This window comes from Notothenia rossii, assembly GCF_949606895.1.
Source record: "Notothenia rossii genome assembly, chromosome: 4".
In the NCBI taxonomy this organism is placed as follows: domain Eukaryota; kingdom Metazoa; phylum Chordata; class Actinopteri; order Perciformes; family Nototheniidae; genus Notothenia; species Notothenia rossii.
The window spans coordinates 22,527,160-22,815,517 of record NC_136902.1 but is presented as its reverse complement, the minus strand read 5'-3'; the positions used below and the strand labels follow the sequence as shown (position 1 = coordinate 22,815,517).

At 41.9% G+C, this 288,358-nt stretch overlaps 8 protein-coding genes and 1 long non-coding RNA gene across 19 annotated transcripts; 4 read left to right on the top strand and 5 right to left on the bottom strand.

Moving 5' to 3' along the window:
• Window positions 1-47,622: 47,622 nt before the first annotated feature.
• Window positions 47,623-175,911, bottom strand: rerea (arginine-glutamic acid dipeptide (RE) repeats a). Of its 7 annotated transcripts, XM_079674489.1 has the most exons (23): window positions 175,625-175,911; window positions 148,535-148,615; window positions 121,715-122,216; window positions 113,647-113,717; window positions 85,591-85,696; window positions 83,976-84,072; window positions 82,455-82,559; window positions 77,090-77,138; window positions 76,117-76,241; window positions 75,127-75,226; window positions 74,032-74,130; window positions 64,565-64,645; window positions 55,703-55,865; window positions 55,491-55,583; window positions 54,832-55,031; window positions 54,406-54,564; window positions 54,205-54,318; window positions 52,578-53,956; window positions 51,715-51,937; window positions 50,915-51,632; window positions 50,187-50,348; window positions 49,920-50,088; window positions 47,623-49,816 (listed from the first exon to the last, which is right to left on the bottom strand). In XM_079674489.1, the coding sequence occupies exons 3-23, from the start codon at window positions 122,070-122,072 to the stop codon at window positions 49,783-49,785; spliced, it is 4,605 nt and encodes a 1,534-aa protein (XP_079530615.1). In that variant the 5' UTR covers window positions 122,073-122,216; window positions 148,535-148,615; window positions 175,625-175,911; the 3' UTR covers window positions 47,623-49,782. The 7 variants fall into 7 exon arrangements, with proteins under 7 accessions (XP_079530615.1, XP_079530616.1, XP_079530617.1 ...); XM_079674490.1 differs by lacking the exon at window positions 148,535-148,615; XM_079674491.1 differs by lacking the exons at window positions 148,535-148,615; window positions 175,625-175,911 and adding an exon at window positions 140,783-141,323 and having other exon boundaries at window positions 49,906-50,088.
• A 3,081-nt stretch (window positions 175,912-178,992) lies between these two features.
• Window positions 178,993-189,205, bottom strand: eno1a (enolase 1a, (alpha)). Of its 2 annotated transcripts, none has more exons than XM_079676779.1 (12): window positions 189,052-189,205; window positions 186,825-186,919; window positions 184,102-184,197; window positions 183,886-183,944; window positions 183,079-183,148; window positions 182,523-182,656; window positions 181,666-181,888; window positions 181,114-181,311; window positions 180,467-180,668; window positions 180,265-180,373; window positions 180,096-180,154; window positions 178,993-179,477 (listed from the first exon to the last, which is right to left on the bottom strand). In XM_079676779.1, the coding sequence occupies exons 2-12, from the start codon at window positions 186,907-186,909 to the stop codon at window positions 179,414-179,416; spliced, it is 1,299 nt and encodes a 432-aa protein (XP_079532905.1). In that variant the 5' UTR covers window positions 186,910-186,919; window positions 189,052-189,205; the 3' UTR covers window positions 178,993-179,413. The 2 variants fall into 2 exon arrangements, with proteins under 2 accessions (XP_079532905.1, XP_079532904.1); XM_079676778.1 differs by lacking the exon at window positions 183,886-183,944 and adding an exon at window positions 183,547-183,605.
• Window positions 189,206-194,117: 4,912 nt separating this feature from the next.
• On the top strand, window positions 194,118-199,831 carry ca6 (carbonic anhydrase VI). Of its 2 annotated transcripts, XM_079674906.1 has the most exons (11): window positions 194,118-194,269; window positions 194,711-194,868; window positions 195,332-195,511; window positions 195,902-196,050; window positions 196,950-197,045; window positions 197,812-197,878; window positions 197,953-198,110; window positions 198,222-198,348; window positions 198,477-198,560; window positions 198,646-198,681; window positions 199,004-199,831. In XM_079674906.1, the coding sequence occupies exons 2-11, from the start codon at window positions 194,775-194,777 to the stop codon at window positions 199,633-199,635; spliced, it is 1,623 nt and encodes a 540-aa protein (XP_079531032.1). In that variant the 5' UTR covers window positions 194,118-194,269; window positions 194,711-194,774; the 3' UTR covers window positions 199,636-199,831. The 2 variants fall into 2 exon arrangements, with proteins under 2 accessions (XP_079531032.1, XP_079531031.1); XM_079674905.1 differs by having other exon boundaries at window positions 194,227-194,868.
• A 908-nt stretch (window positions 199,832-200,739) lies between these two features.
• Window positions 200,740-223,647, bottom strand: slc2a5 (solute carrier family 2 member 5). The gene is made up of 11 exons (XM_079674907.1): window positions 223,528-223,647; window positions 223,316-223,414; window positions 222,813-222,973; window positions 222,607-222,731; window positions 221,915-222,067; window positions 221,024-221,337; window positions 219,966-220,076; window positions 219,784-219,885; window positions 218,472-218,547; window positions 218,137-218,264; window positions 200,740-201,301 (listed from the first exon to the last, which is right to left on the bottom strand). The coding sequence occupies exons 1-11, from the start codon at window positions 223,570-223,572 to the stop codon at window positions 201,077-201,079; spliced, it is 1,539 nt and encodes a 512-aa protein (XP_079531033.1). The 5' UTR covers window positions 223,573-223,647; the 3' UTR covers window positions 200,740-201,076.
• A 2,190-nt stretch (window positions 223,648-225,837) lies between these two features.
• Window positions 225,838-235,469, bottom strand: gpr157 (G protein-coupled receptor 157). The gene is made up of 4 exons (XM_079674269.1): window positions 234,867-235,469; window positions 232,302-232,515; window positions 231,135-231,329; window positions 225,838-228,333 (listed from the first exon to the last, which is right to left on the bottom strand). The coding sequence occupies exons 1-4, from the start codon at window positions 235,241-235,243 to the stop codon at window positions 228,124-228,126; spliced, it is 996 nt and encodes a 331-aa protein (XP_079530395.1). The 5' UTR covers window positions 235,244-235,469; the 3' UTR covers window positions 225,838-228,123.
• A 2,928-nt stretch (window positions 235,470-238,397) lies between these two features.
• LOC307037016 lies at window positions 238,398-248,139 on the bottom strand. Its single transcript, XR_013807558.1, has 2 exons — window positions 247,745-248,139; window positions 238,398-244,158 (listed from the first exon to the last, which is right to left on the bottom strand). It is a non-coding gene; the product is annotated as an uncharacterized lncRNA (long non-coding RNA).
• Window positions 244,120-253,766, top strand: LOC307037015 (glycine N-acyltransferase-like). Of its 3 annotated transcripts, none has more exons than XR_013807557.1 (3): window positions 244,120-244,236; window positions 251,758-251,865; window positions 253,189-253,766. XR_013807557.1 is itself a non-coding variant. In XM_079677729.1 (3 exons), the coding sequence occupies exons 1-3, from the start codon at window positions 244,597-244,599 to the stop codon at window positions 253,511-253,513; spliced, it is 573 nt and encodes a 190-aa protein (XP_079533855.1). In that variant the 5' UTR covers window positions 244,144-244,596; the 3' UTR covers window positions 253,514-253,766. The 3 variants fall into 3 exon arrangements, 2 of the variants coding, with proteins under 2 accessions (XP_079533855.1, XP_079533856.1); XM_079677729.1 differs by having other exon boundaries at window positions 244,144-244,736; XM_079677730.1 differs by lacking the exons at window positions 244,120-244,236; window positions 251,758-251,865 and adding an exon at window positions 251,977-252,074.
• A 4,759-nt stretch (window positions 253,767-258,525) lies between these two features.
• Window positions 258,526-270,565, top strand: spsb1 (splA/ryanodine receptor domain and SOCS box containing 1). Its single transcript, XM_079673562.1, has 3 exons — window positions 258,526-258,729; window positions 265,511-266,448; window positions 269,020-270,565. The coding sequence occupies exons 2-3, from the start codon at window positions 265,755-265,757 to the stop codon at window positions 269,145-269,147; spliced, it is 822 nt and encodes a 273-aa protein (XP_079529688.1). The 5' UTR covers window positions 258,526-258,729; window positions 265,511-265,754; the 3' UTR covers window positions 269,148-270,565.
• Window positions 270,566-273,731: 3,166 nt separating this feature from the next.
• On the top strand, window positions 273,732-282,038 carry slc25a33 (solute carrier family 25 member 33). Its single transcript, XM_079674206.1, has 7 exons — window positions 273,732-273,999; window positions 275,732-275,905; window positions 277,129-277,206; window positions 279,093-279,193; window positions 279,583-279,649; window positions 280,303-280,583; window positions 280,688-282,038. Exons 1-7 carry the CDS (start codon window positions 273,959-273,961, stop codon window positions 280,885-280,887), a joined length of 942 nt encoding a protein of 313 aa, XP_079530332.1. The 5' UTR covers window positions 273,732-273,958; the 3' UTR covers window positions 280,888-282,038.
• The last annotated feature ends 6,320 nt before the right edge of the window (window positions 282,039-288,358 follow it).

Sequence of the window (288,358 nt, the reverse complement as noted above, 5' to 3'; positions counted from 1 at the left end):
AGGCTTTCCTGCGTTGGAGGGACTCCCTACACCGCACAGCTTCTCTATAAGCACTGTACAAAGAGCATTCTCTGCAATCAAGAGTATGAATGGAAATGTACCAAACGTGTATTCACCTTGGCTGCTTGAATGCAAAAGTCAAGCTAGTTCAAATTGACATTTACTTGCGGTGTGACCTGAATAAAAACAAATAAAGGCTGATAATGCAACTCCTTTGCATTTCTGTCAATTCGTGGGAAATAATAATATACACCTTTCTACACAAATTCAATCTAGGCTAAAAACATGCTTTTTTTTTTTTTACACTAAACTTTAATTGCTCCCAAACGGGGGTGAGCACGAGCAAACGAGGACAAATGAAAGTTTAAGGAGGCAGTATTGATTTGTGTGGAGGTCAGGGGTAGGTCACCCCTATCAGAGAATCAACAAACAGCCGCCAGCAACCTCCTCAGCTAAGCCAATCACCTTCTGACCTGGTCCACCGTTACCATGGCAAATGACCCTGAACCACACAGACCATATACTCGGCTTCTTACTGAGTGAAAGCAGCAAAGTGCAGCTCTGCAAAGATGGTTCAGCTCCAACAAATCCTTCACTAAAGGCAGTTCACATGCTGTTGTGTTTTCTCTTATTTCGCGTCACTCTGTGGAGCTTGGAGATAATTCAGTATCGTCGTTAACTGATTTCAAGAAATATACTTTGATGATTTGATCTTGTTGAGTTGTCTGAAAATGTCTGAAACGTTTTTGCTCTACATATTAATGATTCCAACTAAACTGTAAATATAAAAAAACAAGTTAATGAATGTTTTCTTTTACATGTTAGAAGCATTACACTGGAACACAACAAATATTTAGATTTCTATTTCAATTAAATAGAAATCTAAATATTTTAAATGTGATTGTGTCAGAACTAATAATCTCATCAATATTGTAATACTGCAACCACGAAGCCAATCCAAATTACTCCCATGTCATGCCCTTCGCAATATCCTCTTTTTTCTAGCCATTTTTGGAGGACAAAATCTCAGATTCATCCCTTTACACGGTCTTTCCATCTTATTCCCCCTCCCTCCCTGGGAGGCAGGCAGGCGCTGGTGGTAACCAAGCCTCTGGCAGTGTGTTCCTATCCTGCAGGAGCCCTCAGGTTCCAACCTGTCAATATCCCAGGAAGCCTATTGGCTCTGCTGAGGCTCAGTTAACCTCCTCACCCACTGCAACCGCACAAGGGGCTCCTGTCCCACTGCCAACCCAGAGACAAGCACGATCACTAACCCCCCCATGACTCTTTCTCCAATTCACACCGCGCTTATACCCGTAAAGGGCAGCACCCTGGCAGCAACAGCAAGCAATATGGCAGCTGACGGCAGTTATCTGCTTGCTGACGTCTTAGATGTTTCGGATGACGGTCACGTTGGAAGCTCACAGAGGGTAAAGACGGAGAAGATATTGGAGAAACGTTTACAGCCTGAAGGAGAGAATAGCTTAGTGACAAAGGTCCTCAAACACCTTGTCATCTATAACAATTTCAGCGAGTAGAAGGGTCAGAGTGAAAAACAATCAATGTATTAACACTTTATCAAAGGTATTTTAGACTGATTTCGGAGAAGTGAGTCTAAAGTTGTGAGATAGACAGATAGTCAACGGTCGGTCTTAGTGTTGGTGTGTTTGTAATCTACACATGCACAAAGGCCTGATCCCGAGCGAGGTAACGAGCGTGTGGCAGCATGTCACCCCGTCCCCTCACACTGAAAACACACACACACACACTCCTCCGTGCCTGACTGCAAGGCACCGCGGCTGTCTGCTGGGAGCTCAAGTTACGGCCAAACGGCGGGACAGACTTTATGGAAGCCTCTCTCCCACACCCACTCTCCCTCTCCCTCTCCGCACCGCTCCGGAGGAGGTATCGGGTTGCCGGTTCAGCGCCGGCCAGGCTTGGCGCTGGCAGCTGCTTGTGATCTTTTGTGTGTGTGTGTGTGTGTGTGTGTGTGTGTGTGTGTGTGTGTGTGTGTGTGTGTGTGTGTGTGTGTGTGTGTGTGTGTATGTGTGTGTTTTTTTATCTCCCACTCTTTGAGTGCATCGGCACATAACGCTGCTGTCTCCTCCAGGTATGTAGGTGTGATTTACAGTGTAGATGCTTCACACTCATGCGCACGCATGCATGCAAAATCCAACTTCTTCCTCTGCTCCAAAGCACCTAGAATATTCTATACTGTAGTTCAAGGTGTAATAAGATGAGTTTTAAACACAAATTACAAAGAAACACGTGTTCTCACTTCGCTCTAGGTCTATAGACATCCAGATAGTTTGGGTTTTATTTAAACTTGAGATATCAGTCTTTTGGATTCTGCTGCCATCAGTGGAGAACAATGGAGGTGAATGTCATTTGACCGCGTTTCCTGGGACAATGTCTGGGTCCTTACATTGCTTTTTATACTGCAGTTTTTTACTAGTAAAACAATCTTTATAAAGACTATTGATAAGAGGGTTTGGTTAATTAGGCATATTGGAAAGACATGTCGATATTGAGATAAACCAATTTCCATTCACCTCTTTTGTATGGATGGCAGCAGAAATCTCAGTGAAACAGACATTAACATCTGGAAAATGAAAAGCCAAACTCTAGCATGGCTAGATACAACTAGAGGTAAGTGAAAAATATGTTTTTCTTTGTATCATTTAAGTGAACTGAGGGCCCCGGACGTAGTATTAAACTTCCATAAAGTTGCCCATAAAATAAAATGGTCAAAATGATCGCAGCAAAGGCCAAGATTACTTGACAAATGTGGAAAAAATGGGTTCTAGACACCCGATATTGCTTTCTTAGATTGACAGAACTCCTCTAGAGCCACAGAATACAATAACCTTAAGACAAACTGTAGCCCTTTGTGTGACAAGTACATTTGAATTCAAAATAAACAGTGTGACCCTTTAAAATATACTTGTGTTTCTCTCAGAATTATACTTACTCAACAAAGAAACATCACCACATCATTAATGTGGCTTCCAAATCCCATGATGCTATCTGAGAGAGAGCAACATGCAGCTCTCCGTCTCTATAGTGTATTTGGAGGAAGCAGTTGCAGGGAGGTGCATCCACAGGTCAACATGGAAGAGACCTCCTATATGCAAGGACCTTGTGACGGTCGTGCCACTGGCTCAGTTGCGAGCCCGGCATGGAACGGCACTCATGAATAATGTATGGGGACATCTGCCACCTCTGAATTATAGATCTGTGGAGGCCTAGCATATGGGAACAGCCCAGTGAGTGCTAATGGCTAACTCCCCATGACAAAATATGGGTTAGAGACACGTGAATGATACTCGGGTAATGCAACCTTTCCGTCATGTGCATGTGAGGTGGATGGTAAATGTGATTATTTACATGTCTGCATGTGTGTTTGCTATCTGGAATGAGGTAAGGCTCCAATGGGTAAACAAGTTATTGTGAGCATAAACAAGCATCCAAATTAGCAGACTGACACACAAGTGTGTTTGAGCACAGCACTAAATAAACATGTTTCAGGCATGTAGCTCTATAGCTAATGTTGCATTATAAACTCTTCCCAGAGGGACAAAAAGACCTAAGAACTTCCATACAGGGACCAAAAGTGTCGTTGTTACATTACAGCTTATTTTTGCCAAGTTCAGCTAAACCAGTATAAAGCTTTAAAATAGCCCCAGAAACCCTCAGCCAAACAAGAAATGGCAAATGTCTTTTTGCAGGCTTCTTCCTGGTGAAGTACAGTCTACTTGAATATTCTATACTCTCTGGCTGTCATACCTGCTCTTTAAAGAAGCAGAGATGGTACTGGGGGTTGTAGTAGTACGGGGGGGGGGTTGTTGTTGCACCCCAGTTGAGCAGGAGGCTTGGTCTACCGGGGACTAGTTCGATCTCCGCCTTTCTCTCCAGGATTATCCTCTTATCAGCGCTGCAAAAGCCAGGCTAAGAAGCACCAGTAATTAGCCTATCTTTAATTAACGAGCACCTCGCTCCAAAACCACCCACGTTCCATGAAGGCTCCCAGTTGGAAGGCAGTCAGTGCGGCATAAAGATGAGCAGACTTAATCTTGTTTTTGTCTGAGTAAGAGTGAGTGAACGTGTAGAAAAGGCCAAGGTTCATCTTCAAGTAGATGGGGCGTCGCAGCATGCAGAGCGTCCCCTCATGCTTCCGCGCTCACAAACAAGCCTTTCTACACCGCAGGTTTCAAAGGGAATCCTACCACCCACCACTGTTCCACTTTGTTGTGCATGTGTGTTTGTGATGTGTATGTGTGTTCATTTGAGTGTATACTCAAGTGTGTGGATTACTGCACTCAAATTATGCTACCACTCACCATCACTGACAGACTTTAATTTCCAGGCTTACTAAAGCCTCCTCCGAATCTACAATGGAAACATATGTAGGAGAAGATGAGGGAAAGAAATCGCCTCCATATCCCTCGGTGAGGTTGAGAAAGTAGAAGGTTCACGTCCTCACTCTCTAGATTGGAGGAGTAATATATACAGCTTCATGCATTTATAATAGTTTGAAAAAGTGACACGGTAAAGAATTACACAAACTTCAGCACTATTGGTCTTCTAATTATTGTGCTAATAGAATCAGAGAGGCCTGGGTCATCTGAAGGGGAGTGAGAGCAAGATGACGGCCTGCAGATGAAAAGAGACAAGAGGAGACGGGAGAGAGAACGCCAGCGTTGCCCTGGTCTGGCCTGGCATGGCACCGCCAAGCAGGGGGGGCTGCAGCGGCCCCAGCATGCATACATTAGCGGTGCTTAGGCGCACTAATTGCTTCTCACTTAGACAAATCTCCTGCAAATCACGGCTGCGCCGCCAGCACTGCCCAAGCCCCCCGGGAAGGAGAGACGGCAGGCAGGCGGACGGAACGAGAGGCAGAGGAGGAGGAGGAGGAGGGGGTGGCGAGTGGAGCGTGTGTACCAGAGGCGCCTCGAAGCAGGATGGAGGAGGAAGAGGAGGTGGAGGAGGGGGGCGCTCCCAAGAGAATGGAGAGAGACGAAGAGAGAGAGAGGGAGAGAAAAAAGCTCCAACACTTCAAGAGTGCCTCTTTCTCTCTGCTCATCCATAGTCCAGGCTGAGTGCACCCCCAACCTCTTACACCCCTACCCTCAGAAGCCCCACCGCTGCTCTGCTCCTTCAGCGCTCCATCCTTACCCCCCCCCCCTCCACCAGCTCTCAGATCTCTGCTCGGCCCCTTGCTCGCCCCTCCTTTCTCTCTCGCTCTCCCTCCCTCTCCATCGTTCTATAGAAAAGTGGAGGAAAGATGAAACTCTACAAAGAGGGAAAAAAATCAATAACACAGATGGATAGCTGGATAACAGGGTCCGGCATGCTTCGGCGATGAGGCAATCCAGAGGGTGCCCACACAACTTCCACACAGGCGGAGCGACGGGCAAAAACAAGATGCTGGGAAGAGGGTGGTAATCAGCCTCAGGAAGCTAACATCATCCACAACACACACGTACACACTGGTTCACAAACAAGCACACACAACAATGTATGGCTGCAAGCATACACCGACATATACGTGACGGCACACTCAAAATATAAACAAAAACAAATAAGCTTGTTAAAAAAAAAGTTCACATCCATAAAAGCACTCGTCCTTCCCACAGCCCCACGCAGCTAATTGGGGAAATACTACAAAACAATAGTTATCAGGTAACCTGAGGTGAAAGAAGATAGCTGTGTGTAGCAAGCAATAGCATATATATTATACAAAAGATCTATATTTTAGCAGGGCTTGCATTATTTTACTAAGGTTATTTGAGATATTGGGTGGCTTAAGGCAACATTTATCTTGTTAGCCGTGGCTTAAGGTACCACAGGGCCCTATCAAGAAAAATGTCTACAATATACTGCAAAAGCATTGCCTGCATTTTAGGATTGATTTTCAAGATTTGAAAACAAGCAGCTGGAGCTAATTCACCTGAGTTTATTAAGTCTGTGTAGTTACCACCATTTCGGAAACTTTTCAACTTTGTTAGTAAGAGCTCACAGCTCTGCAGACTCTGATTGGTTGACAGGGCACAGTGGACTGTTGTCATAAAACATAATGACACTCAGAAGAGGTGATGGCAGAGCCCACCAAAGGAAATTGACTTCAGCTCAACCAAAAACCTCGACAAAAGCCAGTTTCCAGAAATGTTCTACCTCAAAGAAAATCTAATTATTACCTCACGCTTTCCAAATGTTCCCCTGCACAAAAATAACTCTGTTCACTCAGACCTCTGTGGCCTGTGAGATCTAGGTATGCACTATTATTTTGAGGTTTAATTATCTTCGCTGCCGGTGGGGGCTTTTGGCCCCAATAAAGATTTTCATGGTTAGATAGGCAAGATCTTGATTCTTTATGGAGAATAAAAGAATAATAATAATTGTATACTTTACTCTTGGTCAATAACTTGAAAAGCCATTCAAGATGGACATATGTATAAATGACTTACTTCCAGAAGTCGTACTTGAGCTTACTGGACATATTCAACTGCCCCAAAACGCATTGCGGCTCTTCATACCATACAGGCTGCGAGGCGGACAGCTTAAATAATTAACAGCTGGATAAAATACTTAAGAATAATGCTATAAAAAGGTATACTAAATGATTGAATATTTTTATTTTCCATAAAATAAAACGAAATGAAAATGAAAATATTAAATTGAGTGGAAAGGTAACGTTGGTTTTATTTGTGATGACATTTGTATTTATTTAACCTGAGCTTGGATTGGTAATGACCTGGATCATTGAAAGCTTGCTCCATGTAACCAATCAAGTTAATTAAGCCCTGCTAACTGTAATAATAAAACCCTCAGTGGCACACGCTGTAAAATGCCTAATGGAGGCCAAAGACAATTTGAGTAATGGTATTATATATTTTGATATTCATTCTGATAATTCATATTTAATGAAGCAACAATTGTTGGTAGTAACATTGTAACACATGTATATCAAAATACATCTTACTACCTTACGACAGACGCCTATATTCTGACGGGATGTAGATCTTGGTCTTTCCTCCAACTGGAGCCAGTGCAGATTGGGTGTGATGCTTATGGCAACTGTGGGAGAGGTGAAAGGGCGAAGACTTCATTATAATGAATATAAACGAGGACCCCCCATTCCCCATACAGAAATCACACATACACATGCAAACACACACATACACACACACACGCTCACACACACACAGAGATTCCAACCCGCTCTCCTCCTACAGTCCAATCTTTGTGAAAATTACTATAATTCTCTCTTGGGCATAGTGGTGATTTTCTGACTCGGCAAAGAGCCATAGGACTGTGAGGTGGCCGATGGAAGCCTGTTCCATCCCTGTTTAGTCATAAACACATTTTATTGCAAGACATTTTTTTCTTAACTTTAAACATTTGCTAAGAATTACCTGAAATACTCCTTTCATTCAGTAAAGATTACCAAGATTGGTAGATGAATTGGAATTGAAGCTTAATTTCAACTTCATATCTTCAAGTTGCTACGCCACATAATGTGTGTATTTAAGTTTTTTGCTTATTCATAGAAGAGACTTCCAATTATGCAGTTTATACAAGGTCTTTCCTGAGAGGATAAATCACTAGCACCACCTACTGTACACTATAATCGTGACAAGAGAGTTTCCTTAAACTACAATGAAGAGGAACAAGCTCAAACAGACCGAAAACAAGAATATTTGGTTAGAGCTCCATCTTGTGGAGGGAAACATATATTTCAACTCACAGCCGCCACTTACAGAATATCCAGAATAATATGATGAGATTTTGATTGTATAACTATTAATAACTCTTGATAAAAGCACAAATATATTAATTAAAATGTTGAAATGTATACGCTAATAGAATCAGAGAATATTATAATTGTGAAATTCATGATTTTATTTTGGTAACCCTTACATAAATTAGAACTGACACAGTTAATGGTAGTAGTTAAATGGTGATTCACAGTGAATATATCCAGTAGACCAGTACATGGCTCAGCCTGGATAACAAAGGTAAATTGTAACTTACATATCAAGAGAAAAAATATGTTGTCCTTTTTATCTCAGATTATAAGATTTTAGAATGAATATTTGATGAGGATGGGACTGGCTGAACAATTAAATGTACAGACCAGTTTTTTGTCTTATCTGAGGTTGACAAATATATAGTGTTTTGTATTTGTATGCATGTGTTTGTGAATGTTGTTATGTAAATTCTGCCATTTCTTTAATTAAAAAAAGTCTAATTTCTTATAGGGTCATGTCATGTAACACTTTGGCACCAAATCAATGCAGCAATGTATGTATGTATGTAGAGTGGATAAGTAAGACATAGCCCACCTCAAGAGGTGTTTCCTAGTGCATGTATACATTTATAGGTTATAGGTTGACAAGATCTGGATGCTATTGCAAATAAATTATACTTTACAATAAGTAAACTGCAGATTTTTTGACAAAATATTAAAGTCAATCAGAAAAAGAAATATAATACTATAAAAATAAGTTTGTCCTAGTAAAGTCATACAATGCTGCAATGATATGGAGTCAGAGGGTCACATGACATAGAAGCTGTTGAAAAATAATTAAGAATTTTGCAATCAAAAACAGCAAACAACATCTCAAATGGAACAAGCACATCAAATTTAAGGTGACCTATCATGCGAAATGCACTTTTGTACGTCTTTTATACATGAATATGTGTACCCGGTGTTACAGGGAACTCACCAAGTGTCAGAAAACACAACCCTCTCTATTTTCCTCCATACCCAAATCTCTTAAAAAGGGGCTGCAACGGATCTGATACAGACTGATCCAGATTTGAACACTTCTATGACGTCAGAGAAGTGGCGCTACGGCTATTGGGCCAACTCCACCAATCAGGAGGAGACAGCCACGGACATTGCAGTTCGAAAGCGCTGGAGACGCTGTAGTACATATGCCAGGCCTGTAGATGGTGCTGTTCTCACAGAATCAGCCCATGCAAAGACAGTGTTAAATTGAACGAAATGAGGAATGGCTAAAATGCATGATCTGTTTGGTATTTTGAAAAATAAAAAGTATAAATATGCCTTATATAGGTATGGTCCTACACTATATTATTCAAATATAGCATGATAGGTCCACTTTAAATAGAAGAAGCCCTGAAATCCAACACAAAAAAAGGGTGTCCTACAAGTCCAGTTTAGTATACAATCTGGTATGGATTTGGATTCAATGGGTCAAATAACATAAATAAATCAGGACAGCTTGATTGTTTACACTAAAATAATCTCCCAGCCCAGTCATAGTAATTTTATGTAGCATAAATGTCATTTTAATTGGTTGACTCGTCCCTATGTAAGGCGGAATATTGTTACCTAGTATCGGTGGTGTTAATAAACAAAGTACATTTACAATTTTGAGGGACTTGTACTTTACATTTGTACTTCTACTCTACAATTCAGGGGTAAATCATGTACTCCACTACATTTATTAAGTAACTCTAGTTACTTTGCAGATTTGTATTAATGATGTGAAATATAATCAACACTAAATTAGACTTTAGTTACACTTAGAGTAATGCCATAGACTGTATGTGGTGTTAGCTGTTATGCTTTTATTGTGATAGAGCTAAAAGGATGTATGAGACCGGATGTGGTCACAACTGGTCATGCTACTACCAAATGACATGGAGAGTACAAGCCTGAATAAAGTAACCACCATGCTCTAAACCAGGGGTGGGGAACCTTTTTCCTCTCAAGGGCCATTTCAATTTTTTCAACATCCTCCGAGGGCCGTACAAATTATTGACCTCTGCTTAAAAGTACTACAATCACAGCCCATTCATTTCGCCTTTCTTTCATGCTGTGCAAAGAAAAAGCAACCTCTTAATCCACAAGATGTGTGCAAATGTATTTAGTTTCCTATCCATGTGAACATGATCTAAGTGGGGGGGGTACCTAACCTCCTCGAGGGGGGTCCGGGGGGCATGCTCCCGCGGGAAGATTTTTTTTTAAATGTTGAAGTTAAAAGCATCTATCTGGTGCACTTTGAGAGCAACATTAAGAGATCTATGGATACATCTCTCAACACCCATATCATATGAGACAGCTGTAAGCAGATTTTCTTTTTCTTTATGGATATTTTACAAATCACTCCCCTTTCAAACTGTATTCTTGTTTATTAATAACAACTTTTTTTTACTGTCATATAGTATTTTATACCCGTTTACTTTATTCTCTTATTTTTTTATAACTATAATGATCATATAAAGATGTGCCTTTACCTCACTGGTTGGAGAAAAAGCTTCTTATATTCGTTAGCATAGCTAGCTAACCAGATGCTAATAACAACAAAGTTATTGACTGTATGATCAGTATGACAGATGAACAGATTGCCACTGGGCTGACAACTAAGACACAGTCACGCAAAAACTGCGGCATGTCTACGGCTCCTTATGGGTACTGCTTGGAAGTGCTGGGGCGACGTTCTGGTGCTCTCCGTCAGAACTGCACCCCTGTCAGACGAGACATATGCCACGTGATGACACGTTACAGATACCGTACCGTGTCAACGTACCGGTGTCGGTACGTCTACACTACAGGCATCAAAAAATGCTTTCAACGCTTCGCCCATTCACTTGAATGGGGTGACGTAGAAGATTTTTAATCTTCGCCGAACTGCATTGTGGGGAGCATGGCATGGCTTTGCAAGCATCACGAGCATCTATCGGCATCAAAAGTTGAACAATGTTCAACTTTTGAGGCTCGATGCTTGGCATCAGCCAATCAAATCCCGTGTATGCAAATCCCGCCAGTGCAAGCGCAGCCAATCAAACCGCGTGCAAGCTGGGAGAGCCAGACCGCAGTTCATTTCCTCATATTCCAAACGAGATATTACGGTAGCAAATCACCCGGTTCTTTACGACCGGAACTATTTACCGGGATACAAACCGGAGGAACCAGGCATGGAGGGAGGTGGCAGAGACAGTGGGTGAAACTGATAGTTTTTTCGCCTGTTTGGAGAGTTTATATCCAGTTTACTTCGTTTTAACATTGCTATTGCTTTGTATGTCGGGGGCGGGAGATTCATGTGATTGGTTGCTCGCAAAAAATCGCCAAGCTTCAGACACGCCCAGCTTCAAGATTTTTTCATGCCTGTAGTGTAGACGGGCCGTGTTGTGTTCAAGGATCCTGACCTTGGCCAGGAAAAACAGGCACTCGCTTTGTTTAATTTTTTTGCGGTCTAGATTTCTTAATTTTTTTTCTTTTTTGCGTGTGTTTATAAATTACCTCGAGGGCCTTACCAAATGGTCTTGGGGGCCGTATACGGAGGTTCCCCACCCCTGCTTTAAACCGTCTGTATTACTTTACGCTTACCACGACATGGTGTCAGAACGTGGGCAGCGGTAAAGAGCTAGGTTGAAGTTGGAAAGAGAGTTGTGGAAAGTTAACGTCTGCAAGCGGCGAGATGTTAGACGACGGCTGAGCTGCAGCCACACCGGCTGCACAGCCTCCACAACCTCCCCAGCTACAGGTTAATGCTAATGCTCCTCCGAGCGCTACGTTCACCATCCAACCACCTGAAGCATTCGACTTTGCAAAGCCTCAGGACTGGGAGCGATGGATACGCAGGTTCGAGAGATTCAGACTGGCCAGCAACCACCAACTTAGCACAGAAGCTAACCAGGTGAACACGCTGATCTACTGCATGAGGGATGAAGCAGACGACATCCTACGGGGTCATGATTTATCCGACGCACAGAGACAGCAGTACACTTCGGTAAAAGCCACACTTGAAACGTACTTTGTGCCTAGAAAGAACGTGATATATGAGAGGGAAAGATTCCATCAGAGAGTGCAGCAACCAAACAAGGCTATAAACGCTTTCATTACTGCATTGTATGCCCTAGCAGAAAACTGCAAATACGGAGCACTCGAGTTAATAAGAGACCGGCTCGTAGTGGGGTTGAGAGACACCAGTCTAGCTGAGAGGATGCAGTTAGACAAGGATTTGACGCTCGAAAAAGCAGTCAATATGGCCAGACAGTCCAAAGTGATTAAGAGGCAGCAAACAGACCTCAGAGGAGGGGGTAGAATGGACATTGATGCAGTAACAAAAGGCAGAAGACAAAACCCATTCACCCCAAAGTCCCCCCATCAACCAATGCACCCATCAACAAAACCACAGCCATCATCTGATCGCCAGTCATGCTACAGATGTGGAAAGTCCCCTGGTCATGCAAATGCATAGTGCCCAGCCAGAGAGGTGACATGTCATGTATGTGGAAAGAGAGGTCATTACAGTAAAGTATGTACATCTACCAAAGCAGTACATGCTTTAGAAATAGAAAGTTGCTATGATGATGATGATGACACTTCCTTGTTCCTAGGCTCAGTAGATGCAGGTTTAGACCCATGGTATGCTGATTTTACTATAAGGGACCATAAGGTCAGGTTTAAGATAGACACAGGAGCTGATGTCTCAGTTATTCCAGCCCAGACCTACTATGCCATTGCTGAGAGCAACACACAGTTAGCTAAGCCTGACAGACCACTATTTGGCCCAGGTCGCATGCTTCTATCTGTTTTAGGCAGATACAAAGAGTCACTATGCAAAGGAGAGCAGGTGATACAGGAGGATGTTTACGTTGTCAATGACTTAAACGTAGCCTTGTTAAGCAGACCAGCAAGTGTAAAGCTTAAACTAGACTACAGAGCAGACAGCATAGACAAGTCAGAGATGGAAGAGTCCTACCCAAAGTTGTGTCAGGGTTTAGGTATGATGCAGCAGCCATACACTATTAAACTCAGGCCAGACGCTATTCCCTATTCCCTGGCCACACCTAGACGGGTCCCCATCCCTCTACTCGAAAAAGTGAAAGAGGAGCTCAAAAAAAGCGGCCAACTAAACGAGCTGGTGAGAAATTGCAAAACATGCATCAAAGAGCGTGGCAATCCTGTGGAGCCATTAATGTCCAGTGAGCTCCCAGAGAGACCATGGCAAAAAGATGGTTCTGATTTATTCACACTCAACCATGATAACTACCTACTAGTAGTGGACTACTACTCTAGGTATGTAGAGATTGCCAAACTAACTCCCACACGATCTCAGGATGTTATTGTGCATCTCAAATCAATATTCTCTAGACATGGGGTCCCAGAGAATTTTTTTAGTGACAATGGCCCCCAGTACTCCAGTCAACAGTTCAAGGACTTTGCAGTAGCCTACGGGTTCAAACATGTCACTAGTAGCCCTAGGTTTGCTCAGAGTAACGGGGAGGCGGAACGTCACGTTCAGACTGTGAAACAGCTGCTAAAGAAAGCTAAGGATCCGTATCTGGCTCTGTTGGCCTATAGAGCTACACCACTTGCTAATGGCTACAGTCCTGCCCAGCTCCTCATGGGCAGGAGACTGCGCACTCCAGTGCCCCAGCATCCCTCTCTACTCACCCCAGAGCTTCCAGACAGCACTGTTGTGGCAGCTAAAGAAAGGGAGAGGAGGGTGAAGGACACTGCAAATGTCAACAAAAGGCACCGTGTGAGAGATCTAAGTCAGCTCACACCAGGTCAGCCAGTGTGGATTACAGATACAAAGTCTCAAGGCAAAGTGGTTTCGTCGCAATCAGCTCCACGTTCCTACATAGTGGACGGGCCTTCAGGCACCATCAGGCGGAACAGACACCATCTTGTCCCTTTTCCAGAGACTGTACCACATACACCTCACTCTCCAACACCCAGCACACCACCCCAACCAGGTGAGCCTACACTGGGTTCTCCAGAACGCCCTGAGTCACCAACACAGACTCCCAAGGGGCACACACCTGTCCGTACACACACACACGGCCCTACCACTAGGTATGGCAGAGTGGTGGTAAAACCTCACAGACTGGACTTGTGAACTGGGGGGGAGACAAATGAATGTGAAAAAGAAAAAAAAAGACGATGTGAAAAGGGAAGAATGTTGAATTATTTTGTGTTTTGATGTTTAGATCACTTATGCTCACAAAGATATTGCCTGACTCAGTGGTTGTTATTGTTATTTTTCATGAGAAGCCTTAAGAGTGCAATGCTCTATTTTTGAGTAAATAGCTATGTGATTTTGCAGAAAGAAGTGTGATGACATGTTCTGAGGTTCTTGCAGAGTTTTCAGTTTATCACCTGATTTTGCATTTTCTGAGTCACAGTATATAAATGTGACAGTCTGTTCTGTTTTCTTAAGAAAGGGAGATGTGGTGTTAGCTGTTATGCTTTTATTGTGATAGAGCTAACAGGATGTATGAGACCGGATGTGGTCACAACTGGTCATGCTACTACCAAATGACGTGGAGAGTACAAGCCTGAATAAAGTAACCACCATGCTCTAAACCGTCTGTATTACTTACGCTTACCACGACAATATATATATATATATATAATAATATATGATATACGAATAATACATTCACAAGCCACCCTGCAATATGTGAAGTCATTAAAACTAGCTGCACCTTTACCAGCTTTGATAACACTTTAATGAGCAATGCTTATAATCAAAACATGTATTATATATTATTGTGAACAATCTGCATAATGAGTACTTGTTCATTTAAGTATTATACTTAAAAGTACAAAAATGATTAGCATCTAAATGTAGCCTACAGTATGTTTAGATGCTAATACATTTTAGCTATAGCACATTTACAGCCAATTTAGCTAGCTAAAGTAAAACCGGTTAAGGTCATTGTTAGGGAATAATTTGCTTAGGTATTCAACCTTTGACACAGTTAATCATTTTCTCTTCTCACTGTCTCCTTTCCCATGGCATAGGTATACGGCCTTGGGTATTGCTGCTATCTCTTTTAAGGAGGAGCAGCTTGGGCGCATTGTTTCGTCTCACTAATGAAGAATGTTGATTATTACACTCCGAACAAGTTAAAACCTTGAGCTACAGAAAGAGTTCTTCAGAATTGGTTTGGCAACCGCTGTGTCAACTCGTGACACACCACCTGTTTTGTCAATTCTCCGGCCGTAACTCCAAATAAACCATCAGTGTTTGCCATCAAAGCTCTATTCCAGCTCTCCTTGTGAGTCCTGACTCTCCATTGCTACAGAAGTTTCCCCCACAGTCATGTTTTTTCAATTAATTATAAGATAATTGTGTGTGATTGTATAATACCCACTCAGTCTTAATCATCCTTTTAGCTTTGTTTTAGGTGAAACTGTTAGAAAAATTAAAGCATGTTAGCTTTCTTTTCCCAGCTCATAAACATGTCACAGAGCCAAGCTAACAACAGCTCTACAGCGTTAAGCTTCTTCTCTTCATCATGTTGGACAGTTGTGTGTGTCAAGTATTTTTATATGTTTAATGGCCTTTATTAGTGCGTCACTTACCATTTATTGATAAACGGCATTGTTTCTTTCACTCTCTAGTTGTGAACTGTGTGCACCTGTGTGTGATGGTCAGGTGTGCCAGCAGGTTCAGGTTGCTTCTCAACTGCTGGCTGAACTCCACATCCGGGTATGGTAGTTTTCGATTTAAAATGTTTTTTGTTGTTATTTTTTTTATTAACGCAAAGGAAGTTAGAGGCTTTTATTGTGAAGTCTACATTTCATGTTTAGAATATGTATTTTCTCTTTAACAAACCTTAACCAAAGTATTCACTCAAAGTAAATGTTTTATGCAGGGGCGGCCCTTTTGGGGGCTCTAACGGCCCCTACACACGGCGGCGTGCGTTGATTCTTCAATGCTTCTGTCCATTCACTTTGAATGGGGTGACGTCACCTTTCGCCGAACTGCATTGTGGGAGCAAAGCTTCTCTCGCGGTGCTCGCTGCAAAAGTAGAGCAATGTTCTACTTTTGACGCTTCAACGGAGGCGTCAGCCAATCAAATCCTCAAGACACGCCCACTGCCAAGCGGCAACACAGACCGCTGTGTGTAGGGGCCGTAAGCGAGCTTTGGCGTGGGGGCCCCCCTCACTCTAGTCTAGCGCATTCTCACTACACACAACACGGAACCAACTTCTGTCTTATGATCAGTGTTGGGCAAGTTACCTCCAAAATGTAATATATTACATATTACTTATTACTCTCTTTTGAAAGTAATAAGTTACATTACAATATTACTGTCTCTGAAATGTAATGAGTTACACTACTTTAGTTACTTTTTAGTTACTTTCACCAAAATAACCGCAAAAGAATGGCTAGGTATTTTTAATGCTAAAATGTAGTTATTGTACATCCAGTGAAGGGCAATGTGGTATAGCATAACAACTGTGTCAAGTGTCCTTAAGGCTACTCACAATTTTATTACACGGCTTAGCTGAATACTCGATTCTGATTGTAAATTCTTAACATGTGACACGTTGTTAATACAGCAGTGCAGGCCACTGTCAAGGACTATAATGAAGATTTCTAAGGAGGATCAAGAAAGAGAAAGGAAAAGAGGTTAAAAGACGGAGCGCTGGATGTCAGATAAATCACCAGAAGAAGGCAGAGAGGAAGTAAACCATAACAGGACACGGAATGGGCTCTGTAGTTTGTTGAGTATATGGCCATGTACAGGCCCGGTTCCAGAACAAAATGACTCAGGGTGCATCTGAGATTACAGGGGCGCAGCAGTAGTAGGTTTACATGAGCAATAGTGGCCGGCAACAGCAATGGAAAAAAATAGCATTGATGGTCCCCAATGAACAGATGATTTAATATAGTCCAAAGTGGGCTATGGCAAAGAAAAGCACAAAAGCTTCAAAACTGTACTGATAAAACAAATGAGAACATATTGTAAATCAAGGCAAATATTATTTGAACCAGCTCATGGTTTGAAATGGCAAACATTGAAAAGCACAAGTATTATTAAAAACATGTACTACATCATCACCTTGGTCCCATCTCTGGGAAGAGAATATTTACTGTGCTTAAAAACTGGTATCACATCATCATGTGAGGTTGACTTTGTGACCTGGAGAACATTTCAGCCGCAACATTAGCTCGTTGATAAACTTGGGATATGAGATATTTTTGTAGCTATTCGTGGTGAAGGCATCTGTGCTATTGTATGCATTATTTTTGACCCAACATTTATACAGGCATGGCAGAATATGGCACTATTTTCACATGAATATTCCATTGTCTATTTGTATACCACGAGCTGCAAAATGACCGCCTAACCCCACTGTACAGGCGGGTACTTTTTTAGACATATCTAGGCAGGCTCTGTTTTGCCGTGGTATCCTGGCACCTGCGGGCCGCAGAGGGGCGGCGTAGTTTCGGGCGACGAAGACTGCTGCTCCGGGGGCGAGCGCGGCGAGTCAGGCGGGAGTAAACTAGTGTCCACAACGGAGGGTAACGTGATGTCCCCATCTGACCTGTTGCTACTGTCTGCAGTAGATGCAGTGTTGGTGGCGTTTAGTGATGGTTGTTTTAACCATTTTCGTGTTTGATTATCCACAGATGTGTGTCACTGGAAACACTTTTGAAATGATGCACGCGCAGCGGAGCAGGTCACGCGCACCTGACACAATTTGTTGTTTGTATTTTTCGCTGTTCTCTTTTTTGAATAGAGGGTGCATAACATTCAACTGCCCCGAAGATCCCGACGCGAAGCCTGATGGGTAAACACACCAGGTTTACTAATCTACCCGCACAATTTGTCTAGTGTCGGAATGTCTTGCTATGTTAGTACATTCAACAAAACACCATTTAATTTCGGGTTAAAATGTGTTGTAACTGGTAATATATTACCCACATTTCATTAGTAATGCGTTACATTACTTCGTTACAGCAAAAAGTTATATATTACTGTAACTCCGTTACTTTTGTAACGCGTTACAACCAACACTGCTTAGGATGTTAGCATAAGCACACATATTGTATAAATAAGCATGTAAACACCGTGGACCTAACCTCCTCTAGGGGGGTCCGGGGGGTATTTTCCCGCGGGAAGATTTTTTTTTAAATATTGAAGTTTTTGGGAGCAAATTTAAGAGATCTATGGATACATCTCTCAACACCCATATTAAACAGAACTGTAAACAGATTTTTCTTTATGGATATTTTACAAATCACTCCCCTTTAAAACTGTATTCTTGTTTTACTGTCATATAGTATTTCTTAACTGTTTTTCATTTATTCTCTCTGGCTGTCCTTCTCATAATGTTCACATAGAAACTAGCTGTCAATAGGAATATCATTCAGAAGAATTATAATTTCATGCAAAAATCTGTCACAAAAAGAGGTTGCACATTTAAATGAAGTTGTTGTTATGGCAACGTCAGTGGCCAAACAGCCACATTTACTCCTGCAAATACGTTCAAACATGCTGTCAGTGTCGACACGTAAAGCAGTGGCAACTATGCCACCATTTCAGCTGACTTTTTCTCAGAAATACTGTCACATAACATCCATATATTTCAGTGCTAGGTTGATGCTTAGCTAAGCTAACTATGAAACACTTTAACTGACAGGACTCATGATCAACCGTACTGTAAGGTAGCTTCTAGCTTAGGGTGACCAGACGTCCCCGTTTTCCGGGGACAGTCCCCGTTTGTATTGGCCTGTCCCCGGTTGAAACTGTCCCCGGAAATGTCCCCGTTTTTTTAATATACGTTAAAAACACATAGCAAGGTGAAATAAAAATGTTTCATGTCAGGAAACACTGGGTAAACAGACTGGTCAAACGGGTCCAACCAGCCCCCACTTCGGAGAACACAGTCAAGCCAGCCCGCACATTGAATTGCAGTGCAAGAATAGATAGAGGCCTGTAAAAACTGCCTTCAAAATAAAAGAGTTTACTCGGTCAATAACAAATATACCTAAAAGACACACCAAACATATTCATATATACTGGAGCTTAAATTAAGAAATATGTACTTTATAATGTGATCAATAATAATTTAAAACAAACTACGTATAACTACCACATTATAACTGAGTGAATGCAAAATGTAAGTATACAGTTATGAAGACATATTTGACATTTCCACTGGGTGACTAATTTCAATTGATGTTGACACCATTTCACAACACTCCTAAAATAACATTACTTTCTGAAGCACAATTTAAAATGTATGCTGTTTAAAATATCAAATTAGATCTATTGTCCATCTATATTTTGATTATTATTTATTTAATGGAAACCGTCCATAATCAAAGAGTCATTCGAAGTCAATCAAATACTTATTTCACTTCAGGGTGATAGCAGGAGACCCCATCTAATCAATCAGAGAAAATCCGGACAATCTGATGAAGAATTTCAAAATAAAATACTTTTGAAATTTCATATATGGGCTATCGTCCTTCTGTTTTTATACAAGAATAAATAAAAAACTGTCAAATTATCAAAGACTTATTTCACTCAAAGGTGATAGCAGGACACCCCATCTAGTCACTCAGAAAGAATCTGGACAATCTGATGTACATTTTCAAAATAAAAGACCTTTGAAGTCTCATATATGAGCTATCGTCCTTCTGTTTGTATCCAACAGTTCAAATTACATTAAACCAGAATTGTCCCCCTTTTTTCTTTAACAGTGAAGAAAATTGGATATGTTAATGATATATTGACCGCAAAACTCAAAATGTCCCCGGTTTTAATTTGGAAAATCTGGTTACCTTATTCTAGCTTCATGTCGAACAGTAAGTCAACATTTCCCAGAGAGCTTTCTTTGAAATCATCAGGTAACGCAAAAAAACATTACATTTAGATTGTATGACCAAGTGTTTATTTAATATATCTGGCTTGCTATAGCTACTTGCTAACGGTTTAGCTTACCCCCGCGATTCAAAGTAACGTCAACATAGCTGTAATTTATGCTTTGCTTACATGTTCGCATAACTTGGAAGTTTACTAACATTTACATACCTTGTTTACCTGGCTCAAGTGGTGGCTCTGGGGTTGTTGTGTGAGCCACCACTTGAGAATTGTCGTCTTTTTTAAGAAAATGTTTCTTATGTCCATCTTTGAGTCCGACTGACAGTTTATTTTAAATATTGTCACAGCTCACAGGATAGGTGCCTGTCAGCCATTAGACACATGTTTATTTCCATTCAACTCTCAGGTTGGTCTGGTGTCTTGCCTCTGTTGCATTCACTGAACACGGGAAATTACAATCCTGCCGTCCTCTCTAGTGTCATGATGAGGTTCAGTTAAAGCAGGATTCATGTATTATATTATTGACTCAATAATATAATACATGACTTTGAGAGTAGGCAATCTAGGCATATTAACACAATTAATTAAACATACTTATCACGGCGACGGTGTACTGAGATTTTTTTTTTTTTTTTGCTAGGGGGCCCTTAGTGGCTGCGTGGCCCTAAGCAGCCACTTATGTCGCTTAATGGGTCGGGCCGGCTCTGGTTTTATGTGAGCAAAATAAATAGTCAGTGTGAAGAATGTAGCGTGCCCATTTTTTGTCACTAGCTGTAATTAACCTGTAGGCCTTAAAATGCAGTGCTATTTTACTTGCTACTTCACATACTGTTGTTGAGTAGGTGGATTTTTACGCAAAGTGCTGGAAAAGTAGGCCTAAGTCTAGTCTAGTCAAGTACCCTATATCATATTTATATAACCAGGGTCGGCGTCATGGGGGGGTCATTCGCGGGCCATTCCCCCCCAAATTAGTCACTGTGCCCCCTCAACGCAGGGCGGGCAAGCCTTGCCACTTTGCCGTTTTTTTTTTAATCATATAAGTGAAAACGTTGAAATAAATCAGAAATAAATAATACAAATATAAAACACAGCCTGAGGTGTGCTCACTGCGGCTCTCTGATTGGTGTGTTGCTTGACCAATGACCCCCGACCTTTGTTTTGTTATCATTACGTGGCTTTGTGTTTAGATGAAAGCCCAGTGGCGATCTGTTCATCTGTTATACTGATTGTACAGTAAAGCCATCAAAAATAATATGATATAGGCTTGTGCACAGTTCTCAGCGCAGTTCTCCGTGCACAGGAGGAAGAGTGATAAACTGTCTGTCTAGTTGGCTTACATAACAGTTAAAGTTTACAGCTTAAAAAACATGGAGCATTTTTTCCCCTTTTATTCATTTTTATGTCAATTTGCACATTTCATGGTGATGCTCAGCCTCTCCCCTTGACTCCTAACAGTCATCATCATGTCAACCACAACACAGAGAAATACTGATAGAAATGTGTGTGTAGTTGTTGAAACATTGCTGACAGAGGGAACTACATTTGAATACAGATTGCATGTTTTGTATTGACTATATTACAACTATATTATGATAAAATAATATAGTATTTATATTATTGATTTGATTATGATTATTATTAGTAGTAGTAGAAGCAGTTTATTTGCATTCAATATATTTTAATCTTTTTGAGGCTAGTATTTGGCAGGAAATGCAGACGGAATTATATTTACTAAGTAAGTTGTTTCACTCCTGTTGGTTGGGGGGGCGGGGGGGGGGCTCATCTCACAATGTCGCTTGGGGCCCCAAGTTGGCCAGGCACGGCCCTGTATACAGTACAGTACAAGTGCTTCAGGGTCTCTGTGTTTCATTCAGGCTCGGCTCTGTGTGTGTGTGGCACGAGCGCATTTTGTGAGTGTGCGAGCGGTAATGTGGAATGTTAGGTCCACCCCCCACCTAAAACATGTTCACATGGATAGGATACTAAATACATTTGCACACTTTTTATATGGTGGCCTATTTCCATATTTTTCTGTTTTGGTGGTCGTGCCACAACCGTGCATGTATACACAAGTCATAGGTGTGCTATAAAATAGCACTACACCCCTGCAATGTGTGTGAAAGACAATAGACTTTACAGCATGTTTTTTTAAATTGAAGTTGCGTTGGTGTTTGTGTGTTGGTTGTTGACGGCATTGTGGGCCCCCCGTAGTAAATGATTGCCCCTCTCATTCGATTTGTTCTAGAGCCGACCCTGTATATAACCCTTTTTCACAAATTTGTCTCAAGCGAATTTACAATCGCTACAGCATATACAGTTTCAGGTAAGAAAAAAGAATGGCAGCAAAAACACCCTTTTACAGGTAAAAATGGGGAGAAACCTCTGAGAGCCACTGAGGAGGGATACCACTCCTTGGACAAACAGGCATCCAATATGTAAGCCTATAGTTGCTAGACATTTTCTATTATTCACTGGAGGATTTTGAAATGCATCGTGGGAAAAATGCTGAAGGAAATCCATAAAACAAAGTGCAAAATCAATGTTGGAATGCATTTTAGATGCAATAGAACTGCATAAAAGTATCAACAGGTACATCATGTAATAGTTTGTTTTCCATATAGACAGTGTGTACAACTCTAACAGAGACATGTGTAAGCCTATTTCTACTTTTCTCAGTGCCCATGTGTGAGTCTATGCCAAATGATATCCCCTAGCCAAAAACATATTTTCACAAAATGTAGCTAAACTACAAAAATGCATGACTTCCTACTAGAGAAATAATGAATTGGGCAAATATTGACGTCTTTACAGAGCTGAATGACAGGTACACCTTCACAATCCTATGTTTCTGTTCCACTAACGAGCACTGAAGCAGCAAGAGTCAGCAGAAGAGCTTGGGGGGAAAAACTACTTTTTAATATGCTTTTCGGTCCTCTCTGTGCCACTGAAACACTGAATCAATTTTAAAACAGACCTGCTTTTTGGGATTTCGCCACGGACCCCACTGCAGGCCAATCTGACAGAAGAAACATCTGGGTTAAGTAGACGATGCCAAGTCGGGACAGAAGGTCTTCCTTTTAAAAGAGCCAGAGACAAGGTCGACCATGATGAGATTCACAAGCAACGGTGGTGGAGTTTACACACGATAAGCCTTTGTACACCCAGTGGCATCTCGCTTGGTCTCATGTTCCCTTCATTCCCCTTCACGGGATGCCCTCTCTCACAATGTCAAGTGTTTTCCTTTTTTTTGCTCCCACTGAAAGACATTTGGTTTGTTTAAACATGTCTGTCTTCCTGTAGCAGAGCTAGTGCAAGGATATGTTCTCTTTAATGAGAGTGAGCAGGCAATACAAGAGAGTTTTAAAGGCTTTTACAACTTACTTTTATTAATACACACCTACACAGACAGACACACAGGTACACAAAAGGCAGCTTCCTTGATTCAGAGAGCTTGTACTGTACTGATATGAGGATAGACAGTTAGCAAACCAGCCACATTTGACTCCCACACAGTCACTGAGCTGTTTCTGTCAGCAGTGAGTGGGAGAACATGGCACCACAGCGTGTTTGCTAACAGTAAGGAAACAGAGCTAAACACACTCTCACACTCACACTCACACACACACACACACACACACACACACACACACACACACACACACACACACACACACACACACACACACACACACACACACACACACACACACACACACACACACACACACACACACACACACACACACTGCACAAACACAACACTATCACTGTTTACACATTCTGCCTGTTGAAGCACATACTGTATATGCACAGAGCAACTGTGCAAACTGCTAAATAATTTACATCAGCATGTGTATCCACAACAGCTGGTAATTGTAGAAGAAGTTGGCCAGATATACGTGTATAAAAAGCATCTGTCAGATTTTGTTATTTGCAGGAAATACTATTATATTAAAGCAGAGTAAACTCCCTTATTGCTCATTCTGCTCAATAAAATTGTGATCTACATGTTGTTGAGAATCACATCTTTACAGGAGTCAATCGTTTTCAGCTAGTAATCTGATCATATTTAAAGGAGGCAGTAGAGCACTTTGCCAAATCAAATACATTTCTCCGGGCAGAACGCTTAAATACGTTGATTTAAACTCGATTTTCACTTCCTTTTGAAAAATAAAACATTCAGAGATTAACTTTATATTGTCATTCATTTGATATACCTTTCAGCCAGTGTGAAATTGTGTATTTTTTCATGTTTGCATAAAAACAGATAAACCTTTCTAGAGCTATATCCATTTCCACTTTTTCCACTAGAGGACTCTCTGCACCACTTTCTAACCTGGCAGCATCGTGGAGAACATTGAAAACAGACGGAGGGGAACAGCTCTCCCTGAAGAGGGCGGCCTTTAAAAAACCTTGGAAATACATCATCCTCTGCTCACATTTCATGAATTAACAGCTTACATACCTACTGTAAAACCTCACATGGTAACAGGAAAATATACACTGCCTTGCAAACACATAAAATACACCCAAAATGCTACTTTCTTTGAATTATTTTCCAGGGAAAGGAAATGATCAAAAACACTAATAATAGCATACAAAACCCAGAACAGCACATTAACAAAAAGTCAATCAAATAAAACGAATGAACACAAGCTGTAAAACAGTTTAATGGTTAACTGCAGCTCCTGTGGCAGCCCTGCGTTAAGCTCAGGCAGCTTCTAGCTTGTATGGTTTGCTCGCTGCTCTTTGTTCTAACCAGAGCATATGCCACAAGCCCTCTCTGCTTTTCCTCAACAGCTGGTAAACCCATTAAATCTGCAGCCAGCCACCGGAGTTGAGGGCTTACAGGGAGGGAGGAGGGCTCCACTAAACCCTGCACTGTTCCTCCATAACCCCAGGGGCTGCAGAGAAATGTTAACATGAACACAGATAATCAGGATGAGCGGCGTGTATCCCGCTCAAACTAATTTCACTGTGTGTGCTGTGTGCTCTGCATATGTGACCATTAAAGAGGGTTTCATCTCTCCCAATTCTATCTATTCTATTGATGCATCTGCTCTGTGTGCAAGAGAGAAACCACGTCTACTCATCAAATTAAATTCAAATCAGATTATTATGATATAATTCCTGTCATGTGTTTGGATCACATGGTGAGATGATTATCTGCACGGTATATTGATGTAGTCTGGAATAGAGAAAATGCAGTGAGGTCTACTCTACGAGGTGGCTTTAAGGTAGAATTTACGAGTAATGTGGTGATTATCCAGCATCCATTCTGCATCATTTAGTGGACTAACACTCTGTTTGTGCTGCGCCTCAGGCTCTGCAGCTCAATGGCTCCCATTGCCTCTATTTGCTGTGCTGCAGGATATCACAACACTATTCATTTCCAGACTTCACATCACCTCATTAAACTGACCTGTCCCCCTACACAGTATTAAAGCTTTATGAAGACTTTCCTTTCGTAGGAAAACATACTCTATATGCCTCTTTTATTTTTGTCTCACTTTGAGGCTCAGTTATTTTCCTGGATTTGCTTCCCACCTCCATCCCGAGGGGGCTTCAGTTTGTCCGTCACCTCACTGCTCTCAGCTGGTGAAAAGCACCTCAGCCTAGGGATTAGCCACCGCCTCTGATTAGCAGCCCACTGCACAGCAAGGAGGATTTATACTCAAATCACAAACACTGCCAACAAACCTCTGGACCACAATGCTCAAATATTCATTTCCATCCTCATTGAGATATCAACCTTTTTCTTGTCATTACATTTTGTTTAAAATACTTGCATGCAGTCCTATAATAGAGCTAGATTGACAGCCTGACCACAACAGATGAATCAGGTCAATGTAACACCTAACTTCTATAAAAACCTAGGGAACCATAGACATTTTATTTTTGTTGTTTTTGATGTTTAAAAAAAAAAGTAATTTCATATTTGTGTATTGATTGCAAACATACTGTACATATGCTGCTATCTTAATGTAAATGTTAGGTTGGTTCCTTTAACAAGCACCTTGCATTTTTAAACCTACTTGTGTTTTTTTTACGTTATTGTATATTTCTTTATTTTGTTTTATTTAATCATCTGCACAACAAAAAGGTATTGTGTAGTGTTAAAGCTTGCCTTCTTAGACCAAATATTACAATTTAGACCAATTATATTGTTTGGACTAAAGATGTTATGTTTTTCTTTGACTTGTTTAGCATTTGTTGAACTAGCCACATCATGTAATGTGGCCAACTTGAACTCTTCATGGTGATGAATTCAAACAGAATATGGAAAACATTTCTGCACAGATATGTCCATTTTGTTCAAGCCATTTTATCCCACATCCTTGTTATGTTGTGAAATGGAGCAGAGAACATGTGGTGAAGCAATAGGTAGAGAGAAACCAGCCTCAGTGTGAAATATGTGATGGCTGTGTGCTGCAGAGGGTCTATTACTGCTGAATCTTCCCAGAGACGCTGTGTTCCTCCAAGATAAATTGTACTGCAGGGGGAAATATTGTGCTCCTCGCCTCTTCTTTTGATAACCAAGGTGAGGGTGGAGGCCTGCAGCAGCGTGCATTTAAACATCTTCTTTTGCCATCTCCTCGATGGTGCTTGTCCTCTGGGCTTTGAAAGCTGAGTTTATCGGCCTGCAGCCCAGAGAGGACTCTCTTCCATAGACTCACACTGGAGATGAATTACACCGCGGAGGTAAAGGAAAAAACAAAGGCCAATCCATCTGCGTCAGGGCAAGTGGACAGCCCCACAGCGCAGCAGGTATATGCTCTGACAACGCCATCTATCACAGGAACGGCCATTACACAAGCACAAGGTCAGGCTGCTTCCTGTCTCTTCTGGACCCCAAGCCACAGCATGGCAACCCAAGATGCACCTTCAGGCCACTTGTTGGACCATCCTTTCCTTCGCTGTGGTCCTCACAACAACAGGAGGTGAGGCCAACACTGCAGAGAAAGCCAGAGCTGGGTTTCTCCAAGGTAGCAGGCGTCTGACAGCCTGCGATCAGTCCTGGCCCCACAGACTGATGATAGCTGAGGAAATTGCTAAGGAGTAGGAGCTATTCACCGGCTGTGATTTATTTAGCTTTGGTGCTGTTGCTACCCCGAGACAGGCAGGCTTTATGAAGCCACCACAGCAAGTATGACAGGCCAGGGTCGAGCCCGGGTTACCAGAGTGATGGAGACTGTGAAGGCTGCTGAGGGGAAGCATATTAGGTCAGTCAGCTAACGATACCAGCGTTTAATCCTGAAATCACATCCGTGGTGTTCCTGATGAAATGACATTACACACAGACGATACACACTGGAATCGGTACAGTTAACAGAGTGTATTACCTGCAGAGAGCAAATTAAGTTAAATGTTTTAGTGACTGAAGAAAATATCTCACTAGGACACTATTGAAATATTTGTTCCTTTAAATAATAATTGTGAATAAAAAGTCTACTTCTTATTCGGCATTAAACATAGTTGCTTAGAGTAAGAAAAAACTGCATTTTAGTCAATGGAAAATGTAAACAAATCCTAAAATTGGTACACAATTGAATAGTTTCTTTGTATGAGAAAGATATTATGAATTTATGTATGTATCAACCACATTTTTAAGTCGGAATGAAGACCTTTTAGTTAAACATTTAAAGGTTTCAGCTTCTTTGCTGTCCCTGCTCTTTGTACCACTTACTTTTGGCTGGACATCAAATAAATGTGAAGACGTCACCTTGGGCTCTATGAAATTGCAATGGCTATTTTTCAACACATAAAGGCTAAATGTTTAATCAATAATTTAAATAATCATTGCTTACAGCACTAATGAGAATAAGTAGGTGTATAAAATAATGTGAGGCATGTAGATAATGAGATCATCAGACACAGATCTCAGCACAGAGACAAAAAGGAAGAAGACACACACAGGGCACTTGCAGGCTAACACTAATATAATCATTCATGTTAAAGTCACTTTCAGGAAATGATGGTATGGAGCAGACAATCTCCTCTACAAAAAATGGTTTGACTGTTTATCAGTGCGAATGTTAATAATTGTTAAATATGTTAAGCTCTGGAGTGAGCATGCAGTGTAGAACAGGGTAACAGGGGTTTAGTTAAAGAAGAAGTAAACAGTCACATAAACCCTGTTAGTTGTCTTAAATACATCATTTGTTGGCAGAAGTTCTGTTTACATGAATTAACTGATGCAGCACATCCTGTTCTTAACACTTCAGCTGCAGTGTGTATACAGGTGACCTCCAAACAAAGTTAGCCCATTATCCTATAACTCATTAACGAAGAATACAATGAGAAGAGAGATTTTCTGTTTCCCACTTCCTTATAACATGAACCGTACTGAATGGCTTGTTTTAGCAGTTTATGGAACAATCATTATATTTAACAGTATCGCACTAAAATAAAAGTACATTATGTTCACCAAAGCTTTTCAATCAAACTACAATATTGGAGTATCAATACTAACTTCACAAACAGACTAAGATCTAAATATCTTTCGGAGGTTTTACTTGCTATTTGGTGTTTTCTGAGATATTTCTGTCGACACCATATGCTTTAATCATTTCCAGCTGTGAGCAGTTCCTCCATTTCCTGTGTTGAATGCGTTGTTGGACAACAATGTCTATTAACAGCACTCTAAAAAGCTCATCCATTTGTTCATGCTTTGCACACTGACGCTCGAGTATATATTTCCCGAATGAGAAAACAAATCAAACCTTGCTTGGATAATTATGTAATATTCTTGCCCATCAGCTGCAATAGTATAACAAGTATTGTTTACAGCAGTGCAGAGCAGAAGAGCGAAGGCTTTTATGGGTTAATAAGCTGCCTGACTGCAAAGGGTGCAATGGATGATATAGCAGCAAAATGAAAATGTTACACGTAGAAGTAGCTTTGCCCCTCCAGTCCTTACTAAAGCTCACCTATTATGCAAAATCCACTTGTTCATGTATTTTAAGAGATTCTGAAAGTTTCAGGAAAAAAGATTCTCTCTTTTTCTCCTGATCCATTTATATAAAAACCTGTCTGAACATGAGCTGATCAGATTTTGGCCACTTTATGATGTCATAACGATTTTTTTGGCTTGTGCAACCATTAGCCAATAACCAACCAAGGTAACACGCCTACCTTATCATCGGAATCCCCTCCTAGAGCACCATTGTGTTCTTTTTAACCAAATATCTCTCAGAGGGGCGTGGGGAGTGGCTCCTTATTTTCATCTGAATTAACAGACAGAGAATCAGCACTTTTGAAACAGGGCTGAAACACAGGGGATTATGGGATGCTACAATGATCTGTTTGGTATTTTGAGGTAAACACTTCCGAGATATGTTTTGTATATATCTGAGACCTATAATGTTGATGAAAAACAGTATAATAGGGGACCTTTAACATGAAAATACGTTTTTTTACTCACCCTGTTGTGTGTGACATTAGAGAACCGTTATTAAATTATGATTTCTATATTCATGGGGTCAGTATTTTAGTAGATGTAGAAGGTTCAGTTTGTCTGATGTAAAACTGGTGGAATAAATAATTAAAACTAAAGTATATGTTGTACTACTTTTTGCAAAGAAGTTCATAATGTCAAACAGACATATCTATCATAGGCATGTCATTGAGCCAGCGTCAGTTGGTTTGGGATTTATTATATCCTCTCTGGTTTAAGGACTAACATAATTTGTTTGTAGATGCAAGAGTAAAACAAATCTGTTTTTCAGTTATAAAAGGTTATGAAACCCTCATGACTATAGAGGGGTAAACCACATGGCAGTATGCAGACTGTTTCTTTATCCCTTTCCCTCTCTTTTCCATAAAGCAGAGAAGTAAATCAGGAGACAGCTTGAAGTCATATTTTAATCTGCAAAATAAATTTGACGTGTCAGAAGAACCTACATCCCTCCACTGTCCCAATACTTTGGGATGACAGCAGAGGGCATTTCTGTTGGCTACAGCCCCAGCAGTCCACTTTTTTCTTCATATTTTCCAGCGGGTGAATGCTGAATTGAAAGGTTGTGCTGTGAGGAAACTGAAATGTCAGGTCTGTGTGTCTGTGACGGTGCACAGACGCTGCAGAAAGAAACATGAACGAGGACAGTTGGAAGGGCAACAGCGAAGACTCAGTGTGCTGCAGCCGTCCCACTGAACGTTAAGTCTCTGCCAGCTGCATGTTTTATGACAACACATTAAAGAGGAGCCTGGAAGTCTAGCGTGTGAGCCTTGCATTGTCCTTCTTCTGCCAGCGTGGAACCCAACCTGGCACGCTTTCTTGAACAAAGAGTTCCTCTGCAGGCTACAGGCTGTTCCCCTGAAATCTAAATCAGGACAATAGAAACAGAAGGGAGAATGAGGGTGGGAGAACTAGAGGCAGTGTGTGTGTGTGTGTGTGTGTGTGTGTGTGTGTGTGTGTGTGTGTGTGTGTGTGTGTGTGTGTGTGTGTGTGTGTGTGTGTGTGTGTGTGTGTGTGTGTGTGAAGTTTGCAGTAGGCGTCGGCAAAGGCCTCCTAAGGGTGTGTGTGTGTGTGTGTTGGGAGTGGGTGAGGAATGTTTGGGTCGGGCCAGTGGCCGCACTGGGTTGATCCACTGGTGCAGACAAGGGGGAATCCAGATCGTCTATGACAGGAATGTGAGAACAGGATATCATTAGACGCAAGGGAGCTGCAGCCCAGGCCTCAAACAAACAGCAGGCAGCAACTCAAACAGACATACAGAGATAAACACACACATACTGGAAAAGTCATACAGCACAATTGATGCCTGAACTGAACATTAAGGTGGATAGAAATGGCAGCCAACTTTAGGTCATGAAATATTATGCTGTGGTATGCAGAGCTGTAGTTTCGCCCCTTCTTCTGTTTCAGAAATATTTGTATTGGTGCCCAACCAAGATGTATTGTGGTGCTACTTATGGTGACTCTGGTCTCAGGGAGTTCTACAATGAAGAAAGTTGTTTAAACCTAGTTGTAGCCTATAAAGTATGTTGGTGGCTTCAGAGGGAGCTGTGTGAAATCAGATGAATTGCCTCAAGCAATGTCATTGCATCAGTGGTGCTGAAACTTTTAAAAATGAAAAGAAATTGTCGGTCTGGTCTCAGCAGGCTCCTTATCTCTGCTTGAGGCTAGCAGCTACATTAGCCGCTACTAGCATAACACACTTGAATGTAACGTCTCAGCCTATGGTCTCAACCATAGACTGTATATAAAGGTCTCGACCCACAGGATGAGCAGATTAGCGTATTGGCCAAACGGTGGTACTACATTACGGTCTACTCCCTGACGTCATATTGGCCCAAAAATACCTTTTCACTCACATTGAGAAAGAAGAGTATTTTTTAAATAAATAAACTACATAGTAGGAACGTTGTTATAGCCGTTCTCTTAAGTATCCATTGTCTCAACTGAAGTTGATTTAGTTACATTATGGCTGATTTTACAAGGACAAAATCCAGAATTGACTATGCATTTCTTTTTTTAGAATACGAAAATAAACATTTCATCATGCAGAATGGTTACTTTCAGTCTCATATGTAAATAAATTAAGTTTTTATCGTTATTAAAATGTTTCAACGCATGCCATATATTAGCCCTTTCACACATAGAGCCTACAGTGGACAGCTTTTCAAAAGGTGTTTTCTTGTATATGCATGGGTTTTGATGGCATAGTTGCACCATCAGCCAATACATAGGACCCTATTGCATCATACATATCTTTTTGGGCCTTAAATCAATATACTTATGTTATTATAATGTCATTTTAAGTTTGCACATCTTTATTTATAATGTTTTCCAAATGTACATGTTGAGTAGGACACAACACATTTTTTTTCTAAATTTGAAAAAACTAGATAAAAATAAACTAAAGTTAAAATCTTGTTTTTCATGCCCCAAGAGCAATAAAAAACACTTGGTAAAAAAATCCTGAGTGAGGCTTTCATAATTCATGCATGAAAGGGTTAGTTAATTATTTTGGATTACATTTATTATGAAAAGTAGCTACATTTAAGAGTATAAATCTGCAGTGGAAGAAGTCTTCAGAATTTGTATTTAAGTAAAAGCAATACTTAACTAAACAAATATGTGTTTTCTGTTATACTGAGATCATGAAAAAATTTCCTGCCTGATCACATCATTAAAATGTGCCAAAAGGCCCAACATCCTCTCCTGTTTCCAGTTACCAAAGTTTACTCTGAAATCACTTGTTACTGTATACAGTGACCACCAACTGGCGGCCCGCGGGCCACATCCGGCCCGCCAGACATTCTCATCCGGCTCGCACGACGGGGGTGACAGTGCGTTGGCGGAGTGGTTACTGCGTTCGCCCCCCACCCATTTTTTTTTTTACAACGTCTCGTGAGTAAGGTGCAGTACCGGAGTCCAACAGAGAGACAGCAGCTGCGGGACAGTAGACTGCGTACTGCGAAACCTTCCCTTCCTTGAAGAAGAAGTGATCCTTCGTTGTGAAAAGTCTGGTTAATGCGCTCCGCACCACAGCAGTAGCCCCGCTGCGACAGAGTCCAACAGAGAGGCAAGAGCTGCGGGACAATAGGCTCTGTGCACAAGATGGCGTCTATCACCTTCCGGTGGCTGGGTGTGCGCACCAGTACTTCCGGTCTGTGTTGTTGTGGAGTTTGAGCGGGTGGTTAGCGATACATACAATAGATAGAGAGAGAGATGGATCGATAAATAGATAGATAGATAGAGAGAGAGAGAGAGAGAGAGAGAGAGAGAGAGAAAGAGAGAGAAAGATAGATAGATAGATAGATAGATAGATAGCACGATAGCAAGATACATAGCATACAGATAGCGATATATAGTTAGCCAGTGGCGGCCGGCCCATAGGGGCGCTAGGGGCGCAGCCCCACCTCTTCCCACATACAAAATTAAAAAATTAAAAAAATTAGATTTTTTTTTTAAAAGAATATATATTTCAAAAATATATATATTTTATATTTTTTATTTTTAATGAACAAGGTAAATATCATACAATTGGTATCAGTAAAATGTATAATCTAAAATGAAATCTTGTTTAAAATTGTGTTACGATGTCTAAAGTTACTGATAAGTCACATGTTTCCTGCCTGGCCTTGCCCTTGGCATTAGTTTATCATTACGGGGCGCTGCCCCCGAGCCAAACAGCAGCAACCAGCACGTTGCAAAAGTCTCAATAGTAAACTGTGCCGCCGAAACATAATTTCAGCCAATCAGCGCCGTCAAATATTTTCGTCACGAGAGCGCTCACGTTGGCGCCCACGTTGCTTACGTGCGTTGACGTGAGTTGTTTTTTAGACTCGTGAGGAACTGGGGTAGTATCTATAGTAACGCAGTGTAGGCGGAGCCGTGACGTCATCTTCAGTGAGCTCTCCAGAAAAACAACAGAGCCGTTAGCTCTTAGCACTCAGAGCTCACAGCAGGCGCGCCGGATTCATTTTAGAATTGGGGGGGCCAAAAAAAGTGCGTGTGTATGGCCCAATCCCAAACTACGCCCTAGACACTCCCCCTCCGTGACGGAGTGAACTCCGTGGAGTGACACATGAGGCTCCCTCCTGTCAGATGGAGGGAGTAAATACAGCGGCAAGCTTTGGGACAAACTCCCCTCTCTCCGGCAGAAACAGGAAATGCCGTAACGGCTACAACGGTTTCAAATCAGCATCTCTTTGACAAAAAATGTAAATGAATAACTCAAATAAAACTCCAAACATCTTTAATTGTGTTACTTTTTTGTAAAGCTCTTAGTTTTAAACCTGATGTTTATAAGCTTCTTAGTATTTGCAACAGTCTGTAAACATACACAATTTTATAATAAAATGCACACATTCACCTTTTTCTAGACTAAACACAGGTATGATCCTAAGTTTAAAAAAAAAGAGGTTATCATGAGGTTGTTAACATCGCAATTTATCACTATCGTTTAGTGGTTTTGCAAAGAATTAACCACTCTGTTTTTGTACCATTCTGCGTTGAAGCACCTTCTCTTTGCCCAAATAATCTACTAGCGGTCTCCTTTTTTCTGATAGTTAGCTGTACAGCTTTAACCGCCTCAATGTCCAGACAGCAAACCTCCATGCAGTTGGAACCAGCCTGTTTCGGTTCAACAACGGCGGCGGTGGGGTCGGCGGCGGTTTTGACAGTTTCTGCGGCCGCAGACTAGAGCTGCTGCTTTTGGGTTCATCTGGCTTCGCTGTTTGAAGAAGGTCCAGCCTCCGGAGATGTGGTAGTCAGGGATGTGACCTTCCAGTTGTTAAATTTAAGTTTAGATTGACCGTATTTAGTTTTCTTCTGCGCTGGTTCTTCTGACATGTTTGCAAGTGTATATATTCTTTATATCTCTAGGTTAACGGCTGACACACACAGCAGAACAACGTAACAAATAAAGTAAACAACGTAACAAATAAACAAATCTAAGCTTTTTTATTGGTTGTAATTTACATGGATACATTTGAATGGTGTGACAATGTCCTATTTGATTGGGTTAAAATGTACATATTCTTCCTGTTATGTCTGCCTGCTTTATTTTACCTAATGCAAAGTGACCTGCTCCATCGAAATCGTTCGCATTGACCCGAAGACACATTTTGATTCCTAGCTTTCTAATGAGATCAGGATTGTTTTTGTACTCCAAATATTAAGCAAAATATGTCACATTATATAATGACTGTTACAGAGTCATCGTTTTGAGAAAAAGGCCTTTAAAGTGTTTCTCTTCTCTGGAATCCATCGATCTGATTGATTATTAGCGGAGCAAATGATCAAAAATACTACGGAGGGAAGATATTTTCGTTTGGATTACTGCACTCACGGGAAACACCGGCTGTTGTTATGCCTGTTGTGACGTTAAATTACTCAGTTCTCCGCTTGTAATTATGCCATTACAAACTTCAAACCTGTATTTATCATCTGCATTTGCCGAAACAAGTTTAATATTCTGAAAGCCAAGACATTGTTTATTTGAAATCAGATGAAAACGAACTGTAACGGACCCTGCCGTGTTATCTATGATTACTATGCCTTACATTCATAATTTCAGCGGGAGGGAGGGGGAGCGGCGCTGCGGAAGAGCAGAGTGGCCAGTGAGAGGCGAGCTGTGGTCTTCCCTTTACAAGCTTAAAAAATGCGTGTAGCTAATGAGATTGAATATATATAACAATACAAAATAACAAAATATACACAGCTAGATCAGATCGCGTTTTAGATGCGACTTTAGAGTAGAGGGGAATTATTGAAACGGGATTTGTACAGTGTTCCGCGCCGCGTGTATATACGTGTGTGTTTGTGTATTTTTGCGTTTGTGTGTATTGTGTTTGTTTCCCGGGAAAAAGACTCACGAGAAACACCGGCTGTTGTTATGCCTGCAGTGACGTTAAATTACTCCGTTCTCCGCTTGTAATTATGCCGTTACAAGCTTCAAAGTTGTAGGCCTATTTATCATCTGAATTTGCCGAAACAAGTTTAATGTACTGAAAGCCAAGACTTTGCTTATTTGAAATCAGATAAAAACAAACTGTAACGGACCCTGCCGTGTTATCTATGATTACTATACACCTTACATTCATAATTTCAGCGGGAGGGAGGGGGAGCGGCGCTGAGGAACAGCAGAGTGGCGAGTGAGAGCTGTCATCTTCCCTTTACAAGCTTCAAACATGCCTGAAGCTAGTGAGACTGAATATAACAATCAAAAATAACAAAATGTACACAGCTAGATCAGATCGCGTTTTAGATGCGACTTTAGAGTAGAGGGGAATTATTGAAACAGGATTTGTACAGTTTTCCGCGGCATCTGCTGCTGCGAAAATGTGGGGCAGGGCTGAAAAGTGGGGGGGCCAATGGCCCCCTGGCCCCCCTGCTTCCGGCGCCCTTGGCTCACAGCTCTTCATATCTGTTCAGAAACTAGACAAAAGTTAAACAAGTACAAACCACATACTGTCTGTGTCATGGCGAATACAGTCGCTGGTTTATTTATGTCTGTATAGGCCGTTGTTGTGAGTGTGGACGGTCGGAGCATTTACAACGTTAGCTTAGCCAAATCTCCATTAGAAAACACGCATTTTATTTTGAAACTCTACATCAGAATGTCCTGATTTTTTCTGAGTGACTAGATGGGATGTCCTGCTATCACCCTGAATTGAAACGAGTCTTTGATACTGGACAGTTTTTGTTTTATTCTCATCTAAACACAGAGGGATGATTTTATTTTACTCTACCGTAATGCATAGGATATTCGCGCACCGCAATATCACGTGAGGGCTGACTTGACCAGGTTTTCCCGAGGCTGGCTTGACCGCAGTTAGTTTAGCATACTCAGCCCGAATCAGCCTGGTTGTTCCTGGCCCTAGAACCACGATTTTATGGGGCCATTACATCACCAGAAGTCCCAATTTAAGGGGTCATTTCTCCCAAAAAAAATGTTTTACTCACTATATCAACAGCCCCACCATAAATATTTTCCACCAGCCGCCACTGTAGTTAGCATAGATAGATAGAGAGATACAGAGAGATAGACAGAGAGAGAGAGAGAGAGAGAGATAGATAGATAGATAGAGAGAGATAGAGATAGAGATAGAGATAGATAGATAGATAGCAAGATACATAGCATACAGATAGCGATAGAGTTAGCGTAGATGATGAGCGGTAAAGAAAAGCGATTGGCCTTCCAGCGGGTAAGAAAGTCGGCACTACATTGCTGTGTGCCCCTTTGTACACATTCGTCCCGTTATAATCGGGAGATAAGTTTACATGCATTTCCCATTGATGCTGAGGTAAATGCTCAGTGGCTGATCAAGGTCTGTAGGGACAATTTCAGCCCCACAAAAAATACCCGTGTGTGTAGTAGGCATTTTCGACCAGGAGACTTATTGGTCACAGCTGGAGGACTGAACAGAGTAAAGAAAGGAGCTACACCTGTTCTCTTTGCTTGGAATAACTACGAGCTACCTACACCTAGAAGTAATGTTTGGGAGCGTCGGCCGAGGGCAGAGAGTCCCACCCCGGACTTGACAGTTGAGTACGAGGTGGAAACAGTTGCGCCACCGGATCATGACTACTCTGTAAATGCAGCGACGGCAGTGATGGCAAATCAGGTGGCCGAGGTAACTATATATCGCTATCTGTATGCTATGATGCTCTGTCTCTGTCTCTGTCTCTGTCTCTGTCTCTGTCTCTCTCTCTGTCTCTCTCTCTCTCTCTCTCTCTCTCTCTCTCTCTCTCTCTCTCTCTCTCTCTCTCTCTCTCTCTCTCTCTCTCTCTCTCATCTCTCTCTCTCTCTCTCTCTCTCTCTCTCTCTCTCTCTCTCTCTCTCTCTCTCTCTCTCTCTCTCTCTCACTCTCTCTCTCTCTCTCTATTGTATGTATCGCTAACCACCCGCTCAAACTCCACAACACCGCAGACCGGAAGTACTGGTGCGCACACCCAGCCCGCCGGAAGTTGATAGACGCCATCTTGTGCAACTAGCCTATTGCCTAGAAGCAGGGTTGGGTTGTAACGGAATACATGTAACGGCGTTACGTAATCAGAATACAAAAATCAAGTAGGCTAACTTTATTCAGCTGGCGTACATTTGAAAAACGAGTAACCTGATAACAGTTACTTTCGTAAACCTGAAGTGAATACATTTTGGAATACTTATTGGAATTATTGGTGGAAAAGATTCCTCACAAAATGTAATATTCATTACCGCAGAACTGTGTGCGCACTGCACAGCGCTGCAGCATGTCTGTGAGCAAGAGAGAGATGCAGCGTGTCTTTGAGGCCCCGCCCCCGCACGCAGATGAGAGAGAGAGATCTCTTTTAAAATATATTGAAAGTTAGAAACGGAGATGTATAGATAAAATGTGCAAGATAACGTTTATGTAGCATTTCTTTATTTTTGAAATGATGACATTTCATAACGGGATAAAATCTAAGTGAATGGCCTGCTGCTGCTGAATGCATGGGGCAAGTGACTGGAAAAAGTTTTAAAAGTTATTACATCGTTTCAGATAATAAATAATAATGATAATTCATTCTATTTAGGGGCGCCTTTCAAAGCACCCAAGGACACCTTACAATTCATAACATATTCCAAGGAAAGGTTATAGGCTAAGACAGTACAAAGAATGCAGTCCGGGTGATGTTTTTTATGCGGGGTGCAGATGAGAGAGCTGCCAGAATGACACCAAGATGTTGTGTTTGAGTTCTTGATAAGCCATTAAAACAGTAAAATAAGTGTCTCCTGTTCACCAAAACATACCCATCTGTTATGGAAAAATAAAGTATTCTAAAAGTAATCTGAATATGTTACTTTTTTAAGACACGTAACTGTAACTGATTACTTTCAGAGCATGTATTCAGTCAACAACTTCAAAATTCTGGGCTATATAAAAATCGCTGGCCCGCGATAGTGTCTATTGGATAAATGTTGGCCCTTGGACAAATGTAGTTGGTGATCCCTGCTGTATAGACTGGAAGAATGAACTCTGGTGGAGATGATCACAGATTGGGGGAGGAAAAGAGGGTCATAGACAATATGTGGGGTCTTAAATTAAAAATCTAAATAAAGTTTCTGTCTTTCATGAAGCAGAAGGTTTATTTGCAAGGCAGCTTTGTTTTTTACTCTGACTTTACAGACATAGTTCTTTAAAGCAGCCTGCAACATGACAATCTAAGTATTTTACCATAAAGCAGACTTTAAAAGTGTATCCTCCCAGGTGCAGTTATCATTCCAGTGTTTTATGGGCAAACCTTGCTTGACCTTTCTTTGGAAAACGAATGTAGTTTCATTGATAAAGAGAGGTTTGATATGCAGGGGCGAACCTCGTTTTAAATGAATGCATGTTTGAATCAAGCTTTTGAATTTTAGATACGAGTAAATACCTGTATTTGCATGCATCAAATTCCAACAGCTGGGCTCAATTTATTGTGTGGAGGTTTTACCACAGGTTGCTTGTTTTAAAAAAATCACTGAATATCAGTTCACAACTGAAGAGCAAACATGAACGCATTGATTTTAATTCAGCAACAAACACATGAAACAGTGGGATGTTGTCTGGTAAAATAGGAAAACATGAAACATCTAGTATCCTATTTAATTCTGACTTTGAATGAGGAATAACACCAACAGAAGATTTGCTTCAGTACAGCTGATTTTCAAACAGGGCAGCCGCTGAGCTACCTGCTGAAGGAGCGCAGCTACCTTCCGACTGAACGCACTAATGGCGCATTTCCACTGCAGGGCCTCGCACGGCTTAGTACGGTATAGTTAGGCTTTGGTAGGCCAGGCTCACTTTATGCTGCGTTTCCATTATATGAAAACTATAGTAACGCAGTGTAGGCGGAGCCGTGACGTCATCTTCAATGCGAAACACAAAACCAACATCAGCCGTTAGCTGTTAGCCCTCAGAGCTCACAGCTCCTCATATCTGTTCAGAAACTAGACAACATTTTAACGAGTACAAACCACAGACTGTCTGTGTCATGGCGAATACAGTCGCTGGTTTATTTATGTCTGTAGGCCGTTGTTGTGAGGGTGGACGGTCGGAGCATATACTGCGTTAGCTTAGCCAATCTCCATTCAGAAAACACGCATTTTAAAATGTTTTTTGCCTGCCGTCTGTCTGCAGACTTAGCATTATTTCATGGTTCATGGTTTACTAACCGATATCAGTATGTTGTTACTTCGGCATCATTTTGAATCGTGTATTACAATTAAATCACGGTAAAATATGTTCATTGTGTTGTAGTTGCCAGCGATTCTCTCACTAGTTTAGCATACTCAGCCCCAGTAGCGTGGCGTGGGGAAAAAATTAGGGGAAGCCAATAATACGTCCTTTCTTTTGGGGTGGGGGGGGGTGTGGTGGTCAATGTAATAACGTAACCAGATGAGTGATTACAGCGCCCGGTATCATTTTACACACATTTGTATCATACAGATGCAGGACTTACACACGCCTGTTATCTGACCGACAGGTCCGCACGCACTCTCCAGCCGAAACTCTAATAAGCATTCATTCACAAACTAAATCAGGAGACCTTTAACGTTTTGCGTCCGGTTCGCTCCTTTGTTCCTCGCTGTACACAGCTCCAGTTTGGGCATTGGCCTGTCATCAGATTGTATTTGTTGTTGCTGCTGCAGCGGAAGTTTAGTCCAATTATTTTTGATTAAATACTCCAAATCTCCACCCTCCATAATTGCACTTGCTTCAGTTGCTTGCTACTTTCTAACGGCGATGAGAGTGGTGCAGTGACGCTATCTATCTTCTATCGATTAGATTTATGATTCGAAAATTATAAAAGTAGGGTAGACATGTGGATATTATCCGACTGAACAAAACTTGCATTTACCTAACAGGTTTGTTTTCCACTGACCTTTTTTCGAGCTATTTTCCAAAATTCTATGGAGAAATCCCATTGCTATTTTGTCGAGGGAAACTGAGCGCAGCTTACTTCCGCTTTTTGGGACGCGTCACTGCACCACTAAGTTGATGCGATTTGATTTGATTGTGAGGCAAGGGAAGCCAGCCGCCTCTGGCTTCCCTTGGCATGGCCCTGACCAATCACAGGTTGGCAGGGGCATGGCGTGAGCCTCATCTGATTGGTCAATCCCTCCATTTTTTTTCACCAAGGGAAGCAAATTTGGTGATGGCTAGAAAGGATCCGTCTAGTATAAAACTTTCGCGATAGTTTGCAAGTCACGTGGCTGAATGTTTACGTTTGGCAGGCAGCCTTTCAGTTACGATAGTTAAAGAGCAACTTCCAGGTTAAAGACACCTGTGAATAAATGTGTAGGAAAATGATGAATACACTAGATTTTCAAAAAGATATACAGAAATATACACTACAGTGACATCTGGCGTCGTTTTTGTAAGAAATATTCACTTCCGCATAAAAAAGCCTCGGCACGTGACCTCCCGCGTGTGACGTAACACGGGGGACACAAGGGGGAGAGCGGCCGGTGTAACGTATTAATAAACATGGATCCCAATGCTAGTTTCGACACAGAAGAAGTTGAACATGAATATTGGAATGCATATGACGGACCACAACCTTATAATTATGAGCCTGCTAGGCGTCCAAGAGACCAGGAGCAGCCAAGGATTAGAAGAAATAACGGCCATCGGAGAGAAATTGAGCTGTGGTGTGAGGAGAACCAGTGGAGAACTGGGCAGCTATCTTGGTGAGTGACCGGCGTTAGCCACAGAATGTTAGCTAACGTCACATCACAACATTGTAAAGTTAGCTATCATATATCAGGCTATAACTAAAGTAGGGTGACCAAACGTCCTCTTTTGCCCGGACATGTCCTCTTTTCACGCCCTGTCCGGGTCGTCCGGGGGGGGTTTATAAATTCATGAAAATGTCCTGGTTTCGCGGACCGTTTGCATGTACTTAAATTGACTGGCGAATTGCACAGAATACTACGGTACTCTGTTGCGTTTGTGACGTAATCCCTGAGTCTGAAGCTTTGTGGGCGGCTCTACAACTACGCTGACACACAAACAGAGGAAGGGGACAGAGCGGACCGCCGCTCACATTCACAATGCCAAAGCGCAAATGTACTTTTACAGATGAATTGCAGAAGAAATTCCAAATGTACCGGCCCGGTCGGAACAAATGGGAGGCGGAGTGCACCGTGTGCAAAGCTTGCACATACGTGTGTGTGTGTCCAATAAAGGTGCAGGCGATCTTAAAGCGCACATGGACACAGACAAACATAGGAAAGCTGTGCAAGGTGAGAGTTTGTCTGCAAAGTTGACAGACTTCTTTGTTAGACCAGGCAAAACAGAGGATGCTGTAAATGCAGCGGAGGGTGCGTTTGCATTTCACACTGTGAAACATCACAACAGCTACAGATCTATGGATTGCACAAGTGCCTTGCTAAAAAAAGCATTTCCAGACTCTGACACTGCCAAAAAATTCAGTAGTGCGCACACTAAAACCGAAGCCATTGTCAATGGTGTTATAGCGCCCCACTCGATAGATGTCGCACATGAAGCACTTAAAGAAATCCAGTACTGTGGTGTTTCTACAGACGGGAGTAACCACGGAGCAGTGAAAATATTCCCAATCATAATCCAGTACTTTGACTGGAAGAGGGGTGGCATGCAAACAAAATTAATCGAGTTTAAAGACACACCAAATGAGACAGCAGAAACCATTGCACAATATCTCATTGAAACATTGGCAAAAAACCATTTGTCTGAAAAATGCATTGCATTTACTGGCGACAATTGCAACACAAACTTTGGAGGAATCCTACGTGATGAAGGGGGAAAGAATGTGTTTGCAAATTTGAAGAGGTTGCTGCTGAAGACCACTGTGATCGGTGTGGGTTGCCCAGCACACATATTGAATAATTGTGTTCATCATGGGGCAGACAAAATAGATATTGACCTTGAGAATATCATGTTCAAAATCTACCAGTTCTTCCACATTTACACTGTGCGCACTGAGAGCCTGAAGGAGTACTGTGATTTTGTTGACATTGAATACAGAAGGATGCTTTCTCACAGCAAGACAAGGTGGTTGTCATTGTTCCCAGGCTTTGAGAGGATGATACAGATGTTTCCAGCCTTAAAGACATTCTTTCTGTCTCAGCAAAAACCACCCACAGTGATCAAGAAGTTTTTTGTAAACGAATTCAGTGAGATCTACCTCTGGCACATGCACTCACTCATGTCTGCGTTCCACACCCACATTCAAGACATGGAAAAGGAGAAGAACTCCATTATGGAGGTAAAGAAAATCATGAACAGCATCCACACCATTCTTCTTGAACGCAAGAGCAACAACTTCATGTCCCTTAAAGTTAAGGGACTACTGGCACAAAAGCGTAGTGATGGACTTGCTAAGGAATATGACCAGTTCTGTGCTGATGTGCAAGGCCTGTACAGTACATGTCTGGAGTATCTGGAGAAGTGGATGACTCCCACGGAAGAGTTCTCCACATTCACGTGGATGGATCTGAGTAAGCCACCAGAGTGGAATGATGTGGAGGCTTGCATCAAGTTCCTAGGAGAGAAGGGGGTGGTAATTGGTGATGTCAAGTGTTTTGACCAGGTCACCGATCTGAAGAGATTCACAGAAAGGTGCAACCGTGATGAGGAGTTCAGTGGCCTGCAGGTGCACCAGAGGTGGACCAAATATTTTGAGAAGGCCAAAAGCATTGCATGTTACTCAGAACTACTGAAGGTTGCACAGTTTGTCTTTGCACTTTCCTCTCACAATGCAAATGTTGAGAGGGTTTTCTCACTGATGCAGAGCCAGTGGACCAAGGAGAGGAACCAGCTGTCTGTTGAGTCACTGAAGGGGATTCTATTTGTGCAATACAATTTGAAAGACATGTCTTGCAAAGACTTTCATGCTTATTTGTTGAGCAACCGAAACCTGCTGGGAAAGATCAGCTCCACAGCTAAATATCGATGGGCAGACAAGGAGGATGAAGAAGAAAAGCAGGATGAAGAAGATTGAAGTATGCAGCTATGCAGAGAGAGAAAGCTATGTAGCCGTGGGAGAGAAACTTTAAACTTTTAATTTTAAATTGGGACCCTAGAAAACAGTTTGAAGCTAGAAATATGTGAAAAGTTGTCGTTTCACTGTGGTTGTTTACAATGACAGGGCCTGGAATTGTGTTTACAAACATTTAAAGTAGGCTTATATTTGGTTCATGGTGCCTCAAAATGTGTTTGGTTTGATTTAGGTAATCAAATGTTATGTTATGTTCACTAATGGAAATTATGCAAATGTGAAATCCAAAACTGCATAGTGCACTTTTAAAATAATTACATTAGTATCTTTGTGAGGTTACTGTTTTATTGTTTACATTGACAAGATACAAAGAGATTATTTGTTAAAGCTGGATTTTCTATTTTCTACTATTTCATATATTTTGTTATTTATTTTTGTCTAGTAAGACTTGAAAAGAGAGCTATTATTTTGTTACAGATTGATGTTTAAGTTATTCTTGTGCATTTGAGATTTGTCAGAGATAATTTTAGGTATAATAAAGCATGTTGATTGTTGAGTAACCTTGGTTTGGTGTGTCTTTGGTTATAGAGATATTATTGTGTTATATACAGTAAAATAATATAAATAATAATTGTATATCCATACAGAGGAGGCATACTTTAAAACAATAAGGCATCTTTGAGTAAACGTTGAGTATCATTAAGTATCTCGAGGCTGGGGGCAGCATGTCCTCTTTTTTGGAAATCAAAATATGGTCACCCTAAACTAAAGTAGCATTGATAATATAGTAACGTTACTGGCAGGACTGTTGATACTGATCCATAACAGAAACTAATGCGCAAGTATCAGCCGTATCTCGCGTTACCTAATGCAACTCCACATTACGGTGCTGTGTACCGGAGGAGAGACGCGAGATACGGCTGATACTTGACGATCTGGCGGAGAAAGGTTGTGGAGCCTCCGTTGATATGTCGTTGTAAATGGCTTGATGGAAAGCAGGTGTGTAGTCGGGGAGGGTGCACCTGATTGCAGCAGGTGAGTGGAGGTTGAGCCAGGAGCCAGGAGTGACAGCCACCACGCCCACACAAACAACACAGACAGGGGGAAACAAACAAACACAAAGGAGACGGCTGGAGCAGTACGGCCACCACAGTCAAATCCTTGATTATGCGGGCTAAAATCCTTGATTATGCGATTAAAAATGAGGGGTTTTTATGTGATTTTATGCGGTGAAATTGCGGGAAGTTGCGAAATATGCGGAAAGTTGCGAAATATGCTAAATATGCGGGGGGAAAAGAATAGCAATTTTTTTAAATATTGGGCTGTCTCATTTATTATCTCTCACACACAACCTGCCACTAACGTTAAACCCCTTTACTATTCAATTAAACACATTCAATGTTTATTTATTGTAAAAGCAATTGGGCTTTTTTAATATCTCTCTCTCTCTCACACACTCTCTCTCTCTCTCTCTCTCTCTCTCTCTCACACACACACACACACACACACACACACACACACACACACACACACACACACACACACACACACACACACACACACACACACACACACACACACACACACACACACACACACACACACACACACACACACACACACACACACACACACACACACACACACACACACACACACACACTTCCGCCTCATTCCGTTTTCATTTACTCGTTCGTTATCTGACCAGCTTCAATCTTGTAGGCTACTCACATCGCTTCTTGTAGCCCTCGAAAGAGTTTTGGAGGTTGATGCCTCGGTGAATGTGAGTTGTTTGGCTTTCTTGTCCGCAGCAGCAGAAAGCATTTTCGAATGTTTGAATGAATCAAAGTGGGTCGTCACTGTAGATTTTCTCTTATGCTCCAACACACAGATGCACGGGGTGCAGAATAGTTTCCCCCCACTTTTTGCCTGGTCTTTAGTGGAAATGTTCGTCGGTAAATGAGATGCATTAGATTTTTTCATCTTGGTGTTTTTTCTATCGTGTGAGCTCCACATCACATCACATTCTGTGATGCGCGAGCTGATGACGTCACGTCAAGACGAGTCAACTTTTTTTTTTTCTCAACTTTGTGTGGAAAAATGCGGGGATTATGCGGCCTTTTGATAAATATGCGGCCTTTTAAAAATCTGCGCCATTTTGCTGATTATGCGGTAAATTCTGCGATCGCAGAATCGCGTTTTTCTGGAGGGTCTAAGTAATACGGTTTCCTGATAAAGCTGTGGAGAGTATGTGCTGCAGGGAGGTGGATGCACAACGCACCCAGGAACGAACGCTAGCTCCAGTCCTTTTTACTGTGGACTCGATGTCCTGACAGGCTGGTATTTGTGCAACCTGCACAAACACAATACTGCACCATGATTACAAATGGTGAAATACAATGTAAAACTACCGAAAAATACCAGCTCCTTAAAACACAACCGCTCTACTCAACGCAACTCTACTCTACCCGCGGTCAGAGAGCGGAGATGTGTCCCCTGTGTGATGTAATATGACACGTTTGACGTATGACCTTAAAAAATAGCAGTTTTTAAGAGCAGAGCTCAAAATTGCTCCTTTCCCTCTGAATTCCTGCCCTTATGTCTCGTAAAACATATCAAATCCTGCATTCACTTTTTTAATTGTAATTTTCAAGCAAGTTTAAGCATAAATGTAGAAAAAATAAAAACCTTCAAGATGCTCAAATTATGGTGAGAAGCTAAACCATCTATTAATGATGTCAATGACAGGGAGTGTGATTGTTGAAATAGGGTGTTAGCGGTCTTGCTGTTCAAAGAAGAATGACAACACTGTAGATCACCAACACTACGGTTTATTTTTTATTCACAGGCAAGTCAACGTTGTCGCAGTAAAAGTCCCTAGATAGCTCCTGGTGCAATACAATGTTCCTTTTCAGTGTTTTACTCTTATGTCTGATGTTTCTCTATTAATATTACTGCTGCATTAATGTGTATGTTGCATGTTACTGCTGTAGGTGTGTTTCCGAGCCGCTCCAACGAGAGTTACAACGAGAACGTGACGTCATATTCACAAAAGACGGATCCTTTCTAGCCATAACCAGCGCCGGCCATAACCAGCAAATTTCGGCTGGCCTCCTCTCGCAACAGAGAGTGCAATCTACTGTTTCACCATAACATCTAGAGGGGCGCTGTTTCACTCTTTGTAAAATACTCAATGAGAATGGGGGAGAGACGGGCCGGCAGCAACACACTACAAAGAATTTCCGAAACTAAACTAAGTGTTTTTATTTATTTATTAAAATTATAACTACAATCCGAAAAAACAGGGGAGAGCCAGAAAAACTGTGAAAGTACCCGCTAGCCGGAACTCCGCCTAGTGGAAACCAGTGGAAACGCAACCAAAAACAGGCCGGGCGCGGCACGGCACGCTTAAACCGGGCTGTAGTGGAAATGCGCCATTAGAGCATGTAGGCTCCTCTGCAGCTGGGCATCACTCTGCAGCCGCCAGCCCAGCGGAGCGAGAGGAGAGGCAGGAGGATGGAGGGGATTAGGAAGCTCCGTGTCCGAGACCTGCTGCAGCGTATAGCCTACAAGAACACAGCGAGAACATTGAGCTATTCAGACAGAAAGAGCAGATTCTTTGAGAAGATGTATCCCCTTGTGCCTGCCTGAGGGGTACACATAGTATTATGAGAAGGATTTGAGTTGACACAAGTCACAGTCGCTCCGTCGCTGCTGTGGAGGGGGAGGAGGGGATATGAATTATTCAACCAGCCGCCGCTGCTCGGCTCTGACGTCTTGTTGTGTCTTGAGGTGAGCTGGCGACAACAAGCAGCACCTCCTCACAAGGCGGCCGTCACATGACAGCCCCAGGATAGAGCATCCAAGGAACCTCAATTTTACCGAGGACAGGGCATCATTTCAGAGAGCAGCAGTAGAATAATAGCTCGCTCTCAAAATGACAGCCATCGCTGCGGCACACCATCACAGATTGCTAGTCTATCACTCCCCACACACACAGTATGAAATGACAGCCCTGCCCCGCTGACAGCAAGGCATCTCATCCTGAGCAAGTGCTCCTTCTGGCTTAGCCTGGCTTTGATGTTATTATACCATAGCAGAGCAATATTCAGCTCTCAGATTTACTACCTGCTGTTGGGGTGATCTCCTAAAGCTGTGTTTGTTTGTGTAGCTGAGAAAATGAAAGGCTGGGTAAAAAATAAGAAACAGGAATGCCTGATCCATTCTGTAACATGTTTCTCCTGTCAAGCAACAACTCTATTATTCAAGAGCAAATGTAGGACATGAGTATTATCAAGACAGACCCAGCATCAGTCCCTCTGCTCAGCTGGAGAATTACATTTCACAAATGAAAAACAAACAAACAGAGGGAATTAAGCGTTTACTGCTTTCTTTCTTTGCCATTTAGTGACCGAGCGGTGAGTAATCAAAATGGTTTACCCTTATAACAGGATTATTGTGTCTCACAGCTGATGGGATTTAGCAGTGTGCTCTACCTCAGCACACAAACAGACGAGTTCACAAAGAAATCGATATGATGCATCAAAAGGCAAGAGACAAAATACATGTTCCTGTGGTGTAACTTAGTCGTTTATTTTAATTCCACAAATTTTTCAAAAAAATTACAAAATACTCAAATGGAGAGAACACAGGACTCACAATTTTTCTTATTATTTCTACTTTTTGTTTACATTGTGTCATCCCATGGCGACTACTCATATATACAATAAGCTTCAAGATACCAGTATATATATAAATCTTAGCAGTCAGAATTTACATTCTGCTATTGCCGCTTTGAAACAAGAAGCTAAACCATTGACAACACTTAACATCAAAGGTTTTGGAGACACAAAAAGAGGGAGTAAAAGGCAAGGGAATCGTCAGGAAAACGAGGCAAAGATGATGATAATGATGATGATGATGAGAGATGTAGATCGGTGGGAGATGACAAGACAAAGAGACGGGTTTCTTGTCGGAGCTTCAAAGACTTTTCGGATTTGTAAAAAGGGGGTGTGAGTTTGATGACATTTGCAAGCATTTAAATGTAAATGATAGTGCTCCAAGGGGAAGATATGGTCACTTTAAAAGTACAGTTTCTTCATTTGGTAAAAAAAAAAAAAAAAAAAAAAAGCCACAGTTTTTTAAATGTCCATGACGGTCAAACAGTCTTAGTGCATGAAACAAAACCAGAACTTCTTTCATGGCTACAGCAAAACTAAAATACTTGAGCTCATGTGCACTGGTATGACAGGTCAACACAACTTGTAACAGTCAGTGGCACACACAATCACACACACCGAGGCCCAGGAGTGTGTGTGTATCCCTAAGGAAACAAGGCATACGGAAACATTGTGAGGAAAACAAACACGCTCGCACACAATCATGACCCTCTAGCTCCTGGTGGTCTCGTGTCGGCAGGCCCCTCCTCTAGTGTCACAGTGAACATTATTACAGCCTAGCTGGAGGATTCTCAGTCGGACACGAGCCCTGCATCGAACATGGGTGACCGGACCAGGTGAAGAAAAAGGGGAAGTCAACAACACAAATAGCACCGACTCACAAACCATTCACACATTTAAAACAATCCTGAAGTCATGTTAGCCTCCTGATACAATGAACAAAGATACAACTCAGGTCCTGGTCATTTAAAAAACTGGAAGCATTTTAAAATGTCTTCAGCTCAGCCAAATATGTCTCTGGAGTCCACAATTAAAATCTCTGGGAAAAAAAAGAAATAAAAAGAAATGAAATATTACTCCAATGTCTGGACTCTGTTATTGATTTAAGGCGAAAAGAATAAAACCAATTGAGTGGAGCTTAAGGAAATTCTCTCAGTGCAAACTCTTTCTTCCATTCCAAATCCATGGCTTCCGTGTGCACTCCACAGAAACCTCGGTGACTCTGTGTCACCTCTTCAAGTCTTTCAAATGATTAACTCAACATGTTGAGTTTACACATTGTGACAACCTGTGGTGTGTTGAAGGTGTGTGATGAATGGATGTGTGTGTGACAGGTTTATGGTTCTCAGTGTGTGTGTGTGTGTGTGTGTGTGTGTGTGTGTGTGTGTGTGTGTGTGTGTGTGTGTGTGTGTGTGGCTAAATCTAACACAGTGATGTCAGAGGAACGTTACAACTGAACCACAACTCTCTCAGGAACTGCTCATATAATGCCATGGTGCTCCCCTCTGAAACAAGGGATAATGCTTCAAAACAATTATATCGGAGGTTGAAATGACTTGGTTTGGAGTCCACACCTAGTAATAATAATAATTATAATAATAATTATATGTTTATATATACTATTTACAGACTCAAAAACGCCATGCTGTAGCTTTTCTTAAAATTATGAAAAACCTTCAACAATGTATTAAAATAAATGTTGAGTTTAAGATAGCACTTGTTATTTTTCCATAAACGGCCTGACCGGTCTTGTCTTTTTTTTGTTTATAAGCACAGTGTCTTGTTCTAGCACCTACAAAAAAAAGTCAGGGAAGCTTGTCATGCAGGAGTCTTGATGACGTTGTCACTACTGGCTATATACCAAAGAAAGTAAATGTCTTGAAAAATTATAATAAAGAAAAATAAGGAGTCCTTGACGGGAACAAAAACCCAATATCAGAAGAATTCTCAGACGATCCACTTGGCCTTTTCTGTTCTTCAAAACTGAATGAACAACTCTGTAACATCTTCCCGTGTCCTGCACCTGTCAGTCGCTGCCTCTCGGGATGGTTACAGCTGCTTGTCACTCTCCTTTTTCAGCCGACTGAAACACAAGCAACAAAGTGTTAATATTCGGCAACGGAAGTCAATGGAAATCACAAAGTCTTATAATCCAAAGGTTTTTTTAATCACATTTTTTGTTGTACCTGTAGTAGTCCTCCTGGCCAGGCATGGGTCCTCCGTGCATGTGATGGTGCCCGTGCAGCCACTGCTGCTCCATGGCCAGCCTCTGGAGTTCAGCGGACTGAGCGTGCATGGCCTGCAGCTGGTGGGCTGCGGACATCTGTGGCGGCAGCTCGCGGGGGTATGGAGTACCTGCAGGAGGCACAAACAGGAGATTAGATCAGGCCATCTGGCAGAGATTGATAGATTGGATGGCCTTAAATGACAGAGGACATTGGCAGAAAGCCTACCGAAGACTGGGTGGCGCAGCATCTCGTGTTCATGCGGGTTGCCAAGCAGAGCGTTGGGGATGGCGCCGGGGGGGTAAGGGAAGCGAGCCAGGTGAGGGCCTCCGAGGGGGTCTACCAGGGGATGGCCCCCAGAGCCTGGAGGACACACTAAACACTCCCCACCTATAAGGGGGCAGAGAATAAGGTTAATGGTACATTCATTTCATTACAGAGTATCACAGACAGTGCATGCTTTAGTGACACGCAGCTCCTCTCAAGGTTGACCAAAAGAGTGCAGGGACAGTGTTACTATATTTATCCTCTGTAAAGCATCTGTTGGCTCTATCAGAAATGTTCTGAGTTTATAATATGCCTTAATCTTATCTCATATGTCAACGCTGTACATTCCTACAGAGACAATAAAATATGAACTTGCTTTTCACGCATGTCCAATAAGAAACATTTATCTGAGTGCCCCTCGGCTCTATTTTTGGTACTAAAAAATACTTTTACTTATATTTACTTTATAAATATATTTTTTTATCTTTTCAGCCTTTCTATGTCAAAATACACAAGATATAACATACTAACATGAATATCACACAAAAAAGTGAAAAACTATGTTTTAATATATTAATTTGAATATAACACAATATATAATCTAGTTGTTAGAATTAAGTTAGTTACTCTGTTATAATGCAGTATTTATAAGTGGTGTTTGCATGCATGTCTACGGGGCTTTCTTTTACCTTGGTGAAGAGGGTCTTGCTGGTGGAGGTGTAGGTGTGAGTGAATATGTGAGTGCTGGTGGTGGTGTGGCGTGACGTTGAACATCTGTAGGCGGGCGATGGGGTCGTTGGCCACTGCGGCCATCCTCTCGGCATGGAGTCTCTCTGCAGCCAACCTCTCTGGGTAGCTCATTTCTGGCCGCAGCTGGGGCCCAGCGAGGGCCAGTCGCTCACGCTCTAATGGGTTCAGGCCCGGATGGAAAGCTGCGAAATGGTGAGGGCCGGCCATGTGGGGCAACGAGATGGCTCCATGCCGGGCAAAGTGCTCCATGGGGTTTGTGGAAGGGTGAAGTGAGTCCATCTCTGGAGGCTTAACCTCGAAACCAGGTTTCATCCTCTCCCTCAGCTCCCTCTCACGAATCTCCCTCTCGCGCATCTCTCGCTCCCGTAGCTCGCGCTCCCGCATGCCCGGGTCAGCATTGTACAAGCCGGGCATGTGATAGGCCAGCAGCGGGTCTGCGGGGTTGAGGGACACAAAGAACGGGTGGTTTCGATTGTTTGGGGACATGACGTGGGGTCGGGCGTACTCGCTGAGTGTACGCAGGGCAGGAGTGTCGGGGCCGATGTACGGAGGCACAGCTGCGATCGTAGTGGGGGGCCCGTCGTATTGGTGCCGCATGTGAACAGGGCCGCCCATATGAGGGTCACCCATCCTGCCATCATGAGAGGAACTGGCTTTCTGTAGAGAAAGAAACACTGTGTTTAGAAGGATTCAAAAGAAAAATAATGGTTACTATGCAGAGCAAAACAAAAGCACTCACCACAGCTCGCTCATGCTCCTTTTCTCGCTCCCGCTCTCTTTCTCGCTCTTTTTCCCTCTCCCTCTCTCTCTCCTTCTCGTCCCTAACTTTCTGCTCTGCTTCCCTCTTGGCTTTCTCCAGAGCTTCCTCTCGCTTCTTGGCCAGTTTCGATGAAGCCAGTGGAGTGAAGTAGTAATCTGTCCTAGCACACGAGTTGTACCCCCGGTCCAGGTGCTTGTAGAACCTGTGGCAAGATAAAACAATACTCAGAAAAATGGAAAGATGTTTCCGTTCATAAATCAATACTGGTTACAAAGCAAACAAAATAGTATAAAGAGATATAAATGTTTAATTGAGCATATTGAATAGCAGGCTAATGTCTCATCAGATGAAACGATAGCTTACACGGCTCCATTATTCAAAAGGAAACAAACTCCCTTGATATTCACTTTTGCTGCTGTGTTGAGTATGTATCAAAACCCTCATTGCTATTCATTGGCAGTCTGAGAGGCACTTAAGCACAAGGCAACTACAGATACTCATATTCAGATGCCTCGGTTCACTCGCATCTCACTGTAATTAATCTCCCTGCTCTCCATCCCTGATAATTCCTCGCCATCAGCCTCTCGGAGTTCAGGGCTAATTGTGGCCTTGGATGGCTGTTTTGCTGAGGACATCTGATTTGTTGCTTACATCAAAGCCTTCAAATCTGAAGGCAGCGTGTCTTTGTTGTTGGAAGTGTTTGAGAGCTAATCAGCATCCCCAGACAAGACAGTAAGCAGCTCAACAGAGTACTGACATGTAGAAGCCAATAGCATCTTGTGTAGGTGTGTGTTTTCTCTCTTACAGATTGTGTTTGTGTAGAAATGTATGTGTAGACGTACCGTGCTGACTGGCTGGCATGGCTGGGCACATTGACGATGGTAGGCTCTGGGGAGGGGCTTCTCTGTGGGGGTGGGGGGCTCTCTGGCTCCTCCATCTCGTCCAGAGGCTCCTCTTTGATGTGTACAGGTGGGAGTACCGGGCCGGGGCCGGCACACGGGACTGAGGCAGGCAGTGGCATGGAGATGGAGGAGGGAGCGGAGGAGGAAGGCGGCTGTATGCCAGGCATAGAGTTTGATGAGGTGGGGGGAGGGCCTGACGGAGGTAGAACTGTATTGAAAGGGTGCGACGTAAAGGTCGGCTGCGGGGGTCCGCTGGGGTGTGAGGCTGCTGCTGCGGAGGGCGGCAGGGGAGGGGCTTGAGGAGGTTGGTGGCTGGCTGATGGGGGCAGGCTCTGGGACTGAGTGAGAACGGGGGGCTGGGCTGGTGGAGGCTGGAGCTGTTGCCCCTGAGGCATGAGCTGTAGGGGGGGGGGGTGTGCTAATGGAGGATGGTGGATGGGTAAAGAACTGAGGGGCTTGAGGGCAGGAGGTGGAGGCAGGTTTGAAGGCATCTGAGGGAATGGAGGCGCTGAGGCGTGGGGCGGGTGTTTGTGAGACTGTGGGTTGGGCATCTGTGGGATGGGTGTGGTTGGGGGAGGCTTGATGTGAGGCATGGACATAGGGGCGGGGGGAAGGGGCTGCTCTCTGGGAGGCTGGCATCCACTCTGAGCGGATGACTGGGACTGAGAGGGAGGCGAGTGCGGCCTCTGCTGTGATTGGCCAGGGATTTGAAGGGGTGGGACCTGAGACTGACCCACAGGGAAGCCCTGAGGGGGCATGGAGTGAGGGTGAGGCATGTGTGAGGGGCCAGGCTGCAGCGGATGGGGCATGGGAGGCATGGGCCCGTGATGCGAGCTGGGTAGTGACGGAGGTGGACCTGGGGGGCCGGGAGGCGGAGCCAAAGGTGAATGTGGAGAGGGAAGCCTTTGAGGGTGGAGGGACGCTCCTGACTGGATAAGAGACATTGGGCTTGGCTGGGGCAGAGACAGGGGAGGTAGAGAGGTGGAGGCCGCTGTGGGGGAGGCCTGTGGGGGCAGTGAGGGGGCTGAGGTTGTGGGTGGAGGCAGTGCAGCTGAGGCGGCTGAGGGGCCGGGCTGACACTGGATGACTGGGGGGTGCTGGCTCTGCAGGAGGTGCTGGCTCTGCAGGAGCTGCTGGGCGGACGAGTCTGAGTCGCTCTCGTTGTCCCGCGGGCTGGGGATGCTCGGGGAGGAGCTGCGGTTGTCCTGGTCAATGTCCTTAGGGTCGCTACTGAGCTCCTCGTTGACGCTGCGCCCGTCAGAGCTCTCGCCCTCCCCCTCCCCCTCGCACTCTGAGGGCGAGTCTGGTCGACTGAGCTCCTGAGGGACAGAGCAGAGAAAGGTATTAGGATAAAAAATAAGGCTCTCTCAATATCAGATTTGTACTAAACGGTTAAGGTAATAATTAGGATGGGCTGGTTTATGTTCATAATATTCTATTTGTGTATAAAACATTTTTTATTTGTACATTTTTACATGTCATTTATCGTCAATACCTGTATCTCATAACACCAAGTCTATGCATTCCTTTAAAATAGTATAGAACATCACAAAGACCCCGGACTCACTTGTGTCTTGGACTTTTTAACGCCGGCCCTGTCTGGCTCCTCTGTGTCTGAGGCTCCTTTCTCTCGCGGCCGCTTGGCGCTCTTCATAGGTGAAGGAGCCTCCTCTTTAATTTTCTGTGGAGCCAAAGAAGCAGAGCCGTTAGGGGACACTTCACAAAGACAAAGAATAACAACGTTTACAGCAGTCTGCGCTGTGCTTACCTTGCTGGGCTTCTTCATGGAGTCCGTCTTGCTGTCAGTGCTGTCGGTACTTGCTGCGCTGGGCGAGGTACGCCCACTGGAGCGCAAATCCTCGTTGGTAGGTGAGGCTCTGCCATCAGGACTGGTCTGCTTCTTACGACCACTACGTAGCGTCGACATCTGAACAACAAACAGAATCATGAATAATGAGGAATATGAGGGCGTCATATATTTGGATATAAGAAATAAAGATGGACATCCACATTTAAGTTCCAATCCAATTTTTGTCTATCTTTATTTATAAAACCAACATTTGTGAAACAGTGAATGTCAAAGCTGTCCCTCTGCTACTTGAGGAGCAGCCTATTGCTAGCCGTCTGGCTCCAGGGACACCTCTTCGATGGTTCCTGAAGGTGAAAATAGAGGGACAGATGAGTGTGTACGCACCGAGCCTCGGTTCCGTCGGGTCCTCATGCTATGCTTCCCGCTGAGTCCATCTTCTTCCTCTTTGACAGGTTTGAACATAAATGGCGGCGGGTCCACAGGCTTCTCTATGGGGGGCAGCTCACCGTACTTCTTGAAGTGAATGCGGCAGTCTGTGCAAAGCAAGATGTTCTCCCGACCCCCGTGGTGCCAGTCCTTGGAGGCTGAGGAAAGCCATTTACAGTTGTGAAAAAACACTCACAAGGGTAGTAAGAAGATCACACAATAATATTGTCAAAATAAGAGAAGTCACTTTGTAGCATCTAACGAGATAAATATCTTTCATGCGGTTGATGAATCAATGATAAATGATCACTTCACTTTAAGTAATGTACTAATAAGGTCTACATGGGTTAACACCATGATATCAGTGTTATTAGACGCCCTAGTTGTGATGGCAGTCTGATCAGATCCTGGCACTGTGAGCCAGCTGTGTAGAAGATAATGAGGTGAACGAGCTGGGGGCTCATGCCTTACTTGATCAAATTAGATTTTCTGATGCCCATCTGTCCCACAATGCTGTGTTGTGAGAGCTCACACTGTTGCTAATAAAGACAGGAATAGCCAAAGAGGTTCTTATTGACCAGTATGAGGGTCTGTAAATGTGTAACGTGGTAACCTACTGGTAGTGAAACAGTGGCGGCAGGCGTAGCCCTTCAGCTCCTGTTCGCTGTCTTCACTGTCAAAGTCATCTTCGCTGGCTGAGCTGAGGTCCACTGGAAGAGAGAGGAAGAAAACAAATGTTACAAACAACCCGGGAAAACCAGAATATATCAGGTCAACATGTCTCCCACTTTGCTCTCTGACGGCCAATGAAATGATCAAATGTACTTACAAAACTCGCTGGAGGGGGGGCGTGAGGGAGTGTTCACAGGAGTAGAGGCTGTTCGCGTCTTGATGCGGCGGAATACGGGCTGGCGGCGGTGTCGGCGGTGGGCTCGACAACTGGCCGCTTCGGGGGTCTTTTTCCAATAGTAGTAGAAGGTAATAAGCTCTCCCTGAAACGAAAAAGAAAAGACATTCAGTTAAAAACTGACAATTATATCACAGGAACACAAGCAGTCAAAATATTGAAAACGAGGCATCGCTTTTGACCGCAAAGAGGTGACCCGTGGAAAATAAATGAAAGGTCTATTTGTCCGAGATGTTGGAAAATCTTCACTGTGAAATATCTGCAGTTCAGATGATCAATGATGTGGATGATACACATTAGCAGTCAGCACAGTATTTCAGAGTTAAAGGCCATGAAGTGGACAAGTCCATGCCGGGATTTGTCACTGGCCGGGATGTTTATGCTGTGGCCCTGTCTGTCCCAGGATTAGTGGAGAGGCTCAGTGAATGCAGGGATATTAGGATCAGTGCATTGGTGGCTGCCTGGGTGGCAGGAGCTTGAATGGGAACAAAAGAACATGTCAGGCAGAGCTTTGGCGCTACAAATAGGGAGTGAAATGGCTCCTCGCCCCTTTACTGGAAGAGTCAATTGAACTTTAATCAAACATTCGTAGGAGCGCGCTTGCCAGCGAGCGAGGCGGATAAATCCAGTGTACTAAAGGCCATCCAGGAAATCAATACCCAACTGAAACATTAACACATGCAATCATGAATCAGAAAGCACTTTGCTGAGGCAGCCTGTGCATATTAACTGACGCTTGCCGGGCGCACTCATGACAGACAAGCCTTGAAAATTGGCGACAGGAGTCAGAAACAATTATGTCGTTTCCTGTGGGGCCTTGCCCTCTTCTCCCTTTCTCTGACCTCTGACCTGTTAGTGGTCCTCCACAAATTCATCGAGGTGTGGTGCGCTTGTTGGTTGGCGGTCAGTCACCTGTAATCTTTGTCTGAGGTCTGTTAAACTGCTGCTCAACAAAGCTGCCAGGGTTTAATGGCTATCGATTGTTTTCCTTCTTCGCCTCAGCTGAGAAACGCAACATAAATTAGTCAGTGCATTGCTCTCTAAAATGCATTAAAGGCTTTCAGCGACAGCTTAACATCTTACCCCAAAATGTTACAGAACAGGAAAGGATAAGATGAAATGGTGGACAGTTGCAAGTGGCAATTTCAAAGTATAAAGGCTGGTATTAATGAAAACATGAGGGTAACTGCTGCATTAATTTGTTATCTCATGAAATACAAAGCCACTTGAGGCTAGTTGGTTTCCTGGTATATGAGAAAACACAGGTCAGGGATAGGCCAGCCTTTGCTCCTTTATTGTTCAACAGGTCGTTTGGATATTTGACATTAAGGAACAAGTCAAGTCTCAATCACTGCTTTGATTGGTAGAAAAGCTCAACTCAGCAGGCTTAGGCTTGTTTAATAAGATCTCCCTTCATGTGGCTCTTAGGGGAAATTCATATCTACTAGTGAGTGTAGGACTCACGTCTTATCAGGCAGAGCAGAGACGGGAACATTTACTGAGGGTGTCTGAGCTCAATGAAACCTTCTCAAATGTCAGGGTAAATTAAGGTGCTGTGTCATGCCGGTGCTCCAGAGGACAGGTGTCTCAAGACCCACTGCTTTAGTTGGGTTTTTAGTACAGAGACAGTTTTACATGTTAAAGCCAAGCAGAGACAAATATATATATATTGTTATAGTATCTCCAATTGTTTGTCCATGTTCATGCCAAGATCAGAGCAGCTAATTATGATCATAGCTCTTTTATGATGCCATGTTTTTTTGCTTCTCTTTCAGGCTGGTAAGAGAACTTTCTATTCCTTCCCTGTGCGGCCCCCCTCTTCAGCCCCTCGGCCGGGCAGTTGGAAAAGCAGGGCGCAGGTGCTAACTGAGGGAAGGCAGGCGTCCTGATGTGAAATCTAATTGAAATGTGCAGATCAAAAGTGTCGAGTGTTGCCGAGCGCTGGCTTTGCTCCGTGTCTAATGACTGTTCTCAGCAGTGCCTCTCTGCCTCCTCCCTGCAGGCTGACAACTACACGGCCCCAACAACAGCTTGGCAGACCCGGGGAAAGGTCACTCTGCCTCTCCATCACTTACACTGTGTCAAGTACCCTTACATTAGGCAGAGGCTAATGAAAACATTAACTTGGGCTTTTGAATGGGAAATAACAGGTGCAACGAAGAGCAGGGTATAAATGAAAAAGGGAAAACAAAAGAAGCCGCTTTGTTAAAGTTGACTAAATGTTTTGAGTTGAAAAGTTATTGCCAGTTAAAAATAAGGAATGTGTTGGACATATTTTACCTCAACAGCCCGCACATTTTGCATACAGTCACTGGCAAACTGTAGTGCATTTCTATTTGATGACTGTCACTAAAGTGCAGTCAACAGGAGTTCGACAGATTACCCCTCTTAGCCTGCCTGAACGTTAAATGTGGTTCCCCTGACAACAATTCTCACCTCATACACTGACTGTGTTCTTCTCTCTATCAAAGTCATTTTGTCATGCTGCCATATTCCCACTCCAACACTTAAACTTCCCTCAACTAGCGTTTCCTCTCCATGATTGGATGTTTAGCCAGCGACTTTGTACGTAGTTATTGAGTAATGTTTTTGTTTCTTCTTAAAATGAAGATGACAGTAAAACTGAAAAGCCCTCCATGAACCTGCAACAAAAACAGTTCACCAGTATCCGCAAAACATTCATGGAAATACTTGACATAGAAATGTAAATTGGCCCAGTCCTCCGCGCCATCATTTCCCCCCATTCCTGTAAATCACTGCAGAGCGGTACAGAGTGTGCTGCCACTCCGCAGTTCATAAGATAGTGACAACATAAGCTCAGCATTATAAGGCCTTTTAGACTGCTTCCTTCTGCAGGAGCTTTCTGGCCACTGGATTATCCGACAAGGAAAGGGCTTACCCTCCTATCACGACTTCCATTCCAGTTATTGCCACTTAAAATGTTGTGAGAAAATGGATGTGAAGTAAGATTATGTACAGTAATGTTTTCATGACACTCGCTGATGAACAAGTTCTTCCACCATAGTAAAACGATTTGCACTCTACTTAATTAGAATAAATGCCTTTAAAAATAATCTATGCTTTGGAGTGTATTATACAAATCATATTCTGCCATTAAAATACAAAGTTTTTATGTATTTATATGATTATATATAAAAACTATATGTAACCCTGTAATTCTATAGTCGACAGGTTTTAAACTCTGCGTCTGTGTTGTAAACTATCTAATTTTACGGTTTGTAAGACTTCTACTGGTATGTTAGCATGAATCCTCTACAGTTTAATTGCTGGTGGGAGTACAGGTTGCGGCTGAGTGGGAGTGCATGGTCCTGCACGGGGCTCGGTGGGCCTGTATGTGCGGGGAAGGGCTGGGGGTGAAGGCTAAACTTGTGTATTTACACCCTCATCCCCTCTCAGGCCCAGGCCCGAACAGATGGTTTCTGTTTTTCCTGGCAGATTTGTGACAGAGCCACAAAAGGCCCCTGCTTTGACATGAAGCCAAACGGTTAAGGCCGTTACTGGCAAGAGCAGGGGAAGGAGGAGAGAACAGGGGCGAGCTGAGGAGGGGGAGGGCCGAGGGGGAGGGCCGAGAGGGAGGAATAAAGAGCCAGCAGTGGACAACAATGGACAATTGACATTGAATCTCACCACAACAACTGGGAAAAAAATTCTCTGCCAATAATAATGTCTGCTAAAAACTAGAAGGTAGCAGTTTAGCTGCTGCGCATGCGGTTTCTGGTGGCTGATAGGGAGCTGTGTAAACATCCATTAGTGCTGCATGATCCTGCGCCCCTCCTGCTTCTGCACAGTCTACAGCCGGAGGAGGGAGAACTGCTTCTTGATTCATGGCAGCGAGGTGAAGGGAGACATATTTCTCTGAGCTAAATCAAACCAGTGTTTAATTATGTATGTGCTCGACCCCTGGACTAGGTATTCTTCATCAGCCGTGACAGGTTGAACAGTATCGTTTCAGTGAGTGGTGCTTGACTTTTACATCCTCCTCATGCTGACTGTAACTGTAGGGGGTGACTTTGTAATTGCCAGTGTGGATAAGCAGGTCAGAGGTGTGTTTGTGATGCCTGCAGGGCCATTTGACATTGAATTGAAAAATGGCATGTTTATTTATCTTGAGCCTAATGACCCCATTCCTATTAAAGTAACCATTAAAGGATATCGATGATTAAAATGAGGCTCTATTACTTCAGTTCAATTGTATTTTTCACATAATATGCAGATAAATCATTAAAAAACATTCCTGCAAATTGAATATGAATAATGGGTTAAATCAAATATATATTTTTTGTGACTGAATACTAGTGAAAGGACCTTGGCTTGTGGAGCAGAGTGCGTGTGAAAAGCATTTAAATAGACAGCCATCCCTGCTGCGCAGCGCCTTTCTGCTGGAGAATGACTGAATAAGCTCTGCTTTCACAGGTCAGGGATGCACATGTGGAAGAATCAGCACTCGTGTTTTTCCTGCTGTAAGCGCTTTTGCCAATGAAAGTAGATTGGATGGCAACAGTGCCTTTCTGCTGGAGGGTTGATCGTACCTGTTCTGCTGATAAGGTGGTTCCCCCAAAAACCACAACATGAGCCTACCAAAGAATTCAATTCCAAATGGAGCCCCGGTTCTCCGTCTATTAGGCTACAGACTCTGCTGTGCTAAATTGCCGGTGGTCGCTAAAAGAACATCAGTACGTGCTAGTTGAGCTTCTTTCTGCCAAAAGCGATTTCGATGCCTAAACAAGTTATATCATTTACCAAACACAGAAACGTTCTGTCGCACTAATGAGAGCGGCTGCCAACTGGACCAGGCCCCTGTAGTTTGTAGCTGCTTTAATTAGTGTTTGAACCAAAGTATTTATAATCACAGTCATCCCCAAGGTTCTGGCTCGGAGCTGAGGACATGGCAATGGATTCAATTTGACGTTCGTACAGATTGTACCGGGGCAAACATCTGCTGTGAGGTTGTGTTGGGAACACTGTTCTCCTGTCGGCCATCCTGTAAATGACAGGGCCCGGGGTGGGATAGGCTGAGGGGAGAGGATAAGATGCTGCAAGAGCCGCTCAGCACAAGCAAGGCACGATTTTAAAGCTGGGGTCGTCTATATTAATTTAAAATTATTAACATGCTCTACGGGCACAGTGCCCTTTGTGTACCGGCCTGTTCCGTCACCTGCTACAAGTACGGCTGAAAAATGAAGGGGTCATGTTTTATTAAACTGTTTGCCATCTAAGAACACTTGTTTGACTAGTGACGTTAACATGAACCATTCTAACACACTGCCACTGGCTGGAAACAGCAGCACTAAAGGGTTCTTAGAATCATGTTTCCCCCGTCCTATAGTAAATATCACTTGCAGCTGATGTTGTGAATGTATTACTAAAACTGTGTTATATTTCTATATAGATGAATATAACTAAACTTTTCTTAATAAATATTGACTTTATCATTATACAAAGTATGACTTGAATACAATAATATCACATTTTTTGTGCTTATGCTTATTCTGTACCAATTTACTGAATGAACTTTCATATTTTTAGAGGAGCAGTCACGAGATAATAAACAACAGGATGCAGGAACGGAGCCTCGGGGGAAACTGAACTGATAAACATTCTGGCATGCACAAAGCTATCGACAATAATTTACAATCATAAAACAAAAGCTTTATGGAGTTTATTAGATTATGGTTGCTCTGGGTGCTATTGTAAAAACATTGTTATGATCTATAAATACATAATACAATGATATTTGAACATAAAGTAAATAAATTGCTTGTACGTGTTTCATGTAGCTTGTAACACTTCTCACAGAACACTAGCTGTAATGAATACATTTTTAGACATGAGTTGACTTTTGAGGTTTCTTTTAATCAGTGATCCATATTGACACTGAGAAAAGCCTTGTCCCTAAAATTATAATTTTTTTTACAAATGAATACAAACAAAAAAGTTTATACAATTCTTATTCAACATTCATTTCTTAACATTTAACTTGGGAACATTTTCCACCAATGAAAAAGTTTGGGCCTATTGACAGTTGAAAAGCCAAAACTTTGTAACTCTTTTTTCAAATATCAACTCTTCTGTTTAGATGTATCAGAAGGAGCTGAAACTGATACAAATGTTTTCTGCAAATACCATGTGTTGCTATCCCCGAAAACCTCCTCAGTGAAAATATCAGGAGTGGAGCAATCGGATCTGCCATTTCAGCACATCTAGTTGTTTAAACACTGGAAGCTCATGTTGCATGACGTCCTCTCTGAAGGAAATGGTGGCAGCAAAGCGAGTAGCAGACGGTCAGACGACACACCCACTCCCCCCTCTGGGCCTTTATGTGACTTTATATAAAGCATTCCTGAGTGCTAGTCAGGCCCGGTGTGTTTACACAGCGCAAGGGTGCTTACCCTTGGCACCGGGTGTTTCAGGCGCGCTGGCACTTCAGGGGCAGCGCGGCTATTGGGGGCAGTGGTAGGAAAATAAGGGGCAGACACACAGTACCGGACCTCTGGATATCAGCACAGAGGGTTTTATGCTTTGCGCTGTTGCTCAACGACAGTGGTTTGTGTACGACTTAAGGAAGGAACATTTTTATTGTTATTATTTTTCTGCAGCTACAGCTTCTGTTTTGAAGGCTTGGCATGCCAGTGGAATGACAGAAATGCGTGCCTGTGACTGGAGATAATGGGAAAATCTCAGGACCTAAAATAGCTTGTTGTGCTCATGTTTCACAGATAGGATTTTGGATTGAGAAGGTGAAAAATAAATAGAGCTTTCCTCGGGGTATTGACTGGCACTCGGTCAGATCAGTACGATAGCACAAAAGTAAGTTTAATCATAAAGAAACAGTTTATTTTGTTGTCACATTAATAAAATCAACTTTAAACCAGGCTTTTCAGTGTCTTCATTGAGCTAACGCCCCACTTCCCCCCTTCTCCTCCGGTCGCTGCTACCTTCCCCATGCTCTCCCAGTCCATTTCTCCTCTTTTCATATGTTTAAAGGGCAGTTTATTTTCCATTTGTTGGGGGAAAATTAATCTCTCTCTTCTCTGTGGTGGTGGCAGGCCGTGATCCTGGAGGAGGTCTATTACCTCTCCTGCCAAGCAGACTCCCCCTCCAGGTAGAATTACATTAATACCTCCTTTATAGCCAATCAACTGGACTAGTCGTATATTTCAAAACCAGCAAGAATAATTGAAGAAACGTCTTTGAGGAAACTGTGTTCGTACACTTTAATCTCTTATTCAAGAGGTTCAAATTGGCTTTGAGGAATAAAGCATGTAGCACAAAGGAGGTGACAGTAAAGAATTTTTGAGTACAAATATTACATGAAATGTAGGGGGTGCTTGAGGAGCAGGGCCGACATATCCTCAGCTTCCAGCAGACAAGGACATGAAGTATGACAAACACCTCTGATTTTCCTTTGATGTGTGTGTCAGCGCTGTATGGGTGCACTTCCAGCAGGAGCAGCACGACAGAAAACAGCAAGGTCTGCATTGCTTTATGAATCAACATGCTAGGAATAATTTAACAGCTTAGTCAAAAGTGTGGAGGACTCTGCAGAACATGAAACATATACAGCATGTTTCCTTAGTAGTCGAGATCAAAACCAAACACCTCACTTACAGTTTTCCTTATGCAGATATAACGAGAAAGAGATGCTATTGAAACGCTGCAAGACCGTTTGAATAGCAACAACACAGTCTGGGTGGTTGCTATGTTTTTGTTTCCAACACGATTATCACATTTTAAAAGCCTGGCTGTTGTTTATAATTGCTAGTCCTGGATTTGACCCACTTGTCCCATGAAACAAGTCACAGTTCAGTAATGATTAACACATTGACGCACGCACACTCACACACAGAGGAGTGAAACTGACGTCCTTCTCCCCGTGTACATGAACAACAAACAGTTCCTCATAGCACAGCAGATATTGAATCACTGTCTTCTTTAACTAAATGTTTGTCAGTGTTCTTAAAACTAGCAGGAAATAAGAAGTATAATGCTCAACACAGATCATAATGTACCCTTTCAGATAGTTAAGCACACAATAATCTGTGTTCACAGCAGAAGGTGCTCAATGCTACATTAGTGGTACGAGTTTTAATTTTCAGGTCTTTAACTACAATGACTTTTGGAGTGAGGGAAGTTGGATTGTATAAAGAAAGGCATGTGTCTTCTGTTTCTATAATTGATCTTCAAGTTGCCACTTTGACATACAAAATACAAAGGTTTTCAGCACAACTATTAGATAAGTTGTTACTGTTATTCACTTCAAAAGGCTCCAATACTAACCTGCTTTTGATTCCTTGTGAGAGCCATTATGCTACACCTTAGAGTTAACTACTCCAAAAGTCTTAAGTGATGCTGAAACACTTACAATCATGAGATAGAGCAGGTCTGAGATCTGCTTTAACACAGCTTGTTTACTACTTGCTAACAGAGGGTGCTAATGAATGTTCAGCGTGTAGTTTCAGTGGCATCTGTAAGGAAAATTAAGCCTTTTCTCCTTTTAGGTATAACACCATTTTTTCTTTTTTCACATACAGCATTAAGCCTAGATCTGACAATGATGCAGCTCAGTTGTTGGCTGGAAGAACTTCTTATCAATAAGGCCTTTGGTTAGAAGACAGCTCAAATGATCACTAAAACATTTTTACTGCCTGCGTCTTCCATTAGTTACGAGCAAACCACATGTAGCTTGTACGTTTAGTGGGTATAAAACAAATGAAACACACAGTGAAAAAGTTCCACAGTATAGACAAAATGTAAAGGTCTTACCGTTTCTTTGTTGGGCAGCAGCTCTTTCCGGATCCTGAAGAAGTTTTTGCCGAACTGTCTCAACCCTTTAATGAAGCGCTTCTGCAATTTTTCACAGAGGAAGAGGGAGGAAAAAAGAGACCAGTTAGTAACCGTGAAGTCAGCTAAACTGCAACCACATTAAGTTAGAGGCTGACACCAAAAAAAACATTGTTTTCCTTTTGCTAGTCTGAGGTTTGATGTGTGTCTAGAAATCTCTGTCGCCGTTGAAGCTCTGGAGAAAACACAGCCATGTCAGAGCAAAACGAGAGAGGAAATGACAAGTAAAGCAGAGTGCGACGCTGAGATTAAGCCCATCTTTTCATTTAGAGAGAGAAAACTGTTGAAGAAAATGTAATCTAATATAAAAACATACATGCCAGGATACATGTTGAATGTGTTGTTAGTACAAATTCAAAGTTGAAGTCAGAGCCTAAACTTGAGTTTAAAAGCATGTAGATGCCTCACTGTGCATGCTAGACACTTTCTATTTACGTCTGTATTTTTTGGCAATTTAAAAAGCACAGGAAACATGTCAAAAATGAAAATCAACAAATATACCCTTACATGAGTAAAAGGAAAGGCATGATGACAGAAATTGCTACTTTATAACATCAGATTTAATCTCACAGGAAAAGGCAATGTGAACATACCACCTCAGCTCACTGAGCACAAAAACAACATCACCAATGGATAAATAGCAAAAAGCTGAACTACCTAAATGTATTTCTTCTCCTTTAAGAGCCACAGACCGCAAGCCATGAATAGCGGAGGCTGAAAACATTCATAACCAGCGAAGCAGACAACCAACAGATTTACTTTCTTGTTCCAGAGGCGAGCCCCGTCTCTCAGTGATCTCAGCCAACCGTTTCCACCAAGTAACTCCAGCAAAAAGCAGATCAAAGTCCTCAAGGAGCAGGGCACAAACCTCTACGTCCAGCCACAGATATAGGAAGAATTAGGGAGAAAATCCACAATGTCTCTGACGTTAAATCGCTTTTTTCCTGCTTTTCTTTTACAAGCAAGAAATAGCTTGTCACTCTCTGCTCTTCCACTACAAAGGGGAAGGCTTTACATGTGATCTTTCTGCAAGAGAGCCTCTGGTTTGCAGCAGGCTGGAAAACATGGAGTGGATTCCTGTGCTTCATGTTTGTGCCGAGCACAGCGCTCATTTCAGCCTCTTCTTGATCCTCTAACACCGCATGAGCAGGCTTTATGTCTCTCCCCCACACAGGAACACCAGGCCCATGTTTGTTACAAAGGCTACACCAAAGCTGCCCACTTCATTAGAACAGAAAGCACAGCACTCCTTTAAATGCATTCAGAGCTTTGGGTAAGCACGCACACAGAGGCACAAACTCTACTAGCTGCCAGCCGGAGAGGGGAGGCAGGCTGATACTATTTGTGTGGAGAAAGGTCTCGGACATGGTGGAAAGAGACAAGTGAGAAGGAAAACCAGACACAGAGTGTGTCCTGAAGGACAGGAGATTTTCCATGCCATAAACAGTGCGTTATGTAACCACAGTTTACATACCCAGATTTTGATGGGGAACAAAAGGCTAAATTTACAGAAGTAACACAGCCAGCAGCTAAACACAAGTGTCTTTTTAGGAGGGGTAATTACAGGCGAGAAAAACAGACCTATATAAACAACAGGAAGGAATGACTGTGTTTATCTCAATTACACAAACAATGTCAATAGTCTCACGTTTTAAAGTTTAACTGCCTTATGGTGAGGGACAAAATATAAAAGGTAGTCCGAGTTAAACCAGACTAAATAATCCTAAATGACAGGCCTGAATGAAATCTAGACGTTTAACAGCTGACAGCTGAATAGAAGAAGCCGGTCCTCATTACATGAGACAGCAGTTCATTTGAATTAATCAGACTGAAGGTGTAGCAGTTGATTAGCCAGTAGATGGAGCCGTCTCCAACACAAGTGCTCCCCCGAAAACATCAGACACCCATATCCGACCACTCAAAGGGGTGAGGAGGAGATTACCGTTTGGACTGTCAGTCAAACTTCCACAGAGATTCAGAGGATCTACATTACTACTTTGACAGGCGATGACAAAATTAAGTAAACATTTGCTTGAAGAAATGAGCTCCCTTTTCCAGCCAATACAAGTGTCACAAGTCATGAAGTTGAATCTAAGTGCGTAGATAATGACCGTTTTATAAAATGTAGTTTTTTAAGAAAGAGAGAAAGAATTCGAGATGAGTATTTTCAGAGGTAGCTTATTTTTTTAAGACGGACGGGGATTTTGCTGACAGGATTGAGTTAGGTTTCATCACCAAAGCACTACAACTGGAGAGGAGTTGTTATTGAGATTTTTTTCCTTGCAGTGACGGCAGCACTAGTCAATGATTAGACCTGCCCATACAGCCTGTGTGTCTGTCCTAATTATGTCCCCTTAATTATGTTCCCTGACTGTACTATTTACACAGCCTGTGCGTCTGTCTCCATAGAGAAGCTGTGTGCATGATCCCTCTCTCCTCCCCCCTCTCTTCTGTTTTCTTTCTCTCGCTGGCTCCCCCCTCCCCTCTCCACACGTCGGCTCCAGTTTAAGGCTCCATTTCAGCTGCCTGGGCTCACTGCTCTACAGCCCAGCTAATAAATCATCCGCCAATCTGCTCCCTGAATCGCTCTGCCCCTGCTCCTATTGCTCCAGCCCTGCGTTGCTAGGAAACACAGCGGCAGAGGAGGGGCTGAGAGGGCCGGGGAAAGAGAGAGAAGTAACGATAGGATGAGGAAGGGGGGGGGGGGCTGGGTGGAAGCGCTACCAAATGGCCATCCGCTGAGCAAAAACAACAGGCTTCTCTCTGCGAGTGTGTTCCAGGGAGCTGGCGCTTTTCACCCGCCCCAAGTTTCCCCTCGGAGACTAACAGAGCACTATTGTGAGGCAGGAGAGGAGACATATAAAAGGAGGAGGAGGTCCAGAAAAAAAATGATTCAATAGGCCATTGTTGTGTGTGAGAACTTCCTGCTCCAGAGTTGTTTGTTGGGAGTTGTAAAACTGGTTAAGATAAAGCAGACAAACGCGCTAAGATGGTATCATGACGACCAACAGGGCGCAGGCTAAGACATGGAACATAATTCCTTTCTAAATGTCATTCAATGAAAACACAGACACAAGCCAGCCAACGGCAAACAAAGCCACTTTCACCCAATATGGAGCTATTATACTTGACTTGTTGTTAAAAGCTGACCTTTTTTAAAGCCTGCAGTGTGTAAACCCCCGAGGGTGGAGGACAATCAGTCAACTAGCCAAAAGCAACGAAAATCACACTGCCGTCTGTTATAACATATCAGATAGTGAAAAGATTAGCCACGGTGTGCCGACAGGATATCACAATATGCTTTAAGAAGAGAGAGAAGACCGCAATGACTCAAGACTACCCACATCCTCTTTGCACTGACACTGTAAATAAAAACAAAGACCTAGGTTTAGAAAATGTTTTTATATGTTTCAAGAGTTATAAGTTTTGATTAAAAATGCTTTTACCGACAAACAAATCCTGTTTTTATATTTACCAAATACCAAACTTGAAGACATATTGCCGGTTTAAGGCAGGCAGAGTAACGTCCTCTGCTTTCCTTCGCTCATAAGAGGTGACAGGAAATTCCAGCACACACCCATCCTGCCTGCTATTTAGTTACTAAACAACCCTAAAAAGCATTGCTGGCACTGCACCATAAGGGTAATAAAATGCACTGTTCACAATACATCTTTGATGCAGCAGACAACGCTCCCTCGGCAGACGAGAAACAGCCAAGTAAAGCTGCTCATATAACTTTTAAATAATCCACAGCCTGCAGCAGGGGATGGGGGGCGGCATGTTGTGTTTTATCTGCCTGTGGTGTTTTCGGTTGTGCGGTGTGTTTTCTGGTCTGTAGGCTTGTGTTCAGCCACTGGGGGGCCGCTACTCTCTCTGCCTTCCCCTCGTCTTCCTCCCTCCCCTCCTGCCTCTGTGCTGCCGGCAGCCCGCTTCAGTCATCCATCAGCTAAAGACGCAGGCGGAGATAAGCCGTGGCACGGTGCAGCTTGCGGAGGAATAGACCTGCCGCCTCGCAGCAGTCATAGATCAGCCCCTCCGTCTCTGACATGGCGACACACAGCGAGGAGGAGGCTGCTGCTGCTGCTGCCCGTTGTTTATATGGCACCTCCTGTTGGCCGATGCATTATTAGCACCACTTATTTACAATCAGGGCTGACAGCAGCTTCATGTAAAGAGAGAAGGAATCCTTCAATGACCTTGGCCAAGTCTGCAGGTACAGAAGATGTAATACTAAAGGTTTATTTATTCAGACTTATTGAGACGGGAGAGGAGATGGGGGGGGGAGATTTATTGAGACACTCAGACTGTTTCTAAATAATAAACAAGCGATAGAGAATAATCAAGCCATATGATACTTTGAGTTTAAGGGAAATAATATCTTAAGATCTATAGGTTGAACATCAGACAAAAGAACCTGAGGCTAGGTGAGAATTTAAGGTTTAATATTTGCATCGAATATTAGATATCATTTTTTAATATTGTACAAGTTTATAGGTTATATTTAAATGCATTTGAGGTCATATTTTGTTTTTTTTAATAAATGTTTTATTCAACCACAGTTCATCAACTTACTGAACTTAAAAATAATATTTGAGATGATAAAGGAAGGCTTGTGTGGTAAAGAGGTGGACATGGGAGACTTTGCATATTTAAAAAAAAAAAAGACTTAAATATACAAATAAATAAAGAAGATCTAGGCAGTGGAAACAGCAGTAGGTATTTAGGTCTATCACAGCAGCTGTATATAATAATATAACATATTTAACTATACCTATAGAATACATAATGAATAAATGTAGCTTGCTTGAATTGCAACTTTAATAAACAACTTGTTGCTTTTCACTTTAAGTGCTTTTGGTTCCCGGTTTAAAAATAGTATTTTTTGCCGTTGAGAGAATTGCAAAATCAAAAGGATGGAAAGAGAGTGGGCAGTGAGCATTGATTTGGTTTCTGTTAAAACAGTGTTGTTGTGGGAATGCATCTCTCTGTTAGACTTTAGAAAAAGCAGAGGACTACTCCATGTCTGATATCTGATATAATAACACATTTCATTTTCTCTTTTTTTCGTAGTGCTTAAATCAAACACTGCTCTAGCCTCGACAGCTACAAGGAGGTTGGAGTCTAGATGATCTGGGTGAAATATTTACAGTTTTATATTAATTAGTTTTGTAACAATTGAGATATTGTTCTTTGGTGTAATCTATAATCATCACTGATGCATGAAACAGAGTGCTGCTCACATCAAGGTGATGGATTTTCAATTTCTGAAAGTTGTAATAATAATCTCACATTGAAAGATCGATCTGTTGGTGAAAGCAGCACATCTTACTGAATTGAAATGATTCTCTGTGCCTGCTAGAAGACAATAACAATTAAATAAAATCCCCCATTCAACACTCTGTCACTCCCACAAAAAATGAAACAGCTAGAAATTGAAAACGGAGTTATTTTCCTTTTAAATTATGAAATGATTTAGAGGTAGAGTTCACATGAGGGTTCGGATGATGTGCTCTGTGGCAGCAGCTGCACATGATGGTGGTGTGGGGGGGGTGGCAAGAGAAGTCAAAGGGGGGAGGGTGATAAGTGACCCTGCAGACAGGTTGATGCTGTCATTTCAGCAGCCCCCGCTGTCACTTTTATTCACATCTCTGAAGGAATGCAGGCAGGAATAATGAAGCCCGTCCTGGAGGGGATGAGAGGGATGGAGAGGAAGAGGAAGGGCGGATAAATAAATGAAGAGCAGCAGGGCTGGTTTCTGAGAGTGTGTCAGGGCTGGTGCTGCATTTACACCTGTCCCTCAAGGCTGCGGGGCTGAAAAGGCACAACTGGTGATCGGATCACAGGGAAGTGTGTTTCGTCCTTGGCCGGACAGAGACATGCTGCTGCCCCCCCGGCAGAGACACTGCGGGGCAGGTGGAGCACCAACAGCCTGCTGAGCCTCCACCCACAGACACTGAACATGGGTAACACAGAGTACTGGACTCTCACACACACAACAGCTCCTCCACTTCAGTTACATGATGCTGTCTGAACAAGATGAAGCCCCTCTTTGAAGTGTTGGTGGAGTCACCTTGACCCGAGTAACAGAAATAATTAAACATGCTGAGGACCCAGGGCTGGGCAATAATACAATCGTCATTGAGTGAAATAATATTGCAATAATATGAACATAGCATTTTAACTGTAGGGATGGAGGGAAAAAATAGATGTAGTTCATTGAGCAAATAAAAAAAACAAGGTAGAACTGAGTTATAATTATTATTCTGTATGAAAACCATTGGAACGTTTAGGCCAATGCGGTTTGGTTTTCAGTTATTCAGTGGGACACGGGACATGGTAAAAAACATATATGTGCTAATTTGCATGTTCTATGCTATGTCTATTGTTACTATTGTTGTGTACATGTCAGAAATCAAAGGTTTAATGCAGAGGTGCCCAGTACGCCGACCGCGGTCGACCGCGAGTCATTCATAAAATAAAAAAATCCAGCTCCGTTAAAATAGAGAAAACAGGTTTTGATCCCTCCTCCCTTGGCCTCCCTGCCACTTAATTCAGGAGTTTACTTGATTGACAGAAAAAGCGACCTATCGCTTTCCAGTCTGTTAACCCAAAATGCAAAGCGATACAAAATCAGTCAAGTGCCGGGAAAACTCAAATTAAGTTAAAGAGACAAACAACAAAATGAGTGCGGGACCGAGCAAAAAGCTAAAGACATAACACTTCCACACAGAATGGGAGGAAGAATATTTTTTTGTGATGTCACATTCAAAGGTTATTTGCCTTATTTGTAAAGCAAGCGTCGCTCTGCCAAAGAAAGGTAACGTGGAGAGGCATTATCGGAGTGTTCGCAATGCATATGACAGCGACTTCCCTCCGAGTAGCGAGTTGAGAAAGAGAAAGGTGATGTATTATTGCTACACAAACATTATCTCGCAGTCTTACGGCCCCGTCCACACTACAGCTTCAAAAAAAGCTTGCCGGCGGGCGTGTCTGAAGCTCGACCAACAACCAATCACATGAATCTCCCGCCCCTGACACACAAGCAGCGGTTTGATTGGCTAGAGCTTGTACTGGCATATGATTTGATTGGCTGACGCTTCCACCGAAAGCTTCAGAAGCTTCAAAAGTTGAACATTGCTCAACTTTTGCAGCCTGAAACGCTAGGAAAGCTCCGCTCTGCTACCCACAATTCAGTTCGGCGAAAAGCGAGGCAACGTGACGTCACCCCATTCAAAGTGAATGGGCAGACGCGTTGGAAACCGTTTTTGAAGCTGTCGAAGCTGTAGTGTGGACGGGCCGTTAGTGTCGCCAACTCGTTTCTAACATGCAAAAAGACAAACAAATGCGTCTATGTTCGGTGTATTTTCGACCTTTCCAATACAGAAGAGATCTCTCTCTCCCCCGTCTGTGTGCGAGGGGGCAGGGCAGTTTAAACACGCGGCTGCTACATGCAGCAACACACGGAGGAGATGGCGGAGAGAAGCGCTCCAAGGTGTGGTTAAACGTTACCCGTCTTGAGGTGGACAATGCTCCTTGCCAAGAGTGTTTAGCATGTTGCAAAAGTGCACCACATTCAGACGGAGGAATGCACAGGGTTCGACTGTCTTTCTAGTAGCTCTGTAGCCCCGTCCATCCACGAGTAACTTTCCACGTCAGGTGTTATGTATGCTAGCAGCAACACACGGAGTTAACTCAATGATACAAACATGGGTTAATGATTAGAGGTAACAGAGTTACTTTTTTTTGTTTAAAGTTTCAGCTATTCTGTTTACAGTTCTGTCATCAGATTATTTAATAAGATTTGTTAAAACGTTGTTTCTTTTGATGTGAAATATTATTTATTTAATTCAAATAAAAAGCAATGTTAATTGTGTTCACAATTTGTTAAGTTAATTTAATAATATATGTATTTTTGAATCAAGTATTCATCTTTATTGTCTTCATTGTTAGTTTCCACATTCCTAAGACAACCTCAAGCTAAATCTAAAAGTCGATGACTAAATAAGAGCGTTTGAGAAATGTAAGGCAGTAGTAGTCGGAATAGTCCATTAATCGTTTCATTAATCGATAAATTCATCGATTATCAAATTAGTCGTTTGTTGCAGCCTTATTGTAGTTATCCCATGTATAAATAAAACGTGTTATTCAGCAACCCTTGCAATTTGGGATTTTATTTTTGGTTGGTAGACCTCGGTGAACTGGTCATTTTAAAAGTAGCTCACCAGCCAAAAAAGTGTGGGCACCCCTGGTTTAAGGTAATGTAGATAGTGTCATTGTTTTTATATAATTTGTGCAGCACACATGTCCCACTGGATAGGACAGTTCTAAAACCCATAAGTGAATAACTGAAGTGACCGCTTTATTTTCTGGATTGACTAACAGCTCCTACTATTGAGCCCCCCTGTGCTCCTTTGGCTGGGGTCTGTGGTCGACCTGCTGTGGTGGATGTGGCAGTAAAGCATCATCAACATGGCCGCTCAGAACTCTGATCATCTTCACACAGCAGTTAAGCTCGGCGCCGGCGAGTATGCATAAATAAAGGCAAACTCATAACTAGCCGAGAAAAGGATGCCATAGTTAATTTGTTGTGATTCGCTGCGGTCCTGCAGTGAGCTCTGGCTTTATTCAAATGTGCCCATCCAGTTCAATTACAAGATAAATACACCGTTTCACTTCCTCTGGATCTGAGCTGCTGGATTCAAAGCTCAACAAAAGACTGCCAAGCGTCAGCATTAGCAAACAATATCAAAGTGGAAATTCACACAGAGGAGGAGGAAACACTAACACAGCCTTGTGTTTTCTAAGATCTTCAGTCCGATCAGCCAGCAGTGTTATCTTTAAAAAGGATTGTGTGTACTAACATGTAGCGCAGTGTGTCATAAAGCATCAAGTTGAAAGCAGCAGCTCTCAGCCGTTCTGACATGGTGTTATCCAGCACTTTCCTCCCACCCGCTTCACAACGTGCTGATCAGGGAGAAGGGCTGCCATTTTCTGATTTCAGCCCTTCAACAGCTGTGGTGAAATTCACATCTAAATTCAAATGGAGGCTAACATTACCAGCGCTCAATCTTTTTTCCCCTTTCCAGACTTCCACACTCAAGATTTATTCTGTGGTTGATAAACAGGATGCAGCTGCTCTTGGGCCTTAGAGGAGCTGGAAACTAACGAGTGCTTTTACTGATGTCAAGTGAGACTGGGCCAAGGGCAGCCTGTTTAAACTCTCTCTCAACAGCTCCCTCTAAAGACGCAAAGACAGCTCTGACGGACAGCAGGAACCCACGCAATTAATACCACATCAGACAAACTCCATTGCTTTAGTATATCCATAACTCTATGTTGCCTAGCACCATATTAATGCATTTCCATATTAAGAGCTGAGGTTCTCTTACCACTTCATCCTCAGACCAGCATTTCTCTATCAGTTTGGGTACGGGCTTCTTCACCAGGCGTTGGAGAGCTTTTCCTGCATCGTAGCTGCTCTCGTGAAGCTGAGGATAATCACAACAAAATATTTCAATTGTCAATTTCAAAGGTTTTAATGTCATATGCACATAAGCTACAGTGTAGAAATGGTAATGAACATCTTATGACCCGAGCTCCTCCAACGATGCAACATGTATAATAAAATACAATAAAAAGAAATAGTGCAAGAAGTCTATATACACGTAAATAGAATATGATATATACAACAACAGAATGTAAAATGTAATATTGTACAGTAAAATGAAATGAAATAAGATTTATTAGGGGGATAACTATTTTGAATAAGTACATTTCAAGATGACAACAGATTCATGTTTAACGAGGCACTTAACAGAGCTCAGCTTGTAATTCTGATACATAATTAAATTAAATGTATAAAAGGCTTTGGATGATAATATTTTAGCTTTACCGACACAGTTCATTGGGCTGATTTTATATCTGGGAATGGGTTAACATTTTACGCGAGATCTTAGAGCGATAAGAGAAAAAGCTGTGCAAAGACCCAAGAACCAGACTGAAAATAAACACCGCAGTGACCAAGGCAATCGCCATGTAGCTTTAAGCCCTGTGTCACATTCAATTTGCTAAAACATGCAGCGCTGGAGCCCTTCTTCGGAAAATAAACAAGCATTACTCATTGGAATTGCAAATAGAGATGAAGGTCGAGAGACAGTGACCTGTCCGCTATGTTAATTTTCTAGTTTATAGAGTCGGAATATAAATGCCCTGTTTATGATGAATCTAATCTCTTTCTCGTGCTTGATTCTTCCATATTCATTGTCAATGTGAAAGACAAATCTCTCATTATGTCTAATGTATTGCAAACCTTCTGAGCTGGGTGTGCTACAGGGGGCTACTCTACAGGCTCTGGGGTCTTATCATACCCCTCACTGCAGTGCTGCATCATAGATAAAACACAACGGTGGAATTTCTGTAATTCAGAAGCCACATTTGACTGTTATTTATTATGTGCACTTGTGATATTTTGCATTTCTACTTACAGTGTTAAGTGCGTTTAATGTAGTGTCATCTCGAGAGGCTGCTAAACACCCGTCTTCTGTTGAGCCTCCGTCACACATCCCTGCAAAGGCAGCCATGCTCCTGTGGACACAACACACATCAAGTCAACATGACAACGGGCACTGAGGTCAATGCAGAGTTGTGTTCTTATAAAAGTACATGATATGGCTGGCTTGTTCCAGCAACTATAAACCATTTTAACATTTGTACTGAGCAAGGCGTTGATATCAAGCACATCATAATGCACAGTGTAGGGTAGAGAAACATTTAACACAATAAGGGTCTCTACAAAACTCGTAAGCATGAACACAAATATGATATAAATATTGGCAGGATAATATTGATTGAATTTCAACTTCAACAACTGTCTGACACAGTGATGTATTACACTGTGGCCCCTGACTAAATGCTAACATAGAAACCTGTTGACATGTAGTACAACTTTCAATGCAACATCTTGATTTTATCATGATTTATTCCCGTGATACACCTGATGATGTGTAACATTAATAATTAGCACTAACATTCCACACCAGCAGGGTTATTATAATAAACCTAAACTAAAATAAGCAGTCAAATGAAACTGAACTGAAACAATAATTCGTTTTTTTAGCTTCTTTTTTTTTTACAACCCGAAAAGGCATGAATTTCCGTAAACATGTAACTATCAAACTTTAAAAAAATGTAAAAATGTGTTCTATTGTGCAAAAAATGTTGTGAGAAGGTTTTCCTGTTATTGCGGTAGTGAAAAGAGTACTCTAGTTGTTTCCCAAAGTATGTTATCATTATGGTAATTCCTACACAGTGCTTGACTCTTTGATATTTGAAAGTATTGTATTTACTTATTATTTCAATACAGTGAGGGAGAGTTTGGATCTCATATTTTAAAAATAACCATCTTGAACTTTATTGATGATTTGCCTTGGATTAGCAGGTTGGCCCTGTGCAGCCCCTCTGTCTGAATGGCTCACCTTGCGGCTCTGAGGTACATGAGAAGATCACAGTCATTGACCCCCGGCATCCAGACCAGCTCCTCGTTCTCGGTCACGGCCTGGCCCCCAGGAGAGGGGAAAGGCTGCAGCTCGGGGAGCTTTGCCTAATTATGTCCAGGGAGAAGGAGAGGGACAGAAGGTGACACACTACAAATAGCAAACTAGCTTTTAAAAAGTATCAGCTTTCAACTCCCTGTCATCAAGTTTTCACAGAGAGGCGAGGTGGTGACAGCGGGGACAAGTTACAGTCACAATGATTGAGTGATCAATATCCTAACACAACACAGAGCTGCAGTACTCAGATCACTTTCCCTTTTGCTATAAACATGGAACAAAACTTGCCTAAATGAGGCAAGTTATCATAAATATGTTTTAAACTTAAGCAAGTTTGTATAAGTACACACAGTTATTACAGAAAGCTACACCACATTTTAACTACAGCTTTGGCTGGCAGATGCAAATGTTACTGTAAAAAGCTATAATGCAAACTTAAGGCAAATTCCTATTTAAATGCGTATGCTTTAAAGAATCTTGATTCCATCATGGTTAACTAAAGTGTTGTATTGTATTACATACAAACTGGAATCATTATCTGATCAAACTAATGTTGTATTTTTGTTTTGATGTTAAGATAAGAAGTTTTAAATGTGATGCATTTCAGACAAAATCAAACTTGCTAAAACAGCATTTATCAGGATCTTCAAGTCATTTGCAGATACATTTTGGTAAAGCTGAGTGGCAAGACTATAATACTACTACATCTTAAATTATAAGCAATGCCATGAATCAGACTAAATAGCAATTAAGGGATTACAATTTTGAATGTTTTGTAATAAAATCCACAAATCCAAGACAACTTTGCAGCAAAGAGGCTGCTGCAAGCTGTCTTCAACAACAATAGAGAAATCTCTGGAGTCAACAGCTGGCTGATGTGTGCTGTACAGTGACTTACTTGGTGACTGGGTCCCACTCGGATTTCCCCTTGTGTGCTGTTTAGTCGCCTGAGAAGAAACAAAGACAGCTGATTGAAACTAAATATTTACTTGGCAACATTTCAAGGCTAGCTGAAAGAAGTCTGGCTGCATTGTGCCTGTTGAATCAGCTAAACAACACAAACTACAAAGTCACAACTGGGTATCCTTAGATACTGAAACTTCACAAGAAAATGTCAGAAAAAGGAAAATTTCATGACCTGGTCAGGATCAGATACAGAGCGAGGGGACAAGGGCTGTACCTCCTACTGTGGAATTATATCAGATATGTGAGAAAAGCATATAGTGTTTTATTCTGTAAAGCAAATAAAGATTTCAGGAGAATATTCCCAGTCGACCGTTCCTGCACAGCGAGCTGAGCCGAGCAAATTTACAGGCCTGATATTGTGGATGCAGCAATAAAACAGAATCCCCTTAAAAGAGGTGGAGGTGGAGGTGGGGGGAGCTGGCTCTGCAGGGCGAGTGGCTGCTGCTACAAATGTTGGTAGCCATAGCAACTGCAATTTAATAATAGTGTTCAGAATCTCCAGCTGCAGTGGATTAAAGAAAATGACAAGATGTTCCTTTTGAAAAGCCATTCCCTCTGTTGCCTAGGTAACAGCGCCAATTTTCATGCAGCCAAGTGCGGGGCGGCCCAGAATCTGTCAGCGTGATTTGCACCCCGAGAAGCTCGCACTCCATCACGGAGAGCTGGAGGAAACCTGAGAGGCCGCAGCCCTCTGGACTCTTTACAGTCCTCAGACCACTAAACACAGTGAAGGTTCAGATCTGACCCAACTCCCCTTCTCCCTTCTTAAACAGAGCTCACAGACAGGGGAGAGCGATTAGAGGAGTAATCCATATACTCTTATGAACTATGGCTGACAGACACTGGCACTGATGATATCACAACAAGGCCAATACAAGAAACCTGCAGGAAATGACCCCGGGCCTGCCAGGAACGCCTGCTGCCCCAGAACATGCCGAAATACTTTATTTCATTTTGTTATAAACATTCCCGGTAGGCTAACTTAATGTAAGGCAATTTGGCAGACTGCGCGATATTGCAGCAATGAATAGGGCTGATAAATATGACTGTTTCATTTTTTATCAGCATTTTAGATTCTATATTGAAGGTTTTTATAAATATTTAATAATACTTGTGCTTTACTTTGAGCAGCATCTCTCCTGCCGTTATTTAACTGAACATTTAGGAATTGTTATTAATTGCCACTAGCAAGGAACTAACACACTTAAATCCAGAGCTATGAAAAAAAATAGATTTGTTTTATACTATTCAAATAATTTGCATTACTTTAATAACTGATACATCTGTTTAATAAAACCAAAAAGTTTACATATCAAACTTCCTCTGATGTATTTACTCCTCTATGACAGTAAACAAAATATCATTGAGTTGTGGTAAAAAGAAGTATGTCATCTTGGGCTTTGGGAAACACTGATTTATATTTTTAAACCTTTTATAGACTAAAGAACTTTACGATTTATCGAGAAATATATCAATATGATATAAATTGCAGATGCAGGCCCACTAATAACTAACTATTTGTATGGATTGATTACATTTGAACGAACTTGAATACATAATCCTGTTTTTTATATACTTTTTATCTACACTGCTGAACAGTTTTACCGAATGAATGCCTGCATGTAGTCTACGGACTACCTGAATGTGAATCTGTGTTTGTGCTGAGAGGAAAATGTTCTACAAATGTGTTCCTGACAATGTGCAGTCGGCCAAGTCTGTTGGCAGGAGACTGTAAGGATGACAAACGAGGACCTGTGCACCAGAATAAGAACAGCCATGTTTTACTCAGGCAAATCCAGACGGCCTACATTCAGAAGGAATGCTGCTCAGGTCCTAAGAGAGGAGGCAGAATACAGATGTATCGAAGCAGGAAGCTCTCAGGAGTTTGCTTAAAGACTGCAGGTATACTTGAACAGAAGCAGCCTACAGATGAGGCAAACTTACCAACTACTATTATTATTATTAGGCTATATGTGCAGCAAAAATAATATAATATAATATCATAGTTTTAGTTTTTAGCAATCAAACATGGAAGAAGAAATGATACAGAATCCAGTCTTTTAATTTCGTCACTATTTATAGAGCATCATCTAAGACGTATTAATACTGACTTATTTGAGTTGTTTTCTTTTCTACTTACAATAAGCTGCAAAAAGCCTGTTGCCTAGCACAATAAACATTACAAAATATGCTCAGTTGTTACACAAAACAAAGTCAGATCTAATTCTGCATAAGGACACAGTCTTGCCGAATAATTACAGGCTTACTTATTAAACCCAAACAACAACAACAACGTGACAGTCTGGTCAACTTTCTGTGTGTATGTAATCAAGGATGGCCCCGCCCCCCTCTATCAATTTCAGCCAATCACGGCGCGAGTCTGTGGCACACTGACATAATTGCAGCACAGCAAAACAGACCCAACTTGATGGTATTTAACTACCATGGCGGGCAGCGTGCTCACATCACAGCTAAGCCGCCGGCAGAGCTTTGTGTGCAGAGCAGCATGCGCCATGTCGTCCCGATTGTAAACAGGAGCTGCAAAATGGAGCCAGGGTAAGGTTAGCATCTCCGGGTGTATCACCGTCATATAAGCAGACTGGCTGCATATATATCAGCCTCGTAATGGTGGATGCATCGTACACAATATGCATGTAACTGTACTCTGATAGTAACGTATTAATAGAGGTGTGATGCAGCGGCATGTCTATTATTGCAGCGCAAACGCAACTGTGCTCTGCGATGACAGCCTGCATGTTCAAAAGCATTCAATGTTCCTGCTACTGACACAACGTACACACTCGCTAGCTTGCTCCCCGACACAAAAACAGTCGGTTATCACAATGACAACGATGTGGAAAACTCGGAAACATCATGCCGTTGGACACGAGACTCGTGAAAATGAGACAACACTCACGCAGCGAGTAATAACGGCAAGAGAAAGCACGAGAATATAATCGAAAACCTACCTCCGGGGACTGAACAAATCGTCCATTTCTGACATCGAGCCCTAAGGTTGGGTGGTGACACTGTGTGTATAATGCTCGTTGGATTTAACTCCCCTCTCCCACCTATTTCTAGGTGCTCAAAATGGAGAAGCACGCATTCGCTCCGGAGAGGTATTCACTGAGTTTGTGCTGTGACCTCAGCGTCGCGAGCTCCTCTATAGACACAACTGAGCATGTGCTGCGACCTCACACAGCACACACGCGCACAGACACACACTCACACAGGCAGACAGACACGCATGCAGGATACGGAATTCATCTCTCCGCGTATGCCTGCGACATAATAAACAAGAGTGAAATTGCAAGGCTGCAGACAACCCGCTCAGAATACCAAGCGAGGAGGAGAGGGGGAGAGGGGGAGGGAGGGGGAGACTGAGCAGGGCCCCTGAAGGAGGGGGTTCCCAACAGGCAACCCTCAGTGCCAATAACAGGGACAGCCGTCATTGCAACACGTGAGACACCAAACACCACCAGTGGATAATAACAATCACCAATTTAGCCTGAGCACCAATATAAACTCCTCCATGTATGATGTTTAGTAAACCCTTCGAAATTTACATTGTTTCTATTGGGAATAGATGTTATTAAATATTAATTATTTAAATAAAGCTGTAAAAAACGTATGCCAAAATATTTATTCTCATGTATTTCTCTTCTAGCATTACACATATTAATGAGCTTGTCTTGTCTGTCTTGATTTGTAATCTTCCCCTCTATTTTCTGCAATGTATGGTTATTATGCAAGTACATAAGTGCATTGTCCACAGTTTTGTGGACCCCAGCTCACAGTGATCGTAATAAACTGAATTTCAACTGTGTGGAGATGTTGTTATTATCAGTGTAACAAAGAATGTAATTAAATACACAAGATATCATACAGTATCAAACTAACTCCAGTAATACAATCATATTAAATTGCACTGATAACCCAAAACTACTGTATTACTATGAATTGAACTATGATAACAATTACCAAAATGACCAATAATCAACAATGCCACTAGATATGATGAAACAAAGGTAGTGTTTTAATATAAGCGCCAGTGGTTTTTCACAGCAGACATTTTGACTTTCCATAACAGATGAAGAACTGGATTTACTAATAACATTAATGATATCACTTTTCCCATTGTAATTCAACACTGAGCCAGCCAGCATCCACAAAACACGGATCCTAAACTTAAGCGGATAGGCAAAATGTAATCAATATTAATTGTATTTTTTCTTTATGTGCTTTTCATACTGTGAGGTGTCAAAATGTCTTGTGTGAAAAAGGCAGGTCATCCTAATCAAACAAGGGACTGCCTGATGAGCTTTTCGTGGATTTTTAAATGTTTTATCTTAACATTAACAAAAAAGATCAGTGATTAAACTTGACATCTAATTTGACAAAAATCCACAAACGCACCCACAATTATAAAGCCACAGGGTTTTGCCCGGCTCATTTCCCAAAATGAAACCACATTAGAACCATCCTTTGTGCACTGATAACATTGACAGCAGTAATGAGCAGAAAGCATCATTACACATAACACTGTGCAACCAAAGCCAAAAAAGAAGAAAGCACATCCGTAATGAAAATGACAAAATGTACATTGTTAATCTCCCTTTCTGAAATGTGCTGAGTGATACTTAAAAAAGCAAATATCCTAATAAATTTGACTCATTAATTGATATCTATGATCACTCTGAATCTACCTATATGGTATTTATTGTAGGGTAACGTTGTGATATCACTCCATAAATACCCATCTTGTCTCATATAATCTTACATCGGTAAACTGCTCAGCTGTAACTAATGGCTATAGTTTCTATTAAATTGAACCCACCCATTAACTTTGACTTCCTAGCTAAAACGATAATGCGATCAATCAAACAAACAGGATGTTAATAATATCTTTGATAATTGTTTAGAAAAACTGGTTAATGTAATCATTGTTTAATACAGTGTAATAATGCTTCACATTACTATACTATTAGTTAAGGCTTCTGACTTGTGAGCTGCTATTCTCTTTATATGGGATAGATAATATTTTGGGGCTTTGGAATGTTACAAATATATATTTTTTTATTATTTTGAAGAAATTATCTTGTCTTGAGAAATTGTGATTGCCTTCATCACTTTTTACTGACATCTTATAAGGTTAAATCAAGAAAGAAATTGTTGGTTGCAGCCTTATTTTATGGAAATGATATGATAGTTGCTGAGAGTGGACCTTGCATGTTTGGCCTGCTAGGGAATAAGAAGGGTCTCTATCAGTTGACTTGAGTGAACAGAAAGCTCCTTACCTGGTCTCTGGGTTATATCCGAGGATATAGAAAAAGGAGTCGATGCGGGCTTTGAACTCCCTGGCAGCAAAAATGTCGGAGAAATGCGAAATGTTGCATTTCCCCCTGTGAAACAGAAGAAAGGCTTTATTAGAAAAAACACTAGCATGTAAAAGTGATACCCCAGCAGTTCTAATTCAAAGCTCTTGGGCTGTTCATCTATTGGAAGTGACAAATACAGCAGCAGCAGGTATGTAGTGCCTGTCTGTCAGTGGCTGCTGACTTTTCTGTGAGACACCAGGCTCTGGCTACTGAACCCATAAACACCAGCTGAACATGCCAGTCCTGCAGATGAGGTGTGGGAGACAAACACTGCACGGGTCGGGACAGGAATTCAACCTGTGCTCCTTCCAACACATTCCCCCACTGCCGGGAGGACGGCTCTGAGCACATCTTGATACCATTTCCTGTTTCCAGCACACTGGTGTCTGGCTCTATCTACATAACAGATATCACAGGCATATGGTGCTGCAGACCTTGCAGAGAAAAAGTATCTTCCTCTCCCTGAAAAGATTAAAGGGCGCTAAGAAGAGCAGTGTTCACAAAGCTGCGGCATTACAGCATCCCACTGGAATTCCCTCCCGTTTATCTAAAGCCTGGAAAATAAGTCAAATCAAAGAGGGAGAAGTTGCAGCTAATTTGCCCTGAAATCAGTGGTTTCTAAGAGACATGTTTCTGACTGCCCACTGCTGTGCGGCTCACACATGGTTTCGGTTAAAGAAAAGGGGAAGTGCGAGAGGTGGTCAGACAAGAATGGATGTAGAGGCAGGAACACAGAATATCTGATTTCAGACCAAGGAAACGATGAAGCCTGTGTTCCTCTCTCCTGACACACAGCAGTGCCATCAGTTTCACCAGACAGGCTCATGTTCTGACAGGTGTGTGTATATAGGAGTTGATGCACAGTCATTTCAATCAGTGTTTTAATAGAAGACAGCCTGAGGCATGTTTCTCATTTCAGGCTTTGCATCTTTACACATATGGGCTACTTCTACAGCACCTAGTCCCAGCACCAGAGGTTAGTATATCATTTTTTAATTAACAGAGCAATTAACTGGGATTTTCTTTTAGTTGGTTGATAGAAACACAGCAGTAACTCTGAAATATTACTGTTTGTTGCCACTGCTCAGAAAAGTACAGATACATTGTAATTGTGTCTTACTAGACAAATAGTAAAAGCCACTTTAAAATGATAAAAAATTACGACAGACACAGTTGGATATTTAAACTAAAAAAAGGACATAAAAGTTAAAAAATGTGTTTCAAAATAACCAAGAATTATGCTATCAGCATAGACACATTTACAGATAGAATACAATGTATAAAATAAAACACAGTAGAGGTTTTGAGATTTAAGATCATATTTCTTTGAGGAGGTTTCTGTATTTTGTCCCTGGAGTCAAAAATGAAAAGCAGTTTTTCAAAGTTCAGTCCTAGCAACATTCACAGTGAGTGTGCGTTTGTGTGTTCCTGTTTGCTTACCTGAGAGCAGCAGCATGATAAGTGTCCACATAGTCAGAGATGAAGAGTTCTCGACTCCTGACCACGGGGTCTGTGATGACCAGCTCCCGGCCAGAGTCTGCAGGGTGAATAAAACCAATGTACTGAATATATCTACATGACATCATCTATCTACGACAAAGAGGGAACAGACATAAAGTAGCTTTTGTAGTTAAACACACTAATGAAAATCATGAGCATGCAAGTAACAAGTGCCTCTGCAGAGGTCAATAATCTGCCACATAATTCAATAAAGCCAATAAAGTGCATTCCCCTGAGGTGAGGACTTCATGTTCAGTTCTCACTAGTGAAAGCAGCACCACGACGGGTTGGCACTCATCGTGACAAATGACCCGAGATATGCCGTGCCGCTGTGCTCGGGCCTTGTGACATCAATTCTAATAATCCTAAATCCCTGCTGCGAGCGCAAACTGAAGATAGAGCAGCACTGCGCTGCACTGAAGAAAACAGCACATAGTGTATCTGCTCAATGGCTAAACTGATCCATGTCTGTAAGTGATACTTGTATTATTGTAGAAAGGGCAAACCGAGGGGCAACAATTGTTTAGTGGTCAACTTTTAAATAAGAAGATCACACGGAGCAAACTATCTTGCCTTGATTGGTTTCCCTCTTTTGAACAAATCAAGAAATTGGTTTTAGTATTTTTAAAGATAAAAAGTCACCTGGGAATATTTAACTTTAAAAACTAAATACAAATAAATCAAACTGCTTATAAAAAACAAAACAACCCAACACTTGTTTTGTGTTTGATATTTAAGAACATTAATAACATCATCAAATTAGAATCGGATAAAAAATGTTGCAGCCCATGTGATCTTCAAGATTTCTGTACATTGTAATTAATGTAATATCAGTATATTCACCTTTATTTGTATTAATATGATTTTATTTATTTGACGGTTCACTTGATGGTATACTGTATTTGCTGCCAAGACTGAGTTTTTTTAAATTGTTTATAATAATAAAAATAAAACAGTGTAGATAGTTTTGTTGATAAAGAAAAAGCTATTTTTTTTAATTGAGAAATGATTATCCCAACTATTACATGTCTATGTTAAATCAGATTTTCCACCATGACCTTTCCTTGATGTCATTAGGATTAGATCACCGCTGCTAAAAACCCATGGACAGTGCTTGTGTTCCTTTAGATGTGTATGTGTTAGAGTGTGATGAGTTCACTGACACTGATGGTGTTGAGAGTGTGTGCTCAAAGGCCAAATGACACTGCGGCTTATTAACACTCGACAGTGCTGCTGTCTGGCCTGAAGGAGGGTTACCTGGGGAACAGCACGGAGCCACGGGATTGGCTGGGCTGCCTGGGTAACTGTCTTCTGGTTTATATTTGAAATGCAAACACCTCTTATATCCCACAACAGTCTGGAGGCATGTGTGTGTGTGTGTGTGTGTGTGTGTGTGTGTGTGTGTGTGTGTGTGTGTGTGTGTGTGTGTGTGTGTGTGTGTGTGTGTGTGTGTGTGTGTGTGTGTGTGTGTGTGTGTGTGTGGCGTTACAGAGTGGCTTTGTGTTTGTGTGTACTGTATATGCACATGTGTTTTGAGAACAAACGGCAGCCTCACCGTTTTCATTGTTGCGATCCTGCACCAGGTGCTGGTAGACGGAATCGGGCACCTCTGACTGGCGGTAGTACCATTTCACATTCATCAGCAGATGGTCCCGTTTACTCTGCAACACAGAGAGACACACGGCGAGTCAGCAGGAGAACAAAAATGATCGGACACCAAGATAAACAGACATCATTTTGTTTGATTACGATGTCACAAACTGGCCTCTTGGCAAACACAGACGCTGCGCAGTAGCTCTGTTTATGACTCACACAGGCTGATGCCAAAAAGCTTGCAGAGCGACCAAGTCAATTAAAAAGGGATTGCCGAGCATTTAGAGCCTTAATAAAGTAAACAGAGGAATGGCTGTTGCTGGAGGAAGGGGAAATAGAGGAACCAGGGGGGGGGGGGTATTTTATGATTTTAAATTACTAAGAAGGCTATTAAGGTTTCCTCATGAACATGCACTGTATCTCTTAACAGTGCTTTGGGCTTTATATTTTCTAAGTGCTGCCACCCACTGGCCACTTGATAAAGTGCAAATCAGCAAAGGCTTGCAATCCTTGAGATGACCAGCAAGTGGCAGCACTGAGGTGAGAAAAGAGCTTCTCCAGGACCAGTCAATGAACAAACAGAGAGGGAGGGATAAAGGGGGGATGGAAGAAAATGGTAGAAACTGAGGCCAGTGCTGAGGTGAGAGATGAAAAGGGCAAAGTAGTGTTTTCATTTCATGTTATAAAATATTTATTGTGCCTTCACATAAGCCAAACGGACTGTCACATTGCTTTGGAAGAACATTAGAGAGCTGGGTGCTGGACTGCGAAACAGTCATCTTTATGAGAGAGCTGGCCACGCTGCACTGCACTAACCGGCTAAGACACCTGCACCGCCGGTGGATTAAAGGAGGAATGAGCATATGGAAAAACGCTAGAATGGGGAAAAGTCTGTGGTAATCTAAGACAGACAGTGTAACTTCCGCTCTTTCCGGGCTCTTAACTGTATCTGTGTGTGCAGGAACATGAGGTCAGAGTAAAGATATTTAAGGCCTTTAGAGTACATTGTTCTGTTTTGCCACTGGGGAGGAGGCTGAGCACGCAGCCAAGCAAATCATCACCTCCCTAAACCCTCCAGCCCACCTCTGGTTTTCCCATTTTCTCCATTGCTTCCTCCTCTTCCTAGCTGCCTCAATCTCCATCTTTCTCATTCCAACCCTCCACTTCACCTCCTCTCCATTTTCTTCCCCTCATTCCTCCCTTTCTCCAACCTTGAGCAGGGAGGAGGAACGACTGAGTAAGTGAGCCTGGACGTGTTGAACAGCAGCTGGCACGCAGTCAGTCAGCTGCGTTAACTGCTCCGGATGATTGTGAGATAGTGTACACGCAACATCACGCAACATAACACAACCGCACAACACTTTGTGATTCAGCAGAAAGCCATACTGATGGAACGAGACACAGAGCCCCGGAGCACCTAAAACATATGGTGTGTGAAGAAATGTGTGCAATGACGTCATGTCGCTCCCCCTCCCGGCAGTTAGCCCACCCATATCAACCTCTTGTCTATCCAGTGTGCAGACACTGTTGCCTTTTAGACTAACAGACTGCTTGCAACAGCAGAATGAGTATTTATCCGCTGCTTATACATAATTAATACTGTAAAAAGACTGTAAACACTGTCAGTGTGCTACCTGAACATCTGATTTTCTGCCTGTAAAACCACAAAATCAAAGGGATTTCTGAGAGCTGGGACATAGAGCCTGATGCAAATAGAAAAGCAGGTGCAATCACACTCACAGATTTTACACCTTACTCATGAGCTCGCATTATTTTAAGCAAAACAAACTAAAGCACAGAGCAAACGTAACTTCAGCTATCATCAGTATCCTCGTTGCTACATAGCTGTCGCTCTCCCGAGCAGATTGCTGTTTAGAAGCTCACAGCGGCGTTAAGCCCTCTCAGGCAAACGAGGGAGGGAGATGGAGAGACAGACTGAGAGTGCAACATATGGAGCACGTAGTGGGAGTGAAGCATAGCTTTCAATTATCACAATTCTATAAACATGCAGGGTGGAAAAATGAGTAGATAACGCAAAAAGAGAAAATGAAGGGGGATGATAGACAGCTCAGACTCGCCTTACGGACCACTAGTTGTATTGTCTGGGTTTTTTCCTAAGCCTGCCATAGAAAAGAACAGAGAGAGAACATATAAGAGGGAACCACAATGCTGAATTGATTAGAGACATTCCACGCTGCCTGTAGAGAGCTGAGCCCCGCACAATGTCCGCCATCTTTGTCTGTCCTGCCAGAGGCTAAACATGGCCCTGCCCTCCCTCCTCCTGGGCCCTAAACCCTGGGAATGCTGCTCACTGCCGAGAGGCCAAAAGACTTACTAACCCACTACTGAGGGAAAGAAATGAAACAAGAGCAGGAAAAAAGAAAAAGTGCAAGGAAGCAGAGCAAAGGAGATAGAGGAGGGGAAATGAGGAGCTGGATTAAGGTAGGAAGAGCAGGACCTTCTCATTTCCTCAGACTTAAAATTACAACTATCCTCCTCCTGCTTTACTGAAACCCCCAGGGTACAAGGCTGCCCCTTTATTCATTCAGGAGATATAAATCTGAGAGTCATGCTTTGGGGGCTGAGCACAATCGTCCCCCTCCTCTCTCCAGTGCCTCAGCCTGGCCTGTGGCATTCTTGGGCATACTCATCAAACAGGGGTTGGATTAAACGAGGGCCTCAAAAGGTTCTAAACGGGATGAGACTTTAAGTATATTTCTTGCAGGATGAATCTAAAATCATTATTAATATTAAACACATCACTGTTCTAAAAGCAGCCAAGACAAGTCAGGCACTGTGAGTCAGTTCATTCTCCCTCTGACTAGCTGAAGGTGGCTGGCCCCTTGGATCTATAATGGCTGTGCAGTTTTCTTTGTGAGGCTGCATGTGTGTGCAGTCAACTCTGGAGCGGGGGCCCCTGTGTACGACCACATCACAACAAAGACTGGAGGGGAGACGGAAATCTAGAGGGCAGACGTTCCTTTTTTAACAAGAACAGGCTTTCACATTTTGAAAAGAAAAACCAGCTCTGTTAGGCGTACACTTAAAAGATGCACTTAGTGTGGGCTTAATTCCACGTTTTCAACTAAGAGTGTGAAATCAATACAGTGCTTTTTAATTCAAAACCAATGACAAGGCCAATGCCATTCATTGCGGCAGCAGTGAGCCCAGGCTTTCTCCAACGTCTGTTTACAGCGCTCTTTACAGCGCTCTTTACAATATGGTCATTGGCAAGCCGTACAGTGACAAAACTCATTGTTTCAACCTGTAACCCTCAAACCTGATGCCCTATCGTCCTCTTCTCCGCACTGTAACACTAGAGCTTCTTTTAAACAAAACCAGACCCTCTCGCTCCCACACGACAGGCCCCCAGTGCACCTCGTTAACAGGAAACCTCTGTTTATTTTCTCTGCTTTTCAAACACTCTCTTCTTCCTCTGCTAACCCTGTTAGTGACACCACCCCCTCCTCCATCCCTCCCTCCCCTCACTAGTGACATCAGCAGCCCGGGATCTAGGACTTCCTTCAGGAGGTGGCAGCCAGAAGGAAGGAAAGACAGATCCCAAAGACACAGACAAAGGAGAAAGCAGAGAGTGAAGGGGGGGGGGGGGGGGGAGAGGAGGGGGAGGTCAAACAGACAAGAGCAGCAGCAGCTCAGTGTTAGCAAGGAATGTCAAGCAGTTCAGCTAGGCTAGCAGGTTGCTGGGCTAAAAGCTCAGTTAGCTAACGCCCCAGGGGCATGGGAGGCTCGTTGCGGTGTGACATTGACAGGCAGGGGCTCAAAATGGCACAGGGGGCGGGTTTTAGGAGTGTTCACCTTGCCGAGCCGCAAGGGGAGAGTAAGCACAAGCGAAGAACAAAAGGCTGATTGTTGCATTTGGAGGTAGAGATGGGATCTGGGAGGACTAATCTGCTGCTCCGACATGATAAGATTAGAGAGGGGAGGCAGGGAGAGCCGGCTAGGGAAGATCACACATACACGCGCATAAACACACACAGATGACGGATCTGATTGGAAGGGTTTTCCACTCGGCTTTCTCACTTCCTCATTTTCCTCCCTCATTTTCTCTTGTCGAGAAAAATGTATGAGCCAGCACACCAGCCCTCAATAAGCACTTCCATCTGGACCACGGAAAACACACGCACAGATTCAACAACTGTGTGTGTGTGAACGTACACTGGCGGGGTACAAGAGATCTGCTGTGCTCACACAATCTACGACATCTCGGTGACTGACAAAAGAGATTGTTAAAAAAGAAATGCCAGCATGCTGTGTGAGCAAACACACACACAGACGAGCCGATGCACTCTCTTACAAACACACCCACACGTTAACACACACACACACAAATAACAGGCTTTCAGGATAAGCACCACCATTCCTCTTCCAGCCCCTGCAGTAGAGCGGGGCAGGCTGGGACTCTGTGTCAGAGGTAAGAAAAAGCACCTCTAAATCAGGCTGTCAAAGCAGGCCAGCAGCAGGATCCCACTCTGCAATCCTCCTGTCCTTATGGGGCTTCACAGTGAGCACTTTGGCTACTTGGAAGAAGGAAGGATAACCCCCTCAAGCCTCCTTCTCTTAGGCAGATATAATAACACTAAACAAATGCTGATTACAATGTTTGCGAGGAGGAACTGCGCTCAGCCTGCTTCCCCGCCTGGCAACAAGAACAAGAGAGTGTGGGAGGCAGAGGGAGGGGGGGGGGGGGAGGTGAGGTGAGTCCCAGCTGTGGTGGCAGTGCTGGCGAGACCTTTTGCGCCGTGCCTACACAGGGGCGTCACTCTCTCTCTTTCTCTCTGCCTCTCTTTGGCTTGACCTGTTGCGATATTAAATTGGCGCCCTCTGCTTTGAACACACTGGGCCCATCTGTCAGCCCGGCTCCATATTGGATTGGATGAGCATTAGCCTGTTCAAAGTAGGCAGATTTGCTCTTGTTGCTCTAGGAGTGTGTGTGCCTTTGAACATGAGCGCCCACGCCTGCCTCAAATTTAAAAACCCCCCTCTCAAAGAGGCAGGCATACCCTCATAAATCACTTTACGTCGGACTCACTGGTCGTGTCAGATTGACAACGACACACTTTAGGATGTTAACAGGTCATATGGGGAAAAAGAGGAAGGGGTGGTTCAAAGAGGGAGAGGAGGAAAGAAGGAGGGGAGGGGTTGTGTCACGCGGAACTCAGAAATGATATTAATTAAGGCTTGAGGGCCACTACTGATGGATCATACTGCCAACCACACAGGCTCACTCTACACACTGAGTCACAAGCACCACACATGACTGCTACCACTGTGTTTCACCCCATGCGGATAACAAGCAGGGCTAATTGCAACACTGCTTCATCTGTCCCTGATTTCAAATGTCCAACTGGGAGAAGAAGTAAGTGAATGTCAGAAATATTACAGGGTATATGCAGGAATCCTGAGGTCAAATTTAATACCTTTTATAAGACCCTTTCCATACATTTTAAGACCTCATCGCAACTTTGAGTTCTAACCGGTTACATTGGCAACACACTTTACCTCACATTTACTATATTGATTGTAAGATAGCAAAACTAAACAGAGTGCAGACAGACTACTGAAGCCTCCTTTCCACATGAACTTCAACCTCTCTGTGAAGGTCAGGTTTAATGCAGTATGCTGCTTTTTTTGCTTCTGTAGTCTGTGCTCTTTCATTCCACTAAAACTCCTCAGAAACCATTAGAAACCAGTATTTGACCAATAAACAAAACAATTGACAAAACTTTGAACTATGAAATATGTTAAACTTTGGTGAGCTTCAGCGGGGTAATGCCATATAGGAGCTCCGTCACAAATACCCAGGGGTTAAATTGGGCTGGGGCTGTCCGGGGCTAAGCCCTGGCACATAGGACGATGCTCTGACGTCATCACCCTCACACATTTGTCATATGTTTACAAAAAAGGATATATATGTTAAGACTTTTCTCGTTCTTAATATAGACTATATTTAGGGTCGATATGTGTTGACTTTACTTTAAAATAGCAGATCTCTGTGACCGGATATAGTTTGGCTTAGACCCCGGCCTCACACGGTAAAATGCATACGCAAGCGCAAAAAAGTCGAACGCATTCGATTCATTGAAGTGTCAGTTCACACTAGACCGCTGGAAATGCTGGAAACGATGTAGTACATATGTCAGGCCTGTAAGTGGCGCTGCTGCCGCCCAAAATACACCAAAAGCAGCGAAGAAGACCCCGGAGCATGGTTAGCATGGTTGCCCTTCTGTTTATTCTCCGCGGTGGACGGCGTGTTCTCCTGCTGTATCTCTCAGGTAGTCCACCAGCAGATGAAAAACACCCACCTCTCCGCCTCTTCCAAGGAACGAGGGGACCATGCGGCAGTTTCCGTAAAAAAAATGTTCCGCAGGTCAACATGTCCGTTAAAGTTTAAATCTTCCGTACAAAATTAGGAAAGTGCCGGTCAGAGGTCTTCTTTGTTATTTATTGAGCTTTAAAACAAATTGATAACGACTCTGTTCTCTGTATAATAATATAATAATATTTAATAAACGGGGCCTGCCTCTCTTTTTCTCCCCCTCTTCTGACAGCCCAGCAGCAGCAGGAGACGTGGGGAGAGGGAGGCGGGCTCTTTCATCGTTATCAGAAAATGATCATATAGGGCACACACAGAGCAGTTGGACCCCCAGAGCGTTGCGTATGCCGGTCTACCCACCTTTGGGACCAGTTACCGTAGTCGTTTATTCCCCCCCCACACACACACACACACACACACAGAGCGGAGCAAGGCAACGAAACATAAAATAATAAGCAGCATTTGACGGCGCGCTATGCATGGGGCCGCCTTGTGGGGTTTCCCGACATGTCGTTTCAGTGAATTAAAGGGTGTTTCATGTTGTCGTTGCTGTGAACCTTCTTAATACCTTGGAAAATGCCGTTTAATACTTTTTAATACTTTTTAATAGCCTTAATTTTCGCTAAATTGATTTATCAACTTTTAATACTTTTTAAGACCCCGCGGACACCCTGTATTAAGAACAATTTTTGATGTTGACCACGATGCCCTGCTTTCATAGACATAATGTGCCAGTGAGTATCCAGAACACCATCCTTAGCTGCTCACTCCATAAAACAACCAGGCTGTGTCCAACTTCAATATTTGTCTTTTTCCTCCAACACACTCCCGCCGCACGGTGGTTATAGCCAAGAAATGTAAGACGAGTTAAGTGATGGTACAGAGAGCAGCACCGTGAAAGGCAAAAAGGAGAGAGAATATAAAAAAAAATACATCCACTAATGATGATCATTATCTGCAGACCACAGACACGGAGCCGCAGGGACCCGACAACTTGTGTTCAGTGATTTAGGCTACACACAAACACACAGGCACCTCTTCTTCGTCCTTTCTTTCTTTTAAGAACACAGACTGAGATCCTTGCAGCACTAGCAGGGTATAGACTAGAATGCAGATCCAAGTGAGACTTCAAATGTAGGCTGTGCAAGGACAGATGGAGGCGGTTAGGAGAGCTCATATCTCGGTGTTCAGATCATAATACTGACTTTATTTCCCAAGCCCTCCCTCTAAGCCAGACGTAGAGTAAGAGCCTGCCAGAAAACATTGTCATTTCTGCCGGCAGCCTTTCATTTAGTCGCTTCAAAGCCACCTCGCTTTGATACCTGGCTTCCTGTGTGTGTCAGTGTGTTTGCCAGTATGTGTGTGTGTGTGTGTGTGTGTGTGTGTGTGTGTGTGTGTGTGTGTGTGTGTGTGTGTGTGTGTGTGTGTGTGTGTGTGTGTGTGTGTGTGTGTGTGTGTGTGTGTGTGTGTGTGTGTGTGTGTGTGTGTTTGCTGTAGCCCGGGATGTTCTCTTGAGAGCAGAGACTTGTCTGGTCTCAAGGTAATGCCCATGAGTCAGGATTTAGAGTTACGAAAAGACTGAAGAATGCGGCTGTTTTTGGACGACACAGGCTTCCTTTGTGTTGTGCAGAGTGTTTAAACGGACTGGTGTTTTGTTTGGAAGGCTGTTTGCTTGTGATCCATTGTGTTAGCTTTGCCTTGTTAGCATAGCCTGGTGAGGTAATGAGACATCTTACTAATACTGACTGGACCAAGAGAGGGGGGGCTGCACACGGTGTGCAGTGAGGATATGAATATTAGGCTTGTGTGCATGTATGTTCGATTGGACGTCTGCCCAGCCGGCTAATCCAGACTCGGCGCGTGTGTGTGTGTGTGTGTGTGTGTGTGTGTGTGTGTGTGTGTGTGTGTGTGTGTGTGTGTGTGTGTGTGTGTGTGTGTGTGTGTGTGTGTGTGTGTGTGTGTGTGTGTGTGTGTGTGTGTGTGTGTACAACTACCAGTGGCAGCCTCCTGAGTACAGCATGGCAGAAAAGGAGCTGTGGGCTGATTGAGCGCTGTAATGGAAGACAGGAAATGAGGAGGCTTGCTTAATCCAATAGTAATCGATCCTCCCTTCCACATTAATATATTTTACATACACATTTTACTTTAAGGCCAAAATATAGATGAATGCAGTAGTTATAAATGTGCAGAGCAAATAGGATTAGGGAAGGATATGTGTGTGTGTGAAAGCTGGACAGGTTCTATGTGTTATATACAACTCAGGCTACATTTACACTAATACGTTTTTGTTTAGCGACGCATTACTTTTTATTCCTTCACAACTACTCTGCAGTTTTTAAAAACACTACCCATTCAATTTGAAAAATCTGGGATGGCCATTAAGTCTGGGCTGATGGAAATAGAGACTTTTGAAAAGATAGACGCTCACGTTAGCTTCTTAACTCAAATAATTTCAAACTATCATGAATATCTTTTGTAAGCAAACTACTGACATGAGTCGTCTAACAGTGATTTATTTAACATGGATACCAACTTAAAGGCCTTGCTGACCTTGTTATCTATGCTAGTGGCTGATGTGCAGTTCCATATTGCATTTTGATAATGTTATGACTGCCTAAGTGCACAGGATGCAAGCTAATATTAAAAGCAATTATCGACAATTCTCTTGACCATCAGTGTTGTTCAACTTCTGGTTAAAATCGGCACATTCTTACCCAGTCAGTCTTACTCTAGTAAAAGATTCACTGGGGTGACAGTAAGAGGTTTGTGTGTGTGTCACTCAAAAGACTGAAGTGCTTTGAGTGGGATGATGGAGGGGTTTTAAAAGAAGGAGCACAGGGTGTATTTATTTGTGTGTTTCTGTGAATGCTTTTGAGGTATTCTCTTTGTAATAACAACTGTCAGTTCAAGTGTATCTATGGGGAGTGTCTGTGAGATTGACTTGGATACAGCTAAATCAAGATGCTGTGTGTGTGTGTGTGTGTGTGTGTGTGTGTGTGTGTGTGTGTGTGTGTGTGTGTGTGTGTGTGTGTGTGTGTGTGTGTGTGTGTGTGTGTGTGTGTGTGTGTGTGTGTGTGTGTGTGTGTGTGTGTGTGTGTGGCTCTGTATGTTCAGCACACATCGATACACCGCTAATAGGAATATTTATGATCCTTCTCACACACGCCAAAGCTTATTTCTGCACACACACCCAGACATGCAACCGTTTCGGGGTAAAAACACAAGCACCAACCCAGGAGAGAGAGGAGTGGCAACACATTGCCGGAGATGGAGGACAGTAATCAGTAAAGAGGTGCGCAAAAATGCAAAAACAGATCTTAACGCTGCGTGTGAAACCGGACGGACAGCATTGCATGCAGACGGCCTTGAAGATCTCCTATCATCACCATGAGCAACCAGTTGTGATGGTATTGTTTTATCTAGCCACTACTTCTGCAGATATCCATCTCTCTGTGCCTCCGCTCTATCTCCCTGTTTGAAGGTGACCTTGCCTGTCTGTCAGTCTCTGCTGATGACACTGGCCCTATCAGTAATACATCATGTTAGCTGTGTATCAGCCAGATGCTGCAGTACCCGAGCAGTGGGTGGTCTGTCAGGCCCGCTTGCTTTGTACAATATGCAAATAATCACATGCGAATTACCAACCAATGTGTGTGACGATATATCAGTGTGGATGCAAACGAGGTAGGCTGTCAGACGTGTGTGTTCAACAAAGTTCTACATTTTCCACCGCATAGTCACAAAAATCAAGAGGCTACTCACAGCGATTTTAATGTGAATACTAGGGGAGGAATGGGATTATAACACGGGTGCACACATATTCTCACACACAGGCCAGAAGCTTTGAGCAGCCTCCTGCTGTGCTGCAACAAGAGATGTATTGTAGACAACACAGCTGCAATAACAAGGCTGGCCCAGTGTTAGAAGGAGTTGTACTGCATGACTCTCAGTCTAGACCGGCAATAACAGCAGCCATACTGTAACGTGATTAAAGAGAGAGTTTCTGAGAGTTTCTGAGAAGCCATGTTTCAGTCCATTTGAAAACATGTTTAATTGGAACTGAAAATAAATGCTAAGTCAAAGTGAAACAGACTTTCTGAACATTTTTGCCTCCTTAAAGCTTGAGTGTGATTCTTCTACACATAAATGAGAGTCCGTTACATTAAAACCGGTTCACACAATGCTAAGTAACCTCACCTCCGCCAGAGAAAGCACTCAAAGTCAAGGTGTCTGGCATCGAAGGCAACTTTTCCATCCTGGCGCAGGTGAAATATCTACTCCTCCCTGGCAGTCTTTCCAGGCAATTCTCTGAATGATATAGAAAGTTTTGCCATTCATAGCTATGGGCTCACCCGTATAGTATTTACTCTCAGTGCTGGAGGGGGGCAACATCTGTATCTGTGTCTCATTAATTGAAATGTTTATGTAATTCTCCTACACAATTAACTCACCACTAGAGGTTTCATATTTCCCAGTGCATAATAATCAGAGATGTTTTGTCTTTATCTTTGACTGTTAAGTGGGTGTGTGGCATAAAGGATTGAATGAGCTAATTAGGCAAAAAAATAATAATTAAGAAAATAATCTGAATCAAAAAACAACAATGCAAGCAACCACTGTGCTTTTAATTAGATACAACTGATTCATGTTCTAGACATGGTGGGCGTAAGGGCAAGATAAAATGTGTAAGAAGATATAAATTATTGAATTTATTAAGGCAATGAAACAACATGTTTTGCATTAACTTGAACAAAACTCACACATCTTAAAAATATCTTCAGATTTCCTTTGCCATGTAATATGACATTACATTTTTTTGCATTTGATTAAGTAGCAGAGTTAAGATACGAATGTAAAATGTATCCATGAATAACCGTTCATTTCAAAATGCTGGTTATGGTAAAGAATACAATTGCTCACTAATGGAGAGCATGGATACAAAAAACAAACACTGGTTTCATGATGTGCATAGTGTGTCAAACACATTGGTTGTCGTTCACACGCGCACACGGATAGAGCGCCCACCGAGAAAGAGCACGAGACAAAGAGGTTGAACAACACACCAACATCGCTACCCTCCGTAACCGAGGCACATCAAAGCCTCCTCCGCCCATTTATCTGTGTGTGTGTGCGCCTGTAGGGCATACTTTAAACATGCGCACACACACACACACACACGCACACACAGGCTCAGCCTGCGTTTGCTTTGTGCAGCAGCATCCAGGGCTGGGCAGGGGAGGTAAAGGATTTTGCTGTAGACGGGGGAATGACTTGCCTCAGCTCACTCTGTCAAGGAGGAGAGGGGGACGACTGTTTACCCGCAGTGAGTGAGAGAAAGAGAGGAAAAAAAGAGAAAGAAAGACAAGACAGATCACCTTTTGCTTCACTTTCCCCTCACTTACCCCTGTCATGTGACACACACACGATCATCGTTGTTTTAAAAATGTGTGTTAGATAAGAGGCCAGGTCGTTGTAATTAGTGGTAACAGCATGTTTAGGGATAAATACTATATACAGGAACTGTGGAATAAACGCACAAACACATTCAGGAAACCATCTGAGAGGAAGACCAAGGAATGCACCCACACAAACACACAGATGATCTGTGCATCCCAGTGTGACCATATGTTTTAGGGGGACTTCCTACCCACCGCAGAGGAAGTGTCCGTTTACACTGTACAGTTCAGTTGTCCGCCATCACATCCTGTCTCCCAGCTCTAAACGGCAATGTGAAGCCTGCTTGGCTCAGCCCAGTCACGGCTTTGAAGTTAAATCAAGCAGAAAGGAGAAACAGTTCACCATACCATGCAATCAGCATCGGCATGAGAGCTGGCTTGCACACGCAAACCTCTGACAACAAAGCAGTGGTGGCTAAAAGAGCTTCATGTTTTAAAGCGTGTGTGTGAAGCCTGTCTGTTTTCCACTGTTTGGTTGGCAGATTCTCGCCTTTCCTGCTCTATTGTGATTGACATCCACCTGTCCTTGGGTGCAGGCTGATTAGGTGTTCTTACAGCTGGCCCTTTGTAACAGAGTCAGGGTTCTTACACCTTTTCCAAAGTCAAATTCAAGCACTTTTCAAGCATTTTCAAGGTGCATTTTCAAGCTTTTCTAGCATCTTAAAGCTGTTTATTTATATACACATACTCAAATGATAATTTCCCTACCTCACATTAAATCAGATGTTCTTTATGCTATGAACAACCAAATGTGTGTTTCGCGATAGCCTTCTACACAAGGATGAAAAATTAAAGAAAAGAAAACTAAATGTAATATTTCAAAATTAGTGATCTGTACGTAGACTGGGCATCCCATATAACCTGTCTGAGCCAATATAAAACAATCAGCCAAATAACTTTTCAATACATTATTGATTACTATTTTTGAGGTACTTTTAAGTTGGCAGTAGTATAAGTCAAAGGTAAATGGTGTACTTTTCCTCCACTACATGTATTTAATACATTTAGTTACTTCACAGATGTGGATGAATGATGTGAAATATAATCAAGTGTTAAATCAGACTTTACTTCCACCTGGAGTAAATCCACAAGCTACCCTGCCTGCAGTATACAAAGTCATTCAAACTAGCTGCACCTTTACCAGCTTTGATAACACTTTAATGATCAGTCATTATAAAACATATCATATATATTATTCTGAAATGGACCAATCTGCACAATGACTACTTTTACTGTCGCTACTTTCACTAGATTTTGATGATAATACTTTTCTACTTTCACTTGAGTAACATTTTGAATGCAGGACTTTTACTGTGACAGAGTATTCCTACACTCTGGTACTTCTACTTTTACTCAAGTACAAGATCTGAGTACTTCTACTTTGACTAAGTACAAGATCTGAGTACTTCTACTTTTACTCAAGTACAAGATCTGAGTACTTCTACTTTTACTCAAGTACAAGATCTGAGTACTTCTACCTTTACTCAAGTACAAGATCTGAGTACTTCTACTTTTACTCAAGTACAAGATCTGAGTACTTCTACCTTTACTCAAGTACAAGATCTGAGTACTTCTACCTTTACTCAAGTACAAGATCTGAGTACTTTTACTTTTACTCAAGTACAAGACCTGAGTACTTCTACCTTTACTCAAGTAAAAGATCTGAGTACTTCTACTTTCATTCAAGTACAAGATCTAAGTACTTCTACTTTTACTCAAGTACAAGATCTGAGTATCTTTACTTTTACTCAAGTACAATATCTGAGTACTTATTCCACTTCTGGTAGCGTATTAGCCTGAATTGTAGCCACAAAATCACGCAGAGCTGCATAAAAATAGACTCACAATGGTAACAAGTGGAAAATAATATTTACAAATGTGTACAATGATTTGTAGGTAATTTTGACTACTCAAGACACCTGACTTATACATCTTCAAAAGAAGACTGTGTTCATTCTACAATTACATGGGATTAAAGCAAAAATGTAGTTTTACTTGTATAATACTTCAATTTTATATAAAAGACAGTTTGTTTTCGTCTGTTTTCAAATAAACAAAGTATTGGCTTTCAGAATATTAAACTTGTTTTGGCAAATTCAGATGATAAATACAACTTTGAAGCTTGTAACGGCATAATTACAAGCAGAGAACGGACTAATGTAACATCACAGCAAGCATAACAACAGCCGGTGTTTCTTGTAAGTTTTTCCCCGGTACACAAACGCAAAAATACACAAACACAATCGCGAGCTTCCCCCAGACCAGTAATACAAACGAAAATGTGTCTTCGGGTCAATGTGACTGATTTCCATAGAGCAAGTCACATTTGGTTTAGGCACGAAACATACTACCAGTAGAAATACATTGCTTTCAAAATCGCTCTGTGTCGAATCAATAGATTATATTTCGTGACTATAACACGAAATGCCGTGAGTGCTTCATCCTCTGAACACCACACGATGGCGACTGTAACGTACATAACATAGGTACGCTCCCCTGCAATTATTATTGTCCCTCAATCGAGTTAGCTATTCAGCTTGCTAACGTTAGCTTAAACAAACGTAACATGCAACGTTAGCCTAATCTAAAATGCTCTACTACGGCGTACCTTTCATGTGGCTCGTCAGCGCAGACTCTCGCAACGTTATTTTTGCAAACTTTGCAGGAGGCTACTCGTGGGCTTGACCCTCCTCTTAGCCATGGCTTGTATTTGTCTTCTGCTAACCAACGCTCGTTGAAACTGCAACCTCCTGGCACACTGTCATCTCACTCTCATCAGAATGCCCAGGTCACACGTAACACAAACACTTGCAGGTCGCGCGCATAGCGCGGGAAGGCCACAGCAGAGCTGTTTTATGTAAAAGCGAAGCAATTATTTTTCTTTTAATCTAAAAAGCGAACTATTCAGTCTGACAGCAGTTTATTGTAAAAGTAAAGCATTTACATTTTCAAGCACTTTATCTCAATTTCAAGCACCATTCCCAAAATTCAAGCACTTTCCCAACCTTGAAAACACCACGTCAAATTTCAAGCATTTTCAAGGATTTCAAGCACCCGTACGAACCCTGCAGAGTGGATGCTTGTAATAGATTGTGTGTGTGAGGAGTGATATGATAGGCTGATGATGGAATGATCCGGCTGACATTGACTAACAGTCTATGGAATACAACAGGGCGGAGTTATTGATGACTCTCTTAAAAGTGGGAATCATTGCCATGGCAGCCCATACATTATCACCGTGCAGCCACGCCCACATCACTGGCGTGGACCAATGGGAAGACAGCTGACGAGCAAACAATCCCCAGCAGTGTTGGAATGGTAGTGGAAAGGAGAGGAGAATACTAAATGTGCCACTTCATCTGGTGATTGACACAAAGCCTCTTGTTTACTGGCGCCACAGAGATTTGCATCTTTTCACCGTTGCCCCTCCCTCTCTTTCATTTCTGTTCTTCTCCTCTGCGTCCTCAGCTTCACTCCCACAATCCTCTCTGTTTGTGGCAGGGCTGCATGAAGTGGATATTACCCCACCCTGCTGCTATGATATTGATCAGCCTCCACCCTCCTTTTCCTCCTTTCTCTCTCCTCTCTTCATAGCCCACTGCATTGATTCCACCTCTCCCTTTGAGCCTGCCAGCTAGGAGTGATTACACACGCCTCTCTCTCTCTCACACACACACAAACACACACATTGAAGTCTTTGGTAGGAAGGTTGGATGTGTAGTTTTACATTAAAAGCTATAAAGCTCAGCGGCTGCTGCCCCAGCAGTGTGAAAACACTGCTTCTCTTCATTCAAGGCAACCAATGACTGCAAGTTTAGCATAACATATTAGCATAATAAACATTGTTGTTATAGCATGTAAGCATAGCACGTCAGCAGGCTGGCGTAGTGCCGGCTGTGCTCTGGTGGTTTTTGTCAGGCTGTTGCTAAAGATGGCTGTGGTAGGGCTTGACAGGTGGGCTCCAGACACCTTGTGATGTTGTGCAGAACCACGCAGCGCTGATACAAACTCCTTATTTGGACCTGTGGTGCTGCGCTCACAAACAATAGACTTAGAGTTAGCCCACAAAGTCTTAGCAGTTAAATGAAACAGCACAGAAAGGGTGTCAGCGCTACATAGACAAACTACTTTACCAAAGAGCCAAAATCAACCATGTATAGTTGTAAATGCTCTGAGGTTTAGATGAATAGAAATATGTTCTAGCTGAGGGCAAAGCTACATGGCCTCAGTGAATTTCCACACCAACAGCTGAGCTTGGCTAAACTGTGCCAGCACTTGCACATTCATTCGTTAAATACCTACCCTCTCCTGTTTACCAGATAGCATCTCTTCTAACAATAGCTGCTGCAGTGCTAAAGATTTTGGGGATTCCTAGCTGATCAGCTAATAGGGGCAGTGTCAGCTGTAGCCACAAGAACAACCACTTATCTCCATGTAACCTCTCTGACAGCAGCAACAATCCAGCAGAGATTTTACCGGAGCCAAAGAGCCCACATATTATACACACCCTCACGCCACTTGGCATTTAAATAGCATTTTAGCGTGGCAGCAAACAGTTTGCACCTAATTATGGCAGTATCTGCTGTGTCTGGAGTTAAGCAGGAGCCTTAGACACAAAGAGCAGGGCTGTTCAATCTTTCCTCTTAAGGCTAACCCATACCTCTGCCTTAATGCTGAGATGGACTGAATGTGAATTGTGATAAAGGGGCTCTACAACATGTGAAATGTTATCAGTCAAACAAAGACAAGGGGAGAGAGCAAGGACAGTGTGAGCGTGTGATCAATAGTAGTAATCAATATTCCCCCTCTGTACCTTTCACTGTTTGAATTAGTATTTGTAATGCACTGCGATATAACCTCTTAGACAGGCTCAGAGAGAGTTTATTTTTAGATGTGTGCTCTGATAAACAAAAAGACTCAAATTATTCTACATGACACACTCAATTAGCAGCTTTATATAAGCAGTACTTTGACAAATAAATAGGACTTTGTATATTTATCGCATATAAATCCTGATTGTGCAGGTATGCATGTTTAGAGATTATGTTTTGGGACAAAATGCCAAACAAGAGAGTCGGCCATCTGTTAACAGCAGGCTCCATCAGGCCCCTACAGGTCCTGTCAACAGTCCACAGAAAGAGGCTTGTAAGCACAAGTATGCGAGATGGGGTGTGCGTTTTGTGTAAATGTGTGCATCGTGGCTCTGTGGGGAGGACAGGGCAAGAGGTCACTGTCTATTCAAGGAGCACACATACTGAGGGGGGGGGGGGGGGGTCTTAATCACCTCCAACACCTCCATTTCACATGCTCCACTTGCTGATGGAGAAAGCCTCTCACACTTATGAACAGACTCCATAACCCACTCCGACATTAAATCATTCCATTTCACCTGGAGAACAGAGGGTGAAGGTAGGAGGAAGATGAGAGTTGTTGTTTTTTCTCCAGTGTGTGAACTGATCGGACACATGCTGGGTCACCATCAGCAGGGCCCAAATCAGCACCCCCCCTCCCTCCAATCCCACAATGCCTCGGGGGCACAAGATTTATCACAAGGACCAGACAGTAGAGGAGAGGGAGAAAGGAGAAGTCTAAGAGAAATAATGTGGAAGAAGGTGAAGAGACCGTAAGATATGAAAATAGCAAATGATGGGAGCCTATAAAGAGTTATTCACCCTCAAATGGGGAGGGCATTATGGCGATCTATAAATGGGCTGTTAAGCTCAATAGCCCAAGGTTAGCTTGTCGCGCTGCTGCAGTGAAAGTCCATGCTGCTGACGTTGTTAGTCCTACCATAAACACTCAGCCGGAACAATCTGGATCTATAAAAAATATATATTTAAAATTATCTTTTTCAATTAGGTCCAGAGCAAGTAAGTAGAGGAAATCAACGGCAGACAAAGCTCTAAACGCAGATGGTCTTAACAACTGTATAGGGGTAGAGGGGAAACCAATGCACAAAAGACATGAGGATTTGACAACTGTACAAAAAAGGGGACTTAAGGGAGGTCTGTATTTTCTTAATCATTTCATTAAGATAGTGCTTAGGCTAATTTAACAGTAGGCTTAATAACGCAGACTTTCCTCCCTCTGCTCTCTGCACAAGTGTTAACTGCCTGCTGGAACAAAGGCAGCTCTGTTCACAAACACAACACTGCCAAACTGTTAAGTACATTCCTACAAAGAGAAGAACAAAGAGCGTTTGAGCGTGGCGGGAGCAGAAATGAATACAGCTACTGAGGGGATAGCACAGCTCGGCCCTTTGATGCCAGGAAATGTCTTTACCATCGCCGGTAGTGTTTATGCTGCTTCATAGCGTGCTGTTTAAGATCGAGGCAACAATCAAATCAACTGGTAGAGAGAAATCTCACTAGAGATGATGTTCGAGGAAGGAATGGGGCTGAGAGGTGGGGGTTGTGTAGAGTACATGGTGGTTTGGGCTGTTGTGCAAGAGTCCCAATAAGGCACAAACACCTAAACACAGAAGGAAAAAAGTGTGTGGTAAAGCGTCTCCAAACCGTTAGAGCTCTTATTGCTTCGGTCCATTGGCGGTGGCAAACAGGCAAACACAATTTAGACTCGGCCATCAAAGCACATGCAACGCCAGCCACATCCATCTCAGGCAGAAAAATCATCCTTGTTCCGTGTCCCAGGAAAGGCCAGTCTTAATTTGTCATTAATGCAAATCCTTCTGAGGATTTAACAAATCTACAAAAAGTCCTGATTTGACAGAACAAGCTAGAGTTGTGAGCCTCTCAAGTCTCCTGCGTCGGTTATGGAGCAGCTCCAGTGTCTACATCTTGATGACATGACTGATAAGACTCTTGGTGTATGAGAAGGTTTTTCTGGTTTACATACATTGACTGAATGGTATTGTGCTAGAGGAATGGCATATGAGAGCTCTTAAAAAGAGTGAAATTCCCCTTGATCAAAACATGAGTATATGTGAGCCAGTTGTGTTGCATTAGATCAACAAGCGTTAAAAGATGGAGAGTAGATAAGGCTAGCAGTGAGTCAAGCTGTAGCACATGTACAGCATGTCAGAGGGTCTGTCTGAGATGGCAGTGCTGCTGCAAGGAAGCTGCTGGAGATGGCAGCCTGTGGTGGTGTTGTGTTGTTTTAATGGCTATGTGAGGCAGGGCGCTCCAAGGTACAAAGTGTTGACATTCCTCCGACCTCACAGCAATCTCTGAAATGTCCTCCTGTCGTGTCTGCTCCTCTCTCTGACCCATGCCCTTCTTCTCTCTTTCCTTCCTCCCCTTGGTCTCTCTACTGGTGCGAGTTAATTTGCACCATGTGTCCTTTAACAGAGAAAAAGGGGGGGAAGTAGAGCCCTAGTAGAGGCGTGTGAACCCGATACCACTGTAAATCTCCACTTCCACAACGTTACCCTCTGCCCCTCCTCCCCCTGCTCTCCTGTTCTCTCTCATTCTTTTTTTATTGGCATGTCACACATTGGACAAGCTGGAAATTACACTGAGCTGTGCTGCGAACCAGTGGTGAAGCACGCCAGATACCCACTTAAGCTGAGAGAGCGGGGAAAAGTGTAGGGTGGAAAGGAGAACAAATAAGGGACAGGAGGAAATGTAAAGTGGGAGAGGAGGAGGAGGTGGGGTAAAATTAGCCGTCCATTTTCAGAGCAGAGGCCAATCCAATTAAAGCTAGACCAATCCACGCAAATTTGTTTAGTGTCTGGTAACTACACTCGATGGTTGGTCAGGCAGAGAGAGATTCCCCTCCAAATACAATAGTCACTGATACTAACTAAGATACTTGCAGCTGAAAAAGACAAACAAAGAAATAATGAAGGGACTCATCTGCAACTCTATGGTGTTCTACAGTGGGAACCATCAAGCCCCAGTGATTGTTAGACACTATGAACACTAGCCTACTTCAAAGGACCCTTCACCCTCTAATTTAGTGTGCAACCCCCTACGGAGGAGTCGAATGTTTTAATTTCAAAGGAAGACCTGGTCAGGTAATCAAACAGCCCCAGTCATTATTTTCAGGGTCGGGTTTTCTGTAGGTTTCGAGAGTGTGAGATCTACCTGCCTTTTCTTGACATTTTTATCTTTGTTTGTTTTTCCTTTTTTCTCATCAAAGCTGATGCCAACAGAGATAGCAGTCTGTTTGCACTTCTGCTCTAAAGATAAAATATAGTGCTCCAAACCGAGTGCAGTGGATCTGCTTCAGATGTTAGTGAAGACATCAGAGGAGACATTTTCACTTGTGATGTGCCAGAAAGAAAAAGAAAAGTGTCAGAGGAACCGCTGAATATTTCAACAACTCGGCAACAAGGAGTGAAATTAGCACTTGGATATATAATATGCAAGGCGCAACTGTCATCCGTCACCAAAAAATGACTCGACAAATTTGAATGCATCTGTCGGTGCGAGAGACGCAGCCAAACCGCTGAAAGTAAACTCAACTAATGATCAAACTCCAAGGGGAAATAGTAGGCAAAAGGCTTCTCTGGTGAATTATTTAGCAGAGGTGGGTCAAAGAGGTGGCTATTGATTGAGTTTTTAAATCGTCTTGTGAAAATGCTATGGCTGCGAGCTTGCCCCTTAAGCCTGACCAACCCCCAGTGTCCAGAGGCTGCACCCTCTCCATCTGGGAAAGGTAATCACTACTCATAAAAACACACAAAAAAACATTTTGATTTCCGTTTGTCTCTCCTTCCTTTCTCTCCCGTCTTCTATCCTAGAGAAGAGACCGTCCTATTGGCTGAACTAGTTTCCATAGCAGCATTTAGCTAATGCACAGGGAGGGCAGAAGGGGTAAGAGAAGTAAGCGTTATCTGTCCAAAAAGATGAAAAGGGGGGGATATGTGAGAGAACAGAGGCAAGGAGCCAGGGGGGGGTTGCTTTGGTTTAATTCTCAGGAGCACAGCTGAATAAAGCCTGCTCTCATCTCACCGAGTCCTGACTGTGTTGTTATCTCAACCTTGCCATTTGAATTTCTTTATTTATTCATCGATGCGCTTCTGTGGACAATCAATCTTACCTGCCTGCCCAAAAGACAGACAGATCCGTGTAGCTGTTTGAGAGATGCGTGCCTGTCTTCATCTGATTTGAAAAATGCACCAAGCTTGCAAACTGACACCGGAGAGGGACTAGCACTTGTCAGTCTTGCAGATTGTGTCCGCTTAGGAACGTTCTTGCCTAGAAACAGCAGCTGCTGCAGCTAGTGACCCCAACACTTCGACAAAATGACCTAATGCTGCCACAAAGAACGGCATTAATAGCCTCACCTCAATGAAATTTCAAGAGTGCAGACAGCCAAGGAGGGAGGAAATAGGAGGGGGGGCATACCACCTCATAGAGGAGCATTAATCAACGCGGTCATAATGGGGAAAGTCACCTGATACTGCCAAAGCAGCAGTAAAAAATCCTTTGCTCACAGGGGCTAGTCACAGCCAACTGTGAGGGGGGAAGAGGGAGGGGGCTATTTGTCAGATAAATGGAGGTAATCTGAACATGATTTGATTTGTTCAGATTGAAAAAATGATTCCACTTCATGTGTTAACCTGCTCCAGCCGACCACAGTTAAGAAGTATAATGTCAGCTACAATTTCTGGTCTGTTTTCCCTTTGTAGGTAAGTGACAATGAACAGCCATTCAGGTTTTAGAAGCTGTTGTTCTGTGTCTCTATTGCTTTAAGGCTGCGACTCAATGGGGAACATTACAGGCAGAACACTTCAATCAAACAGCTTGCAGCAGGCTCGGCTGGCCGGCTGTGTCTATAGACGCCTAGATGCCCTTGTCAAAGCTGCTTCCACACAGAAAGCAGACACTTAAGACAGCCCCACACACACAATTGTGAAAGGCTGCACCTCCACATGTTCATGTCTGTAAAATGTACCAGTTCTCTGAAAGCAGCCAAGTGGACGGTGGAATTTAAAGGACGAGCTGAGGATCACACACATGCACACACACACACAGACAAAATTGGCCCTAATGAGGGTAGCGCCACTATCTCAAGAGATGGCAGCGGCTGCTGCTCTACTCGATAAATATTAACAAGAAGTGCGACTGATGGCGGTGCTCACTGATCCATAATTGCATTTCAAAATGGTTGATGGGGGTGGGGTTGTTGCGCAGGGAAAAAAGTGGAAGATAAAAAGAGGGAACTCAGCCTTCTAGGCATTGACAAGAGACAAGTGATGTCTGTCTAGTCAACCTTCTAGTATCATCTCAATGGCTCAGCACCAATCAGAGGCTTCTTGGAAAAAGAAACGCAGCGGCTGTGCATTACAGACTGAGGTTTCTCCTTTCATAGACTCACTGCTGCATGCATCACAGAGCACTGTGACACCGCAGCTCTACATAAAGGAGGATATCTGAGGAAGGATCAGGCGGATGGCGGGGAACTCCACTTATCAATGCCACATCGTACATTAAGTGATATTTCTTTGCATGGATCAGAATGTGCGCAGACAAGCTAGCCGTGAGGTAATTAGCGTGTGGATCGCTTTGTTAAGATCATTCTCAGCACTCGGAAATCCATTAGCACTGTACTCAGGGTCCACAGGAAACATAATAACTGCTCATGTTAAGCATCTGTATGTATGCACATTTGCATCTTTCTCAAAAATATTTGACTATGTGCTTTGAATAGGAGGCATTTTCCTAGGCTGTTTGATAAGCTAATCCACCAGAATCAGTTGTGAGGGATAAAATAAACATGAATTGTGTGTACAGACTACAGATGTTGATTACACGGCAAATAAATAAAGTTTGTTTTATTAAACTAACACAAACTTGCCTTTGAATACACATGTAACATGGACAGTGATTATGACCTGGCCACACACTGAGAACTATGGATGTTCAAAAGCAAACAATGCATTTTTTTTAAATGTCATCACAATATATTTAATCATATTTATAAAATAATTTAAAGTGTATAACATGTTTGTCTTAAATCATTGTATTAAAACACTGCTGAACAATTAGTTCACAAATATTGTACCCCGTTACAATGTTCCATAAAAGTTTAGGAAAAAACCTTTAATTAAATAGTTTTTATTGATCATTAATTGTTAAATATCATCTGCCACTTCGGTGTTTTGGCAATCATTTCAACACTTTTACAAAGCGTAAATGAGGTGTTACCTTTTAACAAACACCAGAAAGGTTTACCTGTCACAAATGTTGTCAAATAGTTTCAATATTTAGCATAGTGTACATAGCTCGGTGAGAAGAGACGCAACCGATTTTGGAAGAAAATGTTAAACTACTACAGCTTTATTTGTTTCCAGTGATTAAATGTGAATAAACGGTGATGTTTAAAAAAATCTAAGTAAGCTGCAATACACAACAATAATATGAGTGCCCAGAATGATCCTTAGCTTCAGTTAAAACAACTCAAATGTGTATCCTTACTGATTAAGTATCCAGAGGTCACGTGACCCAACATGAACAAATCCTGGTGAGGCGAGGCCCAAACACAAATCAACACGAGTTACTGTTTCTAAGCAATTCAGCATCTTTTCCCAGCACAGCTTTTGTTTTAACACATTTCATCAATTAGATTGACACCTATCATTTCTTTCAATTACATCCACATGTACAAAGTGCATGTGTGGGGCATGTTATCTGACAGTGCTGTAAGCCCAAACAAACACACTCCATCACAGCATGTTTTAACCCTAGGTTTTAAACAGATAAATACAAACCTTACTTTCACACATCTCACAGTGCAAACAAAACACTCAACCTTGACATAACATAACCTTTCTTTGTGATTTTAAACTGATGAAGGGTAAACAATGCAGACCAATAGATACAATACACACATACAGTTTACTGGTGGTTATATGACAAAGAAAATCCCTTATCCTTCTAAGCTGATCAGGCCTGTAACATATGAGCTGGACTCCTGGCTCGATAATTGCATTATACATGGCATCTAATTAAATGTCCATAAGCAGGGAGATCCAGGAGTAGACGTGTGTGTGTGTGTGTGTGTGTGTGTGTGTGTGTGTGTGTGTGTGTGTGTGTGTGTGTGTGTGTGTGTGTGTGTGTGTGTGTGTGTGTGTGTGTGTGTGTCAGAGATTTGGGTGTGTGTATGTTTGCGTACTGGGCCCCTCAATCCCATGTTCCCGGAGGGAAAACGCTGCAATCACTCCATTAGCGAAAGAGGGATGCTGGGAGAAAGCAGAGGGAGTAGGAGAGAGGGATGTGGGGAAGGAAAGGAGGGAGGGAGGATGGAACACAGCTGACTTGGCCAATAACAGCAAATGAGGTTAGATACAAGCAGAGAGGGAGGCAGGGGGGGTCAATGAGCGTAGAGGACATGGACACAATGACTAGAACATGGGATGGGAGGAGCAAGGGAGGGAGGTGAGTGACAGCAGATAAAGAGGAGTGGGAACAGGGGGGGGGGGGGTTGAAGTGTAAAAACAGACAGATGAGAGAGTGAGAGAAATGGAGACAGAGGAGACAATCAAGGTAAGAAAGGCAGGATTAGTGACGGGTCAGATATGGCTGCAGAGTGTTCAGTCGCTGCCAGACGGCTTATTGTCTCAGGTTCTCCTCTCACAACAACAGCACACTCACGTAGTGGAAATGTGAGGAACCAGATATACATGTGCAAAAATCGCATGATTTTAATGTAAGAGCATGTAAGCACACACACACACACACACACACACACACACACACACACACACACACACACACACACACACACACACACACACACACACACACACACACACACACACACACACACACACACACACACACACACACACACACACACACACACACACACACACACACACACACACACACACACACACACACACACACACACACACACACACACACACATCAAATATAGATTGTTAACACATTACAAGGTCATGGCACCGCGTGTAAACTGAAACTAGCCCTTGTGGGGAAACACACTGCAGGATCGTTGGCCTTTAATCGACCTAATTGATCACATGAGGGATTTAAAGGCAGTTTGTTTTTAAATACATCTGAGTACACAATTGTGCAGACTAGTTCTATGTGCATTTGTAGTTACTCATTTGAATTGACTTAAAATCAAGAAAATTAAGTCAATCTATTCCGTCATATATTTCTGTTTACAATTGTTTTACTGCTTTCAATTTGTTCTGCAAATCATTTTATTATTCTTTTTTTTATAACATCTTCGCTTTTTTCCATGATCTAAACATGGACATGGAAGACAATTAATAATAGATTGGCTTCTTTTCATTGTGTTTCTACCATTTATGATTTTGTTAGCTATCTAATGGATAAAATGGCCTCCGACTGGTCAGCTCCGTATCTGGGCAGACATTTTAGGAGAAACACACAAGCCTGAAATCTATATGGCTGGATCAATATGTCACAGAGGTTACTGCGGGCACCACAGTTGACACTGTTGAGTAAACAAACTAGGGGAATTGATGTGAAATTGTTAAAAATGACCCCAATAATGCTACAGAATGGATTTCCTTTAATCATTGCATTAATTCTGAATGACTGGGCTGTGTGTGTGTCTGTTTACAGAAGCAACAATAAAGCACTCATATAAGCCACAAGAACAGTCTAATAATCAAAAACCAGAGAAAGAAAGAAAGATATAGAGACTCAGAACGGCAGGCTTCAATTCTTGTTCCTCACAACGCAGGAGAGATTGATGGCTGCATTCAGGATTTCTACACACCACTAATTGGATTCACAGGTCATTAGATAAAGTACACGAGTGAGACGGTTACAGCCTAAAGACTGAGGGAGGAGAGAGAGGGACAGGAAAAAGGGAGAAGGGTGCGAGACGGGCAATATTGATGAGGTTGTTTGGTTCAGGACCAATGAAATGTCCTCCCTCTGTGCTGCGCCTCCAGAGGCCTGTTTCCCCACACAGAGGGGGGTTGATCGATAATTCGTGCAGAAGGAAAAAAGCGGGGGTTGGAGACAGAGCTGAGAGGATGGGAAATAAAGAGAGTGAGTTGACGTCTAATGCGTGGTTCACTTACACAGATCTCAAGTTGCCTGTTGTCTCTCCTTTTCAATATATTGTGGCAAGAGAAGGAAATGAGATTACACTGACCATTATGTGCCACAAAGAAGTGGAATGAGGGGGTGAACATGTTTCCCCCCCCACACTATGAAGTCTGTGCCCCTCTAGATGAAGGTTGGTCAGTTTATACCAACGTGTTCAAATACAACCTAAATAAGCCATCAACCAAAAAGAGGATTTAGCACTGGTCTAGTAAATAGAGATTGAGGTTAATTGTAGCTGCCATAGTGACAATCTTTTTATGATGTGTGCCCCAGCGACAGAGTGAGCTCATCTAGAAACACTGTACTTGTTTAGAGAGCCAGCGGGGCTTGTTGTTTTAACATAGGGGAACAAGGGTACAGTCTGCTCAAACACATACAGGCATGCAGATGGCTGTTCATTAATTACAGATGGATTGGGGGGGGGGGGGGCAATAAAAAGCGAGAGACGCTGACAGAGAAAGAGAGAAAAAAGAGAGAGGGGTCAGCTTGTATTCTCTCTCCCTCCCTGGACAATTGCCTCTGTCTGCCCCAGACCTCTCCTGGCACTCTTAATCAAGGTGCAGGTGCGTGGGGTTTTTGTGTGAATGTGTGTGTGTGTGTGTGTGTGTGTGTGTGTGTGTATGTGCGGCAGGAACACAAGGAGGGGTTCCTGCCGTCTTCAGCACTCTGTAGCAGCAATCCGATTAAAGCCCTGCTGCTGTGGGGCCTGGCTGTCCTCCCCTCTGCAGGGCCTCACGCTCACCTTAAAACCCCTTTACACACAGCCACTGCCCTGCACACATGAAACTAAAGCCTTTAAAACACCTACCTAAAATACACATACACACACATACACACACATACATACATATATATATATATATATATACACATATACATAGACTATTCCACCTTTTCCCAAAGTGGTGTGTATGTGTGTGTGGCCTCGGAGCTGACCTCCCATCATCACCCTGGCTGTTGGAAACCATTACTTTGGCCCCCTGGGGCCCGGCCGCCCCCTCACAGGGCCCTCTGCACTCTGCTTCGACAACCAATCTGTTAAAAGACAGAGAATGCTCGCCCCAGCAGGGTTGGGGCTTCATTTGGCAACATATCCAGTCTTTATTCCAAAAGTCTTTGCACATTAAATGGCAGCCACATTACTGCCAACCTGCAGCAAAATGTGTTCCGCATGCATGGCAGCTGGAAACCTTACAAAGCACCAATTAAAAACAATCAATTTAATGCCTCACGGGTAGGTTAACATTTGGTGAACCCTAGATGGAAAATGCACTCCGCCAAAAGAAACACTTGTATGGTTCCACTGACCTCTGTGGAAATCCAATATGGAGCCAACTATTTGTATTCGACATGTAAAATCACCCAGTTTGAGAATATAGCATTTCAAGATTATATATTGATCTAAGATAGTCTGAATGGCTTGCAGGTAGCTGTGAGACATTCATGTTTTCTATAGCAGGCAGGATGTCACCGCATTTCAGTTACATCCTTTTTCATCAGCATGAACAAAGGCAAATCTGTCGGCTGACCTCAAATGCAACTTCCCCTTTAGAAAACATTGAAAACGCAGTGTGGGAAAATCTATTTGTCTGTCTGCGTTTGTGTATGATACATGTTAGGTGTCCTATTGCAGAGGAAACAAAGAGCCACTTCACTAAAATGACTGAGCCTGATGAATAAGCCATCTTCTGTAGCAAATTAAAAACGAATTTCTTTCTTTATTCAGCAAGAGGCAATTTGGGCACATTAGGTTGTAAAAAAGAAATCAATAGAAATCTGGTGACGGTGTCTTTCGTTAAATCAATTAAGTGCATCGACAAACATCTTTATTTCCATTTCAGGCATTATTACACTGCCAGTGGATCGTAAAGGTGCTTAATATTCAAGCCTGATTCTCAGAGGGATTTCTTTCCACACAACCCTTTAAAAAAAAAAAAACTCCGGACACAAACTGATTATAAATTACATTTCACTATGATTTGTATTCTAATCAGTCTACAAAAATGTGGAACTGTGCACCAGAATCTCCTTATTACACGCCACATTGGAGCCCTGATATCTTCAGGAATTCTTGCTCACTAGGAAGAGCAGTGGTTTGTTTTCCAGCTTGTGACACGGATGGGTGAGCAGATTAGTGGTGAAACTGAGGCCAGTTCAAGGACACAAGGTCACAAAACCGGACACACAGGAAGTGAAGATGTACTCACCAGCTTGAAATCCTGAATGCTACAAATGAAATAGGGAGTGTTGGGCCGGCGACTTTCAATGTACACACAATCTGCAAGGGAGAGGAAAAGGGAAAATAGGTTAACTTGAAAGAAGATGTTCACACTTCCCAAAGCTTCCACATAGAGTCAGTAATAGATGATTTTGCTTGCCATTACCTCTGCTGAAAAGACACTTTTCTCCTCGAGTCAAATTCAATTGGAATGTGAGTAATAGGATTAAGGACTTTTGGAGCGCTACAAGGTTGCCTTTCCAAAGCAAACATTACGCCCAAGGGGAATTATGTTATTGTTCCACTTTTTATACACCAGTGAGTAATACTGGCTTTAACCCCGCCCCCTTCCTACAAAATGACATCTCCTGTCATCGCAGCTATACGGTACATGTTCAGCAACATTTTAGTTAGCTTAGCAATGAGACCCAAAAAAAAGAATTCACCTCAGGTTTTAAAAATGTTGCCAAATTACATAACCCTCCCAAGTGTTAAAGCAGCCCGCTCACATTGTACGAGAGGAGGTGGCCCTGGCCGGCTGTGCTGCTAAATTGAATGTGACTGGTGGTATGGCCAGGTCGCGAACCCTCATCCCCTTAACAAAAACATTCACGCTGCAGAGGACAAAAACACACAGCCACTTCTGTGGAGAAGAAAGGGACGGGGGGGTGGGGGACACGGCTAATGGTTACAGCTAAGCCTGCCACAGTACTTTCAAGAAACAGCCAAGGGTTAGAATTATTAGAGAAAAAGAGATTTGAATCCACAAAAGGCACATTAGCATAATAGTCTCCCATTCACCTTTTGCTTTTAGCTGAAACACAAAACCAGGCGTGATCAAACAAAGAGAAAAATAAAGATGTTTTTTAGTTTAAATAATAATCTGTAAAGGACAGTTCTTGTTTGTTTGACAGGAAAAGCATTTGAAAGCCACCGACACTTAATTGATTGAAATGTACAACACACATTGACCTTGCTTACAGATGGAAGCATTGCACCAAGCTATTTGACTACTGGTTTGGCCTGTTGTTGGTGCAGCAGAGCGAAGCACTCTCGCTCACATTAACAAACACACACACAAAAGGCCATAGAGACAGATACTATCTTAAGCTTCGTTTAAAAAAAGCTACCATAGGTAACATTTGCACTGACAACACAACGTGCCTGTGCTCATTTCACCCACACAAATGCTGAGCTGTTCCTTGCACAAACACTCGGCTCCACTTTCCCTAACAAAAGATGAGCAGCCAAGCTTTTTTCAGAGACTGACAGTGCCATCATCTGTTATTTATTTGCTTGTGTCAACAGAGTTATCGATCTGGCTGTGGTTTATCTTACCGCTTGCAGAGGAAAAGAGGGGTAGCAAAGATATTAAATGGCTCTGACACCCAAGATACCATTTGTAGAGGGGCTGCTGTGTACGAGTGCATCTGTGACATCATGGCCTTTGTTTTTGAGAGCGTGTGTGTGTGTGTGTGTGTGTGTGTGTGTGTGTGTGTGTGTGTGTGTGTGTGTGTGTGTGTGTGTGTGTGTAACCCCAGGGTGGGCTTGTTATCTGCTGTGGGCTGAATGAGCTGTTCCAAGGGGAGGGGGGGTTTATTGCCCTTGCTGGCTCTGAGTGACGCATTATATCTCTCTCACTACTGCCCTCTTCTCGCTTTACCATCTCCCTCCTTTTCTCCCTCCTCTACACCATCCCTGGAAGTCATTTACAAGATAACATGAATGAAAATATCCATCAGTGCTATTGTGTGATCTTTGAGCAACAGTAGTGTGGTGTGTGTTAAGAGAGACGGAGAGAAGCGGATAGAGGAGGAGGGAGCAATAAGAGGGGGAGGGGGAGGGCTGAGAACAAAAGAGACTAATCTAAATGAGATGACATGTTTCGGAGGAGTCAAATCGAAGGAATTAGGGTTTAGTGTCCCTTCACCTTGTCGGCACATTCATTTAGAGGGGCCAGATCTCTGTGTCTGCACCCCAGAGCGCACCACCAGGCATAAAGAGTTGACTGCGAGAGTGAAAAAGAAAGGTGGTGGGAAAAAAGAGAGAGCGGTATCTAGTTGAATCAGCACACAAGTCTATTCTTCCAACGTCAAGAGCACATTTTGAATTCATTCTGGGCACTAAAAAGTACCTCAAGGGTATTTCTCTGAAAACGACTAGAACGTGAATCTCTGTGAATGTGAAAGTTAAAAACCCATTAATGCACCAGACTCAGCCGTTCGAACGAAAAGGAGGCAACGGAGCTCAGGGAGGTTTGGCGGGGTGAGGGTGGAGGGGGGGAGGCTTGTCGAAGCGGGCCACAGGGTTTCTCCGGGGGTCTGCCTTGCTTGTTAGACATTCCTGCCATTTTGTGCATTTGGAAGTGGGTCTCCTCGCTCAAGTGGAGAAGAAGTGGAAAAGGGGAGGGACGAGAGGTGTGGTTGTGGCTGGGGTCTACGTGGGGGGATGGGCGGTTTTCTTTGGGGTTGAAGTGTGTGCTCGTTGGATGGATGTAGGCTTCGCTGTAGGAGGGAGGACCACAGCGGGGCCTTTGTAGTAGAGTGCTCTCACTCCCTCTGCAGCTGTTAACTTCTTCTCCACCCCACGATCCACTGCCACCACCCAGACAGATCGAGAGCAGAGAAAGTTCAATACTTTGACACGGGGAGATAATCGTGATGCCAGTGGCACTGACACCTGATCCTGGCGGTCAGTGTTTCTCCAATTACATTGTCACTGCTGAGTTCAGACGACAGAATATTCATTGTTGTAACCTCATGACACACACACACACAGCAATTTTCTCAGCTGTAGCTCTTTGTTCAGCCAGCTATTCTCTCATGGCTGCCAAGCATGCCTAATCTAAAACACACCTAGCCTCAGCAAAAGAGCCGTGTCCTACTCTCTGTATCAAATAAATAAGATGCTGTTTCATTTGCTGCAGCGTTTCAGCGGAGGGGGGGGGGAGTTCTTAGATAATATCAGCCTTTTTTTTTTTTAACGAGGCGCCAACAATGGAAGAGTCACATTCTGAACACGATTGTAAATGCCAATATTTTGTAAACAGTGGTTGGGCGGGTGGTTGGTGCTGTGGGATGAGATCAGCTAAACACAGCTTGTTTAAGCCGGGCCTGCAGGTGGTTACTGTTAGCCATGAGGCAGGACGCACCTGCATTGTAAAAAAAGGGGTGCATGGCTCAAACTTGCAGAGCGCACACACATACAGTGAAGTAGTGCAAGGCTTTAGCAGAGCTACCCCCTTGAGTGTACTGATCCTAAAATTAAATAGCACAAGGAATGCAATAATGGAACCACAGGGGTGTGAGGGGACTGGAGGGCCAAGATACAGAGAGCATGGCCCAAAGACGGAGACTGGTGTTATTACTGATCCAGCAGCAGCTCTGGGAGGGAGACCGGCTGATGACCAAGGCTGCCTTGTGCCACTTCCTGCTGGGCCGGTCCCAGTGGGGGAGCGTGACAGGCAGTCAAGGCCTTGAGGCACACGGACACTTTGATTCGTTCCCAACTTTCCTTCCTCTCTCCTCAGCCACAAGCCCAACAACTCTCGCTTCTTCACACTGGAAAAGCAAGAGGGAAATACCTGGCAAGCGATAGCATCAGCTCTCTACAATAGGGCAGGCCTACAGCTGACTGAGCTCCTAAGGGAGAACAGAGGCTCTTTGACAATCCCCCCCTCTTCTTCCTCTCCTTTCCCTCTCGGCTAGCCCACGCTTTCTCATTTAGCAGTCGGCAGGTGGTTGGATTTCACTAAAAAGCCCTTTTCACAGAGTCTCCAGCGTATGGAGAGATGAGAGAGCAGAGAGGGCTTTTAAAAATAGATCGCTTCAGTTAGCGACATGCTACAGATTCACACTGCTATTTCTTAATATGAGATGACTCCAAGGAATTTTCCCAATTGTTAGCTTGACTGTAAACATAGCTAGCCTTTTTAGCACACTGGATGTGCAATGCTAATTGAGCTCCAGCCTACGGTGTCTTGGCTCTTGAATAACCGATCCAACACATACTGAATATTTGACAGGCTTCTCAAGAGGATCTGTACTGAAAATGTGTTGTGTTCCCATGAAATTGTTTTATTTTACTCTGAATAGAACATCCATCGGAAAAAAGGCCCTTTTGAGGTTTCAATTCTAGGGTACATTCATTATAATTCACGTTTAAAAAGGTAAAGGTCATTGTGCTCCAAATGGCATAATGTAACGATATCTAAAGGTTTGGTTCTAGAGCAACAGCAGAGAATAGGTCAGTCAGCTAAGCCCCTATGCTGGCTGTCCTGGTAAAGCGAGACACTTGAAAATGCTATTGTATTATAAACAATTTATATTGGAAGATGTAGTTTGGTAGAATAAAAACAATTCTAACATGAGTAATGTTTAGAAAAAGGTGTGTTGCTTATCGTAACAACTGGGTTTGGAAACATAAATTAATCTTTTTCAAATGTAGTTTTTGCACCTCAAGTCATGTGAGGTCTAGTTTCATTATATTCAATGAAAGATAGATATCTCTACGCCTCATACTCTGCAACTTACACCAAAACAAACTAGATTGATAAAGAGCACTACAGGTAAGAGGAAGAATACGCATTTTAAATGTTAGGATGAACTGATCCTTTGAAGAAATACTCCCCCAACCCTTTGTCCCAAGCGTCTGAATGTCCCCGCCTATCCAAATAAGCAGTCAAGGCGATAATCATTATATATGACGTGAGGAAAATTACAGCCGACATATATTAAAAAAAGAAAAAAGCAAATACACAAAGAACATGGCAGGTTTGTGTGACTGCCAACAATTGGTCCTGAGTTAGAAGAAAAGGAGGAGGGGGGGGCGCTGGTTATCTAGCTCTACATGTGTGACAGACATACTCCTGCTACACTGTGAGCGTACACACACACACACACACACACACACACACACACACACACACACACACACACACACACACACACACACACACACACACACACACACACACACACACACACACACACACACACACACACACACACACACACACACACACACACACACACACACACACACACACACACACACACACACACACACACACACACACACACTCCCCAGGGTTCTGTGGTGGCTGCGGAAAGAAGCGCCAGCTGTCCACATCAACTGCTCCCCCAACACTCATACACACAAGGTGTTTTTCTCAGACTAGCTCTGTATAATACACTGCACTACACTAACCTATCACTTTCAAAGAAGAAATTACTGAATCCAATCAAATCTTGTCATTATCTCCCTGAAAGTAAGTGGGCCGGCTGAGGCAGTAGTGTTGTGTGACATAAAAGCGAGGTAAAGGGGCAGAAGGAGTGGGGGGGGGGGGGGGCAGGTGGTTTCCATTAGCTCTCTCCATTTTAAACAGAGCAGCCAGCCAGTCAGTTAGGAAGGAAGGAGACATGCTATGGCAACCAGCCGCCTGCAGAGCCAGGCAGAGTCCTGCTGCAGTGGAGAGAAGGGATGAGCAATGTGTTTAGTGCTGTGCGTGCTGGACTGAGCCTGTGTGTGTTGAAGGAGTGTGCTTGTTATCGATATGAAGCGTGTCTGTGACTGTTATAAGCACGCTGGGAACGCGTTTGTGGGAGCATTTATACTGTTCAATGTGCAGAAATACTGCTTATCAGAGTACCGTGTATTTGTTCGTCTCTTTGCTCCTAGGGTGTCTCATATTGATCCTCCCATGGAAGTGTGTATAATCTCCAGAGAGGGGATCTATAATATGGGGTGGGGGGGCGAGTGCAGAGAAGAGGCTCTGGAGGTGCCTGGCCGGTCCTGGGGAAGTGGAGAGAGCTCAGCCACAGGGGAAACATCGATTAGGCATGTCTGTTTCCCCCGCATCAGGCTGTTCACCTCAGCACCCGGCCGTACCATTGTCCCGGGACAGAGTCCGCTGGACACCACCCCAGACACACTCCTCCATCCTCTCATAACAGCAGCAGAGCTACAGTTAGCTGCAGGTCTAGCTATTGGCTGATTGCACGTCTCCTTCCAGCCTTCCTCCTCCAATCGATGTGCACTAAGCCGCCTGAAGCCATCTTCAAGGGATAGAAAGACTGAGCAGAGAGATTGGAAGGTGGCTGGAGATTGGGAGTGTGCAGACCTTTTTCAATAGCAGCCTAACTGTTATTTATTTTGTAATGACATGGGCCTGTATGTTTTCAAAACTCCCTGACACAAAAGCAATCCAAACAGTATTTTGGTTCACATTTTCTTTCCTTTTCTACATCGCTTATCATTACTGACTTCTTCCCTCTCCCCCCTGTCTGGGGTGGTGCAAATCCCTCTCCAGGGGTGGTTAGTTTTACATATTGTGTGTCACTAGACGGCTATAAAGCGATTTAACATTTAGTAAAGCATAATCCATTGCAGGCTTTGTGCCTGCCTAAGCTGCACACATCAAATCTGATTGCAAGAAGGCTGCCAGCACTGACCAAGCAGGAGGAGGAAAACAGGCACTGCACACACACACACACACACACACACACACACACACACACATGCACACACACACACACACATGCACACACACGCACACATCTTATCACTTGAACAATGAACAGAGGAGACAGCAGGAAGTCAGTGGCTGAGGTGGAGGATCTTCGGCGTTGACAATAGGAGGTAAATTACAAACTAGTGTACTGACGATGGGGCCACCCACTACCCAATCCTGGCTCATCCCTAATCCAAACCAATCTAATAGCAGCTCCAGTCTTTGTGGCGGGGGCAGGCTGTGGCACTCGGCTGCTTTAGGCCTGTCTAACTAATTGAAGGAGAAGACATGAAACATAAATATTACCCATCAACCACACACTGTCAGTACTTTGTGCTTGGATGTGGAAATATAAATATTCGGCAGGGCTAATCCACCGAGACGCTTGACTTTGTTTATATGCCTTTTGAATGTTTCACTGATGTGACTGACTGCCTCCGTTTTTTTTTTATAACCCCCTCTCTCTACTCCCGCCTCTCCGCATGGTTAAGTATGAGACAAAGCGCCGGTGCTCTCTCTATTAAACATGAAATGCGGCGCAAGAAAATGCTTGAATGCAGTCAGTTGCAGAGAGTTACAGAAATAGCGAGGGAGCAACAACAACACTTGGGTTCAGTGTGACTGCTTGCTTGAGGACCTCCACTGATACCAGAGCAGAGATGATTTAGCCGACAAGATTACGCAGCTAGAAGGAGAGTGTGGGGTGGGGGGGTCAGGCTGTTTCACTGCACCTACTCCAAATTGTCTCTTTAGTTGTTGAAAAGAAAAAGCAGGGCTGAATCTTTGTGTGTATGGGTAGCTAGGTGGAGAAGAAAATCACCTCAGACACTGGCTGTAATTTTCTACATCTTCATATTAAGTACCAAAGCAATGTGGGCCGCCCCCTGCTACTTGACCTTTTGCTAGCTGCTAGATAAACGAAAAGGCTATGATGGCGGCAATAATTAAGTTGCAAGGTGGTAGCAGCGAGAAGCGTCTACACACACATGAATAGATATCCTGGCATACTCCTGGCAGTGAGTGTTGACATTCCCCTCGATAATATAAGCATTTTTTAAACAGTAGGTGAAAGAGAGGCTATGTTTACAGCTGCGGAAAAGGTTGGCCCTCTTTTTTGCATCAGACATAATAAAGACACTGCACTGCAGTTTAAACATCTCTACAGGAAACTAGAGTACAGGTTTGCCCCAGAGAAGCATTCTTTCAGTGAGTCAGATGCTGCTTGGATGAAATCATTATCATGGCTGTCGTCACTATCACATCATCTAGTGAAGCACCACTTTGCTTTATTGACTTAGGCTAAGACGAAGCAGAGACTGGGTCAACTTGAAATTGATTGCATGATGCATTGGCCTCTAGCCTGAGGGAGAGCTTCTGCTGGTAGAGAGCTGCTACTCTGGAGAAGCTGCGATAACTCTGCAGCGTATTGCAACTGAGATTTAAGAACATTCATTGAATTCTTAGGTATAACAAAGTTCGATATAGTGAATGGGATGTTAAGAAGTTGACTATCAGTAACATTACATTAGCCATGGCGAGGACTTACCTCCGGGTCTGTAAACAACATCGTCTTCTGTGATGAAGGAGGTGATTTCTCCGTTTTCTGTGCGCTCGTAGCGTGATTTCTTTTTAGGCGTCTTCTTCTTGCCTTTCTTGCCGGCCTCCTCGCCCATGCCGTTCACTCCACCTGGGGTGCCATTTTCGTTGTCCTCATCCTCACTGTGGTCGCTCTCTGCATAGTTCTTGGCCCCGCCTTCCAGGGTACAGCTGCGTCGGGGCCTGGAGCTCTCGCTCTCACGGTCGGCGTCCAGCCGGCGAGACTTGCCAGACTCTCTCTTGTCCCTATCCCTGTCTCTATCTCTGTCCCGCTCTTTCTCCCTCTCCTTCTCTTTGTCGGCCGTCATGATCCGCCACGTGCCTTCCTCAGTCCTCTCACGGCTGGGCCTCCGTGAAAGGTAGACTGTGAGCCTGGGCTTCAGTCTTCTGAATTTACCAGTCAAATCCAGGGAAAATTTGGCCACACCAACAACCCCAGTGTTTCAGAAAAGCTGTGGACAAGAGAAAAGGACAATTAGCATATATCCATGTCAAAAACCACTATCCTTACAGTTAATAAGCTACAATTAGAAATGCTTGTTTTGTGCTGGTGGATATCTTTTTGTGGGTGAGAAATACAAGATTAGTTCCCAGAGATCAGGCAGCTGTGCTGACTCTTCTCAACATCACAGTGATTGTTGGCACTCCCCTCAACAATCATGTATACTCTGGAGAGCACTGAGTAGCTTTATCAAAGAACAGCATCTCTGAGCTTCCTGCTCAAACAGATTTCAATTCTTCCAGAGAGGCAGTAAAACAGATTTATTAAAGGGTAGAAATTGTATAAAAAAAATATGAGAAAAACCACAACGACAAGCGCTGTAACACAATAAGCTTAAGGGAAGTCGTAAGTGAATAAGCATAAAGAGCTAGTGCTGCATTGAGGATGAGGCTGGCAGCCAATAGAATTCCTCAGAGATAACGTGTCGAGGGGCTTTTCGCACAAGACTCTGCTTGTCGTTTGCAATGCCACAGGAGACGCAGCATAAAACTCAATGACGGAGTTAACTGGCTAGCTTCTCTGCAGACCATCTGTGATGACACCAGGCTCAATTTTTACTCATCTGTGCACGTGTGTGTGTGTGTGTGTGTGTGTGTGTGTGTGTGTGTGTGTGTGTGTGTGTGTGTGTGTGTGTGTGTGTGTGTGTGTGTGTGTGTGTGTGTGTGTGTGTGTGTGTGTGTGTGTGTGTGTGTGTGTGTGTGTACTCTGGCTTACTGGACTGAACCCCACCCCACCCCACCCCACCCTCCTCCCTGGCTGACAGTCACCACTGTGTTAGTATAAAGTGACAGCTCTGGAGGGAAGAATACAGCAGTCCGCTGGGTAAGGAAAGGGAGAGGGGAGAGGCTGAGTCAGTCATTTACCACGGCCGGTCTGCTGCCATTTTCAGCTATCGTAAGAAAAAAGGAACCCAGCTACTGCTCTCTCACGCCATAATGAAATCCTCCATAAACAGTGAAGTCGGAAAAGCTAAAACAGCACGCCTTCTGCTCCACACTGCCCAATCACACTGTGCCTACAAGGGAGGCTTCTCATTTACTGCCAGTGTTTACCCCTTCACCCCCACCGCAACAAATTAACTAGAAATAGTTATTACAGCCCCCAGAGGGATCAGACCAGGCAATCAGCACTACGTTACCATGGTGGTGATAGCCGGGTTGGAGAGTGAAAAAAAGGGGGGAGGGGGGGTAATTGAGCCAGGTAGCAGACTTTGAGTGAAAATGACACATCATGTCTGCAAGTGCATTTATTGAGAGGACTCTCACAAAATGTGTAATGATAGAGGGAAAGAAAAAAGGTAGAAGAAAGGATGTTGGCACACACAGAGACACACGTATCCACACACAATGAAGGGCGTTTGACTACAGCGCTCCTCAGCAGCGGGTGCTGTCATCTCGTGAGCAGACACCAACTGACAGGGCAGCTGCTCTTGTCGTCGGCTTCAACACAAACACCGGGCCTGATTAAACCGCAGCCTCGTCACAGCCCCATTAATCACCTAATGATGAGTTACCACGGCGACCACTGGGCTGCCAGCATATACACACACACACACACACACACACACACACACACACACATTTGTACACACCGTGGACGTGAGGGCTCGAGAGTTTTCATGCATTGTGTAAGGGCGGACACACGCACACATGGCAGATATACACCTCCATTGGTGTGCCAAAATACATACTGTGCCCCCTCCTGTGTCCATATCCAGCAGCATGCCTGGGAGGTGTGAGGAACATGAAAACATTGATGAAGGTAACATTTGATAGCACAGTTCTAATCCTGGGAGCTGCCAGAATCTGTGTATGAGCTAAGCACCTCTTCTTCCCTCTAATCAGTAACATAAGCCTCTTCCAGCGAGAGCAACGAGGACCCTGAACTGCTAAGGATGGAGGGCTGGCCCGCTTTCCTTTGATGTTGTGGACTGCTAAAAGCCTCCATAAGTATCTTTACAATCTAGGTGCTATTAGTTTGCATCTGGATACACTTTACACAACTGCCTCATTACAAAGTCTGTATATCCAATTACCTTGCTGACGTTAACATGATTGTACTTACAAAATTCCTCATACGGACATGCGCTCGCTCTTAATTGTCTTTTACTAGTCAATTAACATTATGTCCCAGTGTCTGTGGTTAATTTGTTGCACATCAGTAGCTGTCGTCTGATGCAGATAAAAGAGCAAGTTGCAAAAACAAACTGCGTGAGTAAAAAGGAGTGACTCAGTGTGAAGTGAAGTGGTAACACTGTGGCAATGAAAAGTCATAATGTATTGATGGCTGACAGGGAAGAAAAGAGAAAGTGAGACAGAGAGAGAAAGCGAGGGGGAAGGCTCTCCACCCACAGCCGGGGAAACAAAGTGCTCAGTAGAAAGCAGCGCTGGCTGCCGGGCCGATGAATAACGCTGCGAGGGGGCAGGTGAGGCTTGGAGCTATTACACATCAATCACTGGGCCAGGACCCTTTGAAAGATACCAGCTGTCTTAATGGAAAAGAGAAGGAGGGGGTAGTGGCTGAAGAGGGGTTCAGGGGGTCTCAGGCAACGTCACCCTAATCCACAATTTACATTACTGCAATGGTGTCAAGGACTAGCAGCCAGCAGGACCCTGCGCAAATACATTTCTCTTTTCCAAGGCTGTTTAAATGAGACCTCTGGCCTGAAAAACCACACCGTTTGTGGCTCGATTAACACATCATCCCCCACAATGGCCACACAGCAGCTTTCTGTTACTAAACACAGCCAGTTTGTTTTTGCTCTCTCTTCATTTTCTAAACAGCCTTTTGAAAAGCTATGTTTTATTCATTCCAATCACTCCCACATTTACCCACATCCAAGCTCATCGCTTAAGTTTTAATCAAAACCTGTCCAAGGATAAACATCCAAATGAACACGCTTTGCATCAGTACCTATAGAGCCGTAGTGCTTTTTTTTTTTATTTGTATCCTGCCAAATCTTTGTAATTGATTATCTTGGATCGAAATGTGCACATATTGGACATTATTTCATAAAGCATTATATAAAACATATAGAAATGTCTACATTTAAATGCAAAATAGATTTTAACAACAATGTCACCCACCCAGCGATCCAATGGGTTTAGGGAGAGTCACTAAAGAAGTCATTCATGGCATATTCAATTGGAGAATTATGAAGTAGAAAATTCAAAATGTGATTTAGGGTGGGCTTTGCAAAAGGATTTGAATGAAATTCTCGCCTGAATACAGATTAGAGGAGAACAATGTTAGCATGGATATACCAGGGTTATTAACAATGAGGGCAACTCAAATTGATCCGAATAAACCAGCCAGATCCTCAGCAGTGCACGGATCCTAGCTGTGGTGATGTGGAGCTGCAGCAGGTTTTTATCAGCTCCAATCCATTACTCAGTAAGACCTAATCTAAGCTGCCATCCCAGCCCCTCAGAAACAACAGCACAGTGAAAGGCTCAGCTGGAGGCGAGGGGTAGGCCACTTCACGAGGGATTCTCTGTGGTCTCTGCACGCTGCCTGCTTTGTCTTACCTGCTGCAATCATGGCCTACTCTATTCTCCGAGGCCATCTCTGTTTTAGTTCACATTGGCAGGGCAAAGACAATTGTCTGCTCCACTTGTTTTTCAATTCACTGATGAGTAACTAAATCTTTGTTCCCTCTGCTAAAGCAGTGCTCACAAAGCATCTATTTTTAGTCGGCATCCGGGGTTAGTTTAGTAGGTAAAAGCCACGCTCGAGAAAAGATTGCTTGGGGCTTTCCAACATCAACATTTAAACCTGCCTAGAGAATACCACGGTAAAAGGAAAAGCTTGGCTGCACGAGAACAGATTCTCATGCACTATGACACCGTGTGCAACAATAAACTATCACTGTCTAGAAACATAAGGACAATATACAAAATCTCCCTGGGCAGAGAATAGCTTTAGTTACATTCTTTCTTCAATATAGCAGGATACCAATATGTCTAACATATTCTCTGTCCAACAGTCCACAGATACTTTCAACCACAGACACGAGGATCAGACTCAGCGCTCCACAGGCTTTAAGCCTTCCCTCCATCTCTAAAGGAAAGCTAAATCCTCCTCTAGTCCCTGTTTGTGTGCTCTCTCTGAGAGCTCCAAATGGCCCTGAGGGGGCCCCTCCACAACCCAAGGTGTCCATTATCTACAGGGTGTGAGCAGGACTTCATTTCGCAGCCTAATACCAGCTACTTGAAGACGCAGTCCCTCTCAGTCTGGCAGGAGGAAGCTGAAGGCTATTTCAGCAGCTCTGACTGCTTCACCGGGCATCATGTTTAGACACGGCTCCTGAGGGAAATGCCAGGGTTGTCTATTGTCAACCTTCCCTTTTCTTTTGGACGAGGCACTCCTGAGAAATGTAATTGTGAGCCGGCCAGTAAAGGACCTCTCCCAATGTGTCATTGATAAGAGAGGCAGCAGAATGTGAGGTATGTGGCGGCACACAGCGCTATCATGAAGGTGGCTATTCATTGAGTTTGCCTGTAGATCTGTGGGCTGCTTATTTTGCAGTGTGAATAAAGTGTCTGATTTGAAAGGATTTCTAGTGTCTTTTACCTCCCAAGAGGCACTGACGATTTCATTTTTTGGTGAATGATCCTGTTGTAATGGAAACGTACTCAGAGGTAAAGCTGGGGTCAGGAGAGATATAAATACGCACTAGGGACACATGCAGGCCTGACTTGCACTTAAATATCTGTATCATATATGTTTCTTCGTGCATTTATCTCTATAAAATGGAGCAGAGCTGTGAAAGAGGGAGGGGAAATTGAGTTGCATGATATTTTCTCAATCAGATGTGTATAGTTAAAAGATTTACTGGGAAAGGGGGGGGGGGAGCAACAGTGATTTTGTCGTATGTTGGAGTGAAAGGACTCTTGAGATTTAAGTATTTGAGCACTCAATCATGCACCACTTGCACTGATATTCTGCAATCAAACATCCCCACTCTTCTTCCAAGCTCTGCTTAATGATCCTATCAGTCAGTTCGACTCCAACTGGTAGTCTAAATGAGCGTGGGTAAGGAGGAAATGTGTTCATATGGCTGCTCTATATCCTCCAGCTCCTCTAATCACTATGCCACACAGTGACGTTCCAGCACAGAAGCAAAAAGCAACATAAATAGATGAGTGACGGATAAGACAGCTCTGAGGTTTCAGACTGACAGCACAGGCAGGCAGGGGCACTGAAGGATGTCTTCAAGAACATTTACCAGAAACAAAGCCATTAGGTCAGCACACAAAACCATTTTTCCGCCTTAATTATTTAGCTATGTGGTGGCAAACTCTTCCCTGTTCTCGAGCAGATGGTCGGGTTGGATAAGGACGGGGAGGGGGGGGACGGGGGGGGGGGGGGGGGGGGGGACTCCCTCTATTCAATGTCTTATAATGATGCGAGCCAAAAAACACCTCCACCTCGAGATACCAAAGGATGGTATTACCTCTAATTAGGAAGGGCTATTATTTGATATGCAAACGCCTCTCATCAAAACACAAACTGAAACCAGACCAACCACGATTAACTGCCGTAGCAAAATCAACACAAAGGATTTTACCTCCTCTTTTGTTTGCCACCCTCCATGCTAATTTCAGCATTCTAGCAAGCAGAGCTATAACCCAACGAGTCCATGTGTGAGCACTGTAAATAGACAGCGTCAGTGAACCGGTTGGAGATGTGTTTGTTGAAGGAAAAAGAAAGCAGTCGGCGGTGGAGGTGACGAGGAGAGTGGAATATTCAGTGTAGCGTTCGGCCCTGTCATCCACCATCTCAGTCGTGCAGGCCAGTGATCCTAGGCAGAGGGATAGCACCCTCTGCAGTGTCTAAGGGGGGGGGGGGGGGGGGGGGTATAATGAATCATGAGTCTGTAGGGCCTCCATGAAACTAGCCACGCTACAGCTACAGACAGGTCTGTGTTGTAAATATTGCCTTATTCTGGATGCGTTTCCTCTCCCTCATCAAAAAGAGGAAAAAAAACAGCTAGGGGGAAGTGGCCAGGAGGAGTGATGAAAACGCTGCTGGAACAAGCAGGATCTGAGCTCAGAGCTCCCATATCCTCTGAGGACAGCTCATAAAACATGCAGTGACTGGGACTGGGCCTCTTACAGCAGCAGTGGCATTTTAGTGCCACACACCAACACACACGTAGGCTACAAATGCACACAATTCATTTTAAAGTGTCTGACCTGCATAGTTTACTACCTGGACCACAAGCAAATGCTTAGGTCTTACCTTAACAATACACAACAACTACAAAGGGTAACTATTTTCCATTAGCAGCAGGGGTCTAAAATAATAAGCTTTTAGGAACAAATGAGAATTGAGGCTAGAAATGACGCAGTGTACTGTAGTGATCCACAGATTAACTCTGCCTGTTCATGTGTGAAATGGAGACTTGATCCCTGACTGATAGTGAGCTTTGCCTTAAGCAAACACAAGCTGCATATTTGTAATCTTTACAAACACATTCCAACTGCAATATATCGGATTACACATTGCAATTGTTCACTGTGTAACAAAAGTGGCACATTCAAAATGCTGCCCGACACAATGTAGCTGTCTAAAGGCCTGGTGCCAGTTTTTAAAGTGAAGGTGAACGCAGTCGGCTGTGAGGCTGAGCTGCTGTGAATAAGCCTCAGATATTCCTGGAATGTTAATGTTAGGCTTTGACCATGGCAGCCTCTCCAACTTCACCTCTCATCACCGGGCCATTAATAACAATGAAAATACAACTTAGGCCTGTCTATGTCAATAACACTCACTTTTTAAATATAGAAAATATAAAATAAATGATTTTAGGAATAAAAAAAACGAAGAAGAAATACATTGATAGCGCCGGAGTAACTGCACTCAATTACCACGACGTTATGAGACACAATTGTTAACTAATCCCCTGCTTGCATTGTGTTTAAGCACACCATATGCTGTGCTCGTGCATAGGAAATCAGCCTCCGGTGCTTCTGCCATCGCAGTCGCTTAGTGGAAATCTAGGAGGACACCTTTGTGGAGCTACAGCCTTGTTAAAATAGCTTCCCACTGCATCTGCAAGCTTATAAAAAGCCACTGAGCATATTTACTACAGTACAGCATTCATCCAAGTGTACACACGTGTCAATCTAAACTGTGTAGGCCATTGACACGCACACTTACAAGCATACACATACATATATAAACAACACAAATCTGCTGCTGCTGAGCAACTGTATTTGCAGTGCAGGTCAGACTATGTGCTCAGCCAATAAATGGCTGGAGTGTAATGTGCCTTGACCTTCTATCTTTCTTTCAGCAGCTCCTCACATATATTGCTGTCTCTCCTCATATATCACTCGGGCAAATGGCGCCCTTCACCCTGCTCCCTCCTGTCCCCTCCTTAAAAGGCTGAGGGGACATCCTGCTGTACTCAACTGACAGCTCTGGCAGCTTCCTCACCGAGCACAAGGGGAGGGGGAACAAGGCTCGTCGAGGGGAAATGCTGCAATGAATAATTATGTTTCATAACATGCCCCACCCCTCCCTCCCTTATTTGCATCAAACAATAATTAATGGGGAACAGGGGGCACCGAAGAGTCTGCTTTTCCGCTTTCCAGAACAAGAGGGTCAATATGCCCTTCAACCCTTTTGTCTCTGCTCATCGTCAAAGCCTGAGACACCTCATCCCTCTAAAGAAACATGCTATTCGCTTATTTATGATACTAGTTGCTCTGCTGGAGAGAAAAAGGCAGCAGTCCTGCTACTCTCAGCAAAACTGTCCGGATCACTTCACGCAGCAGTTCACTACTTCCATCTCCACACCTCTTCTCAGCAGGCAGACTCAACAATTCAATAATGAATATGAAATGCCTCCTAATTGATGTCTATTGGAGTTGGAGTGGCCGAAAATACAGGCTATCGGACATGGGCTCGACTTGATTACGTTTTTGTTTCACGTATAAAAAAAAAAATCTCTGATCAGCAGTAGCAAAGCCAGTCCTGATCGAATTAGCTTTGCACTAAGAGCTCCATTGATCTTGGCACTCATCTGAGCAGATGAGACCCAGAGAGAAAGCCAGTAATCCAATAGCAGCGATGGGAAGTGCTTCAAGGACTATGCTGTGTTTACCCACCTATTTCCTACACAAAGAGGCAAGATGTTAGTGCACGCCAGTCACTGGTCTGATTGGAAACCACGGAGCCTTGGGAGCTCCGGTGAAATGAATAAGAGCCGCAGTGTGACCGAAAGCAAGGTACTTGAAAGCTGAAAGTAATTGCTTTCGCCATAGCTATCATGTAATGAGTAAACAGGATGAATCACGCGGAGCCAAGATCAGTGTTTAAATGAGCTCTGCGGTAACATTTGTGTCTTAATGTAGACTTCGCTTCATAATCCAAGCCAAAAATTCAAGGCAGACATCTATTTAAAAAGGGTGTATTCACTCCAATGTGAGGTTAGAAGAATCAATGTAGGGAGATCTGTCTTAACACTGTGATAACTTCATTGCGGCAAGCATTGATGCAAGCCTTCGTAATCAATTTTGCATGACATGAATGACATCAAACAAGAACCCAGAGGGCAGGGAGCATGTGATATGAAACGGAGCGAAACTAAGGTAGTGAAGGGCAAAATATACAGCTGTTTCGCTTGTGGAAATAGTTAAAGTGAAGTGCGCCTCAATAGAATTGGCGATGTGCATTAGCCGTCCACACACACACACACACACACACACACACACACACACACACACACACACACACACACACACACACACACACACACACACACACACACACACACACACACACACACACACACACACACACACACACACACACACACACACACACACACACACACACACACACACACACACACACACACACACACACACACACACATAATCCATCAAGGATTCATGAGTGAATGCTCAGTAACACACTGAGTGCATTTCTCTGGCTCATATCACTGCAGCAAGAAAAGTGAGTGAGAACTCTTCAGCAGCCCACAGACACACCACAAACACACACTACTCTCATACCACACTAATAACCTTGGGCTGTCTACCAATGCCATGACTTTATGGAACAGTAAGGGCTCTAAATAGAAGCTCCATTTCTCACCAGCAGTCAGTAACAGCTCTAGTTCAGCCGCCCTGTCATTAAATATTTACCTTAGCAGAGTTGTCGATCGTACCAAGGTGATAATCATTAAAAAAAAATCTAAATCTGGGCGCTTGTTTCTGTCCAGTAAACCGCCTGTCTTCACCACTGTAGCAATAAGTACCCTATTTTTAAAAGATTATCTACAAGTGTTCCTTTAATCAGCGCATGGCGGGGCTCTAGAAATCTCTCAGCGACCGTCCCTGAGGAATACCTTTCTCTGAAGCCCTATCAGGCGGAGGATCTCCTTCACCGACAGCAGACTGAGTGGGAGCGAGTGTGTTTGAGGATGAAAAGATGTGCTGCTACCTTGCTATGATGTCCTCTCCAACAATCTCAGAACAAAGGCCTCCATTTTGAAGTGGAGTTATGATGGTGCGACGCTCTTAAGGTCCTCTGTTGCAGTGTGTCCTATTGCTTTCTATTCTCTTTGTTAGGCCGGTGTTTGTTATGCTAGTGAGATAAGCCACTGTTGTGGGTGGCTGCTGGGTGTACAACAGCAACCGGTGTACTGCTCGAGTGCCAAAGCCGACTCTGTGGGAGGGATTGTGGGCGTTATAGATCACTAGGAGACAGATGTCCATTCTTGCCCCGGCGCTGACTCAAACACTAACCCCGAAAACCGTGCGTTTGCAAACTGAACTGCTTCCTGGTGGGTCTTCAGTTGATCCTTATCAGGCCAATAGAGTCAGCTCACTTTATCATAGCAACCTTCCTCTTTCACTGGCGCAGGGCTTAGCGGCTTTTTTTTTTTTAATGAAACATAAGAGGTGGAAGTGTATTGTGCAACAGCCTGATAAACATTATAAGCTGTCTTGTGCAGGCAAACAAGCAACGTGATTCTGAAAAAATGACACCAGGCTCGAGCAAACAAAGAAATGTGGGGATTGGATGAATGCAAAAAAAACATGAAATGAATATTGCAAATGCCTCTGGAGACGGATGACTGGCAGGGCATTGGCAAGACACAGCATCATTGTCTACAATGAGCGCATTGAGATTCTCCGCTGCACTAAATAAGTGTCATGCTCCAATAAACAGATTCAAACCCTTTGAGCATCTGTTGTCTTAAACTCTCCCTCTCTTTGTTTTACGGAGCGCCGTCACAGTTAATGATCTCCATTTTCCATATACGATTTACATGTTTGAAATGCTTAATTGAGCATGCACAGGTTTCTAAAGCAACCATTACTGTCGAGCAGAATCAAAAAGAGTGTTTGGGCAAAGCTAAGGAATTTCATCTCAAAGGTAAGGTTGATCAAGAGGAAACAGACAAGGTATCAGCATATTGCCTTTCAGTTTCTTCTGGTTTACATATCTGGATTGTTCAGTCATCCGTTCCAGAGAGAACCACTGCCAGAAAAAACAATTACACTACCCCCGCCCGGGCGCTAGTCTCTCACCGACTGCCTCGACTCAGCTTGACAATCAAGCCCATTAGATCTTTCTGTGAATTAAAGCTAGTTAATTTAAAGCACTTGCACACATCAAGAATAGTCATTAGCCTGTCTTTTTAGCATAGAAAACAGGAATGATTTGCCGGTTCAGAGAGATCATCTCCCTACATGCAGCCTGGGGCAGCCCTTACTGTCTACCTCATTATTTTTGGAAGAACAAGGCCACTGATGAATCCAGCTGGGTTAAATGTAAGGTGCTCTCGTTCTGACCTGGCTCACACACAGCAGCAGACTGCTGTAAGCCGCTCTTATTACAGACAAAAGAAAATGGAGTAACTCGCCAACACTGTAAATATACTGATAAATCTCACTCAACTAAGCTGTAAAATCAAAGTGAAATTGTTGGAGTACATCCTTCCCACGCAGCTGCACATTCTGCAGAGGGAGGGCTGTCAAATGTTGGATTCTCGCTGAGCTGACAAGTGCCAATGATACACTGTGAGTGATAAAGACATTCATTCCTGCTTAGAGAGAGGTTTTCCAGATGTGATAGTCTGCAACGCTCGAGTGGTTCATTACCGAATAGAAAGAGCCCGTTGCTGTGTTTTCCCATTTACGTTTCCACGGTGACAAATGAAAAGCAGAATCACTCACAAAACTAATCAAATGAGTGAGTGACAACAAGTCAATATTTTCTCATTGCGTGGACAAGTAATACATCTACACAGTAACGGGCTGTGCTTCGAGGCTAAGACATAGCTAGACTTGCACCATTATACTGATAATGTGCTGTTAATGTGTCGGGTGCGTGTCCTCTGACTAATGCTAATAAAAGACACGTATCAAATAAGGATGGGAACGATTAATCGAATATTAGAAATGATTCAGGTATTCGAATATGAGATATGAATTTTTTTTTGGGAGGGGTGCCTAAGTTGATTACATATTATCAAATGGAATAATTCAATGTATACGACAGTGCCATAGCTAAGTGTGTTAGGTCTAAAGGTGTGTTTTGCTCCGCTCACCGGTCCCTCACAGCGGGCAGAGCTGCAGGTGCTGATCTCTCTGTCTCTCTCTCGCGTCCAGTTATACTTCACTCGTGTTTATGTCCAAATCCATCAGATCTAGCTAGTTCTAGCTAATGATATGGCTGCTGCCCCTCCCTACACGCAGATCACGCAGACTCAAACCTCATCTTATGCCCAAATCCCAGCTGAGAGGGTCTTCTCTACAGCTGGCCTGATTGTGAATCGCCTCCGCACCCGCCTCTCCCCTGAGCAGACATGCTCATATTCTTAAACAAGGATGAGTATTGAATAGCTGCATTCTGTGCATAAGCCCTTTTATAGGTTGTTGATCTCTGTTGTAATAGGGTTACATTACCCTAACCCGTTATGTTGTTCGTGTATGATCCCTCTTTAATTTAAAAACCAAGTTATGTTTTAAGCATGAAAGCTGTAGGCCTATAGCTGTCGACTGTTCAAACTGTGATCACCAGTTCAATCCATTTGACAAATTCGACTTGGTTTCTATACTTATTTGAACATTTGTTTTTCAAAATTATTTTTTTTTTTTTTTTTTACATTTCGGTTAATCGGTTAACCGTTTTTTTGGGGGTTGAATATTCAAATATACATTTGCTTTCAAACTCCCATCCCTAGTATCAAAAGAAAACCTTTAACAAGGGTGGGCTAAATTACCAACTCACCAGACATTGTCTAGACCAGCGGTTCTCAAACTGTGGGTACTGCGGGTGGTCCGTGGAAAAAAGCTAAATAAAATCCACTTTTTGAGTTGTATACACTGTTGAGAACCCCAGTGCCTGATAATGATATCAGGCACTGGGGTACTGGTCATTGGGCTCATCGGGCATTTATGAGAGAAAATCTCTAATGTCTGAGTGCAAGTGAATGCACCACAAGACACGAGCCTTGTAACCCCTTCCCCGGCGTGGAAATATGATTGGCGGTGATTTCATTTTAACTGGACGGCGCAAAACGAGAAGCATCCGGACCCAAGTACTGTACACGGAAGGAACGAGGTATTTGAAGTCTACAATGACAGAAGAGACTGTCAAGTTTGGCTGTAGTCAGCATTGAATCAAAACGCACTAAAGCTTTGGATCTTGATCAGTTTGTGAGGCGTTTTGCTGAACAGAATGGTAATCGCTGCATCATAACAGTGATTGAAAGCTGATAGGAATAATATGATTGTTAATCATAATATTATCATATTAATTCAGACAAACATCGATGAGACAGTTAATTAATGTACTTATTGCAGCAGTCTGCATAGATTTGGTACCCCTGGTCCAAGAGTGAACAAACTAATTAAGTTATTGTTCAGTTAAAATGCATTCAATTATGCCTATGTCTGCCATCTTATATATTTCTATTTAAGGCTTTACTGATGTGACACAATAATGTCACCTATGTTATTGAGTTAAAATGTCAATATTTTGGCTTTCCAAGTTAACATTGATTGATATGACTGCGATTAAAATTAGTATATACTTCTGCCAGGGGATGCAACTCCTCAAAATCTCCTGCCACCCCATGAATATTTTTCAAGATCCACTCCTGAGTAGGCTTTATTTTTCGTTTCGTTTATTTAATAAGTGAATTTCAGGACAATTTTGGGATTTTTTTAGATTTAAGTAGATTTTGAAAGTGGAGATAGAGAGAGAGAGAAGCAGCGCTGTCTGCTTGGTTGCAATACTGTTGCTCAAGCCTTTATGCAACTTAGGCCTATACATTGTTTATTTTACTTATATACCTGTGTGTCCATGGTTTTGAGTCTGTGTGTGTTGAGCGCAGCACCATCTGCTTTTTGCAGTACAGTAACTAAAGTAGGACTAAGCATAGCGGTAGTTTTTTGTAGACCTGTCTGCCCGTTTTGTGAGTGCACTGCGCGCGTGCGCACTTGTGGCATTGTTTGGGATGACCTAATTAAAATACCGTCCGCCGTCCTCTTTGAGAAACATACACAACGCAGACAGACACCGGTCACAAAAGTATCAGATAGGCTTCAATTTTCTTTTGATTGTCTATAATTAACTATTAAAAAAATATTGGCGTTTTAACACTAAGTTTATATGTGTACTTATTTTTACAGTTTGCATATGAGGTGGTCTGCAAAAATCCTTGATAATAAATAGTGGTCCGCATAAACAAAAAGTTTGAGAACCCCTGGTCTAGACTGTCTGTACTTTCAACAAACATACTATTTCGTGTAAGGCTACAAGCCAACAAAGACAGAACTGTAATTGGACATTGATCTGTCGAGGTCCGAGGATAAACAACTCATCCTTAGAGCAGCCATGAAGAGAGCAGCCAGCGTGTAAACACACCAACCTTACTGAGATGTTAGAGAAAATGGGCGAATTGAAAACTGTGCTCAAATTGTATCCATTTTGCTTTAATTCCTTGGGGTTCATTTGTCATTTTCAAAAGACAGCTTATTTAAAAAAAAAAAAAACTGTTATCTTGCTTTTGATTACATCCTTCACAAAAAAACCTCCCTGAACACAAAATGGAGCAAACATCATCTCTACAAGCCTGGTTAAACACAGGCTAGATCAATGGGGAGATTTATCAGCAAATATTACCATTCGATGCCTGGCAAGTAATCATTAAGGAATGGCACTGATGCATTATTCATTGGCTAATGTATAATTCAGACTTAACAGCAGATTCTATGCATACATAAAGCTGTGATACATTTAAACACATTAAATGTTTACTTGCTAAAATAGGATGTGAATGGGCAGCATGAATGCTTCCCTGCTGCTGTCACTCGATTTTCTGCTGCCATTGCTGAGGATGTAAGGTGGATACTGGAGTATAGATTCTGACAGCCCACTCATCATAACACATACACTTAAATGACACAGGCTACTGATATCCATGGTGGGGAAGGGGGAAAAATCTGTTGTAGTATAGGTGATTGCAAAAATCCCATAGAGCGTCTTTTCTCTTTGTTCGGCTAAGTCAATTACATTTATGATAGATCAGTAAAAACCACCCATTACAGTCCTTGCAGTATACCCAATTTTCTTTTCTGGCACATGAAACTTTATGTACTGTCGTTTTATCTGCCTCTGACATTTGCTTGCGTGTTAAAACATTACAGAAGGATTGTGAGGATATTCTTGTTGAGGTGTCAGAGCTGGTGTCAGAGGGACAGTCAACAGGGAGGAAGAGGAGGCAGTGAGGAAGCACAGGCTCCATCTGACGGTGTTCAGAGCGGGCAGCCCTGTGGGGACCGCCATTCCACTTTATGACCATGCACTGAATTAACGAGGCCAGATGTCCCCCCACTTAACATGTGTGAAAGTGCCCTCCGATGGGCTCAGCTGCTTTAAGGATGTACAGACAGAGGGGGGGGGAGAGAGACCGGGCCTATTTTCAATTATCCCAATTTCTCACTCATCGTTGGCTCCTGAGGTTTATGTTAATTAAAGATATCAGCTCTTCTGCTGTGCACAAAACAAATGAGATGGAATTTTCTATGAACAATCAAAGCACCTCTCCGGACCTTCATCACTCTCTATTTCAGTAGGCACCCACCAGAGGGTACTGCCTCCTTAGCAGTGCTACCATTGTTCCATGTGTACTATGTCAATCAGAGGCTAACATATTCTAAATGCGTCACCGCTGAACCACTGTCTGGAAGGACAATAGGTCAGGAAGTGGGGAGATGGCTCGTTCCATATAGAAATTACACTCGTATGAAGAATCAACAAGACCCGAAGAGATTATTCATTGTTCGTCAAAACCATGAGTCTGCTTCTATGTTGGGGGATGGAAATAATACCAACAATGGTAAGGGAGGCCATGACTTCTCATTGATTTTCCGCCGAGCTTTGTGACAAGGCGGCTCTTGCATTTCTGTATTGTTGGTGTCAGACGGGCCTCCCACTTTTGACCCCAACAATACAGTAACTGTGAGCCGTATCTTTTATGTGACGGAGATGTATGCAGTACGGCCACACCTCCATAACCAAATAGCTAGTGTTGTAATGTACCTGTATTTATTTGATACGCCTCTAATAAACAGTTTGTGGGAAAAGTATCAAACATCACATCTGTTTTAATTTATGTTGCTTATTATAATAAGAGAGATGGAGTTGTGTCTTTGTAATCACAATGGCCTACAGTGGAGATATTTAGACATTTACCCCAATGGAAAGCTATCAAGACCCAATCAGACTTACTCATTAGAAAGACAATTAGAGCCAACATTGCATCAATTACAATTTCTGTGATTCTTTATGCATTACATCACGCCATTAAAACAACAACACACAGACAACGTGAAGGTTTGTCTACTAGCTGCCATCATCCTGACACAGGGAGGAAAAAAGGGGGCAGGCACGCCGCATGGTGCAATCCCAGTGAGGGCCATCATGAGAGCAGATTAAATAACGTTTTTCCAATGCCCTGTCAAACATTCAGCCGCCTCTGAGGAGCTAGACAGCCGTTACAGCCTCACTCTATGAAGCATCTCTCTCTCTGTATGGTCGGAAACAGCCTCTTTGATCCGGATATCGCCCCTCAGACTCCTCAGAGGTGACACTCATACACGCGCCTGTATGTGAGCTGAATGTTTACTAGATTCTCTGTACCTTGTCAGCAGTAAGACTTGTGTTTATGAAGGGGGGTGACTCATAGTGCCACTATGATTCCCTTTGGTTTACATGAATCAACAACGCAGACTGCAGATTCAGACAAAGATCAAATTGCACATCAGATTTAATTTCCATCAAATACCAGTATGAAACAGTGCAAATAGAAAGGATGTAAAATGATAGCGACAGTTGTATGGTAGTGTGTAGATAATTAAGATTAAGACTGCTTTATTCTTATCTGATAGGAGTCTTACTGTGAAACCCTCAGTGCTCTCTTCCCATACAACAGCAGAACAACTCGGGCTTTTGTGTACAACTCCATTAAGAGGTCGGACCACTTCCTCTTTCATACACTCCAGAAGTAGAGAAACTGAATAGCTATCCTAACCTCTGGGGGAGTGTAGAAAATAAAATTTCTAAATGTGTTCAGATGCAAGTTTTCCCACATGATAGTAAATGTTATCAACATAAATAAATTGATTTGTATCTGACTACTGGTTACCATCTCAGACAGAGGCCTACCCCTCAAGTCAGTGACCAGTGACACCAAAACATTAATAAACCAGAAAAAGTCTCCTATAGCCTACGACTTGAATGCGGGGGGAAAACGTATTGTTTATTTCATCATATTGTCATCCAAGAATGGCTGCCCGAAAAAAAATGAATCACCTTGAAAAAAACATGTATGAAAAAAAAAAAAACTTAATTTGGCAAGATTCTTCCCCTTTAAGATACGAAAGCACACGTAGGCACTTCAGCATTGTGAGTTACTGGAACACTAAGGAGAACAACCATCATTAACTTTTGAACTATAATTGCAAAACATGCCTTCTATTATTTATGTCTCATATTCACATCCACATGACTTTTAAAAAAGAATGAGCCTTAAATGTTAGTAAATGTCCTTTATGTGTCCAGCAATGATACATTATCTGCAGTGCTGGGGCCATACATTAGCTCATGCAGTGACGTCCCACTCAAGTGGATTAATCACGTCTAAATCATTAAGCTAGAGGTCACTTCGCAGCTAGCATGGAGACACATAAAATGCAACAGGAAGTTGAGCATGGTGTAGATTAGCTCCCCACAATTAGCAATGCAACATCTGAGTCCATGTAATAGCTCAGTGAAAAATGCAGCAGCAGGGGGAGGATTTCAGGAAAGAATTGTTTTTATATGGCGTAGATTGAAGCAATCAATGCCCCCCCCCATCCTGGATTTGTATCTTGTTTCAGGGCTGAAGCTTTCTTTGTGCTTATGTAGCCACATAGCCTGTGTGGATTTCAGCTTCTACCGGAGTCACATGAAGACTTACGATGACCAATTTTACAGTGATTTAAGTAAACAAGCCCTCCTCCCCCTTCTACTATAACTGGAAAACATAAAATAAGCCGCCTTTCAGACAAATAACTGTAGTCTGCCTTCAAATCCTAATCTCCCCCCCTCCTAAACACACCAGCCCCCCTTGCTCTTTTCAACAACAGGCCCAGATCCCCCAGACCCCCCCCCCCCCCCCCACACACACACACAGTGAGAGCTGCATGTGCTTGGGCCAGAGTTCATAGCCTCTGGGGGGCTGAAGGGGGGAAGTCAAGTTAATTTGGTGGTCCTTCAACAGTTTGCTGGTTCAGCCGGACTTTTTTGCACAACGTCCCCTTCCCTTCTTTCAAAAGCACTCAACTTCTTTCCATTAGTACAGTCCGATAATCAATTTATGACACCAGCAAGGCTGTAAATCCAACAGCCAATTATTTGTATGTGAAACTTGGGGAAATCCCACCCATCAAAAATGGATGTGCCACTGACTCATCAAGATCCATTTCAGCAGTTTTCCCTGTCAAAGTGCAACTTTTCTTTCCTCAAAGTTGACTTTGAATACAAACACCTACGTAGTTTTTGTGTGTGTATATTTCCTGGCCAGCAATGTTTTCTTTCAAGCTCTGGTTTGTTTACCTCATTATTCAGCTTTTTAAAAAAAACAATTCGCTGCAGAAGCCCTGTTCCAGGCTGGCCAGGTCATGGAGGTTGCCTGAGGGTCTGCTTCACAGTCCAGAGAGAGCCAAGTTTTACAACAATGCAGCCAACTTTCAGCTCGCCGGAGCACTCAGAAACATTTGACTCGAGGTCACACACGCTTCCTACTCCTGGTATAAACAAAATTAATTCAATTTTTGCTCAAAGTCTAAGTACTCCCCGGTTTTTTTTCATCACAATATCCCAAAATTCCGTTAAGTTATCACCCACACATTGCTCTGCCTGTCTGCGCCCCCCACCCCCTCCTCCTCCTCCTCCGCCCTCCAACCACAACCGTCCTGCAATCTTTTTTTGTATTCAACTACTCACCCGCCAGTCTGGTGATTCTTGGAGTCCCAGAGACTGCTTCCAAAAGAGTTCAAAATGCGATCCTAGCTCAAGATGACCCACCAAACTTAAGCCAGCTGGGCCACATCCAAGAACCGGGACGAAAAGAGGCGAACAAGGACACTTTTTTTTGTATCCTCCAGGTTTTTCTCCTTTTAAACCCGCTGCCCGCACGGAGGGGCTCGGGCGAGCACTTGCTTCAACAAAAGACGGTTTCACTTTACTGAATTACTGTTCGCGTCCGAAATGGCCGTGTAAAGGCACTGTTCCTGGTTCATGTCTCGGTTCTGCTGCTATTCCCTTTGGCCGTGTTGTTGTTGCTGTCGATGATAGTGTCCACATGAAAAGTAACACAGCGCTGTGAGTTGTTTCGAGGGGTAGGAAACCAGCGCCGTTTACAGGCTCCGCTTCCTTTTTCCACACACACGCGCTCTCTCTCTCCCCCCCTCTTCTCTCTCTCTCTCTTTCCTATGCACACACACTCTCCACGCTCTCCCTATCGCTCCCTCAGTCTCTGTTAAACCCCCCTCTTCCTCCCCTCCTCCTCCTCTTCAGCTGTTCAACAGACGCATCCACATGGCTGACCTAGTCTTTCTTTATCCAGACACTAGTGAAGGAGAATTATCCCGACCACACTAAAAAAAAAAACGAGCGAAACAAAAACATGGACTGGATTCAAATGATCGTCAGGGACAAAAGGGTGGTTTTGGTTGGGGGGGGCGCGCCAATGGGGCTGTTGATTGATGGCAGCCCCGTAGGGAAACGCTTCTCTCTCTGTGTGTGTGTGTGTGTGTGTGTGTGTGTGTGTGTGTGTGTGTGTGTGTGTGTGTGTGTGTGTGTGTGTGTGTGTGTGTGTGTGTGTGTGTGTGTGTGCGTGCGCGTGTGCAAGCAAATGCACCAGAAAGCGAGATGCACGGCAGCCAAAGTGGCCCGACCGATCAATGGTAACGCTTATGGGAATGTGACTAAAACACTAAGGGAGACAATGAAAAGCCGTGAAAGCTAGTAGTACTAGTGCCTTGTTAATAATGGCTTTATAACACACTACAAGTTTTCTCTCTTTGCACAGTGCCACAAAGCAATAACACGTTTTAATGAAAGATAAATGAAAACATGAAATGATGATCTTAAATACAGGTCGCTGATTTATATCTGAAAACATAGCCACACGCATCTGCCGGAAAATACACGAGAGGGAAGAGACTGAAAGCAGCTCAGGCTTCTGGAGCTCATTTGCATTTTTGGATAATTAATTAATTAGTCACCCCACCCATTAAAAAGGCAGAAACAAGCAGGGATGATAATGTGAATAGTCCATTAGCAATATTTGGGAGGCAGATTTTAATAGCTAGCAATGCACATCACATCAAATGTGATCCTGGTAATTTTCCAAGGACTCAGTATTCATTTAGTGTTGATTTGAGCTAGAAAATATACATTACGATGTGTTTTCTTTTTAACTGGAATCTGTCAATCACAATAACACAGGAGAAGCGTGAAAACAAAGATGGAATGCATTGAGTAGTAAATTAATAGGATGATTTCCATGTTCCCAAGCAAGTAGCTTGACGAGCTTGACACATTTTCATTGTCTTAAACATGATATTGGATCACTGTCAAAAATCCAATTAACTAAAGCAAATAGTTGGAGCACTGGGTTCTTTTTGCACTAAAGCCAAACACTGGCAGCAGGAGCGGCAGGCAGTAGGGATCAATAGCAATTGAGTTGAGGGTGGTGTGCAGGGGGTCTTTCATTGTGCTACAATCCATGTTGGTCGTCTTTGCTTTGAGAGTGGGGGTGTGCAACAAAGTGCTGCTAAAACCTTATCCAGCTCCTGAGGCGACTGTCCTGAGCAGTCCATCTCCCCTCCATATAGTAACCTAATACCACAGGAACCTCAGCTCCTCCCTTATCACAGTATGTATACATTTCACAAGGTCAATGTTTATGATATGTAAACACAGTCTGCCTCCTTTACTGAGCAACACAAACATCTAGAGGATCCTGCATTGATAAGAAGCATGTCCCTCCTTTTCCGGCTATATTTCAAGCTTAAAAAATTATTCTATTAGGTGTAACGCAAGGAGTAACCAGGCAACATTTTCAGGAGGTTTCTGGGGCTTAAGTTGGGCCAAGACACCAGTGAAGGGTGAGTGCAGTAAATCCTCTCTGAAGGCAGAGCAGAGCAAAACTGGATTGGCTGGCGGGGCAGGCTCCCCTCCCTGGCAGATGAGATCCCATTATCAGGCAGACGAGAACTCCACCTCCAGGATTTCACAGCTCCTCTGTTTATCACATGGCTCTGTCAAGTTGGGCACCATTAACCGATAATGAAAGGAGACAACCAGTGCAGTTACAAGCAAAGCACTCCACATTCTACAGGCCTAAGCATGTATCTGGGAAGCTGACTGTGTCTATTCAATTCTGTTCAGCATTCAAACAACCCATCACAATACCTTTTCCCTGAGCACCCCTCCTACAGCTACAGTGCCTTCGATCCCAGCAGAACAAAAAACTAGTTTACTTGGTGCCTCTTTTTAATTCAGAGGAAATTACTGAAACAGAACTGTAGGCTGCCTCGGGGAATATAAATTACACTTTTCCAAAACAGTCTTTGTCTATAAGATTATTAAAATAAAATTGGTTGTAAAAAGTTAACCAAAACCAGTATGAGGGAGAGACACAATAAAGCAACATAAACTATCATTTGGAAATATGTTTTCCTCATCCACATCAAACATTATTAGTACAAGTGTGACTAAACAAAAAGACTGCAAGACAGCCACTGAATCAAAGGCCAACATGAACCCCCCCCCTCCCCCGTCTGACTACTCCTTTTACGGTTTATAGGATTCTGTAGCCACTTACGCTCATTAAAAATGAATACTTAACAAAAGCTGTGGCTGACACACACTGTTTGCTTTAGCCTGATTTCTCCACAGTGTAGAAAAACAAGCCACTCACAGGCTACAAGAAGAAAGCAAGCGAGAAAGAGACATAGGGAAAGTGCTTGGCGATACAAGTAAGTCAGCCAGTAGCTGAAACAACAGAAAAAAAGCGACATGGATGACTTAGCCAAGGCTGTGAGAGACTTGGCAAGCCTCAGAGGCACTGGCCTCTTAAGCACTCATATCTAGTAACTTCATTTAATACATTCACCAGGGATGAGCAGACAACTTGAAGGAAAAAAGGGATTGAGAGAAGAAAACAGACTTGTAAACCAAATAGGAGGGGTAGGTTGTGGCGGAGGTGGGGGTGTACTTCAGAGTCTCGATTTTTAACACATGACTAAATCTCTACAGTATAACAATCTAACTTCCCCGCTGCCAAAACATAATACAAGGAGGAAAGAAAACTTGATTGGACCCTGAGACAATTTTACAATTTTCAGGCAGGTATTATCTACAGAAGCTGTTCTTCTCATATTAAAATGTGAACTGTGCTTTTCCAGATGGGGCTTTAAAGCTGCGACTCTCTCTTCACCACACGTACTAAATCCATAAAGAACAAAGACTCAGTGTGACTGCTGCTTCAAGTTACTGTTCCTCATACTGCAGCAAGTGCTGATAGGCCTCCCCTTCACTGCTGGGAGGCAAGCAAAAAAAGGCTGACTTCAAATCATTCATTGCTCCTTTTAGCCTTCAAGGATTCTTAAGAGAGCACTTTACAAGTTTGGGGAATCCAAAAGGGAAAATAAGGTCCTACACGACTAATTAAAACAGAGACTTTGCCTGGAGGGGGCTGAGAAGGGGAAGCAATAAAACAATCCTCTCCAATCTCCCAACAAAGTAACTCAAGGAAATTATATGACTAAATATAGTTAACTACATGCTTGTGGATATTAATATTCAACTACTATTGCTTTAGCTAAAAATAATAGCTCTCTACAGTCAAATTTCATTCCAAAAATGAAAATGGGACCGTCAAGAATAGTGATTACACAGCTCTCTAAACAAGCAAACAACCCTATTATGGTGACAAAACAATCACTGAAAATCCAGATGTCCTCTGGAGACCATCCAAGCACACAGCTAGTAATTAACCTGCTACCTAGCCAGCTTTTTAAATGCGATCATTAACACAGTTGTAAAAATGTGAAAGAAGCCGAGGAATGGTATTTAGCTTCAGGCAATCTGAGCAAGGTCTAGCCTCACGTAGCTATCTTGCTTACTTAGCTATTCACAGTCACATTTGGCAGCCTAGCACAACTCTGAAAACCAAGACACTTGTAGGTTACATATGTCTAATGTGTTTTGCCAAGCTACACGCAGCAGCCATTTGGTAAAAACTATTGCATATGAAATAATATGAATGTAAGTAAACCTGATTCCAGATTAAGGTAACTGCCACCTGGCAGACAAAGAATAACAGCATTTTTTACTTACAGAAAAATACAGAAAAACCTGATTAATCATCAGAAGACTTTGATAATGGGAAAGAAAACAAACTGCAGTTAATTTGGGCTCACATTGTTTCCATTAGATCTCAGCTTGCTGAAATGAAGAATGAAGCCACGGTAGTAGATGGATAGCGTGTGAAATGCTAATGAACCAGAATAAACAACTCTGTATGGCAATAAACTAGGACACATAAAAAGTGAAAACAATCACAAACAAAAGCCCACGTGTAATAACTTAGATTCTATTTCCACAAGCCCCTGATTTTCCACATTCTTCAAGCTCTCATATGGACTTTCTATGTCTGTGTCATTCTCCAGGCTAAACAGGGCCTCATTCATCTGAATAAAAGAGCAGTTCAGCCGAGAACAGACACTGAGGAATGAGACTGTATTTCCAAGAAGGCCACAGAGAGACAGAGTGCAGGCTGTGGCGGAAAGAGGAAGTTTACATTTCAGGCAAATCCTTTTGTGAACAAAGACGCAGCAAGATAAACAAACAGTCCATGTGTCTGATGCTTAACTCTGGAAGCAGTTAGTAAAATCCTATTCCAGCAGGGTGAAGCTGCGTTTGAAAGTCATCAGCAGGCAGCATGGCGAACGGGGGGGGGGTTCGTGATTATGAAAGCAAAAGAGAGAGTGGCGGTTGGGGTGTGTGATTCCTGTGTGGTTACTGTCTCCAAACTAATCTGCTCAAATAGCCAGTGACTGCTCCATTTCACACAGAGCACATGGCTGTCTCACCTCCATACACTGCCACCCTATGGAGAGTGTGTGGAGGTGCAGCCGTGTGCTAAAGGGGAGGTGGAGCAGTCAGAGGCTCATAATGTGCAAAACAAAAACTCCCAACACTATAATTCATGACAAGCATATTAAAAGGCTCAATATGATGCAACGGGCCACAAAGCTGTATTTCCCCCCCTCCAGTACCAATGCTCATTCAGAAATCAATTACTCTCCTCTGGTCACACTTGGCTGCTCTCAGTTTGTAAGCTAATGATTTAGCCATCTAGTTCACAGATAGATACTGATAACAAGATTACACACATTGGTTATTAGTCCGAGGGATAAGAGTCCTTCAAGATAATTGTTCACATCTTGAACTTTTACATCTTGCCTTCCTCGCATTTATTTATGTTTCCTCCCAATTTGGCATGAATAATAGCAGAGGAGTAATAAAAAGGCACATTTTCGGTCAGCATGTCAGCGCTGGGCTGGGTGAGAAAAGGATTCAGAAAGACAGCAAACGGACAGGGTGGTGAGGCTGTGTTGTGAGATTAGACTGTTTTTTGTGGGAGCGAAATGGTAAAATGTGTCTTGTGTGCAGCCGGAGCAGACAGTTGGGAGATCAGTGCTGAGGTCAAGAGGAGCCACTTAGCTGTGCTTTGGCCTTCTCACCCCTGCAGCGCTCAGAATCAACCGCTCAACTGTGGGAGTAGATAAAAAGCTTGGCAGCAGTCTTGCAACTGGAGACGGATACATTTGCTAATGCATGCAGGCTTTATTTATGGCATTTTAAAGGTACAAAATAGAAATTAATGGGAATAGGTAGGAAGGTGGGAAGCTTGCTCATTAGACAGAATATGTATTAGGTTAGCCTCACTAGTGCAGATCCCCAAAGGCACTACATCTAGAGGCTTGTTATGAACAAACAAAGCAATAAACAATGCACAGTAAAACAAACTATACCTCTTTCAATTACAGATAAACCATGAAGGTCATTGATTTCCCCCCCCCCCCTTCACTATTATCACTATCATTTAATACGCAAGTTAATGAGAGTTATAGCAGATTTGATTATCTTCCCCCTATTGTACATTATTATTATTATAAAAGCAGTGACACCAGAATAATATATGTCCCTTTGATGTCTCTGGTTAGGATATAATGTGCGGAAATCTGAGAGAAAAAAAGTGTTCGGTGTCATTTATGATTACATGGCGAGACCACTACTCTTTGTCTGTATTGTTTGGACTTTATGAATTAACTGAGCATGGGAGTGTGCTTCGCATCATGCTGCTTTGGACACACAGCATTACTAATCAGAAGTGGTGAACTGGAAATTCGGCAAATTGCTTGTTTGGATGCACATACTCTGCATAATGCATGAAGCATCTAACATATTATAGATATGTCTGTGCCTTTGTGTGTGTGTGTGTGTGTGTGTGTGTGTGTGTGTGTGTGTGTGTGTGTGTGTGTGTGTGTGTGTGTGTGTGTGTGTGTGTGTGTGTGTGTGTGTGTGTGTGTGTGTGTGTGTGTGTGTGTGTGTGTGTGTGTGTGTGTGTGTGTGTGTGCGTGTGTGTGTGTGTGTGTGTGTGTGTGTGATAGGAAGAAGAGAGTGTGGGTGTAAAAGATAGCGTACAAGTGGGAGAGACTGGGGAAATTAGAGATAGGCCAGCGCCGTTGATATTGGACATTGAGCAGGGTTGAAAGCTAACAACGTGCGGCATGCTAACTGTCTTTATAATATGAACAGCGGGGAATAGGCAAAGGAGGCTTGGTGCATTAAGTCCACGAGTCAGAGGGATGGATTGAGTAAAGATGGATGGGTAGCGTGAAGGAAGAAAAGACTGAGCAAGGGAGGGAGTGCAAGCAGTAGCACTCTGTTCCTGCACACATCAGCAGCAGGAGGGCAGGGATGCGCGGAGGCCACAGCAAGCCAATTACCAAACTCATTAAGTAACCTGCTAGTCGGCTTTGAACTGCAGCCCCCCTCCATAACGTGACTGGATTCTCAGACGCTGTTCTGGACGGTCAGATAGGCGCTCCCTCTTGCAACTCTTTCTTTTTTTTTTAAAGGCAGAAGTGGAAATGGCAAAATGGTAATCACATTTTCACATGCATGCATTCATTGGAATTAAAAGTGCAATGCAGAATCACAAGTGAAACCGTTTGGAGAATGATTGGTAGAACTATAGAAGGGCGGCGGCTTAAAAAGGTATCATGGTGCAGAAGAGAGATTTTGCACTGGTTGCAAAGGAAGGAGAAAGGGGTGCATTTAGGGAATGCTAAAACGTAGGGACACAGGCGTGGGTTAGCATGAGTTAGCAGTTGAAGGATAAATAAGTGCTGACAGGCTTGAGCTGTTCTCTCTACTGGAACACAAAGGAGACGGAAAGATGGCTGCGAGGGGGAGGAGGAAGACAGTGAAGAAGATGTAGCACAGTAAGGGGTGAGGGTGAGAGCACCAAGGGCAGGTAGAGAACGTGATCAAGGCCCAGTGGGTGGGGCAGGAGTAAAAACATTTTGAGGAAAGGAGAGGGGGGGGGGTTAGAGCAGAGGGGAAAAAACGCTGTGTTAGTCAGCGCTCCAGTGTCACAAAGCATTGTTGACTAACCTTGACTGCATTCACCTCCTAGCTCTCTGCCACACTGGCTCTCAACAAGTATTGACACAACGACAGTCTGCAAGAGAAAAACTGAAGGGGAGGAACAGACACACACAGAGGACAGGGGGGAAAAAAAAACATAAATGATGGGCAAATGGAACAAACGAGGTGATAACAGCTTGACAGTAGAGGTGTATGCATGAATGAAGACGGCAGCCATATTTGGCATTGTGTCCAAACACATGGTGAACACAGCCACTGAAAGAAGGTGCACATAAAATAATACCCCCCCCCCCCCACCCATTACAGTTATCATTTTCTTTTAGGAGATTGTGAGCATTTATTCTAAGCCAGTATTCATTTCCCTCTTCTCAATAAACCTCTCTGGATACACACAGATTGATGCACTCATACCTGCTGCTACACACTGTTAAACACACACACACACACACACACACACGCAGTCCCCCCCCACCCATGAACCTCCCCATTATCCATTGAGCCCTCTCTTCTCTGCCTTGCTTGACAAGAGCTTGGAAATAAAAACATCACAGCTCTGCCTCGCAGCACCTGTTCAATAACATTGACATTTCACATTCAGCATCCGCACACCGAGAGAATCCCTACATGTACTCTCTTTAACACCCGGAAATGCAACACACACACGCACGCTATCAATCTTTTACATTTCATTGCTAAATTTTTAAACCCTGCACAGACAAGAGATATGTCTACGTACGTGCAAGGTGTAACAATACAAATTAATTGGTGGAGGCTTATCTTGGTTTTGTGGAAATAGCGTAGAGTACAATTGTGTCCTTTTCATGAAAAACTGTTAAATGTAGTCAGTTATCATCCATCAATTATTTAAGTGCATTCATGTGATTCAATGGTTTGCAACGTATGGGTTACTTACAAAACCAAATGAATGATGAGGATCATTTAGGGGAAATTGTCAATGTGGTTGAGAATGATATATAATATAGTCCATATGCATGTCATTAAATGTATCTCAGTGTATTATGAGCTGAGAAAATTAATGACATTTCACAGACCAGATAAAATTATGAGCGACTAATGAACAGTAAGCACTGAAGGATGATTAGTAGGGTTTTGCACTAGCTATTTTTAAGTCATGGCTTATTTCCAACAAATTACCTATTGATGGTAAAACAAGACCGCATTCCGGATATTTACCAGGTGTACAAAAATGTTTGTATTATTCATTCCTTACTCCTGCTGCAATATTTCAGCCTGCACTTCAAACTAAAATGGTTTTTTGAATTTGAAAATAACACCAGGTGCAGAGAATATCGCCAGTAGAGTAGAGTATACGGTCAAAAATAGCACAAATCACCACAACGACCCTCCAGATAAGCACATAGCATTTATAATCACGCCATGATCAAACTCGACCAAAGAAGATTTGGGGGTCATATGTTAGATGTAAACATTACGTTACATATTTCTTTTAGATGCACCGGAACACTTTAATGCATGTTTTCATACAACAGTAGCCACCTGAGGGGAATATGAACTGTGCTGAGGGCCGCCGGGTGCCAGGGCTCAATGGTGTCACCAGGTGCAGCCTAACCTGGGTGGCTAAGCAGGGACATCTGTTTGATGGCATTAGAGCCATCACAGCCCTGCCATAACCACAGATTAAATGGCAGTAAATCTGAGGATTAGATCTGTGTATGAATAGCACACATTGATTTTTGAAATCCCATGAGGACAGACAATGTGGCCAACAAGCAAGCGCGCACACAGACTCATTTGTCTCACGGTTTTTTGAAATCAGTCCGTGACTAACCCATCTTCATTTTAATCTGCTCATATTTTGGCCGAGAAGCTGCATCAAAATAGTACAAAGCATGTCACAACGTTCCTTTAGAGAACTGCCTTTACATCCAGTCTCTTCCAGTAGTGTCACAATAGAGCAAAACAGACCTAGAAATGTCCATTCCTCTATTCTACGTGTGCTCATGTGAGAGCAGGATCACTTCCATGCACGGAGATTTGAGGGTTATTTTATGTGAGCACCACGAGGTGATTTGGACGAGGACAAAGACAAAATGGCCTTTCGTTCTTGAGCTGCCTGGTCGTGGGTCTTAGTATGCAGATATGCAGTCTCACACACTCAGCCCCGGCGAGACCTTTCTGACATGACAATCCCCCCCCCCCCCCCCCCCCCACGGTCCTCGGGAAGCTGACTGACATCAAAGACAAGCGCCACACTCTCATGACTTTGTCTGTCTCCCAGTCACAGCCTGTGTCTCTGGCTGTCCACCACATGCCTGTCAAAAAAGTCGCTATTTAAAAACACCTCGCTCATGCTAACCACTTCAAACACCCTCACAACATAACATGAAGAAACCAAAGATAGCCTGTGCTGCATCTTCACTATTTTCATACTGTAAGAGGCGGGTGTCAAGAGTATTGGGCTATGAACAATGTTTCCAAAAATGGTTTTCTACATAAAAGACATCATCCTGTTACAAGGGTCCAAAACCAATAGCCATTCTTGGCAAACAGACCTCCCTCCTCCAAAAGAATTGCATAGGGCATCGTAGCTGAACTAAGCCACGTATCAAGACATTACCTGGTGATTAGTGTGCGTTGTGAGGCAGCTCCATTAACCTTTAAGAAACAGTGTGGAGGCTGCAGTGTCTAGTCAAGTGGAACGCTCCCCTTACTACCTTTCGAAAAAAGACATGAGTGAGAGAGAGCGAGAAACTCAGTGTGGCAGTAGAGCTGCTCCTGTTAGGCAAGCACATTGAGCCGTCAGGCCGGCACATTCATCAACACGCAGAACGCCAGTCAGCAGCACCAGTGGGCTCACTCTCCTCTCTGCCACCCTACTGTTACCGTGGGGGAGGAGGAGGGTTGGTGGGGGGGTGACAGGGAGGCATTTGCAAAGCAGATTTGGATCATTCGCCCCAGCATTTGGCAGTGCAAATGTTTCTATGCATGGTTCGGGTGGTTTTCACAAGCATTACCACGGCCCTAATAGATGGGCAATGGGCTGCTAATGATATCATTATCATACATGCACTGTAATAGTCTGGACCCAGGGAGTGCCAAGATCAATGGACGGCAAAAATCTGGATCAATTGATTAGTCTGCCGCTGTTAAGCTGCGAAAACATATTTTGCGCACAGTCAATGTGTTGTTGGATAGGCTGTGAGTGAATTGGGTCTTCGCCTGCTTTCAGAGAGCAGCATCCAGACAGGAGGTTATGCAGATGGATCTGTGCCATATGAGATGCGAGCTCAATTGGCAGGGCTGACGCGCTTCCTGCGCTCATCCTAATGTCAACCACAGCCATTACCATTATACACAAAGCTCCAAATTAGGGTTGAAAGGACTATTTATCATTCCTGAAAAAGTGAAAACAGAGGAATACTTTGTTTTAAGCCATGTCTATTGTCTCTTTGTTATTGTGAAGTCACCCAACCACAATGTCAAAGTGGTTTTATTTTTGAAAACCATGAGACGATTAACAAGTGGAGAAAATGTGCTCAGACGTATTCACTGCACAAAGATAGATTGGTTTTGTTCAACATTCATGGTTGTGCAAGTGTCATTAAATTAGACTTTTCCAGTAGCAGTGAATAAATATTGCATTAGGATTGTAGATCATAGTGGGATCTTCCTTTTAAAGTGAATTCTTATTTACACTTTGACATTTAAAACAGTCTTAATTTTGAAGGAAATTGCAAAGGATGTGAACAGAGTAAGTTTGAGTTTGTAACAAGTTCTGAATTATTAAGTGAATGAGTGAAAATATATGTTGACATTTTTTTTATTGTAGTAGTTACTAGGGTAGGCCTGGTAAGGATTATTATTGGGGGGCTTAATGTTACATTTTCCTTCATCAATTAGCGGATTGAACAGATCAACAGAAAATGAATATTAAAATATTTTTTTAGAGGGATTTTAAGCAAAAATGAAAATAAACCCTCCCTATTTTTAGCGTCTCATTTGTAAGGACTTTTCTGGTTTCTTACTTGGTATATGTCCTCATGGGATCTGGGAAATTGTAAAATGCCCTTTTCCCCCAATCTTTAGATTAATAAATAAAAAAATAAATAAACCGGAAAAAAATAAAATAATATTTTGTCATATAGCCATAGTATTTTTGGCAGGGGGAAATATATTAATTTAAGCTTATTAATTAAGAAAAACACAATAAAATACTAATCAATATTACACAAGAAAATGCAGCTTCAAAATTGCCAGAGTTTAATCAACACCTCTCTCAGAAAATGCATTTTCAAAGCGTCACCACACTGCCATTTATTGCAGGGCTATTGCATTACATTGAACAGATATGAACTTATCGTGTCCACCTCCTTAACAACGTTCCTGCTTGAGTCGTCTTTCCCTGCGACCGACTACTCTTAATCATGACGGTAATTTGAGAGCAGGCTGATTGTGTTAGAGGAAGCTGATTGCGCTGATGAGCAGAGAGCTGCTAAAGAGAAGAAAGTGGGCCATCCGCTATGAAGAAATTATGACAACGATGACAGGCGGGGTGATATACACGAGGCTGTCAAAGAGACTGTATCGTTTTTAAATGATTGCAAAATGCAAACTGGCCAGAAACAATCGTGTTGGAATTGATCTGTAGTCCAACCTTGAGATAATAGCATTGGCAACAGTTACACTTTTGCATTGCAGCCAGCAACACCATCTAAATCACATTTTAGTGGGGCCAATCTATCCACAGGGTTAACTCTATCTTTGGCTTTAGGCAGCGTTGTGCAACTTATTCCAGTATAGAAAGGCTAATGCAGGTAAATCACACCCAGTGGACTTGAATGCTTGACACTTAGCTTCCTGGCATACTAGCTAGCTTGAGTGGGCGAGAAATGAACCCCGTTATGTGTCCTGACATTTGGCCCTGCTCCCCGGCAAATAAAAACATGCCTCTCACTTACTGGCTGCCTTCGCCAACAGCCCCATACATCAACATTATAAAGGAGCCAGGCAGCCTCAAGGTCAGCTCAATTTCCTCATGCCGTTATGAAGTATCAGAATCACAGTGAGAGGGGGCACCAACACACATGTAAAGAAATGATTTAGGGAGCGGGGGAGGGGAGGCAGAGAAAGAAAGAAAATTGGGGGGATTTGGAGTGTGAAGGAGAGGTTGTGTGTAATACAATGGGGAACTGTGACGAATCACCAGGAGAGAGCCAGCCTCTTCTACAGTAAGGCTGTGTGAGTGTGGGCATTTTTTAGAAAATGCAGAGAGTATTAAGCCTGCTGGCTCATTCCACACGCTAAGAGAATACAGTAGTCTGTAGTTTAAGTAATAGGATTGAAACATTTTTGTTCAACAAGCCGATTCCACTTGTGTGATCGCTCGAGTGTAAGTCTGTGAAACTACAAAGCAATTAGGCCGACTGAATTACTACTTCAGAAAAAGTGAATACGATGTTTACCATTTGCTGTAATTAATTTCTAAGATGTAACATGGGCATAACAGCGACCTAATGCAAAATAAATGTCCTTTTCCCCCCCTTTTGAGATCTGGGCCCATTCATCACATGCCCAAGCAATTTGATAAATTACACAGAAGCATGAAAGCTGATCATTTGCGTGGCAGAGAGTGCAGTGCTGTGTGTTTGCCTCCGCCTGAGTCGGCAGTCATCCTTGGCTGACTCGCTGGCTGAGGTTTGACATCTTCAGCTAAGAGCCTGGGGAAATAACAGCAAATTCACTTAATGGCACCACCTCATCTATTCCTCATACAGGGAGAGGAGAGAGAGTTTCTTAAGGTGTTACAAAATGGCTGTGTGCCCTGCCGTCTCTCCCATCCGTGGGGCTGCAGGTGTGGGTAAACACAGAGTGCATTGAGATCCATCTCCAGCCTTGGTCAGCCAGCAGATGTAATTTGCAGTCAACTCTGACCCTTTGCGAAAAGCCAGCCTGCCTGAGCTGCCGATACAAAGCTTTTTGTGGTGACAGCGTAATCTGCTATGATGTGTGTGTGTGTGTGTGTGTGTGTGTGTGTGTGTGTGTGTGTGTGTGTGTGTGTGTGTGTGTGTGTGTGTGTGTGTGTGTGTGTTCGCACGATATGTACGTTCAAAGACAATCATATAGAGTCCTTGACGCATTCACGCTATATAACCATCATGGTCCCTGGTAGACCCCCACACACATAACGCAGACTATAACACCCCCTTGTTGTTAAAGACTGTTGAAAGAACATCCATAACATTCATCTGTTTGCAACTTTAAAAAAACAACTATTTATGTAATATATCATATTCCAATTACTTTAGACTATTCTTGCACTATTACCATTCTATTTTATTGTATTTACTTGCACTATTTTATGTTTTATTGTGTTGCACTGTTGGAGGAGCCTGTGACCTAAGATTTTCATTGAAATAACTACACTGTAGCTATGTACAAATGATAATAAAAAGCCTAGAAATTTGAATATATACCTGGCTGCTATATCTCAGAACTGTTACAGGATGTGTATTTTGTAAATTGTGTAATTCTCCTTTTCATTTTTTATCTTTAATATTTGTTAAACGCATGCTCCTTGGGTAGCTCTCTTTGACTCTTTTCTTGCTGTAACAAATGCTCGTTCCCCCTCTGTGGGAAGAATAAAGGTATTCTGATTCTGTGCATGGCAGTAGTGTATGCATGTTTCTTTAAAAGGTGTAAGTTAGCATGTGCGTGTAAAGGCGTGTCTGCAGGGAGTGTTACAGGAACAGAGGTGTAATAGCCCCTCTCCATCTTTACGTGAGGTGTTGCAGAACAATCCGAAGCAGCTGGGAAGGAGCCTGCTGCCTTGCAGTTGGATAACGTCTCGGCGTAACAGCAGGTATGCTATCAGTGCAGCCCCAGTCCCCCTAGGGCTATTTTCAGAGCCTGTGACCCCAGCGTGACTGGCTGGATGACGTGTCTGTGCCAGCAACACAGGAAGAGCAGGACTCCAAAGCACGCTGCTGCTTCCTCTCCACCGACAACATCTCATTCCAGCAGCCCTGAACAGCTTTGCTATTGTTCAGTTCATTGACTCAAGGACTGCAATTTTTCGATTGCTTACCCAATTGAGACAATGCATTATAAATCTCTATGTTAATACTTGTCCAATTACCTTAACGTGGATGCTTCAATATTCAGAGAAAGCATAATCACATTAAAACATGCATTCAAATTGCTTTATTCAACAGCATTTTAGGTACACGCACACCTTAATGGCGTGATGAATCACTTTCAGAGCTTTGACAGTATTTTTACAGAAATCCAACTCCTTGATAAAACAGGCTTTGCCATCTGACTCAGCTTTTATGAAGCTGCGAGATGAATATTTAGAAAGATGAGTAAAGCGCAGTGTGATTCCAGACTCTGTACAAAGGCTATAACACCGTGGCAACATGATGGAGAGATAATGGTGAGGCAGAATGCTGGAAGGAAACTGGTTTCGACATAATGTGGAGGAGGTGTCTAAACATATTAATTGGGCTACGCAGTGTTGCGTGTTTATGTAAATCAGTAACCTACATTAACAGCTAATAAAAAAATCATAGAATAAGGTCAATAGCTGCAGGCCATATGTAGCTAATAACATCCGGGCTGCTACTCATTTATTGTCTCGACCATACGTTAGAAAATAGCTAAATGTACAACCAACAATCAAAAACCCAAAGATAATCAGTTTACAGTTCCTAAGACAAGGAGAACAAAATGACACATTGAAGAAGCCGGAACCATCCAATGGTTTGGATTGCTTTTGCTTTAATAGACAGAGCAGCTCATTGACTAGTTTACAAGGACTGCAATTTTTCAACTGTTACCCAATTGAGCCAATGAGGAATCTCTATGTTAATACTTGTCCAATTACTTTAACTTGGATGCTTTAATATTCAGAGAAAGCATAATCACATTAAAACATGCATTCAAATTGCTTTATTCAAAAGCATTTTAGGTACACGCACACCTTAATGGCGTGATTAATCACTTTATAAGCAAAATGGCCAAACCATTGGATGGTTCCGGCTTCTTCAATGTGTCATCTTGTTCTTCTTGGTTGCTGTCGACTAGTCCAAAAATCAGCTCCTAAATTCTAACCCTATTGTCTATCCCTTGACCTCTGTGTGAAACGTCATGGGGTTAAGGGATAGTGGATAGGAGAATTCAAAAGGACTTAGGAGAAGAGACTGTGGTGCTTTGAGAATCCGACTGCACTTTCACTATCCGACGTGTTTATGATGCGCCAGCGGACATCATGAATGTGCGTCTGCTGCTGTGGGGAAACTATGGAAACTACAGTTTTCTATACAGCGGACTACAACATGGATGTTTAATAAGAACGAGGGACTACTGTAAACTCATCTAGAGACTCTGCACTGCACTCTGATGCTGTTGCTTTATACTTTATGAACATGGACAACAGAGATACATATTCATCATGACCAAAGTTGGAATTTAAATAAAAAAGGAAAGTGACATTTCTCCTCATCACCCTCTCCCTCCGGTCCACATTAATACAAATGATCCCAATACGTATGATTGTATGAAAAGATCATACAAATGTATTTATTATAAAAGTCAGTCCTTAACATCTATCAATGTGTATATCACCATTCAAACATCTTTTAAAAGTTTAACAAACCCCACACAGCTCAGTAAAGACTGTGAAATGTTGACTTTATTTGATCATTTCAGTAAAAACTAAAGTTCATATTTCTCTTTTTGACTATAATACTGATGAACATTCAAAACAAAGCACTTTGGCAAGTTACCACATACGTTTTAAAATGCTTAATAAGCACCGTAACTTTCATGATATCATTTCTCTGTCATAATCGGTTGTTTCCGTGAACGGCCGACTGTTTTGTTACGGCAAATGCTGCGGCTGCAAAGCATTGTGGGGCAGCATTTTCTCCTCTCATTTCGTAAAAGAGGGTCCAGTGGTTCCTAAGCTGAAGGAGGTTATAAAGAACGTTTGAAACCTCCTTTCCTATCATGGAGAGAATTCGACCGGCACTTATCATGCCTGCCACTGACTTCCGGGTCATTTCACTCCGTTAGGAAGGTTTCTAAGCAAAATGGACTATTCGACCACAACCCTCGTCTTAGGAACTATAAACTGATTATCGTTGGGTTTTTGATTTAACTTAAACATGTACTTAAATGATTAATAGATTAAAAACCAGACAGTTATGATTTAAAATGTGATCATGAGGATGTCATTTAAATGGAAATGTTTTCATTCAGGGTGTTAACTAGACACTAACACTTTCCAAGTCTTGCAACAGCTTATCTGAACATAAAAAGGCACACCATCAGTCACAGTGCACACATCTATTGCTGTAGGTCACATTGTGCTCTTTGCATACATTTCCAGCAGTGGTGTCTGTGAATAAAGCAGCTGATAACGGCTAAATAATATCCAACATTCAGCTGATGGATGCCTCCTGTGTGCTCTCCTCTTGTATAAAGCCCTCCCTTCTCTCCCATCAGATTGAGTGGCTTCCAGCTACTCGGCTCCCCACGGTAAGCTTGTCAGCAACCTCTCCATCTCTTTTCTCCGCACCTGCACCTGACACCGCCAGTGTTCTGTCACCCACCTACTCCCCCCTGGAGAAAATGTTCTGCCCCTCCCAGTCAGCTCCCAGCAGACCCTGGAGCAAGGGACAATTAAAAAAAAAAACCGAGGCAGGAGCTCAGTAGAGCTGTCATGCGGGGGCTCAGATGGGACCTTGCTTGTATAGCAGCAGAGGTCGGGGGAGTTTTGTATTGGAGCCCAAAGAAAATAATTCACTGTGTCTGTTGTGCTTGAGATCAACATTCACTGTGGTGCAAGGTGATGGCAGCATATCAACACAGTGAAAGCAATGCAGACTGGCTGGGGCGATATATTCAACCCTACAGTATTCACTTCACACACACATACGCACACAAATCCACCGCTATATTCTGGTGTCAGCCAATTACAAGCCTGCCCTGGCTGCCCTTGACTACACTCCATGTCAAAACCCTCTGCACTGATTTTTTTTCTCCTTCTTCTTTCACTTGTCTGTCTTTAGGGTGTGAAATATTTAGCAGCCCCCATCCAAATACACCTTCATGCACAGAGTCAGAGCCGTGTCCCTCCCCAGGTAAAAAGTAATGAGAGCGAGACAGTGGGGGAAGGGTTGGTGTAATATCTCATCAACATTATTAAATCATTGCCCCCCTCGGCAGTCCCTGGGTGGTCTCGAGTTGTGTTATTTCTCAGTCAGGGTTCAGCGGCCTCAGCTCCTAGGGTTGAGTTTGGCCGCTTTGTTAGCCCAGTGCTGTGCTAAGCAGGTGTCAGGGGAGTTTCCCCTCAATTAAGCAAAGGTAAAGTAATGCCTCTCACCGTGGCGGCGCCATGAATACATTAGTCTTGCTGTCACCACGGGCTACAGCATCGAGACGCATGAAGAAGACGGACAGCTGGCTGCTTAAACCACTGCTGGAGAAGGCTAAGCAAAATAGCACCAGTAATGTATTGTACTTTATTAAATAAAAGCCTGTTTTAGTCCTTAGCCGAAGATGATGGCCTCCAGGATATGAACTGAAAACCTTAATTTATGTGGCTGAATACATCAACATAATCAATTCTAATAATAACCTGAAACAGTAAACAGTGTAATAACATTTTGTTTTAGAGTTGCTGGGAGTTAGTCTAATGAGTTTGTATTAGCTGTCTGAGTGGATGACACTGGAGGACACTGAATCCTTGTTGTGTTAATTAAAGCTCAATGAAATGATGCCGATGAAAAATTAGCATGACCCTGAGTCTCAGGGAGGGATACTGCCAGCAAAATGGATCACTCCGTTAACTCGTTGTGAAGGCGTGGCATATAAGAAAAAACTGAAATCAAAATAAATAATTTGAACCAATTATCTGATTAACTAAAATTGGCAACTATCTGAGGAATTAATTACATCAAGATAAGGATTAAGAACCTGGGATTTTTATAACAAACATACAAAGCATATAATCAGTCTACATATTTATAAAAAATTGTGTGAGAGTGATTATATCGTTTGTATGTTTGTTATAAAAATCACACTCCCAATCACATCAATCCACAGGGTCTTAGTACAAAACATAGTAAACTGCTTCTTGACATTTTCAGCCGCACACACAACTATCATCCCACTGTTTTTCTCCAGCTGACAAAGCCAACTGAAAAAAGGGGTTTATAAAAATATGTCAACAGCAGCAATAATGCACTTTTTGTCAGTCTTTGTGTGAGTCGTACAGTGTGCTGGACGGGCGAATTGAAAAGGGCTGATTGATGGCTTCACTGTAGACTGTCTGTCCACCTCTTTCCCTGATGAGACATGTCAATGTAAAGACACATGAATGCAGCAGCCTGTCCTCCATTTTCTCCTCCTCCCTTGTCAGAGGCAGGGAAAATGACGCAGTAAATACAGACGCTGTGTGCACAGTAATTCTGGGGCCCGCTGCCTTTTATCTGTCATGACAGCTTCTGCTGCTGCTGTTGAAATCAAACGCCCGGGCGCGAGGAAAAAGCTAGTATTCCCTTTAATAAACTGCCAGGCAGAGCAGAGTGAGAGTGGGAAAGGAGGCACTCTGCACCGGGCAGGCTTGGCTAAGCAGCGGCTGAGGGGAGAGCACTCCTGCAGGCATTGGTTGCAGGCATTGGTCCCTGCTGCTCACGAAAGGCTCAGGCAACCAGCATCATTGCACTTACCGAGAGCCAATCGGTCAGCAGGGAGTGTTGGGCACTCGGCAGTGATATGCACACCGACATGAGGATTGGTGGAAGAGATGGTGGGTAGCGCAGTCAGCACCTGCTCCTGGACTAAACCACAGCTCCTCTGAGAGACCAGGGTCAATTAATTACATCCCTCTCTCAATGCTCTCCATTAGGATAAACAGAAATAAATGGAGAGCAATCTGAGAACAAGGAGAGCAGTGAACCTCCAACCCACAGCAACATGACTGACCAGCCCCTCCATCTGCTGATGAATCAATTAGTCATCCGCAGATATGACTGTTTACTAATAGATTCATCACATGATTAACTAACAAATACATTTCTCAACTGATACACAAATGTGAGGATCATTTAATTTCATTGGCAAATCAATACTTCTGTGGAAAAATGTGACTTTTTTTAATTTATTTTTTATTAACAAAGCAGAGAAAACAAATTATATGTGAAGATATTGAGAAATATTTTGGTTATAGCTACAAATATTCTGTCGCTCTGCACTTTTCCAGAAATGGTAACAGCTGATACTGCTGTCTCAGACACTGTTGTTGTGAAGCGTAACACATATGCCAGTTTCTCCTTAGGTTAACATAGTTATATCTCTAAGAAATGTTGATGTAGTTTGCGCCGTTTTTTTTCTGTTAGCATTGTTAGCTGCTAGCCACTGCAGCTTAACTTCACCACATGAGAGCATAGAGGAAGCTATTATTCAATCATAGTTATGCTCTTTCATTCATTCATTCTATGGAGAACTACTAACATGAGTGATCTTTGTGAAGGGAAGGTGAGGGACTAAATACAAAAATATATAATTCATAATGAAAAATAATGGTTTGTTTACAGCTTTATTCTTGCAGTTTGCAACGCAACTACTGTAGGATTGACATCTCATCTCCCCAAGTTCTCCCATTTACTCATTCTGTGTTTTTGTGTGTGTGTGTGTGTGTGTGTGTGTGTGTGTGTGTGTATGCGCGTGCGTCATTCCCAGAGAGCTTCGCGTGCATGCGTGTGGGTGCACGTGTGCGAGACAGCTCTTTGTTCTGACCCCACAGCTGTCATTAACATAACAGAACCAGTTACTGGAAGCTCACATAAGCATTTTACCTCCACACAAACATTATACATACATCAATACACACATCACATCCACCTTTGACATACAGAGAGGGCGGGACAAGAGGGTTGTTCTGAAGGTCCCAAGTCCCCAGTAATAGTGTTGTGATGCATAACTGCTTAAGTTGAGAAAGTGGAAAAGCTAAATCACTAAATACAGTGTTTAGGATGGAGCTCCACCACGAGGCCTCTAACACCATTAACATCCTTCCTTAAATCCAATTATAATCCATGTGTGTCCACATCAATCAGCCATTTTTATTTGAGCCTGTGGTCTTTCTTTATCACCACTCCTGCTGCAGTAATTGAGGCGGCGCTATGGAGAGGCTGTGCAGTTTACCTCCATCTGGGAGGTCAAGAGGAATGCAATTGGTTGACAATGATTATGCTCTGGCTGATTAGGCTATGGGCTACCGCTGAATATTTAGCACTGATTAGACTAAGCCCTGCAGAGAGACATGTGGCTCGCTAACAAAAGGGACCAGCCATAGGGCAGGGAGAGGAGGGGAGCAATGGGCTCAGGCTAGTTTAAACAGATCTTTTCATTTGTATATTGTGTTTTGAAACATTTCTTTATGATCGTGTTATTAGGCAGTTTTCGGAAAGAGAAGAAAAACAACAACTGCGAATAGAAAATAATTAGGTGTAACCAATTTCCCATCAAAATGTAACACTATTATACAGGTAAGCAATTCATTGGAGTGTAGACATTTATTACAACCATGAAATGTAACTGCTAAACCCTTCAAACAATGATGGAAGTAAAAACTGCAAATATATGTATACGTTTGCCTGCATGACAAGAAACAATCCATATAGCTCAGGGGGAGAGATGGACACATTAATAAGTGATACACAAAATGGCTCCTCTAATCCCCCTGTGGAGATCCCAGCCCTTTTTCCTCATTGGTGATTGTGATATTTACACAGAAACTGAAGTGCACTCGTGATTGAAACAGAGGGAGAGGGCAGATGAGGAAACACAGGAGAGATGTAGAAAGAGAGCAAAGACAAGCATGGTGAAAGTAGGAAGATAGAATGACCAGGAATAAACGACAGCAGGGTGGGAGAGGAAAACAGATGGAGGAAGACGAGGAGACATGCACTTATTTGCTTTAACTGTCTTGATCCTCAATGAAGAGGTGAAACTGATTAGATTTATATCAAACGGCTGCTTGTAACACGGTGCCTGTCGCCGAGAGCACACATCACAGTCAAGTCAGGTTTTCCTCTTTTCCATTTGAAAGAGCCAGCACTCTCTTCACTTGTCTCTCACTCTGTCCTTTATTCTACGCCGCACAGCCTCCTAAAGCACCGACTTGTCAGAGTGACAGATGCAAACACGACCACTGACCTAAATCACTATTTTCCAGCACATTAACCCCCGTGCCTCTACACTTTTCACGCAAAACATCAACATTCACGACACAGTGCACAATGAAAACAACCCAAAACCCCACCCTGATGTGTCATCAGTATCACCCCCCTCTTCCTGAATGAATGCTATTCTTAAAAATACTTAAACAGAAGGGGGGGGGGGGGGGGGGGGGGGAATCACACCGTCAGGCTAAATAAATCACAGTCTGCTGTTCCTCGAGCCACTTTTTCTAAGGGGGCTAAACAAAATGGTTGTCTGCCATGGAGCCTACATGGAAAGGATCAATAACACTTTAATTACTGCAGCTCATGTTTATGAAAAGCAATAATCATTCATTAAAGATGCAGACAGCGGCAAGTAGGCGGCCGGCCGGGCGTCAAGGAGAAGGGAGGGAGGGGAGGGCTGGCGTAAATGATTCATGGTTTGATATCTCTCCTGTATAATGGGCTCCTCCAGGGGGCTGCTGGGGCTCCACTGCAGCGACCGCCTGCCCGCCTGGATCTCTCCCCGCCTGCCTGCCTGCCTCTCCCTCCGCCCGGCTGCCACCGCTGCCTGCTGCCCAAGATTAAAAAAGCCTTCCCTACCATGAAAAGCGGCTCAGTGAAACACACACACATAAAAGGAAGCGACTTGATTCAATATCGCCTGACAAAGTATCAGAAGGGGTGTGAAGGGGGGGGAAGAAAATATCAAATCCTTCGAGGGAAAAAAAAAAACATTGGCTATGCAGAGATACTTGTAACATCTAATGGAATATGGAGAATTTCTAAAGCACCCCCCCCCCCATCCTCCTCCTTCACCAGCCCATCAACCCACCCTTCACCCCACCCTTTACCTCTTCCTCACCCGCGAAAGGAGATAAGGGGGGGGGGGGGGGGAAATGAAGAGATTAAGGTTGTAACGTGTTGGGCTAATCATAACATAGACAGTTTAGTGCCATCTTGCATAATTAAATGCTTTGCACTAAACACCTAATGCATACTAATTTGGAACAATCCACTCCTGGAGTTGGCAGACCATGAAGCTCCCTGCAAAGGAGGTGCTCGTTTCCCTCTCTGCATGTCTCTGTGTGACACACACATACACACACTGATTTGCCGGGGAGTAAGGTGCTAAAAGGTCAGGCCGTGGACTTGAAAGAAAAGGTCAAGCATTATTACAACATGACTAAATAAACAGGCTGTGCGCCGCCCCCAGCTGTTAGTGATGAAGCCTCTACCTGCGCGCCGTGCTACCTGTCTGACGGGCTCAGTTTCATCCCTCCTCTTTATCCACACATCCCTCCAGCTCCAACACAGCTGACATGAGGACTGTCATATCCTGCCTAGATTCTTATCCCCCGCTGGCTTTATTGTTCCCTTCCTCCTGAGTCACAAACACAGACTCTCACACACACACACACACACGCACAAACAAAGGGAGAGGGAAGCAGGCCTGCTGGAGCGTGCTTTATATCACATTAATATTAATTGCGGCACTAGCTGGAGTGATAACACAGACAAGATGCCCCTGTGAGGGAGCCGTCTTTTTGTTCACAGAAATACTCATCTGTTGGACGGCCGTGGTGAGGCAGCAGAAGGATGAGCATTTCATCTTTAAATCGCCCGTTTTATGTTAAATTGGGCTACCCTCGCCGCCAAGGGGAATTTGTGTGTGTTGGTAGCGACTGTGTGTGATGGCGCGCGTGCGCGCGCGCGCGTGCGTGCGTGTGTGTGTGTGTGCTAGTAGCGACTGTGTGTGATGGCGCGCGTGTGTCTGTGTGTGTGCACTGAGTGATAAAGCACGATGAATTATTAGGCTGGTGGCTACATCAACAGAAGCAGAAATGTGCTTCAAATAACTGAGTGCTTAAGCGATCCTGCTTTTATCTCCCCTATACTCCTGGCTTAGCTACCTTTTATGTCCTCCACACTAAACTCAATATTCTGTGTGCAATGATCTCTGCTAAAGATGTAAATAAGCTGCTGTGGTGGAGAGGAAACCATCTTTTTCACTAGAGTGGAGTAAAAATACAAATAGAGGTGAAGCCTCTGCGCTGAATCTCTAGCTTTCTTGTGTGCTGCAGGTTGAGCAGTCAGCCGTGGGCATCAACAGATGACAGCTATATCTCTACAGTCCTCCATTTTTACCTCACACTCTTTTTTTCTCCTCTTCTGTCAATTGCTATTGAAAACCCTTTCACAGTCTATTCAGCAGCCACACAGCAGTAGGGCTTTGCTGTATGGTTTTGTGCTCATTTTCAGTTTCCCCCGAAGACTCATCAGTGCCCAATTACCAAGTCAAATCAGGTTGGCTGCAGAGATTTGCCGAAGACCAGGGCTGCAAGCACACGCACGCGCGCACACACACACACACACACACACACACACACACACACACACACACACACAAGGATTCATTCAAGAAGGCTGGGAGGTTTTCCACCAGCAGCTCCTCAGGATCAGGATCAGGATCAGGGTGAGGGGGTGAACGGAGGAGAAATCACTGCTGGCTAATGCACGCGAGTGGTTTGTGGCTCAGAGGGGCAGAGAGGGAGACAAAGACGTGGTAATGCATCTCTCTGACACTCCTTGAAGCGGCTGACCGGATTGTAATCTCCTGGGTCCACTAGTCACACATTACTGTTTCTGTCACAAACAATTAAAACACGTCGCCTGCCGACTCCTTTGCCCCAGGAGCTCGCTTAGTCTTACCAACTAAAAACGCACACAAACCAAAAGAAAAGAACGTATGACCTCCATCTTCCTCTACACCCACACCTGCATTCCTAAGCTTCCTTCCCAGAGAGCGTTGCACGCTTTCGTCTTTTTTCGCGATCTTTAACAGCAAATTTAAGGTGGATGAGCCTTGTGAAATGTAAGCAGCTGCTTACATTGAAGTGAAAAGAGAAAATAAACTGGGGAGGGGGGGGGGGGCGAAGACAACGTGTCCTTTTAGTTTTCTCTGCCTGTTGTCATCCTCTTCACAGCAGCAGCTGTTCAGGCAAGACAAAAAAAAAACCTCTGGGGAAGAGTCAAGCAGAGGGAAAGAGACAAAAAGAAATAAAGCAGCACTGTGTATTGTGTTATGTTGAGGTTTTCACAAGCCTGTCGCTGATTAGAGGAAAAGCCGGAGTGCTAAATAAAAAGGGAAACAAGGAGAAGAAAGGGAGGACTGCAGGGTCTCCGAGGGAAAGTCTCCGAGGGCTGCCAGAGGTGCTGCTGAACCTCTTCCCTGTGACAAAGCTGTCGCACTGAGGAGTGAAATGTAAACTCCTGCTGTCAGGAGAGTCCTTGGCTTTCATTACACAGGGTCTATGTGTTTATGAGTGCATGTGCACAAGCGTGATATGAAACCACAAGCTACCTTACTCCACTTACTGCATTTGGGTTTTGCAGTGAGCGCCGGCGTTGTGTCTAGCAGATCGTTTGCTTTGTGCCGAGAATAAAAGACTGACATTCTGACAGCGCTCTCCTCACGCGCTCAATCACAATCATGAAGTCTGTGCACAAACAAAACATCCCCAACCTGGATGAGATTCACACAGTAGCGCTGGCGAAACCATCTCGCCTGCCGATTGTGTTGTTTAAAATTAACCAGAGCGAATCAAGAGCGAGAGAACGCTGCTCACTAGACCCATCCACAAGCACTTAATCAGGTTGTCATCAGTAGCATTCCACTAATGTGTAACTGAAGAGGCAGAAAGAGGAGCTGTTTGGGGGCTGAAATAAGCTCATCTGTACAGAGCACTAGGCTTCAGCCATGCCAAATAGTATTTTCTTCATTTGAGAAGGCGGTGAAACGGGGAGAGGAGGAGGAGGAGGAGGAGGAGGAGGAGGAGGAGGAGGAGGAGGAGGAGGATTCGGCCTCCTAGTGTGCCGCTATGCCCCAGCTCGGCTAAGTGACAGTGATTCCTACAGTGAGTCGATTTGCTGCTTTTGAGTGCCTGGAAACTTGTCTGGCAGAGTGCTCGCGAGGGAGAAAGATAGATGGGAGAATGAGGGGGGGGGGGGGGGGACTGAGCCTCACCTCTCGCTGTCTTCTATTTGTCTGTTCATCCCTGGAGGCCTTTGGGCTGCTTGGTACGACAAAGGGGGGGAAAGGCGACAGATAAAGAGCTCTGCGGCCACCCATAGACAAAGCATGAGCAGAAAGGACAAGTTTACAGGTAAATAGTGAGAAGCAGCTGGCTGGGAGCAGAGGCACGCTCAGGTTTCAAACAATCCATCACCACTCACTCCTTCACAGCAACAAAGACCAGGCTTATAGCAGTGTTCACAACACCCAGCATTATTTTCTATTACAGCTACTCTGAAGGCCTATACATTCAAAGCACTTTGGTTAACGCCAAAAACATCATTCCTATCCAACGTATTACTGAGTGACTGACATGCTGGAAGAGTTATGGTTTTCCTGCAAAGACACACGCATGAACACATATCAAAGGTGCAAAGCGAGATTCAACCTGACTTTCAGCCATGCAGATGATCACACAATGCTGTTTGGAATATGGGCGGCTGAGTAATTTGCCACATCGCTGATTTGAAAAAAGGAGCACTTGAAGCCGACACAGGAAGACAACTTTATCGTCATCTTAAGGAGGATCTATGAAATCAATGGGAGGAGATCGATGCTGTCTCTCATAGCACTTTACATAAGCAGCAATTCACATCACAGCGGCCATCTAGCTCACCGATTTTCCTGTGCAGGACACCTCCAGGCAACAAAGCTTCTCTCTCCCCATCAGTGCAACAGCCACATCCACAACTTCACTCACAAGGGACAAGGAGGAGGAGGGAGGTAGCGAAGGGGGGAGACAACACCTCAGGCAAGCTAGATAGAGAGGGCTGGGAGGAAGGACGGAGGAGATAGAGAGAAGGAGAGATTGCAGGCTGGCAGAGCGTCTTCATTAGAGGACAGCAGCTAGCTCCGACTATCCGAGCAGTGGAGTAGGAGCCGCTCTTCCTCTCAGTTAATTAGGATTTCTGCTGCTTCATTTTGGGGCGAGGGACAGGATGTTGGAGGCTTGATTGCCTTTTATTTCACAGCCCAACGGCTCGGCTGCCTCTGCCGCTTTATTAACAAGAGATCTTGCAGATTTACAGCTTCGCAGCAAACATCAATTTCAATAATTACAGGAAAACTGTTAGCGGGGACACAATGAAACACACACACGCACTTTCTCCCCACCGTCACCACTCCGACACCTCTCCCCTCCCCTCCTTTAAAGGATCTCATTTCCAGAGATGTGCCCTTTTCATGATTGCATATTATAAACAAGTTAAAATACACACACAGATTTCCCTCAGTCACACGCTAAGCACTTCAAACCCTTTACAACCAATCCCTGGCCTGAAGGGCAAAGCAAATATCCGAATGTCACATTTACATTCAACATACAAATGAGATGACAGACAATTTCTCTGTGGTGCAATTACAGCTGACTAAATGTGGGACTGTTCAGCATCAGAATAAACTACCTTCTTAAAAAAACATCACGTGAATTAATACGATAAGTATATATGAGCAAGTCCTCTTTTTATATCTTTATACATTGGCAGCATGCCTAGAATTAGAGACGGTTCCCCTTGATAAAGTGCATATGTGAAACAGATCTACTCTCCGACAACAATTGAAAAAAAGCAATAATAGAAAATCATACTTTGAAAAGGCGTCTTACATGAGATTCAGAACAGAGAAGCAGAGATTTCATTTGAATACAATCAATACTTGTGTTGACTCGCAGTGTATTGCCTTCCTGTCTTCTCATCTTGCTCGCTAATGTTTCTTTCATGAGCCAGCCCACTGCATGGTGACATTATAGCTACAGCACTACCACAAGTCCCCGATGGATCAGGGAAAATGGTTGGCGTAAAACACAATTAGTACGGTCCATATGGCTGCTGGTGGAGGAGGAGCAGGAGCGCTCCCCTGTGGTCCCTATAGAGGCCCGCTCTTTTGTTACCTTAAAGATCAAACTGTTGTCATAATAATGGGGCCATTTCAATTCTGACGCTTTTCTTCGTGGAGCAGCACTACTTGAACAGATCCTCACATTGTGGAATGACTCCTGGCAAATACATTGGCTGATAGCCTAATCAATAGCTCCCGCATCGTGATTAATAGCTCGTATTGAATGATGGAGAAATGTAATGTGAGGGGAGCGTCACTTCCTCATTTGTGCGCTCGGCCCCATTGATTGGTTATTACCCCCAGTTTCTTGACCAATGGAATGTGCTGATAACGGAGCGATGCGTTCCACCAATGTAAACGGAGCACAGAGAAAATGATTTACTGTGCTTTAGGCGCGTCTCATTCTCTGATAGCTCTGTATGCCCTGCCTGACAAGCATTTTCTTGCCTGAGAAACGCAGACACCTTTTACTGAGTAGAAGCGAACAACAACAGCTTGAGGCAACAGATTTATTACAAATTGATCTATTAGATAGCACTGCTGTGCTTCGCTGTTTTCTCCCCCCCCCCCTTCCCGCTCTCTGACAGCCATCCCCCTGATGGTAGCTAGAGTGTATCAGAGTTGAAGTGCTACAGTGGCAAATCTAAACCCAATCCTCAGAACTCATTTTCTCTGTGCCGGCTGCTGGAGCTGAGGTTTGCACAGAGACAAGATGTCCATCCCCTAAAGCTTAGGTCGATCCAGCACCTAAACCCAAGGCTCAGCCAGCTCTAGAGGTGTGCCTCACCTGCAAGGGCAAGCAAGGACACAGTTTACCCGAGGCACCTCGTGAGCATGAGAGTGCAACAATGTCACCGGGTCACTTCCTCATGGCTGCATGAACCCCGGGCTCAGCAATGGCTTGTGTGCTGTCTCCATTAAAACATCGGTCACAGGTCTGGGGTCTGCAGCTCTGCAAACAGACTGTGCCTCATGTGCAGTCACAACATCAGCGCAATATTAGTCACACAGGCAAGAGAGCACAACCAGCACATTGTAAAAAGATGTATGCAGGATTTGTCTCCACAGTGTTGAAAATCAATGTCTTGCATACCCAGTATTGTACAGATGAAAACACATCTTAATAAGCCATTACATCCACTTTAATTGATGACAAAGACATATGTTCGTTGGGACAATAGACTGCTGTTATTGACAAATCTCTTTACAAAACAATCAATTAAATCAACCGCATCATTTAGACTTGCTAATCAAGGTGGCTCTCTGATAATAACAACAAAGTGACTGTTGGTCTTAATCAATGTGTCAGGAGGAAACACAGTAGATCTTTTTGTTGTATACAGAACAACACTGGCGTTTAGCCAAAAGCAGACCTTGTATTAGACAAGCTAATGAATGACAACTCTGTTAGCATTCTGTGAAATACAGCTGCAACAATGAGACTAATCGATTAGAAGTAGTAGTAGTAGTAGTAGTAGTAGTAGTAGTAGTAGTTTACAGAAAAGCTATTTTGATAATCATTTAGAAAATGTAGCTTTTTTTTTTTATATAGAGATTTTATGCTTTCTTTGTTTTTATACATATTAGCCTAAACATATTTGGGGTTTGGACTGCTAAAACAAGACGTTTAAAATCATTACCTTGGACTAATTAAATGGGATGGAGGTTTTTTTTACAATTCTCTGACATTAAGACCAAACAATTAATTGAGAAAATAATAGGCAAATTAATGAATAATAAAAATAATTGTTAGTTGCCGCTTACTGTGTATAAATTAGTCAAATACACAACACAGAAAATCCCCTATGCTTAATGTTGAGCTAACAAAGCAGAGGGTATGGCCGGTTAGGTTTAGTAGCATATTCAAAGACACACATCTGTGCTGAATAACACTGCTGTCAATTGTTACAATCGCAGATAGAAAACTGCACACACTGAAGAGCTCCTTTCCTTTAATCACCGCCATCTTTCATCTGTGCTACAGAAGAAAAAAAGCAGAAGGAGATAAGAGCTATTGCCATCTAAATGGCGTAAATGTGTGCGTTGTTAGAAAGGGCATCATCTAAAGACGTTGAAATATTCTAGTGAGAGCGTATATGTCTAAACATCTTCAGGCAGGCAGCTGCAGGGGGTGTGCGCACTAAAACACTGGTATGTATTGTTTGTGTTTCTGCACCACTAGCGCCATGCCGTGTCATTACATGAGGCAATCTCTTACCTAATCAGCACTGACACACACACAGCGGCAAAGCACTCCTCCTCCTCCTCATCTCTCTCCCCCCTTTCTCGCCCTCTCCTCAGGGGCCAGCCAGCTGATCCTACACCATTTCATTTTCCTCTTTCATTGAGATGGCAAATGGCTGACTGTTATTTTTGAACTCTTTCAATTCATGCTTTTGGGCACTGTAATTGAGTAAGTGCTATTTTTAGTCTATGTTGCGCAAATGCTGAAAAAAGGCTAGTAGTAATAGATAGTGTTTAACTAATAATAAGTGAGATTAATGAGAAATCTGTAATACTGCCAACATTTTAATTTGTGTGCAATAACTATCTTAAAAACTACGTCTTCAAATCAATGTCCTATCTTTACTGTTGCAGTTTAGACTCACACATATTAACCCTGTATTTCGAGTTATACAAAAATACAAGCCCTGATGTACATACATCACAAAAGACAATGAAGTGTGATGAGATGCAACACTTTGCAGTCTCATTGCCTCAAAGCTATATACAAAATTGAACAAGGCAGATATGGAAAGAACTTGTTTTTTTGCTGTACCTAGGACCTGCCAAGAGGCTGGCAACAACACATAACACAATGTGCCTCATCAGTGAAGACGTGAATCCATGCCATGCCAGGCCCAATAAGACAGAGGCGGCATTTGCAAGATGAAGTGAAACCGACTTCACCATAGCTGAGCTCAAAGAAAAAGCAGATTTGATCACATCTAGAACATCAAATACCACCGGCAGTATGTAGCAAGACAGCTCACAATTGTTAACACGGATAGAGTTTGCCGATGCTATCTCCTTGGCACAATTGTGGAGCTGCAGAGCTAGGCCTGAATCAAACAAAGATAAGATATGATGCTTGGATCTCCTCTTATGAGAGGTGAAGGGAAGCTGTCAGAGACCACAAAAAACATCCAGCGTCTTGCCTCTGACTTGCTGGGATAAGCCAGTAAGGGGGAGGAGGGGAGGGGGGGGGATTCCTGCCTCGTTTCTGCCAGTGTGCCCTGTGCGTGTCAGTCCAATATCTTAAAACAACACATGCAAGGCTTTGCTACAGCCAATTACCCAGCTCTTGGCACGGGAACTAAAAAACATCTTCGGAGAACAATAAAGAGAGCTTGGCTTGTTGTGCATGCTGTCAGTAAATGCTGACAGATTGTTATTTTTAATGAATATACAGCACTTGAATGGCCCATCAAGAGGTCTTCGAGGGAACATTGCTCCTTTGTTCAGAGCATTAATTTTCGATGTAACAGCCAGATATCTTGCGATGAAATTTATATCAAACAATGTGCTGGGAAAAGCCAAATCCATTTATCCACTTGTTTCCCTATTGTGCTGTCTTTGCTGCAGCTATGCATGGTCATTATAATACAACTACAAGGCTCACTTTCTTAATTACAAATCTGACGTCGACAGATGCTTGATTACACATCATTTCCTGTGTTGGCTCGGTCAAGCAGACATTTCAATGCCTACCTACCTTTCCTGCCGACATAATTTCATACTGTTAGATGAGATCCCTGAGCAAAAGTCACAATAAATCCTCCTAATCACCTTTATTTGAAACACAATAGCTTTGCTGAGAGTAAAATGCTCCTTTCAAAATACAGGCTTGCCACTGCGATGACAGGTTATAGCACCGTCTCGTACTGCAACACAATACCACAATGCCTCAGTGTGCTTTGAGACTAGACCCAGCCGTTATTGTGGGAAATCGTTTTTCATGACAATTCATGGCAAAGGAAAGATGATGTGACGGCATATTGGTGAAAAAAACAGCAAGATGCCAATCTGGCGCAGCATGTAAACATTTAATTCCTGAGCGTGTGTATTCACAAAGAGGTGTCAGATTGCAGTGAAAAGGGATTTTCTATAACATTGTCTGGCTTTGCCACATATTACTCAGAGAGCTGCCATTACTCAAACACACATTAGTCATTAAAGGAAAATAGCAGGGTTATTACACTTCTCTTATCATTACTCGGCTGCCATTACAGCCACCCAGATAGATTAACATTCGATGGATGGGGTGTGTCATTGGATATGTGTCTCAAAGTAATTTTACCCACGGCTGCTCTTGAGATCCCATTCAAATTGAAACACTATAAAACACCCTGACCTCCTGACCCCTGAACTAACCAGATAATGTGGATTTAAAAAGGACTTTGCACATTATAATGAATGTCAGAAATGTTCTGTTTAAAGCTATATTGTAAACTATCCTTTGGTTGTACCTGAAAAAATCTCTTTCTACAAAAACAATAAACCCAACATTAAGGTGCTTTTCTGTCAGCGCTGTGCTAAAGTAATAATCAACGTATAGCCTGTAATGGCAGCCCTCTGTAAAATAACATAGCATGTTTTCAGTGTAAGTGGTATTTTAAGAAAATCTAAATCACAACCAGTAAGCAGGGGGAAATGCCAAAACATCAGATTAACCATGGAGGATATATTTGTGAAAAAGTGTCTGCAATGACTTCATACAGGACATGTCTGGCAAAATCTAATTCATTGTATGCGTTTTGTTTTAAAATATATATTTTTCAAAGCAAGTGAGGAATAGTATATGTTAGTGTTTTATTTTACAACTCACTGTGGACATACATTGTTAGGCTGAATGATAGGGCCAACATCTGTATATTTCCTTAGCTTGTTAAGTTACATAACAAAACATCATGTTTTCTGGTGATTCAATAACCAATAAACTATACAGAATAACAACAAGGTAAAGCCAATTCCTGTATATTCCTGTGTGAAATATATACTTGACGAATAAAATGTACTGAGTATTTTCACATTTAATTTTTTTAAAAGTACATGCGAAAATCAAAAGTAATCAAATTAATACAATAGCTTGATTGAACAACACTGGCATATTCCCATAGGCAAATTTCTCTGGTGCAGAAAAAAGGAAAATAAAACACTAATTAGAATTTATTTAACGAAAAAGTGGGTTCCAAGTAGACCTTCACACATTTTTCTCCACCATCATAATGCAGAAACTCTGTCCTGTTTGTTATTACTAATAAAGTAGGCGTTATTATGGTGTAAAACGATATCTCCAAATATAATTTCACTATGATATGATTCCATTAAATGGACATTATTTATCATATTGACTCAAAACCCAGCCATATAGCTGCAGTATTTCTCTCAAAACAATTCTGACTATAAGGGCATGCATATATGTTTCCTTGCCTAACACACTGTTGCTATGTAACAGACATTACATAATGTGTGTATGAACTTTTCCAGTTCAGTGTCGTCCCATTACCGAGTCATGTCAAGGAAGCCTGAACAGGTGGCAAAAACTGAATAGATATGATGTTGTAATGGATGGCAAGGTAACACGACTCTGTGTTACGTTGTTTACAGTCATTAAACATAATATTGTGTGAGCATGTCTATGTTTAACAACACTATTCTGTCAGGATATCAGATCATTTATTAAAGATTGCCTTATACACTAACGTGGTGGCACTTTGACAAGTAGGAAATGCTTGATGTCAACATTAAATTACTTTCTTTCAGTGGACTGAAAATAGCTTGGCATTTATGTAGCAGATCAGATGTTTCTCACGCCTTAGATCATTGTGCACAGTGTATATTCATTAGTTATGTCGAAGTCCACAAATGTTCACGGTTATTTAGTCTGTAAGGCACGAGAATGTGAACTAGTCAGTGAGTCATAAGCACTCAATAAATATAAATCACTAACTATTAATGGCTCTGGCTAGTCAGATACAGAGACAGACATTAACATAAATAGAAACAATCCTGACAATCTATTTTAAAAGGACATATTCTGCATGGTGTCTGTAGCCAAGAAGTGTCCTTTGTTTACCTTTTTTCAAACTTATTATTATTATTTATAACTTACTCTTACCATAAGCAAAAAGCAAACTTAACTGATAAAAGCATAAACCCAGTAAATATAACTATCCCTGTACCTTCGTATTGAAGTCATTAGTACTCAAATGTGTATGAACTACTCAGCCTGCCAGAGGTGAAAAGTGTGTGTCAATGCCAGTTTTGCTTACTCTATTTTTGGACAAATTTCTCCCATGAGGATTTAACAAGACTTGCATCTTTGTTTCCAAACGTCAACATGAGTGTGTCGTTATCTTGTTTTGGCTTTGTTTTATCCAACCGCTGAATTAATCACAAACTGTAAGCCAGATAACAATAATTGATCACAAATCAACCACACAAAGACAGCAAGTTAGCTTCCCCAGCTAACGTTTCCCTTAGCTAATGACAATAGCCGAATGGGCTCAGGCTACTTCCTGGAACAGAGATACTACACTTGGTGATTCAAAATGGGAAACCCGTTGCTATGGGCTGCTGCAAGGCAAGGTGTACGTCAGAACCAAAATGCGTTTTAATAAAATGAAGCCATGTTGTGTGTGTTACAATTGCTCTGTGATAACCGGTGTCAACGAGCTGTCTGTATCCAGACATTACACTGCTCCTTGCTGGCATTCCCAATCAGTGCTAGTCACTGGCGCTAGCAGCTAACGTCGGTCCATGGTAACCAGCAACAGTAAGGGGCAAACAAGACTATCAGCTAACTAGCTAGCGGTTGCTAATAGGCAAATTAGCCAAAAAGCTAGCAAGCAAGGGTATACGTTAACAGTCCAACGTTTACAAACTGTTCCTTCATATGTGTCATGTTTTGCTCGTTTGCTGATAAACGTCAAAAGGCAAAGAAGACGGCAGGTTGAAGCTCATGGCACTTACCTTAAAGAGCTTGATCTACAACATCTGTGATTTGTTTGATGAGGGACTGCAACAACAAACAATAGCAGCAGCAGAGCAGCAGCAGCAGCAGCAGGGGCAATTAGCCAACGTTAGTTAGCCAAGTGTCGCCACTACACACAGAGTAGCACAGCAGCTGCAGTGCCACCTGTATATATCTTCTCTTATGTAGCTATAGCGTAACGCACTACGTTTGATATAATGCTGTCATAAATGATGGACTTGAGAATACAGAGGGAGTAATCGTTGCCGGAATGCTGAGGCTAGTGTGTGAGGGGCACTCAGCATGACAGCATCCTTCTTCATCTTGGGGTGAGAACAGTCGGGGGGTTCTCAAAGTTCAACCGGTAAAATATCGTCACCCACTGGCCAAAAGTGGGAACATCCACAGAGGAGAGGGGCGGTGTGGGAGTCCACGGGGTGTCTTTGCTTTAGCAACACTTGGTCTATCTTCATCCCTATAAACCTGTGATACTACCAGACTATATTTGGACTGTCAGTGAGCCCAGAAGAAAAGAATAAAACCTCAGGAGATTTGAGTGTACTGCAGTATTGAATATTATAGCCTACAGTAAGGGCATATCAGGGGCATATACAATTAAAATGCATACACTAATTCCCTAATTTAAAAGGCGTACAGGGATTGGGATTATCTCTTCGGTAAAATAAATTTGTTTTAAAGTGAACTAAACTTTCAATTTAAGATAGCAGCACATACTGTATTCATAATACAAGCCACAATATGTGTCTTCTTTTTTGATTGATTTTAGAAAATGATGGTGCCTACGCAATTCATTATTTGTGCTTGTGAGGTTCAAAAGTCTTTTGGAGAAAAAAATGATTTGTGAAATTAGCACACATTATAGGTGGGGTAGGTAATTTTGGAGAAACCAGGGTTGCGTTCCGATAATCCAAAAATCAGCTCCTAAATTCTAACCCTATCTCCTATTCCTTGACCTCTGAGTGAAACGTCACGGGGTTAAGGGATAGTGGATAGGAGAATTCAAAAGGATTTAGGAGAAAAGACTGCGGTACTTTAGAGAATCCGACTGCACTTTCATTATCTGACGTGTTTATGATGCGCCAGCGGACGTCATTGTGTGCGTCTGCTGCTGTGGTGAAACTATGGAAACTACATTGTTCTATACAACGGACTACAACATGGATGTTTAATAAGAACGAGGGACTACTGTAAACTCATCTAGAGACTCTGCACCGTGCTCTGATGCTGTTGTTTTATGCTTTATGAACGTGGACAACAGAGAAACATATTCTTCATGACCAAAGTTGGAATTGAAATAAAAAAGTAGTGTGAAATGTATGCTCGTCACCCTCTCCCTCCGGTCCACATTAATACAAATGATCTCAATACTTATGATTGTATGAAAGATCTTTAAATCTATACAAATGTATTTATTATAAACGTAGTCCTTAACACCTATCACTGTGTACATCACCATTCAAACATCTTTTAAAAGTTGAACAAACCCCACAGCTCAGTGAAATGTTAACTTTACTTGATCATTTCAGTAAAAACTAACGTTCATGTTTCTCTTTTTGATTATAATACTGATGAACGTTCAAAACAAAGCACTTTGGCAAGTTACCACATACGTTTTTAAAATGCTTAATAAGCACCATAACTTTCATGATATAACTTCTCCGTCATAATCGTTTGTTTCCGTGAACGGCCGACTGTTGTGTGACGGCAAATGCTGCGGCTGCAAGGCATTGTGGGGCAGAATTTTCTCCTCTCCTTTCGGTAAGGGAGGTCCAGTGGTTCCTAAACTAAAGGAGGTTATAAAGGAAGTTTGAAACCTCCTTTCCAGCGCTCCTTTCCTTTCATTTGGAGAATTGGAACGGCACTTAACATGGCTGCCACTGACGTACTTCCGGGTCATTTCACTTGGTTAGGAAGGTTCCTAAGCTAAATGGACTATTGGAATGCAACCCTGCTCGAGTGAGCTAGAATTTGAAAATACACAACCGGGGAAAAAAATCTGCCACTTCCTTGAGCCCCTCCTCCAACACACACGAACGCGCACATGACCAATGAAGGCACGAGATAAATGTGTGCACAGATGGAAGGCTGACAGGCAGGTAGGCCATCCAGTTATTTTAGCTGGGCCGGCTAAAAGGATTGGTCGTGCTTTTTACAGTACTACGGCTTCCACAGATGAAATTGTTTTATGTATTTATTGTCAAAGCATTTCATATATTCATTGCTATCGGGATGTTAAGAGCATTCTATGGAATATATAACAAAAAGTGTTTCTGAAATAAATTACATACCCCACCTTTAAGTGTTGCAAATAAAGACACATTGTCCTAGTTTGAATACATTTAAATATTTCTTATTTGTATCTTTACGATGATGATTTTAGGTGGGAAAATTGTGCCACTTTCTTTTTACAGAAACATGCATTAGATGTGATGAGCCCAGAAAAATGAAATTCAAATGTCATTTTGTTCGAATTCGGATTTCTTATTTAATTTCAGGGAATTGTACTGCATATATATCACCACTAGATGGCAGAGGTCTCAAGGAAAATAAATGAACCATTGCAGTTTCCGAGAAATTCATTTAAATCTCAGGCTACAGTCCACAACTGTGATATCAATTTGGAAGTCGCCCAGATTAACTCTTACCCTTTTGAACTTTCTGTAAAACATTAGTCCATTGAAGTGTGTATAAAAAGTGTTTAAGGAAATATGCAACAGAGGATGTTCACAGGGTGATAAAAATAAATGCTAGATAGTTTCTTTGTACCAGTGATTTGTAATAAGTCTCTTTTGTGACGACTAAACAATGGAGACAGGTTCAGACAGGGCACAAACAAAACAGGGAATTGGTGTGGCATAGACCCAGCTGGCAGCCCCCCCAGGTACCATACCACCGGTGAATAGGCCCTCGTTTATCTTGGCAAGGCTCAGTACAAAAAGAGCTTGCAGAGAGCTGCTAAAATATTTTACCCGGGGGACAGAAATGGCGTCTCCGAGCACTGAGCTCATGTTTCTGCCTCTCGGTGGTACTCGGATTACACCACACACATCTCGCACAGAAAGAAGCAGTTTCTGAGGAGGAGGCCCTTCACCTCATGTACTCTGTGAGAAAGCTATGAATCCTAAATGATTTGTAATCATAACCTTGCTTATCTTGAAAATAATCATTATAACTAAATTGATATGGGAGTTATTATAATAAAATTAAAAGGTGAACAGATCACTGAGGCTCATGCAAGGAAAAACTCAGACTTGATCTGACAATAAAGTGTAATTGTATTGGAGTCTATAGTATGCCCACAATCAGTCAGCACATGAACACATTGATATAAAAGGAAATCACAACGTTTCAAACTATGTTGTTTATTACATATTTCTGCCAACGCTTACAGCAACACCTTTTCAGATGTGATACATTGCACATACAGTACTGTCACTACTGCTTGAGGCAGAGACGTACTACAGTTACAGTAGCTCAAACACTCAGTAGAGGACCAAAAATCACTACAACTCACAAGAAACTAAACCAAAGTCTCTCACACGGTTACACAGACACAAACATAGGACCAACACTATTTAGGAGATAAAGCGTAGTTTGAAGATGAGCTGAGCTGCGGTGTAGCTGAGGCTTCTCCACGCCACAGACCACAGTGTTGGACCTTGGATTTCAGCAGTAATCTCTCAGTCTTCTCTCCAGACAGGCAGGCGACCTAGCGTGGCGTTTATATGTGGGGATTATTCATGAGCAGAGGACACACAAGGACCAGCTCAGATGGGGTGCCTGAAGTCCTTGCCTGCAAAACGGGCCTTGGCACCGAGCTCCTCTTCAATCCTGGGAGAGAGTAACGACAGTTTGTTAAAATGATGGATGGCTCGACACAATTTTTTCATGTCAAATATCACACAGTAACTGCCATAACAATGCACTTTTGTTTCCCCTTTACTTTATAACAGCCGAGATCCTTATAATATATTTGCATGAAAGCACTTTGTCTAACCTAACCCATCTAAAGTCCTCATGCTGAAACTGTTAAAAAAATATTCTACTCGTCTAAAGGAAGAAAGAGCCTACGTAAACCACAACATGACTGGAATACTGCAGCTTGTTTCTATTACCCGTTTGCTTTTCACACAGAGAAACACATAGCTTATAAAAGAGTTCCAATAATTACAATTAAATTAAATTAAATAGAACAGACGTTTAGATCTGACTATTAAGAATACCACATTTGTTTATCATTTCAGTTTAAAAACTGGCTATAGTAAATCATATCATATTATATACTGATAGTTTAGGCCAACAGATTGTATAAGATATTCATTTTCCTTTTTTTTCTTCCGATATCCAATTCATGGACTCATACTGTTCATAATGTTCAGTGTAACTGTAAATGGGTGATTAGGATTTTATTTAGCAATCAAAATTTTAATGTTTTGGGACTGGACTCACCTGAGCAGCTGGTTGTACTTGGCCAAGCGCTCAGATCGGCAAGGTGCACCGGTCTTGATCTGAAAGAGGAAATAAATGAAATATGAGAACTACTCTGTAATGTTTACTGAAGGCATGCAAATAAAAGTCAATCTAAGAATATTAAATAACTTGTGTGTTTAGTATGTACCTGTCCAGTGCAGAGGCCGACCACCAGATCAGCGATGAAGGTGTCCTCTGTCTCTCCAGAGCGATGGCTGACCATCACGCCCCAGCCGTTGCTCTGAGCCATCTTGCAGCTAAAAGAAAGAGACACACATTAGCCCTGTCAGCCTGCTTAGACTTTATTTACTTTCTAATATTTTGGTAACACTGCTGTTTTCGGCACTCACGCCTGCAGGGACTCTGTGACAGAGCCGATCTGGTTGACCTTCAGCAGCAGGCAGTTGCAAGACTTTTCAGCCACACCCTTTGCGATGCGTTTGGGGTTGGTGACGGTGAGGTCATCGCCCACCACCTGGATGCTGGTGCTGGCTGTGAAATTGCTCCACGCCTGCCAGTCATCCTGGTCAAAGGGATCCTCAATGGACACCACTGTTGTATAGGAAGAAGGTAAGAGCAATGTCACAGCCAATCATAAATCAAGCACAAATAAATATATTATCAGAAACCTTAAACCTGCAATAATTGATGTTTTTGACCACTTGGAGGCAGTAGAAACAAGCAGCTAAATTATCCAATATGTCCACCAGCTATTTGCTAAATTTGAAAGGAGTATATAGTGTTGTGCTTAAGATTGACAAGGAACTAAATATATTACATTTGACATGGATAGCTTATGTCCATAACGTTACATTTATGCTTTTTTATATATCTGCATACCTGTTGTTTGTACATGTCCTCACATGTTGGAGTGTGTAAATCATGCTTTTCCTTTCTGTAGTTATATTAAATGGCTCTCATTTATAACTGTAAAACGTCTCTGGGAGCAGTGAGGGTTTCAGGGCTTTGAAGAAGTGGATATATTTTAGAAACCCACCGGGGTAATCTTTGACAAAGCCCCTGTAGATGTCGGCCAGCTGGTCTGGGGTGATGTAGCGGCTGGGGTCGTCGGGGGACTTGAAGTCCAGGTCGTATTTTCCAGCCTTGTAAAACTCAGAGGCAGCCACATCCATGCCAATCACGATCTTGTCGGTGTAGCCGGCCTTAGCGATGGCATTCTTCAGCAGCTCCAGAGCTGAGATAAAAATAACATATTACAGTAGACATTTGATAAGAGTCAAAACACTCACTTCTCAGGAATGAGTCACCACTGAATACTCTGCTCCACTGGGGCATTTGCCATATCAGCACCTTGACGTGACACTGGAGTCAGAGGCTGGCTGAGTTTAGGTCTTAATTTAGAAACCATATGTGTGTAGAGTGAAGTACTTCCCTCAGAGGTCTAAGAATACAATGCCCTCAGGATATTCCCTTTAACCACACAGCAACAACTTTATATGCAGCTGGATGTAAACTCTGTTAGCCTGTAATGAAACTCTATATCAACTGTGTTTATAGTTTTGATTATAGTTTTATCTGTTCCTCTCACCTTCCTTGTTCTCCAGGATGTTGGGGGCGAAGCCTCCCTCGTCTCCTACATTGGTGGCGTCCTGGCCATATTTCTCCTTGATGACATTCTTAAGGTTGTGGTAAACCTCAGCACCGATACGCATCGCCTCCTTGAAGGTGCTGGCTCCAACTGGCAGGATCATGAACTCCTGCATGGCCAGCTTGTTGCCTGCATGGGAGCCGCCGTTGATGACGTTGAAAGCCTGAAGGGAAGCAGAGAGGATTGTCTTTCAGCCTAATGGAATCACAACAGAATTTAAATGTATCGATCAAGTTCAATGATACATGTGTTTTAGGCCTATTTGCATTAGGATTAGATTACATTCAACTTTATTGGCATTGCACAGAGTAAAAGTACTTAAGACAACGAAATGTAATTAGCATCTAACCAGAAGTGCAAAACAGCAGAAAGTGCAGTGCTGTTCAAGTATAATATTAATATATATATATTAATATTAATAATATATAAATATTAATATATATATATTAATATTAATAATATATATATATATATATATATATATATATATATATATATATATATATATATATATATATATATATATATATATATACACACACGTGACGGATTAAACAAACTGAATGTATTTACAGTATGAATATTATGAGGAGGTATAAACATTATTTAACAGCAGTATAATAATAATAATTCATTTTTATTTAAAAAGGCGCCTTTCATGACACCCAAGGACACCGTACAATTTGTTAAATATACTAGAAGGTAAAAGCAACATAATAGAAATTAGAAACAGTATAAATCATGTATAAAAATATATGAGTCTCTAAAAAGCCTGTGATAAATGAATTATTGCTCACAGGGACGGGGAGGATGACTTCAGGGTTTCCAGCCAGGTCAGCGATGTGGCGGTAGAGGGGAACGCCCTTCTCTGCTGCACCGGCCTTGCACACAGCCAGGGACACGCCCAGGATGGCATTAGCTCCGAACTTAGCTGAGGGAGGGGACACACAAATATTTCAATATGTTCTGTGTAGACTGCATTCAAGTAACATTAGCATCTTCTGATATCTTTATTCATTATGCATAACCTTTAAATAGTTTACGTTCTAATTGAAGTGTCTGTTGCAAAAATGCATTGTTTGCATGACTATTAATGTGTTTATTTTATTGTTTTAAGCTTGTGTTTAAGTGTCAAAAAATTTTTTTCCAGATAAATAAACAGACAGGTATTTTAATCTTTGGTTAACTGTCAAAACTGAATATGACTAGTCAAGATACAACCAATTTAGTGTGGAAAATTGACATATTTATGAAGGGATTGCTTCACCTAAAATACATATGGCAAAATCTTTCACCGTTGATAAATTATTATTATTAAAATAACATAAAACACAAAATGAAGTAGCCTCTTACACTTGTTTTCTGTGCCATCCATGTCCAGCATCAGCTGGTCAATCTTTTCCTGCTCAACAACGCTCACACTCTGGATCAGACAAAAAATTACATGTTAAATTGTATGTCTGGAAATAAGTAACACTAAGTTTAATTTGAACTTGTTAGTTAAAAAACACACTCAAATAATGTTAGCATAATCACTGCATATCAGTATATAGCTACCTTTGATATTAGATTGTTATAAATGCAAAGGTAAAAAAAACCTGATGTCAAATTGAAACAACTGCTTAATATGTCCGTTTTAAGCCTTACCATATGTTTGGATATTCGATTTATTTTTAAATATTGTCAGTACTGCTGTAAATGAAACTGTTTGTAATCATTATCTTTAAAATTGTCGAGATACATAAATGATTAATTCAAGGAACGGGTTGGCTGAGTCTGATACTAGCACAGTGATATTAGTCAAACAATAAATGGTCCTACCTTGCTTATCAGTGCAGGTGCAATTGTTTTATTGATATGCTCAACAGCTTTTGAGACACCTGCAAGGGACAAGCAGACCGTAACTGACCCAGACAGCAGAAGACATGCAGAGCAGGCGGGACAGATGACCACAGAGGACCTCATCCAATGTGTAGATTATCCTGACCAAATATGATTTAGCCGTCTCCAATTGTTCTCTTTGAAATTGTTCTTTCTTTTCAGATCTGTGAACATCTTTGTGCCTGTCGAGGTTAGTTTGCAAAAGGCAAAGCCATTCGTCATGCTGCTGTGCACGCCTATTTGTAAGAAGGTCATTCTGTTATTCCACACCATATTTACCTGGTTACACAAAGCAGGGGCCAAGAATTCATTAACATATTTAACTGCTCTTTTGACTCCTAACAGGGAGAAGAAAGATGGAGGAAATGGGAATCAAGAAGGAGGAGATTGGTACAGACAACATAAAGTAAAGTGGTGTTGAAATGAAATGAAAGATAGGTAACAGGATGGAGGTGACCAGAGAGGTTGTAGGGGGAATCCGATTAGACAGCGTACCTTTGCCCATGTAGCGTGTTTTGTCATTGTCACGGAGCTCCAGGGCCTCGTAGATGCCAGTGGAGGCACCGCTGGGCACTGCAGCTCGGAAAAGACCTTGGAGACACAGAGAGGACATTTTGAAACAGTCATTCCCTAAAAAGGGCTGAATCATGTCCAACAAGCAAAGGACTAAATCAATGTATTTTTTCAAGTCAGCCATAATGACCTTCATGGCTGTAAACTATGTGATGACTTTGTGATATTCATACAGCACAGAAAATGCATGCATACATCTGGTATTATGTTAGAAGGGGCTACTTGGTATTCAAGGGAACAAACGGCAAGTAAAAGGAGACACAGTTTAATCTGCTAAAGGCTCTTAATGTCTGTCCAGAGAGAGAAATACAGCATGAGTGGTGTGGAGGAAGTCGTACAGGCTGTGCGACAGACGGCTCTGATGTAACAGGGGGAGACAGGCTGCCGACTAAGTGGCCGTTTCTCAATGTCAAGAATACCTGCTGCAGAGCCACTATTTCAAGTATACTACGTCATCGAGTGGCGCCGAATGCTGGGCCTTTAACATGCATTTAAACAGTCCTTCGGTGCCACTCGATGACGTAGTATAAAAAAAAATATGAAATAGTGGCTCTGCAGCAGGTTTACTCAACATTGAGAAATGGCCAGTGTGTGCAGGCCAAGCCCCGCCCACACATGAGAAGATGGCCATTTTGGGGATTCAACAGAGTAAGGAGGAATTAAATTGGGGATGAGCCAAAAAAAACCTATTGAGTTTGCTCAGTGGAGCGGCCGAGATGGTGTGGGTCTGATGGGATTTAGGGTTTAGGACGGGAGGCTTAATCCAGGTTTAGCAAATCATCTGCATCAAGACATCACCGGGCCACAGCTGGGCGAAAACAGGATATAAACTGAGACGCCGTACTATCACATCCTACAAGCATTTTATCTGGGCTGAGACCTATGACCTATATACTATCAAAACTAGGGCATATCATAGTGACTGTAAATATCTCTCTAGAATGCCAGAGTAAGCCTGCTGAAATTATATAATTCTAACAGCATAAGAGGTTTTCTAGTATGACTGTGACCGAGTGGAAAGCTGGTTACGTAACGCAGCAGAACACATCACTCTGACAGACGTGCTCCCTCACTTTGGTCCGTGGTGTAAATGATGCCAAAACAGGCCTGGCAGACTTAAAAGGGTTTTTTATAAAGAAAGAAAGGTGCTGTTTACAGTAAACTGGAGCACTTAGTAAACATCCCAAACTAATGAAAGCAGGGCAGCAGAATGGAGCAGTCGATGTATTGAAGCCAGTGGAGGCACTCACTTCCATGTCAATGGTCATTGAGTTTGCTTCATTAACATTCTCGGGACATTTCATTGGGTTGAGCTGGTCCTTTGTTTGGGCTCTCGGAACAGAACTGCTCGCCCAAAAACTTCAATCACATTCGAGCCATTAGTACATTGAAAATATTGATCTCAACCGTAGGCAGACGTCTCATACATAAAGATGCTTATGCTGCTTCATTATGTAGTCCAGTGTACAATAAGGGAGGGAGCTGCAGATTTAATTTACGCATTATCTCTTCCTTGCATGCAATTCAGAGATTTAACTAATCTCATAGGTTTGCTAGAAGATCCTACTGTATGAGCTATCTGTGCCCTCAAAAAGGAACCATTACAGTAACTGGACAGGCAGTGTGATATTACAGGAGCTATTTTCACACATCCACCATCTGATCTGACCCACTCTGGGCCGGGAGCTGGCTACAGTGTAGGGCCACACAGGGTTGACCATCCTTATCTTCAGCTTAACTCGTTTTCACTCTCTAGTCTAAACAATCAAGAAAGACACAAAAAATGTATGTCACTTTTATTATGATATTCTTAATGCAGCATTACAGGTGCTGGAAAATAATTACATATTTTAAGTTGTAACTTTGTTTAAATAACCTAAATGTGTGGAGGTTGAAGAAGAACTAAAGTTTGACTTATACATAATGCTGCAATATATCATTTTTTTAAGTCGCCGATCATTATGTCAACTTGTGAGATAAGTACATTTGATTTGATTGATTTTGCGCTAAAGTATTTTTAAAATAAAGTTACTAAGAGAGCTCCAGTTTTAAAATGTAACTATCCTTTTATTAGTGCCCTTAGAGTCAGTTAAATGTTTTCCGTAAAATAACATTGGAAATTATTTCCTTATATTGAATCTATAGACATGTTTTGTATTTTAGATAGATAGAATAGATAGAATTTGAGGATGAAACCCTCTTTAATTGTCACACATACATGCACACAACACACACATTGAAATTTGACCTCTGCATTTAACCCAGTACTAGGAGAATAGCACTAAGAGCAGTGGGCAGCTATTGTATAGCACCCAGGGGCCAATGGGAGTGGTGGGGGGAGGGGGTGTGTCCGGTGCCTTACTCAAGGGCACCACGACAGGGCCCAGGAGGTGAACTGGGACCTCTCCAAGTAGCAGTCCACACTCTACATTTAGGTCAGTCAGGGACTTGAACCGGCGACCCTACGACAAGCACTCCGGACTAGCAGTATACAAGAAGCAGACACTCAACAATGATATTGCATATTTACCTTTTACTGTGCAGCCTTAATTGTACTGTGTTCCACTTAACTATTTGTGCCACACCCATTTCTTAGCATACTAAGTAGAGGAACACATGAATATATACACATCATAGTACAGTACCTTTCTTGGTGTAGAGGTCAACCTCCACAGTGGGGTTGCCACGGGAGTCAAAAATCTCACGTGCGTGAATCTTCAGGATCGACATGGTTCTGGTTCTGCGGATGAAACGACAAATCAGTAAAGAGCTGCAGCTATAGGCCAAGCAGACAGACCCCTGCACTGTTACTCAGGGAATTAAAGCTTTGAGTCCTAACAGTGAGTTGGCAATAATTTCAACACTAAATGACACAAGGGTAATGTGTTTTATTGCTTGAGTTTGAAGAGTATGAATGGAGCTCATGAATTAATAAAGGTGCCACCTGAATCAACTGTTGGAGACTGGCCAGGATAGAAGGCATGTTTCACACGAGGGCGTGGCCTATGCAGCAAAATCTCTGGTACATTCAGGTTTCTTAATATCTCTGATTACAAAACAGTATTGCAAAAAGCTTGCAAAACTGATTTACGAGAACTACTGTCCCACAGAGAACTGTTGTTAACAGCAGTGAAAGGTCACAAAAAAGAAAAATGGTGATTCACTTGTCACACATTTTTAGCTTTTTATTGTCCCAGTTCTACTGTAATAATTGATATGAAGGTCTGAGCAGCAGAGTAATGCCACAGAGCTTTTGTTATCACTCTGAACTGCAGTAGCAGAGGACAGACATTTTTTTAAGCTTTACAATCAGGCCTTGACGCTTGTTGCCCAACTGATTTCATTGGTTTTATCTGACTTGCCTTACAAGCACTAACTTGCCTATCTATCCATTCTGTATGCATGAGTGAACGTTGAGTACAGCCACTATAGTTAAGTTGTACTGCAGTTGAATCAATGGAAAAACCTGTCCCTAAACTTGCCACCGGCTAAACACTGACCCTGTTCTTTAGTTAAATGGAAATATATTACAGTTTACTGGGGCCTGATTTAAATTCCAAAGGACAGCCTATCAAGATAAGCCTGTTTTATTTAGGCAAGTCATATAGAGTTGGGTGGTTTTTAAACAACAATAAAGTGTGCTTCTATTGTTAATATGAAAAAATTGAAATATATGTCAATCATTCTTAAAGTAAGATACAGAATTATAGGAGCAAAATATACATATCAGATTTGAGTAGAGTAGATTATAACAATATATCCTCTTAATATACATTAACCTAATAACTTTTCTGACCTTCTTGTCAAAGAAAGCTCTTAAAGATATTCTGATGTTCACTATTTTATGACATTTTATAGACCAACTGACTAATTCTTGTGAAAAGTTGTTGATCAGTCATTCAAATAGTTGTTATTGGCAGCCCTAACATATAGCAGATACACTATATTTATATCATGCATGTTTCACGTGCAGATTGCAGTACATATCCATCCTTTTTTTGTTTAATCTGCACTCCATCGTTACAACCATGGAGAGCAAGGAGGTAAACTGGCAGAACAAAATGGCAGCCACATATAAATAAATAATCAAGGCTTGATACCTGATGTGTGTACGTGCATTTAAGTCTGGCTTGTTCCTTAATTTGGCTGCATTAGAGTCTGCCAGCAAGCTATATCTGTGTGTATTATTTATCAGAGTAATCAGAGTATCAGAGTAATAATAACTCAAAAGAAGAACAAAATTAAACCTGCAGTAACTTGTCACTAACTGAGTGACGCTTTCGAGTATTTTCTGAGAGTATAAAGTAGGGAAATGACTAAAGAGACACAAACTGAGCGTACCTTACTACATACAGTAATTTTCCTACAACCGGTGGACACACCCCCAGATCTGCTGCAAGCAACTGGTAGCTCTCTGCCTGAGCCTGCTTGCAGCCTATGTCTCACACACATCACGACTCGTAAGTCTCTACACAAATAATACACCAATAATGGTTCTTTAACACATTTAGGAGACTGTTGGAAGGTGGTCTTGCAACTTGACGCCCCTTTCCCCAAACAGCCTGCAGCTCTAAATGGAGTGACATATCGCCAGCTGACGGTCAGGTTTAAAAATAGACGCTGCGATACAAAACTACTGCATCCTGCGAGCCATAAAACCAACTTACTGTCGTTGATAATAGACGATAAAACGCAAAGTACACACAAAGGCAATACTTCGAAGTCATCAGTTGATGAGGAACGCCATGTACAGATGTATAAAAGCAGAGTTAGTTTAACAGCAGATCTAAGAGTAGTCATCTTACATTTTGATAGCTGTTGTTGTACATACAATATGCATATACAAAGCAGAAATAAAGATGTGATAGTTACCTTTTCCGGGCCTAACTGTGTGCAAGGAAGGTGCTGTCTCTCTCGTGCGGGCAGGCAGACAAGGCGCTGGTGACGCTTCGGACTCGCTGATAAGTGAGCGTGAATCAGGAAGAGACGCAGAAACGAAGCCACGCTATTGGCTGGGACTGGCTCACGAGGCAGACAGTGCGAGGAAGGATGCACGTTCACCATCAGGAGGCAGCTTGACTAATGCGAATGTTTTAATTCCTTAGCATAGACACAAACATTATTGTCAGTGAACACCAAACATATGTGCATACAAATAGTAGGTTTCTCTTAATTGTGATGAATTATGGGAAATGTAGTATTTTCTTTTCGTGTGAGGATGAAAGAGGCAGGACACAAAAAGCTGACGCATTCTGAGTACGTGCAGGGAGGCAGGCAGGGATTGCCGATGCAGTGGTTCAGTGTTGGTCACATGTCTGTTGCGGTCACGTTTTTTGGCTCTGACTCTCTTTTCCCATCACGAAAATTAGAGACTACAAATGTGGCCATTTCCAACAAGATCAAAAGACGTCTAGGAGTACGCGACCGGATGGGAAATTAATACTACTTTTATTTTCTCTTACATCAACATATCAGTGATACAAATAGACTTGTGTTAAACGACACAGTGATCCCAGAATAAAACTATTTCAATGTTTCTGCTTCAGATCCACACCTTATTTGCATAACCAATTTGTTATTTTCTTAGCACATATTATTTGACATTGGAAGTGTTTATGTAGGCCTATATATTTTTCCTTTAGAGTATGAAAATGAAGTGCTACTTGCATGTGTATACATATTTGACACATACATATATTTAGAGAGTGTCAGCACTGGGTTGTGTTTTGATAAAGCAGTAATAAATCCAAAGATAAGTAAATGGAGTTATACCAACACATCTGAAGGATCGTCGCTAGAGGACACAGGTTTGGTGCAGCTGCACAGTGCAGGCAGTGCAGCATCCTGGTTCTGGAGCTACAGTGTGATGAAAGCCTGCTGCAGTGACCTTGAGACTCTGTCAGTGTTAAAACCAACTGCGCCATCTGCTGCTCACATGCTCTCATTAAAATGTCCCTGCAACAAGTGCCTGCAGCAGACATGTGTTATTATGTAGGGATGGAGGAATTTAGTGACTCAATATATTTAGCAAACAAGCAACAACAATTCTCAGTCGGAAGAAAAAACTAAAAAGAACAATCTTTTGTATTTTGAAGCGATATAGGCCATGATGGACCAACATGTTCTTTTGACCAGTTCATTTCATTCTGAAAGAGCTGGTATTTTTAGGCTAGTAGAAATGGGAAAATGCCAAATGTTAACTTAAAATCTAAACAAAGTTGAAAAATAAATACAGATTCAGAAGACATTATTAATTACTCGTATATTCGTATACAAACGTATACGTTGATGTCTTGTTGGAAAGTGAAAGGGCAATTTACGGTTGATGCAGAATACAGTTCAGCAAGTCAAAAACAACTATTGTTGAGTTTTTGATTGGATGTTCAACTGAAAGTTATACAATTTGCTAACATGAGTTTGTTTACTTTCTTGCTGAGTTAAACAAGACGATTGATACCACTGTCATGTCTGTACGGAAAAGATGAAGCAACCAGACGTGAGGAAGCATAAGAGAGTTGTCAATCCTTTTAAAACTTTTCCTCATAACCAAAGATTCTGATGCCAGGCAGCCTGGGGCTGGGGTGGAGGCAATATCTGAGTACTTCTACTTTTACTCAAGTACAATATCTGAGTACTTCTACATTTACTTTAAAGGTGCATTAAACTGGTTTTAATTCAACAGAGGACAGGCTGCTTCATATCACACTGAAAAGCTGCATGTTCTTGAGGAATTGGCTTAATATGAGCTTAATATGAGCTTAATATGAGCTCCTGCGTCTTATGAGCTCCTGCGTCTTTGCCCTCCTGCGGCTTTGCCCTCCTGCGGCTTTGCCCTCCTGCGGCTTTGCCCTCCTGCGGCTTTGCCCTCTGGCTCCAACAAATCCCAAAAACAGGAATCCACACCTGCTATAATATTGTCAGAAAATATGACATGTTTCCACTTTAATATGTACAATTCAAAAATATTGATGTGTAGCATTATAGTGACGTTTGCTGTATTATAATGTCATTGCCTCCGTTAAGCCGCAGTGGTTGTTCTGGGCAGCTTGCAGGCTTGAATGTTTACAGCTGATAGAGTGAGGCCTTTCTGACGAGCCTTCAGGCTTACTTACTTACTTTGGTTTAAAAAATCAATAAAGAAGAAAGCCCTTAAATTATTTATATTCCTGGCATGTCTTGATCCGAATGGCTCAACCAACAACAGTTTGTGTTCATGCATACAAAATAACTTGAGTCACTGTCATGGAATTCTTGTTAACACATAACTTCTGCAGTTATCAGTATCTGATGCATGGTCTGTGTGAAATGTCATTCTTCATACCCCCACATACAGCTAAAACTGTTTTTTTAATGGAAAGAAAATGAAGCTGCCATTAAAATGTCAATAACATATCTTCATCGTATTGCTGTGATATATTTTGTTGTTAATTCTGTTATATTGATATTTTATTAATAATAGTCTTGTCGATTGAATCATCACAGCCAAAAAAGTTTCCTTCCAACTCACTGCTGAGTTGATCAAACTGTTGGCAACAAATACTTTTTTCTCACGGTTGATGGAAGACACTGTAAACTGAATTAAATGTCAAGGTACTAACAGTCATATGGTTTAAATGTGGCCCTTTGACTGTAACGCAATAAAACATCCTCAAAAAGACATTGTCAGGAAGTAATTGGTTCTTGGAATTTCACCCAGGAGGGTACTGGGAAAAATTGGAAAAGTGAGATTCAGTGAAATAAATTCTTAGCTGACTCAAAAAAAAATGCAGGAAGACATTTTAAAGGTCAAACTAAGGGTTCTTGTGATGAGACATCGGATCTAGGGAGTTTGAGCACTCGCATGTTGTGAATTGGATCATGTACTTGAGCAGTTGTACTCAAGAAAAATGTAGTTTTATTAACTTTCTAAAGACGGAATCTAATTATTCTTGTTTTATTTTCTACACTTTTTGGTCCCATTGTCACCAGCACAGGACAGCTAACATACCACCTGCAGCTCACACCTATATGTCAACCTGACCATATGTGGGCTTTAAATTACTACGCTTACTGTTAGCCTTCAATCACATCATCTAAGTCCAGAAGACCTTAACAACTGTTATTGTCCTCAATACAAAGACAAACCTAGTGATTTACCAAGGAAGAAGACAGCTTCAGTTTATTTCTAAGTGCTGGTGTATGCATGTTGAGCGCCGAGGGGCATCAAACATGTGGCTTCTTAATGATCTCAGACTTTGTGTTAGCTATAAGAAAAGGCTGGCCTGTCACTTCACCCGTAAAGGTCAGTTCTGTTTTCTCCACCTGGGGTTGCTTAACATGTTTTTTTTTTTTTTATGTATAAATCACCCAAGAGTTGATAGCCAAACACAGAAACAACTGGTAATAATCAAAAGCAGACCGCCGAGAGGCTGTAACTCCAATCCAGATAGGAAGGATGTGAGTGGAACAATGAGAGTCTTAAATCAAGGTGAGTGCTTTGATCATTTCATCAGTAACTCAATCAGACCACACGCTCACACGCACACACACAATGGCAAACTTAAGACTAGTTCCAATTTTAGTCCTTCATTTAAGTAAGAGTTAAAAATGTCGTCAAATACACTAATTTGCTCTTCTTCCAAGAGTAAGATGAACAAAACCACTTTTGTAAGCTAATCGCAAAGCCAGTTAGCTTAGCTTTAAGACTTGATACAAGGGAAAACATAGCCTGGCTCTGTCCAAAGGCCTCTAAATCTGTCTTCAAAAACCTCTAAAGATAATTATTAACTTATAACATTACTACTGTTTTATGTGGGGTCGTGTTGGAGTTTTTCGTGAACAGAGGGTAACCCTTGTTCTGCAAAACTTGCAGGCCCATAACCTTTCCCATACATAAACATTTGAGTTTTAAGCCATTGTCATGAATTGTTATGCCATTTGAGTTTTATCATCTAGACACAATCTTTTACGAGGGGTTATACGCAGCACTATTTCTTGGCAGAGGATGCCATTCCTGAAGTTTCCGTTATTTCCAGCATCAGGGTGGAAGTCATTCTCGGCCAAGAAATAGTGCTGGGGATAACCACAAATAGACTGCAACTCATCTTTGTTGTGCTTGTTTGTCTGTACGGATGTGATATTAAGCTCTATCCTCCTGCTGAGATAAACTATACCCAGCTGGCAGACGCTTTATCTTAAACAAAAATATATGAGATTAGCATTCTTATCCAATTCCCAGCAAGAAGGTGAATCAGAAAAAAAAGTGTTGAAATCTTTTTCTTTTTTAAACCTGAAAAAAGATTATCCCTTAAGATAATGTGCTTTCGTCTTTCATCATGTGCATGTTCTTGCGAAGACATTGGCAAGCTGCACACTCACACACCTCAAAGTTAAACAGCTCTGGCATGTAATGCTGAAGTGTTAGACATGTTGCAACTAGTGTGCAGGAACAGGTGATTCAAGTCATAATATCCTACTCCTTACATTGGCTATCATGCTTGTTTTTTTTATCAGGAAGCAGCCAGGTTTTTCAAAATGACTTGCAGCAGCTTTCAACCTAAGTGAGAGTGACATGAATGTGCTTCTTCTGTGGTTTTCTGTGAAGTTTGATGACAAGTTAATTAGCAAAATGGTTAGAAGAAAGTGACAGCAAGTGCTATTTTAATAATAATGAAGAATACAAATATTCAAAGATGTTGGGACTGACGGAAAACGGAAATGCTGCATTGAAGGCAACATAAGATGTTCTCCTTGTCAATAATGATATCTGATGATATTCCAAAGTCAAACTTTCCGTTTGGTTTTGGGCAAGACATTCGGATGTATGAGTAGAATAACCAGCTAAAAATTATCAGTTTGAGGGATTGTCACGGTCTGTCTGTGTTGTGTTTTGTTTTATTTTGAAAAGTGTTCACCCCCTGTCTTGTCTGTTGATTCCTGTCTCTGTGTTTGCCCTCCTGTGTCTGATTGTGTTCACCTGTTGCCCTTGTGTTTCTGCCTCCCCTGCCCAGCTGTGTCTGTGATTACCCTTCTTTGTATTTAGTCTTGTCTTCCCCTGTGCTCCATGTTTATTCATTGTTTGTTTTTCCTGTCTCCCTCCATGTGGATCACGGTTAATTCTTGTGTTGTTGTTTCCTTGTGCTACGTTTCGATTCATGCCATGTTTTGTTCATCAGCTTTTAAATAAAGCTTGCTTTTGTTTCTAGACCTTTTTACCTTTTTTTTGTAGTCTGCTTTTGGGTCCTACCTTTTCCCGAATCCTGACAGGGATACATTTCAACATTATTAAATTTAAAATGTCAGATGAGTCAGAGTTTTCCTTGTAAAATAGCCTACTTATTCCAAAGTCGAACACGACACTAGCTTTTGTTTTCAACGTCAAAACAAATGATGTATTTGTGTTATTGGGTGAGTAATGCTGATATAAGAGTATAGACAGAGAGCAGACAGAGAAGTGTTTTAGATAAGACAGTCCTTCCTTCTCACTTTGGGCCTGATGGGCAGAGCCCTGGGCGGTTTCAGCAGAGGTTTCAAAACCTCCCTCTACTTGCAGTTTAAATCCGAAGGGAAAACCTCTGAGGTGTCACTGTCCTGTGTGAAGGAGCACAGACGCAGCGATGGAGTTCCTCTCCGTGTTTGTTTCCTCGGTTTTAATCTGTGTCATCAGTGCTGCTGGGATCGCTCATGATGGAATACACTGGACATACACAGGTATTTGTATTGGTAGACATTTCAAATCCTTTATCATGATGTTTTATTTATCAAATCAACTTTTACTCCTAATTTAAACACCACATGTAACGTAAGTGCATGTGAGAGATCTGATGATCAAATGCGTATTTGTTTAGAATAGAAGTTGGTTAAACATTATATTATGCTATTTTTTTTTTTTAACATTCACGCAAGGCACTTGTCAGTTTGTTTAGAGTCGCGCACTGCATTGGCTAAATGCTTTGGATACCCACTGAGTCAATATTTGGCGTCAACTTTACAGCGCGAGAGTACGAAAGAACTTGGAGTGAATACTTTAGGGATAGGCACATGAACTGCCACAGTATCCAGTCGAACAAGTCGTGTGGTTGTCAATACCACCTACATGTGAACGGGATTAATATTGACAAAGAGTGTATTTTAAAATATGGTGACGGTTTCTTCTTGATTTTATTTGCCACAGAGGGAGCTTTGGACCAGATGCACTGGCCAACCAAGTACCCATCATGTGGTGGGAAGAAGCAGTCCCCCATAAATATCCAGAGGCGCAGCGTGAGGCACAACCCAGACATGTTGCAGCTGGAGCTGAACGGATATGATGCTCAGAGTGGAAATTTCCTCATGTCCAACAACGGGCACTCTGGTAAGAAAGTCCAGCATTAACATTACCAACTCACATTTAAAGGACTAAACCGCTGTTTTCATTCTGTTGTTATTGAACTATGAGCCAATATGAGACTGCAGTCTGCAGATCATTTCAAACGTTTACTTTCCAGTGAGTAATTCATTTAGTTAATTTCTTTATGGTGTAAAACCCATTTAGCACATACTTAACACTTTACCTCAAATATAGAAGTGTGTGGTACATTATTTCAGTCCTTATGCTCATTGTAGTGGATTACACAATTTAAACAAGTCTTCAGAAATGAATAGAATCCAACTGCTGGAAGATCTGAAATACTAGCAGGGATCAACAGTTTTTGTATGCTTGCTCTGGTGTGCTTTGTATAGTAAAATGTGATGTTTCCATCAGTTCAAATTGACCTGCCTCCAACCATGATGATCACCAAGGGCCTTCCAGGAAAGTACACAGCCGTCCAGATGCACCTGCACTGGGGCGGCTGGGACCTGGAGGCCAGCGGAGCGGAGCACACTATAGACGGCATCCGTTACATGGCGGAGGTAAGCTTTATGAAAAAAAGAGTTCTGCTTGATAAACAAAGGCAGAGTACCAGATACTGGCCTTTAAAGTCTTTAACACACAATGCATGCATCCTCCTCACAAAGCCGGCAATTAATCAAAAAGTAGTTTCTAATTATAGGCCTACTATGTATACTTCACTGTTTAAGTAAACATAAAACCTTCAACTATGAATGGAAACTGTATTTACACAGGAGATTATTACACTGCCTATGTTAGGAAAATATCACTCGACACCAGGTTGAGAATCAATAATCAGGTACTAATTTATTCTTGCAAGAAGGAGCAGAGTTAAATCACATACAAATGATATGGTTTAACTCACACACATGGGGTATGTTGCTCAACGGAGCAGGAAAAAACATCAGGCTCATAACAACAAAGTCGTAAATCGAGGTGGCGCTAATATCAGCCACGGGTGTCGGAAAAGCGTTGGGTCATCTGCGATGGGTCATCTGTGACGTCTTCTGGACTTCCTTCACGCCTCATAGAAATTAGATATGTAGGAGACAACAAGTATGTGTCTGTCTATCATAAAGAGGCAGCTGCAAGGTCGTACACAATCACACATGATATCAGTGCATTAAAACAAACCCAAAGAGGAGACAACACTAATTTCTCAAACAGCCTAAAACAAATGTTTTACAAGTATTTAATGCCAATGTTGCGTCAACAATATTATTATTTGAACTTCCATTATTCAATTCAATCTTTATTTCAGACTCAAGGTCCATATCAAATATAAAAAGACAATACACACATCAATAAATAAATTATGTCAGCCTTTTAGTAACCTTCCAGTAGAAATGTTCAGTTGCAAAGCAGTTCATCGGGTATGTTTTGGCACCTAAACTGTTTTACACTTTACCTTGTCTTTCAGCTCCATGTTGTTCATTATAATTCTGACAAGTACAAGAGCTTTACTGAAGCCAGAGATAAGACAGACGGGCTGGCAGTACTCGCCTTTTTCTATGATGTAAGTAACTCACACATTTTTTTGTTCCCTTTCCTTTATGCTATGCTTTATCTTTTGTCAAAGGTCTACAGATGCCTGCAGTATTTCGGATTTAAAAAAGCTCTGTCATAGTTTTAATTTTTTAAAATTTGTAATGAATGAATGAACAAACAACAAATGCCTCTTGATGTTTATGACACTTTGTTTCAGTCATCCTGCTGAGTTAAACGCTATATTGAGTGTTAATTTACAAGCCGACATATTGAAAGTTTTATTTATATATGTCGGCATGAGCTTGTTTCCAGAGGAATGCTCTGGATTGCAGACAGCCAGTGGCTCTCAGCTGCGAGAGGTCATCGCTGCAGTAACACCAGGGCTGGCATCTATCATGATGGCAGCTCAGAGTGGCTGAGCTAGTAGTTAGGGTTAGTGCTATTTGGACAAAGTCATTTAGAAAACAATGATTCACTGACGTGGGGGTTAAAAGAAGGACAACGCTTAATTATACTCACTCAAAATAAGTCATATTGGGCAACCAAAACAGCAGTCAGATGATCAGATTGGATGTTTTCTGAAGGTAGAAAATATGTGAACGATAAAACTATCAACTTCAAAATATTCATTACTGTTTACAGACCCACATCCTGGTTCAGCTTTGACTTTTTGTATCCTATATTTAACTTAAGCCTTTTGTTTAACAGAATAACCAAGCCTCCTTTCATTCTTTACACGCTCACCATATTGTTTTGAGTGAACATCTAAGTTTGAGCTTTGATTTTACCTTCAGGACGGGCATTTTGAGAACACGTACTACAGTGATTTCATCTCCAATCTGGACAATATCAAATATACAGGTGAGTGACTGCACACTTAATTGAATCAACCTTAAGTGTTTGAGTCTAATGGGATTGTAATGTGCTGCTGACAGGTCAGTCCATGAACATATCAGGCATCGATGTGCGCTCCATGCTGCCCGAGAACCTCAACCATTTCTTTAGATACGAGGGCTCCCTCACCACGCCACCCTGCTACGAGAGCATCCTCTGGACTGTGTTTGATACTCCCATAACTCTGTCACATAACCAGGTACAGCGGATAGAAAGGGCTTCATTACTAAATTTGAACAAAAAGTCACCAATAAAAGGAAATGCTCTGGGTTGTGTTGTTTAAGCTAATTGTTCTTCTTTGTGTATTCAGATCAGAAAACTGGAGCACACCCTGATGGACATCCACAACCAGACCCTGTGGAATGACTACCGCATGGCCCAGCCTCTCAACAGCCGAGTGGTGGAGTCTTCTTTCCTGCCACGCCTCGGGAAAGGAAGTATGTTGTTTATGAGGGCAAAGTGATAAATCAAGAGAGCAATATCATTTATGTCTCAGAAAAAACGTGGGCACGACTAAGGCCTGAGTCTAATATGTATCTTCCTTATTCTCCTTTTGTTTTTTCAGCATTTTGTCGGCAAGACGAGATTGAATCCAGGCTGCTGAAGATCGAGGGTCTGATCACGTCCCTTGGAAAGCATATTCATACAAGTGAGTCACAAAGACTGATAGAGATGGCTGGATGGGAAATAAAAGTGCCCATATTTACTTTATTTCTTACTTATTCCTTTTTAAGGTCGACATCACAACCCTTCTAGGCCTACTAGATTAGGTGAGTCCTTGTTTTTAGTCTGATTGAATTTGAGATCTAAATGTGTTTGTAGCTGTGGATGGTTAAAGGGGGCACTTTTTCATTGCTTGTGCACATTTGGGTATCTGGAGTGACTACTCTGCAAAATAGGGCAACAAAGTCAGTGTTTTGTGGACTGACCCAAATTAAAGTGCAGGTTTTTAAAAGACACCACCCCCTACCTCTCCATCCACAACCTTTGCAAAGTATAAGGGGCATAATATATCCTCTTTAAAAGGTAGATGTTTATTTCACATTTTTCTCAACTGCCAGTCTGATTGTAGTTGTTTCTGTTTTTCCCCAGAAACTCGAGCTCTGTTTCCTTTGGTGTTACACTTTCAGGAGAAAAACTCTGGCAGTTATGCTTTGGCTCGCCTCGGCCATCCCATGGAGCTCGACTCCTTCACAGTCTGCATGCACGTGCGGCCTCAGCTCGAGGGAGTCCACACAGTCATCTCCTACTCCAGCAACGGCAACGACAACGAGCTGACCATCTCCATCGTGGAGGACAGGGATTCGAGAGAAGTAGGCCTCTGGATTGGCAACGAGTTTGTCAATCTGCCACACAACTTCAAGTCACACAAATGGGCCAACTACTGCATCACCTGGTCCTCCCTCACCGGGGGAGCAGAGCTGTGGATCAATGGCATGGTGGGGGAGCAGCGGTACCTAAAGTACGGTTACACAATCAGCCCTGACGGTGTGTTCATCGTGGGCAAAGACCAGGACGGATTACTGGGCATCTCCAACGCAGATGCCTTTGTGGGTAAGATGACAGACATCAACGTGTGGGACTATGTGCTGACCACGGCAGATATCCGAGACCAACTGTCATGTGAGACAAACGGCACCGTGATGGGAAATGTGTTCAGCTGGGGATCCACCGAGCTCAGTCTGTTTGGAGGCGTGCAGCTGGACAGTCAGTACAGATGCTGAAGAGCTCCTCTTCGCTTTAAAGTTCTGCAAAAAAAACAAAATATAAGTGCTGATGGGGGAATAAAGTGTCTAAGTACTGAAGGTTAAAATGTCTTTCAGGGAACTGTAAGTCAATATTTAATGCAAACTGCATCTTATAACTTTGGCCATGCATTGTATTCATATGTTTGCATCTTCAATAAAGGCTTAAAAGTGACTCGCTGGTTTGTTTAATGACTCAAGTTCACATACACACCTTTTTTAAAAGGCTGCATGTTATCAAGTTCTACTATATCTTTAGCAATTGAATTACACAAGGATCTTAGTATAACTTGTAGCATTGATGAATTACTTATAATAAAAGGAACAATAGCAGGTATATTGCAATGCATGATTCATTCCAAAAACCTTGAAAAAACTTCAAATCAATCACAAAACATATAGGATAATAGATTACATTACATGTTACTTGTTAGATGCTTTTATCCAAAGCGACTTACATATATTCAGTACTGTGGACAATCCCCACAGGAGCAATTTGGGGTGAAGTGTCTTGCCCAGGGACACAACGACATGCTGACTGCGGTGGGACTCGAATTTGCTATCCCCTGATTCGAAGTCCATCATACTTTCCACTGAGCCACAGCCTCCCTCAAGGCTCTGGTAGATGGAAGGCACTCGCGTTATGTGAGTGCACCCTATGTATTCAATATAGCCTAGTTGCCTGTTTTTATATTTAGAATACAATCTGCCTCTTCCTTCAGAGCCCCTCCTCGAACACACACAAACGCGCACATGACCAATGAGGGCACGAGATAAGTTTGAGCACAGATGGAAGGCTGACAGGCAGGTAGGCCATCCAGTTATTTTAGCCGGGCCGGCTCAAATGATTGGTCGTGCTTTTTATAGCGCTACGGCTTTCACAGATGACATTTTTTTATATATTTATTGCTATCGGGATGTTAAGAGCATTCCATGGAATATAACAAAACGTGTTTCTGAAATAAATTACATAACCCACCTTTAACATCAATATAAGTTAGTTGTAATAATATATAGTTAACATATATATATATAACATTATTACTCCACTGTAAAACATCCTATTGTTAAAAATACAATTGCTCAACATAAAGGATACTTTATTTTATTCAGGGATTTTCTGCATGGCCACCAGGAATGCATAATAGTGGCTATAAAACAGAGGGTGGAGGTCATAAATAAATCTTTTTGCCTCTTCATCATCTTTCTTCTTGTTTGCTTTATTATCTTGTTTGTCCTTGTTAAGATCTGAATTTTCTGTAAAAAAAAATTATAAGCCACAACAGCATTGGAAAAACTATAAACAAAGAGATTATGTAAAGATCCCTTGTGAAATAGAAACAATGCTAATTTAAGACGTATCCATTCGAATCCTCCCCAGGGTGTAGACTTCCTCTCCCCTGAATGGTCTCATTTATCTTCAGAATGCCGTGACCCTTGCTGCATCCTCCAGACTTTCTTTACCCTCTGTCAGAGGCAGATCCCCATCGCCTAGTTTGATCTCCACTTTGTTCCTCTTGGCAAACATTTGGCAGTTCTCCAGGAATGTCTTGTTCTTTGTCTCTGGGACCACAAGCCAGATGTAGATCAGCGTGACCAGGCAGATGAAGGCAAAAATGATAAAGCTGTATGAGCCCAGACCACTCTGGAGGAACAGAAAGAGAGAGGAAATGTGATCAGTGTGTCCACACGATGAAACGTTGTGAATATTTTAGACAAAAACAGTTGGTTGGACATAAACAGCATCCAAGGTGCGGTAAAGTGCGCCTTGCACGCTCATTTGGTTGGACTGCACTTTCTCTGGTTTCTGTTTTTCGAACAAATCCTCCACTGTTTGCATTGTGGTTTGCAGATGAAGTCTTGTGGTGAAACATGAGACATGCATAATGGTGGTGTTTATCTCTTAAGATTACACAACTCAGTTTATTGGAAAACACACAATGACAATTGAAAGTTACCTGAAATAAGAGTGACTAATGCTACTTCTGATAGCAGAGCATCACACTTAGTAATAGTTACATATTTGACTATGATTCGCTTGTGAACTTGTTCAGACAAAATACTTGTATATCTCTGTGTTGCACTGCTATTAAAGGAGACCGCAGAAACATTTCTTCTTGTTAAACCCCGAGCCTGTTTTTCAGGTTTCAGGCTCGAAAATGACATTCCCAGAACAAATGACCATATCTTCCCTTCTAAAAGGGTTAAATTAATAATCTTTTTTCTCAAAGTAATGATAAACCTGTGAGTTGGATGTAGAAAAGTCAGAATCAATAAAGATGTTTTTTATTTTTAAAGAAAATTCAGATTGAACATAACTGTAAATTATAGTGTCCGTCCAAAAAACATTTTGTACTTATAGTGAAAACTAACTTTGGATGATGGGTTAGTAGACTAAAAGCTTTAGGAATCCAAAGTACAACATATATGAGTACCCTGTATCAAGATTAATGCAAAACAAGTGATATTTGACCTTTTTAGACAAATTTAGCAAAAAAAAACCCTCTTCTGGGGCCATTTGGGTGGATTTTCCATATATCTGGCTCCCCTTGCTGGATTTTGACATATGACATCTCTTTCTAACCGTCAGATCCAATGGAATCGAGGGGAACTCCCACATAGTCCTTATTTGGTCATGTGTGTGTGTGTGTGTGTGTTAGACCATAGATAGACCATTAGCAGCTAACTTTTGCCCTCCGATTTTTACATAAAAATGGAATTATGGATTATAAATGAAACAAATTATTACACAGATACATTATCAACCTATGGATTAACCAATTCAGCAGCGTTTTTTCTCGTTTTAATGCCATTGAACACGTCTTTTGATCAGATTGACAGCTACGGTGAGACGATCTCCCTAGAAGCTCCGTAAAGGTACGTGTTGAGATGTCAGTGTTTGCTTCCCCTGTCGCGAGTTTGGATGACTCAGTAATGATACTATATACCTAAATAATCTACGGAACCTCAGCTTTAATCGGATATCTTGTATGTGCAGTTACGATAAGTAATAAGGGTACTTTTATCTTGAGTCCTGTGCCAAAGTCCGTTAGCATTTTTCGCTAAGGGGTCATTTAGATGCTTCTTATGAGACTTGTTTTTTGTTTTGGTAAAAATGGTTTGTATCGTCAGTTAGCTGAGATTCTTCTCGTTAATCTGGTATAACACATTAATAGGTTCTTAAATATTAAGATGCCCTGAGACCATAGGCAAATTTTGCGGGGGGGCAGGGGGGGCATTGCCCCCCCTGGTGGCTGAAATATGTTATAGCATTACTAAGTCTAAAACTGTTCCAATACAAATATTTTGTATATATAAATATTTTAATAGATGTAATAAAATGATTGTTACAATACAAATCTGAATAATATCATGTTTTGTTTGAAATAATTTCATTTTTGAGCAGTCGCATGTTGTGACCATAGACTGTATATATAAAGGGTTGTGACGTGTGTGTGTGTGTGTGACGTGTGAGGTTAAGGACAAAAGTTCCCTCGCTTTTTTTTGTATCCAAGTGATTCAGCTATTGTATTAGCAGTAATGGCTATTCGGCGATTTTTAAAACGTCCAATTTCGTCTTCAGCTTCAACAACAGAAGAGCCACCGACTGAGCCTAACTTTACCAACCAGCAGCCGTCACAATGTCAAGTGGCAGACACGCAAATGAGTAGCTCTGGATTAGCTAACGTTAGCCCCACAGCGGAGAGCTCTGGATTAGCAGGACCAGCTAACATTAACCCCACAGCAGGGAGACCACCGGCACCGGGGCCGTCAGTGGGTCATGATGATCTTGGGGAAAAGCACAGCTGCCCCAAGCAGCCTACTTTATCCGATTTCCCCTCAAAAATGTTTGGGAAAATGAAACGATCATTTTCCACGTACTATTACAAGAACTATCCCTGGCTGGAATATTCAGTACGAATTGATGCCGTCTTCTGTTTTTCATGCCGCCACTTCCAGACTGACAGCGGTGTGGAGGATTCCTTTAGAAAGGGCCTGAGTGACTGGAAAAAACTAAGCAGCAAACTGGAGAAACATGCACAATCCCAGGCCCATCTGAACTGCATGGTTAAATGGGATAACTATAAGTGACTGCATCTTCTGGATCTATTGCAGCGAAACTTCCCCGAAACCACAAAGATTCTGTTGAGAAGAACAGATCTTATTTGTGCAAAATTGTTGATATTGTGAGGCTGTTGTCCAAACTCGGATTGCCTTTTCGTGGGCATCGGGAGGGAAGCGAGTCAGAGTCGCGTGGGAATTTTCTTGAGGTTTGTGGATTTTTCTCCAAGTATGATTCTGCTTTTAAAAACATGCAGTCCAACTATTTCAATGCTACTAGCCCGGATTTCCAGAACGAAGTCATTGACATATGCGCTAACTTAGTTCGTGCAGAAATTGTTGAGAAAGTGCAGGATACTGGATTTTTTTCTATAATTGCAGATGAGGCCAGGTCTTGCAAAACGGAACAATTATCAGTATGTATCAGATATGCAGAGCAGCTTGAAATCAAGGAGCGTTTTTTGTGTTTTATTGATTGCTCAGCATCTCGCAACGCGGCTGGGATTGTGGAAGCAATAAACAAAGGACTTGAGATGTGTGGACTGAAACATATCTCAATTGTTGCCCAGAGTTACGATGGTGCCTCCGTCATGTCTGGTCACGTTTCTGGTGTGCAGCAGCGCATCAAAGAGACCCACCCATACGCAGTGTACGTGCACTGCATGGCACACAAACTAAATCTGGTGCTTGTGGAGTGTTGTGCTGTCAACCGCAGCGTGAAAACATTCCTGAACGTCATTGACAAACTCTACTCTGTATTTGCAGAGCCGTCAAACCATCATCGATTCATTGAAATGCAGAAATCACTCAATCTGAAACAAACTGAAATAATACAGCCAAGTGAGACAAGATGGGCGTACAAGTGGCGATCTGTGAATTCCGTTAAAACTCACTACTCTGCAATTATAGGGTGCCTGAGAGAAATGAGTGACGAGGGAGACAAGTGGTCTGTGGAGGCCAGTGGCCTTTATGCCCACATGACCAGAATGTCTTTCATTACATGTGTTATTGTATTGGAAGACATGCTGCGTGTGATTCATGTCACGCACAAGGCCCTACAGTCCTCCAGCTGCACACTCTCCGAAGCTGCAGCGCTTACCGACAACCTGAAGGCGCACTTCAAATCTCAGAGACAAGCAGATACGTGGAGCAATATGTGGGGATCAGTGAAACAGTTCTGCCGGGACAACAACGTGCCAGTACCTGGGGATGCAGATGTTGAGTGTCAGACTCCGGGTCCCCTTGCACCCAAAAGAAAACGGGTTACAAAACCCCCGACCTCCCTCGACAGTTTCCTGGTTACAACTACTTTGGGCCAAAGAGAAACTGATGAAAGTGGCGCACAAATGTCACAGAGTGATACAGCTGGATTTCAGCAGCACCTCTATCTCCCTGTGCTGGACACCCTCATCAACGAACTAGACAGACGATTCACGGGAGAGTCCATAGAGCTGGCACGAGCATGTGGAGCAGTGTTTAAATGTGAGAAAAAAGGAATTGAACCTCTCGTACAAAAATACGCACAGCTGCTCAAAATTCACCCTCTCCTTCTTGGAGCAGAGATGGACCTTGTTAAAGCCTCTGCTGTCGCACCTGTTGCACTTGAGCATCTCCGAAAGACTGTTAAAAAGGAGAGCTATCCAAATCTATACAAGATGCTCCAGTTGGCACTGACTCTGCCTATCGGATCTGCCACCTCTGAGAGAAGTTTTTCTGCAATGAGGAGAATTCGGAACTGGCTGCGGTCAACGATGGGAGGAACAAGATTTTCCTCACTTGCGGTTCTTCACATTGAGGACGACATAACCGCACAGCTGTCACCTGAGGGGATAGTGGACGTATATGCGGAACGTAAAAAACGGCGTCTACTTCTGAACTAAGGTAGGACACCAAGGGATATAGTAGTTATCAAATAAGTATAAGATATGCACAGTTTTGATACGTTTTTTACAGTTATGTAATGCACTGTTGTTGGGGGGAGAGACCGCCCCTTCCATATGAGTGTGTGTGTACGGCGGGCATGAGGCGTGCATGACGGGACGAGTTGTGTTCGTATGTGGAAAAGTCATACTCAGTGCGGTGAGCACGAAATAGTTGGGACTGTGTACTGAGTGACGTCAGTAAAAAAGGTTTGCCCCCCCAAGCGCAAATGTCATACTCCGCCTATGCCTGAGACACAGTGTCGTGTAAAAAGAAAACAGGGTCCCCGGGTTTTTAACAGTTAACAGATAGATGTGAAAAAAGCTTTTAGCGTCAAACTCCGCACATAAATCATTATGCACAGTTAAGCTCAAACATTCAAGTGAAGTTACTATAACCAAAACATACTGTTGAGTGGAGTGGGACTGGAACTAGTAAACATCAATCTTTGTATGTGTTTACAGAGGAGACATTTCTGATGGATTCTTAAAATACTGTTGCTTTTTCAGATAAATTGAGTACTCATTTACAGATTGTACAAACCTTCTGTTCTCTACAGAAACGTTTTATTTTTCCACTTTTCACTGGATCGTCTTAATACTCAGACATTACATTATGTCAAAAAAACTCTTGTATTAAGCTGCAGCCAATAGACATTTAGCTTAGCTTAGCATAGCATAGCATAAAGACAGGGAAAATAGCTAGTCTGGTAACAAAGGCAATACAATTGGCCTTCCTGCATCATGAATGTAAGCAGTTAACTGTTTAAATGTTTTATTATATCTTGTTTGTTTAATATGTACAAAAAATAGATAACAATGTTTAAATGACAATTAGCGATTATGGACAATAGCCTACTATTTTGTGTCCAGGATCAGTGTACCTACTGGCAACCTCATGGTAAATACACATCCTAGTCTCATGGCATTTCGTGTTATAGTCACGAAATGTAATCTATTGATTCGTGTTCACCAACACGATTATCCCCTTTTTTTCGTGTCACACAGAACGATTTTAAAAGCAATAGCCGCGTTCACACCTTAGTACTTTTTCCACTTTAGTTCCGATATAGTTCCGAAATGTCGCGTTCACACCAAGAGCCGGAACTCAAATTAGTTAATGAGAACCTTTTTACCCCCTTTTCCGTCCCTGCTAGAGAGAAGGGACTTTCGTGGGAGAAAAAGGTTCCTATTTCTGATTGGCTGGGCGGATTGCAAACCACGCCCCGTAAAACTCAAAAAAAGTTTTGTGAAGCCGTCATTTTATTATCCTAGCATTAACATTATTAGCATTAGCCCAGCGCAGAAACGCAGAGAGACTAACTTATGGCAACACAAAATAAAACATGGGAGCGGTGGAGATGAGGAGGTGTCGGCGTTCTGGAGATTTACTCGGAAGGCTTCAGTAGAAGCTGATGGGAGTCCCAGCAGCTTCTACTGAAGCCAGTCCCCAACTCCGGGAAATTCCGGCCGGGGACTTCGGGTGGCAGTATACGGCGTGAAGTTGTTTGCGGCCTGCCAGTAAACCCAAAACAGAAGAAGAAGAAGTGACGTCAGCGGCTTCATTTGCCTAATCCACTCCCAGGGACTTATTCTGGTGTGAACGCGATCTGTACTTAGTTCATCAGAACTAAAGAGTTCTGATGAACTAAGTTCTCATGAACCTTGTGGGAAAAGTACTGCAGTGTGAAAGCACCTAAAGTATTTCTACTGGTAATGTGTTTCGTGCCTGCAGCACGTCTTTTTCTCCGGTCGGGTCGTGGAAGACCGGAAGCTGTGTGGTTCATAAAAACATGTTCTTTCTCAATATCAAGCCACAATTATTGCTTTTATTTTAAATCGTATAATTTCGGACTTTTGTTGCCGTCTGTGAGGAAAATAAATGGGGCTCAGAGCCTCAGAATACTGAAATCTGTATTTTTAAAATCTTTTTTTCCTTCTAATTTGTTATTCTTTTCAAAATAACACACTGTCATTTACTCACCAATAACACACAATTATCCTTGTTTTTATTTATTGGTTTGATTCCATAATCTCTGGCTTTTTTGGCGTCCGTCAGGAACTGAATTTCAAAATAAAAATAACCGGAAACAGACGTAGGCCTCTAGGAGTTTAGGATGGCCCAAGACACTACACAACCCATAATCCCCAGCTATCGTTTAGGACTACAGTCCCTGTGATTATTCTTCAAGCTCTGAGATTGGATGTTGGAGTGGCAGTGCGCCAAGGTTATGCCTAGCGTCAAACAGCTGTTTGAAAAAGAACGAAACCACGCCAGACTGGAAAAAACTTGAAAAAAACTGGAATCGAACGCCCCCCCAGAACTACACATGCTGGCTATTGTGTTTCGCAAAATGTTCTATGGGACGTATCTACTGAACGTTTTCATTTTTCCCACAATTAGAAGTTGCCAGTATTAAACACATTGGTGTTATCAAATGTAAAACATATAATTAATAAATGGGTGAAAATCGCTTGTGTCCATAATGCGCAGCATTAATATATACCCACGTGACAGCTCATTGTTACTTTGTAATTCTACTCCACTACAATTCAGAGGGTTAACCTGGTATTTTTACGCCACTACACTTATTTGAGTTACTTTGCAGATTCTGATTAATGATGTGAAATATAAACAAACCTTAAATTAGACTTTAGTTACACCTGAGTAAAATTCAGGTAAGGTGATTGTCAAGTGCCAACAATCAGGAGAGATATTTGATAGTTGGTGCTTGAGAAGACTAAACATTTATCTGCAATTGACATGAATGGAAACGAGTAATAAAGTATATTCATTACTCGTTATTCTCTACTAATAGTTAATTAAAGACTGTATATTATGGCTATTTTACACATCCCTTTCAAGATTTTCAAAGGTTTATTGACATATCACATACACAACTACGGTGTATGCAATGAATGAAAATCTCGGGTCACAGGTTCCTCAACAGTGCATTACAAGACATCTATCAATATGTGTGTACCTCCACCATTAAACTGTCATATTCTGCACATTTCTTATACTATCTACATACATAAGAGTATAATTCATATGTATAATATCAGTTAAAATAAGTGCTTCAACATAGTTAACATTGCAGGAAAGCAATATATTAGACGTTAAGTACTTTGTCAGTGTTGCGGCAGTAATCTTAAACAAAGTGCCGCGAGGGACTAAACAAGAGAAAAAACACTGGACGTGCACAAACTCAGTCTTTCCAACACAGTATGCGTTTCACCTTTTATTTGCAAAGCAAAAATGCAATATTCCATATCCATATGCGTGCGTGCGTGCAACAAAAATTGTCCTTCTCTAGCTCACCCCCCCATCTATTACCAAGTGCGCAGGTAAAAGCAACCGGATATAAGCACAAACGTTACCACACAAATCCAATGACACGCCCACCACCTATAGTGAATCAAAAAACATGTATCGTAACAAACACAGAAATGGCTTCATATGTGGCTCCTACATTCCGTCCCCTAATTATATCAACGTAATAATTACACAACTGAAAAATTATGTAGGAGACAATCAAGGAAAAAACTTTTAAGGATAAAAACGTCCTTTGTTAAAGTGTCCTTTTCTTCTTTAGGCAAAAAATAGAAAATAAAATAAAAAATATAGTTTGTTAGCCTATGAAGGAGTGATCTTTACTATCACGTCGGAAAAAACGTCAATGTCAAGGTCTATGAAGTTCAATAACCCACTCATTTCCTCACGGCTCTTCTGCTTCCTGTAGAAGACAGATCTTTGTGATAGGCCTGTCTGGATGGCTAGTTTTTGTCTTCACTCACACCTGACGTACAAGTCCTCTTCTGTCTGGAATGGTTTGTACAATCCTTCCTGTAAGCCATGAATTGCGAGGTGCTGAGTCATTGACTATGAGCACAATATCTCCTGGTATGAAGTTGCGCTTGACATTTGACCGCTTCTGTCGTTCCTGGAGTAGAGGCAAGTACTCCTTAATCCATCGTTTCCAAAACAAGTCTGAGATGTACTGAACTTGTTTCCATCTTCGACGAGCATATATGTCATCTTTTTGAAACAGTCCAGGTGGAAAAGATGGCTTGGTTTTTAGCAGCAAAAGATGGTTAGGGGTTAGTGCTTCCAAATCATTTGGATCTGTGGATGCTCTCGTTATGGGACGGCTGTTGATGATAGATTCGGCTTCACAAAGAACCGTCTGAAGACACTCTTCATCAAGGTTCTGTGCCTTCAGGCTGGAATTCAGAACCTTCCTCACAGATCTGATCAACCTTTCCCATACTCCTCCATGATGGGATCCAGTAGGGGGATTGAAAGTCCACTTTATTCCTTTCTGAAGGAGGGTGTTGTTGATTTTAGCAATATTCAACCTTTCTATTGCCTCTCTCAATTCACGCTCAGCTCCGACGAAGTTGGTTCCATCATCTGAGCTTAATTCCAATACTTGTCCACGTCTTGCGATGAAGCGTCGAAGAGCATTAACAAAGGAATCTGTATCCAAGGATGAAGCTACTTCAATGTGGATGGCTCTTACTGTTAAGCCTGTGAAGAGAACACCATACTTTTTAACTGTACTCCTTCCTCGCTTGACCTCAAAAGGTCCAAAATAGTCAACTCCAACACGAGTGAATGGAGGTTCATCTGGAGAAACTCTGTCTCGAGGTAAATCTGCCATCTGCTGCATTCCTGGAGCTCCATTTAGTCGCCGACAAACAATACATTTTGACAGGGTTTTCCTTATAGCCACACTAGCACCAGGAATCCAGTATATTTGTCGCAGGCTAGATAGCATGTGGTTACGACCACCGTGTCCCACATCTTGGTGTACTTGCCGTAGAATGATGTCAGAAATGTGAAGGTCTTTTGCCAATATAGCAGGATGTTTAGATTCTTCAGGCATTGCTGCTCTACTGAGACGTCCTCCCACTCTCAGAACACCATCTTCAAGTACTGGTTTGAGCTTGTAGATGTGACTAGTCCTTTTCACACCTTCTCCCTTTTGCAAGCCTTTGATTTCATCAGGAAACATTTTTCTTTGGCAAAAGCAGATAATTTCTTTCTCAGCGTTTCGGAGGTCCTCAATAGAAAGAAAACCAGAGACCACCTGAGCCTTGATAGTCTGCATTTCCTTTTTTATCTCTCGGTCTTGTTGTTCCTTATTCAAGCCAGACTGAGCAAGATGCACTCAATTGCTTCCTCTTCCGACTAAGGCACAGCAGCAGGTTTTTCAACCTAAGGATCCAACCAACCGTCTTCTTCAGGTGGATCCAAGAAGAGAAGTGATTGATCAATCGGGTTACAGCATCCATCTCTTTTTCAACCTGCACAGCGTTCACATTCAGACTTATCTTGACCTCAGGGTCTTCTGGTGCCATTTCAGAGCCATCAGGGTTCACAGGTCACTGTTCTTCAGGTCCAGTGAGAAACTGAGGTCCAGACACCCATGTATCATCTTTCAGGAGTGTTTCCACTTTGACTCCCCTGGAAGCCCAGTCGGCAGGATTGCTTGCGGTGGGAAAATATCTCCACTGAGATGGATTTGATACGCTGCGTATTTTTGAAACCCTGTTTGCGACGAAGGTTCTAAACCTTAAGGTCTCATTACTGATGTACTTCAGTACGGAAGTACTATCAGTCCAAAAGATGGAGTCTTTAAGTTGCATTTGCAGCTCCTTCCTACACATCTTGTCCATACGACTTGCAACCACGGCAATTCCATTCGAGGGATGGTTATTGGTTTCAATGGGGCCACTCTAGCTTTTCCCATAATGAAGACACAGTGCACTTGTCCTTTGATGTTATGTAATAACAGGTAAGTCACTGTTCCATAGCCGTCTTTGCTTGCATCTGCGAAGTGGTGTAGCTGAGCAGAGGTCACTTCCCCAAAATCCACCGGTTTTAGGCATCTGTCAACTTTAAACTCTTCGAGATTGCAGAGCTCCTTCAGCCAACTTTTCCACTCTTGTGCAGCTGAGGCTGGTATAATATCATCCCAACCAAGTTCTCTTCTGCACAAGTCTTGAAGAATCATCTTGGCTTATAGGACCACAGGTGCCAATATTCCTAATGGGTCAAATATTGAGTTGACAATGGAAAGGATCCCTCTTCTGGTTATGGGTTTGTCCTTGATCATGATCTTGAACTTAAAGACATCTGACTCAACATCCCAATGTACGCCCAATGCTCTTATCCAAGTCCAGATCCTTAACTTCTTTCGCTCTCTCCATCGAAGGGGATGATGATCTCCATTTGGCCACCACAGAAACCTCAGCAGATCTGAATCCTCAGCTGGTACTCGAACCTGATGAAACATGGCTTCAATGTCTGCCATGAGTACAACAGGTTCCTTTTTGAATCTTGTCATGACTCCAACCAGTGTGCTGGTAAGATCTGGTCCCTGTAGGAGCTGCGCATTCAGCGATGTTCCCTGGAATGTAGCTGCACAGTCAAATACTACCCTGATCTTTTTCTTCTGTGGGTGGTATACACCATGGTGTGGTCTATACCACACCCTGCCGTCACTGCGTTCCAGATCCACAACTGGCACTTTCTCTGCATAGCCCTTCGAAAGGATGTCAGTCATGAAAGCGGTGTAATCAGCATGAAATGAAACATCTTTATCAAACCTTCTCTTGAGGCTCAGTGTACGTTGTTCTGCTACTCTCCTGTTGTTTGGCATACTAACATCCCTTTTCCTTAAAGCAGGGGTTTCCAAACTTTTTCAGCATGAGACCCAAAACAGAAATGTTGTGGTCCTAAGGGACCCAAGCTCAAAAAATGTCATGATTTTCCATAATATCTACAGTTATAAACAAAGAATGCAACACACCATGAATTTAAAATATTTATTTAATTATAAAAGTGCATCGCAGCAATTAGGTTTCTCACCATAACAACCTTCCCTTTGAGCTTGCCCAGAAAAAATAAGGATCAAAGCAGAAAGACGAAACATGGGACGTGCAGTCAAGTATATACAGTACAAATCAAATTTAAATTATGCAATTATCAAAAGTGCAATATTAAGTTTGTCGCTAGCTTAAAAACTATGTACACACCATTTTAAACTATTTTAAATGAACAAAGAACAAACATGTTGTAAACAGAAAGGGACAAAACACTAACTATAGGAAGTGCAGTCAAGTGTATACAGTACATCACAGGTGAAACCAAATTTAAATTATCAGAAGTGCAACATTAAGTTTGTCACTAGATCAAAAACTATGTACACACATTTTTTAAACACTTTTAAATGAACAGAGCTGTTTTAAAACACTCTGAGAGACAAATAATATCAGGCAGCTCACAATAATGACTGCTGTCTAATCCAGCCAAATGCAGGTCAGAAACAATGTGACTTCCAACTATTTTCTCCTGACCCATTGTCCGAAGGAGAATGTCTGTTCTTCTTCCCCTGCGATTCAGTATGTTCATTAGCCGCTCCGTGCAGAATGATGCTGAGCTCCCAGGATCCAGGAAGGCATAAGTTCTGAATGTTTCATGTCCCTTCTTAGATTTTACTTGAATAGGCACTATGGAGAGAGTACAATCTGGCTCACCGGCCCCTGTAAGACCACTGGACTGAACGGAGATCAGAGCACTGCTTATAGCTTTTCCTTTAGCTTGCGTTGTGTCAGTTTCTTTCTTTTTCTGATAGATATGAAGTATGCTTGGGTGCTTCAGACTGCATACTTTGCACGAGAGGCGTTTCCTACAGTCTTTACTCATGTGCCCAATACACAAGCATCCAAAAACACGCACCATGTTCCCTTAAGAAAGCGATTTTCTCACTATGAGCCTTTCTTTCCAGTTGAAACACAGATCCAGTATATGTCCACCTCCACAAAACAGGCAAACACTTGTACCTAGTGAGCCTCTCTCCTTCATTCTTATTTCAGGTTCCACTTTCTTTTCCGCTGTCGTAATAGTAGTAGCAAAGCTGCTTCCCCTCATCCTTGAACGAGGTTCAAACTTAGCTTTCCTCACATCTTTGTTGGCTGCTGGTGGAGTATCCTGTATATCTCCAAACAGTGGATCGCTCACAATATCCACCTGTCTTTCAATGAAGTTAACAATATCCATGAATGTAGCTCTCCGGCCCTGCCTTTTCTGTAAGTCATAGGCCAGAGTTCTCCATTTGTCCCTATATTTGTAGGGCAACTTTTTTATGATGGCTAGCATATTGCTAGGCATGTTCAACTCATGTATTCAAACTCTTCCATGACGTTGCAGCATCCTCTCAGAAAGAGACCGTAAGCTTGCAGAGCTCGCACATCTTCCACTCTTATTGGCTGCCATGAAAGAGCCTTTTCCATGTAAGCTGAAACAATTTTCTGTGCATTACAAAGATGCTCCTGTAGCAAAGCCTTTGCTTTGGCATATCCTCTGTCAGTGGCCATATGCTGACAGCTACTGACAAGCTCCAAAGGCTGCCCCCTGGTGTACTGTTCGAGAAAATACAGGCAGTCTTTAGGGTTGTGAGTCTTCTCCTCAATGCTGTGCTCAAAAGCTCTTATGAATGCTTGATATTGAAATGGAGAGCCATCAAAAATCTGAATTTCTCTTTTAGGCAGAAAAGAAAGAGACTGTTGCTGAACCAACATGGATGTTATTTCATTCATTATTAAACATTAATTAAAGGATTCTGAGCACTGCTGCTTGGTGCCAGTGCTGCTGGGTGATTGCTTTGGTGCTGTAACTGTGGATGTGATTGTGTTGAACTTTGATGTATATTGGCCTCTGGGCTTCTTGTGGCTTGATGTTGCAGATGTCCATATTCTACTTCATGTTCTCTGTGCGAAAACTGTATGTCAGACTGGCCACCTGTAGGCCTGTTTGTGTCAGGCACAAATGTTTTTGTTCCAGCACTGAGTGTGGCTTCCTTTCGTCCCCTTTCCAAATAAGAATGCATGCCATTGGGACTCACAGATGTGTTACTTGCAGCATGAGACCTTCCAGAGCGTCTTAGCACATTCATTGTAGCCCTTGATGCGGCTATTTCCATTTCTAATTGCTCCATCTTTTTCCTGAGCTGTTCCTTATTTTTCCTGAGCTCTTCCTCTTGTTCATCCAATGAATGCTTGTCTTTTAATAACATTTGTCGTGCGATGAGAGCGGCCATGTCAGCCTCAGCTTTGATGCATGATGATGTAGTTGAAACACTGGACCTGGTTCCAGCAGAGCTCCGCTTGCAAGACCCAATGCTTCCTATGTTTGAAACACTGTCGCTTGGTTTTATTTCCTCTTGTGCTTCAGAAGTTTCAACATTTTTCCCAGATTGTTTTGAAATATGAGACATACTTTGTTGGTGTTCATCAGATATATCAATAGAGGAAACATGTGCAATGGTGCTGCTCGGTTGTCTACCAGTTTCAGAAAGCCATTGCTTGACATCGTCGATAAATCCATTATTGTATTTCAGTGTCTTGGCAAACCATACATTTTGATTTTCCTGTTCGTCTGCAGGAAGAAGAGGAATTACAGACTTGTGTAACAGGGTGGTTTCTTTAACCAGTTGAATTAAATGTTCAAGTTGAGTTTGTATTTGTGAGGCGTTGTCATCCCTTTGCATGAGATCCTTCATTGTTTTAAATCACACTTTTCATTTTGTGAACCGTTGATTGACGTTCCCTTTTGAAGCTTTTCCATTTTATTTGCCAAAGCCTTGGCAGTGAGTATCGAATCTCTCTTTTGTTCATCTATTTTTGCCACATTGACATCTGAATTTGATCCACTTATTGACATATCCTTTTAATGTTTTAATGAATGAACAACAAATGCTCCAATCCACACAACCTCTAGCGGCACAAGCCAACACACGCAAGCAACAAGTCAGTCCCCAATGGACACGCAGCAGTAACTTATTCACACTGTGTTCTAACAAACCTTTACACAGCATGAATGAAGAAGTTACATACCGCTCGCTCCTGCTGCTGTGTGGATTGTCCGTCAGTCTTTATCCTCCCGGCAGTACGCTGAAGTTTCCTTAAGCCGCTCTCCAATACAGCGGCGAACACAGCGTTTCAATGTTTCCTTTTAATTCCACAGCGTCACAGATCAATCCTAGAAATCTCCGTAGATCCACGCTGTGGTACAAGTCTTTTTTGTTGACTTATTGTTGCGGCAGTAATCTTAAACCAAGTGCCGCGAGGGACTAAACAAGAGAAAAAACACTGTGGACGCGCACAAACTCAGTCTTTCCAACACAGTATGCGTTTGACTTTTTATTTGCAAAGCAAAAATGCAATATTCCATATCAATATGCGTGCGTGCGTGCGCGCGTGCATGCATGCGTTCAACAAAAATTGTCCTTCTCTAGCTCACCCCCCCCCATCTATTACCAAGTGCGCAGGTAAAAGCAACCGGATATAAGCACAAACGTCACCACACAAATGCAATGACATGCCCACCACCTATAGTGACTGAAAAAACATGTATCGTAACAAACACAGAAATGGCTTCATATGTGGCTCCTACAGTCAGGCTTAATATTTATCTGTAGATACCCCCAAAGTTTTTTTCTTATTTAAAAGAAGACCTTAATCTAAAGTATTATTTAATGTTTATATAAAGGTTAATTCGTTTTTCTGTTTTGCACCTCTTCCTATTAATATCTTTGTACATCCTGCACTAAACTGTTTTATTGTAGAGATCACTTATAGTATCTTCTTGATTTTTTATATTCTATATTTCTATCACAGACCTTCTACTTTCCCCCTATGAAAGTATGTACTCTTAATATTTTTTTAATCAAATATAACACATAAAAACAATAATTCAATAACGTGCTTTAACCACTAGGCGGTGCACACAAGGTACACACAGCCATAATAACTTTGTATTATTAGTGTAGGACACTTATGTATGTACAACATCTGAAGATGTGTAGTTTTATTCATGCTTTCACATAATTTTACAGCATATTGCTATACTATTTCAGACTCAGTATTTACATTCTTATATTCAAAGAAAATCAGTAATATCTTTAAAAACTACAAGTCCTTTTCTATCAGCTGTGCACCGTTATGGTGTAACAGTAAATATAACCTATCTATGAATTAGATAAAATGTAAAAGTCAGCCGAATTAGTGTTGATACTGCGAGGAGACGTATTGTGTGAAGAGAAATTGAAGATGTTGTTTAATTGTTGATATATTTATATTCCACGTCAAGTATTCAGCTTCGGCGGCATTTCTTCCAGTTTTTCCAAAGGTCTTCTCATCAGGGCTCTATAAATAAAGAACTACAGCAGATCTGTAATATGTAGTGCAGCCGAACCGTGTATTACAATGCCGTTATGTGATGACTTTCAAAGAGAAAAGCAAAAACACACGGAATTAAGTATTATTTTAAAATGTCTTTCCGATTTCATATCATATAAACACCAAATCCCAGCATGCATTGCGGCTAAAACATCCAATTAGCGAGCTTAAACCATAGCTGAGGATCTTGGGTAATTGCTCGAAATGCCTACGTCTGTTTCCGGTTATTTTTATTTTGAAATTCAGTTCCTGACGGACGCCAAAAAAGCCCGAGATTATGGAATTAAACCAATAAATAAAGCAAGGATAATTGTGTTATTAGTGAGTAAATAACAGTGTGTTATTTTGAAAAGAATAACAAATTATAAGGAAAAAAAGATTTAAAAAATACAGATTTCAGTATCCTGAGGCTCTGAGCCCCATTTATTTTCCTCACAGACGGGAAAAAAAGTCAGAAATTATACGATTTAAAATAAAAGCAATAATTGTTGCTTGATATTGAGTAAGAACATGTTTTTATGAACCACACAGCTTCCGGTCTTCCACGACCCGACCGGAGAAAAAGACGTGCTGCAGGCACGAAACACATTACCAGTAGAAATACATTGCTTTTAAAATCGTTCTGTGTGACACGAAAACAAGGGGATAATCGTGTTGGTGAACACGAATCAATAGATTACATTTCGTGACTATAACAAGAAATGCCATGAGACTGGGTTGAAATACAAGACTGTTTCAACAATGTTTTCATGTTTTTAGTTAACCTTTATTTATTCAGGTATCTGCCCACTGGCCACTGAGCAGCTTCACTGGATTTAAGGGTTAGTGCAGTCCAGTAACAGAGGATTGATCTTCGTTTGTATTCCCCAAAATGTTGAACTGTTGTATATATTTTTTTCTCATTTTAAATGGTGTATTGTTTCAGATGTTTGTTTCATGTTTGACTGGTTGTGTCAATTCTATTATAACAATGATATTGTTTCATATTGTTAGTTTGGTGCTTGAAGAAGGTCTATGACCAAAACGTAGCATTTCATCCACTCAATGCTAACAGTGTTTATTTTGTTTGGAGGTATTAAAAGTGTGTCTGCCAATCCAGACAGCCCTTCATTCCAATATTCAGTAAAGCAGTGATCATATCGCTGTCAGGAAGTGACCTGGAATGCCTTTTTGTTTACACCTATAACATCTGTAACTAAATTACATTTCAAAACAACAAACTTCCTCCCCCCCAACACATTGTGTAACTGACCTTAAGGAAGGGGAACACGAGGCCAACAGTGAAGTTGGAGAGCCAGTGGACGGAGCCTGCGACCATGAAGGCAGCGGGCCGGGCCGACTGCCGGAACATCTCGGTGGTCACCACAGTAGGAATGGGACCTGGAGGGAACAGATGTGTTTAACCACAACACAAACACTCGAGACACGTCATCACTCTTCAGGGTCACAGCGTGTGGAGATCATGCCTGAGTGCCGATTTGCAACCTGTATCATTACATGTCTGAGCACATCCAAACAACACTTCAGCTAATGGACAACTGTTATAATCAGGGGTTGTGTAAATAACCATCGCCAGGTCAGACTCACTGGGTCCTATGGCGTGTCCTATAATGTAGATGATGACACAGGCGATGCTGCCGTAAGACATCCACGTCACGCTCTCCTGTCAACACAAAGCAGCAGCTGCAGTTATTATTAACAGGAAATCATGATGCTTTTAAGCAGGAACATATGTGTAACAAAATCCTGCTAATGGCTGCATTGTGTGGGAAGATTTAAACAGACAGCTGAAAGTGAGGCCTGTCTGATTTTTAATCCAGGTGAGATCACACCGCTGGCTTTGTGGTTGTCTGATGGCCTGTGTTTCCTTATACTTCACTGGTGGGCGACTGTTTTTATGTCCTTAAAGTTCTCATGACCCCAGCAAATAAACATGTCAAGTCAGCACATTTATCTTCCAGAACAACATCCAACAGGGTAATATATTGAAATGATACACCAGTGCAGTGATCATCGTAGCACAGTGACGCACATCCTGCTGTGTTGGCTTTGAATTCCGGCACTCTGGACCACGAGGCTAAACTGCTGATTTGTCCTTTTTTTTAAGTTATTCAAAATGCACTTTAAAATATAGATCAATACATTTGAACAAAATCAATTTGTTTAAGAGGTGTGTCTTATTTGTCCACGATACTAATAATATCTGGTATGGATTTTGAGTCACTGTGCCACATGATATGGAAGCTTTTGAAAAACAAATCATTTGTTTGTCTCAAAAAGAAGGTGCCCTAAAATCCAATAAAAAGAGATGTGTCCTACCCGTCTAGTCTAGTCATGCATTGATTTAGAGTCAATTGGTCACATGATATGGAAGCTATTGAAGAGAAATTAGATGGTTCAATAAATAAACCACTACAGTTTCTCTTTGCCTCAGTTTGTCCATGATTAAGTAAACAGACGACTACTGACTGACATTAAGTGACTTATTTGTATTCTCTGTCTATATTTTGTTTGTGTTTTTTATTTTAACAATCATCGTTTTTTTTCCTTCTTCTTAACTTTTCTGTTTTAACTGTGTACTTTCCAATGCAGGACAAGGCTATTTAGCGGATGGGGGTTGCTCTGTAAATATAGAGGCGTGTGCTCAAGTCTTCAACGTGACCTCTTCTGTCAGATTTTTTAAAACAGTTTAAATCTTTTTCAAGAATCCCAAATTAACCTTTTCTAAAAATCTCCTATGATTCACATGTCTCCTGACCTCAAGGTCCTCTATAGAGAAACTCTGCTGATTATATATGTGTATGGTGAACCACTAGAGGACAGGAGAGTTACATGTTGAGGCTGTGAGACACTGAAGCTTTCTGATGGTTCACTTTAAACTGTACATCCATGATGGTACCTGGAAGCTGAGAGCGACAGTGAGCAGCACACAGGCTCCACAGCAGATCCCAAAGCCACAGAGGAGGAGCACCCGTCGCCCCACTGCCTCCACGATGAAGACCTGGTGAGACAAATTCCCTGTTCATAACTATAATCATCTACTCTGATAAGATCAGACGACAGATATCACAGGGTACCTACAGCAGCGATGGTCATGAAGACATTCACTGCACCTGTTCCCACGGTGACGTACTGGATGACGTCCTGCTTCACACCTGCACTGGCATATATGCTGTCTGCATAGTAGTAGATCTGAGGAGGGAGGGAGAAATGCATGTAACACTTTATAATGTCATTTAAATAATGCGTTATAAACATACTCATAGCATAAGTATAGTTATAAGCACTCATACATTTCCAAAATGTTTATAAAATAATCATTATAAACAAGTCAAGTATTTTATAATGACCTATACGATCCAGTATCATAATTGCTCTTTTTATGTTTTATTATCACAGCTTACAATAGCTCCCATTGTAATGATTTAAACACATTTTAATGCATTTGAATTACTATTATATTACATTTTAATAGGATTATCCATTATAAGTCGTCATGGGATCCTTCAGGTGAAGTAATGAAATTCCTGAGTTACAGACGGATTTAGTACATAAAAAGTTGGTCATAAGTCACTGTAAGTGGCCATTGTTTGCTTTAAGTAGGCTTTAAGTGAAAGAAATACCATTAGATTCTGAGATTTGAATCAAGTGTTTACAGCATTGGTTTAAAGTTAGGGAAACGTTACTTTAGGGAAATGTACATGTCCATCATTCAGAATTCACATTTTACTGTCTGTCATAACCTGTTGAATCAAATTGACATTTAACCGTAATAATATTGCATTATAAAATATTATATTGTTAATATTATGGAACTGATAATAACTATGATCCTTACAGTGGATGAGCGAATATTAGGATTCATGATCTATAAGCATAGAGGGCCTATAGCTGTAATTATTCACTTTCATTATCATCTATAATGCATCATAAGTATGTTGATGCATATACTCAAAGCTACCAAATGCATTATAGGTAAATAATTAGGCAAGAGTTGGACAACAGAGTTTAAAACATAAGAAGGAGGATGCAACATTACTGTAATTGAAAACAGAAGAAAGTATTGTGTAAGCGATTCATTATATCTGATCAGAGTAGGTGTGTGCATCAGTGAGTCAGGAACCAGGGCCACTGCTCACCGCGTTAACCCCCGACAGCTGCTGGCCCATGTTCATGACGACGATGGATATGAGCTGCCAGCGGAGCGAGCGCTGGGACAGCAGGCTGAGCACGGAAAGGCGGCCCTCGGCCTTCTCTGATTGGTCCTCCAGACGCATCTCTGACAGCTCTGCATCCACGTCCTCTCTGCCGCGCAGACGCTGCAGAGCTCTCAGAGCCGTCTTCTCGTCTCCTCTTTGGATCAGCATGTACCTGGGGCTCTCTGGGAAGAAGGGCAGCAGCAGGAGCTCCACCAGGGCGGGGATACCGGTCAAACCCAGCATGAGGGTCCATCCTGGATACGTAGGGAACAGAGAAAATTATATTTTTTCACAAACAGTTCAAAATACAAGTACAATCAAAATGCACCTTGATAAGCAGTTCGAAGCTTGGCAATAGTGGACCAGCCACTGAACAGAACGTTTTTACAATATATCCGAACAACACATTTAGTAATGAAGAGAGTTCATGCATTATACAGACACATTTACAAGCTAAAAAAGACCTTAGACGAGTTAAATACCCTAAAAACTAACCTAATCTAACCCTAACTACAACATGTTGCCAAAACATAACATTTTAGCAGTTCAAACATTGGTCTAACATAGTTAGGATACAACAAACCCAGACGCATGACAAGGGAAAACAAAATTAAATGCATTTCAGAGTAGAGTAACTTGTTTACTCCAAAGCCATTAAGTGTATTTAAGAGATATTTTCATGACAGACGCTGCCTTAAGCAGTACTTCTAAGACAGAACCAGATAAAGACAAAAACATATTTTACCAATAAACAGATACATTCAAATCTCTCCTGAGTCTCCAACAACCAGCTGTTAAGGATGTGCTTCAACATATAAGCGGAGAATTGACCTGTGCTGTTGCCCAGTATGTTTCTGATGCCAAGCACTTGTGCGCTGAGGATGCCGATAGTGATGAAGAGCTGAGGTATGATGCCAAGGGCTCCTCTCAGGTTTTTGGGAGCAAGTTCTCCGATATACATGGGCACCACGCTGGATGAGAGGCCTGCAGACAGGGAAAGAAAACGTGCAGGGAAAATTCACCTCCAAAATGATCATTTTCAGTGCTCATCCTTTTGTTTTTCTTGCATGCCTCCAGGGTGAACAAAGAAATGAATGGAGGCAGTGTTTAACAACAGCAAAGCAATATTAAATAATCCATTTACAAATGTAGTGTCAGGCGTCTATGCTTTATATGCAAAAGTGTTACAATAGTACATTTGCAACATGCATGTGTCGCAGAAGCAGTGAGCATGCAATGGATGAATAAGACTTGGATTATTCTGCACAGGTTGGGGAGAGCTTGGAAACAGATGTTTTGATAAAGTTGTGCTGCTGTCAAATGTGGCCTGGATTTACTTTAAATCAGCAAGTATTATCTCTTTGATTTAAAAAATGTTTTACCATGGAGGCAACAAGTTTCCTTTGCAAATTCAAGGTAACACTTGGTGAGTAGTTCATAATACAATTATCATTTTGGAGGTGAAGTATTTCTTCAAGATACATATAAATGACTTGGAAATTTGGATTATCAAAAAGTTTAACCTGCACAGATGCCCACTATGAACCTCGCCACAATGATGATCTCATAGCTCTTGGCAATCTCGCTGACTCCCATCATCACAGCAGGGACAACGGAGAAGATGTTGTTGAAGAGAAGGGTGCCCTTCCTGTCCCAGGAAAAAAAGTCCTGTTAGTTAAACAAACACCCGTACAGATTTGGACATTGCATGATACATGTGACATATTACCTCCCTAGCTTGTTGACCAGAGGGGCCACCATCAGCGAGCCGAAGAAGCCCCCCAGCGGGTACATGGACACAGTGAGAGACCACAGCAGGGTCAAGAGGGTGCCCTCCATCGGTGCGCCGTAACGCTCCATGTAGGTGGCATTATAGAATTGCTGCATGAACTGAAGAGAGCAACACATCATCATATAAGATATTATATAATAATGTATATCATATTTTTAAATCTCAGCAAAAAAACTAATCTCTTTGCACCGGCTTTTAATACTAGTTGAGCATAACATTTGGATATTTGTATGTTTTTTTATATGTCTCTAGTTAATGTGCTTTTTATCTTGTTTTTTATTGTTTTATTACTTTACTCCTATTGTCTATATGTGTTCCCTGTACAGCACTTTGGTCAATCAAGGTGGTTTTAAATGTGCTATATAAATAAATAAATAAAGATCGAGATATAAGAGACACTTTGTGCTAGAGTAAAGCTAGTGTGTTTCTGCTTCTGTTACCGGTGAAGGAGAGTTGACCACAGCCACATTGTAACCATACTGGAACGATGAGCCAAATCCAGATATGAGTGTTGCCAACACCAGGACTGCAGTTAATCTCTGCCGGGGGGGACATCAATGCAATATGTGAAGCCACTCTTTACGACACAAACGTCATCCATCATGATTACTCCACATTTGTATACTGTCACAGAGCAGAAAGAACAACTCACCCCTCTCCTCTCCACAGGCTTTCCCCATTCCTCAGTCTGCGCCATAGCTGAGATTGGACTCTCTCACAGCAATGATAAGAGCCCACTTTGTTATTACTGCTGCAGTGCATTCTGCCTGCCCTTTGGACAGGAGATCAGAGAGCGTGGCAGTGGTTTGCAGCCAGGCTTTAGTTATCGTTTTCATGTTGCTGACAGTGCCCCTCAGGTTCAGGAAGTTTTGTATGCAATACACTCAACATATGAAATGCTTCCCTGGGCTGAATGTTAATATCTGGTGCTTTTATTGCAGTGCACTTTCAACTGAATTAGTTCAATTTATGAGATCTAAAACTGTCATTTTGGAGTTATGTCATCATCAAATTGATAAAGCTTCATGAGCATCTTTATTGCTTAGCCACCTGGATCACAGAAGAGGAGTTATAACAGGATGAAGACCGGATGTTGAAATCACCAAGAGTTGGAGAAGGCTTTAAAGATAACACACTTTACTGATCTATGTATGATTTGAAGGAATTCTCAGTATTTACACTGATCACTGAAAACATTAATTATCTAGAAAAACACCACAGCTTTAAATCTATTTTGTTGTTTATTTTTTATTCAATGTGTCAGGTGCTGTAATGGCTCTTAATCTCTAAAACCGAGTCTGTTTGTCAATACGGCGGCCCTGAAGCGGTTTGCCCTGAAGGTTGTGCTTCAGGGATGCCTCACTACAAAAACAAGTGAATACACAACATGTGTATGTGTGTAGATAATGCTGGTGGGAAACAAGAATGATTCGAAATCAGAACTGTTTGCTCACGAAAGATGATACGTTAAGAAAAGCGGGATGAGCAATAATGATATAACAAAAACAAAGTCAAACATTTTTAGGAAAACACATTTTTTATTCGCTCACAGTTTCTAAATTATATTTTCAACCATTAAAACTAAAAGAAAAACTGTCATATATTCAATTCAACATACGTCATTTTCACTTAGCCTATAGCATTTGTTGCAACATAATTGGACACTGTGTTTAACTACAGGTAAATCATTAGAAATGTGTGTCTATTTTGGCTAAATGTCTCCAACATAACCTGATGGATTAGGCTCATGATCAAAAAACAATAACCAATTTGTTTATTACATTATCTTTATGCCCAGGGGGTTGAATGTAACTAAGAACTTGCATATTTCCACGTTAAGCTACTTTGTCAGACAGCGTTACTTTTTAGATCAAGTCTGTTTTACCAGCTTTCTGTCCAATGAAAACCACAGCAGTAAAATGCAGCAGTAACAGCTTGTTACCATAAAAGTACTTTCATCAACATTTAAAATAACATGTATTGCAGTCAGTTATTCCACAACTGTTTTGGGCCAAATTAAAGTTGATTAGAGCGGTTGCAATATTTTTAGGTAACAGTTGGGGGAGCTAATACTGTGTTTGGTAGTGTTTCTACATGCAAAGGAAGAGGACAAGAAAGACTTAAAGTCACAGTGCAGTCCTCTGTGTCCCTTTAATATCTCACTGCCTAATTATTCACACACTGAGAACACGGGAGCCAACCAGTAACCTCTCTTTTAATGAATCTAGTGTTTCTGACATTTTATATTACATGCGTGTCTCTCTTCTAATTTAAATAAGCAGCTCTAAACTGTTGCTCATTACCTCTGCTGTGTTGAGAATTGGCTCTATGAACCACTGACGCAGCCAAATCAACAGCCTGTGTTGTGAAAAAAGTACTTCCATTACCTTGACTGCTGAATGGTCCCCCCATGCAGCGTGGCACTCTTTAACTTAATGAATTAAATGGGCAGAGAGCCAGCAGGAGAGAGCAGAAACCCCTTCCTTAAGTGTTTCCAAGAGCTCCAGTTACACCAGTGTCAGCCCAATCTCACAATGACACGATGGATTCATTCCTGCAGGAAATACAGTAAGTGTCGGTCGTCTGTCTGGCCTCTGCCGTCCTCAAGGACAAATATCTGTTTTTCATGTCATCAGCATAAACAGCATTGCACTTGTTCCATTTTCCCAGACATGGTATCAGTTCTGTTGGTCCTGAGAGGACGACCTCTGCTCGGTGTCACGTTTAGACCATGTGTAAAATTAGATGGAAGGAAAGCTCTTCTTTATCTCATACAAATATTGATGTTTTCATCATTTCTACTATAAACAGCCAAAAGTCTCCAGGCTTTTGGAATGATGTATGAGAACTAACTGCCCTCAGTGTAGCTGCAGAGACTGACTGACTGACCTGATATACAAATTATTACAACCACATTACTCACTATTGCATTACCCAAGTCATCAAACAGATCAAGACACAGTGGTGGAAGAGAACATTTAATCTTATTTATCAATACTACATTGTAAACATACTCTGTTACAAATAAGTCATGCATTCAAGATCATCAAGTAAATGTACAAAAGGTTTTCTGAATAATGTAAAACATATTACTTAATGATGTCTAGTGATACATTCATTTGCCCATTACTTTAGTCATGTAGCTAATGTATGTAGGGATAGTTTACATTACATTACAAAGTGCTAGTTTCTTTGGAGTGTAGAACCATTAAGTAGCATAATATGGAAATACGCAAGTACACGTACCCCACAATTGTATTTTGCTGCCAACCCAGAGCAAACAGCCATAAATCCCCTCACTGTGACGCCACCTTCTCAACACAAACAAGTGCCTGCCCTCTGAGAGTCAAAAAAACAATAATCACTGTAGGATAAGAGAAAATTGGCCGTCAAAAAGATGAAAATTCCCCTGCTTCACCTTTTTTCCAACGATCACCACTGTAATGAATCTTAATTTAGGTCATCATCTCTGAGGCAGGCTCATTAAAACTCAATGGATCTTAGACAATATTTTAAAGAGCTGAAGGAACTACGGGGCTTGTGGTCGCATGAGTGTGGTTCAGCAGGTTCACAGTGACGCCTCGTTGGTATGCACTGGGCCTCCTGGAGCTCAGTCGGGGAACAGGAGCTAACAACAGCGGGGGTCAAAGGAGAAGTGAGGCTCACAAGGTCTGGTTTCAAAAAGAGAAGGACGCCATGTGATGCTAGGTCATGCATCCTGACCACAATAAAAGTATCGATGTCAAGTTATTTTTTGTGACACATCAAATACTGATGGGGTTTTGCTACTACTGTCTAAAAATGTTGCAACTATGAAGTTAGGCAATGAAAGGAAACACAAATATAGTTGGAATTAATACTAAATATGGAGCATCATAGACGAAACTTTTAATGTAATGATAAAATGCAGAACAATCTTCAGCTTAGTTTATCCTTAGGGTAATCAATTTAGTTAATTTCATCATATTTCACTTGCAGCTGTTCTTGTTTTATGTTGCTTTAAAAAAGTAAATGTTTATTGTAATCAAAATTGTACATTTTTATTGCCATCAAAGTTTCTTATTTTTGTGTTTTTCGGTGAAAAATATTTTTTAAATAAAAGGTTGAATGTGTATTTAAGTTAATTCAACTCAGAAAACAGCACCCATATCATGTCATTTACTTTTCTTTATATAGACAGTCAGATGTAATTAAGTTTCTTTCACATATGCAAAGTTATATCCGATATTAGAAATTTGATATTAAAGTACAAACATTTAGGATAATCTACCCAAAATATAAACACAAACAAAAGTGTAGCTATGATGCACAATTGTTTGCCGTTTTCCTTAGTAACAAAACAGCAGCTGTGTTCAGGTTAAGGTCGTTAAAGTTACAAAGGATTGTAATGTTGACAGGATTTCACTTTGGAAAATATGTGTGAAATTGAATCTTTTCATATCCCACCTGCAGTTAATTGTCTTCCAAGATATTTATCCACTATTTAGTGCGTTACAAAATCTATTTCATTCACCAAAATAGGACCCAATTTGCTGCTGTTGTGCTATAACCTTCCACGAAGCACCACAGCTCTCTAGTAAGACGTGCATTTAGGCATATTTTAGAAGAACAATGACTGAGCACATAAGTAACTCAAACTGAAAAGGTTCACTCAAGCTGACCACAACCATTCAAGCCAACACACTTTGATAGTGGTAAGATACGATTGTAGGTGGTTGTTCTCACTTAGTCTTTGTGAAAGTTTAGAATTGGACACCATTTGTTAATCACAGTAAGAATGCTATACAGGCACTTCAATGTGGGTCATTTTTCTCCATAAAAACAAGTCTGTACAGTGTAACAATATAAAAACTGAATATTCATTAACTTGACAGTGATAATCCCAGAATGAAAGTGAACCCACATATTATGTGATAAATAAAGCTGCTAACCCGTCACGTAGTGTACAGTTGTTCAAAATACAATAAGAAAAACACCTACAATAACAACTGTAAGTAAAAAAGCACTTTAAGGTTGATGTTTTATAAAACAAAAAAAATCAAGGACCACACTGAAAAAGATTCACCAAGGCAGCAGCACCCTCATCACCAGAGTGCAGACGTGTGACTCCCTGTGACACAGATGTGCAAACACCTGCAGAGTCTCCAACCTCTCAGCAGGCACTCGCTGTAATGAGGCTCAAGGTGAGGCAGAGAGCTCCCCCGCGCACCGAATGTCTACCCTAGTTGTTCTTCTCACCCGCAGAATATCATCTATCAGTCCCCACTCGACTGCTGCGGTCTTCTTCTCTCGGTGTGGAGGCGTCCTGTCCCGGCAGCAGCCTCTGAGCGGCGTCCTGAGAGTCCGCCCGACACTTGGAGCAGCAGAAGAGTGCGGCGCAGAGGCGTGTGCGGAGCGGCCGAGTCAGCAGGACGAACATGATGCAGTTGGCTGCTCCCTGCGAGGTGTTCCCAATTCCCTGTTGGGTCCAGACAAAAGCATTCAATGTTTAATGATGTATAGGTGCAGGCAGCAAATATGGTAACTGGATTAAATTATTATTGTTTTCTTTTAAGAGAAGTGTAGCAGTAACAGATTATTCAATGGAATAACGTATCCCTGAATCGTTTGAATCCAAATCTCTTCATATTATTATCTGACCATGATTAGATAGCGACAGCAGGCAACAAACAAAGTTTCTGAGAGGCTGAGGCCAGGGGCCTTACTTATTTCTCTAATTTCCCCTCTTCGAATCCTCGGTCCTCCGGTAGTGACCCGGAAATGGTTTTCAGCGCGCCATGTTGAAGGACATCTCATTTCTCTAAATGCACTTTGAGGACCGAGGATCGAGTGTCGAGGAGCTATAATCGAGGATACACTGATGGGTCCTTCACGGCTCCTCCGCGGATGCATTTCCGGCAACAGTGATGTTTAAAAGAGGCGTGACTCACGGCCGGACTTATCTCAGCCAATGACAGCTCTGCATGCATCCCCTGGACATTATTTTATTAACTGCTTTCATCGCGACGCGATGTTTACAGAGAGAACAGCTGTGAGGTCCGTGCAGAAAGCAGAGCAGTGTGTATCATATATATCACTCAGTATAACAGGCCTACATTACTCTCTGTATTTGCTTTAGTTTAGTAGATATCTACAAACAAAGAGTCGATATTCATCTAAATCCATTAATGCTTCACATAATAAAATACACAATGGCTGTAGCCTGATATTATATGCTTTAGGAGCTGTAGGTGCGTGTGGTACTGTGTGTGTGTGTGTGTGTGTGTGTGTGTGTGTGTAGATGCGGTGGACAGACAGGTCTCAGTAGGTTTGGTGTCCTATGCTTGCTTTTAAAAAGGTCCCATGTCATGGCCATTTCTACTGATCATATTTCCATTGTTGAGGTCTACTAGAATAGATTTATATTGTGCAATTTTCCAAACTCACATTGGTTTCTCATACAGCATCTCTGTATAGTATGTGTGTTCACTCTCTGGCCCTTTCTCACTTCTCTTATTTTTCATTTCCTCGCTCCTCGGTCTCGGTCTCACCGGAAGTTGATTTGTCTGCGCCATCTTGAGTAGCGTCCCAATGGCCTTATTTCTGCCGGAGGAGCGAGGATCGATAATGGAGGAGCTATAATCGAGGGACCACCAGATCATCCTTCGATGAAATCCTCAGACACTCGCCCCGCCCCCTTACTGTGTATCGCTCACTGATTGGACGATGCAGTGCATGCACTGATCTGATGCTTCTTGACATGAGAGCAGTTTCCCAGTGGAGTGAAGAAAATACATGAACCTCACGGGAGTCACTCCTCAGTTTATACCGTGTTTTGTTTCAATTCATGTATCATTTAGTTACAAATATGTGATATATCTGAACAACAAAGTGGTCAAAAATAATTGTATTCATTTTTTGGAAACATTTTCATGATCGCTTTTTTCGTTTTACATTTTCATTTATTGTCATTTCCATTCAGTCAGTCATTAAGTGCTATTTAAAATGTAAATGTGCTACATATCCAAACAAACAAACAAAGTATGCAATCCAATGAATGTTAATCGAACTGGGTTTTGATAGATAATATATATATTTTTCTTCTCTGAATTATTTTATTTTTATTTTGTACTCTAATCAATATTAATCAAACTATTGTTCGTTTATACATTTTAAGAATGGCGTTTATCTTTTTTGAGAATGAGTTCTTATTTTATTTAATATATTTGGGTCTACAACAGATGATACAAATGTTTATGTTGGTAAATGTGTGGCGGGGGTGTTTGTGAAAATAACGGGGACAGAGCTGCTGTCAGACGATCAGCTGTGCGGCGTCATCACAAACGGACGTCGCTTCACGTGACGCTCCGGAGGAAAGGACGTTCCATTGCTCTTAAAACTCATTTCCCTGCTTCTCGTGGTTTCCTTGCATCTCTCCATGCTTCCCTGGAGGGAGGGACTAAACGCAGGGAAACGACACAAGTGAGGGACGCAAGGATTTAATTGAACCGAAGTGAGATGCAGCCCCTCTGTCCCCCTCTCTTCCACACACACCTCACGCAGGTGAATAGGATTATAATGAGTGCCGCCCATATCCATGTGACCCAAGCCAACCAACCCATGGTGATCAAACAAATATCTTATATTAAAACAAAACGCATTACTATATACGTTTCATGGCTCCTACAGTTAATATTATAAGTTCAGCTTATGATTGTTGTATGGAATAACTTTTTATTTTTCTGAATGAATCAAATTACCAATTTTTCTGATGAACCGTTGTATTATTATGTTAAATAGTATTTTACAATGGCAGTATCAACATGATGTAATACAACTGTCCAGGAAAGTATTCATCTTAAAGGTTTTCATTTTTAACCAAGTTAAAAAAACGGTTGGAAATATACTTCCACAGGAACTTTTCATGATGAATGCGTGATGATTCACAGATCTGACAGCATGCAATCCCACCATCATATATATACACACACACACACACACACACACACACACACACACACACACACACACACACACACACACACACACACACACACACACACACACACACACACACACACACACACACACACACACACACACACACACACACACACACACACACACACACACACACACACACACACACACACACCATCTAAAAGGAATGAGGAAGTTTTATCAGGATATGAAACTAGATGAATGAGATTAAGACAATTAGCAAGCATCCTTTATGTTTAACATTTTCAAATAAGGGATTAAAAGAAACTTTAAACTCACATGTAGCGTGACCAGCACCGGGTGCTGTCGGGCCGGGGAGTCGACGAGCAGCAGAATGAAGCGCACGGTGCTCCAGATCCGCAGCACGATGAATATGATGGGGATGAGAGTCAGCTTCATATCCGCCATGGAGGAGAAGGACTGTGACGGAGGCCTAGTGGCCAAGATGGGACGGTACTCTGACAGGGCAGCATGCTGTGCAAACAGAGACAAGATTTCATTAAATATTTTCTAAATATGTATTTATAAACTTGAAGCATATATCCTTAAGTTCCAAATACAGAAAATCGGCATGTCATTTCCTACATATAACCTTGAGGCTGCTTGAGGGAGATGTGACTTTAGAACAAATATTTTCTATATCAAAGGTCGGTTGTGTCTCGTTCCCTCAGTTTGAATTTGCGCCTTATTTGATTTCTTAAAAAAAGACAATTTGAAGGCCAAGGGTCCAAAAAACATCTTAATGTTTAGTGGACTTTTTCCTTAGAGAAATGCTTAGTGCTCCAGATAGAGAGAATTTTGAAACCGTTTGTTTGCTCATTATTACCGTTTGTGTATATTGGTAACCCAAACTGAGATGCAGATTTAATATTTCTAAAAAAAATGTATGTCTATTTATACTTTACAATCTATTTCCATCACTACAATCAAAACCTAAATGATCTTTTTCCAAAAACTTCTGAAAAGGACTTCAAGAAACAAAGAATTATAACACTTTGTGGATTTGATTGTAATGCTTCTCAACTAACAAAACAACGAAGACACATTTCTGGGTAAACTTTTAGGTACATTTAGAATGTTTAACAATTTAATATACCTGCTTAATTTTGAACATTTGACGAATTATGGAAACTTTTTTTCATCTTTCTCTCTTTTAAGTGTGGCTATTGCTATTTAGTATATTAGGTGTCCTCACTAGCCATTTTTCACTTCTAACTACTGCTGCAGTGTTTTAACATTTTCCCAAGTGTTGTCTTTTTTATACGGGTACATATGTGCAATTAAATGTAACTACTGTTTATGACTGTAATGTTGCAACTGTAGAATTTAATACAGCAATTTTCAATATCTGCAAGTTTTTCTGTATTCCACTGTTCATGCCTATGCAGTTGTGCATCATAAGAGTATTGAATGTAGTCTGCAGGTACACAAACACTGTATCCTCACCGCTATGTGGATGTGTCTCTTGATCAGGATGTAGAGGACAGGCAGGGTGAGGTAAGCCAAGAACTCCCAGATCTTCCCGGTGAGCAGCATCCACAGGATCCGGTCCGGAGCGTGGATCCTGACCCAGCACCAGCCCACCGACACCTCTGACGCATCGTAGCCGATCTTGTACAGGCACACGGCCGCAACAGTGATGGCCAGAGGAACACCCCAACTACAACACACACAAAGAGTTTAGAGGATTTAACAAAACAACCTAAAATAAGTCAACTTGCAAGCTTTAGGAGAGGGGTCAACATCCAAAAACTTTGAAAAGACATGTGACACCATGTGAGACAATAGGCCTGTGTGTGTTAGAGCACACTGCAGAGTCACCAGTTGTGTTGCTTCAGCTCTGTGTGTCATAAAACCACAAAATGATTTCACTTTAACAAGCCAGTGTTTCCCCTAGGATGGAGTCATAGCAGCGGTGCTAAGGCACGTGGGCCCAGTATAATGTGAGCGTGGCGCGCTATATAGGGGAAACACTGCAAGCAATGCCCATCTTAAGGGAATACTATACTTTATAGGCCCTACATGGCTGATATAAATCCACAATGCACACCCTGTGTGTGTTTGTTTTGTATACAAGCCTCGATGAATGGCGGCTCTGTTGTGTGATTTCGAATTCAATGGAGCATTTGATAATTCACAGAAACAAAATTTGAAGAACAAACCCAGGCACTGCTTTGAGGAGTGCCCAGGGGGGAAAATGTTCTTGTGTCCAAAAGTAGATCAATTATACGCCACCGCTATCCCTTAACTTATCTTCACAATCAACATGGACAGTTCTTTAATGTGCAGAAGGAAAACTGAGCATTCATAAAGTCTAATTTATGAAAAAACAAGCAGCTTGCTAAATAGCCTTCAAATGTATGATTGTAAAACTGTGTCATCTTGTTTGATACGGTTTTAATAAAATGATATTGGGGATTACCCATATAACTTGTAATGCGATTGTGCGATTGTCTTTATATGTCTTGAATGAAGCTATTTGAATGTCCTTGTTGTTGAAGGCTGCGGTACAAATGAACTTGCCTTGTCTAATGAAAAACAGGTTTAGCTCCTTTTGCGAAGACAACTAAGAGCTATCTTATTCAAGCATAGTAAATGAGATAATTAAAAGATCACAGTGGTATGAGAGTCTGGTCATTATGATAACATAAATGTACCTATTGTGAGTAAACCTACTACACGTTGAGATCTAGTTAACCTGCCAAATTACCAATTAGTTTGAATCCATTGTTCCAACAAAGTATACAGATGTTTAATACATTCTGAATGAATGTCTTCTTGATACCCTAGTCCTCGGTTACAAATTGTCATTTGTACACGTTTCCAGCAGATTGAGCCATTTTCTCATGTTTGCTATTTGCCCCATATTTCCACAGTATACACCAAGAGTATTGTTGCAGAATTATGTGTTTGCTGCAACGCATGAACACAATTTATCATTCACTTTTCTTTAACTGTGACCCTAGAACTTTGTATTAAGGAACCTTATTAAGTGTGTGCGTATTTAAAAGGTTTACAGTTCTGAAAATAAAACAAGAATTGGTAGTTGTTTCAGTACTCAGGCTGGTTAAAAACAATACCATTTAGTGGAAGTGGAATTATCATATATTTTAATAATATCTCTGACGCAGGCACCCGAACAGCTTGTTTAGGGATGTAAGCCTACGACACTGTATACACACCATAAACACACACATGGATTAAAACATTGTTTTTCAATGGGCAAACTATCAGAGATGGGAGAAGTACTCAGATCTTGTTAAAGTAGAAGTACCAGTTTGTAGGAATATTTTTTCCTTATAATTATTGACGCATTAAAGTGTTATCAAAGCTGGTAATGGTGTAGCTAATTTTAATGACTTTGTATTCTGCAGGGTAGCTTGCGAATTTACTCCAGGACTAAAGTAACTGAAGTCTTAGTTAAGTGTTGATTATATATAAAATAATTAATCAAAATCTGCCAAGTAGCCTACATAAAGGTGTTATATAAGTTTAGTTGAGTAAAAGCACACATTTTATATCGGAATTGCAGTGTGGTAGAAGTAGGCTACAGAGTAGCCAGAAATTGAAATATTGAAAATAATATAAGTAAAGTCCCATCAAATTCTACTAGTACAGTACTGTACTTAAGTAGAATTTGATGGGACTTTATTTGGTGCAAAGTAACAAAGTATATTTACTCAAGTTTGAGTAAATATAGCCTACTTGGTTACTTTGCACCACTGCAAACTACACCACTATAACAAATTAACCGAAACAAACTCATGAACTCTTTTTTAGAGTTAAAACAAAGACAAAGTCATACACTTTTCTTTTGCTGTCCAAAATTAATAGAATAAAAATGTTTTTCTGGTTTAAGGCGATTTGTCACCAGAATATCCCAAGATGCTTCAGGGTAGCCTACAGGTGGGAGGCATCCCACTCCAGCTAATGAAACTTAACTTTAGTCAGCTATCTCCAGACTCCACCAACAGTTATCAGCTCTGGTAGTTAGAATAAGTTAGCAGTTACCTGACGATGTGGAAGCACCACACCAGGCTGTCTGCGGCTCTCTGATTGGACCGGACAATGAACACATACAGGTAAACAGCGATGGCCACGGTCCAGAAGAAGGAGCTGGTGTTGGCGAAGGTGGACACCGCTCCCTGCGCGATGCAGTCCAGCGAGTCGGTGCGGAAGACCCGCCAGACCCCGTAGGCGTAGGAGACGGCGGACAGCCAGTCAGACACTGAGAGGAAGACCAGCAGCCTGCGGGGAGTAGTCCTCAAATCAGCCCAGATAATGTAGGTGAGGATGATAAGAGAGGAGCCCAGGAAGGAAAGTGCACATGAACACAACACGACCACCTGCTCAGAGAAGTACACGACCGTCTCATTCCCATATGCCATACTTCAGTGAGGTCATACGATGTTTCTGCAAACACTTCCCCGAAGAGAATACTAGTCTATCTACTTTTCTACCATACTGTCTCTCTGCTTTATTTCCCCTCGAGTTGAGCTAAATGAGTTCACAAACTTCGTCCATTGCTTTTGAGGCAGCCAAACAAACTTTTCTTGCCGTGTTTAACCCCTCCCTCCCCGTCTCCTCTGTGTTCTGTTTACCCCTCGCTGCACCAACAGGAACCCAAAGCAGAAGTCAGTCAGCTGCTCACAGGCAGACTCATAATGCTCTATTTATGGCACTAATGTCCTTTACTTGTGCAACCCAAAAGCTCTGACTAATTTGTCACGTAAAAACATAAATGTAATGCCAAACTAGGGCTTTTACATACAAGTGCATTGACAGGAAAACATTATTATAGAAAAAATACTATTATTATTATGATTTTTTTTTTTTAAATGTACAGAGTTAAGAGCTAGGCAAGTGCAACAATTTATTTTACTGGATGTCCAAACATTTAGAGTATTAGTTAAAAAGGATATGCAATGTACAGATAACAACTTCAAGGCATGTTTTTATAAAATATATATTCTTTCAATTCAGGCATGCTAAACACAGAGCACATGTTTTTTCATTTAGCAGTCACTTATATATTGCATCTAATTTTACTTTGTAAATATGATTTTCTCCAAAATGAACCAAAAATGCCCCTTAACCTTAATTGTCCCAATCCACTTTACATATTGCCTTTTATAATTAAGGTGTTTTACAACAGTCACATAAAATAACTCACTTAACAGAAAAGAAAATTATACTTATAAACTTCCTCTTATATGAGACCTGTCATGCTAAATGCATTTTTTCATGTCTTTTATATATAAATATGTGTCCCCTCTTTGTAAAGAGATTCTGAAAGTTTCAGGAAAAAATGTTCGCTCACTTTTTGTCCTGATCCATTTAAATAAAAACCTGTCTGAAAATGAGCTGATCAGATTTTGGCCACTTTATGATGTCATAACGACCATTAGCCAATAACCAACCAAGTTAACACCCGCCCACCTTTTCACTTGAATCTCCTCCTAGAGCACCATTAGGCGCTTTCACATCGGAGTACTTTTCCCAGGAATAGTTCCGATAGTTCCTGGGATTTTGCGTTCACACCAAAAAGATCTGGAACTCAAACTTTTTTTTGCGAACATTTTCACCCATTTTACTTACTTGGGGAGAAAAAGGTTCCAATTTCTGATTGGCTGGCCAAATTGCAAACCACGCCCCGTAAAACTCTGAAAAGTTTTTGTGAAGCCGCCATTTTTTTGCAAACATTAGCATTATTAGCTTTAGCCCAGCGCACCAATGGATAGAGACTAACTTGTGGCTAGGGTTGGGAACCGAAACTCAGTTCCAGAAGAGAACCGATAAGAAAATGCCGGGTACCGGGTAACCATTCAAAATACACAATTTTGTTTTTGCTTAACGGTTCCTAAACGTGGTAGACCCTGTATTCCACCTGCTCCGTCTGTGCAGCGGTGACCCGATGGAATACAGGGTAAGGGCGGACTGGCCATCTGTGTGTTCTGGAAAATCACAGAACGGCCGGTCGTCAGCGGGCCGTTGACGGCCGGCAGCGCCCTTAATTTTTTCAAAACGGCATCATGTAAGTTGCGCTGACAGGCGACAAAGGTCCACAGTTGCCCCGCAGCTAGGCTCCCCCCGCCCTCCCGTAGAGAGTTCACGAGCTCAGTCACTTCATAACACCATAGATGGATCACGGTAAACGCTCTAAAGTGAGGCTCCACTACACTAAAAAAGAAAAAGACAAGGCACAGTGTAATGCCTGTTAATAGCTTGCCACAGGCATAGCTCAGTTAAAATAAAGCACAGCTATTGAGCAATACATTTGTATTGCATGTATATTTGGTATATATCTGAGAACTATAATATATTGATGAAAAACAGTATAATAGGGGACCTTTAAGGAAAGTAAAATTAAGATAATAAAATAATGACTTTAAATTATATTTGTGTATAATTTGGAGGTTTAAATTAATAATATATTGTGGACTACATCTAATGATTACTTTCAATATCAATGAATCTTCTTTAATCATTTTTTGGTTAACTAGATTATTGTTATGCTTAAATCTGAAACCATTTCTGAGAACACAAACTAGTATTTTTTAATTGCTTCTTTTAAAATGAGCACATTTATTTTCTATTGATATTCATTTCTCTAAACTCCTCAGCCATTTGCTTAAACTGATCTTACTAAAATCAAACTCGAACAGCAGACTTAAACGATGCAGATGAAGCGTGTAATTCATTTCATATTTTGAAGGACCCACTTGAAAACGAGATGGTGCCTCTCAAGGGTTTAAGACGTTTTGAAAGGCAGTCTACAGTAACACCCATCCAACATGTAAGCTTTCCGTTGTATCAAACCTGAGACTGCTACCTTCAGTGAACAAAGACTTTCTCAGCACTCTGGCCACTGAAAGTAGTTTAATTAAAATGTGCGGTTGGTGGTCACCTTTAACTTCAATGTTATTTTTCCTAGTACTGTAGCAGTTCATTGGGATCACAGGCCTCCTATAACAAAGTACACATTCCAGACATTTGTGAGTAATGAGTAATGTCTGTGCGCTTTGTGTCCAACAACTGTTAATATTTCAGTGGCCTTTTATTGTAATTGCTGTACCAAAGACTTAAGTGTAAAGATATTTTAAGCCATAAAGCAGCAACCTTGTGTGACAGCAGGACTTTACTGCATCTGCATTGCTGCAGCGCCGAAAAACCCCAACCCTTTATCCTGTTTGCAGCAATGCAGTGGCACATTGTCTCTTTCCTGCAGTGACCAACGATCCGTTTTACAGAGTTAATAAATTGACTAAACATTCTGTGAAAAATAAGTAACGTTTTGGATCTTAAAACCAGGAGCACCTATACATGCTGCGTCTGTGAAAACCTAAATTAGTGAACACCTGGCATCCAGACAAATTCTGCCTCATCTGCACTCATTAGGTCTGATGTGTTCGCATGGCAACATCATTTTTCAAGGGATCAAAGTGCTGCTTTTGCACAGCGCAAAGTGGTTTATACAACACCATTTCCCCATAATTACGAAATGTATGTGCACTGTGAAAACAAACAAGACAAAGGAATCAATCAGTGTTAATGTAACTTTTATTTACATTTGTTTAAAACAACAATCACATTTACAATATACAATAAATAAATCATTAGCCTGCAACTGATCAATCATAGAAGAAGTTCTTATAACTTGTGAGGCATTTTTAGATTAGCTGATAAATAACAACTGAAAAGTAATACATCTGAAGCCATGCTAGCAGAGCCATCATTTATGAATGAAAGGGATTTCAGATTGACTCAACAAAAAAAACAATGTAGGTTTACATTGCTGCAGTAATCAATGAACAAAAGCATGCTGGGAGGTTGCTCTCAGTCACAAGATGGCAGCAGAGGACCATAACACATTGCAGACGTTTGATCCAACTCTAGAAGCTGATCTATCTTCAATACATTCTCTATTACATTTCTACAGAGTCAGCTCTCATCTTAAAACTTTCAGCATAGCAGCAGGATCCATGATTGCTACAACGCTGATGAATGGTTTTTCGAGATTGTTGTGATCCCAAGGCCTGTTATTGCAAAGAGTTTCTGCGGCAGTATACTTGCTGATTGCTTAGTTTTCACTCCTCACAACAACCAGCTAAGACACTGCCAGAGAAACACCCACAGCAGCCGCGTCCAGCAGAGTGTCCCTCCGCCTGCCCCAGCAGGATCCTGACTGCTCTGCCGTACTCTTCCCCCTGAGAGTCTGGCACTGGGGATGCTCTCACCTTTCATGTCCAGCTTCCTGTGGTTGTTGGCCTCGCACTAAAAGCCTCCGGGGCGGCGTGGTGCCTAAGCCAACAGCCGGTAGCTCTACAAGAGAAGTAGGAAATAATTAATTCAAGTCATGGAAGACATTTTATTGTCAATTTTTTCGGAAACTTTAATTAAGCCCTAAAGGAACACTGCAACAAACTCATTTTTTGTTAATGAACAGATTTTTCTCTCCATCATTTGGTTTAAATAATATCATAAGTCAAAAATGTTCTTCCAAGTTTCTCAATGTTAGTGATGTCTTGTTCTCTCAGTCCAGAACCCAAAGTAATTTAGTTTAATCTGATAAAACGCAAAGAAAAAGCAAGAAATTGCCACATCTGAGAGGCTGTAATCCACATATTTGCATGAAATATCACTTTAACGATTTAGCAATTATCAATATAGTTGAAGATAATCTTTCTGTCGTTCAACTAATCTTGGCAGCCCTAGTTTTATATAACTGCATTGCATAGAAGAGCCTACACTCTGCTGCTCTAAGACAAGTGACCAAGAGCTTGTTCCTAAACAGATTCTTCATACTCCTCTGGCCTTTTTTGCAGCATCAATTTAAGTGCACATAACTTGGACAAACACCCCCGAACTAAGAATAAACTTGCCATGACTCATGATTTTGCAACAAAAAGCTTTGTCTGTGATTTGAGCTGTTGTCTATGTGAGTGTTAACGGCTGTCTGTTCACATGAGTACTATTTTATGCTAGTTCCTGTACGTTTATGGACCTAAGAGACTAAAATCCCCTTGCTATCGTTTGCATTTGCTTGCTGCAGTGCTATTTTTGGGCCGGCTGACCACTCCATACTGTCCTCTCTCCCTGTGGACTCTGCTTTGCTGACGGGACAACATGGATACTAGAGAGCGATCAGAGGTCACTGACTAATGAAGGAACAGAGGGAATTATAAAGGGGATAGGTGTCGGGAGGGATGTTGGGATGACATGCAGATGCATGAGCGTCCTCTATCCGGAGTATCTTTGCAGCTGAAATCCGCAGCAAGGCTATTTGTAGCTCTCCATGTCTGCATTTTATGACGCACTTCTGGTTGTATAACTGGATATTCATGTGTTTTTGTGGTTGGAACGTCTTGACCTTATCTGAAGAAACAATTTAGGTTCTTCTAAGTAAAATACTTAGTGATGCTGATACTTATGCTCAAAATGTGTTTGTCTCTCAACACACAGACACAAGTGATGCCCACTGTCAAGCACAGAAACACCTCTTGACCTGCTTTCAGTTTGCCAAACGGCTGCATCTGTGTTTCTTTGTAGCGAGCCAGGCGCTGCCTTCACTGAACACATGATGAGAGGAATTCCTTCCTGCTCAGGGCTTGATGTAATCCCTAATACAGGATTGAGGAAAGCCAAGAAAACAACACCCTGCCTGCTAAATGAATGACTGGCTGTCTCTCTGCATCACACAGCAACGGCAGCAGGAGCAGCAACGAGCCTCGAATCACAAATCTTGGCCATAAAAAATGTTCAGGCCTCAGGCTGAGTTATGCTTCACTGACATCATTTTGTCTTCCTATTTCTGCACTATTCGCCTAACAAAAGACGGCTGTGGGGAATGTGTTTACAAATATGAGCGTGGGTGACAATGTAAAGAATGATCTTCAGATTTTCAATGTTATAAGTCATATTCAATTCACCTACATGTTCTTGTTATACTGATATGACTTGGGTATCGGCTTAAATTAGAGATATGAGTTGCTTGCATTGAATAAACTATAAGACCTAAAATAGGGAAAACCCATCATCAAGTTAAAGCTGCTGCTGGAGGAGGATACTAGGATGAATATTATTAAGAGCTATAAATATCCAGATGAAACATCATGATACATTTTTATATGCAATCAATTTTCCAATTATTTTGTCATTTAAATTATTGATCAAGGACAATCACCTTTCCCTAAATCCATGGAGTTGTCTTCAGTCACACGATGAATGAAACCCCTTAAAACCAATAAATTCAATAGAGGAAGTGTTTGTTTGATTTCTTGATCTTTGATAAATACCAAGTGACTCAATAATATCTAGATTTGCTTAGAATTTTAAATCCTAAGTGGGCTTACATACATATTCAGAGTGGATTTTAGTGTTAGAGGTATAACATTTACTGTCAAGTGTAACAGTACACAACATGCAGTGTTTATTTTAGGCTGGCATCTGTTTAAGTAACCATGAACTCTCACATGGGACTAGGGTTTCACGCTTTACCATGGTAGGAAAATGTACGGTTATCGTACCATGTACATCTGCTTATCTATGGTATTAAAATAAACTGATATCATTTAGTGTGTATGTATGTGAGCCAAATGTACAGAAAGGCGCAGTCTGGCTGCTCTGTCACACACACCTACAGGCTTAATTTATATAACATATTATAGATACCTGCTACATTTTTACAGTTTTATAATTCTGTTATTATGAAAATTGCTGTGTTGTTCATTGTAAAGGCCATTTTAGCTGATAGTTTTATTTTAATACTAGCAGTAATTTGTGAAAAATATGTAATTTTGATTATTGTGACTGATATTGTGATATTATTCACGTTATGGAGGAAATAATAACAGTGGCATTTTCCTTGAAAAATAAATTAAAATAATAATGCTTTGGTATTTGAAGGGGTGTATACCAAGTAAAGGAGTTTTACTTAAGATTGCAGAATAAAATGAGACTTAGTGAATAATAGGTTTGTAGAAACACAATACTTAATTCAGAATTGCTTTTGAGAATTGTTTTCCCTTTAACAAATATTGCGCTCCCTTTTTGATATTGATAATTTTGATATTGCACCAGTTCATATTGTGATATCGAATCAATTGGGATTAATTGTGCAGCCCAATGTAATACCGTATGCAATGAAAACAAGATTTTCTCTGAGCTGTATTGTGAAAATATCTTACTATTGCTACATGGGACACTCCTTACCGAGTCCATAGTTTGTGACATGTTCCACCTACAGGCAACACTTCCCCTCAGTAACACGGCAGTTCTCTCATCTCATCCCCAGAATTGACGGAAACATAAAACAGATCCACCTACACTTCCTGAACATGTCGAGTCCCTCTGCTGTCAGGGCTCATATACTGAAAAACATACTCACCCAGCTAACCAGCATCACCCACCCTTCACTTCCTCGCTCCTGTCGCTGTGCATTTCTCGGTTGTTGCTGTGTCGGCTAACAACGCTCACTCAGTCATGCTTCCCTGCTCCAGTCCCATTCCTCCACCCTAATCATCTTATGGCTAACAATGACACCAGTATTTACTGTAGAGCCATGTTTCTAAACAAAGCACACTGATGGCATGCCTGGTGCTGCAGCTTAGCCTCTCCTGAGGTTCATGCAGCACAAGAACATTGATCGCTGGATATATTGATATTGATTTTTTAGATGTATTTTGATTTAAAATGAACAATTCATAACCAAAACTGAAGTCATTTTAAAAAGAAGAAGAAGAAAATAGTTAGATGTAATAAAAACCTAGTTGTTAATTTTGTATCTTTAAGGGTAACGTTTATGGACTTTTTTCACTTATGACATATTTACTTATCGGTATTGTGCTGTGTGTTAATCCTTCAATGGTTTTGTGTCTGTGTGCATTACCCCTGGTTACCAGAAAACAGTCGCCCCAGTAACTTTCTGCAGGCTTGACAACACAAGTAAAACACACAGATCATACTAGTACGCAGGACACTGAATGATTGTCATCTGTGTGATTAATGTGTTTGAGTTTTGTCAGGTACATGAGTTTGTACTGTAGAGATATCAGTGTGACGACGTGGACTGTCCGACACATCAAAGGTGTAGGCCTTTATCTTCTTTTCTATGTAGAGTGTGTGTAATCATCTGGCTAAAACATTTCATTATCATGTAGTTAGCTGAGACTCAAATCAGCCCGTCTTGTTTTTACCAGATACAAATCAGTTGTGAGTGAAATGAGGAACACGGTACTCTTTATCTCTTTGGTCTCTGCTTTAAGGAAGAGGAGGCCGGGTCCCCTGATGGACCCCGGCTTTCACTCTGAACAGAAAAAAGAAAAAAAAGCAGAAACAGCTGCCTCATTTCTCTGTGAGGATCCAACTGCGGTCGGAAAATGAGCTTAAAGTCCCTTATAGTTTAAGTCTGATACTTAAGATTTCTTTTTTTAATTATAATTTTGAAAAATAAATCTTGATTATTGGTTTGGTCTGTACATTTGTCCATTGCAGTTTCTCAAAGCCCAAGGTGATATCTTATTTTTCAGTCTAAAATCAAAAGATATTCACATTAATTTATAATTAAAATGGTGCAATGGGTAGTGGAAGGGGGTGAGGAGACTTAAAACAATAATAATTGTTCTATTGGTTAACCTTTTTATTATATAGGAAAGAAACAGTAGAGCTATTCATATTATTGTCCCAGCTCTTTACTGTTGGTGCTCTGTCTGTGCAGAGGTCACTGTGTGATTGGTAACATTTTGTTAATCGTTTTTATCACACTACTCTGCATTCAGTAACCCTTTTTATATTAACCCTGGCATCATGTTAGCATCAAGACTCGGCTTGGACGCTTGCACCACGCTTAGATCTGCACACATCAAATGTAACACTTTCTCATACTTGAATCAACGTACAGGCCTTTTAAAAGTGAATCTAAATGCCTCATTTTTACACATTCAATTCCCCCCTCCCTAATTAGTGTTTCTGAAGTTTTACTAAAAAGTGCTGTTGTTGCTTTTTCTCCTAATGACAATTAACCTGAACGCTCACAGAAGTGCTAATATAACATGTCAGAGACTTTTATTCACACAGTTTATACACTCACCAGCAGCAGTAGAGCTCTTCTATCCACGCTTGTGTCCAGAGAGGGACCTCTTGGGTAAGGGTCTGTCCACGGGTGCTCTCTCCTGGTCTGGGTCACCTCTCCCTGGCACACTGTTGACCACTTCTACCTCTCTGTCTCTGTCTCTGCTCCACTCAGGCAGCACAACAAGTCAAGGCATGTTCCAACACGCCACCAGCAGCCAGCCGGGTGTAGGAGCTGAGGGGGAGGAGCAGAGGATCAGAGAGGGGGGAAACCCGGGAAAAAAAAACACCGTGACTCAGCCTGCTTCATCTGGTTAGCACACACAGTTTCTACTTTGAGCACTTTAACACATGATGAAGTTATTGCTTATAAGGTACATTAGGATTGATTCTCTGTGTGACTTGGTTAAGTACATTTCAAACCAAAGCAGAGGTAGTGAGATGAGGGCAACTGACTGAAAAAAGTCTTAAAGAGAAGAGCATTTCTGATTTGGACTTAGTTGTCAGATCATCTTTGCTGTGTCATAAATCATAAAGAAGTACTACAGTTTTCCTGCAGGCTACGAATTATTTCTCTTTTCGCCCTTTTTACCCTTCACAATGCGGTCTGGCTTTCCTAGCTGATATGAAAACCTCAGTCTTTACTTGTAGAAGAAAAAATGGATGCATGTAAATGAATATCTTTAAATCAGCTATCAGCTTTTCATTCAGAGTCCTGCTTTTTCTCTACCACAGCAGAATTAAACAAGCTGAAAGCAGGCACCAGCACAGCATACAAATGAAAGCTGCTGATTTATCAAATCGTCTTACACAGTAGGTCACATCAATTACACATGAAGCCCCTCAGTATGAATAACATGACTGTGAACATCTTAGGGAATTAATTAGCGAAGATATGTGAAACCTGTGAAATATGAATTCCTCCTAGATCTGTATGTTTTTTTGTCAATTAGGAATTTAAAAGCAAATGAGTAATGCAGTGGTGGAATAATCTTTGTGCTGATCCGTCAGAATGAGCTAAATATATATAAGTACATTCATTCTATTAAGCTACTGACACATTAAACCATATCAAGTATGCAGAATCATCACCATCCATGAGTGCTAATTATGCAGAGCTGCTCTGATGCAAGCTGGGGGGGTTCACTAGAGGAGGGGTGATGCCAGTTCAGTGCTGCTGTAATGGAAGTTGATCACTAGGCAGATTCTGGGTGCAGTGGCAGGAACCAACTCAGCAAAACTCACCTGCTACAATATGGTTTCAATCTGGCTGCCCAGGCATCTCTAAAGCACCGTACTGCAGCCCATCAACAGACTGATGACCTTATCAATGAAACAGCAAAGTCACTATGATGTTTCGCCAAGACAAAAACTCAAAGCACTTTGCTGCTGCTCGGAGGTTTGTCTTTTCCCCGCGGACAGCAACTTGAAAAGCCGATCAACTTTGTAAAAGAGCAGAAGAGGCGTATTTGCCTGCAGACACTTGCTTTAATTTATTGCGAGTGGTGATGCGGCACAGCACGGTAGCGTTTTGACAAAGTGCCAGCAGTAGTTTCAACAACTGAGTTTGTTCTTGATTAACTAAAGCATGAGCTATCAGACACATGGACGATCATTGAGCTAGCCCAATCACAGGAAATTATTTTCTGCACTTTAATTGACAAATCCTAACATAAAGTTACATATATTAATCTTCCTACCTGGGATAGGACGGCAACCTAGGCCTCGCACTTGGATTGGTGTTAGTAAGGGGGGGAAGAAAGAGCCCCCCGGCCCAGCAAGTTCAAAGCTTGCTGCATTGATTACATCATCGGAACTGGAGTGCTGGAACGGGACAATGCACCATCGTGGAGGGGGGAGGGGGGGAAACCGGCTAATCTCACCATTGCCTCCCTGTGGAGCTTCATGAGCAGTGTGTGTGTGTGTGTGTGTGTGTGTGTGTGTGTGTGTGTGTGTGTGTGTGTGTGTGTGTGTGTGTGTGTGTGTGTGTGTGTGTGTGTGTGTCTTTCCCATTCTCCTCTGTCTCTGAACTAAGCTCAGTCCGGTCCAGTTTACGATGGCCCTCCTTCCCTTACATTCACCACCACTGTGTCACATGACTGAAGGACTGTCTGAGAGAGAATAATGTGTGTGTGTGTGTGTGTGTGTGTGTGTGTGTGTGTGTGTGTGTGTGTGTGTGTGTGTGTGTGTGTGTGTGTGTGTGTGTGTGTGTGTGTGTGTGTGTGTGTGTGTGTGTGTGTGTGTGTGTGTGTGTGTGTGTGTGTGTGTGTGTGCGTGCTATTAGTGGCCAGCACTGCAGGAACTCAGCTGCTGCAGGACACTGCAGGATTGCTGCTCTGCTGCTGGCTCACTGGCTTCTTTTTTTCTCTTCTCTCTCCTCTCTCTATTCACTCAGGCAAATTGCTCAAGGAGGATGGTGAGAGCATGTGCTGCATACTCTTTCAGCAGGAGGAGAGGAGGGGAGGAGGAGGATGGGGGGGTGCAGAGCATGCCGGTGAGGCGCTGCGCTGGGCAACTGTACCTCTGAGAGGGACTACAGTAGAGAAACTGGAGACGAGGAAGGGAGAGGAGAGTGGGTGGGGGGAGGGGGGAGGGCAGAAGAGAGGTGCAAGGAACATCAGGTGAGTGCGGCAATTTCCTCTGCTGCCGGTGCAGCAGGAGAACTGCAGATGTTCCAAGATGATGTCAGGCTCCGGATGTGGCGAGGACTCAATGTGCAGTTTGCTATCCTGCAGTGTGTGAAATCCAAAGGCCAGAGAGACGCTTTGGACTCGCAAAGCTGACGACTCAGGCTTCTTTGTCAAGGTCTTAGCACAGTTACCTGAGGTGAACTCAAGGCTGACCGAGCCTGGCTGGATCCATCATCCAGACCTCGCAGATGGGTTTCAGAGCACATTTTTAACACTGACTCACTTTTATATTAAGTTTTTTCACCCTCAAACTATTTTAACATTGCCTTTTGAAAGGGCTCGTTGTTGAGGGCAGTAGACAATATGCCATATGGTATTAAGACAAAAGATGCAATATGGACTTTCAGACTAAAAGAGTCGCTGAGATACTGATGCTCCTGAGATATTAACAAGTGTAACCTCTAAGAGACGGTTCTTATTTGCTTTTATCCAGGCGACAAATAAAATCATAGAAAAACGCACTAAGAAACCTTCTCTTTTGTCGTTTTGTGGTGAACTCGGCAAAAACAACCTTAAAGTGCTGCATTCTGCCCTGTATCCTCCTTTAGGACGGCTGAGAATTCCTCGCAGCTAGAGCACAACTTCAAGACTGCACCACAGCTCCCCTGTCCCATGCAGGCCACTGTAGCCTCATTCTCATCCCCCCATTTTCAGCATGAACAGCACAGCATTACTCATGCAATAAATCCTTCTTACCTTAGTCTAGCATCATATTTACAACTAACACATGCTACAACAACCAGAGAAAAAAGTAGAGAGCTGGGACTGTCTTTACTCTCCTAAAAGCGAAGTCAGCAAAGATAAAGGTCCCCGCTAGTGGAGTTTGCATCATGGTTAGTCTTTTTGTCCTTGTGTCTTACAACCAGCCGATATCTGACACGCCGGCTGCTATTTCCAGCCTGTACCATGAGTTAAACATGGATGAGGGAGCAGTGGAGCCTGACTGTTAACTGTCTGGCTGGTTATTACTGGTGCAGAGGAGGCTGACACTGATCAGACTGAAGCAGCCGGCAGCTTCCCCACTGCAGGCACACCGACATACGTATATACCAAGTAAGAAGTACACCGTCCTATGCAAAGACTCATTAGACATAAGAGGTAAATGAAAATAAAGAAGAGGTAAATATCTACCTGCAGATGAGTCTCGGACGGCATGGCAGCCGGGGTGTAGAGGAGGGAAACTTCTCTGCACTCTCTCGGAGCCTCTTGGTTGCTGGTGATGTGCCTTCATGGCGCTGCAAAGTTGACTGCAGCATTGCCTCCTGAACAGAATGACATTGTTTGCACTCTCTCTCTCCCTCTATCTGCCTCACTCCTCCTCCTATACGCTCTCGCTCCCCCCTCCTCTTCTATGCACGCTTGCTGGCAGCACAAACTGCACAGCTCAGCAGTGTTCCCCCACTGCCGCAGCAGATCCTGCATGAGCTCTGCGTATCTGAGTGGGATGGGACTTTTAAAGGGGAAAGCAACCTCCAGGGTCAGTGTGCGTGCACATCCCAGGTCTGCCCTCCTCTCCTCTCTGTTCTCCTCTGCATCACCCCCCGAGAATCATCAGTGTAAAGGACTCCTCACAAGTGAGCCCCCATCCTAGCACACATTACTCTCCCACCCCCTTTTATTCATTTTCAGCAAAAGCTGCTTTGAGGTATGAGTGTGCTCAAACCTCAATGAGGAACAGTTTTTTTCCTCAGAGGCCTCTTCTGATGTGCTGTGAAACCTGTCACAATATCTCTTCAATCTACCTCTGAAAATGTCTAGAAGGAATATCTTGAGGTATGAGTTGCGGATGTATGTAATTTAACAACACGTAAGATAAGCAATTGTGAACTGCTTCACGCTTTATACAAAAAACACACAGTTTTTAAAACATTAAAGCAACTCAAATACGCCCAATTTATTTGACCCTTGGTAATTTATAAAAATCAATTTTCGACCAATTATGTCACCAAAGCATAAACCGGACAAACATGATTATTGCACAGATCGCAACACATTTTGAGAAATTAGCAATAATCACGCAATCAGTGAGTGAGTGTTACTATCTTAAGACTGCTATCTCAACACCCAAAGTTTCACAATTGCAAAATGTACAAAATCCCCTTCAGAAAAGAGAAAATGTCCTTAATCTGCAGTCCCTATTACCTGCCTTTCATTACTCAAGGTGCACTGCTCTACTGGTGCTATTCTGCAGTGCGCTAAAATATAGAAATATCTTGGCCAACAAAATTTGTCTTTTGCGCGTTGCACAACTCTGTGAGAGTGAGATCATCCATCATTTAGTCAGCCAATAGGGTTGAACTTCTCTTTGTGCAATGTCTTTACACAAAGAACGCACTTTGTGGTACACTTTTGCTGGTTTAGGGGTGACGTTTGCGCTGTGCTGCATGGGCTTTGTATAGATAATGGCGACTCCATTATGAATTCTGTGCGTTTGAGGCATCAGCAACTTGGCTGTTCTCTGCAGCAGTGCAGCGTATTCTGCTTCTCACTGCAGGAGCCAGGCTTTTTTTCCCATGACTTTGTTCTGGCTGGGTCCCCAGTTGAACTGTGATCTTTTGTCCTCTGGTGCAAAATAAGCTGCATGCACATCATATAAACCCTAAAGCCATCAAATCAAGGTTTCTGTTTTAAAGCACATTAAAGTGTGTGTGTTATACGAAGGCTTTGCACATGCAATAGCTCGTATTGCGGCCCTATCAAGATATGCCACTGCTGCTGAATCAGCTAAAATCATATAATGGAACATCTCTGACCACTGGGATCAGCTGCAAGAGGCTGTCTATATCAGTCAGTGACAGAATGAATCATAGGAATGCATCCGGCAAATGAACCATCAGCTGAGAGCAAAGCACCGTTCCCTGCATGTGGGATCTGCATGCAGTGCTGCATCAGTCTGCCGAGCGTCGCAGCATCTGTCCTCTCCTCTGTGCTCAGTGACACCGGGGAAAATGCTCCCGCCAGCATATCTTTCACATAGCCAACGCTTTTCCTCAGTAATGGCATCCCCTGTGATGAATAAGCCATGAGGAGGGCCCTTTTACATGTCCTATTAGATTACTTCCCTATGCTTTACCTGGCCACCGTCACCTCATCGCCTCTGGCTCCGCACTCTTCTTAATATTCTCTCTGGTTAGCCCAGCCAAGGGCACAATGTGTAAATGTGTGTTAAGGCTAATAGATCATATAAACGTAGAGATTTGGATTTGAGTCATCGATGCACTTCATTGAATGTGTATGGCTCTCACTAGTGTTTATGTTTTGCATTACGGTCTTGGGAAAAGGACTGACAATTAGCATTTCTGCGGTTGATAGAACATGTTTGACTTAGTAAGTGATTGTTTTTCTTTGTGCGTGGTATCACAGCAGGCTGTCATCATCAGACATGGGCTGTAACAAAGCCGATATGATATTGCAAGAAAAAGGGTTATCTATCAAGCATGGACAGTCTTGACGCGTGCAAATAATGGAGTAGAGCCTAACCATCGGCTGGTGAGTTTGCTTCTTTTTTTTTTGCCATTCACAGCCAGTTCCTTTGCTTCATTGATCTGCCGGGAAAAGATAATAGACACATTGATTCACAAGCTCAGCAGCTTGCTTGGTTTACACATCAATTCAGACTAATTCTCAATAGCCCTCAGTCAAGGAGGAGAATTGCTTTGACTGACTCCTGGGTCTTTGAAGCTGTAGATTTAAAAGCTGTGGGTGTACAGCACAGCAAGATTTATTTCTGAAAGTCTGACGAGAGTTGAAATAAAATAAAACTCCAGTGTGCATGAGTTATATTATAAAGCATATTCTCAAGGGGATAGCTGACTTTGCCAATGGAAGAGTCAGAGGAGGTAATTGTGGCTAGCACTGAATTAACTTCACACAAAACAATCTTTCTCTCTCTCTCTGCATCTTCAGCCAGTCTGGTGTAGAGATAGACTGAAGGATTCTGTATAAAAGCTGCATGGTGTGTTTCACTGCACCAATGCTTCTTTGGTGACCTCATTTTATAAAGCCGAGCAGATTCCTCCCAAGGCCAAGTGGAGTAAAAAAGGCATTCTGTAGACATCAGTAGAGGTCAACGTGGTTTTACACAAATGACTGTAAGCTCACAAACTGTAGTGTGGATTCACAACAGATGAATTATGTCAAATATCCCTTTATTCACTGACATGGAAACCATATTGTATCCCATTTTATCAAAGAATGACTGAGGACATTACTCACCCTGATATTAGAGGTCCAGTTTTGAAAGGTAGGACTCGTTAGTGAATCGTATGAAGTTGGAGGAGTCATCGGGTTCTCCCTCAGTATGAGAGATATAGTAGTAAAAGGTCTATGATGGATTGACATTATGTTGAGTTGCTGAACTTGTGACAGCTGGCTGCTCTGTTATGGTGAGTGAGCAGCGGCTCCGTCAGCTGTGGGTGTCAGCAGCAGCCAGTCGGCTCTCTACTGAGGTGCCAAGCATTACGCTCAGATCAGATTTAACTCAGGGAGACTGGAGTGGCTAGGTAGTAAGTAGTAGGTGTCCAGAGTCATATCATTCCAGTCCAAGGAGTCCCTATGTAATATTAAAAAGATAAACCAATAATAGTTATGTTGGTTTTTGTCTGGATTTCACCTAAATGTGCACATTGTATCGCAGGTTATGTATATATCCTTTATTTAACCAGCTAAAAAACCTATAAAGGTTAAGTAAATATTTCCCTAAATAGAGATTAAAGACTCTGGACTTTGTGTTCATCTTATCTGTTGCAGTAGTATGTATATGTGGATAAGCTGTTAACCAGCTACATGTAAATTACACGTGTAAATATTACTGCTGAGTTGCAATTCTTTACGCTGAACAACTTCAAGGCAGTTTACACTGAACCAAAATGATCATCTTGAAAGCTTTCAAGGACCTGACTTTGATAACAAATATCCTCTACAGGGAACTTCCACAGTCCATTACTGTAATTCTGCTATATTTTTTTCAATGAAAAATGTATATTTTGTCATTTTAACGCAGAGAACAGCTTTGTATTTGATAGAAAATGAATGACTATGCTGAATATATAGTATCCAGTATTATTTGTGCCATTTTCTTTGGCATAGAGCTAGCAGCTTGTTATGTTGGTCTTTTCCCTGCTGCATTGTGTTCTGCATTTCAGGTTCTGGGTGGAGTGCTGCACATTCTCCACAACAACCCGTGTCATCTGGAGATGTGTGTTGACTCCTGGCCTACATTCACTACTGCCATTTGTTACTACCAAAAACAGGTATGGCTTATAGGGACAAAGAAAACCTACGGGCTCCTCCAGAGTGGCCTCTTCATGTATATGTATGTCTTTACATGAAGCGTTTCAGCAGCAGCAGCTCCGGGATGATTCCTGACATCTGCACCATCTACACTAAAAACCCAGACACTCTGAGAAGTCTGCTGCTTAATGAGAGAGTCGTCAACTGGAGGAACGGGCTCATATTCAGAGTTAGTGTGCATAATGAAGGCATACCATTTTAACCATTTCCAACAATGCAATTGTTGTGAGTCTGTTTCTCTGTGCTTTATCTGGAGCAGCCCCAACCACATTAGTTTGCTGCAAATAAATACATCTTTATAGAAAATCCACAGTATATACTTTATTTAAAAACATTAGAAAAATGCATTCAAACTAGTTAAAACTGGGGTTTTTTTATAACAATTTTCCCCAATAGGTAAATACACATCCTTTTGCCATTGAGCATTTCTGGCTGCAGGGCGGTTTGTGTTCTAAACTCAAGCTGTAGATACTTAACAAATATTTTTAGCCAATTCATTGTTGGTTTAGGTTTTTAATTTGAATGAAAAAATGCTTTGCCTCGGATGTTTCTGCTTACAGCTTTCTCAAAAACAGCTCATAAAAACATTTGATTTGACGCTCCCTTTCGGTCCCGAGCAACACACCTGCCTTTACATAGTTGCATCCCTGAGTAATGCTAGAGTATGAATGTCATTTGGGTGCAAATGTAGTATTAAATAGTGAAATATAATAGTATGAAATAATATTGGCACCAAAACAGACCTTACTAAGCAGATTTTACAATTGATTCACACTGTATACACTGTCTCTGTCATTGTCCTTGTAACAGTTTTGCGTCTTTGCTATGAGTTACATTCTTTTAGTTACGGCAGACCACTGACTTTCTTTTTACATACAATATATTCCAGTGAGCTCCATGGTATAGGGTAGTGTACAGCTTTAAGTGTGGGGAAAGGTAGCTCTAGTAACAGATAAGTGTTTTGGAGAAAAAAATTAATTGTGGCCTCAGCAGTCATGACGATGCAGGTAAATTAAAATAAATCATCACTTCTGCTCATGCATCTCTAAAAGGTATCCCAAGCTCACATTGTCCCCTCATCAAAGAACTGGCCTCTCTCAGTGGGCTCGATATCACAGAACATGGAGGTTATAACTCCTTTATCCACCACAGCCCGGAGGATGTGGATCTGCAAGAGTATTCACATTCGTAGCTCCATCATTTTCTGCAAAAGTGAGATCAGAAAATATGATATGCATTTCCTTGTGTTCTTAGCTTCTGTTAACGCTTTCTCTGTCTGGCAGGAACTTATTGCCGCTGCCAATTTCCATCCTGGAAAAATCCCACGCAGAGCTCGTCGACACACACTTGCCTTACGGAGGCAGCCAGGAGAGCCTGGACCATGTGAGAGCCTGTATCCGCCATCTGCCCAACCTCTGTGTGTCGGATGAGGAGGGCCGACCCGTGTCCTGGATGCTGTCTGACGAGCTGTGTGAGCTGAGGATGGCCTACACCCTCCCTCAGCACCGACGGGCCGGGCACCTCCTGGCTCTGTCTCGGGCTCTGATGCGCAGGATGAGCTCTGCCTGTCTACTACCGGGTCAACCGGCAGAACCAGGCCACCATTAACGCTGTGACCTCACTCGGCTTCTCTGCTTGTTCCAGTATGGAGACCCTCTCAGTGCTGCTAATGTGCAAGGACAGAGTCTGGGAGAGCCAAACTGATGACAATAAAGTCTGTTGGATGATTGAAACCACACTGGAAAAGTAATGTTTTATTGTGTAAGTGGAAAACAACTGCTCTCCTTTACTCTGGGATTTCTGTTTCCCTGCAGTATCAAGGGGATGCAGGGATGACGTTAAGTCCTTTTAAATTAGTCTATTTCTGACTGCAAAGTGCAAACAAAAAAATAAAATGTTCTGTGACGTAATTGTATGAATATGCGAGTCCTGCTGCTTATTTGTATTCATTATAAAATGCCTGTAATACAGCATAATTCTTTATGGCCAGTAGAAATCTTCAGTTTGTGGCGCATGCTGTAGAAAAAGACCCCTTCAGACCCCTCTGCAGATCCCCCACAGAGGCTGTGGTCCACCTGGGACCCCTCCCTGGAGGTGTGCTGCTGTTCCACTGCTGATTGCCTCTCTGTGTTTTAGCAGCAATGCACCATTCAAGTCTGCAGGCAACTTGACAAATGAGCAGCGATCTGAGCAGAGGGGATGCTCATACTGCACCACACATCCTGTCCCATCCACATGCCCCCGTCCCGCAGTGGTGCACCTCTTCTAACTGACACCCTTTCCTTTCTCCAGCCTTCAAACGCTCTTCACAAAGTCACGCGAGTACAGCACACACTAAATACATAGTTGCTGACGCATGAACACTCAGCTAAACGAGAAAGGAAACACATCCTGCACATCACATGTACTGCTTTTTTACAGAAATGTTAATATGTGTTTGTTTCGTGAACAAGTTGCACAATTTATCCTTTTAATACTTAAAATAATTAGTACATATTTCATAAATGATCATAACTGCTTGTCTATAAACGTGTAAAGATAGCTGAAACTATTAGTTAATCGATTAAATTAGAAACTCTTTTTATAGTATATTTTTGAGGTCACTTTCAAAGTGTTTTATTTTTTTATGTTTTTGTATTGAAAATGTTTTGGATTTGGACTGAAATTTGAATGTGTTGCCTTTTGTACTAAGCAACTAAGACTGGAATTTTTGTATTAGTTTATGACATTTAAGAAAGAAAAAGAGTTCCAGAAGCTAATGATTTTCTAAACCTCACTATTAATACGCAGTACTAATCTAATAACTAAAGAATATTCTCATCGCTGGTTTACAATACTGGAGTGCACAGGTCTTATATCGCAATCCATCTAATGAAATATGAGATGTCTTGTCACCCACAGCATGAATCTATTTTAGTGCTCAACCTCCAATACAGTCAAAGGGTTGTAGGATAATTTCAAAAAAGGGTTTTATGCAAACTGCATTGGTTGCAGATATTTACTCATCCAAATGTAGATTTGTAAGTCAGCTCAGAGGAAAACTGAGAACATTAAGTACCTAACAGCAATATTACTTGATGTGGCTTCATCAGTGTGTTTCCTGCAACCATCATTGGAGGACAACATCCTCCCATGGTGCTCCTCAGAAACTGCATATCAGAAGAGTGAGGAGCTGAGTGTCTGACGCAGCATGCGATCATTCACCTTGGCTTCTAGTGCTGCTGGGACTTGGTGCAGTTGTCCACACATAACCCCCAACCCCCCCAATAGAGGCAGTGCACTCTGCCAGCCGTGGAGTGGGACGTACTATCGATCCTGCTGAAATGATGGTTTCTAAAAGGGAGGCAGTAAGCATGTCTGCACACCCCTCCTCCACCGTGGAGGGGCCCTGAGATATCACCCAGCTCAGCACATTGCAAAATCACTGCATGGGAAAATGGGATTTTTACTGGAGATGAGCTGAGGGGAAGGTAATTCAAGCCGCCGAGCTATGTTCCCCACCAAGGATGTAAAATGAGCCATATTACCTTCAGACGCCTCACACAGTGGACAAATAAGGTCATTTTAAGTGTCCTTTTAATTCCAGTCTGTGTCAAAGAGAAATCAGACGCCAAACAGGAAAATGCATGAATGCAAAAACGCCGAAGTTTAAAAGGAATTGATGAGGAGGACGTTTGGATAGTCAAACATTCATATTTGCAGCTCTTAGCACTTCACTCATCACGTGCCGCTAAAATTCTGCAAGGAATTTCAAGTGGTCCTGGATGAGTAATAAATGAATGAAGTAGAGCTTTATGCTGACTGATTTAATAACCTAATGTGAGACTCAAGCTACATTGTGTATTCCAAACAATCCACTAGATGGCAACATTCTCCTAACCTTTCTCTCACTCAGGTGAAATGTGGTGCTTGTGTGTGTTTGAACTCATAGGGCTGCAGATCTAGAGGAGCATGCTTCCATTGTTGTATGCTACACAACATATTATTTGATATTCACTAACTGGGGTCACTAGCATGGAACAACAATGCTGTGCCTGTTTTCATTCTCTTTTATGAATGGACGTTGGTGCGTTAAAGGAGCTCCTGTTGCTGAAGATATGTGCTTGAAACATTAGAAGTGACTGCATCCCTGGGTCGTGTGCGGGGAGCATCGTGCTGTCAGTCCACATGGCCCACCAGTCACCATACTTAACATTCCCCTGGGGTCAGTGTGTCAGTCACTGGAGTATGATTCTGACTTCCTGAGCAGCAGACACTGACGTTAAGGATCTCCACTCATCTTAATGGCACTCAGCTTTTATTTTAAAACAGTGTCAGCGGGGGACTGAAAGGCCTGAAGGTCAAGAACAAAGTGCCTCATTGTGTTCACTGGTGCTGTAACATAATCACAGCTGCTGAAGTTGGTCATATGGTGTGTGTGTGTGTGTGTGTGTGTGTGTGTGTGTGTGTGTGTGTGTGTGTGTGTGTGTGTGTGTGTGTGTGTGTGTGTGAGAGTGTGTGACAGAATGGAGTGTGAGAGTTCAATTATGTTTCCGTTCACCATTACACATCACATGTACTTAGGACAGACAATAACCGCATAATTATTTTCAGGAATGCATTTTAGACACAAGTACACTGCATAACAGATGTTGAGATTAGCCATTATAAAGATACCAAGGACAGTTTAAGAACACCCACCAGAGAGTACCAGAGACAAAGTAAAGGCTCAAAAGCAGCTTTTTATTGTTTCACAAATTAAAACCTATTAAAAACTAACTGCCTAACTGTTCAAATCTAAGGTGAATGAACACTGGCTGTGTGATGTATTACCTGACATCGTGTGGGCCCGGTGTTGTTTGCAGTTTAGGTTACACATCAAAAGGATCTTGTGCTCGGGATGCATTGGACCAAAGTTAGTTTTATGTTGGGACGAGACTTTGGGTCATTCTACAGAAAAGGTGGAATCTGGGTGATACAAATCTGCTGAAATATATTCCTTCTAAAAACATCTAAAAACCTGTTAAATAGCAATAACTAACTCTTAACTTGATGAATCCACAACAAGTAGAGTTTAAAGTATTTTTATTTTTAAAATTATTTTTATACTTTTATACAATGCTTATTTGTATAGGAATGTCACTGGTGTTACGTGTTACCAGGAAGAAGAGTAACACCAGTGACGGTAACACCAGTGACAATTTGGAGAAAACACTACCATTTTAACAAAATGGCTGCAATGTGTCAGACCAAATATGGCTTCACTCAATATCAAAATCGTTTAACTCTTCAATACGATACATTATCCAATTCAAATGTTCACCCCTAGGGCTATGCAATGAGTAACACTAATGACAGACTTGAAAGACGCACGTAAAATTTGAAGATAAAATGACACCTTTAACAAACAAAGTAAGAAGTATCTGACTTTCCTTATGTCTTTGTCCACTGCACTGCCTCAAATGATCTCTTGTTACAGGAGGCACTTCAGAGACAGTACATTATTTCAAAATAAAAGCGTTTTGTGTAGCAGTAACACCAATGACGTAATTTTGGGTGACTGACATTTATTTGATATTATCAATAATAATTTGCGTTTTTTTTTTTACCATTTCAGTGTTATATTTAATGCTTGTAATGTTATGTAAATACAAATTAGACTTATTTATTGAAAAAAAAATCTTTTAAATTAAAACTATAGGCTCCACTTCCATGTATGATCAAAGTGACAAGGCAGTTCCTTGAACTTGGCATTTTAAATAAATTGCAATTTACGTATAAAACCATTTTTTATTATTTTTTTATTTAGTACAATTGCAAAGACAATCTCTATTTATTCAACATATATAATGAATGTGAGTATTAGGTCAACGTCATGTATTTTGGTGTCGGCAAAAGTAAGTGACAGCACTTCCACCTTTTCTGTAGAATGACCCGTTTAGTGAGTATTTTTCTTATTCAGAAAAAGTATTTATTTTGAGTACGGTGCACAAATTACAACCAATGTATATTTTTGTGCAACAAGGAGAATGATAATGAGTTTTTTTTGCATTTTATATACAAAAGGACAGGCATTGTGAAGTTTTTATTTTTTGTCAAAAGGTAATTCTTATGTAGTTTTATTATCATTATTTTATATTACAGTATTTATTTGGATATTTATGTTGTAGCTACAAAATATGTTTTAAATTGAAGCTGTAAATCCAAATTGTGTTTGTTTGTTCTTCTTTTGAAATACATATAAATGTAAAATGAAAATTTAACAATAATTTAACAATATTTGAAAAGCCATTCGTTTTGGATACTTTCATTTTGAAGTCTGACTAGCTTTTATAAAAACCAAAACGTTAGTATTTATTATAGCATTATTGATTATGACGTTTTTCCATTCTATATTTATATTGTATTCTAATTGTGACAGTATGGTATACTGCGGTTACTTTATACTTTTGGGAAATATTGGAGAACTTCCATACAAATGTTTAAAGATTTAGAATTACAATTAGTAAGTAAGTAATTTACATGGCTATATTGAAATTGAAATGTGTTTTAGTTTCTACCCAAAAAAAATCACATCCGCATAAACTGCAATACCAACATGAAGCTGACTTCGCTCGGGCAGCAGCCCGTCTGTAGGGAGGTCCTAATCTAGCATAGCAGCTGGGAGCATTTTATCACGTGATGCGAGAGATGTTAGAGAGCAGCCATCATCATTTCAACTAATTCATGTCCAGCCTGAAATGCTAAAAGGTAAGACGATAAGGAAACGGAAAACTACGATGGAGTAGGTGAAGCCTCTGAAGCCTCCCCGTCTCATCCTGTCTGTTGTGTCCCAACTAAACCAGGTTTGTTTCTCCCCCTCCTGTTGGCTGCCGAAGCGCTTGTTTCGGTTGCAGTGTTTCTCTAAATGTACATCAAATTTACATACTCGATGTCGAAAACAACACCCGCTAAGGGTTGTCATTTCCCATACTTGCAGTTTAAAAGGAGTTGTTTTGTCTCCTCATTAACATGAGCCGTGTTTGTTGCTGTTCCTGCTAACACGGTTTGTGCTGCTTGTTGTGTAAGTACCGAACGCTCCAGGTGAACTCAAACAACGTTCCAAATCAGCGGCTGGTACCGTTGGGTTCACGCGCTGCTTCTGTCCTGTGTCCTGGCTGTGGTCGCGCGGACATGGCTGGAGCCAGGTGGAGCCCACACGGCTACCTGGCCCACTAGTTTATGTGAAGATCGGACTGCTTTTCCATAAGCTAGCACGACGAGCTATTATGGGTTAACTTGTACAGAAGGCCTTCATAAACTCTGCTGGTACTTGAGTAGAGGTGGGAGAAGTACTCAGTTCTTGTACTTAAGACAAAGTAGAAGTAGCAGAGTGTAGGAATACTCACAAATACATACTTAAGTCTTGCATTCAAAATACTACTCAAGTAAAAGTACACAAGTAATAGCATCAAAATATACTTAAAGTACTCATTATGCAAGTCAACCCATTTCAGAATAAGATGTTTTGATTATAACTATTGATGCATTAAAGTGTTGTTAAAGGTGCAGCTAGTTTTAATCACTTTGTATGCTGCAGGGTAGCTTGTGAATTTTACTCCAGGAGTAACTAAAGATTATGGTCGACACCAATATAAGCACACAATTTACCTCTGAATTGTAGTCAAGTACAAGTAGCAGAAAATATAAATACACAAGTAAAGTACCTCAACATTTGACTTAAGTACACTAGTATGAGTACATCTACTGAGTTACTGGTTATGTACTTTTCGTTGTTTCAAATGTGTGATCACATTGAATCGGTCTGCAAAGGACAAAACAAAGAAATGTATTTTCTTCCCCCGCTTAAGGTCTTTTGTGGAAAGTAGACGCATACTTAATTTGTTCTTTTAATTCTGTGAATATGAATTTTCAACAGAATTATAGTACTACATGATACAAAGGTCTATACCATTTTTGACAAAAGTCAAAACTGCTCCACCAAATGAAAATCTGTATGACAACCCCTTGAGTCAGCCACTGTAGAATAGATACCTATTGAAGTCTTGCCAACAACATTGTCTGTGAAACCAACCATTTCCTGAAGAGTGAATACAAATTGTACCCATTTAATGAAGACACAGTCCTACAGATTTAAATAATAAAATCAAATATGGATATTAAACCAAGTACACAAGTGAAGTGAATATATTGTCTTCAGTGATTGTAATGTTATGTGGTTTCTTGTTTTATTTTTGTGACTTGTTTGTAACTGATTTAAAAAAAGTGTCAAATTAGCCCCTTTCAAGACTCAAACCTAGTTTTAATTGAATTAGGACATAACAACTGTTTTATATTCACCAACAGTTTTATACACTCATAAGTGGTGTATGGATACAATGGATGACTGTCTTTGATGAACCTTAAGCTTTATGCACTCAGCAGGTCAACAAACAAGCTCGGGCTTAAGTTCAGGTGGGCCCGGTCTAAATTGGGTCTACAATAGAGACAAGTGTTTCCTTGGCTCAGCAAATCCAACAAGCCCTTCCTTTCATGCATTTTAATAAGCTCCAAACCAACCCGGGGGCCCAGGAGCCCCCAACCAGGCCAGGCCAGGATCCCATCTCAAATGTATCCCCTACCGCCACATTGTTTTTATTCTACTAGTTGGTAGGTTTGTTTTAAATTTCAAGGCAAATGTGGGAAGATATGTTGTTGTTCTTTTAGTTTTGATTTACTAGAGCATGTTGTTGTTGCGTGTTAAGGTGGCCCTTTGCCACGACGGGGGGAGGAATGGTAAACTCCTAGCTCAAAGGCTGTGCAAATGAACATGTTTCACTCGCCCTGAATACTGGACAGGCATTGAAAAAGAGATTGTTTACATTCAGATGCTGGCCACCCGCTGCTTGCTTTTTCTTCCCTCCTGTTTTTCAATTACTGAAGAGACATGACCCATTTAAATGGTTGTTTACTTGCATTAGAAGAAGAGCCAAAGCACTTCTCAATGAACTCTTGTCTACAATTCAATTAGAGTGGCCTTCCCAGCACTGCAGCACAATTTTCCACATTACACAATGCCCTCTTCAGCCAAGCTTCAACCCAGGCAGTTGTACCGAGACCAAAGAGCAGCAGAACACTACAAAAACAAAAAATCTTGCCAAGTATATTTGTCTAATATCTAGTCAGAATATTTCTTTACACCTGATTATAAGACATAACTTCGGAAGTAACAATGCAGTGAGATATCAGGTCTTGTTTTTAGACAATCATTGCATCATCTTCTTAAAGGTCCTGTCATGGCCATTTCTACTGATCATAATTCCATTGTTGAGGTCTACTAGAATAGATTTATATTGTGCAATTTTCCAAAATCTCATTGGTTTCTCATACAACATCTCTGTATATTACAGTGCATGACATTAAGGATTTTGGGAGATGGCCCTGTGGGCCATCTAAGCTAATTTACAGATGGCCCTGAGCCCAATAGAGATTGCCCTGAAAAATGCGCGCGGACGAAATGACGCACGAAGGGTTCTGGGGGCCTCCCCCTTGAACATTTAGATTTTTGCAGGTCTTAGATGCTGTCTGGTGCATTCTATAGACTGAATTATAAGATGAACCACCACAATATTACAATTTCAATTGTATTCTTCATTTCACTTGTTTGTGTTTGCTTGCTTGCATGCCCTGCATAGCTATAAGAAATACTTAAGCTGTTGGTCAAGACACTTTCCATCTGATGAAGTCAAATGCCTTCCCAGATGTAAAAAAGTAGAAAACATTACATTCAGTTGTAACTGCCAAAACAAACATTATTTACGCTATTATGGCCCCTGTTAAAAATGTTTGTAATGTTATCCACTGTAAGTTGGTCGAAGGAATGCCTCCTCATCCAGAAGCTGACCGAGCAGACCCGAGCAGCCGAGTGCATCCGCGAAGCACACACAATGGCGACGTCAGAGTTCCCGTTGGCAAGCAAATCTAAATCTCTTCGGTCAAAATGTCAGGTCAAATTAATTTCCCTTTAGCCCAATACCGCTTCAGTTGCGCCACTAATGTGACAGACAAGAAGAGTATGTGACAGACAAGAGTAGTCAATTCTAATGTGTAACACTTAATGTGGAGAAAGAGATGTGCTGTATGGGTTGATTGTGCGTTGATCTGTTGCTAATGCCTCGGGGTTCCGGTGGGCATGTAAACAAATGCATAATGCTGCGCTATACTTTGTGGCATCACCCAGTTGCATAGCGACACTTATTGTTTAGGTCACGGTGTCTTTTAATAAGCAGGTAGTCATATCATTAGCTAAAAGTAGCTGGATCTGATCGATATGGACATAAACGCGAGTGAAGTCTAATCTGACGGGAGAGAGAGATCAGCTGCTGCTGACGAGTCGACACGCAGCTCTGCATGATCACATGCAGCGGTGAGCGGAACGAAACACACACTTCAGGTTAGAATATCACACGTAGCTATTTTAATTACCTTCCAAACTACCTAAACTAGTTATAGATATGTTTTAGTTTTACTCATTACTGGATCCGCGAGCTGCATGATACTGGTATAATAGATTGCCCGATCGGGCAACCAGCAGGTGAGGCTTCATGGCCCGAGCTAAATACTAGATGGCCATCGGGCAGTCCTTAATGTCGAGCCCTGATAGTATGTGTATTCACTCTGTCCTAAACGGCTTGTTGGAGCTCCTGCACCATGCCCTCCTTGTGAGCCCAGTGACCGTCTGTGAAACAGCGAAACCCAGCCCGAGCACACACACACACACACACACACACACCCGCAGCCTGGCTGGGAGTTTGTGTGTGTGCTCAAACACAGCCTCGCCGGATCCCGCCGTCTCAGGCGGAGAAATCGGCAGAGCTGCAGCTGAGAAAAGATTGAGTGTGTTTGTGTGAGGAAGTCCGGATTTGGACCAATCCGCGGACTTAACGTAACGGCTCCGCGGACGTTACGTCACTGTACCCAGGAAGAAAAAGAGAAATCTCCAACGAGGCGTTCTGGGGCAGCATAGACAAGTATTTTCTGTGTTAGAGTTTTACTCGCTACAGGGTGTACTTTCAGGGTTTGTGACTCTGCAGATTGTTTACATGCAGAAAAAGCTACATAACACACAAGGGGACGGGTAGTAACCAGAAAAGCATGACATGGGACCTTTTTAAGTCAAATAATCTTATTTTGAGTTGTAGCTCAGATAAAACACATATGTTTTTACATATTTATTAGAAAATCACCAACTAACATCAGAAAACACAACACTTTTGACCATTTGCGGCTTATTTTGTAACACAACAGTTCCTGATTCTGGTAAAATATAGTTCAAAATAAGTTCTCCCAGCTAATTACAAGATCTGATTGATCTAAATATCCCTTCTTATTTCAAGAAATCTTATCAAGCACATTTGAACTTTTCTACTTATTTCAAGTGAAAACATCCTGTTTTCATTACTTTTTAACTTGTTTTTGGAGCAGCATTTTTTACAGTGTAGTCACACCCGGGGCCTCAAAAAGTCGTATTATCTGTTTGATATTGATACCTAATTAGGAATTTCAGAACAAACAATTATCCCTTTTCACAAATGCCCTGACTTTGACCTGAGCTAATCCCATTGGGGTTTTAATTAGTTTACTTTTAATTCAAATGTAAACACAAGTTATATGTTGTTTTAAAAGTATTTAGGCTCCCCAGGAAGTGCCCCCAAACCACTGTGGTCTATTGTAATGGAGATGGTGAAGTAAAGCACTACAGGATTTAATCAGGCTTTTATTGTGAAGTTTCTCCGCTCCCTAATTCTGTTCCTGCCTCATAAAAGCCATGTCTCCCTCAAGCCAGACGTTTTTTTAACTGCTTTTCCTGTTTCCCTCTGACTAGACAACCATATAATAAGAAATGGCTTGAGTTTTCCCCTCTCTCTTTTTCCTCCTATTTTTGGAGGTTGTGGGAATAGTAGCTGAAACGTGTCGGTCCGTGAAGGGCTGGGGCCTTTTCATGTTTATTAGCTTTCCGGGCCAAATTATATGCATTATCTTATCACAAATTCTAGGATTGTATCTGCTTTATCAAGAAAAGTTGGCGGAGACGTAATGTTTTGAACTGAGGACAACTAATCAAATCAGGTTTAATGTTTGTTTCATGTTGTTTGTGTGCCCCAATCCTAAATGACTCGCTTAGCAAAAAAAAGTAGCACATCATAACATGGGTGTTTACCCGTTAGAAATGTAGAGCTCCAAACCCTCAATGGAAATGATTGTTAAATAAACTGCTCCTAATAAAGGAACTTATGATGATAATAAAAGGATTAATATAGACTGCTGTCAGACATTGTTCTAGATTTTGTACATCTGCTTGATCTAAAAATAAGGTTTGAATTCATGTTAAAAATGTCCCACTGATATGCTTAACATTATTTTTGTTTATCTGTAATTGTGCTAGAATGATGCCACATTAGGCAAAATTGGTCATAACTTTTTTAGTTGATACCATGATATGTTTTGTCCAAAAACATGTTGCACATCTGTGAAAGTATAATAACACAGATTGAATATGTCCAGGCGAATAACACTAGGTTGTTTGTTTTTGAGAAGGCTTGACATGTTTGTTCTTTACTGAAGGAAATCATAAAGACCATTTATTAAAAAAATGTTTTTCTGTCTTGCTAAACTATTATTTTAAAGCAGGCACTTTTTATTAATTGTGTTCGCTGACATTGTAAGGCGTATGAAAATGCCATTATTTATGGATAAAAATAACCCTTTTTTTATCACGGGATGTCATACATTTTGCAAATATTTTTTTTTTTAGGAAAATCGATTTGAGTACAGAAACAGACAGGACTGCTTGTTCTTGGCTTATTCAGGTTATTCAATGCTTGACAATTTAAAAGTACCTAACGACGCCAATGCATAATATTTCTATTATCAATAGTAGCCTACTAATAGTAAGCCGATGGCTTACAATGTATACATTATTATGTGTTTAGACAGTTTTTGTCTGCTGTGCAGACACCGTCTGTTTTATGTCAACAGCAGCCTTTCAACTGCTCATTGGAATTTGGCCACTCTGTAAATGGTCTAATCCATTAACCTTTTCAATCATCGGAGAAGTGTTTATGACAGCTGAGTGGCAGGAACTTGTTGGTCTCGTCTTTCTTGGTTGGCTAGACGTTAAAGTGAACTGCCAGGGAGGGAACGCAGTCTGAGTGATTCCGACTTTAGATTAATTTCAGATAGGTCACAGTGATTGTATGCCTTGGTCAGCAGATGGATGTTTTCTTGACTTTTTTAAGGATAATGTTATCCATGCAAATCTGTATTTCTGTCTCCTGAGTTCATGGGACACTGTCTTCTTTATGTTTCTATACACTAAACATCACATGAAAACAAAGCCACTTTTGAGGCTGCTTAACAGCCCCGCAGCTATAATCTGTTGTCTACTGTTATAGAACTGAATGTAGTTAAACCATTGAGTGAATTTACCATTAAACATGCACTCTAACATTTCCAAAAGGCATACTTAGGATGTTTTGTAGGATCTCATGCCAACATGTCCTGCTCCAAACCAAAAGATTGCCTTTAAGCCTAGTTAATAATGAACTGGTTTGTCTTATCTGCTTTCATTTCCTTTAATCTCTTCAGGAAGGCTTCAAACAACACCTGGTGTGACCTTTGCAGTGTGCTGCTAGTGACTCAGTGGAGCAACAAACCTGTTACCTAGGTTGCTGGAGCACAGTGGAGGAGAGGGTCTGTGTTTGATTACTCCCCCCATTAGTCTTTGAGGAGGGGGGAGGCGGAGGAAGAGGCGGAGGAAGAGGCGGAGGAAGAGGCGGAGGAAGGGGCGGAGGAAGAGGAGGAAGAGGGTGCTGCTATAACCATCCAGAGCATGGGGCAAAAAGTCCCAGGTGGCATCAAAACCATTGATATGCGGGACCCGGCGTTCAGCCCCCTGAAGCTGGAGCTGCAGGCCCTGAGTCACACCAAGCCGTCTCGTCTGGACCTGCTGCTGGACATGCCGCCGGCCAGCGGGGACGTCCAGGGTCAGCACTCGTGGAACAACGACGACCGCTCGCTCAACATCTTCGTGAAAGATGACAACAAGCTGGTGTTTCACAGACACCCTGTGGCGCAGAGCACGGACGCCATCCGAGGCTGCGTTGGCTACACACGGGGACTGCATGTGTGGGAGATCAGCTGGGCTATGCGCCAGAGGGGCACGCACGCTGTGGTGGGAGTGGCTACGAGCGAGGCCCTGCTACACTCGGTGGGCTACACAGCCTTGGTAGGAAGCAACGCCGAGTCCTGGGGCTGGGACCTGTGCCGGAGTAAACTCTACCACGACGGCAAGAATCACCCAGGAAAAACCTACCCGGCCTTCCTCGAGCCAGACGACACCTTCATAATACCAGACTCCCTTTTAGTAGTCTTGGACATGGATGAGGGGACGCTGGGTTACATAGTGGATGGACATTATCTAGGGGTGGCATTCAGAGGACTAAAGGGCAGGAAGCTGTACCCAGTGGTGAGCGCCGTGTGGGGACACTGTGAAATAAGAATCCGGTACATAAATGGACTCGATCGTAAGTATAAACCTTCACCGTTTTAACATTTTCTTTTATTTCATGAGCGGGAGTGTTTTGCAATACGTGTTTACCAAAGCTGTGGCCTTTAAAAAATGCAGTATTGAAAATGTGTGGGTCAAAATGTGTGAACACTGGAAAGGTTTAGCATTCAATACATGACTTGGGACCTGCAAAGATTTACTTGTGACTTGCAAAACAACGAGTTGGTCCCAGTTGTGATTGTGTCCAACTCTTTAACAACCACTGGCTGAATTTATTGATGTAAAAAACAAAGGTGGACAGTTTATGGTTTGCCATACTGTCGAAGCAGGACGTGTATCTGCAGAAGGTTACTGTAGGTCAGATTTTAAATCAGTATGGCCGAAGTTGTAAATGTGACATATTTGTATTATTGGCTGACAGTCCAGATTACATATCATTAATATGTAACTGTTCTATGATTAATCTTTTTCTCACATGAGAATGATGTCACCGACCTGATTTTAGTAGGGAGATAACAGATATATCTCAGACTGTAACTTGCCATTGATTTAGCTATCAACTGTACTTTGTCTTGGGGATTTTAAACTTGGGTATGATGCCTCGGTCAGTGTTTTATGTCTTTAAAAACATCAAATGATCTTTATTTTATATGGAAGAAAACATACAAGCAACTTGAATTTCCCCAAGACAAAGGCAGCATTATTTTAATTTGTTCAATGGCAAAGGTTAATGGTAAAAGGGTTATGATCTTTAAATGAGACATAGGTTCTCATGAACACATGCTCTACTACCCGCATGTCCCAAGTGCCATGTGCTCATTAGATTTTTATGTTCAGCTCGGATCCCTCGACCTACTTTAGGCCTATGGAAAAGAAGCTCTACAGATGCAGAGATATGCATAAAAGCCAGATCCAATTTGATATGACATTCCTCTTACTGTTGCTGAGAGGGGGAAACCCTGATCCTAAAGGCTGTTTATCTCTCCAAATGTAGTTAATCCTCTGGCTATTCAGCTAAATAATTTGTTGGCTTATTACATTAAAAGTGCAAAAAAATGTACATATTCCTCTAAGTAAGATGGTGTTTTTGCACAGATACTGACACTCATATCGCACTGCAATGGAAAGCCTAAATATACATCACAATGTTTGCTGACAAGCAGTACAAAATGAGAAATATATTTTTAATGACAAATGACTTTAATTTGTACAAATAACAGAACTATAGAGCAAAGTACCTCAAGCGTTACCCCACTCCTAAATCTTTGTAAACTACAATAAAGACATTTGCTAAATTACATAGTTTTAATATATCATCCTAATACTTACTCCTAACAGGAGGGAGAGATTCAAAGCACAGACGGACGTTTGGTCCGTTTCAATACTTCAGAATGGACATCACTGTGACCTTCCGCTTTGGATATCCTTCCTCCACATAACCCAGGCCAATACTTTTTTTATTTTTTATTTTAGTTATTTTTAACCTTCAACTTTCTTTCCGTCTTTCAAAGCAAAAATTGCTTCAATGTAATATCGTAATTGAATGGGGTCGTATTACACAAAACTGAATTTATGTCCCAATATGATTAATCATGAACATGGATGACAAAGGTTATAATGCTATTTCATTCGAATTTTGATTGGAGGCCAAGCATTCTCTGTGCTCCCTTTTTTTTTATTCTTTTTTTTTTATTCTTGTGTACTATATACACAGTCCTCTCACTTTTGTCAGTGAAAAGCTCTGGTTTTGTACTTTTGAAGTGAGGTGGTAGGAGGTACTTATCTATAGTCGGTGTATTGACTAAGGTAGATGACGTCAGCATGCAACCAGACACAAAGTGTTAAAGGGCGGCAGCAAAACATACTTTAGCCACCTAAAGAAAAGATCAAGATCAGTTTAAGTGTATTCTGTTTATAATATTTACTGTCAGACATCCATCTCAGACGGAGAACTGAAATCACCACTCTGACTCATTTTTTGTAAAAAAAAAAGATTTGATCTCGGAATGAATGAGTTTGTAATGACGTCACAGAGTTACTCACAAGGTGAAATGACTGTTTTCGTCAATGGAGTTGGGAGGCTTAGTTTTAGGCTTGGTGCATATATCCCTTTAAGTTCCATGTCAAAAGGGTTGAATGACGGCAAGGTGAAGTGGTGAAAGTATTACAACAATCCAATGATGTAGTCCTTTCTTTTAGTTTGGTTAATGGGCCCTATTGTGCTTATTTTCAGATTTCATAATTGTATTTTTGCTTCTACTTTAACATGTTTACACACTTTAATGTTCAAAAAGGTTTGTTTTTTTTCTCATTGCCTGTGCTGCATCACCTCTCTTCAACCTCTTTTTAAAACCAGAGCCCAGTCTGCTCTGATTGGTTAGCTGGCCAGCTCATTTATACTTTGTCAACCGCTTAACAGAGGTCCCACCCCTTGTACAATATGTAAGAGCGCAGCCAATAGAAGTGTGAGTGTTGCATAGTGATGTAATTATGTTACAGAAGTAAACTAAGGATATTCACATATACACACTGCTTTCTGACACACCAAACATGCTCTCACCCCTCTCCCCCTCTTGTCTCCCTGCAGCTGAACCCCTCTCTCTGATGGACCTGTGTAGGCGTTCGGTGAGGGTGGCATTAGGAAAAGAGCGCCTGGTTGAAATCCATAGATTGCCCTTGCCGGAGTCTCTCAAGAACTACCTGCTCTACCAATGACACCGCGGACAGTAACACCCCCTCAGCACACCCTCATCTCCTTCTCCTGTTTCTCTGGGATCCTTCTGGGGTTGAACCCGTTTGACAACATTGCTCAAGCCTCAAAGACTGACTCAGCTTTCAAGTATGCTTCTGTGTCTTGGACACAGTTTGAGTTTCTTATGCTGTTTTTATGACTCTTTGCAATTGTATTCTCTAACTTTATCAAATCAGGAATCACTGAGCACTATGCACATGCTGATCCAGACGATGCCCTGACAGTCACCATGTTGGTGTACCTCTGAGTTTTTAGGTTGATGTGGCACATGGGGTCGGTATCTCTTCTTGGTCCCCTAGGCTTAAAGATTATGAGTTTATATATTGTAGCCTTTTAAATTGTTATTGATTTAGCTTAAATTGTGTGATGGAAATCAAACTTTTGGATTTGGTGCCGAACTGACAGCATCTGACCACAAGGTGGCAGAACACACACGTCAACCTCTCACATTGAGAATTATAACATAAAATCGTAGTTGCTTGTAGAAATTATGTTTTTTTGTTTTTTTAAATGAATACTAGATTAAATTGTGGAACACAGACAGGAGATACTGACCACCCCATAATGAGTCCGTAGTGCAGTGTGGATGAATGCACTGTGAGGCAGCTGAAGAGCAGCTCCGACTCCCACTGCATTGTAAGGCCTCTCTAATGTGGAAGTGTGCTTCGCATCAATACATCTGACAGGAACAACATCAGCAGAAATTTTAACAGAAGGATAATGTCACTGTGATTATTTGTAGCATGCATCTGCAGGAAATATTTCTCATTACAATCATGTCTTTTTTTTAAATCGGTCACTCCTGCTTCTTGTAGTGCAGTAGATTTCAACCACATGCTGAACGGGCCCAAGAGTGCAGATGTATGTTTTTTTAATTCAACCAGTCTCTCCATCAGCTGATTTCACTGGTTTGCACATATTCAGCCAGAGAGTGGAAACTAACCAATGAAATGTCCACTGAAGTGGTTCTTTGCAATGAAAACCTGCTACTCTTGGGTCTCAAAGGCACATAGCTGAGAACCATTGATGTAGTGTTTGTGTTTTGTGACATGTAAAGGGGGTTTGGGAAGCAGACAAATGGGTAAATGGCTAATGTGCCTGAATATCCAAACTTCAGATTTAGGGCACCATGACGACAGAAAAAGACAATCCGCACAAAGTGCTGCACAAATGTAATAAAAGATCAGATTGTCAGATGCCAAATCATAGACCTGTTTATTAGTATTTTTTAAATGTGCAGGTAGGGTCCTTATTCAGCACTCAGCTGGATGCGGACAGACTGCGCCACACTCTATTTTCCTTGCTTGCCGCTTCCATTTTATTTGTATTCCTTGTTGTAGATTTGTTTGTAAGTATCTATTAAAGTTTATTTCAAAGTTTATGTTGTGTATTGTGCATTCTACAGAAATCTACTGTGAGAAATGTCAACAAGCTATAGGGGAAAGCCAACATTTTAGTTGTAATTTATGCAAATGATGGTTTCAGCAGAATTATTCTGATAAAATAAAGGCATTACACTTTTAAGGCAGTTTATAACTTGCAGTCATATTACATTGAATTCATTTGATGCACTATGCGACAATGGTTACCAAAACATTATTTTGAAGTCCTTTTTGAAATGATCTTTCTAAACTCTCACACAACACTGTATTTACCATGCAAACATCATAATCCACTCTTAAAATGTGTTAAAAAATAAAGAGTTATTTTATTCAACACATTTTAGTTTCACCACCCAGTCAATGTGGAACATTAGCTTTCAGTAACCAAATCCTTTGATCCCTACAGTTCCCGCCATAAATAGTACAGGGCCCTCATTAAATTATATTTCCAGAAGGTAACTCCTTCCTTTCTAAAAGTCGGTTAGATTCTGATGGGAAATGTCTCCTGCTCCAAAGTGTTTCCTCTACTTGCTGCCACAAACTATTTCCTCAAACAATATAATCACCACCTAAATAAACTTGTTTGAATATTATGTTACATTGGGTTACATTAAATTGCAAGCAAAGAAAAAAAAAAATAACCTCACACTTTAAACCTGAGAGAGAGATGCTTTTAAATGTACACGATACAAGCACTGAGGGAAACCAATATAAAATGGGGCAGGGAGTTGAGTGAGGGCAGGGGGGTATTAGTGTCTCCAGCTATGACAGTTTCACTGATACAGAAGCTGAGACACTTTAATCCTTGTAATGGTTTAGCTTTCAATATGAGGCACAGGATTAGGTTCAGCTAAGTGTATTTGCTTGCACAGATGTACGTCATGTTCAGCAGCTGATAAAGGAAACTCAAGAGTTTTCAGAAGCCCCCAAAAAGGATCTAAATTGCAGCTGCAACCTAAAAATGTTAAAGGAGACAACAAAATTATTTAAAAAAAAAAAATGTATATCATGTTTGGTCACTTGGTGTCAGCATTTGCAATTTTCACACAACTTCATGAACAAGTGAAGATCTCAGTCTTATTGTTGAGCGTGAGCAACATAAATCCTAATGTGACTGATAATCAGCAGTTTAACTAGTATTCAGATCCTTTAATTGTAAAAGTGCTTCAATACAAGTCCTGCATTCAAGATTATTTCTGATACATATCATCAGAAAAATGTACTGTTTCCCTTGTGATTTATTCAATTATTATAAATTAAATTAGGAGATTGTTTATACTGATGCATAAATGTTTAAGAAGCATTTACAGCTGTAGCTGCAGGAGGTAGGTCATGGGATTATTAATGGAGGAGGAAATAAGGAAAAATAAAGTCTCCAAACATTTTAGACAGTTTAGAATTCACACTGAAACTGGATACTATTTCCTCTTGAGTCTCAAACAGGTTTTAAATGAAACCATCTAAGACGTTAAGAAGGGAAATGTCTCATTGATTTCACTGCAACATCTGAATTGTGACAAGAAACTCTTACCAGACACACATTTTGTATATTTTGTCTTGGGATCCAAAAGGTTGGGATTCCCTGGTTTAGTGTTATATATTCAAATTTGTAATTTTTCATAACCACACCTATATGATTTTATATGTGAACATTTTTACAAGTAACCAGAACTAGTATAGACATTCTGAAATATAGTGGAGTATACATGTGTGAAGTGAGATCAAAAACAAATACTTAAATGAAGTACAAATATCTCAATATTGTATTTAGGCTAATTGCTTATATAAGTGTACTCAGTTTTAACCGCTCTGTTGCATTCAATGACAAAGCGTTGATTTGGGCGAGACACCCACACCTAATCGTGCAATTTGTGAAATGCACTTCATTGCTCACACCCACTTTGTTTACATGCAAATAACAGAATGAATGTACACTGTCAACTCAGGATGAAAAATATGTTATGATTTCAAATAGTGCATAAAGCAAGCACGGATGGTTTGGCGAGACTCTTTTGACATAATGACACGGATAAAAAAGACAAACAAGGTGATAGTGACTTCTTGTAGATTTAAAGCCTAGATATCAGGGTTAAAGAGTTGCCAACTTTAATTGCACACCGCTCATTGGTTCACACAACATACCATAACATCACATGTCCATTATGGCACAGTTAACAGGCTTGGAGTCATATTTCTTCTCCAAGGTCTTTGTTGCCCTGCTAAAAAAAAGCATGGGTTATTGTTCTAGATTTTTGTTTATCGACCTATGTCCCTTTCTTATCAGAGGAACAACATTATTACAGGTAGACTAAGAGTTGGACGGCGTGTAAAGCTGATAAAGCAACTACTAACAGCAAGATGTGATAACTGATCTGATGGAAATGTTTTGGCTGATGAGACGGATTATCAAATGTGGAGGGAGGCCGTGGCTCAGTGGATAGTGTGCTGGACTTCGAAGTCAGCATGTTGTTGTGTCCCTGGACGAGACACTTCACCCCAAATTGCTCCTTTGGGGATTGTCCACAGTACTGAATGTGTGTAAGTCGCTTTTGATAAAAGTGTTTAACAAGTGACATGTAATTTAAAAATGTATATTTTCATCAAGATATGGCACATTCTTATTAGAAGTCATTAATATTAAAGTCACTAGAAAAGTTAAAAAGAATAGTGTTGTAATAAATGATCAGAATCAGAATGTGTACATACAAGGAATTTGACACTTTTTGCATTGCTTTTAATGTACACGCAGAAATAGACATCTGAAACAAGGACATTAAAGTTGATGAATAAAGACACAACTAATATGTTTACTGGTTTGTATAAAATATATCAATATTTTAAAGCATCAATGACTAACAATAAATTAAAAAGTCTATGTACAAGTCAAGTGTTCTGAAATGTGTAAACTATACTAGTCGTGGAAAGCAAAACATACTAAATGATTATGTAATGTAAAAAAAGAAGAATTCATTGTAAGAATAGTGTTGTGAAGGAAGATTTGTGTTTTGTATAGACAGACATAACACATAGACATAACATGATAACACTTGAAACAGTGAGTCAACTCAATCAATGACACAACCTGTTGTTCTCCTGTTGTTTTTATTTGAACCTTTTATTTTCGCAGATAGTAATTGTGCAACATTTTTAAACAACCGCAAGGATCTGAGCACATGTCCCTACGTCACGGACAACGCCCCCGTCCGGCCCTCCTGTGACGTAAACCGGGAGCAGGTCACCCCGTCGCCGCTGCCTCCACTGACAGGTCCGCCGAGCCGGTACAGAGAGATAGGTGAACGGCAGCACACCGGGATCTTAAACCGTCATTTGATACAGACGCTTATTTAACCCGATATATAACTTGACTATGGTGGCTGTGTGAGAGGGAAAAGATGGCACAGAAAGACACGCTGCTGAATCTCTTCGCCGGGGGGTAAGTCACATACCGCAAGTAACCGGAGTAATGTTATAAATAACTCACTGATAAATGAAACACGAAGAGGTACCGCCGACGTTGTGTTTTAGCCATGTATCTTCTTTGAAAACCCTGTATGAAACCATGTAAAAATGACTCGTTTATCTAACATGTTTTCAGGTTTAAAAACCCGCCGGCTAGCATGCTAACAGGAGCTAGCTCGTGTTAGCATAGCAAGATCTGGCCAATCTATCATCTGTTTCTTTTCAGTGTCCTTCAGGTGATTTAATGCTAACACTAAAGCCTACGGTTGGGTTGAAGCTCGGGCCAACGTTTGTGTTTGATTTTAACATTTTAAAGGAAAAATCTAGTTAACGTTGTTGCCGTGACAATGCACCACCCAGCAACATCAGTGGCACAGCTGTTTGCTAACGCCTGATAGCTACCGTTAGCATGGTAACTATGTCCCATTCGTGATGCAAATAACGGTATGTTCTCTATTGTTCACTATGTAAAACCTGACTCTGTGTAACTCAAGGCTGAAAGTTGGCTGGACGTGGCGCAGTCACAAGACTGGTCAGGCTGTATGCGGTGCCCTTTGAAGTTACATAACAGAAAAGCTATACTGTACATAGCCTCATGCTAGCGGTGCCAACATATCATCACCACCTGGTCAAAACGTCCTTGTGAACCCCCAGTTATGATGTGAAGACTTGCTGTGCTATGTATGCGAGCTTTGTGGCTTTCAGGTGACCCAAAGATCACATTTAAAACACGTTCGGCTTGATAAAAATGACGCCATTTTACCCTTGAAGTGTTATGATGAACCTGAGGTTATAACTGCAGCTCACGTTTTATATAACTTTATCTATGCACATGGAGCAAAGGGGTGTACAGCTTGAAATTAGGGAAATTTGTAATAGGGTAGTTCAATTGATTACCAGATTGTTTTTAGTTTAACTGTATCCAGTGTATGTTGAACCTACAGAGGAACTATGTGACCTCGGAAAACCAGCCAAACTTGTATGACAGCCTTTAGTAGATTTCCAGTTACTACCTATTCTTAATTTAATGCTTAACCCAATTACATTTTACAGGCCCGTTGTCATTCTCACAGGACTCCACCAGTTCCCCCTCGATTGATGTCCACACAGTTTCTGTCAACATGATTGCATGTGTTTTTCAAAATAATGTAATGGGAAGTGTAACTGTTTTCTCTATATTCAATGATAAAACACTCAGACATGGTTGGATAGGTGACTAACGATCAGTTAATTCATAACCAGGTAATTTTTTACTTCGGCTTACATGGTTGACTCTGTCCCTCAGACACAAACATTACAGAGGGCTTTGTCTTATCCCTCCCAGACTTCTTAAATTGTACCAGACAAGGCTTTGGATGTGCCGCTGTGTAATGCTGAAATGGGAAAAGTGCAATCTAAACCAGTCTTTCGTCACGCAAAAAACTGACCATGTGCAATTACAGCGTCTGACACATAAAACCTTCTGCACCAGTGCTAGGTTAACTGAATATTTTCCCTGCAGAGCCAGTAACTGATCTTTAACCATAATTGCACCTGGCCAGTGTGTGTTAAGAGGGAAAACACACTCTTCCAGTCAAAAGCGAAATGAGAAATCTTCCAAATAATAGAACCATTCTACTTACAGTATACATACATGCATTGTTTTTGGTATATTGCTTACTATTTTTAAAGATTTTTATCCTAATCATCCTTATTTTTATTTGCAGGTGTAGTGGTACGGTGGGAGCCATCGTCACTTGCCCCCTGGAGGTGTTGAAGACACGGTTGCAGTCCTCAGGCTTCGCTCTCAGGCCTGTTTTTCAGGTGCAGCTTGGCACCCTAAGCGGCACCGGGGTTATTCGACCAGGGACTGTTACACCCGGGCTGCTACAGGTCCTACGGTAAGAGGAGTGTTTTTGTTGTTGTTAGAAAAACCGCGCTTCAGCTTGCTATGTGGTATTTCCCAAGAGATTATTGTATTATTCTACCTGCCACAAAGGAACAATGTGTTCCATCCTTACAGCTGGTGCACATTTCTTTTTATAAGGACTAACCTGAAGGTAGTGAAGATCTGCTGAGTTTTAACCTGTGAATACCTCATTGTTAAGGCATGTCTGAGTTGTCCATGTAACAAATTTGTAAAATAACCGTTATTGTTTGGAATAGTTTAGTACTAATATATTGAGTTAGTTCATAAAAATGCTTTTGACAGATTGTCATTTGCGTAATTATTTTATTAGTTTTACTGTTTAGGCTTCAAACCCTTTGCGTGTGAGGATTAAGTACACAGTATCATGTCCGTATTAAGTGTCTTTAACCAGCTGTTTTGGATGGAACAAAACATAATTTTCTACCGGAACTTAAGTAACACATTAAAAAAAGTGTTTGTTTTTCATCAACGTCCTTGTATAACTGCTTTGGTTGGTTTAAACTAGAAGCCCCCAGCGGGCCAAGATGAAGGAGGAAATGTTTGAGTGCTGGGTCAGGGTTGTATTACACTGAGAGGACTGAGAAATACAGGCTTGACGATTTAAAACTGAAGCTATCTTTCCCCGATGTTCTTAAGCCGATAAAAAAATATATACTTTTGAGCCGTTAGACAATGGTTTGCATTTGCAGAGTTGTAATTATGTTAAACACATTCTGGAACTTAAACCCCTTCTCCAGTCATTGAAACCTGCATTTCTGTGTTTTTTTTACACATGTTTTTAGAGAAGATCTGTAGGGTATCAGTAAGACAGAGGTGGAATGTGTATAGACAAGTTTTGTAAAACATACCTCAACACAAAACACAGTTGTATCCCAGGCATCTGGAGTTGTTCAAGTTCACTACCTACAAAGAGTTTTAAAAAACTGTCGGGGTTGTTGGGCGTACGTGACAAGGCAAGCAATGCGGAGAGCAGACTGGGTTTCATGTTTGAACTTATGCAAAACCAGCTCAAGTGAACAGGACTCACGTTAAACTTGTGATGCTTGCAGAGGCTATCATTTACATTCCCCTAATAGAGCAGGTGGGGATAATCCTAGGCAGACTTTTGCTATAAAAGAGACAGTTCAACATGTATATGAATACATCTCTGTTATATAAACATGTTTTTGATGATTGTTCCCTTTTTTGTTTCAGATCAATTCTTGAAAAAGAGGGGCCGAGATCACTCTTCCGTGGTCTTGGGCCGAATCTTGTTGGCGTTGCCCCGTCAAGGTACAGTGAGTTCAGTTTCTGCACTAACTACAATACACTCCCATCTCCCCACCAGCCTTACAAATCGCCCTTTTGTTAAACAAAGTCCTGAATCTACATGGCAACCTCTGTGTCAATGATACCTGCTTGTTGGTGTACGGACACACAAAGTCCACAAAGCAAGCGGTTAAGGAGGCCACAGAGTGCGGCTTAGTGGAGGATTCCCGGAAAAGTTTTTGTCTTTGTAAGGATTCCCTTTAGCACTAGCATGAGCATTAGCTATTCTTCTCACACAAATAGTCAAACAAACATAACACACTAAAACCACCTAAACATTAACAAAAAAGAGCTCATCTTATGTAACTAACAATTATGTTAAGAAGTGAAAACAAAAATGATCATCCTTTTAAACCAAACACAAAAATAGCAAAACATCAATTGTACATAAACAGTTAAATTACAATTTCCTAAATACAGATATTGTATTAACAAAAGTGTTGTTGGACAATGGACCATGGCTCTGTACACGACTCTTTTCTTTTTCATATTTGTTTCTGTTTAAAGTAACATACATATTTCATTGTTTGCATTTAGTCACAATTGTGTTGAGCCTACTAATAGAAAACCCTTTCCTATAATATCTTTAATCAGCGGGTTAGTCTGTTGTTTTTAATTTGTCAGGAGACTTCCCCATGTAACATACCACACCTACTTGCCAAACAAAGCAAAAAGGAGGAGGCTGTGTTTATATTTTTTACTTTAATGGGTGAAAGCAATAGACTGTTGTCCTGGCAACAGCTTCCGAGTTCCCCTTCTAGCCTTTTTTAAAGAGTTTTTTGAGTCAGTGGTTTAGTCCAGGGTGGTTACAGCGTCTGTCAGCTTGAGGCCCTGGTACTCTATTTGGTTAAGCTTCTTAACACAAGTAGAGCTGCAACAACTAGTCGACAAATCAGCAAGTCGATTATAAAAAAACAAAAACGCCTATTTTGCTCCTAATATTGATAAAGTTGCTGCTATTCGATCATAAATATGACATAAAGATGTATTTCCTTAGGCTTTTGTAAAAGACATTTGAAGGCAATTCTTGCTTTTTTGAAAACCCGGGCTGACATTTCTCACAATTATTTATTTACAAAACATTTTTAGATTACATACTTGTAACCAATATTTAAATGGAAACAATCTGAAATTCCAGCCCGGAACACGAGACACGTAAGATGTGGAACCAATAAAGAACTGTGTTTGAGGTTTTACCGTCAGACAGAGAAGGGAATTATGATGGCTGGATAATAATTGGCTGGCTTAAGTCAAACACAACAGTTTGGTCATTTATATGTTTACCATGTGAACTTTACCTTTCAAGTGTCAACAAATAGTCAGTACTTTGCCCTGTTTCGTGGTTAATAATCTTGGAAGTCACCTTTCCCCCAAAGCAAGAGTATAATAAGGAACAAACAGTGAGTCCTGAAACATTTGTCACAAACTGTTGATTTAGACTTTGAGACTCTGTCAAAGTGAAAAAGTTCATGGGTTACATGTACTTTCCCCATAGTTAATAAGTAGCTGCAGTGTGATCCTTTGCCCAGCGATTCAACTCTCTCCACTGGTCAGCTTGGTTAGATCACATTCAGGGCAGCTGTGGGTCTCTGTGGTGCTGCCCAGTGCTTATTCAGCCCATTCTGGTGAGCTGACGGTCTTTTCCAGAAGCCAGGGCACGCAGCGGGAAACAGACTGCTCTGGATGCACTCTGTCAAAGGCCAACACAAATCACAAATCATCACATAATATCCAAGCTGTTATAAAACCACATTCACATATTAAAAGTGCTCTCCTGTTTAATCACCATGTGTTAATCTTTACAGCCACTCCAGCATAGAGTTCTCACCAGTTTGTTCTCTGTTTTTCAGAGCCATTTACTTTGCAGCATACTCGAAATCTAAAGAGATGTTCAATGGGCTGTTCGTCCCTAATTGTGGATTGGTGCACATGTCCTCTGCTGGTGTTGCAGGTGAGCAGGCTGCAAGTTAGACTTTGTTACATACACATAAAGGACTGTAAAATGTAATGTAATCCAATATCCAAAATCTAATTCAAGATACATCATTTTAAAGCCTAACTGCCTTGTCCCACCTGTGGTTAAATGAAAACATCAACCCATTTTCAAGTCAATAAAATGATTACTAGCTTGAAAAGGGTTATATTTATGACAGGGCAAGTACATTTGACTGCATTATTTTTGCAGATGTAATACTGCTGTAATTCCCTTCAGTGAATTAGAGTGCAACAACAGCACTTCTCACCGTACAACTTATTTATGAGTTACATTGAAGGAATTACATGAATCCTTTGTTACAATGCTCAGCATATGAAGATGCTTCTTTTGTCATCCGTCTTTAGCTTTCGTTACTAACTCTCTGATGAACCCTGTCTGGATGGTCAAGACAAGGATGCAGCTGGAGAAAAGGTGTGTATCCTCTTACTTTCACATGTCCTGTGTGTGCTGCTTACACTGTTAGCTCAGGGGTGTAAAAAAAATCCTCACTTATTTTAGGGGACCCTGCGTGTGGGAAGGAACTCCATAAAATGTGACCTTTTTTAGAAACCTTTACTCGTGACCGCCATCATGGCAGTGTCCTTGGGTTATGCAGCTTGTGAGACTGAGCGTGTGACCCAGCTCCATTAATAAACAGTGCTGACGTACTGTCCTGTGCACAGGATAAGAGTCTATATTTACACAGAGCAGGGTAGTAGTATCATGTGAGGACATTCAAGTCTGTTCACACCTGTTCTGCAACACAACATAGTTGTCTTTCTGAATGATGGGAGAAAAAAGATAGAATCATGTCAACTAAATTCAGTTATGGCTACATTCATAAAAAAGAAAAGAAGAATGTAACAAAGATGTAACATGCTTTCTCAAAGAGTTGAAAGTTGAAAAATTGGTTTGTGGGACTTTTCAGGCTCTGGGGATAGCAATTCATATTTTTTTTGCATTTTGTAGACTGCATGATTTATATATTTATATATATATATATATATATAAAAAAAAAGATAAGATGATCATCAACAGTTAAATGTAATTTTGGCACTAATGAGCGTGCCCGGTTTGACTTTCAGAGCCAAAGGAGAGAAGAAGATGAATGCACTGCAGTGTGCCCGCTATGTTCACAAAACAGAAGGTGTGCGGGGCTTCTACCGAGGCCTGACTGCATCCTATGCTGGCATCTCGGAGACCATGATCTGCTTCCTCATCTACGAGACACTGAAGAAACACCTCGCCAAGAACCAATACAACTCCCCGAACAATGAGAAGGAGAAGGGAGCCTCGGTCTTCCTGGGTCTGATGTTGGCAGCTGCTTTTTCAAAGGGCTGTGCTTCCTGCATTGCTTATCCTCACGGTAAACACTGACATCCAATGTTTATCTCTTGCAAATCCACAACATAATGCCAGGGAGAAGTATTTATGGAAATGACTTATGCCCTCTTTTGTTTGTCTCCATAGAGGTCATTCGGACAAGACTGCGTGAAGAAGGCAGCAAGTACAAATATTTCTTCCAGACGGGGAGGTTGATAGCGGTGGAAGAAGGCTATGCAGCTTTTTATAGAGGACTCATTCCACAGCTCATCAGACAAATCCCCAACACGGCCATCGTCCTCTCCAGCTATGAACTCATTGTCCATCTGCTGGGAGAGTCCAAGTGAAGAGAAGGCTTTTTGGTTGGGATCTTCCTGCCAAACAAAGGAGGCCACAAAAAGCCCATGACACGCTTGAAAAGTGACTTGAAAATGCACCACATAACTGGGTTTAATGTGGTGCTACAGAGACTTCTATGGTGGAACTGAAGCAGGTTGTACTGTTATCCAAAGAGCTAAACATATTATTTTATTGAAAGCTTGTTAGGAGTTCATCAAAAATAACTGAAGGAGTTTTGTGGTACTTATTAAAACTCCAAACCTGTGAAAGAGGTCATCTTTTTAGAAGACTAGTGTTAAGTTAATTAAATTATTTTATGTTTTGTTATTTTACCGTGTTTGTTTCATTTTTATCAGTGTACCACCACACATAACTGCGCAGGTTGACTCTCTTAGTTAATGAAGGGAAGTAATTCAGATAACGTGCTAATAGTGCTGTTTCTTGCAATGTAATGAGCACGCACATCAGTTAGAGATTTCCGTTTCACAAATACCATGTGCTGGTTTTGAGTTTTGAATTTTGAATTACAGAGAAATGTATCATATTTTAATTAATATATATATAGTTATACAGGGGTATCTGTATGTTTTTCTTTGTAGGAAAAGAGACCTTATGAGAGCATGGATGCTTATTCGACCAATGGATCCATAAAATGCATCAAGAAACTTTATTACTTGGTGGTTGACAATACAAAAATCTACCTTTTACTAAAAGTAATGAAAGCAGAAGAGCCGAGCACTGTTGCGCTTTAAAGATGACAACATCACAATACACAAGGGACTAGTTGGCTGGTTATTTTGAAGTCCAAATATTCTGTTGATTTCATTTAATGATGTATTACTATCTGGCGAAGATTTGACTGAAAAATAACGTCAAGAGTTCTCTTGTAATTGACCTATGTTTTCCTCCTTTTGGGACTATTTTTTATTTATCCAGCCTTAACTGTCCAGTCAATGCTCTCCTTCGCTCTCTATTTGAATGGTAGTATGTTAATGCTGGGACTGAACATCAGGATGTGTTTTTTCTAATAATTTTCATCCACATACTGTTCATTGTTGAGATGTGTTACTGTTTTTTTCCAGTAATGCCTGCTTCACATACATTCTCCGATCTGGAAACAAGTCTTCCTCATAATACCATATAAAAGTTTTCACCCCCATGGACTTTTTCACGCTCTATTCCTTTAAATCACAGTTGAACTCAGAGCTAAACTTTTATGACTGAGTATCATGGAGGAAATAAAATGTGTGCACATTAACCAAGATTAAGTTAAAAAGATAACCTGGATGCAAAAAGTAATCTGCCTAAAGTTGGAAATCAATTGTGAGCTACCTTTGGCAGTGTTCACAGTCTTGAATCTTGAGTTTAATTTTAATTAGTTTACACACCAAGACAATGTGTCATAGGTCACAGTTCTCTTTCAGACCGAATCCTGTTTTCGTTTTCCTGCCTTCACAAAATGTTACGGGCTCAAGAGGAAGTGACTCTGTTCCTGATGACTCGTAGTCCATCATGGATACAAATGAGGTACTTAAAATGCAAAAAAAAGAAGAAAAAAACGCAATGTTTCCAGGCACGAGAACGTCTAGTCATCTCAGACTGGAAGAAGAACCGCGCCTTAGGGGACTTATTGGCTCAATTTGTTTATGAAATGACTTGTTACACAACATGAATCAGCATAATGGATGTGTTCTTCCTGGTGTGGTTTTTGTATGATTCATCCACATTGTTCTCTCCAACTGGAAATAACTGCCTCATGACAAACAAGGTCTAACTGGGAGGGCGGAGAAGTGGGAGATTTGTGTTGGTGTTCAATTTCTAAATGGTAATTTGTGTCAAGGATAATGACTGATTGCAGGCTACCTATTGCCGTCTGTTCTTTCCACACTCTGAAACGTGAACAATAGGTCTATGTGTTTTTTAAGTCTACATTCCCTTGTTGTGCTTCAACGTTCAGTGTTTCATTTATAGCACAGGAAAAAAGGCCATTTTACTATTACGCTGCAACGTTGTTATCAAGCCTTTATGACCCTGATTAACATAAATAATATTCAGTATTTTATGTCAAAGTGACCTTAATTAATAATAAATTGAATAAGAAGACACCCAACCTATTCCCACTTTGGATTTGATCCCATATGACATCTTTGCAGCCTATGTGTACAGAAGGAGCAATTATAAGATAAATAACGGACCAATTATGATTTAAATATAGATATGCCATGTATTTACAAGATAGACTTGAAAATGTTATCTAATAACTGATCTTTAAAGCATTAGTAGCCTTAGTTATCTATTAACCATTAATGTTAAGTTAAACAAATAAACCCTTTGTTAATGGTTACTTATAACAATTAAGTTTTTTAGAGCTGAAATTATGAGATTTGCTGTGTGGTAATAAAGCAATAAGGAAAAGGCTATCTTAATTTGGAATAACAGAATAATATTGTATGCGTTGTAAACTTTACTATGAAGCAGCTGATAATGACTTCTCAGTAGCTTGTCAGTTTTCCTTTAACTTATCTTAACTTATGACACATTATCATTTATTTGTTAAATACATTTTGTATTGTTTATCTGTATTTTCAAAGTAACAAGGGATTACAGTTATTAGATAAATGTATCCAGGTAAAAAGTACAATATCTAAATATATTATAATTATTAAATCAATTATTATTATTTAATTAATTTATATTATTGTATAGGGAGGTAGATTGATAGATACTTTATGATCCCAATTTTGGGAAATGATTCTGTTACAGAAGCAGCATACAGTGGTGCAGTAAAGCGTCCTAAAACCCAGAAGTAAGCAGCGCATGAATTCCCTCGACAAAAAAGCAATGGGATTTCTCCATAGGATTTTGGAAAATTGCTCGAAATTAGGTCTGTGGAAAACAAATATGTTAGATAAATGCACGTTTTGTTCAGCCGGATAATATCCACGTGTCTAACCTACTTTTATAATTTTCGAATCATAAATCGAATCCCTTTCCGGCAGTGGCGGTTCTAGACCAATTTGACTGGGGGGGGCCAGGCTGGGGCCAGTTATTTTCTGAGGGGGGCACAATAAATGCAGGACGAAAAAGACAAAGACAGTATGAAGTAATTGCGCATAAGAAAACAATGCAATAAAGTTATTGGTATTTGTTTCATTAGTATACACATATTTATTTCAGATACTTATAGTTACAGTTTTTCTAATGGAGGGGTTCTCCAACCTTTTTTAGGATTAGAGCTACTTTTACTCCTCTTGTTTGTTTTTTGCAGTGTATATATTTATCACATTTGAACATTATTATATGCTTACCTTGAACCTTTGTGTGCTGTTTGGGTCTGTGGGACCCGTTTTCAGTGTTTACTAAAAGAAAATGTATGCAATTAAAATATTTTAACCTGCTTTATTTGGGGGTGGACCTCACATCCTCTAGGGCAGGGGTCGGCAACAGGCGGACCGCGGTCCGGACCCAGACGCCGACCTATACGGACCCGGAACTATAATCAATACATTAATAGGGGATTTCAATTTTGACGGGGCGATTCTATTTTAACTGCTGCCGACAGGGGGCGAAAGAGACGAGTGAGCGATACAGGGAGAGAAACACAGAAGAAGAGATGAGAGCGCGGCAGAGAGAAGCGGAGAGGAGAGTGAACAGACGTGTTAGCGGCAGAGAGGAAGAGACAAATAAGGACACATGGCGCTCTCCAAGAAGAGGAAAGTGGACAGTGAGAACAGAGCTTTTAACCCTGAGTGGAAGCTGCTGCTACACTTAAGCACTTTTAAGATGCACATATTTTCAAAAGCTATTTTTTTTATTTTCTCCTATTTTATTTTTAAATGCAGCCCGAGAGGAACATTACACATATCCACAGTATTTTACTGTATATCTGTATAGTTAATGTTAATTGACAATAAATGTTGTTGTTGTTTAATGAATTGTACTTTCTTTATTTGATTGGCAGTCAGTTGTTGATTACATGCAGACGTTGATAAAGCTACGGGCTACTTCAATATACATCACACTAATTCATAAAGCAACTTAGACATTTTGATGTTCCGGACCTTTGCATGGGGAGATATTCTCTAACTGGACCTCGTTGAATTTTAGTTGAATACCCCTGCTCTAGGGGGTGCGGGTGCATGCCCCCCCGTGAAGATTTTTTTTTAAATGTTGAAGTTAAAAGCATCAATCTGGCGCACTTTGAGCACAACATGAATTTATGGATACAACTCTCAACACTCATATGAAAGGGAGCTGTATACTTTTTAAATAATCAAAAAATCTTTAGAATATGACCACAACCAATAACAAATAATTTAAACTTGTTTATTCTCATCTTATGTTACCTATAGTTTAGTTAGCATTCTTACTTTTTATTTATGCATATTTTACTAATCACTCCCCTTTTAAACTTAAAAAAAAAATGTTTTACTCTCTTATAGTACACATTGGAATGATTTCTGACTTTATTTTTTACAACTATATTAAATAGATAAAGGTGTGCTCTCTCTAGCTCTCTCTCTGTTTTACTCGCTCACAGAGGCTGTGTGCTCCCCCGTGGCGATGACGGCTTGCGTTAAACCTATTTGTAAAGTGGGGGAAACAGGATTTCGACCATGATTTCGACATGTCCCCCCTGTCCCCAGTGGAAATTACGCGGAGACCCCTGCTCTAATGGGCCGACTCGAATGACAAATATCGTTAGTTCCGCCTAATCCGTCAGCCAAGAAATCGTTTAATCATAAACTTTTTTTTCTCTTTTTCAGGGGGGCCACAGGGGGGTCCAAAGTCAGTGTTATGGGGGTACTGGCCCGCCCTAGAACCGCCCCTGCTTTCCGGTGGACCTCCATGGGACCTTTTTTCGGAAAAATTATGTATTGAAGTCAATGGCGAGAGAAGAATTATCTTTCGATCCCGTTTGAATTGTGCCACGAATTATACATGATGTTTGTCAATCTTAAAAAATAATGTTTGCCGTAAAACTGTGAACACTTTTTTATGTGTGAAACCGCTCAATGAACTACATCTCTGGCCTTGCACAACACGTCACCAACACCAAGATGGCCGTCAATACTGTCTTGCCAAAAAAGTCGTAGGGCCCTTCTCACTTCTCTTATTTTTCATTTCCTCGCTCCTCGGTCTTGGTCTCACCGGAAGTTGATTTGTCTGCGCCATCTTGAGTAGCGTCCCAATGGCCTTTTTTTTGCCGGAGGATCGAGGAACGATAATGGAGGAGCTATAACCGAGGGACCACCAGACCATCCTTCGATGAAATCCCCAGACACTCGCCCCGCCCCCTTACTGTGTATCGCTCACTGATTGGACGAGGCAGTGCATGCAGTGATCTGATGCTTCTTGACATGAGAGCAGTTTCCCAGTGGAGTGAAGAAAATACATGAACCTCACGGGAGTCACTCCTCAGTTTATACTGTGTTTTGTTTCAATTAATGTATAATTTAGTTACAAATATGTCATAAATCTGAACAACAAAGTGGTCAAAAATCCTTTTCTTCATTTATTGGAAACATTTTCACGATCGATTTTTTCGTTTATACATTTTAAGAATGACGTTTATCTTTTTTGAGAATGAGTTCTTATTTTATTTAATGTATTTGGGTCTACAACAGATGATAAAAATGTTTGTGTCAGTAAATGTGTACTAACAGAGGCGGGGGTGTGTGTGGAAATAACGGGGACAGAGCTGGCTGCTGTCAGACGATCAGCTGTGCAGCGTCATCACAGACGGACGTCGCTTCACGTGACGCTCCGGAGCAGTGGCGGATTTAGGATTGTAGGAGATCCGGGGCTTAGCCCAGGAGTTGCTGGGGGGTTCGGGGGTAAAGTGCTATTTTTTTACAAGTGGGGGGTGGACCGAACATCCTTTAGGGGGGTCATCGCCTCCTTTAGGGGGGTCCGGGGCATGCTCCCCCGGGAAGATTTGTTTTTAAATATTGAAGTTGAAAGCATCAATCTGGTGCACTTTGAGAGCAACATTAACCCTACCTTAATAATACCTTAAAGCGGACAAAAGGCACTGGAGAACACTTATTCATTAACATCCTTTAATGAAGCAAACTAATGCCTTAACTCACTCAAATACAGTCGTTTACTTATTTCGGTGAAACGAATGTGCGTAGAGTTTTAAAGGACGCGGATAGTCTCACCTTGATTCTGGCGCATTGCTTATCGTTTTATAGATCTATTCTCATCCACCATCTTTGTTTGTGACGTAAAGAGTGTAAGAGTCACGTTTCTGAATCGGACACTGAGTTGATGCAGTCACAGCCAATCGGAGTCTGATTCAGAGGGTTTCCTGTCAGTTTCGTTGCTATGGTTCCGTTGTTAAGTGTACTGAAACGAGAGCCGGTATAATTCCAAAGCAATATAAACATTGGAATACGTTATTTTAGTGTCTTAAAGTTAGACTGAGGTATGAAGGGTTAACGTTACATCTTAGGATACATGTTCTGTATACATACTAACATATACGGGTATAATTAGTGTGGTTACTCCATGTTTACTAGCTATAACTTTAACATTACATCACTCTTTTTCACTTCTAACTCAGTCAGCCAGACTGCAGATATCACCATTAGATTCACAAACCTGAAACATCATCAATTTCTTCACTACTGGTGATGACATTGTTGTCAGTTGCTGATACTACTGCTGCAGCTTGTGGCGCCTTTTTCAATGAAAATAACTTTCTAATATCCATAACTTTATAGGCTATTAGCTTAAAACTCGTCAGGCACTAGCAGAGCCATATGGCGCTGGGCACTAGGAAGGATCACTTCTTCTTCAGGGAAGGCTACGCAGAAGAGATGGGCGAGTCCTGATTCATCCGGATCATTAACCCGGATCCTAGAAATGAGCTGGTCGTGACGAGTCTCCCATCTCCATTAACCCGAGTCCTTTGAGTCCTACACCTGGTGTGACGTACAAATTAAAACTATCAATTGCGTCACTCGCTACTCTCTTTATAACATGTAAAATAACATTACAATGTACCCCAGTCCATCTGCCTACCCTTTAGCAAGTAGGATAGCTTCCAGAAGTTATCGTTTGGCTCAGGGGAGGGGACGCGGATCAGTGAAACTTCCTGCAGACTCGTGGGGACTCAGAGCCGCCCGCGGGAGCCATGCACGAGTCAACAGCAGACTCAGAGATTCGCAAATCCTGACTCACTGTGCAAAACATAGCAGACTCGTGCGGACTCAGAGCCGTAACCGTATAGCAGCAGATCCAGCAGACTCGTCCTCATGCACGAGTCAACAGCAGACTCAGATTCGCCAAATCGCAAAATAACCCTTTTTTTTTGTGATCAACATTTTTTATTAAAGCAAAAGGCACTGTGTAGCGCAGGTTAACATAACGTCAGTTTAATATGCTCGTGAAATGCAACAACTTTTCGGTTTCACCGGTAGGACTGTCTTGGTGATGCTGACTCATATGACTCAAATGACTCGTATGATCCAG

Coding starts and splice junctions, on each gene's coding strand:
- rerea (XM_079674489.1), bottom strand. CDS start 122,072: ATGACGGCCGACAAAGAGAAGGAGAGGGAGAAAGAGCGGGACAGAGAT. Junction 77,139..82,454: donor GGATATAACCCAGAGACCAG/GTAAGGAGCTTT, acceptor GTTTCTTCTCAG/GCGACTAAACAGCACACAAG. Junction 75,227..76,116: donor ATGTACCTCAGAGCCGCAAG/GTGAGCCATTCA, acceptor TTGTGTCCACAG/GAGCATGGCTGCCTTTGCAG.
- eno1a (XM_079676779.1), bottom strand. CDS start 186,909: ATGTCGATCCTGAAGATTCACGCACGTGAGATTTTTGACTCCCGTGGC. Junction 180,669..181,113: donor CTTTGTCAAAGATTACCCCG/GTGGGTTTCTAA, acceptor CCTATACAACAG/TGGTGTCCATTGAGGATCCC. Junction 179,478..180,095: donor AAGTACAACCAGCTGCTCAG/GTGAGTCCAGTC, acceptor ACTCTCTCCCAG/GATTGAAGAGGAGCTCGGTG.
- ca6 (XM_079674906.1), top strand. CDS start 194,775: ATGGAGTTCCTCTCCGTGTTTGTTTCCTCGGTTTTAATCTGTGTCATC. Junction 198,561..198,645: donor TGGAAAGCATATTCATACAA/GTGAGTCACAAA, acceptor TTCCTTTTTAAG/GTCGACATCACAACCCTTCT. Junction 198,682..199,003: donor TTCTAGGCCTACTAGATTAG/GTGAGTCCTTGT, acceptor GTTTTTCCCCAG/AAACTCGAGCTCTGTTTCCT.
- slc2a5 (XM_079674907.1), bottom strand. CDS start 223,572: ATGGCGCAGACTGAGGAATGGGGAAAGCCTGTGGAGAGGAGAGGG. Junction 223,415..223,527: donor AGCCTGTGGAGAGGAGAGGG/GTGAGTTGTTCT, acceptor CCCCCCCGGCAG/AGATTAACTGCAGTCCTGGT. Junction 220,077..221,023: donor AGCTGTCGGGGGTTAACGCG/GTGAGCAGTGGC, acceptor CTCCCTCCTCAG/ATCTACTACTATGCAGACAG.
- gpr157 (XM_079674269.1), bottom strand. CDS start 235,243: ATGGCATATGGGAATGAGACGGTCGTGTACTTCTCTGAGCAGGTGGTC. Junction 232,516..234,866: donor TGGTGCTTCCACATCGTCAG/GTAACTGCTAAC, acceptor TGTGTGTTGTAG/TTGGGGTGTTCCTCTGGCCA. Junction 231,330..232,301: donor AGAGACACATCCACATAGCG/GTGAGGATACAG, acceptor CTGTTTGCACAG/CATGCTGCCCTGTCAGAGTA.
- LOC307037015 (XM_079677729.1), top strand. CDS start 244,597: ATGAATATCTTTAAATCAGCTATCAGCTTTTCATTCAGAGTCCTGCTT. Junction 244,737..251,757: donor TTATCAAATCGTCTTACACA/GTAGGTCACATC, acceptor TCTGCATTTCAG/GTTCTGGGTGGAGTGCTGCA. Junction 251,866..253,188: donor TTTGTTACTACCAAAAACAG/GTATGGCTTATA, acceptor TCTGTCTGGCAG/GAACTTATTGCCGCTGCCAA.
- spsb1 (XM_079673562.1), top strand. CDS start 265,755: ATGGGGCAAAAAGTCCCAGGTGGCATCAAAACCATTGATATGCGGGAC. Junction 266,449..269,019: donor GTACATAAATGGACTCGATC/GTAAGTATAAAC, acceptor GTCTCCCTGCAG/CTGAACCCCTCTCTCTGATG.
- slc25a33 (XM_079674206.1), top strand. CDS start 273,959: ATGGCACAGAAAGACACGCTGCTGAATCTCTTCGCCGGGGG. Junction 274,000..275,731: donor CTGAATCTCTTCGCCGGGGG/GTAAGTCACATA, acceptor TTTTATTTGCAG/GTGTAGTGGTACGGTGGGAG. Junction 277,207..279,092: donor GTTGGCGTTGCCCCGTCAAG/GTACAGTGAGTT, acceptor TCTGTTTTTCAG/AGCCATTTACTTTGCAGCAT.